We start from the raw sequence: 288,358 nt of genomic DNA on the forward strand, positions 1-288,358 counted from the left end.
AGTTCGTTGTCACAACGTACTCAGCTGGTGGTAATTTATTATCGAGTTGAGTGACAGTATTCAGTGTTTGGACAGTGAAATTTATGCTTGCTCACTCTCAGCCCGCAACAGTTCTAGGGTTCGTGTTCTTCTACTCATTACCGATGGTCAAGTCTCTGCTTGGCGAGTGAGATGTTCGGGTTGGTGTGCGTACGTGATGCGCCCGTACATTACGACGACATTATTTACACCTATTGTATGCTCTAATTTATGCACATTGTCAGTGCAAGGTGACAGTGTTTTATGGTGTACAACGGACCGATGACACTGAACTTTGCTTTCGGGTCGGACCTTTCGGACGACAAACCCAATCGATGGTTCGCTCATCAAAAAGGAGGTAGCCTCATTTGCATCGATATCGGTTCCGGTTAGCTACGCCCTGTGCGTAAGTTTAATGTCCCTCATTAGGGCACGGTACCGTAGCACGGAAGGTGTGAAAAACTTAATTTAGCTGAAACAAAAATGCATGCTCGTTTGCGTGTCAGCGTGTGCTTGTGAGTGTAATCTTTGGTAGGGGTTGTAAAACTACTGGTGTTTGATCTGTTTCTAACACACACTGGGACGGGTAGAATGATCTTCATTACAGCTTATAATAACAAATAGTAATAACATAACAACTATCGCAGTACTCGTCGCATAAGGTCTTACTTTACCTGTGCTGGTTTCCATTGAACATTAATTTTACATTTCAATTAATTTTTTATGGTGTTTAATAATGGTTGCTTGAGACCAGCGGCGGATCAAACGGTAGGCGGAGTAGGCGGTCGCCTAGGGCCTCGCCGTGTTGGGGGCCCCAAAAAATTTGTGCCGATTGTGCGATTTTGGAAAATTTTCCAACAAAGTTAATTTATAGCAAAAAAAAATTAATTTACAAGGTAGAAAATTGATCAAAAGTATCTTCCTTGGTTATATAAAACATTTGTTTCTATGTGATAAATTAAATTCAGAGAAGAATATCGACTTTGTGACTTTAAAGTATAAACGAAATTGCACCAGGACCAGGACACTAATTTTCCCGTTGGTCGAGAAAAATTTCTTTGAAAACTACCAGTTTCCGAATGTATAATACCAGGAGAGCATCCACGGAAGAGGTAGCACCTAGTACAGCAATTTTGGTCGAAAACCGCCGAAAGGTATGCAATGTTTAAACACTAACTTTCCCGTTGGTCGTGAAAAATTTCTTCGAAAACTACCAGTTTCCGAATGTATAATACCAGGAGAGCATCCACGGAAGAGGTAGCTCCTGGTACTGCGCCATAAGGTATGCAATGTTTATACACTAACTTTGCAACCAACTTGCAACGCAATGCGCCGTAAGGTATGCAATGTTTATACACTAATCTTGCAACCAACTTGCAATGCAAGTTTGGTGCATGCAAGAAACTTGCAGCAAGATGGCGCCCAACTTCGTACTTGCATGCAACAAACTTGCATGCAAGCTTGCATGCAAACTTGCATGTAAGTTCTTGCAAGCAAATTCTTGCATGCAAACTTGCATGCAAGTTTGCATGCAAGCTTGGATGCAAGTTTGCATGCAAGGTTGCATGCAAGTTTGCATGCAAGGTTGCATGCAAGCTTGCATGCAAGTTTGTTGCATGCAAGTACGAAGTTGGGCGCCATCTTGCTGCAAGTTTCTTGCATGCACCAAACTTGCATTGCAAGTTGGTTGCAAGGTTAGTGTATAAACATTGCATACCTTACGGCGCATTGCGTTGCAAGTTGGTTGCAAAGTTAGTGTATAAACATTGCATACCTTACGGCGCAGTACCAGGAGCTACCTCTTCCGTGCATGCTCTCCTGGTACTTTAAATTCGGAAACTGGTAGTTTTCGAAGAAATTTTTCACGACCAACGGGAAAGTTAGTGTTTAAACATTGCATACCTTTCGGCGGTTTTCGAGCAAAATTGCTGTACTAGGTGCTACCTCTTCCGTGGATGCTCTCCTGGTATCGGCAATCTGAAAACAGCTGGTTTTGTATGGAATTTCGTACCAGCTAAGTAGTGGCGTTATGGTTCTCCTTAGCGCATACAAACGTTTATATATAGAGTCTAGCTTACTAGGCCCGTTTACAGGGCTACGCAACAGAATTCTGAGATGTACGCAAGGGAGCTTTCTTTCCGAGACTTTGCTGGTGTTGTTACATCATGTTTGAAGTACATCTCCCTAACACCGATAATGCCGTAGCAAAATTATGGGCCCCCCTTGAAAAATTCCGCCCTGGGCCTCCAAGGGGATTGATCCTCCACTGCTTGAGACATTTGTAAATACATTCTGTCCGGCAAGGACTAACTTTTCCTATAGTGATTCTTTCATTGCCGTTTACCATAGTGTTACTTTAACTAATAGAATGCCCATCGACCATACACTCGGACACTAAATGATGAGCTGATTTTATCTTTTTATGTAAATTTTATTACCCTCGCATTATCACACTTGTTCATGCGATTCGCGCATTACAAATAGTAATCATTTCTTAACTATACCGATGAGTAAAGGCATTTTTATGGGTATTAAGAATCGTAAAAAAAAGCATAGCATTTCAATTAGGAGTGAAGTAAGTGATAGCAATTGACAACTGACATTCCGTACGGGCCAAAGTGATAATAAGAATTGCAAGGCAAAAGAATTGAACCGTCAACAATTCGTTAGAAAGTGTACAAGGGTGTGTTAAAAAAAACGAACGAATAGGAGCTTGTGCCATCCTTTAAATTCCTATTCTGTATTGAATTGTGCCTGTCAGCGTTGAAAAATGGTTCAATTTTCTTCGTTTGTCCAGATCACGTTTGATAAGTTGGTTGTGTTTATAATCATCGGCCAGTCTCGAGGGAAAATGCTACCATCCACACTATCCATGTTCCTGCTTCCTGAAAGATCCTGGATCGATGCTATGTTTCACCATAGCTCACGTCCTCGCTCGACGATTCCATCTTACTCGATTCGTTTACTTTTAATCAAACTCACTGAGAAAACTGTCAGACTTTTGAATCCTCCCTTCCGATGGCCCGAGTGGACGTCAAATCATAATTCTTCCGCACTGCCCGAGGTCTTATCACATGTGTCAAACAAAAAAAAAAACACTTACGCACACATCCGCGTCCCGAGTTTTGTAGCTCTGGTTCCTGTTTACTTTACAGTTCTCCTGCAATGGGTATCTAAGGAAGGTTCGCTTTTTTCTTATGATAAGTGAGTCCCCTGGGTCTCCTTCGGACAACGTACACTGTGCTCTCGATGAAGCGGAAGCGGACGTAATGTTTGGCATAATTTTCATTACCATTTTCCATCAAATGTACCGAGGTAGCATTTTCTGGTGTAAGATGTTTCCAAGCACATTCTGTAGCCGAGTAAGTGCTCACGTACTTGGACGCTCCTGACAGCATACTTGCAGACGAAGATGAATCGATTAATCTGCGGCACAGGTCATGCTTGTTAGAGTGAACAAATATCAAAATATGAAGTCCATTGCCGACATCTTTTTGAGAGGAAAATTAGCGTGGAGTTTATTTGTCCAGTCACCATCCTGGTTGTGTTTTCTGCTGTGGCGTTCAATTAGGTACCAGATGGTATTAACATTGCATGCTTTTGGGCGCTTTTTACAGAAATATTTCGCAGTTGTCTTAATGTCGTAGTAGCTAATATACTTATGCCATTATATTTAATGTTTGTTAGCAACATATCACTTTTAAAAATTGGGTAAAAAGATCTTAATAAAAGTCTTTCAAGCAATGTGACGCGATCAACATTATTCAAAAACGGGTATTAAACTTCCGTCCCTGCCTATTGAGTATCCGAATGAAAAGGTCTATTAGTCCTACCCGTAAGAACTGTTCAGTTTGTATGATGTCTAGTAGTATGATACACCACGAGCAAGAAGAGTTAGACAACCTGTACGATAAAGAAGTTTCCCACAATATCCGGAAGTACCCGAGAAGGAACCTATCCGGAAGAAACATGCTTATTCAATTAAATTTAGCCCAAGTCTTAGCCGGTGTGTCTGGAGCAGACCACTCTAACTTAATTATAAGTTTTTCATACGAATTTATGATTCGGTAACATCAGCCACTAGATGTACATGTACAGTCTCCGGTGCAGGCCGGTGTGAGGTGAGCGAAATATTACCAACCAGCAAGCGACACTAAACCATCTCAGATAAATGCCAATGCGGTAGAGTTGGTGGTCTGATGCTACTGTTGGTTAACAGTCGTCTAACATTTTTGTCAAACACGAGAAAAAGTTTTCTTTGCTCGCATTCCACTCCCGCTTATACGAGTGTATACGGCGCACTGGAATGTTGTAGATAAACTTGCGTTGTAGATAACGGTGCTGTGTGTATATATAATTTATTTCATAATTTATCATTACTCCACGAATTCGCTTTTAGTAGATGGACACGGAAGCATGCTATACCTTAGCTATGTTTGTACCAAGAACCGTAACAGCATACCGTACGAGATTAATGAAAATGCTTTCCGTAGGCTTGCGGAATCTCTGCGACCAAGCGTTTACTCCGGTCAGGCATGGATTGTACACGGACAAAGTTATGATTATGATTATGTGGTTTCACGTGCTGGTGTAGAGTAGAGCAGCGAACCGCGCCGACCATCCTTCAAGGATTAACGTACGTACAGCTGCCCGGTACACCGTGTGGTTCGGGGTTCACGTGAAAGATAAATAACAAAGGGCGAAGTTTTCCGAAAGGATGGCGCTTGGGAACTTCACATCTATGCGCAATGCGCGGGACGTAGCAGGGAAAGGAAGAGGACGAGTTGTGAAGTTTTTGGTACCTTCGGACCTAACCATGCATGCACACAAATCAGCATTCACTTAATTTGGGATTCATATCACTCGATTAATTATTTACAAGTTAAATCTGACGTTGCATCGATGATCGGAGGGTGAACTTTGCCACCCGTCCGGATGGAGGCGCCAGGTATGTGGTCGTGGACAAATCCAACCTTCTCCTAAGCAGGTCGATAATGGATGACGGTCGGGTCAGTGAACGATGCGTACATCCGCCGAACCGGAGAAAAGGTTCGATAATTTAAGGAGAAGCCGAAAGTGAATGATTGATGGCAGATGATTCAATTCAGGCAGTCTGAGATCCGAACTTGATATGCATAATCTGGTCTAAAATCTGGCATAATTTGTAAGCTTATCTTCACCCTTGTTAACAGCGATGCAATTCGTTTTATTTTTTCATTTCCCCACAAATATTCTGTAAAACATTTGAATACAGAAAAAAATGTGTATTACGCCTTGGAAAAGGTTGATTACACTTTCGATGCCCAATTAACACGTGTTTTTTTATATTTGTTGGAAGATTAAAAAATTCTGTAGGTAAGCCGAGCCCAATCAAGTTCATTCAGCGCGTGCCATAAATTGTGATTTTGTTGGCAACATTTTGTTTTCGCCCCTTTTTAACCCTTTTTCTCCTAAACAAACTAGCCACCGGCCAGGCACGGAAACTATTTGACGGGAAATTAGGCCTTTTCTCCAGGGAGCTTTGAAGAAGGGACAAAAGGAAAAATTAAGAAAACACCTCCAGTGGGATTTGGGTCGTGGGGTTGGAAAACTTTTGCTCCCATTGGAACGTTGGAATGGTTTTTTTCCTCATTCTTTTGCGCCATTCTCATTCTCATTCTTGTCAGCTTCAATTAGCACCGGAAACGACTTTTTGACGAGTGAGTTCGTCTAATTAAATCGAGATTTCTTTGCCAGCGTTTAGACGGGCTATCGAGAAAGCGATTTATTTCGCAGTTAACCATTGCTTGCAGACTTTTCGTAACTCTTTGGCTGGTGCACGAACGGACAAGTTGCTGGACATCCCGGTAGAACATAAATCGGTGTAGTAGAACACCGACGATTCTTGAACCATTTGGAGTTTTATGTCTTTTTAAAAGTTTTGCCACAGAAGTGTTGAGAGTCGTTTTGTTTCAGGAACATCGCAAGATGAAAGTATGAGGAAAGAAAAGAAGGAAAACTGAATGTTCACCGAAGCAAACAGATTTTAAAGATGGATAAAGTTTTACATCGTTGAAGCGCGCAAATGTCTAAACAATGGACGAACGAAGGTTAAGCGACAGTTAAGAAGGGGTTGTTGGAATAGTCGAGGCAAGGCATCTTGTCGTTTGCTCCGTTGCTGAAGTTCCTTTTGGGAAATGCTTTGGTAGAGTTGTAAATACTTCTGGTTTTTGGGGGTAGATTTTTTATTCTGGTTGTGGCCGTGTGGCTTTGATTTAATGGTGAAACTGAACTTATTCCATTTTCCAACAAGAATTCCACGAAAATTGATCGACCAATTTGAAAATCTTATTTACTAACACAGATTCCGTAACATTGTCACCACTTCCACAAGTACGATATCAATATTCCAATCGGGTTTATTCTTCCGTCTTCACACGAATCTACATAGATATCAACCAGGTTTGATTCTTACCCCGTTAAAATGTCCCACCTGTCATACTGCCGGAAGGGGCTGCTCCTTCCCAATACTGCGACGCGGTGAAGATGATAATTTACTACATGCGGCGTTGCTCTCACTCTGGCAGGAGTCACCACATTCGACGATGGGATCGTTGTGGGAATTTCAAATCTCAACAGGTTCCTTCACTTAGGAGGACATTTTCGCATACACTCAACCCGTTGTCTTTCGACCCGTGTGTCCGTGTGAGCGCGAGCACGCGTTTATGCGAAAACCGTCGTTCCGGTCGCTGGATAAATTTGCCTAGCCGTACCAGACGACATGGAGCTGATGCAAGATGAAGGGTGTTGACGACCGTGGTGAGGTAGGAAAGTGTCTTGACGGGTTTCCTACCCGGAAGGAGTTGCTGATTTTCTTAAACCCAACCGAAACCGGTGTAAGAATGGCGATGGAATGGAGTACGTGTGTGAGTGGGTTGTTTTCGCATCCTTTTGTCAGTTTGGTTCCCTTAAAATCCCACCGGGAGTAATGCTGTTACGGAAATTCGCATATATTTTCGCACAGTGTCAGCGTTTGAGAGGCATGAGTGCTGGCCCTCGTGTCATTGCGTCATCGATACGTGTGGTGGGTTGGTGTTTGGAAATCTTAAGCACAGAATAGAATAAGATGGAATATAAATAGAAAGCTTTTTACTACCAATGATTGTGGCTTTATAGGAGGTCTAGTCTTCGTTCGCCACTCAGTTATTCGGCACGTCCATTCCTATTCCGGACACTGAAGGGTTTCGTTCACGATTATGGTTATTGCCATTTATTGATAGGAAAAGAAGGCAAACGTTTGCGATTTCTTTCAGCGATAGACGACCATTTTGTGGTTTAGTGCGTGATCTAAGCGGCTCATCATCAGCAACTATTGCCACGAGCAAACTATCCAATGGAGACCGATTTGTTACGTGAATGGTTTTCGTGAGATATTGAGTTTCTTAGCGGTAGTATGCAGTATATTTGATAAAGCTGATATATTAATGTAAAAAATAGCCAGATTTCGTAATCGATATAAATGCCTCTTTCAGATAAAGCAAGTTAAGCGCTTTGTGATGTACTTCCAAAAACAAACGATCATTACCGCACATGCTCAATCGATCGACATCCCTTCCATTACCAACTACCTTCCCTGCAACAACACGGTACCACGACAAGTGCCAGTTGTTCTGGAGCATGAATGGGTTGCCTGATTGTCTTCTGCAACAACATCATCAACAGTTGTGATACTGTTCGAATCGAATCCGAACGTTTCACGGACATTTGCTAACCATGTTTCCTCCCTAACCAATCCAATTGTGCCATTTAGAGTCAATTCTTCTTGGCAATAAAATTTTGCGCACTTCCATCTGTTAGGGTTTTTCGGCGAGTCACATCGACACGAAAACCTTTCCCATTCGCGCCCTTACACGCGTGACAAAATGCATCCTGCTTGTAAGTGCATTTCAGAAGTCAAAGAGGCGTTTGGTGCGAATGCATCCAATGAGAAGGGGAGAAAGAGAGAGAACGTAATGATGTTTCTGTTCCTCGAATCCACTCCCTATCTTCCACTGTTCCCGGTCTATATTTCCCACTGTGAATGGGTGCGAAATTTATATCAATAAATATTATTTATTCATTTGTTTGCTATTCCGCTAGGCGAGCAAAAGCAATAATGTAACATCATTGTTCGAAGCGTTTGCCACTACCCTAACCGTCCTGCAATCGATTCCGTGCGACAAAACTGTTTCACATTTGAATATTAATTCAATTATATCACTTCACCCACTCGTTAGCGCTTTTACTCTGTTACGGCTCAAGCGGTTCGGAGGTCGAGCTCTTTACGGTGTGGTGCGATCTCTTGATTGCCGAACTTGTGACTTGTGTCCCCGGACTCCATAAAGGTTGTTTTGTTTGGTGCAGCGTGGCTTCCTCGGTTGCGATGCTTAATACACTGTGTAATTTAACACACTGGCAAGGAACGCAATGGGGGCGAATCTTCTCATCGCATTTAAACGCGAAACTAACTAACGCAAGACTGGAAAATCGAAATCGGTGTGTTATATTTTTTGAGCCGTTGTTGCCTCTGTTGCTTTCTGTGCGATTCCAGGGCACGGTGGTAAGCAAATGCAATTATGTGTCGTTTATGGTGTGGTTTCGTTGAGGGGTTCGTTTTGTGTTGTTAGGTGGGCAGAAAATTTGAACCACAGGGTTGGGACCGGTGTTTAAATTTAGGACAGCATGTCAGTCGAGCTGTGCAGTTGTTGCTTTTAAGGTAGAAGAATTTACAGAATAAAGCCTCATTATTACTTCCTTTTCGTTTTTATCGTTGATTTCTTTTTCTTGATCTTGCTTCATTAACATAAATTTTGAAGGTATTTATAAAAAATATGTATTTTGTAGGTAAATAAAACCAATCAGAACTCTCATTTATTTCGTTATGGTTGCATAATTTTAGGCGCATAGAACCCAAAACAAATGGTATTTTGTTTAATCAATATTTTACTCATTTTTATTACATGTAGACATATGTGCCATTTTCTGGTAGATTAAAAATTCCGAAACGAACTGTCTTTCCACGTCATTATGCTGTCTCTCTTAGAAGAAATATTTACGCAATCTTCATACGTATTCGTATCTGTAAATTAGTTTTTTTAATTACTACTTTTTTAAATGTTTTAACCATACTATCGTACTGTACAGCCAACAATGCATGTAAAAAACACCCATTTCTTTTTGTTTCATTCACTAACGAAGAATTATTACAAACGAGTCTACCAACAAAACCAAGGTTCTAATTTATTTACACCCGATTGTACTGCTCACTAGTCACTCGCCCAACAAATGACCGTCTCCCGCTAGCTTCATTTTAACGTACTGAACTGTGTGTCTGTGGGCACATTTTGCCTTTGGCAGTATTTTTCCAAAGCAACACTTGATTTCGCCGCCGGATGTAAGACCATTGTAATTCAATCCCCGCGACCCACGGCAATCCTGCGGCGGTGGCGAATTTTTCAAAACTCCCTCCACACCATGTGTTATTATTATCTCGTACCTTGCGGATGAAGAAGTACAGTGGAGGTGTGTGTAAGTTTTTTTTTTGCTACTACCAACGTCATTTCTCATGGTGTAAAGGGAGAAAAGAGGCACTTCGTTCGGTGTACTACCCTTGCGGAATAGCACCAACAGCAAAAAAACAGGAAACCGTATCATTTCTGATCCTTCCGGAACGCGCGGAAAAAATATAATGAAGACGTAACCTCAAACCTCGCGTATGCGCACCCTCTTGCAAGTAGTGTTCTTCATCATCATCGGTTACATTTTTTCGCCATTTGTTCGGCAGTGCCAGTGCTGGCCGGATACGTACGAATTGGCCATCCGAATGATAACCGGATGGAAAAAGTCAGTGTCGGATGTTGAGGGTGAGATGTGTTTTTTTTTGTATTGCTCTTAACAGACAGCAAGTAGCATGGTCATATTTTATTGTTTTTTTTGTTCGTCCACATCATATTTCTCAATGCCTTTTTGCCATGTTCCAGTTACAGTTCGGACGTATCCTATTTTTATTACCCATGCTCCTCTATGCGTGTGCGTCGATGTAGGGTGGTTTCATTTTTTCCGAACTGTAATCTAATTTAAAAATTATAAATCTTACATTTATATGCTAACTGTTTCATACTGGCGGAAATAAAACACCGAACCGGAAGCTGTCCATCCAGAGTGCGAGATCGAAGAGTACTCCCTACCCTCCCTTGGTATACCAGTCTCTTGAACAAACATCGCGCACAAACGATCATTCACGGATGTGCAATAAAGTATAATTTTCCTCTGAGAGTTCACAGTTCAGGGCGGCAAAAATTGGGGGAAGGCCCAGTGTGGTTTAACAACTGCCAGTCTTAGGTAAAGACTTTTCGCAGTTAAAAAGACACTACGAAGTGCTTTGGTGATTATTTTAAATTGTGTACAGCAATACGTCGTTGTTGGGCGCATAGATGAAGTGTGGGGTGTTGTGGCGAGAGCAGCGGAGTGACAGTTTTTAATGCATAGCTAATGATTATACGATCCGAAGTTTGTCCCCTCGAGGCGTGATGCAAAGTGGGCAAAATAAAACTGCCATCAAGCCGTCCAGCTTGAGGTTCACTTGTATAGGAAAGGGCTTACGATAAATAGTAGACCGCTAGTAAAAACTCCAAATGCCTTCACTGGCATCTTACATTATTCCGCGTTAGTAAAACTCCTTCACGATTACGGAAAAGTTTCCTCCGGTAAGTACATCCAGCCTATCCGCGAGTGGCGAAAGATCCGTTTTTTTACTGCGACTTCTTTAGCGTCACTGCCGTTTCGTGCCCGCGGAACAAATTTTGCGGCCGGTCTGTAATGATGGCGATGAAAAGAATCTCTCTCCGGTGGGTGATTGTAATTAAAATTTTAATTTAACGACACTTTCGCTGATTAAAAGTTAATTAATGTGGTGAGAGAAGGTGTCGCGTGTCAGTGACTCGCAGCTCGATGGGTCAGAAGGTTCTTAAAGCGAATGATCAGGGCATTGTTTGCTTACATATCCCTTTAAAGGTGTTCCGGCAATCCATCTTCGAAGGTATGTTAATCTGAAATTTTCTTTCTCTCCTACAAGAGACTAGTTCAAAGGTTAAAAATAACATATATTTTACACTAAGTCAGAGTAAGATTCCTAAACAACATGATCAATGTAAAAGTTAGTCGTCATACATGAATGACATCATCAAGTAAGCCAGTCGAAACGCTTTTAACGTTAGGTAATTAGAAGTGACACCAGTACTTTACGGTTTCACTGCACTTACAACATTTACCAAACGTATTCCGATTGAATACAAGCGTAGCAAAAGGGGTTGCATCAAACGGTGCATCAAAGTGCATCTAGCGTTGCATCTCTATGTTAGATTTAAATCTACCGAGAAGCTCCCCTTTGAAATTCTGCGCAGACCAATAACGCACCTGACAGACGGTTTGACAGTTGACGTGCTAATTGACAGGAACAAATGTAGTGATAATTGACCGGAACTGGAACGACTCCCAGGCCAAAAAGGGGAGATTTCGATGTCGATAATTAGCTCGTGCTGGCACTGATTCATACCCTACCCCTTCGCCGTGACTGCTTCTCGTCTTTCACTCGCAATGCCTTGGCTCTGCATCACGTGTGGCGCTTTTGTAATTATCTTTCACACGTCGTACGATAAATGCAATCTTTCCGGAGCACTGTTCGCTTAGGAAATGTCCTTACATGTCGCCGGAAGCTTACAGAGCAGAGCGTTTGGTATGTTCGAAGATTTGCCCTCGTGATACAGGAGAATTGAAAGGGAGGAGTGTGAACATCGTATCGTATAAAATTTATTGTTTTATTGCACCACCAATAAAGCAGTCAACGGTTTACATTGGTCGGAAGGTTCTGTTTGCAGAGGAAGAACCATCACCGGTTTTTGCAAACAACGAGCGATTTTCACGTATGTTTGCACCGGAAGGCAACCATCGTTAAACGGAGCCAACCGATATGTTGCGTACAAAATAAACATAATGTTAAATAGCGCGCGTACTATACGGTGGTCGTTTACCAACTAGGCATGTGCGAGAAGACGGAGACGCCAGCCTACAACATCGTACGCTCTCAACCCCCGGGGGTCCCATAACTACTCACTACAAATCTTATTCATTTCGCTACAGGGCGTCAGGAAGAATTCACCAGGATATATTAGTCCCTTTCTGTGCATGCCAAATCGACCGAGGTCGATTTGGATTAGTCAAGCAAAAGGGAAGATGTCGTGTCCAAGCTTTAGAAGCTCGGTAAGAAGTAATTAACACGTCACACTTCGGTTTCGCTTGATGAATAAATGTTCCCACAGTAGCCACATTCCGTTTCCTATCCGGCAGAGGATAGTGCTTCCGGTGGTAAACCTGACGGAATCTCATTAGTTCCACACTTGCGTTTCAATGGTGCGTGCTGTAAAAGTTGTGGAATAATTTTTATTTTCAATCTTACCCCCACGAAGTACTCGTACTCGTGCGGATCAAAATGACACACACGTCCCTTTTTCAACTCTTCGACCTGTGCTAACAGATTTTAACCTCAAAAACACACTAACGCTCCACTCGCGCCGGTCTTGGACTTAGAAATTCATGAAAACACGGAAAAACTTCATGAATAATCAAGTAAATTTTAAATTGTCTTGCCACCGGTAAAAACGTATCCCGCGGGACTGCCCAACCGCCCGCACACTGGTGGTAGAGGAACAAAAACTGGCAGAGAATAAAAGAAGTAAAAAAATAGTAGGAAAAAACAACTGTTTCTGGTGCTGCGGCACGTCACTTCATGGCACGCGGATTTTCAGAGACGGATACTTCACCGACTGCTGTCAGCTCAGGTTGCCATAGCAACTGCATGGTCTACCACGATATGTAGTTGTTCTGTTGATATGATACTTTCTCATTTGAAAAAAAAAATGCAACCTTCACCTGAAACAAAAAAGAAACACCACTAAATGAAACGAGAAATATGAAAACCCCCGAACCGAGTTTAATAAATGAAAGGAAAAATTGAAAGCTATCCGAGCGTACAAAAGGAAAGTGTAGAAATATCAACGAAGCAAAGAACAATCAGGAGGAGAAGTAAAAAACCAAAGCACCAGCACCAACCAATTGCAAACAAATTGTCGGCTCCTTCGGACAAATATTTGCTTTTCACTGATTGAATTGCTTTTGTTTTTGTCTGTTTTGCTCGTGGCTAATAGAGGCAGCACACTGCTCGGAGAAATGTTGAACGCTTTCTAAATTCTAATCTAAGGCCTGTGGTCACCGGACAAAACCATGTCAAGCGTTCCCGTCCGTCAAAGCCATGACAGGAAGTGTGTTACCGCATTCCAACACGAAACACTTCTCGTGGGAGCCACAACGAGCGGGTGGTCGTGGGAGTCAATTTTAACAAATTACGTTGCAGATTGACGTCGTAGGGTTCGGTTTTCGCAAAATGGCACAAGAAGCGATCCGGTACTCGAACAGAATTAGACTGGGATTTTAGCGGTGGAGTCATCCGAAACGAAGCAAAAAAAAACCCACCATCTAAATTTCCAAACGACCACGATGTTCATCCACCTCCGTATTTCCCGTGTGCCCAAGTGTGCGTCGAGAGCGCGCGAAACTTAATTCAATCACAGCCGCGAATTGAATTATTTCCGAGCGAGCAGACAACGAATGGATTCTGATGGGTACAGGCGCATCGGCAAAGCGTGTCATTTTGCCGATTCGCGATTTTACCTGTCTTCTTTTCCCTTCTTTCGAACCCTACGTTGTGAAAAGCATCCTCCAACTTTGGGACATTTGGTGGAATTCGCGAGTTGGCAATAGGCGACATTTGTGTACGGAGACTGTGTGCACTGCTTTACTAAACCATCTCGTGCCTGCTGCGTTCGAGGTTCTTAATGAGCCGTTTAACGCTTGCAGTTGGGTGCTTCAAAACCACGGGATTCCAACAAATCAGTACCACGGAAATCTGGGAGTTGAGTAATGGAATAAGTGAATTATCGAATCAATCGAGCAATGAACCTTTGGAAATGGTACTTGCTGCCCGACTATCGCTATAATCAAATTGTTGCATTACACAGCAGCGCATAAATCTGATCAGTTGTTCCAGGCGACGGCACGAGAACCGACCTGCTATGTGAAAGAATTTATGTTGCAATGAGCGCAATTGAAGTAGCGCCAAGCGAAGGTTAAGTAAATTTGGGATGCAAATTAAAATAATTTGTGGCTTGGAGAATGTTTGGAATTGATAATAACCTGAGATTAATTCAGTTTTGACACTATATTTGCACGGAAAAAGGCGTTAGTTTGTGCTCCACCGGTTGGTGAGAGATTGGTCCATTGAAACAAGTCCTTTCAAGGTAAATTTTAGATGCAAATTGTATATATTGGGCGTTCATTTAATAGCAGTGATTAACAATGCCCGGCGCTTACAGCTACGCAATTTGCACAATAATGTCATGCTCATATGGCGGTAAAAGAATTTTACTGTACCATTCTGAAATGACTTCAACTAACTGTTCAAAAAACCAACTACTCTCTACAGAATGGTTGCAGCTAAATGTATCATATTTACCCTGCGATTTCAATTCCACACACGTTCCTTATTATTATTTGATGCCAATTTAAAAATCAAAACACACACACTCCGAAAATGGGAGTTTGTTTAGTTTGGAAGCGATATGCAGTGTCCCATGCCGGACAGATGTAGTTTTACGTTGGTTTTCGGAAACAATTTTCCTCTTGACCAAACACACCACCAACGAAATTGCGTTTGGTTGGACCTGTGATCTCCTGAGAAGTCTCGTCACCCTTTCCGCCAAGGTCCAATGTAATGGTATAATTGACTTCCGTCATTCCATCTGCGACGGGTTTTTGGCTAACATGTACCTTTGAGAGCTTCGGTGTTTCACAATCCGTACGCTGTATCCTAACCCCGGAACCGTCCAATGTTCAACTCTGTCGGCAAATAAATACATCCTTCAAACGGAATCTTTAACTTAACTCTTCTCTTCTGCAAAACCCTGCTCGCTGACCCGAAACGTACCGCTGGGAATTTTGCTACTCGGGGAAAAAGGATCCGGAGGCACATGTTTCACTTTCGCAGCTTGTCAGCATCGGTTGCCAATCGGAATGACTTACAGTGGCGACCGTTCGCAGGAATGTCCCTGATCGCCGTTAGTCGACCAGGAAGCTAATTTCTAGCAGCGAAGGCACGTGGGTTCCCAGAACATGGGGTTACCTCCTTTGATTCCCACCTTCCAAACTCGGTAAAGCGTCCTCGTCGTACTGGTACCGATAAAGAGATCGCTCCAAAACGAACCAGCCCCAGTTAGCAAATCCATAATCCTGCAGTCCACATAAACCTACTGGCGAATCACTAAATTGAGATTTATGGACTGTGGCACTCGACTCTACGGTCGGCGACAGTAAGACAATTTTGGGTTTCGACTAGTCGGCCGAAAAATTACTCCGAAATTCCAAACCCCCACCAAAGAATCCATTGCAAAAGGCACAGCAGCAAAAAAGGGTGACCGGGAGAGCGAGAAAAGGTTATAAAATTATTTATTATCCTTATTACTTTTATGTGCCCACGAAAATGAGACGACTGGTGCACGAGCAACGCCACAACACTGGTTTAAAGGGCGTTTTTCCCTTTGAAGATGTACGCAAGGACGCCGCCGTGCGAAAAAGCCGGACCACGGGTAAAAAGGTCATTCCGGAGCGAGCAAGCGGATGGTGGGTTTTATTTTAAAATAAATTTAATGTTAAAGGGTTTAACCAGCCAACATACGGCCAGCAGGTTCCTTCGGCTACACTCCATATGGTCATGCCATGATTGCCCTTTCTAATATAAGGGGCCCCTAACGAGGTGGGAGTGTTGGTGTCCGATTTTGGGTGGAAGTGTCGTGTAGTGTTTCGCCATCGTTTTCGAATTTACACGGGTGCTTTCGGAGTTTTCGGAAGGGATATTTTTCGGCTAGCAGTAGCTAACGCGTATCGTGCCGTACACATGACCCGGGGTGGTTTCCTCGGCTAGTTGGGCGAGGTGAAAGGGTTTATTGATATGGGACGCGCCATCCATTAGGATGATAACGAGTTTTGATGGCCGAATAAAAACTGTCCCATTGGGCCGCGTGTAGGTGAAATGCGGTTTTTTGGAAGAGGATGGATTTTATGTGCTCATATGGTATTCATTCTCTAGGTTAAAGTGCACGTAATGACGTGAAAGTGGTTCTGGTTTAATGCAGCACATGGAAAGAGGGGAGATGGTTATCTAGCTCAAAAGGTTAGAGTGCTGGATTTGTGTATCAATCGAGCAGAATTTCGTAAGAAATGTTTAACCACAAATGTCCCTTTATTGCTCATTTTTAAAATAATATTTGCTTGATTCAATACAAAAAACTTTGAATGCATAGTAAAGATAGACATCTGTTTCTTATTTTAAAACTAAAAGAAGTCACGCAAGTATTGATGGCTTGCGTCTATACTCTATGCGCCTAGCGGTATGCTAATAATGCTTTCAATCGCACTGCTTTTTCATTGCATACTTTGAGGCGCGCAAAGATTCAAATATTACTTATTAAACTTCGCGTGGAATAGAACATTGTCCCACAAGCACAAAGATGAAAAACCCCTAAAAGGACTCTCCTGCATCGCCATTCGTTTATCTCACAACTGCTGGTTTCAGGAAACAAAAAAAGAACACTTCTACTAGCGATACAATCGAAATACCTAAAAACAACGCTATCAGTCCACCGAAATCGCCCACAAAGTCTAGCACACTGTACCGAACGCTACGAACTAGAGGATAGAAATGATCTTCGGCAAATTCTACCACCAACTGTGAATTCAAACTTTCCGTACTGTTCAACTCCATCGACCACGGTTCCACAGCAACCGTATACGAACTAGGTTCCGCTCTGTACCGGAAGTCAACACACGCGGGCAAACAATTACACAACCGCCGAAAGAACTGTGACCTGGGGATATTTTCTTCTCGCAGCTGACCGGAAACGATCTTATCCAGCACATCGTATGGCCGGTAGTTGGTGGTACTGTTGCAGAGATTCATTGCGTGACTTCGGGGCATATGATCGAGTACACATCCTCTTTTAGTCAGGAAGTATTCTGTGTGGCACTCCATCTCACAGTTGCTTTGCGTGTAGATGGAGAATAGTTTGAGTGGATTTTGCACTTGCGATATACAGCCCGTAGTAGGCGAGGTAAAGTATCTTAGATATCGCTGCGATCGCACAAGTTTGGGAGAGACACGAAGCTGAACTACGGCGCTGAGTGGGATCGCCGTTGGGTATATCGGTTTGTACGGGAAATCGATCGGTGAGTGAACGAAAGCTTCTAATGAAGGATTCGTACAGTCGGAGAGTGTTTCATTTTGTTCGTTGGAGATGGTGATCTTTAATCGATAGCGTCCGGACATGTCCTGCGCCGCCCGGGGATACTGTTTCACCAGCACACTAGTGATGATTTGTAATCCGCGAAGGAAGTCCCAGTTTTCGGTCGGTTTCGATGCATTCGAGAGTTCCTTCACGTTGACCAAGCTGAAAGACAAGATTTACTTGAATATACCGCACTGAGAAAAGGAAATCGTTTTCTAATACTTATTTGTCTTGAAAATTTGCTCTCCAGCAACTGCGTTGAACGTGTAGCAAACGCCTCGCTCCGTGCGCACAGCGTCCAACAGCCTGTCACACTCGTTTGTGCACACATCCTGCCAACAAACCATCCCACAAAACTGTTCCAATTGCAACGGCTCGCTGACGCATCTACCCTTCCGGGGACACAGTGTAACCGCAGGGAACGGTACACTCCACATGGGTAGTGCCTTTTCCGCCTCCGCAAGGTACACGTTGGAAGGATCTTGAAGTCGTTCGTAGTTAACCACTACGGCAAAGCCGAAAAGTCCCGTCAAACACACCACCACAACGAGCCAGAACACTTTCAGCGTAACACGCAAATCCGATCCCAACACGTACCGCACAATCGGAAACGAGCTGTTACGTAAATAGTCCTTAAGAATTCCCTCGTCATGCTCCGTTTGTTGGGTGGTTCGACTAGCAGCACCTTTGGAATTGTGGTTCGTTTGTTGCAGTATAATCTTGTCCACCGTTTCCATGAAGAAAGTTACAAAAATGTCCTGTTTGAAAGCGATCCTTGTTCAGAGGAGTACTGTGTAAGCTTCGTGGCACTATGACCAACTGCCGGTGACCGGTGACACGATGATGGATGAATTCCATTTCTGCGCACTACCTGTCAAAATAACTCCATGGGTCCAGCATAGAAGCATGTGTGCGCGTCATCAGAGCGCACCCTGCCGGTGGTGTGTGATCATTATCTAGTGAATACCGTTTCGGTGCGCGGTTAGAGCTATTACAGGAGTGTCCATGCTAATTAGACGCATAAAGTTGCCTTGGGGATAGTCAAATATGCTTACTAGAAATGGGCGCAATGTACTAATGTGATAGAAAATTTGCATAACAAAATATTTTCAATATTCATGGCAATGGGAGTAGAAATGGATTCTTCTTAAATTTCACTAAATGCAGGTATACTGAAACGAACAAAAACTAATGATCGATGTACACAATATTATGCGAGACTTCATTCCACACACCACAACATTCATCAATTGAGTTCACGACCGAAAATCATACCAGCAGAAGCGTCTCGGGCCACTGAATCATTAATAATTCGATCATCGATCCATTAATCAATGCTGACATCGAGCTGATTACCAATTTCTACCCCAATTCGTTTCCTACCATTCGCTACTAACCTCGCGTACGTGTGACTTGGGTAGTGCAAGAAGTGATCAAGAATTTGCCAACCAACCGACAATTTGGGTGCTTAACATTTATGTAAAAAAATTAAAGTATTAAGTAGGTGCTGTAAGTACCAAAACTTATGAACATGTTCTGAAAATATTCCATGAAAAACTAATCATTCCATTCAGGAAAAATATATTTCATCTTTAGTATGTGAGCACGACCTAACCCATGGGCAATGCTACTTGTCATCGTTCCATAGCCCACTGCTCTCAGTAATACGATTTTTCCGGGCAGATGAGAAGATGATGAGGTTGTTGATGAAGTTGATTACTCACACTGCCGGAATCGTGTTCCAAACACCATCACGATGGCACAACGACGGAATCAGCTCTGGGGCTGTTCGCAAGAAAGATTTGCCAGTCCTTCCAGATGAGGTTGGAATCGTTTTCACGATACACATCAACCGCATAAGAGCTGCCAGCTTCATTTTTGACCCCGTGCCATTAGACGAAAATGCAATTTCGGATACAAATGCCTATCCTCCAACGTTTTGGATTCCTTTCGTCCCATTTTTCCGTTTTCTGAGCGCTCGAAATTGGGAATGTTTCCTTTTTTTTCTCGTCTCTCGGTACCTCTCGGTAATGAAACGGTCGGAGCTTTGCGTCATAAGTCGTGCGAGGATTTAATTTCTTTACCCGACGGTTTGAGGTGTGGGATGCGGCATGCTCGACAGCACCGACCGCAGAGTGTCGAACTAAGCGGCAGCCATTTCATTTGCCATGATCCAGCCGTGTCGCCATCACCCTCGGCCTGTGGCAAACGAACTCATTTGGGGGGAGCGACGGTTAATCCGGTGGGAAATTTCTTTGCAATTTGTTTAACGCACCGCCGCACCGAGAATGGTTGGGCTTCTTGGTGGATTTCCCATGCAGGAATGGCGCGTATGGAAGGTTGCTCTTCTTCCGCGGTTGCTTGCTTAGCGTTTCCCATCGTTTCCCTCTTTTCCCTTCTGCGGCCTCCAAAAGCCATAATTAAAATGAGTCTCATATCGTATATGGAACGCTTCATTTGCACGATCTCATCTCATCATTTGCGGAAGGGTTTTTTGCGTGGTATGGAAAGGTTATGGAACACCGTGTAACACCGGCCGCAAGGAGTTGGTGCCCATTCATCACCCTGCCGTACAGCATCAGGGAAGTAGAAGGGTTGGTTTAAGAGCTGTTGTGATTTTCGTACCTTTAAAGGAGGCTTTTGTCACGTTACCCACATCATCCACCCCAGTGCCCTCTGGCCGTGTGTAAAGTAGGAGAGTTTGTCTTCTGCACACCCAGTAGCACCCGTGTTATAATTCTCACTCGCATCATTTATATTAATGATGAAACCATCCATTTAAATTATTAACCACGCACAAACAACCATTTAGTTTGCATATATACAACCATACTTAGCCCCGAGATGGTTTCTGCCGACAGGAAGAATCGATTGGCAGAGAAAAGATTCAGATTTCAAAGGTGGCCATTTGACACTGACTGGACTGGATGTTGTGTTGGAAAGTTGAGGAATTTAGAAGAACTCGGGACCGATTGTAAAGGTCGCCCGACAGCACCGATGGGAGATTATCGAACGTGTCACCAGAATTTGAATATGCCAACTATTGCTGACTGGAAATGGGGGATTATGGTAGTGCTTTAAGGTTTGGATGTGAACAAAAATCGATGAACATGCTCTAGAGTTAAGCCGTATTTGATTAAAGCTTCAATTCATTCTATTTTCCCACAAAGTTACGATGATAAACATACAATTTGGTTGGAATTTCAACTAGGTAAGATCAAACTGATGATATATGCAAATGTATTTTGTATAATTTATCCAAGGAATTGATTTAAAAGTTGGCTTTGATAGCTTTTTGTTTCGAAACAGTTCTTAATTTCTTAAAATGTTCTATACTTTTCTTATCCTTAACTGTACAACAAGTTCTAACACAATTTCTCAATTTACTCAACGAAATATATAAGTTCTTCAAATGTTCAAAGCTAAAGAAACACACACGCATAGCATGAATGGGCGTGTGCAATAAAGCTGGCACATAAAAACGCCGTAGTAGCTACATTCGTTTACTACTTATTTCTATGTATTTTGTACCAGAGAGAACACTGGAAAAAATCAACATCGTTTCACCAAAACCGCTGCACAGTAAAAACCTCACAAATAAAGAAACTTGTCACATTTTTAAGACTGCCCATCGACGATCGATCGTACCCGCCAGGAGTTTCCGTTTAGCGCTTACTTCGCGCAAAGCAGACACAGTTGCTCCAAAATACACATAAAATATGCAACAGGGCGGAGATTGCCCTGAGCTGCAGTACATAAGACTTTTCGTCACATAGCACTGGGTGGATGGGATCCCCCAGCTTTCCACCCGAGCTGAAGGTGGATGGACAGCACAAATGCTCCCCTTAACCGAGCTTAGGTAGTGAGTGCGCGTGCGCAACAATCGGCCAGTAAAAAGCTTTCACCTACTTTCGAGCCCCAACCGTGTATGGGGCGCGGCAATTGGAGCACTTTGGTATTACTGACATTGAGGAAAATTAACTCCACGAAAAGAAGCAAGAAGAATTTGGCTAAACTTAATTAAAATCTTACTCCGAAACTACATTCATGGCACATTAACATTGCGAGGGTTTAAAATAAACGAACGTAGTGTTTGCCGTAGTGAATCTTGATGCAGTATATTTTTCAGCTTCTACGTTAGTGATAACCATAGTTTGCACCTTCCTCCAGGATCACAATGATTGAATCGAGCGTTTCCTCCGCTGTAGGGATGATCTGATCTGGCGGCAGAGAGAATCCATACCGTCCGAGATCACGGAGCTCGTACGCGTACACTAGGGGAGTCTTATGGACACCCTTTACCCAATCGATACTACCTCCGGAGGCGACATCTGTAACATAAAATTGAGTAATTTATAAGAAAACTTTTTTCGAGGGAGATGAGAGTCACTAATCACACTCACAGATCGCTTCAGCAATGTTGCCGATGTTGTAAGTTGTGCCGTAACGCTCCCGCAGTTTGTTGATCGCCTTCGTACCGATTGCAATCTGTGGATGACATTAAACAAGCCATTACATTTCACGCTTAGCCATTACATGGAGAACCTTATCGGTGGTCCCACTGATTAGGGTAGAGCAATGTACCGTTTCATCGTAATTGTCCAGCCGGGCGGTAGTGTGACCATAGGGCACCAGCAGCAGCTGAGAGTAAGAGTGGAATGCGAGGTAGGTACTTAAGTTGTCCAGCGATGAGATGAAATTAGACAATTGGAGGGTTTCCACCTCCGAGAAGGCAACCGGTCCGGCAAACGTATCGGAGCAAGGGACACTGGAGGCACCGCCCTCTGTTGGGAAAGAAAACCCGTGTTTAGTAAACTGCAGGTGACTTTGAGAGGCCGCCACTTACGCATGAAGTTGTATCCAAAATTCCTGTTGGGATCCGCACCACGGCATAATACGCTCGGCTCTGATCGTGTTTTACGCCACTGACGATCGGTCGTATGCGTGTACTCGTAACCATCGGGATTCGTCACCGGGAAGAAGTACCAGTCATAGTTTTCCGCAATGTTGCGCACTTTGGGATCACTGGAGGTGAGCAACTCGTTCAATACCCAGGTCACCGTAGCTCCACTCACCCACTCGCGTGCGTGGATTAATCCCTCCATAAAGACGGCCTTATTACCAGCCTTGTAGGACACTTTCACACCCTTAATAGGTCGGTTCTCGAAGCTGTTTCCAATGTTGAGTGACGTCACGACACCCGGATAGGTCACTGCCAAACTATCCAACCAGGCGTAGATCGCATCCAAACGGTAGTACGCCGTCCACCCGAACGTTTCCTTGCGCACCGATGGACGTGACTCCAGATCAATCTGCTGTTGCAGATTGGCAATTTGCAGCTCTGCCCGCAGTCCGAATCGTGCCCGAATGTCCGAGAAGTGTCCACGCTGGTGCGGTGGCACTACCAGCATCACTTCGGTTCCAACCTTAACCGGATCGCTCCAGAACCGGTATCCATCGGGGTATTGTTCGATGGCTTGCAGCAATTCTAACTGGCGCTCGGTCTGGATACGTACCCGGTACACACGGTAGTTATCATACCTGGCCTTTTCGGCCACGGTGGCACCGAACAGCGCGAACGCAACACACACCAAAAGGAATTTCATAGCTCTGGAAGGTACCGTCCAGCGGACACTAAGCACCGTTTCGAGTGCGAAAGAAGCTTTATAGTATTCGCTATGAGAATTATCTAAGGCATGGAAAATCCATCATAGTAGCCAGCGCTTATCGTTTGACGCAGAAGAAATTGGGTGTTTGGAAGATATCACCAATAATCAGATTAAGCACCCTTATTGGTTTACTTTTATGATTACTAAACAGATAAGGATTAGTATTTTTACTTCCTTCAAACAATGCTTGAATCTGTATCAATTTGATAGGAGTCTACAAAAAAGGAAACATTTTTCACAGAGGTACAGTAACTAGGATAGTACAGTAACTACGAGTTGAATGGCTGTTGTACGCAAATTCTTTAAACCATGGAACACCTTTGAGCTCATTGGTGGTGTCCATGCACACAATTATGCATAATTGTTGCTATAAATTATCAAAATGTACACAATTATCCTTACAGCTATCAGGGCTTTTTTCTCCGCGCATTAGTTTAGATCCGGTTTCAGAATATATTTTTTGTATATGCTCCTGTAATGCAACAAACTGGCAGCGATACTCGAAACTATACGCCCCTGGTAGGACAATCAGTCACCCAAAACCCTTAACGAATCAAACCATCGGTAGTGTTTGCTCCGGTGGTTGGGCATGTGCTGTAAACGAGAACCCTCGCGGAGCCTCTGTCTCAATTAACCCCTCAACGTTTTAGGCTGGCACGGTTTTGTTCGCTTGTTGATGTGTTTTTTTCTATTTTTCTGCTACTCGAATACACGACCGTTTCACTGTGCCGGACCACCCGGAGTGAGTTCTTTCCTCACATATGTTGACTTCTGAAAGCGATCCAAATGCCAGTGTCCTTTTTCGTGCCTTCTACGAGGGGTTCATTAATCATGGAAATCGTAAAAAATGCAAACTCTTATCTCTTGCATAGAAAGAGATGGGTAGTTTGGAAAATGTTGCTGAAGTGTTGATAGAGCAAATGGAAATTCAGCAAAGAAATAAAACTTTATTCATTCAACCAAACAGTTCACAAAGCAGTTCAATGGTAACCCAACGCCTTGCCTTCCTCCAGGATCACGATGATCGAGTCGAGAGTTTCCTCTGCCGTCGGGATGATCTGCTCGGGCGGCAGCAAGAATCCATACTCGCCGGTATCACGCAGCTCATAGGCAAACGTGAGCGGAGTTCCAAGAGTTCCTTTAACCCAGTCCAAACTGCTACCGGAAGCAATATCTAATGTAGAATAAAATGTCCATTAGTACATCAGCTCTATAAAGGCCCACAATTCGGACTACTCACAAATAATCTCGGCTATGTTTCCAACCTGATAGGCGCTACCGTGTCGCTCCTGCAGTTTTACGGCAGCCTTTGTTCCAATTTCCATCTGTTTGATAGCGTACAATGACGATTCAGTTAATACGCTTCATTATTACCGATAAGACACTTACCAGCTCGTAGTAGTTATCTAGCGGTTCTCTTGTGTGTCCGTATGGAACCATCAGCAACTGGCCGGAGGAGTGGAAATCTAGATAGGTAGATAAGTTTGGAATTGTGCGAATGTACTCCGATAGAGTGCGGGTCTCAATCTCCGAAAACGGCGCAGGTCCAGAGAAGGTGTCCGCGCAGGGAATCGTTGAAGTACCACCCTCTGCAATGAAACAGAAACTCGACGTTATTACTCGAAACCGACCTCCAATGAGCGACACCAGCTTACGGTTAAACATGTAATCCCAGTTGCGGTTGGGGTCCACTCCAAAGCACAGCACATTCTGAGCAGAGCGTGTTTTTCTCCACAGGCGGGTGGTTGTATGGGTATAGACATATCCATCCGGATTGGCGACTGGTACTACGTACCAGTCGTAGTTCTCGGCAATGTTACGAACGGCCGCATCTTGTGAGGTGAGCAGCGCATTCAGCATCCATGTAACAGTGGCTGCACTGATCCATTCCCGGGCGTGTATGGTACCCTCGGTAAAGACGGCCGGATTTCCCTGCTTGTACGATACCTTTACGCCACGAATCTCGCGACCTTCGTAAGTCTGCCCTGCGACGATCGGGCTCACTACGTTCGGATATTCCTGAATCAACGTATCTAACCATGCGTAAATGTCCTCCAGCGGATGGTAGGCAGTCCAGCCGAACGTTTCCCGACGACCACGCAGCTGCCTGTCGATGACGGCCTGCAGATTCTCGAAGGCTATTTCACTCTTAAAGGAATACTTATTGTTGAGCTCTTGGAATTCTGCTATCTTGTGTGGAGGGACCACCAACTTAACGGTGGTGTTCAGATGAACAGGATCGCTAAGGAAGGCATAGCCATCCGGGAACTGTTCGATGAGTTGAAGCAGTTCCAACTGTTCTGCTCGCTCGATCGATAGCTTATATACGCGATAGTTATCGTAGCGCGTCCGTTCGGCCTGAACCAAACCGAACGATAGTACTGCCAAAAGGCAGACCAAAAGTCCAACTACACTGACCGATGCCATGAAGACGACTGATCAGCTGGGTCGGCGTGTAACGCATTTTGAGGTAGGTCGTTGGTAGTCGCTTATCACTAGATACATTCAAAAATAACCTCCTCCATTGTGTAGCAAGATTGTGAAAGGCGAACAATTGAGCTAAACTATCGACAAGTCAACTTGAAAACGATAAGATGCACGTTTGTTATGAATGGTGTGTGAGGTTGTTCCGAGGTATAGGTTATCGGAGACAAAATTATGTCATCCAAGGTTGCCTCATTCTGACGCAACTTCATCCCACTAAAACATCATGCTCTTTTAAAACTGTACCCTTTTAAGAAACTGCTAAACCGATAAGAGTGGCACAATTACATACAAACATCGTTACCGCTAAAGTGCTTGACTTCTCAACCTTGTCGTCCATGTCGTCCATGTGGTTTAGCGGATTTTTTGCTTCCCCAGCGAACCACTTTATCTTATCAGTGAATCCATTTGGAAAATGGATCTTTAAATTTTCGTCCTCATCCCGGCTGCATTGCTGGCATCCATGCGCTGTGGCATGCCGTAGAAGATATCCGTGTCTCACAAGATCCTGTTCACTGTTTTTTCCCATGGTAAATGAAATCATGCTTTGCAGTACATGGTTCACATGTGTACGCTGGTACGCTGCTTTCTTTTCTTCCAAAAGAAATGTGTAATTTTTGTGATCACAAGAAGCTGTAATCGGAATACTTTTGTGGAGCGCACCATGCTATGAGTATGATAAGAAGGATGCTGCCCGATACATACGGAGGAGGGAAAAAATCCCATGTTGCTCATTCAGTTAGGCCGCATTTTGAGTGCCCTTTGTACGTCGTTCCTCTGCCTTCCCTCCGTCCAGCACTTACGCAATCTACACATGCTGGCTAAACCTTAACCGCTTTGCGTTAAATTTCCCCCTTCGTTTGTTGGAGGGTTGAAAGAAAAAATTATCTGCACAAGATTATTAATCTGATGAATATCGAATGTGAAAGGCCAAAGGATGTGCTCCATGGCTCCGCTTGTACGACTACAATCAACTGCTGCACGGGAGCAATAAATTCTTGCTCCCTGAACGGTGGCACCCTTTGGAAGTCTCGGAGCTTTCGGATTGCAGGGAAGCAATCTTTTCCGCGAGCTAATAAATAAATAAACCCTGCTCGAAAAGATGTGTTACATCCAATTTACATACGAAAGAAGTCTGTTCCACCAGGTAAGATGGATGTAAAATGCGGCTTAAACGCAACCAAACAAGGAATCCTCGCCTGAGCGATGAGATTTGGGAGTACCGTCCCTGAAGGTTGGAGTGTACCGGTGGCACACATTCGTGGCACAAGTGCGCCCTTGTTTAATGCTAAGCGCTTGTGTTATCAAGTGATTTTCTCGCTGTAAAACAACACCAACCATTTTGCAACGGCACGAGTGCATGCGGCCAAAGGTTGCCATTCGGCATGTTGGTTGCCGGCTTTACGCGCGTAAGAAGGCGTACATTTCACTGATCGCGACCCATTACGAATTAGCATAAGAATGGAATGGTATGCGCTTGTCAGGACGAGTGAAGCTGTGCTTGCTGTGCTGTACACGATTCGGAAAGATATGGGCATTAGGAAGGCCATAAATTTAGGCCCGCGAGCGTTTGTTTATTGAGCAAGCTCAATTTAATGGCCCATTAACCGGTGCCGGTATTGATGGATGGATGGGTGTAGCAGAAAATTAAACCGGAGGTCGTGAACCAACGGGTATGGTAATCAAATCGCGAAAATGTTATAACCTTTGAGCTAAACCGAAAATTGGTAGTAAAGCTAATTTTTTGAATGTCATTTAAATAATTAGAAATGAGGCTTTAATTTTCTTCATTGCTGTCGGATTTTATGATAATTGACTTTTCAAGTACATTAAGCTATTGTTTAACGAATTACATACTTTGTCGAATATTTGTAATATTTAACAAAAAGCCACTCTCATTCCATAGAGATGCTTAATCGAGTGTCTAAATAAATTATTTTTTTCTACGATCATATTTGTTACGATCCATAAATCATGTTCCATAATCTGCCTTCTTCAAGTGAAAACTGTTTGCAAACTAATATTTCAAAACTCACACAAGCCGACGAAAAAGTGTCCAATGATTTTCGTTCAATGTATCATTTCTTGTTTCTGGTGAAGACAAAAAAAACGTTGGTCACATCACATACAAAAAGGGAGAAGTGTCCCGAAAGGAAGGCACTATGTACGAATGGTCTCATTCAGGAAATCATTTTTCCCGATTGCTATGAACATGGTTTTGCCAGACCAATCCTCTCGGGGGAATTTCGAGAACAAGTGGTGCGAGTGTTGTACCTCGCAAGAATTCTCGGCACTAGCAATCGGGTTCCCAAAAATTACAAGAAGTTAAGTAACGGTCAGAGGTGTTGAGGCCGAGACACCAAACTTCGGCACGATGCAATCATTCTCCACGGACCACACACCGGTCTTGGTGCGGTCCTCAGAATGATAAAGGATTTTATTGCAATCACGTAACTATTGTGATGGGAATAAATATATTTTTCTCCTTTTTTTCGATGCCGAGGGTCCTCCTGAATTCAGCCGCATGACTTGGACGGAGTTTCGGGGTTGGTCATGTTAATTTTTCATCTTCCAAAAAGTGGCAACCCCTCCACTAGCTCGAAACAATCGTACGATATACGAATGTGACGCTTTCGGTGCTTCCGAGTGATGGGTGTTTTATTGTTTGTTGATCGGTTTGTGAACCACACGACACTCGGACAGAGTCCCAAGAAGATGGGGAACTCCCTCGGGGTGTGGGAAACATACATGGGCTTAAATCCGTCCAGAGGAAAATCCATCGACCACGTGAATATGCACCTGTGGCGAAGAATCGTGAAGCCGTAAAACTCCTGGATACTAACACACTTTGCGATTTGAATACATTCCTACTGGCGTTGAAGAAAAGTGAGGTTAGCTGTCAAAATGGAAGAAGTGGGGAACTCTTCTTGAACTCACTCCAAAGTCGCAGTGTCGTTAGCAAATTACCAACCGGATTTGTTTTTTTTCTTTCTCATCCCACTCATCGTAATCCCTTTTTTACCAAACAAAATACAAATCAACCGGATCGGTGGGACGGAAGCATGCAAGGCTCATTGACAGACGGATGGTGCCGTGACCAGGAAACACAGTAAAATGTAAATGGAAAAAATATCCCAAAAAATAGGTCCTGATGGGTTTTGCATTCCATTTCCTGCTCTGCTTGCGTTCCTTATCCACTTTGCTGCTTTACACTGTTGTCCCCTCATAAGCATTTGAATATGAATGACAAATAAACGAATTGATCGATAAACGAGGGAGAACATTCGATAGGGCTGTGATGATTTTAAATCATCATCAAATCAACCAAGATGAGACGACACAGCACAGACCACCATTTACCTTCGGCTTTTCATTCGGGCTTCCGTCTCAGACAGACGGAAATGCGTTTTTTGTGTTTTATTGATGGAAGTGATAATTAATACCGAAGAGCCAATGCAATTCCCGTGATTCGATTGATGGATCGATGAATCGAATCCGGCAGGTTGGTTTGCGCAATAAGTCCACATTATCCGATGAAATGTGATCGTTTCCCCCTTTGCTGGATTCGTTTCCAACTTAAGCTAATTGTAAGCGAGAAGTCAACGTCCCGCTGGTTGGAAGGATGTTCCCGAGTGCAAATGATAGCGGTAGTTGTGATGAAAAGCGAGTGAGTATTCCTCCTCCTGATTTTTATTAGCATTTCCATTGTTTGTAACTGGTTGTTGGTATTGTTTTATCAACAGTTGAGTTTCATTTGTGCAATGAATAATAAAAACGAAGCTTATTGTTTTTTCTGGACCTTGGGTATTTATAAATCATCTTTATTCGTTTACTTCTTAAACAATCATAATACATTGCACAAATGACCTCGTTGTAGGCAAACTATAAGTAAATATTCACCCTCAAACGAGCGTTTTACATAAAATAGTGTGAAAATTTAATACAAACGACCCCGTTTTACGTCGCCGTTCGTTTAAGTCCCGGGCAATGAAGTGTCAATTGGTTGTTTGGTTGATTGAGCGCTACTTTCCTCTCGGACTCGGAATTTGTGTTAAAGAATTCATTTTAACGGCCAAAACCATTCGAAACTGTCCAGCAAATGGTGTGTCATTTCCATGTTTGCCAATATGCTGCTTGCATTTTCCCGAGGCCTGGAGGTTCCTTTTCCGCCGAAGAAGTTAGTTACAGAGATATTAAAAATTTATTACATTGAAGCAAACGCAAACGTTCTTCCTCTATTGTATGAGAGAGGGTTTCTTTTTTTTTATGTTTCTCACTTTACCATCGTCTCGCGATTGCTACGGTACATAAAAATATAACGAGATTGTCAACTTGGGAACGACATTCGCCAGGACATTTGCTGCGTCGTGGTCTTCGGTCTTGGTGAGCAACGGTGAGGGAGGAAATGCGCCAACTTTTACGAAGTCAAAATTGTTTAAAGAGCCGTATAATAAATTTGTTATCCCTCGGAGGAGTGTTTTAATTTTTTTCTCTGCTACGAGCTTCCACTAACACCCTCCAGAATGTACAAGGATAGAAACCCCGCAAAGGAGTTTCTGTTTTTTTGTTGTTGGTAAGATCACCCCGGCAGGTAGCATGCAGTGCAGTTATTCATTGCCGAAATGAAAAAAGAAAGTTCTGGAGGGTGCGAAAACAAAAAATGGCACACAAAAAACGTGGGTGAATTGATAAACAATAGCTTTATGAAATTTAATGCCGTGAGGCAGCATCCTTACGAAAACATCTTATTCGTGGTGCGTGTACGTTGGCCGAAAGTTTGCCAAATACACCGCTGCAGGGTGTGATTTGGAAGTTGAGTGCGCGCTTTATATCTGCATAGTAATTCCAGTGCACATGTTTCCTGGTTTGTATTTTGCAAATCCATATGGGTGCCATTAATTTGCTGTGTGCCCTCACGCGAAGCTAGGCTCGTTCGCGGATGATTTGCGTAATCGTTTTATTGGAAGTCATGGATTTGCGTGGTGGTTTTCCTTCTGCGGAGGGATGACGACAAACAAGAATCGCTATTTTTGCAGTTCCGGGTAATGATGCTCGTCAATATTTCAGATTTGCACTCCATAATCATTATACGAAGGGCAACGAGTGCAGCGATAAGGAAAACAATAAATTCGTTAGTAGATAAGAGATTTAAGCATTGGAGGATCAGTCCCTTTGGAGGCCCAGGGCGGAATTGTAGTTAGGTCTCTAATTTTAAAAACGATGAAGGGAGGGGGGCACTGAGGCCTTTGAAATGAGACGCAAACGCAGTCGCAAGCTGCGAAAAGCGCAGTACGAAGCGGCCTAAAAAAATTGTTGATTCATTCGAATTGACCGTTTGAACATAAGCACCGGTAATATGGTAATCGTTATAGGTCGTATTTAAATTAAACATGAACAGTACACCCTGTTATACAATGTTACCGTGTGCGTTGTTTTTTTTACTTACTCTGCCACATTTTTCAAGATAAAGGTTTCCTCTGTGGTGTTTTTCCCATTCAAACATGAAGACATACATCCTTCCGACCATGTGTGATAATTGTTTGCACATTTAAATAAAGTTTGAAGAAATTGCAAATGGAGAGAGATTTTATGAATTCGCTCAATGGACAATAAGGGCGATTCGTCCGATGTACGGTGAATAAAATTAGAGCATTTCTTTAATCTGTTATTTCCCAAGGGTATCATAAAGTGTATTACCTTGCCAATGGTTTTGTCTCTGTTAGAATTTTATTTGGGGTTAGTTTCGTTCTAGTGGAGGTGCATATTCGATTCATCTGGAGGAAGATAAAAATAAGGTAAATAAGTATTGTTTACTATTACACTTCATACCTTTTTTAGCTGCAAAATCAATGATGTACAATTTTTGTTCTCTGTATATTTCAGTTAAACGATCAGTCCATTTCGATATGATCTACATTCTATAATCTACATGCATTTTCTAACAGCCCTCCTATTTATATAAATGTAATTCCTGCTGCTCCTGCAATGTTTAAACACTAACTTTCCCGTTGGTCGAGGAAAATATCTTCGAAAACTACCAGTTTCCGAATGTATAGTACCAGGAGAGCATCCACGGAAGAGGTAGCTCCTGGTACTGCGCCGGAAGGTATGCAATCAACTTGCAATGCAATGCGCCGTAAGGTATGCAATGTTTATACACTAACTTTTCATACAAACCAGCTGTTTTCAAATTTCCGATACCAGGAGAGCATGTTGTTCAAGAGGTAACACCTGGTACCAAGATGTTGCACAACACATGTCGCGCAACACATGTTGCGCAACATATGTTGCACAGCATCTGGCATGCAACACATGTCGCGCAACATATGTTGCGCAACACATGTTGCGCAACATCTGGCATGCAACATCTTACATGCAACAACTTGGGATTGCAACTACCGGGATGCGCGTGATTTGTGCTTGCTCGGCTGGTACCAGGTGTTACCTCTTGAAAAACATGCTCTCCTGGTATCGGAGCGCTGAAAACAGCTGGTTTGTATGGAAAGTTAGTGTTTATACATTGCATACCTTTAGGCGGGTTTCGATCAAAATTGCTGGTGTTTAAACATTGCATACCTTCCGGCGGTTTTTGAGCAAAATTGCTGTACTAGGTGCTACCTTTTCCGTGGATGCTCTCCTGGTACTATACATTCGGAAACTGGTAGTTTTCGAAGATATTTTCCTCGACCAACGGGAAAGTTAGTGTTTAAACATTGCAGGAGCAGCAGGAATTACATTTATATGAATAGGAGGTCTGTTAGAAAATGCATGTAGATTATAAAAGGTAGATCATATCGAAATGGACTGATCGTTTAACTGAAATATACAGAGAACAAAAATTGTACATCATTGATTTTGCAGCTAAAAAAGGTATGAAGTGTAATAATAAACAATACTTATTTACCTTATTTTTATCTTCCTCCAGATGAATCGAGTATGCACCTCCACTAGAACGAAACTAACCCCAAATAAAATTCTAACAGAGACAAAACCATTGGCAAGGTAATACACTTTATGATACCCTTGGGAAATAACAGATTAAAGAAATGCTCTAATTTTATTCACCGTACATCGAACGAATCGCCCTCATTGTCCATTGAGCGAATGCATTTAATCTCTCTCCATTTGCAATTTCTTCAAACTTTATTTAAATGTGCAAACAATTATCACACATGGTCGGAAGGATGTATATCTTCATGTTTAAATGGGAAAAACACCACAGAGGAAACCTTTATCTTGAAAAATGTGGCAGAGTAAGTAAAAAAACAACGCACACGGTAACATTGTATAACAGGATGTACTGTTCATGTTTAATTTAAATACGACCTATAACGATTACCATATTACCGGTGCTTATGTCGAACTGGTCAATTCGAATGAATAAATTTAATATAAACCGGAACCGGACGTTTGCCATTCGCCCTAAAATGGCCAATAAGCATAAGGAAGGATGATGTGTGCAGTTTAAAATTAATCACTTGTCCCAAAAAAAACACACACTACGTAACGCTTCCACCTTCTCTCGTGTTATTCTCGGGTGACAGTAAATTTTCCCTTTCCCCCACGGGGGCATTGACTCACATGGCCACTCACCGAAAGACCCACACGCCGGATGTGTGAAATCGAATTGTTTTATTTTGTGTACACGGTCGGGTTTTCTCCATTCTTTTGCTCGAATTGCAATACAATTCCGTGCTGAAAGGAGGAAAAGAAAGGAATAAAAAACACGCACGGAGAATGGTCTGAAAAACAATTGCAATAGAATGAACCCAAAAGAGTCACCGCGAGTCACCGTGGAAATGTGACCTCGGTAGATAAAACAAACCAGCAAACAATTGGAAAATTAATAAACAGTAATGCACCGCGTCTGTAGTGTACACACGCCGGTCAATTGTTTGTGCGTGTGCTTCGGTTTAATTTTCTTTCTGCTTCTTCTCGTTCCAACATGAAATACATTTCGGGGAGCAAATTATGCGCTTCAGGAGGAGACGAGCGATTCCCAAAATATTGGGTTTTCCCCCCGTGCGTACAGGGAATTTGTGGGCAATGCCGTGCGAGAGACCCGGTTACCCGGAAAAGTGGAAAACAAAAATCCCCACGTCATTAAATTTGTTTTATTTATGATCGTAAAATTATTAATTATTATTTCAATTCATTCCAATTGTCACCGCTCAACCGAATGCATTCGGTTGCAATTTTGGGCGAGTTGTATGTCCACGCTTCAGGGTGTGCATTATGCAGCAGGAGCCGGTGGGGACTGGACGGTGGTGGGGGAAAAATAAATTATTTTCCACGCGAGCTTTTTGAAATTTATTGAACTGAAGCCATTCCGGCCAAATGTAAAGCGGGTGAATTACAATTTATTTTAATTAATGGCAATTGGTACACCGGGCAGCTGGTGTTCGGAGTAATTTGTACGCGCGTTGTTTTGTTGGTCGCCGCGTTTTATGCGTGTCCGGTTGTACGGGATGCGGTTGCCAAAGGGAAGATGAATTACTGACAGGTATATAAATACCGGTACTAATGATGGTAGACGCCGTGCAGGTCGTTGGCGCGGGGTTTGAATTATATTATTGCTTTAAAGCGTGTTAACAATGACAATGGTTCTGTCCATTCTTGTTTAGATCCACAAACGCTCGTTTGTCTGTGTTTGGCAAACAAACGAGTCTGCGTTGCTAAACAATCACCATTCTTTTGCGTGGAACAATGTTAAATAGTTTTGAAAGAAATTTAATACCGGTATTGTTAATGTTATTAAAAATTCTAGATCAAAATATTTTAAGTATTGGTTTTACGTTTGGTCTTAGCACCAGAAATAGCAGAACGGTTCTTATCTTGTTAGAGCTGAACATTTTAATTGTTAGATGAAATTTACTAATATTTTTTACTCACTGCAAGATTGACGTTCTGATGTTACAGTTGGTATCGAATATTTTACCATCGGGTGCGCACAACATCGGCGATATTGATCTTACCACATCTTTCGTTCATTATGTATTCCGGTAGCTTTGTCTATGCCGCATTAAAGTTCTCTTTGCACACCATAAATAACCACTTTAGTTACGGCTCATCCCATCAAAACGATCGGAAAGTTCTTAAGCATCCGATTTAACTGCTTCAGCCGTGCTTTTATCCGTCCAAACAGCACCGAGAATGGTGTGCGTGTGTGTTGACTTTAGAAATTGATCCACCCAACAAAGTTTCCGTTGGCCAAGGATCTACAACCCTTCAGGTTTTGTCCCGAATGCCGGCTTTGCTTAATCCTTTTCTCTGTCAAGCGAAGACTATTGGACCAGTGTAGGAAAAAAGGTACAGAGTCGAATGGGACTTACCACCTGGTGGTGGGCATGTTTCCTGCCGACCATTTCCTTGGAGACCTTATCGACCTTTACGCCCTGCGTTTCAAGGTGTCAACTTGGGCTACGGAAACTGGTCGCTTCTGTGTACGATTCTAATAATTTGAATTTATGTATGTTTAGTTTCATGACGCTTGTTGTGTCGGATTGTATTCGTAGACCGCCCTGTTTTTTGTCTCTTTAGACTCCTCGAAGGCCCAACTTTCGAAAACTCGGTTCGGGTTGGAAAAATCCGCCAAGTCATCCGCCACAGTACAGAGCAAGCCTACTTGAATGCCAATATATGTAATGTCGGTGTGGTTTTTTCTTGTTGTTATTGCAATGTATAGATTTACAGGTTCTTTAATCTACGGCTATTTCAACATTTTCACATTGCTATTCTTCCTTGTCTATCCGGCATTTTCACATATTAGACCGCCTTTCGTGGAACTCGATTCGTCCGCTGCACGTTCACGTACTTTTTTGTTGCTTTCGTACGGAAAAGCTCTCGGGACCTTCGCCATGCCACCTGAATGGAATATTTACCAAACATTCATTTCGCGGCACGATCGGTATTACCGCCGTTGCAGAAAAGGCACGGAATTTTGTTGTTCACATCCTTTTGCCTCCTTTCGGCCACCGTTCGCTTGACACCTTCGTAAATCCTTGTTATCGGGGTTTTTTTTGTTGTCTTCTTGTGCAGTAACTTTTTGTTTAATCGAAAAAAGCAGGCTATAGCCCACTGGATGCTGGGTGGTAATGGTGACGTGCTAAACCCATGACATGTGTGCAGAAAGTATGATTAATGATACATCGCTGCAGATAAGTTATTTCGGGAAGTTTTATTTATTTTCGGTGTCCGTTCACTGCATAGTCGTTGCTGCGATGAGTTCGTATGACGTTGAAAAGTGTTTGTTAAAAATACTACTTTTTAATTAAATAATATTGTATATATACTATAGTGTACAATAGAGTATAGGATTATCAATTCTATGAATTGCTTAAATAGTTTGAGACATATTTTCCTTTCAGATCATTACCAAAGTTAAAACCTTTTATAATGACAATAAAAAAACAACAAATTTAACATTTTAATGTTGTCTAGTGGAACAAAAACTTACAGATTATTAGATTAGGACGAAAAAATCGAGTTTGATCTTCAAATTTCACTCTAACAATTCCTCTGAGACCATCTTGTAGCATCGTTGCGATTCCGGTGAGAATTTAAAGACCCAAAACTCTTACTGTTCTGCATGTGTAAGGCATTATTCGAAAGGGTTCTCCCAACAATTATGACGCTTTAATATCGGCAGCTCATTCATTCGGTACGAATTTGGCTACGCTTCACTGTAGCTGATTGAATCCATGTGTTGCCAGTGGCTTCCGGTCAGAAGTCATTGCTGCACATACGCATTTCCTTTCAATCGCACCCACACACCCACACATTGGCTGCAGGCTTTCGGTCGACAGCGAAAACAACGTTCGTTCGGCTCCTGTAACGTCCTCAGGACTGCAGGATGTCCTGATCCAAGAAGATGCCTCTGGTTTTTGGTCAATTTAGAAATTGATGAATTTATGAGTCCCCAGCGGGGTGGACCGCTTTTTTGCGGTCAGCGCACTATCTAATGGGATTAATCAACCCCTTTCGAGTTTGGGCAACGCGTATGTGTGTAGACTCACCCAAGCATTTTTTTTCTCTCTCTCTCTCGTCTCATTCGCTAGGTGTTCCGATGAAGATCCTTTTTTTGGTCTTTCTTTCGGACACTTTTTTCGGGGCGATGGTGGCCGGGGGTGAGAGTTCCCACAGAGACGAGGGTGTGCCATCCTTTCCACCATGGGCGGCAGTTTTTGGCCATCGGCCATCGGGGTGGTGGTGATAATCATCGGTATGCTATTTGCCCACTGGTTCATATGTGCGTGGGTATGGTGCAAGGTATTTGTTTTGCTTTCCCATCGCCTGGGAGCTCTCGCGGACCAAAACGGCACGGTACAGAATATGCATGGCATGTGTCACCACGGGATATTTACGACCAATCCGGCATGGGTGCGTAACACCTCATTCCACGGAATCGGGATTTGACCCAGTCAGTGTGTGATGCGTCCAAAAGTATGTGTGTGTGTGTCTATGGCAAAAATAAAACAAAGATAAAGCCGAACCCCTTTTCGGTTTTTGGCACCCGGAGGCGCTTTTTTTCTCTTCTCTGGGAAACTTGTAAAAAGGGTTTTCCAACAGCCTTTTTTTTGGTTGCGAAAACCCTTTAAGCTTGTGTGGTGGAGAACAGATGTATTGTGTTTATCACATGTAGGCCATCTAACCGACGAGGTAAAGGTGTAACGAATTTTGAATGACCATCTCGTTTATCTAATAGTTACGGGGGTGGTTTTTTTGGTGATCTCGGATCGGACACAAAGATATCGGTATCATTTGTTGCACATTACAACCCATTTTTCCAAGAGCGTATGAAGGGAAATTTATGTGATAAGAAAGGTCCTATCACTTTTTCCCATACTTTTTACACATAACCTCAATGTTATTTGTGTGTCTTTTCGTGGAAAATTATTTCCCTTCCTCATTAATTTCACATTCCATGTTTCACAAACGATCTTTACACTTGTCTCATACTTTTCGCGGACCACTTGGCATTGGGTGTTAAATTCCAATATTTCTTCACGAGTTTAACCCCTTTTTTCAAACACTCTCACTCGTTTTTCCTTTTTTCTCAACAAGTATACGGAGGGAATGGTAACGATAAAAATAACATCCATTTGCGAGATTCTTGACATTTTTGCACCATAACGAGCTAGCACGAACACAGAGCTGGGAAAAAAGTAACAGAAAAGAAAACAAATCCAACGGTAGCTGGCAAGTTATGTATTTCCGAGCACGTACGCTCATTATGGAGCCACTACGTACACCATCGTGATCGTGAGTTTGGTACGCTGGATGCGTCCGATGACTGGTCCTAGCGCTGCAGTAGTAGCGAGCAATGAGTTTCGTATGGTGGCAAACAGAACAAAAGGGAAGGTACAACTCATGTTTCAAGAAACACGATTCAGACAAGACTCCATGCGTGTTGAAGCGAAACCCGGGGAGCACCTTGCACCGATGCAATCCAATCATTTCTTCATTAGTGAAAATGAATGGAACACAACAAAAAAGGCAAAAGAAACCCGCAGCATCCAGTAGTGAACAAAGCCAAACAGAGACCCAGGACCGGAAGAAAAGGTTTGCAGTTGTTTGTGCCTCTTCTCGTTGTAGTTATACATTAAACAAATGAAACAACGCAACGCTGGAAGGGTGGAGAACGAGAAACCACCACAAAAGAGTTGGAACAATGTACACAAAACAAACAAACAAAACATTCGCGTCAAGACCCGCGAAACACGCCTTCTTTGGGACAAGACGAGCTTGAGGCTAAGAAAAATAGAAGCGCAACAAGTATGTTCTTCCACTTGTCATGATATTTGCTTTTTTCCCCTATTTAATTCCCTTTTGAACTGCGCATGTACTAAAGATATGATAGCGTGTAAAAATCCAAGAGGGAAAGAGATCGCTCAACCATGCACTGCATTTAGCCAATCTCATCCCAGTGCATGCCGTGGAAAACGGACAAAAAAGGATATCTCCGGAGTGAAATATCGCGTCAGTCCCAGCAGACTCCGCCCCAGTCCCAGGGCTGCTTCGTACGGCACGCTCGTGTTTGCTGACAGCAGTTTAGCTGAGTTGCCAGGGGAAATGTAAGCGCTTTTCATGCGAAGTTCTAAAAGCGTGTAAAAGTAGGGGAAATACTGTGTATTGAGTAGGGGCACTCATGAGTTTCCTTTGAACTGACAGCATGATCCTTTGGAAAAAGATCGAAGAATGCCTTGAACTGAGCATTATTAGGTTCCTGCATTCTTACCATCATTGTCGAACGTGTGAATCTTCCTGTTACTTATACTTCTACAAACACAATTTCATTCTTGAGACACAAACAACAAAAGCCGCTTCAAAACGTTTCTTAAATGTTACTGTTAAAAGTATCCTACCAGGTTAATGATAAGTGAATTTTAAAATATTCACCAACATTTTAGCTAAACTGCGTTGTAACATTAAGTTTATTAATTAATTTAACATGATGTCAAAATATACAATATTGAACCTATTTTAATTCATCAAATCATCATTAAACAAAGTATATTAGCTTCGTGCTTTACTTATGCCCTCAAATTTTTCAAAAAACCATCCCTTATTGTACGTGGAAAAAGGCCTTATTTTCATTCCTCAAACCACTCGTGAGTTACTACATTGAACAACGGGGTTTCCCCTTTGTAATGCGCGTTTTCCACGTCGAATTCTCGGAACAACCGAAAGGAAGCTTTCATTTCCCCAAGTATCGCTGCCAGCAGCCAGAGCAGGAGCGCATCACACACGCACGTGCTGCGTGAAGCAGCCCTGGGACTGGGGCGGAGTCTGCTGGGACCGATGAGATTTCACTCCGGAGATATCCTTTTCGTACTGCTGGGACCTGTCGAGGCCGCTTAACGGTCGCTCGGGGATGACCGTGTTAAAGCGAGAAAACAGCATCATATAGCGCGAACCCGAATATTCAGCAAGGGCTGTAGGGGTGAGATTGGCCGGATGCAATAATGTACCACAGTTGCTGGCACGTTCTTGCTCGCTCTCACTCACTGTCTCAATGACCGTCGGCTCAGCCACCAAACAGCATCAGCAGCAGGGCGCGCGCACATGCCGCACAGGAGCGACCTGCCCTGGGCTGGACAAAACGGTTACGATCGTAACTTTGGTCCGTGCGGAAATTTTTCAGTTGGGGTTTTGCAGTCACACGGGACGAACGCTTACAATCTCTGGAGGGATCAAGTGTGCCACGGCGCTACTTACCGTTGCGTGTGCTCGATACTTGGTGCTGCGTTTGTTGCAGCTGGGCGGCTAGTTCTAACCGAATCCTTCACCACGACGGTGGTGCTGTGCTGCGTGCGGTGGTTTTTGTCTGTCCCACATGAGCTGCTGAAGCTACGCATGGTTCGAGTCTTGGGGACTTTCCCGGTCCTATCCATCAGGGACGGTGTCGAAATCTCCAGAGTGCACTCTCGCGGATCTTGGCTACTACATTCCACTGCCTCTCGGAAGGCACGTTGTGTTGATGATTTCGATAACTAATTGAACGGATTCTGCCACAGGGCAAGTTTAGCCGGGTGGGCATTTGAATTGTGTGAGTAATCGTTACTACGCATCTTGCATCCTGCTGTGCTCCTGGTGATTGTGCGAAATATTTGTGAATAAGTGCGGTTTAAAGTGTTCCTTGGGTACGAGTATCTCGAATGTGGTGAAAAGTGTTAGTTGCCAGTGTCGTGCGCGTAGTTTTGGAACAAATCAAACGAATCCAGCAAACCTCTTGGTCGAATCCGGCAGTCGGATTCGAGCCCACCAAACGGAGAAAAATTGTGGTCCACGGTGTACGATAACGGTTTAAAGCTGCGTTCGGACGAGACCGTGCCGGGCTTTAGCTCGGCCTCGCCCTGGCCCACGCTCGAACTAGAATGGGGCCGGAAGCTGTATCCGTCCTCGGTACCGCGCGGTGCCGGTGGGATGATGTTCGGCCTTCCACCAACTGGGGCGGACATGAACCAGCCGCGCGGTCCCATGACTTCGCTGAAGGAGGAACCGCTCGGAGCCCGAGCCTGGATGCAACCGGCCGTCGATCAGGCAAAGTAAATACCATTTTAAGCTCGTTGGTTTCCCATTTTTAAGTGTATGGCAATTATGATACAACTCCACGCAAAGTGAACCACCGCTAAAGAGACAATGCGACCGCGATTGAGTAAATTTTGCGCGGTCCATAAATCATACCCCTTCTTTCGGCCGGACAACCGTCGATGACAATTTTCAGTTCGCGGCTTTTTACTCCACCGGGACAATTAAGATCACGCTGGGTTGATAAAAACGTGGCGCCCGATTTACGGGTTGCACCGATGCTGCGGTGAATTTATGATCGCGATTTTCCGCATAATTTATGTGCTAAATGTGCGCCTCGGTGCTGGAACGACTCGAGGAACGTGAACGTGGAGCATCATCGATGACGCCTCGTTGATGTTATCTGTGGGCAAAACTTTGGTTAGATACGTCTGATTGTGTGCTCTCACTTTAATAATGAAGTGAGAACTTCAAAAACGCAACAGAACAAAAAAAAATCCCACTCCACATTCGCTTCCACTAACCTCGACTCTATCTGTTGAAGTCGAAGGATACGATGTAGGATATGCGCCTGAAAGGTAGGCAACACACAAACACACCGACAGACTGTGGGGGTTTGTTCGATTCCTTACCGATTCCGTACCGTTTCGTTCGTTGTGTTGGTGATGGTTAGGATCCAGCCCCAGGGCAATGGGCCAGATGTTTCGAACGGGGAAAGGATACCCCGAGGGTGGACTCGTTTTAGCGGCACCACGTCCACGGGGGAGTGTTAAGTGACTAATACGACTGTTTGTTTTAACACCATCCCGTGAAACAACGACGCTGCTCGGCTTCAGGAACGAAAGCGATCCCGTTGAAAGAATGGCATGGTGGAGCAAAAATGGTCAAAATTGAAACGACCATCCACCGCGGTGGTTATTCTACCGGATGAATCGTTTGATCTGTTCGCATTCGGTGCTTTGCGGTTCCGTTTTGCAGTGTGGAGTTGTTGCGCGTAGTTTGATGATGTGTTTTTTGTACCAACTCTTGAAGTGATTGTTTGACAGCTTTGTTTCTTCTTGATTGCAATTTTATTTGGTTCGTAGCAGATAACTGCAGCAATCGTTTGGATCTGTTTACGATAAAACTTTTTTGGGTGAACATTTCCGTCGGGAAAAATTCTTTTCGTTTATTTGTTTTTTGAAATCCGATACACGCTGAAAACGATGTACTTCATCCTTGATTATCGGATAAGATGTTGAAGTAGATAAAAAAGAATTCATCGATACATAAGCAGTAATTTGTTATGTCACTGTGCAGTGCTTTTCCTTATCTGTTTTCTTGTCGGGTTTTGTGTTACGTCTTTCTCAGTAACAAGCTTTCAGCCTGTTTTTGATGGCTTAAGAACCAGCTAGGTCACGCTTTTAGGATAGATTTAGGACAGTATTTATTAAGGTATTTTGCAAAAGATACTTCATTTATTTATGGCTTCTTTTAGGTAAAATGTCACTGAATGTGAAACAATATTAGGATTTCCAACAAATTCACACGCATAAATGAGTTTATGTATCCATATAATCAATTGCCTTAATTATCCCTTTTTCCACAATGTACAGCACTCTTACAAACCATCTCATTCGTCACCCACCTGCCAACATGAATACCCTCGATGAGTGAAATAATTAGATCCTAATTAAACCCCCCATAACAAATTGATAACATCGTCTACTAATCCCTGCGTCCCAGCGACCGCTACATAATTAAACATTGCATGTTGCGATGTGTCCTCTATTAGCTGATCCTAAAATATGTTTTCCAATGCTAGCACGCGTGCTACGTGCTAATTTATTTTTATCCTTTTGCCATATCCGTCTTGGCTTTCGTTGCTTCATCATTTACTTTGGTCACATTGTGCCAAAAATAACATATTTATATCAGGCTTATCAGGCTTTTGTTTTGATCCTTAATCTTGGGATGGATAGTTTGTGGGAAAGCGTGATAAGTAGTAAGAAGCTACCTATTTTTGTTATTTAGTTAATTATTCCCACATGAAACAAAGCATAAGTTCAGCAAGAAAAGGTTATAAATACTATTTTGGTAAGAGTAAAAAATAGCTCATGACCTTTACAAGACGGTTGTTGGTGGATAATTTTCATTAAACATCAACATAACATAACGAAGGTATACTGAAAACTTCACAATCTATTAACACCACTAAAAATTGATCTACAATTAAAATATAATTCACAAACCCGCATTGAAACCGTCATTATTGCATAGTCGATTCCAACGTCATCGTAAAAAACGTCCGAACTCTTCCAACTTCAGTACATCATCAGCTTTGAAACAAAACCTGCCAAACGAGCATAATTTGGCACATGAAAGCTTCCCCATCGAAAAACCAAAACCCGAGAGAATTTTGCTTTTCGGGGATGTTCGTTGTCTTTTTTGTTTTCAAAAGTGCTTCGATCTCCATCCCTTCCAACACCCAGCATGCTTATGTTGTGGGAGTTGTCAGAAGTTTGTTCACCGATGAAAGCCACCCGCTGTGATCTCATCTGTGCCGAGTGATGACGCTCGGTGCACGGTACGGAACGGGGGGGAAGGGAAAACGATTAACATCGTTCACCGCACCGGATTTGCACCAGCTCTCGTGATGTGTCCGTGCTGATAGCAACATCAACGAGGATTCCCGAACCGGATATGTACTAGGTTTCGAGTTCCGAGTGGAGTGGACGATCCGTATATAATGATGAGGTTAAATTCAAATTCAATTAATCCTACTTCCAGCCGGCACGTACAGGACGAGTTGTTGTGTCTGATATGGCCGATAGAGCTACGATAGTTTTACGGTGGCCAACGCTGAACACAGCTTCAGGAACGTTGTGCACAGTACGACCCACACACAAATGTAGCTCTCCTGTGGCTGTGGCTGTGTGGGCATCAGGGTTTTATGGTTTCATCAAGTGTCGGTTAATGATGCTTGACGGTAAATAGGTAAACTCCGTTGGTTTACCGCAAACACCGCAAACGAACCTTATTGACATCGATTGTGTCACTTAAGGGTGAACGCAAATGAAAGTCATTGAGTTGAGGAGGAAATTAATTTTCGTCGAATCAAAGCATGCAGCTCATTTCAACGTTCCATTTGGGCCAGTTTGCTGATTTGTTCCTATCATTCTTCTGTTCGTAATATTCAGCTATGATCTCTGTTGTATCAATTTATTATTTGTGCTAATTAATTAACTCTAATAAACTGAAGCTCACATTCTGGCCGAATCAAATGTAATCAATTTAAACCATAATGCAGCCCCGGAAAAACAATAACATAGAAAAAGGAAGATTTGCACATTCCAGAGCGACCTGCCAATCGATTTAAATCGACCACTAATCGAATCCGATTCCGCCCATCATGAGCATAATCGGATTAAACCACCGCGAAAGTGTCAGAAACCGCGTATTTAATTTTGAACATCACCAACCGAAAGACCATTACCAATTGGCAATAATTTGTTTGGCTATACTCGCTCTTATGGCATTCCGCTCCCACTTTACGCTCGGTATCATCAAATCATATCTGACGCCAGTGTGGTCGTGGGATAAAATTATCACTTTATCGGGTTTAATCACCAAACACCAACGATGAAATACAGCGTGAACGGTGCCATCGTCGCCGATGGGATTAATTTTGCCACGGCGCACAGTCGATGATCGTTCGCTGATCTGTCAATCGGTGGTTCAATTAATGTCGCGAGTAATTAAAATTAAACCAAATGTCCGAGGGGTGGTGCGCTTTAAACGAATGGGTTAGTGGTGGAAGCCTTTTTTTTCCTGTGGTTGGTTAAAGCTTCGCATGGTTTCATTTGGAACAGAGTCGGCAAGTTGTCCGTGTGGAATTGAATATTTCATATCCAATTGCTAAAACCGACCGACAGCTCCAAACGGGAAAACATTATGTCACCTAGATGACAGGAGAACATTTACAGTTGTTTAAAAGGTAGCTCAATTTAGAAGGATGTCTTTTTTGTTGAATTTTCTACATACTTCATTCAAGATACGGTAGAACATTTATCAGAACCGGGCAGTATGTCATTCGATCATACTTCTTTGCCCGTACCTCCTGAAAAACCTCAAACCATCCCGAGCACAACCATCGGGTGAATTATTGCACGTTCGTCTTTTTCGGATGGTTCCCCAGCGAGTTCCGTATGAATATCCTCGTGCACTTGTCTTCATGTGCCCCGTCAGTATTTGGGTATTGAAAACATACTTTTTTTGCTACATGCTCTTCCACCGACTAGTGTGACATTGCTGACTGCTGAGTGCGTTGTACAATCTCCGAACAACTGAGCATCGTAATTCAATTATTCACCGACAGTGTCCGAACTAGTTCCATTTTGAACCCCTTTTCGATGGGTCCAATAAAGAGGTTTTTTTTATCAGCATTCTAGCTGGACAGACGTAGATTCGAAAAGACATTCGGGATGCTTTATGGCTTTCACTTTCATTTGTGATTTTTGACCAGGACGTTGTCCAGTTCAATCCCAAACACAAGTACACAAGTGAATTCTAAACGAAGGATGTCAAACGAGAGCCGGAGCTTGGACCATCTTTTCCCACTCATGTATTATTATGACTCCCTACAGTTACCCTCCAAAACTGTTGGAGATAAAGTCGATTGGAAACAAGATGCTCCAAAAGGGGGGTCTCTCGGTAGCGTAAACCTAAAGCCCAGCGTCACACAATTTATCAAACCGATAAATTTGATTAGTAACCAATTTAAATTGGTCACCCTCGTATAGAAGGGGCGTTCGGTTGCGACTACGAGAGCCTTCAAAAGGGATTGAAACGTACTTTGTTTACTGCAATCGGATAACCTTCATGTGGTCTACGCATTCTGTGCCGATCAGCTCTCATGGCAAAGAGTTGGAAGTACTTGGGCTCTGAACATAAGCCTGGCTAAAGGCTAATTTCGGGCTAATTCACCAACGAGGTTGAAAGAACGATTCCGTTACGGGTAAGCTAACCATGTACCGATGGGTAGAGGGTCATATTTTGTTCATTATCCTCTCTCGCTAGTGTCGTACGTAACACTGTACGTGGACCGTAATGTCGTTGGGTTCCGGTGGACTCACCCAATGTCCAGATGTTTTTGAATGCACGTTAGAATGCGGTGTTGCAACCAGAACCAAAGCAGTAAAAACCACCAAGAACAACTAGCTTGTGGTAGGAAAATCCAACAAGACAAACGGACCTTGCATCCTGACGGTGTCATTTTCCGTGTCAAAACATGGCGCCTGCATCCGCCCTGTACCAACTGTGTGAATTCTGAGAAAACAAACAGATTGTTGCCTGCTTTTTTTCAATGACAAAATATGTGATCTTCGAGTAGAACCGATAGCGTAGAATCGTTCGATCCGTATTTTGACAAATATCAGTTGAACAATGTTAAAGGCTGCTGTTTGTACGGTCAATTATAACGCTACGCTCGCCATAAAGATTCACATCGGTTGTAAATAAAGCAAAACTGCACAAGCAATTAGACCTTTATCGTCCATTTAAGCGCTTGAATTATTTGCTTTCCCAACTACCAAACATACAATCTACGCGCGCCAACCAAACCGTACCAACCTCAATCAACACCTGCACGGTCGCTTTTGCTCTGGCTGCATTTGGATGCAGTTTTTCTCCAAAAACCGATCCCCACCGTCCGAACCCTGTAGCTGTACATCACAATTTTCGCTCCCCCAGATAGACGAGACCCCGGAGGGTATCACACTCACCACAGCATAATCCACGTGCAATTCAAATCGAACTGCAAGTACGGAAGTACGGTAATAACTGTCCAAAACCGCACCCACTGTTCGTATGTCTCTGCGCATCCATGGCGCTCTGGTGTAGCACTTGCCAATGCCAATTTATGTTCGAACCTCTATCGCTTCGCCTCCCCCTCGCTATAAGACCACCAGTCCGCCCGCAGGGGTATTATCAATATTTCGATGAAATTTTATTGGCTGTACGGGTGGTGGAATAAATTTGTACTGCTTTGCAATGCTAATGGTGTGCCCGGTGCCCGATGACCGCACTAATGACCAGAGGAAGCTGGAACGGGATGAACACATTGTTGGCGATACATGGTTTTGGTCCGGGTGTTTGGTGGGATGTGGTTTTGTGGCTCGAACCAGAACTATCACTGTCCCGGGAAGTGAGTGAAACTAGTGTAACTTTGCACACGATTTACGCGGTTTTTAATCGTGTTGAATGGGAGATGGAGAGATATAACAAGTAAAAAAATAAAAATATACGGAACGGAGATATAAATAGGTAATGCTGCTCTATTGACTCTTGCTTCAGGACATCCAGAACGCCGAGTGAACGGTTGCGATTCTTGCTGATAAAGACATTTCACAGCCCCCAGAGGCTGTTGACGGTGTGCTGTCGTTAGAATTCCACGGTTATAAGCGCACTGATCGGTGGAACGCTACCGTTTCAGATCGTTTCTTAATTGCCGAACAAGAGTTCAGCCCAACTCGCCGTCTAAGCGGAGAACAGTTATCATAAATTTAATATCGTCAAGCTTCTACCGAATACCCGACGCAAAGGCTAACGGACCGATCCGACACACACGTTTTGCGGGTACGGTTACGAGCCCTGCAGGCGCAGGTTATCATAACGGCGAACCGCTTGCACCGATGTATCGCAGCAGCAGAGACGCATTTCGATTCCGGTGTGAGAAACCGAAATTCTCGCCCCGGTCACTGTGCGAGAACCGGCACGGTACAGTTCAATTAAATTTTACAGCTCTCCAGTCGAAGTCGTTCCGGGTTCGTGGGTATATTTTAGCGACTTGATACGGTGCCGTTCGGCTTTAGCGACCGAAAACTAGCTGCATATGACCAACGCACTACCGATACCGGCTTTCAAATCTTATTCCACGTTCTCTCCCTCCCCGCACAGCTTGGGCATTGGACGAGCGCACTTCGAGAAGCAACCGCCAAGCAATCTGCGAAAGTCAAACTTCTTCCACTTCGTGGTTGCCCTGTACGATCGGGCCGGTCAGCCCATCGAAATCGAGCGGACCGCTTTCATCGGCTTCATCGAGAAGGATCAGGTAAGGGTTTACCGTTCGAAGACGCGCAACAGTCGCATCCAACTCCGTATCCTTCTGCCCGGAAGCCACGGTAGCTCACTAACGTTTTCCGTCCGTACGCTTCGTTTCTAACTGCAGGAACCGGACGGTCAGAAGACGAACAACGGCATCCAGTACCGGTTGCAGCTGCTGTACGCTAATGGTAAGTACCCGGAAGTATCCGGCACAAAACGTATTCGCCGGCTCCCAGAGGATCCTTCCGAAGTAGGTAAAGTTTTAATTAGCACACACGGTTCGTTTAGCGATCGGCCCTCTAGTGGCGAGGGAGTAGTGGAACGTGTGGATGTGCAAACAGGACATGTTGCATAATTTATGCAAATGGTGCCGCACCCGCAATCCATCCACAATTCTTCCCCCAGTTGCTTTGGGGATGGCGCAACAAATTAGCATATGTTTTAGCACACACCTGGAAAAGCTGTTTATAATCATTTACTCGGCAGTTTAATCAAAGACCGAACAGGAATAAAAAGGGATTGTATTGTTTTTTTCCTTCGGTTAATATGCTCAGAATTTGATAAAAGCATAACCGAAAAAATAAACCGGAAACCGGAATTTTTTGGAGACAAAAAAGGACACACAAACAAACGTACCATAATCTGTTCTGCTGCTCTCGCATGCGGATATAACACACGTGGGACGACGGAATGATCCAACGGAGCTGAAGAACTGATACGCTTGGTTTAGCATAATTGCATAATTCATGTGGCTACCCGCACCTTCAGTGCACTCACTGGGTGTATGTTTGCACATTGTTAACGTTGTGAGATAGCATAGGAAATTCAACAAAAAATGTTAACAACGTGTAGAGGAATGTTAACTTGACGAACTACTCGTGTTTATCGGTGCAGTTTTCGAGGCATTCGGTAGGAGATGAATTTTTCACCAGCTCTCTGGCTGAGCTGGTAGATGTCGTTGAAAGTGGAGAATTCGCGATCCCTTTTTCCAGTTTTAAAATAACAATAAGCAATGTTATTTCCATTACTCTTAGGTTGTGTATTAGATCTCGACCCCTATGAGGTATGCAACTAGTTTTACAAACCTTCAGCCAACAACTCGCAATTAGTTCAGCTCTTTACATAAAGCATGGATTATTTTGAGTCTAATGTCTACCGGGATCCGGGATGAAGTTACGCGGCCACAATTAATGGTTGTTTATACGGCGCCCATACCCCGTACAGGATCATTCTGATTTTTCATAACTCTCTATCGCTCCTTGCTGAACAGATAAACTAGCCAACCGTTTGTACTTCCACACCATTCCCTAGGGCTACTGTTTAAGTTCCATCTCGAGCAGGTTACGGGGAGAATAATGACCAATGGCCATTTTAACGATACCTCTGTCTGTTGCCTCTCTGTGGCAAATTAAAGCGTAAGCTTTATGGAGTCTAGTTAGGCGAAAGGGTAGCAGCCGATGGGACGTTTTGTTTTTGTTTATAATAAATCAAACAAACAATTACTCCTCGTACACGTCCACTAAAGTCCACTAAACGAGCAGTATCCATTGTCCGTAGCCCACCAAAGTGTCCTCGGGCATAAAACCCCAAGAAAATGGTTTTCCTTCACGGTGCGATATTATCGTACGGGTATCTTCAGTTTGAAGGAACCAAATTAAATCACTCCCTCCATGGGCAAACAATTTCTGGAGTGTCCAGCAGCAAACGACTTGTTCTTTGCTAAACCAACCACACACTCAGTTAGGGGTACGATGAGTTTAGAAACACGTAAAAAGACTCACATCCCATTCGTAATCCTCCAACTCCACACACACGCTCGATAAACAAATAAGATTTCGGACCACCCGGAAACAATGCCTGACACACCTTCTTGTAGTCGAACGGGTTCTGGTCAAACTTTACCGTCCCGGTGGCAAAGGAGCAACTTTTTTATCTCCTTAATTTATCCAATTAAAATTAAGTGTTTTGATACAAGCACAGCCAAGAACGTCCGAGAGTTCACACGCAGGGCGGATTCCTGTGGGACCCGAGTGGCTAGCAGCATTTGAATAGTTACCCCGGGGTCATCGTGGAGATTTTGTTTGCTTTATGGTGTTTTCAATTATTGAACAGCACGACTCTAAATCTTATTACAGGAAGGATCCAACGCTGGAAGTTGCTCCTCCAGAAGGAGTGTTATTAAATTTTGAACCACTTTACAGTTCCGTGAGTGTGAGATCGGTTCGTTGGGTACGGAGAGGAATCAAAACGAGCTTGGTTTTGATTATTTTCTGGCATTCTTGTTGGAAGTGTTTTACGTGGTTTTTCTTATTATTGTTTCTTATTTTTCTCATTCCTAGGTGCTCGCCAGGAACAGGACATCTTCGTGCGGCTGATCGACTCGGTAACGAAACAGGTAAGTCCATGGAATGCAATGTCCATGTCTAGCAAGTCTGTAAGGTCGTTTTGGAGTGTTGGTAGTGACTTTAGAGCCCATAGAACCTAACGATCTTAGTGCAATGAGAATGGCGATTTAGAAAAGTTTAGAACCAACCCGGCCCCATAAAACTGTCATCAGAGGGGATGAAGCTTGCAGTTGCAGCCCTTGCTCGTCTGGTGTTTAGTATGCTCCGGGAAGAAAACGAGTAACGTGATGAATAATTGAAACAGACAGCTCGCTATCCATACCGATAACCATTGCTGCCCCTGGTAACCGTTGCATTGTTTTGCAACTGCGAAGTGCATCGAGAAGAACACTCCAGTTGCACTTTCTCTACTTCAATACTTAATGCCGCCATGGCTACGGGAACGTGCCCTGTCCAGGGGCAAGTCAATTATTTACACTTTTCTAAACAATTTACTTCCACGCTCCGGAAAAGGTCGGCACGGTGCAAGACTATCAATATCCTGATTTCCGTACCGAGTTCCGTTTTACCAATATAAAACTAACAACTTCATCCTCTCGATGCGTGCTCCCTCCTGAACATTGCATTCTGCCGCTGCGTGCGTGGCCATCTATCATTCACTCCGGCACCCCGCTTTCGTCCGCTAACGATCGTGCCGTGCATCGTCTGGAACATGTTTGACAGTGCCGGAGGGTTAAGAAGGCTGCCAGGGTAACGCGGTCGTCGCCTGCTACTGCTGCCCATATGTCAGCCGGGCCGCGCTCAAAGTAGGCGACAGTTGTTGTGGCAGGCTTTTGGTGTGTTAGCTAGTGAATCAAATCAAAAATTAACGCCTCATTTGATACAATTCCTAGAGCCAAAAACGAATGATTGTTGCTGGGGGAGAGACACACCACGAGTGTAACAAACCCGACTCGGATGGTAGGGTTTAGTGCGGTGCCTTGTGTCAAGTGCTTCCAGGACATGGCTAACAATGGATGTTTTGATTGGAATGCACTTTGCAACGAGTTTCGGGCGTTTGTGGGATGGGATCAACCAGTAGTTCATTAAATATCACCGTACGCTTTCTTAATGAAGTCGACAATCGGCAAATGATAAATGTCCTGAAATGGAGAACCGAGCAGAAAGTTTGACAGTTGTCGTCCGTGAGTCTCGGGAGCGCTACACGATTGTCCATATGGTAGCAATTTGGTCTAGTGGCTGCCGTAGACGCTAATTCTTCGTGGCTACTAGTGACAGATTTTGTGTGGATATTTTTGATCATAAATCATTACTACGGTAAAGGAAAAGTTATCGAAAACATGAGAGGATGCGAATTTTAAAACTAAAGAGAGATCATATCAATTTCATAGCCAAATAGCCAAAAAGCGTTCTTTCATCTTGTCTTGTATCTTGTACCCTAGAAGTAACCCCTCGTTACCGTATCGTCTCATCCACGGCTAATCCAACGTAAACCAAAACATCCATTACAACAGGAAGGCCTTTCTTGCATCCCGTAAAGCTACAAAGCCCAGTACCCAACCAAATCCCTCCCATATGTAGGAAAATTGATACCACCAAGGCCGCACATGCTCGCTGGGTGCATAATCGAACATCTGTAAATCAATTAAACTCTACTTACCGTACCTTAGTGACTGGTGCACTGCCCCTTTCTTCTATGAAAGCCCATTGTAAATCCTGGGCAAGAACAACAAACGATAAAAAATGCTTCTGCTTGAAAGGCAGCCTTCCGTAAGGTGCACGCGTTAGCAATCTGGCCATTTTCTTCGGCTCGAATATTTATGAACCTCATCATCGTCGTCCAAACGTGACCCAGTGTTTTTGGGTGTGCGTTTGAGTTTAGACTCGAATGGTTCGAGGAACAAATCCCGCTGTCCTAAAATCTATTAGCCCCGGCTTACAACCACTGATCCGCCGGCTAATCCAGCTGGATAACCACCCGAACCCGGCGGTGACCGATTTTTAATGGGTTTTGTGGGGTGTCCAGACAGTGGTGTGCGGTGTGCCTACCTTTCGGGCAACGAGAGAAAACTGATACCCTGGGGTTGGGTGGATGGGCTGGAAATTATGACAGCTTTCCAAATTTTTGTCCGAATGGGAGATAGAGGCGAGAAAGGAAATACATTGGCGAGACTGATGGAAACGTAACACCAGACAGAATGGCTGAGGGGGAATAATAAATTGGGATCTAATCTTCGTTCCTGCAGTGCAAACGGGAAGACTCAGCAATGGGACGATCGCCTGAAGGGTGATAGATAAAGTGCTGCAGATAAATGCGATGAATTGGTGTACGGGAGCACGTCTAGCTTGGCTAATTTTGAGGGACTTCCTCAAGGATGCGACCTTGAGGTTGGTCATCAACAGCATCATCATCACCGACCCAGCTGGACGATGCTTTTGTTGTGGGCGACCACTGTAAGCACGCGCAAGAGTACACAATTGTAATTGGAATTAATGATCTAACGATGTAGCTGCTCAATATCTGCTACCAGGCCCTATAATGTCCTACCTAGCAAGCACTCGAACATCCTTGTTTCCTTTTCGATTCAGGTTTGGAGGTTTGAAAATAAAAACTTTCCGTTCCCTTTTGCGCATCAAATGAGCAACCGTCATCAGCCGTAGAACCCCTCTCTCGGAGTTTTGCGCAATTCCACCAATACCCTCGATGGGTGTCGGGCCGATTGCAGGCCAATTCGCAGGCGTAAATGTAGCGCAACAGCAGGACTCTAGCTACAAAATAATATAATTTAATAGGATATTCGATACCACCGCTACTGCTGCCACGATATCGGCTCGAAGCATCATCAACTGGTAAAATGGTAATTTGATTCACCCCTTCTTTAGAGGTTCGGTGCAGGCGCTATGCCTACCAGGCACATGCCGGGGATGCTGTTTGACGCACCAAAACCGGAGGGAGAGAACAATTGCACTCGAATGCGCTAAACGTTGGAAAACAAACGGGAGCGCACATCAGCTGGACTGCTGTACTTACAAGCCTTGAAAAAACAGGCGAAAAACCCGCTCCGTCCGTAACGCAAAGGGGTTTGATGCTTATCGCCGTATTTGAATCACTTCACGAACTTCGCGCACGTCCGTACGACCAATCGTCTTATCGGCGGTACTTTATCGTGTGCGTCTGGTTTTTTATTTCCGAAAACTTTAATCCGACACTTCTGGCTGGCACGTTGCACGTCCGAGGCACGTGGATGCTTTTGTGTGGGTCAAAATTTTAAAACGATTGGGCGTTTCCGTAAACCGTTCTACCCCTAGTTTGGATGGTCTTTTTTTAAATTTGCTGGTAAAAACATTGCCCTGCAATTCAAATGATGCGATAAGTGGATAAAGAAGATGGCGTGTTGCAGTGGAGAAGCTCTCACGATGATTAAGTTGCTTGTTGAGCTGGTTAGACATATCAACGGGACATATCAAGTGGACAAGTGTCGCGCAGAAAACGTGCCCAGTGTTTAGTTAAAGGTGTCAGATAGCTTCGAACCAGTGCGAACTTTGTGAGAGATTTGCTGGGAAGTTGTGTTGAAGAATACGCTCATGTACCAATTATGTAATAGGGGACATCTGTCAAAGGAACAGGGAACTAAACGCCTAGCCCATTCCATTTTATCTCAGTTTCACATCCACATCCGATTTTGATCCGTCATCAATAAAAATCGCGGTCAATCGGTAAATTCCTGCCACAAATCTTTTCCAAGAGATCGAAAAGCAAAAGGTAAAAGATGCCTCCAAAAAAACAAAGGAATATCTTTGCTGAACGATAAACTGTAACAAAGTGGATGACCAGCACCAGAAGAGAAAACAATAAAAACACACCTTGATGATCGAATGTGCCGGAAGGCCAAACGGAAGGACGAGATGTTGGCTGCTCGGGCAGCTACTTTATAATGCATGCCGCGCCCCTGCGTATCCCGTCTGCATCCATTCCGTTATCTGGTGGCCAGCCGTAGTCGTTGCGCGACATTTCAACTGGGCCAAATACCGAAATCCGTCCAGCATGCATTTGATCCACCGCCTTTTCCACCATGTGTGGCGGAGGTCGAGTCGGCAGTCGGTTTTCATCATTCCATAACGGCATTTTTCCAACCCGGTAAACGCTCCACTTTGCTCTTTTGCCGGTGTCAAACTGTTTTTCGGGGGGTTCTTTTTTGTGTTCGGACCAGGTTTCGCTTTTCAACTGGAACGGCTTCAGGTTTTGTTTCGGGCTTTTTTTTCTCTCTGGCTTTTATTTCTGGGGAAGATACTCTTGATGGACCATTCTTCACAGGGTCAACAGATTTGAGACCATACGGAACGTTATCCGTACAAGGATGGGCATCGTTCACCCGTTCGAAGAGTATAAAAACTAAAAATAAATGTTTCGTCGACAGACGATTCAAAAATGACGAACAGTACAGAAGCGAATTATTGAATCTCGCTGTATCGGTGCTGGAGCACCATCGTTCCATGGCGAGTGGAACAAGAAATGGAGAATGAACAACGGATTAAATCACGGCCAGGAGTTGAAGAGTTTTCGTGTTTGGAGTGAGGAATAGGCGGAAGTATTTCACGGTAAATAAAAGTGCACTCGATTATGGTTACATTATTTATCTCGTTGTAAAGCACCCGGGTCCATTGTTTTGTGCCGCGAATGAAGAAGAAAAGTATTTAATTAATAACAAATTGAAAAACGGAAATTGTAACGAAAGCACAATACTAAAGTTGCCAAAAAAGTGAGAAATGTGTATAGAGAATTAACGAAAATGGAAAAATTGAAAACAGAACTTAAATAGAAAAGTAGTAAATAAACACTTCCATGGATTTGGATTTGAAGAACAACGTGAATCGACAATTAGTAACAATCACACCTGAAATTTTCTCACTGACCTGAATGAAACGCTCTAAACCGCTCGACAACAAGTACTAAAACCAACCAACAAACGTTCTAAATTGACACAAATTAACACATTGTGCACACAAATCACCGTCAATTCGCCTGTTAATTTTTGCAAACGACATTCGCCAACCACAACCACACCGTGCAGCACAAGTGGCGCACTAAAAGATTGCTTAAAAAGAATGCAAAACACGCATAGTAGCGCCGTAGAGTGAAATGGAGTCGTTCGAACGTGTGTGGAATGCCTTTTTTTCTATTTTCGGCTGCATCGAGAGGAAAAAATGGCTGATGATGTGTTTGTTTTTGCTTACTCCATTCGTTCTGCATGCATTCGTTGGATTGTTACTGATTGTGAAGCTATTCGCTCCGTGTGCCCCAACCCGACACTATCCGTTTACGGATCACAGTCGCTGTGTTTTTTTTTTTGCTCTCCGCCACCGTGTCCTCGTTTAAACTTCCTGTTAAAATTTCAGTTAAAGCCTCTGTGTGTGCTGTACGGTTTTTGCTGACTTTTTTGCTGCTTCCTCCACACCACGCGACGATGTTGTTGTTTACAATTCAAATCATTCTCTCGGGAGAACCGTTTATCCGTCCTGGCTGCGCGTAGTTGGGCCGTTTTTACATCGCCAGACAGGCGTGGATATCGTGAACCAGAACCGATCCACCAAACCAATCCGTGTTCGGTGCCCAAAGTCTGTTTATTCGGTGTGTGTTTCGGCAAATAAAAGTGTCAAGAAGAAATAACGCTCCCAACACTGATTACAGCGATGGCGTTTTATTATGAGTTGTGTGCTGTTTTACATCCATCCATCCATAAGCCGATCAATGGAACTTGCATTGTGTTTGTGTGTGCTATTAGATAAATTGAATGCATTATGCTGAGTGCCTGGGTGACTGTGCCTTGGCTTAGCGCTTGCTGTGCAAAGTTATATAAAATATGCACTCCCAAAAATGCAACACACAAAAAGCATAGATTAATAGTTCGTGCTTGAGAATAATCCATCAAATGGACAAACTATCGATTTCATTACATGAAACTGAAAAAAGGGGGAAACTGTAACACGCACTAATAGTGGTGAGTTATACTTCCGCAAACAAAACATCGCTGTTTTGGGAGGGCGCATTCGTTACGGTATTTAAATGTGGTTCCCTTACGCTGCCCCGAAATGTTTCCCATACTCGGGGAAGGAAACCCGGAATCGAGAAAACTTAATTGTATTTGTTTTGCCTACGGTATGTGTGTGTTTTGTTGTCGTTGTTTTTCTGTTGAAGAATTGGCTTCTTCTTCGAGGAAGCGTGCCAACACGTGGTTTTTCGATACCGGTTTGCTAATAAGTAAGACATATGGGCCAGAAACCTAAGCCAACAAGCTGCCACGTGGCACACCCCCGGGTTGCCGGCCGTGAGTCGCGTGCCATCGATAATCGGAACATCAGCACCCGGGGCTCGGGAAGTAATCAGACTGATGATGAGGCAATGCCGGCTGCCCTTGTTGCTGCACTGTAAGGTGGCCTTCAAAACTTCGGGAAGTGATTAAACTTTACACAATCACTTCCCGTTTGCTTTCGTGTGCCAGAAGGAGAGACATTGGAAGAGTGATAGAGAGAGAGCGTATAAAAGATTGAACTAGTCACGTGGCTTAGGTTAGGAAGTGCAACTTATGTAAGCGAAGGTAGTTCTTCCTCTATACCATTTCGGTAGCTTATCAAATTAGAAACGATGGGAGAATGATTCAAAGAACTATGATGCGATCAGTTCCCGCCCAACAAACGAAGACTAGAGATAGTTTCTTTGATTGGAAATGAATGTTGCCTTGCAAATCAATGATAAATGATGTTGCACGTTACATATGCACTTGATAATCTTCTAAAGAGATTCAAAATTACCATTTTTTATGTTTGTTCAAGTGCTCGAATTAATGAGATCAATATGTGAAAAAATATAATAAAATATGATAAAAATATCTTCAATTAAAAAAGATGCTTTAAGCTGTTTTTCTTCGAAATTTGGGGTGGAAAATCTTTATAATGATTTGTCGTACAATTTTCCATCATCTCTACCAATAGTTTCATAACCTCTATGCATTAAATCCAACGTCTGTCGCTTTTCCAGTGTATCTACTTTCGAGAATTGAAGAAGAAAGAATAATGTAACCTTGTGCACTATCCCTTCAGATAATGTTAGCAAACGAATAATTCTTCCAACACCGTCCGCTTCCACATAGAGCAACACTTTAACTTGCCGTGGCGTGCCAATGTTGAGTTTATTTCGCATTGTTTATCAGCTGAATTTTTCATGCCCACCCGTACATGCATAGCACCGGCCACAACGCAAATAGCGCGGCATCACAGACGGTTCCTTCCCACCAAACACCAAACCCCTTGGCGTTTCCTCGTGGCGCTTTATAGACCAAACCACTGTTTACCTTAGATATTATTGCACATGAACAGACAGTATGGACGCTACCGAAAAACGTCGTCCTGGCCACGTGTCGTGTTTGTCTTCAAACACCGAGTCACCGAGAATTGGAGTACGGACACCGCACACCGTAATCGCGCTCGGTTCCGTTTTGCCACTGGATTGAGGTTCTTCTTTTTGTTGCTCTTGCTTTCTTTTCGGTGGCTCTGTTTGTCTCGTTCGTTTTTTTTGCTGTGCTGTGATATTTTCCCTCTATCTCTAGTACACCTTTCTGGTGAGCTGTAATAAATGCTCCAGTTGACAGTATTATTAATGGTTGGCAAATACAGCACCATGGGTTGACCGTCGAAGAAGCGGGGAAAAGAGTCGTCCAAAAGCACAAGGACACCGGTAATGTTCAGCGACTCCACCAACACGTACGTTGGAAAGGGGTTTAGCGGGTTGTTCAACAAATGACCGCACGGATGCCACATATAAACACCGACCGCATCAGCAACGCTACATACGGGGAGACCTTACGTGCAACAGGATGACACCATGTCAACTACCAGCATTTCAATTGCTCCACAATAAAGAAGCTGTTTATGTGGCCATTTACTATCCATTCTAATCGGTTGTGCAGTTTGTTACAGCGTGTTTACCCTCTCTATCGCTTTGGTTAACAGCTTCTTCCAACTGTTCTTTCCTTACAGGCGATCGTGTACGAAGGCCAGGACAAGAATCCGGAGATGTGCCGAGTACTGCTGACGCACGAGGTCATGTGCAGGTGAGTGATATAGAGCAATAGTTTTATGGGTTCACTTTTTACCATCAAGTGGCTGCAGGTTGCTGTTGGAAAAATGGAAAAACTCGTGACAGCAGCTGCCACAGCGTAATCCGATTTCCGTCCATCCACCGTGTTTGGTCTTCGTGGTTTCAACGCGTCGTTGGAGCAGTTGTTGACTAAACTGTCAAAAGGTCAAAAGGTTCATTCTTGCTTTCGGCAAACTGTCACTGGAGCAGTAGCTTAGCCTAGAAACACAAAGACAACGATGCAGAGCAGCCTTTTCGCTCAATTTAGCTGTAACTTTAACTTCAAACTTGCCTACAGTGAGTTGCCAATAGCTGAGGCGTTACGAAACGTTACGCGCCTCCAACACCATCCGAAACTGAATACGTGTGCCTATTTTTATGGCATTTCGTGTTTTGCTCGGCTTTTCCAACCAAACCCTCCACTGGACGACATCTTCGGTGATTGGTAGCGACGACGCGCCGCGTCCTCTGTTTGTCCGGCGTCCGCAAAAACCTACAGCTTCCGGGGGATTGGGGATTCCCCAGGGACGGTGAAGCGAAAAATCGAACTTCTTCCTCCTGCCGATGAATGTCCTTCGAACCGAAACATTCATTTTCCTCCAACCAAAAACTCTTGCTATGCTTAGCCGGAAGTATGCGTGTGCGTGTTCACGCCATTTTGTGCTGCCTTTTCCTTCGGTACAGTAAGGAAAAATCTATCCCCCGAATGTATCTATCACACAAACATCCGGAACTCCGGGAAAGGTTAAGATGACCGTGCGTTTGTTTGCGCTCGGGCGGGCGAGTCACCTTTAAGTGTCTCCTCGTACTGTAGGGAAAAAAAAACCAGGACAGATGGTGGAAATCAAAGAGTGGGAGGTTTTCATGTTTAGTCCAACAGAGCAAGAAAGAGAGAGAGAGAGACGCACCAATAAGCGGAACAAAATCACCCGAAGGAACAAATTCTTGCCAATCAATATTTGGTGGAGGCTGAGCGATAAAAACTTGCTGAAGAAAGACACTTTTCCGCACCAGGACGGAAGGCATCGGGGAAGTTTATTTTTATGTCAGATTAAACTTCGGAAACTAGTTCAAACATTTTGCTCCCGAACGGGGAAGAGCAACAACAAAAAAAGGTTAGATAATATTGTTTATTGGTCGGTACAAATCAATGTTCCATTTCGAATTCCTTTTCCCGCAGACCAGGAGAAGGATTTGTGCATAAGCTTACTACTTTATGGAGATCCGAAGTGGGTCTTTGGAGGAAATAACACACAAGCTTTAAGGATCGATTTAAACATGTGTAGCTGAAAAAATACTTAGAATTGGAGGGAACTAAATACTAACTTCTGTCGTTACATTTTCTTCATTTCAGTCGCTGCTGTGACAAGAAAAGCTGTGGCAATCGTAACGAAACACCGTCAGATCCTGTGATTATCGATCGGTAAGTGAACCTACCTTGCGGAACGCACACTCTCCAGCGCAACAACTTAATTGAGGCGACATCGATCGGAAAGGACGTGAACCTTGCCGACCTGCCACGGACGTGGAAGTGCACGATAATTACATTTAAAACTACCCTTTCCCGTCGGTTGCTGCGCTCATTCACAAACCCGGTCATTACCTTTCCTAACCTCAATTCTCAGTAACTCTGCGTGGGTGTTCCTGGTGGAATGATTTCGCACAAACTGACTCCAGCCCTTCGAACGTCTACATCAAATTTGATGTGGCTGCGTTCGACTTCTGCTCACCGTCGGTAGGGTTTGAATAATTAATACAAATTAAAGCCTCCTCCCATACCACCGCTGAGGTCGGTTCCTGTCGTTAATTTAACCTGGTCCTTGCTCAAACCACAAGAAAGACATCGGAGAGATGTTTGTTTTTTTTTTGTTTGGGAAATTTGTAACATACTTGAAATACGCTTTGCTTCCCCACTGGTTCCGAATGTGTGTTGGGCGAATGTTTTTGTTCATCTTCGCATTAATTTTGTCTTCCCGCTCGTCCCCATCCTGCCCGCGTCATATCGTGGCAAGGAAAGCGGGATTGATCATTGAAATTCCGCGCGCATGTTTTGCGCCCGGACCACGTTGCGTCGCGGTAGATCATCCGCCCGGTTGCGCTGCGCGGTTTCGATGCGGTGATTGTTGTCGTCGCTTGGGCTTGGACAGCCCAACCAAACGAACACACACGGCGTGCGCTGCCCGAGGACGCGTTTTTCTTTCTGCATCGTCTTACAGCTCGAGCTGTCGTTTTGCCCGGTGCAGTTTGCTTTATTTATTTCGCTCCAATCACGCGCACGGAAAAATATGGGAAGGACAGGTATTTTTCTGATTGACTGCGACCACACACGAGCGGCATTTCGAAGTGCGGCAGAAATCGTGCTGGAGCAAAACAAAAAAAGGCCCCAAAACACACACACATTCGTGAACGCGTATCGACACGGTTGCGTTGCGGTTCGGGCAGAGAGTTTTCCTCGATCAGTCACCGCAATAAAGCAGCGATATGACAGCCGATCAAGATTGTGACGCTCATTAGCGTCATATATTTCATCTATTTGACACTTGGTTTGCGGCAATGGCTAGTAAGAGCGAACCGGCTGAAGGCTACGAACGATCGTGCGCCCCCTTTTTAGGCGATCAGCCGTAAATCAGAACCGCGATCGTGCAGAGCGAAGAAAAGCTTACCTCAGTTTTAATACAAAGCGATAAGCTGGATTGTTTATTGAATTGAGATGGATTTATGAGCATACTTTGAGACATTAACTCCAGCAAATGGTACCAAATGGGTCGTATGTCTCTGTATGGCGATCGTGAGCTTCATGATAAGCATGTTAATGAGGTTGCCCGTATTCTGTTCATTTACAAAGACATAATATTAAACTGCACTGGTTAAAAACCTGGGATTCCTGGGTAGAAATATTTCCACCTGTCACGTCGGAACGATCCAATCACGCACCGGGCTACATTCCGACGCGGCACTCAATCGCCCCTTTTCCCAAGATGGCCGGTACCAAAAACGGTAGATCACAAAGCTTCACAACGTACCACGAGGCAGCAAAGTTTTGACCGAATTCCATCACGGTGACAATTTCTGCCCACTGACAGTAACCACACAGAGAGGTCACCGGGAGCTCAGTACATGGTGAAATATGCGACACGCTTGGAACTTGATCGTATCGCACCAGAAATCGAAGAACTCGTCGGTATCTTCAGAAACTGCAGTACCTTCGAAAGCGGGAACAACTTCCAGCACAATACGCTTTAACGATCATGTGATGAAAGGCGAATATCTTATCCTCAGCTAACGAGCATACGATCCTCCAAAGCGGAATAACTACCAGCGCGAAAAAGGCAAACTAAAACTCCGATGCAATGCTACTCGCGCGGAGTTGCCACGATGGCTTTCTCTCGCAAACAAAAGCTAATAACAATAACCGTAACGGTGCACAATCAATCAATCTAAAATCGAATGCTAAATGGTTCGGTTCGGCTCAACGATTCGCGGCCCTTTGGACGCGTACGACGCGTCAGAACTCGTACGCGCACGCGTGTGACAAGCTCGTGGCTCGTGTTATTTCCTCCTTGGAGCCCTAGGCGCGACCAGCACGTACCGGTTTAGCCGGTATAGCGTCATAAATGCTATATTTGTACAGAGCAAAACCATGCGAGGATGCTGGATTTATTTCTGCAAATGGAATTATTATTAATTTCTTGTTGCTTTTATTTATTTATTACTTTTATTGATGCTCGATTTTATAGCCTTGCGAACCAAACCAAGACAGGACTAACTGTGGTGGGTATGTGGTTGATTCGGATTAATTTTATTTTAATGGTTTTTCTTTGTGAGAATACCTTTTAGGGATTTAATTTAAAAATTAAGACGGTACTAGAGATTTTCGAATCTACAGAAACTCAATAATTTATAATTTATTGCCTTAAAGCGCAAATCTCTTAAACATTGCTTTAACCACTTGAACCTCACCCGTTTAGTCAACAACTATATCGTCAATAAAGCAAGCGGACCGGGAATAAAAACTTGCAACCTGCAAACCCCGCACGCTTGCACGATCGTTGACAGGGATAAAAACATCGGACGAATCGTGCCTCGAAAGGCGATCGTTGTGCTCGGCGCAGAAACAAAAACAAACCCTGCCCGGATTGCGGTTTATCGCGGTCAAAGCCTTCGGCCACCGGCGGCCCTTAAGCGCTTGAGTTTGCGCACGCGGCTTAAGCAACCGGATGGCTAAGGACGAAGAAAGGCACGATACATAATTCATCTTCATCAGTTTGCTTCCCGTAACGTTGCATTTTTTTCGCCATCGTTCTTTATTTTACTGACAAAAAACTGCTCATTGTTGGTAGGTGTTTTTCTTCTCTCTTTCCCTCTGGTCAGTTGTCATTTTTCATCGTCTCAAACAAACCGAAAGTAAGAGAGAGAGAAAGAGAAAGGAAGGAAGCCGGTGCACGAGCGTCGAAGGCTTCAATATCCATATCACGTGCCATTTTTGACTTTAACAATAAACATTACAAAATTGGCATCACAATCATCGGCCGTCTTTATTTTTATTCAATTAGAAGCCGTCCGCCACGATCCAACAAACGAGCGGATCAGTTCGGTTCGGCTATGGGGAGGGGTGCCTGCCTGGAAGTCGAACGGAAACTGGAGCGAACGCGTCAACGCGTCACGAAGTCAGCGCAAAAAGGGCAACCGCAACGGTTGAAGACGGAACGAAACGGATCGGAAGCCAAAGGAAAAGGCCGGCTTTTCTCTTGATCCTATTTCATCCGCAACGAGGGCAGGGCGGTGCGGATGGTTGCGCTGCGGTGTCTGTCAGCAATGCCGGCACAAGTCTTGCAAAAGTTTCTCCTTCCGAAAAGTCTTTGAGCTACTTCACCGTCCGTCCGTTCGATCACTGTTCGAAATGCTGTCGAAACGTTTCGTTGCGAAATGTCGTAAGGCGATAGGAAAATTGTTGGCCAATGTTTCAGGACACTTGTAACTGATATCCTTTGCGGTTTGCGGGCGATGGAACATGATGTAGCGGTACTTAATAGTATTGTGCTGTGTTCACTTGCTGCCGACTGGAGAATAATTCAATTTGTACCAAAAGAACGATGCCACAAAACGGGACATCTTTTGAAACACTTTCCACTATCTTTACAAAATGTCAAAGTTGTTAAAAGCATTCATAAAAATAACCAATTGAGCAATTAAAAGGAATGTTATAGGAATTTTTAAAAATGATAACACATAAATCCCCAGAATAAGGATATCAAATTCAAAGAAAACCTAAACTCTGCTCAATAAACTCACGATCTTCTACGCACTCCCCCTCAATACGTCAATTGTCCACCAGAATAAACCATTCATTAAATCAAGAAGCAAACAACCAGTAGAACATGTCCACTGCGTCGACCCAACCCAACCAAAGGTAGATGCCGCCGTCCGCCCGGTCACGTGTGGCCTACGCGAAGATTACCGCAATCAAATACACGTGGCGTTTAGATTGTCAAACATCGAACATCGAACATCGAACACTGCTTCTCCAATCAAACAACACCGTCCCATCCCTCGGTGAACCGTGTAGGACACATGTAAACGCACGAAGACGTAAGTACGCCTGCGTCGGTCATTAAAATTCCTGTCCCTTAGCGCGCGCCCGAATCGGCTGCTCGGGTGGCCGCGCTCGACAAACGACGAATTAATTGAATCTTTCAAAAATGTCGACAATGCAAATGTGCTTCACCGGGTCCAGTGGGTTGAGTTGTCTTGTTCTCCCGGGCTGCATCTCGATGGGCTAACAAAACCGTCTTCTACGCTCACGAGACAACGTCATGTGGACATTAGCATAAAAAGGGAACTACCGGAGACTCGTTGGGGGCGAGCGCTCACTCGATTCAATTGGAGGTTGTTACCTTATGCGGACGTAGGCTCCGAAACGAGTCGAAACGAAAGGCAGTGCATGCGCGACTTTCGCGGCCCGATCGCCTTCCAGACCATGATCTACGACAACGCACCCCAATCGAGCGTCCGGACGACATTCAACTCCGGAGGTCCGGTCATTGCAAACACTCACGAAAAACGGCGAACCTTGCGTTCGTTGTGCTGCCGGAACGCAACGATCGGAATATAAATAAAACCGAGTCGCGATGAAACGCGGGTGTAAAAAGCTCGATCGACAGCGAACGCAACGCACATGGCATCTACGCGACATCACTCACTTAATTTGTAGCCAATCGGAAAAAGGTAAGGCCGGCTTTTCGCCGCTGAAGCGTCTTGCCGCGAGGACAGCCGCGATGAAAGAAGACATCCAGAGAAATGAGAGGAGACGTCCAGAAGAGAGGCCCGTGAATGCTGGACATTCGATTGTATTTTAATGGTGTTTCCGTCTCCATCTCCTAACCGTCTTCAAACGTGGTTCCGTGGAAGCCGCTCTCAGCCCTCTAACGAGTGTACCATTTTAGACAAATTCTACCCAGAGTACCATAGAGTGCCGGGGTGTACTCTAGGTGGCGAACAAAGCACCACTTAGGCGAGGCACGAAAAGCTTCCTTTTATGATACGGGAACTCATAAATATTTCATTCCGAGCGTGTCCGGTAAGCCGGTCAGGCTAGGGTTTCGGATCAGAGCGGCCTAGAGATGGTGGACATATCCACCTAGATGCCGCGCCGCACTAGATTGGAAAGTTATCCCTTAAAGTTGGTAGATAAACAGACACTTCTTGCAATAATTTGGAGGAAGTCGAGCGGACTTCATGCTTTCCGGGGATTACGAAAATCGCAAAATCATAACTTGCAGGTTTATTTTCTATTCCTCTTTCTTCTGTTTCACGATGAAGGCTTGAAAAAAGCCTTGTAAAGAATCGATGAGACAACGGACAAAGTGAGCAGAAACAATCAAATAAACTTTAATAAGATTGATTCCATCTAGACGAGGCATATGGACCTCACCTCCGCAAAGAAATGCAAACCCAAAGCGGACAGACAAAAAATCACAAACCATCACAGGAATGTCTTTTACTGTCAGACTGTGTTGTCATAACTGTGATGATTCCACTTGGGCGACGTCTCTACGACAATGTTCGCCCGACTTCTGTTCTGCGCCAAAATGAGACACACGCATACGATCCCCATTCTCTGCACCGTCACCATAAATGGTTTGGAAGTTGTGAAACCCGGTCCTGGCCAGTATCTACACGAGGGCATGATTTATGACCCGGCCCGCCACGACTGGAGACCGTGTTGCTTTTGAAGGCCAACATAGTAACACGCAAACTGTCCAAAATTGTTCCCAAACACAAAAATCCAGTTCGTCAGCTGGTGGAATGAAAATTCATAAACTGGTGGTACGTTCTGTCTTTTTTTGTGTCTGTTCTCAACCGGAACTCCATACCGTACCCTACAGGCACCTCGTTTGAGCGCGAGAAGAAAACGCAATTAAATTAAGCATTATTTAATCAAGCAATTAAAACTGATCGATATCGCAAAATGCGTTAGGGTGCGTATTGCCAATAAGTTGGTCAAATCTAACCACGTCTGAAAACGGGTGCCTCGGGACATTTGTGGGTGTAAGGGATTTCTTGGCAACAACAGTTGGCATACCGTGCCGAAGGGATCTCCTTTTTTGGTTGGCCGGCATTTCATGAAGTAGAAACTTGGAGAACGTAAACAACCTTCTAGTAAACAACACAAAAGGGGTTTGGATTAATTGGAAGACTAATATGGGAGTGTCTGTGGATTTATGATACTAGCGACCAGTTGCATTGAGCACCCTTCCATGGTAGATTGAAGAATGTTTGACATATTCACACCTAGCTCAAGAAGTCGAGCCTTGTTAAATTGATATGTCTGCAGTAACTGATTAAGGGTTAAGATGTGGGGAAGGTAATGGCAAAGATTTCGCTCCAACGGCTTATTTAATAGTTGTAGCTTGGAAGTATGGAGCATTAACAGTTCATAGACATTGCACCTTACATGCCAGCCAATCGAAATCGTTCCGAAAAGATCATGTGAGCAATTTTAATTACGTTGTTTCTCTTCTCCACCATTAGTAGAACAGCAACATACAAACCCATGTGTGAAATGCTCGTATCTTCTAATCATGTGTTCCTGATGTCATTAAGTAACACGACACAGTGTCGTCTGGATGCGTCTGGAAGCTATTAAGACCCGTTGGCTAGTGCTCGTAAAATGTGTTTCCAATCTTCCATCCAGCCCCAAATTTTCACCTCATCTGCGTAATAGCACGCACGTCACGACTTCCATACTTTCCCGTTTCCGTATACGTTACAGGTAAGTGATTCCACCGTTTGCCCATTTCGGTGGCCAATTATCGTGTACAAGCCTGAGCCGAGTGTGTCATAAGTATTGTTACCTTTCCGGACATCCTTCTCGAGGACGATCAATCAGCGAAAGAGCCCACCGCCTAATGCGTGGTGTACGCGTAACTGAACGTCTCTCTAGTGACACGCGAGCACAATTAGCGCTGGCAGTGCAGTGGCACGCATGTTGCTCATATGTTTCAAGAGCCCGTCATATGGGGTTCTTTTTTCTTGTGGTACTCCCTCCGTCCGGGATGGTGATGGTCGATTTATTATCATGCCTGAACGAGCGGTTCATTGGATCTAATCAGGGAAGCTCAGTCAGTAGGCCGAAATTGTGGGGGAATGATAATTAGAGCAAGAATTAGGACAAAAGTTAATATCTTCCAGGAACTCCAGGAAATGGCTTGTGTGAAGCAGGTCCTTCATTTAAATAATCCTCCGTACCATTGTCTTCAAATCGATCCGTTCCACACGTTCGGCGCATTGGATCGATTTTTTACCCTAGGCTTAGATAACGCAAGGACAAATGGGCGTTGCAATTGCACCAGACATGATAACGCAATTCGTGCTGCTGCAATTTCACAATTTGACTTTAGGTGCGTTTGCTAGACTGGGGATACGAGCGCCCTCTAACGGTACAACTTCTGTAACCACAATCGTAAACGAGCAATACGAGGTACGGCCCCATACGAACGACTAGACTAGACTAGACTCGTCTAGTCGTACGAAAACGGACACCGCCTCAAGTCAATTTCGGAAAATATGTAAATTCGATACTATTAAATTTTTGCCATTGCGATAAATTTGCCTACGGCCGGTTGGACAGTACCAGTCGGACTGCTGCTGCTTTCCAAGTAGTTTCCACCCGGAAATGGGAAGGTGCTGGAGATCGTAGCAACCCAAGCAGAGAAGAAAGAGTAGAATAAGCAGGAGCGAGGATTATATGATGGATGACAGCTGTCCTATGACTGCGACTGTTTGGAAGCGTGTCCCTATCCAACGTTTCATCTCTGTCTGCCCTTTTGCCTCCCGTATCGTTCCAAAACGGAGCCTTCGGGTGCAGACAATAAAATTTCATCCACACATACACACACCCAGCGTACGCTTCTGCCCTTGGAGAGCAGAAACTTGATGGAGCAAAATTTAAGCTGTCACAGCTCGATTGGGCAAACATGTACCCCCATGTATCGGACAAGGAATTGGTGGTAACACGTCGTCGGCAATATTTTGTAATAAAGATGCAAATGGACATCGTTTCCGTTTTTCTGGAGGGATGGAGCAAAAAAAAAGCCCACAAACATAGCCATTCGTTCGTCTAAAATCAAGTTCCCGGCGCCCGGATTGTCACAATTGTCGGATCTGATTGTGTGTTAAAAATGGACTTACTGATTGCTGATAGGTATCTTTTTAAGCGAATCATGTACCTGGCGTCCAGGAGTAAAAAAAAGAGCGTTTAAATTTATTGGAGATTGGCGCATTAAAGTGTCGCATTATGTCGGATCGTGTGTAACGCACGTAACGCTACCTTCCCGCCAAAGGACGCCGAGGTTCATCATCACTTTAATATCGTACGTAATACATGCGTTTTCTTTCGTGATCCCTAGCTTTCTTCCTAAGGTAGAGAACTAACCTTATGAATGTGTGTATGGAAGAGGGTTTTTCTTTTTTAATTTTCCTAATGCATAGACGGTCACCACACGCTCATCCCATTGACCGGTTCGTTTCGTGTGAGTTGCCCGTTTTTTTCTTCGTATGTGTCCATCTCCTATGTAAATGGACAACGTGGACCACGACCATATGTCCTTTGGCATTGCGCCACAACATCCCACACCCCCGTTCGGGTCTTCCTCATTCGCACTCTTTGGAGCGCGAGGGTGGCGTGACATGATCGTGTCATGCGAAGGCAAACGGACACCGACCGACCTGTGTGCATGTGTTACATAATCGGTCTGACTTCGGTGTATGAATAATTTAATCGTAACATTTAACTAACTCGCACGCTCGTTGGCTGCTTCGCGTAGACACGATGTCGTTCTGGCGCTTATCGCGTGCACGGAACAGTTTCTACAGAGCATCACTGCATATTACGCGATGTTCAGCGAACGATTGGGCTATAATTTTGATTCGAAACGGACAACAGAAATTGATAATCAAAACCCAACCACTCCGCTCATTGTTTTAAAGTCAACCATTCTGATCAACTGGACACGAATGACTTCCAATTTGGGACACATTTTTAATCACTCTCGCTCTCATTTCTTAACCAATGACGCTGTGAAGAAGTTTACTCGTAAAAGGAAAAAAGGAACCAGACGATACAATGATCACAAAAGTCAACGATTCGTAACGATAAGCGTACCATAAAATTTAACAGCAAACACAAAACAATGGCCCCATCTAAAGGAAGGCGAAATCAGAAGAACAAGATAGATATGCCGAATGCCAAAAAGGATGTTTTGCCTCCCAATGCTTGATGTTTGATGGTGCTATTTAAACATTACCTTTTTTTTGCTCGAATTTCTAGTTTTAGTAGCAAAACCCTCCGAAAACAAACCAAATCAACAGAAAAGCCTAATCCAACATTTTCAAAAGAATGAATGCGCCAAAAATCGATAGGTTATGGATGCGTTCTTCTATTTTTCTTTGCCTTTCACTTTGTCCCCTTTTTTCTCCAATGAATTTCCGTCGTTTTATTGGTAGGGCAAAAGAAAAAAAACGAATGTTTCATTTTTCGTGCGCGTAAAACTGCTCTTTCAAGATTTTCCAAAAGGCTGTTGACCGATAAGACTACCATAGTTCCCTGCCTTTCGAGACTAGACGATGCTATCGGGATGCGTTATGGTGCGTTGCCGGTTTCCCGATTGCAGCACCAAACTCAAACAAACTCCATGAAGATTAAGGGAGTAGACGCACCCTTAAAAAAAGCAGAAAGATCAGTGAAGGAGAGCAAAGGATGCGGAAATTTGACAGTGTAATAAAAAAGGGCCTATCCAACGTCGCCTGGAAACTATTGGGAAAGTGAAGATGGAACCAAATCCCCCCCCCCAAATCCATTTAGCAACACGACAATACAATACAAACATACATCGCCTGTGCTGGGGGTGTTCTTTGGCCAGCAGCGGGAATTCAGTTTCCTGCCCTAGTACTGCAATTTGCACACTGCAAAACATCCAAACCGAGGGGTGCACAACAATTCACCCTCTTGCTCTGCTAACAAGTGAATCTTATCGTTACACCCCTTGTGTCGGTATCCGAGAGATGCGTCTGTATGTGTAGCATGTGTGTGTGAGTGTAAAAAAGGGGTGCCAGATAAAAATGAGACATGCATTCATACGACTGATGATGCGCGGTGATTCAAAATGGCCTACAAAAGTCCCCTACCCGGGATGCTGTACAACACAACGGCGTGGGTGAAAATGGCGATACTGTTTCTCGGTCAAAATGGTGAACTAGTGGACATACATGCGTGAACAGTGTGTTTTTTTGCTTTTTTTATCGATTGCTTATTGATTCAACGTTACTTTATAGCAGAAGTGGATGCTTCTAAAACAATATGAAAACGTGTTAAAATCTATGGAGACGCCTAGTTACTGACATGAATTAAACATAATAAAACCGTTAATTTTCCAAATTTAATGGCCAAATAGTCCAATCTTAATGATAAATTTAAGCTTTCCTCCAATAAGACATAAAAACGGACTAGACTGATTACAATCCGGCACCGTTATTTGTCCAGATTTTTTCATCTGCCCTGTTTAACTCATCGTTTACTTACTTCGCTTTACAAACTCTAAACCAATGTACACAGGCACACTCATAGCTAGCCCAAAACTGCATACGAATGCGACTCCCAAGCCCACTCCCGTGAGGGATTGCAGTGAACAAGATTAATGGCCATGCAACGGGTGCATTTTTCGGCATCCCGTGCCCGTGTACTAACGCATAAGCGGAAAAAAGTCCTTTCGTTTCAATGGAATGCTACCGAACAGTTTCGTTCCGGACAAGCAGGATGTGAAGTGGTAGACGTATTTTTTCCCTATTCTCCTGTTCTCGTACTTTACGGTTTCTTTTTCGAACAGCACTAGCACTCAATTGGCGCATCCTTGGGGACCATTTTGTCAGTAAATCACGACTAATTAATTCCGGTTAGTATTGTCCATCCGGTGCGAGGCTGACGGTTTTGCTGTGTGTATCGTACCACGCGTAGCGAGTTACGGTGAAAAGCTGAAGGAAGATTTGTCGCCTTTTTTTTGGGTTCTGCTTGTGTGGAAATGTTCCTTCCGGCAGATGACAAACGCCCCCAGCAATGCAATGTGCGTCCTGCTGTCTGTGAGGAGACTTCCCTCGAGGGAGTCAGGAAAGCAAGGATGCAACCGTAAACGTCGATCAGTACATTAACAAACGGAAGGAATGCTATTACGACATGAGAAAAAAAAGCGATAAGAAGTAGAAGGAATCACTGAAACAGAGGAAGTAAATCGCTACGATTCCATGGAAATCTATAAGCAGCAGAAGAATAGAACTGGGAATCAAATTAATCCGAACATGTTATCACTAGGGTTTATCTTTTACTCATACAAAGATTAAAGTGTTCGATTTAAGAGTGTTTTTAGTACTTCTCCACGAGTCTTCTGCGTTAAAGAATGGATTTTTTTTCTTATGGATGAACATCTTGTAACGTTTCTTTTGCAACACTCTAATACAAGAGTGACCAACGATTCCACTCAACCGTTCCATCGGTTCATTACAAACCCCCATCGTTGTAAGCAATTTCCTCCATCTTGTTCAACATGGGCACGTTTCGATGTAAACAAACAATGAACACGACAATACAGCAGCCTGTATCTACCGCCCAAAAGCAAGACGCACGGCATCTAATAAAGTTACAAAAACAAGACGACAACCTCGAAATGAAACATGGCAAGAGGGTGAAAAAGAAGCACCCAATAACAAAAAAAAATACACACACACACCCAGAGCCGTGAAGTCGATGTAGCGAAGAAATAAAATAAATCGCCTATAAGGCGATTTACTTTATGATTTCATGATTCGTGGCTCCCTGAGTGAAGAAGCAGCAAAGTAGCAATAATAAGCGAAACAGCCCGTATCATGTCTCGCTGTCCCGTTCGCTTCACGCTTACCATCCATCGTTTGGGGCTTTAAGCGAGATGCAATGGAGACGCCTGGTCGTTCACTCAAACACGTGCTCCCTGGATGGGGCTGTCTCTTTCGCACGCTGCTGTTTTTCGAAGCGTCATCGAATACTTCCGCATCTGGGGTTGTAGGGTGGAAAAGCCGGATAAGCTGCACGTGAAATGATCCTACCCGTCCGGGCAGGTAACGGTGCGTACGTAAGACGATGAAATAAATTTAATTTCATTTAATTTGTCCCGTCTATCCGCCGATGCTGGGAGGGATGGACGGTATGATGCCTTTTATGGACGGGCTAGACGCGGAGTTCGATACATGCGTTGCCATGGAGATGGAACAGATTTTCGGATGAGCTGGCTGACGATCGGTCACGTGTTTATCAACCGAAGAAGATTTGTATTTGGGATAAAACAAATATTGCTTAAGAAACTTTTATACGAACAAAATTATATAAAAGACAAATCAAGCGTTTCGATAAGAGGTGATAAAAATTTGCGAACAAATCCATACCGAAATGAATGTGCCCTTAAAGTTGGCCGACTAAAATCGACCTTTTTTTTATTGCAAATCGCTCCGATGATGGTGATGCTGACGATAATGATCACCCGATGACGATGACGTGCTTTGGGACGGCCATTCTAGCAATCATATTGATTTGTTCCTCTGTTCCGTTCGCTTGTTACGGTTGTTGCTGTTGTTTTATTCTTTTATACACGGGGTTCGATTGTTAAAGCTGCTCGTTTCTGGACGTTTGTTTCATTCCGGAAAAAAGGGACAAGGAAGACCTCTTGAAAATGGCCCGGTTTCCGAACCAAAAAAAAAACGAGTAGGATGTGGCAGCGGAAGATCGAAGCGTTAAAAAAGGTCAAGATTTAAAGCCATAAAATTGTAGGAAACAAAAGATTTCAACCGTTTCTTACGATGGGGACGGGATTTGGTGGCCCCTTTTGTCTGCCCGCGTTGGGTTCCACCCCTCCGGAACACTTGTGCGGTGGTGTTGGTGTGCTGTTGTTGTTTGATTTTATTTGCTGATCCTTGCGTTTCATTCTATCTTCTCCCATCCCATCTGGTTTGTTGATGCGTTGTGCGTATTGCCCAGAAATGTGCGTTTTACTGCCCAACCGTCTGACTGGAATCGCGTTCGTCCATTTTATGGTCGTGTTTTTTTTCTCTATTTGAGCAGCAATGTATCTGATACATGTATGTATTTGTAGCATTTGTGTATGTTTTTCACATTACAGAAAGCGTGGGGGGTGGGGGGGGGGGGTAAATGATGGAAAAAAGGGGAACGATAACGATGAAGGTGGAACAAGAGTACAAAAACTGTAAGAAATGGGAATAAGTGTATAAGAAAGCACACCATCACCATCATCTTCGCCGTGGACAACGGCCAAAGAAAACCCGCTCTCCTCACCCCAGATTGCCCGGAAGGGCTGTGCGACAGTGCGTGACTTTTTCACCCTTTTTTGTTCGTGTGTGTGTATGTGTGTGTGCGGTTGTTTGTTTTTTAGTGTTGGAAAAAGGGCTGCGTGCCCGCGGCACGTTAGTTTCTGCCATTTGCCATCACTTTTGCTGTTTCTTTGGACTACCGATAGATAAATACAATCAGGCATAGAGGAATGAAATGTTTATGTTGCTCCATTGAAGCACTTTACAAGGTACAAGGATGGATGGAATAGCTTTAATTCTATTTCCTGGAATTGAATGTATTTATCCCGTATCCTGTGAAGAGATGTTTTAACTCCTAATGCGGTGTTGTATTTGTGAAATGATTTTTAAGAGCTTATAGTCTTGATTTCATCTACTTTTTCGGGGTTTTTTTGGAACTTACCATATTTAAGACAACTTTTAGTACACAAAGCAACAGCCAAAAGGGGAATAGTACAAACAATTGAACTGAGTTCATTTTTCCACACTCTTGAATGTGTAATCATCATCATACTTTAATCCTCTTCATCTTTGAAGACTCCTGCGTACCTTTGTGAAGACATGTTTGAAGAATTTTCACCAAACACACGTAACACTACAAGAAAAGACAAAGGTAGACGCTAATAAACGCTCAGGAAAAGTAATGCTCCGACAACCGGTTCTCATCATGCCTGATTGAGGTGGAAACGCACAACAACGATAATACGAATGACGGCAGCAAAACATTACACTTCATCTAATAAAAACTAACGACAAGACTACCGTGCTGGTAGCTTGCAAAATTTGGGCCACGCAAAACGTGCGGAAAGAAGGGAACAAAGCAAAAATGTCGCCAAGCAAAAGAAAACTTTACATGGCGTACGGCACGGTACGCATGTACGGAAGATTTTATAAACCATCGTTAGAAGGGTAATGACGCTCGGGAACATGCGACGGAACACAACTCGAACGGAACCAAGGCAGACATGTACAGTCTACTGAGTCACCCTCCCGAGTAGACGGAACTGAATGTGCGTGTCAAGAGTGAGGAAGTGCATCCGTTCGTCAGGACGCACCGTTCCCCCATCACGGACGGCCGGAAATGTACGCATCCCGATGACAAACAACGCTCATCGGTATCAACTCCCATTCCGCCAAGACAGCTGTTCCAAGGTTTCCCGGCAGAAAGAATTGACGTCTTTGCAGCTTCTCGAGCGCGTCCATGTTTCTTGTTGCGTCGATGTTTGCGTAAGTTGCGTGAAGGACGCATCAGCACCGTAGTAGTGGTGGTGGTTCGCGTTGGTGTAAAGAACACGCCAACATACCAACGCCGACTCTAAGGAAACCGATAAAAACAAACCATTTGCTACGGTCCCAAACTCCCAGCAGCATGGCGCAAGGAAATCCCGACCAGTTTACCTCCTGTCCGGTCCTGTCCTGTCCGCTCGTCGATGTTTCTTCGGGTTGAAACACGCGCTCAAATCGGTTCAGCGTCTCGTGTCCCGCGAAGCAAGGAATCCCGTGTATCCTTCCCGTCCAGGAGCTGTGCTGAACGACCTTCTCAAACACACAGCCCCCGGCAGCAGGAAACGATTGTCGCTTATGGCGGTGTGAAGAAAATGCCGGCAATCGGGTTTTACTGAAATCGGCAAACCCAACAAACACGGACGAGCCCGAGCATCCGAGACAAAAAAGACTGAGGGACGCAATGTTGCTTGTATTGGTTGTAACGGCCTACGCATCTTTTACTGCTTCAGCATCAAATACCCCCCCAAGAAAAAAAAAATGAACAAAACAGGAAAGGAAAAGTCAAGAACCATAACAAAGAATTTGCTGCCAGCGTATTTCCTGCCTTTAGTTCGAGCTTTCTTTCGACACCTAAAAGAAGGTTCCGAGGAGGAAATTGAAAGTGTGTATATAGGGACAAAAATCTCAACCAATTTCACCCCTCGATACGAGGCCCTCCCACAACCTTCTTCTCCCCCTCACGTCACGGGTTTTAATGGGGTGTCCAACGATGGCGATGAAGACGACTATTGTTTGGAATGGATATGCCTCTTTGCCGTCCAGTTTGATTGTGTTCTTGGTTGGGATACTGGGTTTTCGGGATAGTATTGGTGCGATCGGAACTGACGAATTCGACGCACAATTCTACCCAACCCAACTTGTTTAATGGTTCGCAAACTTTAAGCACTGGGAGCTGGAGGACATGATGTACGCAATCGCAATGATTACGAATTGAAACCAAGTACCTATTATTGCGATTTTTCGAGATAATTGTATGATACTATGAACTATTTAGATCCTTTCGTCACGAAAAGCATATCAACTTGGCTTTAAATCAATAAACCTCCTAAATTAAGGTTAATTTTCACAGTTCATTTCAATCATTCAAATTCATCCGCTTCCCAAGAAGCGCGTATCATTATCGTTCAAGTTAGGCTTTCTTCCTGTCTAGATAACAAAAGGGGGCACAGCAACAGGAGTTAAGCACAGCAGACTTGGGTGCCATTTTTGGTGTTCTTACCAGCCCAACATCCTGACAACGCCAACACACGGCCAAGTTTCCGCGATAAGCGGATTATGGATGGAACAAAAACGGCCCCCCGTCGAAAGAAAAAATCAAGGACTCACACAAGAAAAAGAATTATGTGAAACAGAAAGGCAAACCAAAAAAAATGAAGATTATATCCTCTTCCCAATCCAGTTGGCGCTGGTTTTAGATGGGCCACAGGGATATCGGTGAGAAGGTTGACGAAACAACAGACCGAAAGTAAATTAGATTCATTGATAAGATTATGTGGCTAGTGAAACACGCCGAAGGAGTGGTTCGAGGGCACGTGCAATCCGGTGGTCGGGCACTATTGGTATAGAGAGGATTGCAGTTTTTTTTATGTGGCCTTCGTGAAGTTATTCCATGATATTAAAAGCGGTTAGGTTAAACAGTTGCGGTTGCTGTGGAGAAATATGTTCCGTAGGAAAAATCACGCTGAGAAGGCGTACAGTTGCTAGGTGTAATTGTTTTAGGTGGCTATCAGTAGATGAATATTGGTGAGGACATTATCCGTTGGTCCTTAGATGATTATTTGAAAATTACTAAAACAAATCGATAATTTATTTGAACGCCTGAAAGGTATGCAATGCATCGAACAGCAAGGATATTCAAAGAGAAGCTCTTTCAAATATACACTCCGGTCCACAGATCTCATCAATTACACGTTTACAATTGAAACCTAAAGCTCCGATTGGGTTCGTTACTTTCACGACATATGTTGTGACTTGGCATTCGAGTGGCGTGTTGAACTCATCCGTCACGCCGCAACATCCTTTGCACGCGCTCAGAGATCACTCAATTAATCAAACGCATACAACCATGCGTGGAATGCACGCGGCGGTTTGACACTTTACAATCTGTTACTGTTCGTAAAAAGGGGATGATAAAATGTCGGATTAAGGTAACTGAACCTTTAAATCTGGCGTAGTTGTTTGTTGTTTTTTTTTTTTGCTTTAAAATTACCCCATACCATTCAGAGTGTATAATTGTAGTGTCCACTTGAGCCGATGGAGTGGATTCGATAATTGAAACCACTTCAAATGCGTGAAACCAGTTTTGTGGTTCCCGAGCTCACTTTACAAACTGGTAAGCTACAGTGGGCCAAACGGAATCGTTTACATCCGCCAAACCACCACAACCAGGAAGCAATAAGCTTGTCGGCATGGCAACGCGCTCTCGCGCTGAGGTATTGTCAGAAGTGTCAAAACTGTTGCCTGCGGATGTGTTGACGTGTTGTCGACGGTGCCGTGAAAAACATGGGAAACATCCGTACAAACATCTGGCTGGAAAGCAAGAACGAACAAGTCTCGATGGTGCATACTTGGAACTGCTTGCTACTGTAAAAGGACACCGCAATTTGTTCGCGAAGAATGGTCCCGTGGGATGGGTAAAGCGGGGTAAAAAGGAACTGTTCGAGATGTTCGCGTCTTTGGAAGGAAGCACAAGTAATAAGTGAACGATTTTTTTTTTCCGGGAAGCTTCCCTGGACAAATCTTCGAATCCTTCGAAGCGGAAAAGGAATCGATACCACAATTTGGAGAGTACATTCGTGCTGGCGCTTCTGTAACTGTACACTGAGTGGTGTAACTTTAAACAAACACTTACTCGAAGCTACACCCGTAAATGAAATGAACAACGAGCACAATCTCTGGTTCACCTTTTGTGACCTCCGATGCCTGACCGGATGATATATGACACCCGGTTTTCAGGGAGTAAGGCAATCACGCTTCTCTTCATGATACACGTCATCCTTCCGCCCATCTGGTCATCTGGTACACAGGATACTCGGGCCAGATAACGACCCAGGCAAAAAAAAATCAAGCAATGCTCTACAAAAAGGCGTTTGAAATAAAACAGAAAATAATCATCTCGCTTACTGAACAAAAGCATTAACGTCATCGTAATAACAACAGTAAAAAAACGAGGAACAGATCATACACGGCTGAACATAAAACAACAAACATACAGCCATCCATCCCTGCCAGCAGTACCCCTAGTCTGTCACCTAGTGGAAAGGTTTTTTAATGCCCTCTTTCTCTCGCTCTTTTTTGTATGCTTCGTGTGCCCTTTTAATGAAGCATGCGGCGCCGCACAACAATAAGGGGGAACAGAACTACCAAACTAACGCACTCCGAAGCGGAACATCAGTTCTCAATTATACGAAATATCATCCTGAAGGAAGTCACGTTAAACTAACTCAACGAACTTCCCATTGCAGTTATTCTAACCTCTCGTCAGCACGTCAGAAGAGTCGTGTTTAATTGTTGCCATTCTGTACTAAATTCATGCTCTTCATCGTTACAATTAAAATGGTGCCAAAAGGATATGATCCACTCTCTCTTGCACACGCCTTCGACTAATAAAACGATTGGATTCCTTCACGTTACGAGGCATTAACCGCTGTAAGCTTGTTTTTGTTTCCAATCTGCTCATACAGCTGGTTGGATTTGTTGAACCCATCTTCAACTGCTTTGATGTCGCAGCAAAAACATGCTGTTTGACATTTAAATTGAAAGGATTAACGCTTTGTTTTGTGCGTGTCCGTCCACATGGGTATTCCCTCAAAACGGGGAAAATGAAAAACAGGGAGTTGGTAACGATTATGGTAGATTTGTGTTGTTAGAAGAATAAACGATTTCTCGTCTAAAGGATACCTTCTTTTTTTAACTAATCCATAAGCTAACAGCTCACGACAGCTCGCCAATATCGATTCTTTAGTTTTTCAGTAGATTTTCAATACAAATTTTTATATCATTGTAAAACTTTTCCGCAATATTTTCAAAAATAAACAAACAGTCGACCATTGTTGAAATTCCTTCAACTTAAGCAGAAAAAATCCACAAGTACTCCTAAGTACACTGAAACAACTTAATTTAAATAATACAAACAGTCAACATTTCTGGAGCCACTTATGAGCTATTAGGCTAAAATGTTTACAATCATGCCCATTATATCTTCAGGAATACAAACACTTCAGCACAACAAGCAAAAACACACTTCAAAATATAAACTTGTGGTTAGGTTGCACCACATGCTAACGTTTTCTTGTCACTCACTTGTCTTACTTCAAACGCGTGCGTCATCCCCCGACCTTGCCATCCATCCAGCTCAGTTACCATATTCGGCATCGGTATATCCGGAAAAACACGAACGATCTCCAACTGATGCCGATTCTTCCCTCCCGACAAAGGAAGATGGCACCCGAGGGCACCTAAAATCGTAACAGATTTTTCAACAGTGTACAAGTGTCAGTAATTGATTAGCCGAACCGAACAGGCTACCGAAAGCAGTAAACATTTCGCCCACCGGTGCCAACCAAGATGCAGCTAAGGTCCTGGTGCGATCTTGTGTCAGCGAAACGATGATGGATGGGTGAATGATTCGGTGCAATATCAAACACGAAAACCTGGGTGTCGGACCTACCGGTCGCGTATTCACCCTAGAAGTCCCGAACACCCACCCCAAAACCGGTAGGACATTTATCATTCGCCATTTGCCTCTATCCCATTGTAAATAACCAACTCAATTACAATTCCTTTGTAAATATTTTATTACTGCTGTACTGTTTTCCTTTATTAATAACTTCTGGTTTGGTTCGAGTTCGAGTGCCAACTCGCACCACCACGGACGGAAGGAAATTGGGAATGGAAAAGGTCTAATGGGTAAAATAAAAACCGATATCGGAAGCTGCTGCACTCGAGCACGGATGCTCGTCGGTGCATTGCGTTTCGGAAAGGGAACGTTCTGTTCCGCGAGGTTCTGAAGGGTGTCAAGGGTCGCTCCTGTGCAGCGAGACTCCCTCTCCGTAAACTGAGCAGGGATGAAATACGGATACCGATCGCCGGTGGCTACCCGCTGAGTGTCTATTTAATATGTGATTTGCCCATTGGCAAACATCTGTCGAACTTTTTGCGCTAGGTTAGGCACGTGGTCCAGTTTTTATGTCTGCAACCGCACCGCGCGAAGATTTGGAAAAGGGGGAATTGCGATATGTTGCTTCCTTCTAGGTCCCAGGCGCCAGGCGTTTCCACATTCTACCGAGGGCACAAACAGTGGCGTGTGAGCATTTTGCACTAAGTATACACTTGTTTCGCTAAATGCTGGATCGACTCCCCGTCGACTTTGTTTGTCGGAAATGATCCTCCTTCCGTAGGGATGCTAATTTTTAACTTGCCCTCCGTATCGCTATTACAGCGGCAACCACCCGCAGCTAATAGGGCAGGTATCAGATTTTGTGCGATCCTGTGGGCACTTCTATCTGTCTGGACGTACTGCTACTTGAGGGCAGATGAGCTGAAGTGGATGAAGCGTGACTAGATCCGATAAAAATTGCTCATCTGTCGTGGATTTGGTTCGGTAGCGTTTGGATTAGGTTACCACAGATATATCGCGCATATCACCGTCCCATTCACTAACAACTGGTACTGGAAATGAGCTTCAACAACATCGGGGTAAATGTAATCACAAAAAAGATATTCATTTGGAGTACTTTTGGGTTTGGTGCATAAATTAATTGCTTTACATTCGCTCCATCGTCCATAACTACCAATAGTCGAGCAAGAGAAAACAGACATTCACTCTTGCCTTTTTGTGTGTTGTGCATAATTAGGTAAACCATAACTTATCGCAAACCTTTTTCTTCTTCATATGCAAATATGCTGGATGCGCATAACCTCTGTCTCTCTAATGTTGACACAATACGAAGGGCGCAACAGAGCGACAGGATTTATCGCACATCCCGGTGTGACAAATTGCAGCGAAACAATTCTAAATCGCTTCCAGCTTGTGCAGTAGCTGAATTGTCTACCCAATAAAGATCCTTTTTTTGTCGAACTGGATCTTCTGTCGCTTACAGCTCAATTCGAGTACAGAGCCCTGTCCTGAACATATCCGTGATGACTTCTCCAACCGATGGTGGGTTTATGTTAATTACGACTCGGCCGGGCACCGTGCGTGCGTAATAAATAAACCGTCCCAAGCAATTATCAACACACATACAAAAACACACACACACCGTTGAACAGTTCCGGATCTTTTTCCGGGTGCGTTTGGTATCGCTGCGATCTTTACAACGGTCGCAACAAACGAGCTGAAAAGGAAGCGTCTATAAATTAGGACCCCGGTAGACGACCGGTAGACACACTTCAAGATCAACACGAGGAAGTGTGTATGTGTGATTTGTGTAGAACACACGAATACCCGACACGAGAGTGTACAAACATGCCGCTTCTGGTGTGGGACAGTTCCAGGGGGAAAGAAAAGACAAGGAGCAACACCAGCAGTTCCCATCGGAACACACATCTTCCACCCCACTTTCTTCTCACCTTCCAGTGGGACGGTTTAAAGTGTGAACAACCAAATAAACCGTATTTATTGCATCATCGCATCATCGTTTCCACCATCCCAGGGCGATGGTTAAAGCCCCGATGGCTGTCGGCATTCCTGCTTGGCACAAACTTCCAACCGCCACTGGTGTACAACAAGTTGTTTAATGGATCAACGGATTTTTGGCTCCCTTTTGAACTAGAGTAATTTAAAGGTTTTAAGCCGCGGCGAACAACTCTCGGGAGAGCGTAAAGAAATTCAAGGGTACAACATTGTACGGAACTTGAAGCGGCAAGACTTGAAGCGTTCCAAAAGTGTGTTCAAAATGTCCTCCCGGGAGTGCGTTTGTACGGAGCTTCTAGCTAGAGGATTTCCCAAGAGGTTCCATTCCACCATTAAAGTTACCACGGCAGCACACGTGCAAAGTGTTGCTGACTAGATCATCTCCACCGAAAACAATCTGTTCGACCTGTCGTAAACGTCTGCCCTTTGATCGGTTAACCCCCACGCGCACCGATGAAACGATCACATTTATTGCTCCTTTATGAGCTCCACTAAATAGAAGAACCACCCCTTTTGGAATTTGTTCGGGTTTTGCTAATGAGTGCCCATCTGGGGGTTTTAAAAATGTGACATCTACCCAGCTGTCGCGGCGTACTCGGGCCGCAAATGCATTACGAAACTATTTCTAACCGGCCCGTGTGTCTTGCTTTTCTCTTATCTTTGCAGATTTTTCCTTAAGTTTTTCCTCAAGTGCAACCAAAACTGTCTAAAGAATGCGGGCAACCCACGGGACATGCGACGATTTCAAGTGAGTATTAATCACCAACCTTACACACACACTGTTGGACGCTGGCTTGGCTGGATTTGCTAGGATGAAAGGGTAATATAGTTAGGGAAAGCAAAGCAGGAATTGTTATAGAAATCATTCTAGTACTACCAATTGTATTTTGCTATACAACACCAATCTGGATGATAATTGAACAGGGACAATAGGAAACAAATGGCGTTAATGACATTCAAAGTGACTGAACTGCTGAGCTTTTTCACCACTCCCTCGAACTCCTCTTGGGAATTTTCCGTCACTTTTCTCCTGTCTGATCACGGTGTCCATGTATTCCATCTTCCACGCCACTGAAAGGTACATAAATCTCCCCAAAGACGGATGATGATGGGGAAATTTGTAAAGACACTGGCGGAGTGCTAAGAATAGAGACCAATGCACAGTGCGCCTAAAGAAATGACCCAAAGCAACGGCAAACAAGCATGTAGCTAAGCGAAAGAAGATAAAATTAAGCTGATGATCAGGAATGAGTTTCGTTGCGTTGCAACGACCAAACGTCACCGCCTACTTTACGAGCAGTGAAGAGAAATGGGAGAAGGAAAAAAATGCGTTTTAGCCTATCCAAAGCAATCGGGTTTCTCCATCTTTTCTTTTCGTTTCTCTTTTACATGTTCGTTGTTGCGTTTACATTTGCATTATTCAAGTTTTCTTCCAACTTCTTTGCTACCCTATTCGAATCGAACTTGTTACAATGCTCTTTTATATTTCAACACTTTCCTTAAAGTCCTAATTAGTTATCACATTAAGGATTACAGTTGTTGATAAAGGTACAGTTCAGTATTAAGTTAGGAACAATAGGAATCGTTCATCGATATTTCCACCTAACCGGAAAGCCAGTCGCCTCACTAATCTTTTAATGCAATTAATTATATTCTTTTTGTTTCTCTCTCCCTCTCTCTTCCCATGTCTTCATGGCCTCACCTTTACATCGCAAATCCCACCAAACTTCCTCTTCCTTCCCCTTTACACCCTTGTTTGTCATGTTCTTCCATTTAAATCTGAAATCCCCCCATGGCACCCTCCAATTACCCATATATTGCAGGTAGTGATAGCGACCCAGGTGGCCGTGGACGGGCCGCTGCTGGCCATCTCGGACAACATGTTCGTCCACAACAACAGCAAGCACGGGCGCCGGGCAAAGCGGCTCGATCCCGAAGGTACAGCCAATTCTCCGTTGGCAATGTCGGGCCACCATCTGGCCCCGGACAGTACGTACGACGGTCGGTTTCAAAATTTATTTCTTCAAAACAAATTCAAACCCATTTTTCCTCCCACGCTCCCATTAAATGATGAATTTTGTTGCATTATTTGCTTTTGTTTTTTGTTCATCTACTTATGCAATTTGCTTATGTTATGTTGGTTTTTATTTTACATTTGTATTAGTTTTCATTCGTGTACGTTATATTTGGTTTATAATTAGTAAGTAAAGTGGTATACAGTTTTGTAAAATTACTCTTATAAGTTCCTTCCAACGTTGTCTCCTTTTTCACACTGATCTAATTGGCCTCACTATTTCTTTCCGACGATAAACTGCATGCATCTATGAAGGCAATTGGTCTCGCTTCAACGGACGTGGCCAACTGCCTTCAATAAACGAAGCATTAGCAAAACTCTCGGAAGGACTCGCTCTTTGCGGACGCGTCGTTCGTACTATGGAAACGAAAAGGAACTGCTCAACAAGAACTAGCTCACCGTTCACAACCACCCCCGGTGCGGTTAAAAGGGCGCATGATTTCCGGCTTAATCGTTATCGTAAATTGTACATCGATGAAGTAACTACTGCCATAAATCATATCACCTTTTTTACGAGCGCGTACAACTCCACCATTTGGAACTCCACCGGAAGTGCATTCAAATGGTGCATCTCAAGCGTAGAAGAGTTATACCGTATGGGTGTGAAATGAAGCGAGGATTGTTTTTCTTTGTGTTGGTGTGCACCAGTTTCCCCATATGGGTAAAGAAGTCAATTTCAGCAGCAGAAAGGAAATGGACTAGGAAGAATCGTACGAGTTGATTGAGTTTCATACTCACCTTCCGATGTAGACCATCTACGGTGGGAGTTTTAATAAATTCATTGCTGCCGTGCATACGTACGAGAAACTTCCTTTTACCGTGCGCGACACGCTGGATCTAATTTCGATTCGAAATTCGGTACGCTAATGAAAGAACACCCGGGTATGGCCGAGGTTTGCCACGGTTTTGACAAATTGCAATTTCCATCCACACTCCGCTGGATATGACATTGTTCGTGTACGACAGGAATTCTATTAAATTTCCATTTCTCATCATGTTGTGGCAAATCTCATCTATCGAGAACCTAACACGTGTGCGGTTCCGATGCGATGCTGTTAGATTTCGTGCTCAACATGTAGTTCAGAGTTGTTGTTTTTTTTACCTCTTTCAATGGAGTGCAGAATGCCTTCCAACGGGCGCCATCGGTGGTTGTAGTTAGTTGAAGTTGACTTTCCCTATCGTTTCCTGCACGGCCCGCATGGAACAACCATCGTGCGATGATAAACCTTCGTAGCACAACAATTAATGTGTCCGGTGTGTTCGGTCCCATTGCAGGCATCTATCCACCGCTTCCAATGGCTACACCTTGCATCAAGGCCATCTCACCAAGCGAAGGCTGGACTACGGGTGGAGCTCAGGTAATTATCGTCGGTGATAATTTCTTCGATGGATTGCAAGTTGTCTTCGGCACTATGCTCGTGTGGAGTGAGGTAAGCGTTGGCGTAGTTGTCGCATGCAGTGGACTTATCACTAAACTAAACACGATTCATTTCACAGCTTATCACATCGCATGCGATTCGTGTCCAAACGCCACCCCGACACATACCCGGAGTCGTCGAGGTAACTCTGTCGTATAAAAGTAAACAGTTCTGCAAAGGATCACCCGGTCGATTCGTTTATGTCTGTAAGTATTGCAAATGTCTGCATGTATACAAACAACCACTATATCTCAAACTACTATATATCATAGCACTCAGTGAACCGACGATCGATTACGGTTTCCAACGGCTTCAGAAGCTAATTCCGCGCCATCCCGGAGATCCGGAGAAGCTGCCGAAGGAGATCATTCTAAAGCGTGCGGCAGATCTGGCGGAAGCACTCTACTCGATGCCACGTTCGCCCAACGGGACGTCCGGATTCAATTCGTACAGTGGGCAGCTTGCCGTCAGTGTACAGGATGGAACTGGCCAGTGGACTGAAGGTAGTAGACACAAGCTAGAATTTTGTTTTTGGTGGAAATGTTGTGAAGAATTCGTTTCCTGCTTCCAGATGAGTATACACGAGCCCAAAGTAGTAGTGTAAGTCCACGAGGTGGATACTGCAGCAGCGCTTCGACACCCCATTCGTCCGGCGGTGGATCGTACGGCAGCAGCAATGGGTACGCAACCGCACCCAACATGACCGGTCTATCATCATCACCTGCGAGCGTCTTCAACTCCTCTACAAGTACGTGGCACACGCTCACGACTGGTTCTGTTGCGCCTTCACTGACCAACTGACTGACGTTTCAATTGCAGGAATCAATGGGCTGATGAGTGGTGGCAGTGGCTTCAGCCCGTACTCGATGACGACCTGCGCCTCACAGGGCTACACGCCGAGTCCGTTGGCCGCAACCACCACATCCAAATGAGCGCTTACACCGGGGGTAGCGATCGCCGGCATTGAGCCTCCGGTGGAATCCTGTTAAATAGTTTTCGGGAGATTATTTTGTACAAAAAGGAAAATGGCGGGAAAATGGTTTTGTTTTTAGTACATCCTCTGCATTACGGTTTTATAATCTCGACTCTAGGGCGCGAACGAAGCGAAAGCGTCTAGCACGATACTAAAACTACTAGCTGTATTAAATGATTTAGCTTTTATGTAAACATTTTTATTTACTGTGCAATAACAGACAAATGCTGCGCGTGCATTGAACACTTGGTACCAAAACAAAACTGGCGGCAAGGTAGCAAAAAAAATACGCGCTAAGGTCCTTCGACACTCTTTGTACAGTCTCTGTAAAGTATGTTTATTCAGCTCACAGTCACATGTTTTTGTACCGTAAGGGCATAAATGGGCCCTCTTTGGAGAGTGGGGGCAAACGTGCATACTATACATATATAAATACTTAAAATAGTTAATTTTTTGCCAAAAAAAGGGAATGACTAAAGAATGAAAAGGGAAAAACACACATTGAGACTTTAACCCCCATTTAACGATTAATCTTATATACACTAAACTAATCGAATCTGATAGCTCGCGAGTCAACGAAGTGGGGCGCATGCGTAATATTTTCTCAAAATTCCAGATAGTGGAATGCAGGAAAAATTTCCTGCTATCAGTAGTAAAATCGAAAAGAGATCACCGATAGCAGATCAGACAGTCCGGTGCTGGTAGAGGGTAGATCGCTTCGGATCGAAACGAATCAAAACCAATCGAGTACATATCGAAAGCGAACGTAGCCGGGTTTAAATTTGGCCAGCGTTTGAATCCGTCGGAAAGCAACAGCCACAGCCCAGGACTCATCACCACAATCATATCTTTATGAAAATAATCATTTAATGCAAAATAAAATTACAGAACACATTATGAAATGCAGCCAAAATTTACCAGCCGTTAAAATCTAAATGTTTGAACACGAAGAAAAGAAACACACACCCAATATAAAGATACTTATAGTATAAAACGCTAGCAAATATGCTGATCGATTTATCCAAGGATTTGTGGAGTGTCCGTGCATCAATCGACGATAAGCATGGTCAAGGGCAACGTAATCAAGGATAGGAATAATCGTAAGGCGAGAAAGAAACCATACGGGAACCGAGCTAAAACGCAGACAGTATACGAGCTCGCTACCGATCGTGGTGGAGTGTCCTGGAACCCGAAAACCAAAAAAAGGCACTAAAATCAAACACATCGTTTCGATTATCATAGAAACCAAAACAATTGAAGCCAAGCCAATGTGTGTAGTAGAACACAATAATGTCACAAGATGTCGAGAGGAGGTGAGCAGTATAAATAAGGGCAAGTTTTTGAACACACAACAAACAAGAAATAGAACGAGAATTGTGAAACGGAGATGGTTGTTGTGTTAGGCAATGAAGGTTAGGACAGGAAGCAACATTTCGCCTGTAGGTAATTTATCAATTATGGAGACGGTTTTCTTTACAGGAAGAAATTATATCATATAAATAAAGCTAGCAAACCTTCAACTAAACCATTCGCTGTACGTGCATGTTATGTTTGGTTTTGATTGTAATGTGAAGACTTGATGACACCATGACAAGTTTAGTTCAACAAGTTGTTTTTAATTAGGCTAATTCATGAACAAAATTTTCCATTGTAAAATATGGAACCACAACCTTGGAGACCGTTCTTGGCTTTCTTGTAACCAAGACGATTTTTTTAACGCGATCATCTGAATCGTCTTTACTAGCCTCGATACGTTGATCAAAATGGCGTCATATTGTAACAGCGAATGATTGCATTTCAGGATTGATTTCAGGTGTCTTCTTCGTCTAGACCTCAATTCACAATTGAGTACTTCGCGCCTACATGGCCAGATCACACATCGGTTTCCAGGAATCTTGGTCTAAGTCTAAGTCTTCTCTATCCACGGCTACAACCAATATCCGACAAGTTTAGCAGTAGTAAAGACCACGGTAAGGCACGAGTCCTCATCACGATCCTCAGTTTTTAGCATTACCTGTAGTCTTCGTGAATCACACTCTTTTTTCTATTAATATTTGCCAACAGTACTGTTCCAGATGAAATTTAGAATTATTGGATAATGTTTGAAGAGCACATTTTGATAAGCTATGTTTACACGATTTATTAAAGATGCCAAATGGCAGGCAATGCAAATTCAAATAATGACTAAAATTATCTCCAAACATTTCGTTATGAAGTTGGTTTTAATACATTTTTAATTGTATCCAAAGATTAATGCCATTTAATCTTTCAATATGTAATTCAAATAAAATACATATCCCTTTCAACTTGAAGTTCAACATGTATCGATGTGTCACGCACGGACATCGAGCACAGTGGGTAATGTTAACATAAAAATCCAATACCCCATCTGACGTCTAATAGCATGACCGAGAAGTAAAACCACAGTGGCTGAAAAAATTAAGCGTGGCTTGCCAAGGGATTAAAAGGTAAATTTTCGTTCGATTTTTCAACCTGAATTGGTGCTATAAGGCAACTCACTCATCGCCCGTAATGTTCCCCGTGCGGCAGTGTACAAATTGGCCGTAAAATCTCTCGCCCGGAGCCCGAAAACCGGTCGCAACCGAGCAGCACAAGCGGCTTTCCTCCGTCATCGTCACCGTCATTTTTTCCTGTCTTTTACGTTCCTTTGCTTGCTGTGTGTTTTGTGTGTGCGTTTTACACGCGTTTCTCTTACCAGCAATCGGAATCGGAATTTGGTGCTGAAAAGCAGAAGGACGACGTGCGAAACATTGCCTTAGCCCCCCGAAACACCCGGAAGTCGGTGAAATCGAAGTGAAATTAAGGCACAGGGTGCGTGTAAATGGATATATGTGTGTGTATGCATGCGTGTGGGTGTGTGTGTGTGTGTACTGAGTTAAAGTCTGGAAACACACACACACACACAGGAGAGGGGTCGGGTTGTCCTGGGTATAGGGGCGGTGTGGGTTTAGTTCCATTTCTTTATATTTTTTTTGATTATTTTTTGTTGCTTACCCTAGCAACATTCCGATACCGAAGTTCAGCCTTCAGTAGCGTTTCGAACTGAAAAGGTGTTAAATCGAGAAAAGGGCTCAATGCAAATGGCGATTTCTGTCGAAAGTGATCGGAAGTTGCCTTTTCCGTGTCACTATTGAACCGATCACCACCACCCGGTGTTACATCGAGGACATTTACGCTGCCTAGTGACGTTTTCACTGTTAACATTGGCTCTTTCTTTGGTACATTGCAGGAAAATGAGTAGCTCTGAGGAGGTATCATGGATTTCCTGGTTTTGCGGACTGCGCGGTAATGAATTCTTCTGTGAGGTAAATATACACAGACCCCGAACGTAACAGCAACCGGGGAGTACACAAAAGGAAGAGCGCATATCTACGTTTTTGGTGAATTTCTGATTTCATTTTAGGTGGACGAAGATTACATACAAGACAAATTCAACTTGACCGGACTGAACGAACAGGTACCGAACTATCGTCATGCTTTGGATATGATTCTGGACCTTGAGCCTGGTAAGTAACGGCCATGGAGACGTTTCCTCCGTGCTTGTAATGTGTTGTTCGCTTTCAGGATGAAAAAAAAAATTAAGATCAAATCAAATAGAGAAAAAGAGAGTGTGGTTACGATCGTACATGAGTTATGGTCTGCCTATCATTGTCATGATCAGTATAGCATAAAGGTTGAGCCGCGGGATTTGTTTTTGTGATTATATTATCTAGATTTTGTTGGGAATTTATTTTATTTTCTGCGTCGTTTTCTACGATGTTATCGTACGCCTTGGTTTGTTGCAGCAGGATTATGCAAGACCGCGGGGATCGATGTACAACACCCCGTTTGTCGTACGGAATTTCTAATCTAATTAAAGCAAATGATGCACAAGTTCATTATCGCCCAATAGGGTCCCATTCAAACGCGCTGTCCAACGGGAGGGAACACTGATGCACTTGGACAATGCACTGCAGTTATGCGTGTCGCATAACGTTTTATTCATTCATTCTAAAAATGAATTCAGATAATACGAGAAGTTTAAAGTTGTGCCGGTATTCGTCATTTACTACAATATACTGAAACATATTTGATTTTGATGAATTATTATATGTAGCATATATTTCTGAGTATGTACTAAATATGTGTTTATGCCGTTATTCGCCGTTCGCTTACAGAGGATGAAATTGACGATAATCCCAACCAGTCGGATCTGATCGAACAGGCAGCAGAGATGCTTTACGGTTTGATTCATGCTAGATACATTCTTACTAACCGTGGCATAGCTCAAATGATAGAAAAATATCAAAGTGGCGACTTTGGTCACTGCCCACGCGTTTATTGTGAGAGTCAACCAATGCTTCCACTAGGTAGGTGTTTGATTTGCTGGTGCGCTGCCATGAAGAGTCACTTAAAGTCGTGTTATTTTACAGGTCTGTCGGATGTACCCGGTGAGGCAATGGTAAAGTCCTACTGTCCCAAATGCATCGACGTTTACACACCAAAGTCCTCTAGACATCATCATACTGATGGCGCATACTTCGGAACTGGATTCCCGCACATGTTGTTCATGGTACACCCAGAGTACCGTCCTAAACGTCCTGCAAATCAATTCATACCACGGTATGTATCGTAAAAAAATCGTAAAAATCGCTCTTCCGCGCCTACTTTCACTAATATTTCCTTTTTTATCCATCGGTTTTTTTATTTTCACTCACAGTCTCTACGGTTTTAAGATTCACTCGTTAGCGTATCAAATCCAGCTGCAGGCAGCAGCGAACTTTAAGGCACCGCTTCGAGGGGTAAATGGCAATCGTGATGTATTACCGAAAGTTTAACCTTATAAACATTAAGAATGGAAGACGAAAGCGTGGTTTGTTTAGGTTGTCTACCAGCAGAAATGTGTTACTTTGTCTTTCGTTGTTTGGAGTGTTTGGAATCCGGAATACGCTATTTCAGTTTCGTCACCACGGGAAATTGGGTTTCAAATTTTCTAGAATGTTGTATAAACGAGATATACTTCTTGTATGTAAAAGTTTTAATGAAACAATCATTGCGAATTTCTTTATAAAGATAAATTGAAGAAACTGTTTTTCTTCAATAGTACTGATACCTTGATTTTGTTTTGTTCTATTATCACTCTTTTATACTGTACTGATCGCACAAACTATCAAGCTGGTCCTTTTTATTAAACGTACAATCATCACAGGCATCGCTCCGACATTTCCCTTGCTGTTGTTTCTAATATTAGTTTTATGAGGATAGTAAAGTATCTGGAAATGTGTAATGCGACTATATGGGTATTAGTTGATCATGTTCCTCTGTCGGTTCTAGGAGCATAACCTAAACAGAACAATACACATAAAAAAACCATTATGTTCGAACAAAATGCATTAATAGTCTCTAATGATCCTTGTTAATGGAAATATTCTATTAAATTTCTAATTCTTCACTGTATCTGGACGGTACACAAACCCCTGATGAGAACCTCATTGCCCATCACTCAGGATTTAAACCACTGAGCAAATTTGAATAAGTGATCATTGAAATACTAAACTTATTTTCCGTTTTCTTCCCTGTTTTATTTTGTTGTTGTATCTAAAACCTTCTCGTTGGTGTATCGTGCATTGCATAATGTGAATAATCATCGTCCTGCCCTCCTGTCCTGTACCGCAATGCTACATCAACCGCAAAAAACGTAATGTATTTCAATACTGTAAGCACATTTATTCGAATGAATTTGATCGATTACTAACCAACTGAATGTTGTTACGCGTTTTGTTTATTCCACCACAGTGAAGAGCTCGGCGAAGGGCATCGATAACTGAACCGCAAGCCGCCGAGACTATATCGAGAAGATAGTTTGAGCCACCCTCCCGATATAGGATCAACTACTCCCCACATCAAGCGGCGTGGCGTGCGAGGGTGCATGTGTGTATTTGTGTGGGTGTATGTGCATGTGGTTAAGGGTAAGCCTGCAGAAGTGGAAGAACCTGTGTGGAGAATTTAGCAGAACGCAAAACACATGTAGAACACGCTAAGCGTCGTTCGCTAGGATTTTTATTTTTAGTTTTAGAACGTTGATTTCTTTATCGTCCCTCGTCCATATACCTTCTGTCCGCTTTAGAGTTCTCAGGAGCTTGGTAAAGGAATATGGATGAAAAGCCGCACACGGAGTAAAGGATCCGTCGTTGGATTGTTATTGTAGAGTAGCGTTCTATAGGTGTAATGTTTTGGCTAGGGTTCTTAATACGATTGCGTGCGCCTGTAAAACCTTACGTGAAAGATCAAATGCAAACACCACCACAATGCACATATGCGCACACTTACATGTAGCACACATACACACACACACAGGACAGGAAAGAAAAAAACAATTAAGGTAATCGATGTAGGAAAATAGGACGGCGGCGGGGACGGGCAAGGATAAGGATGATGAAAGCGATGAATTAACAATATTGTCAAAATCCTAAACTATTCGAACCTCGTACTGGGCAAATCTTTATCAGTTCGCATACATGGAACGTCTTTTTTCTTATTGCCTTTTTGTTCACATAGAGCAGCTCGAGTAATTCGCGAGGGACGAGCGTTAGAACCATCTGTAGCTAAACAGGTGGATGGATAGGAAGATACCATGCTTATAAAGCTTATTAGTCTGGTCTCGATGGTGATGAGGCGCAAATATATTGTATAGTTCGATTTTTCTCTTCGCGAGAGAAATCATTTGCGATTGTTCGAAGAAAGTAATTTATTTTCCATTTGCCTTTTTTAATTCGCCCGATTTTGGTGATTTATGTGCGCTTCTTGAAGCAAAATAAGACCTGTACAATAATAGCCACTTCCTTTTTTTCTGCTAGGAAATCTATCCTATGTCCACGGATCTGTGGTGCACTGGAAAAAGCTACATATTGGAAGAATATCTAGATTGTTTAATAGCTTTTGTTCCACTACTTCTTATTCTGGAATAATTTTGTAATATGTTGCTAGTACTACCGCATCCATAATGCCCGTCACATTCGCAGAGTTCAGAATAACATTTGGCGAAGCAAAGAGAGCGAGGAAGTGAAACAAATAAAATAAAAGAACAATAACTATACTGAAAAGGAAGAACAGAAAACCACAAAAAAAGAAATAGACAAACATGTAGCGTAAAAATTGGAGGCCGATCCACGAGCCATAAGAAAATTTCCACACATTAAGAGATAATGCAAAAATCATTAAAAAGAAAAAACACGACCACCAACATCGTTTATCATCATCCCCACCAACACTCAGCCACAGTGTGTTGATGTCGCTTTCCCGGCAAGAGCGTAGGGGGCCCGTGTGTAGGCTTAGGTAATAATACTTTTTAACATTTTAGTTATCCTTTTCCCCATCAAAACGATAAACGAAAAACAATGGAAACAGACAGACAGACGGATCGAAGATAGAGTATCTTTTTCACATATTTATCTGTTTTTGTTGTACTTTGTGTGAGGCAGGGTGAAAATTAGTTCCATTTGCTCTTTTTCCTCCCTTTCTTGCCCACCCGGCTATCTCAAGAATTCACTGCAAAGCGCCTTTTCTTTCTCCGTGCGTGTTTCTTCCCTCCCATTTCTCTTGCAATTCGAAGATGGTATGGAGGTGTCCTTGCCTTTTCGCTACTGTTTCCATAAACTTAGGGCATTTTGTTTTTATACCGAGGGAGACTGCTTCTGTTTTCTCGTCAACTATGATTTACATTAATATCTAATTAGAAGAAAATGGCATTTGCAATTTATATGCATCATGCAGCAACAGCAGCAACAAGATGAAGGAGGAAGGAAGGAACTTGTAGGAACTATTTCGCGTTCCCTTTTGGGGGAAAACTATATTAATAATAATAATAATAACAAAAGAAACTTGATTGCTAGTAAACGAATGCGGAAACAGATCGATGAGTAGTAGTAAATGGGAAATGTAATAGACACACAACAGCATGTACTGAAGGATAAGAAATACAGAAACAAAAAAAAAAAGATTCAATAATAACAACCGAACAACAGCAACAAATAAAACCTCCAAAATTCTTTCTCGTGTAAAAGGAGACAATTTCAGACAAAAAAAATGCCAGTGAACATTTCTACGGCATACTCTCAATGTTGCTGGACATGAGTGTTAACTGTTGGACAAACAATTACACACACACGCAAACACTAATAAACGGAATATATATATATATATATATAAACTTATTATATATATATAAATCATACATTATAGATGAATCTATTGATTAATAATAATTATTAATTAACAGATCGATCAAAACCAACAGTAAAACAAAATAAAAAAACAGAACAACAAAAGAGAGGTGCGCATTAGGAAGAAACTAAGCAGCAGGACATAAAACACAAAGAAGGAAGACATGTGCGCATGCAATGAACACACACAGAATATGGTACCGCGACGGGAGTTCAAAAAAAGATGGCAAATGGAAAAGGCAAAGTTACGGTGTGTGCTTCGTTAGAGGCAATTGGAATAAAATGAAAAAAAACCGAAATGATATAGTATGAATTCTTCACTATGATTTTGTATCCTGGTTCAGGAGTCAAGACTCTGAAGGAACGGATTTTGTTGGAATTTCTCATTCGTCTTGCTGAAAACCGCAACAAATGATAATCGTATTACGTTGGACAGCATAACAAAATAGTTTATTCCTCTTTAATTATAGTATATAATCACAAGTAGCATCTGCGCTAAGTATGGACACAGAGCGCGACAGAAGACGATAACAGGAAACACGAAATTATAGTAAATTGAGTAACAATCCATACATGCTGTGTCGCGTGTGCTGCTAAAAATTAACCGTGCCATGGTTCTCTAACGCTTGATTATTGGTTAAAAACAAACTAAACGAAGTTCTCTGTACTACGAAATATTTCGACTTTTCGTTCCTACAACGTGTCAGACTTCCGGTTTGCAGCCATGTCATGATGCAACTAAAGAGAGAGATTCGTTTGCGAAACGATTGGTTTAGCTAGAAGAGAGAATACACCTTTCAAAGCACCGCGCGTTTTCCTTCCGCATTCCTACAAATAAGCGTAATTATATAGGATCTACCTTTCTAGATATCCACCTAGCTACCGGACGGTTCTCCACCTTCCGGTTCAATCTCTTTCGGGATCTGCCCTATCTCAACGATTGGATTCGCCTTCGAGCGATGCTTCCGTCGGCTTCGACCACTCTTGAAAAGAATCGATTCGTCGTACTTCAGCTCGTTCAAGGTGTCAAACAGTTCCAACTTTTTCATATGACTGTCGATAAGCCGTGCATCGTTATCGACTCCACCGCCATCCACCGAGTCGGCCCGATCATCACAGGATAGCGAACTGCCGGGAGATTCCCCGTTCCGTACGAACAGTTCGACCGGCGCTTCCTCACAGCACTCATCCGCTTGCACAATCTGAGACTCCGCACTGACGAACAGTTCCAAGTTTTTCAACACAATCGTAGACTGGCTACTATCTGGGAGGGTAGCAATCCGTACCAATGATCGAGCGCTCTCTAGGATTAGTATCTCGTTACGATCGATTGCCACGTCTAGGATGTGACGAAGGCGTGTCAGACTCCCTACAACAGCCATCCGTTCAAGGTCAAGCAGAAACAGGGCTCCGTTAGCCACCGACACCATTCGATGACCCTCGAATGGATACAGTTTGCCGAAGGTGGTAGGTATCCGAATCGGATTGCGACTTGGATTGAGTAATCCTATCTCCGGGCAGGATGCACGCATAAGCTCTTTAAATATGAGCGTTTGTGCTACGTTGCCTTCATCATCGGCCAGCCACAACCGAAAGCCGGATCGCGTCGAGACGATCTGCTGTTTACCATGAACCGATGCAAACACGGCTCCAAATGGGGCCAACATTTTGCGATCCTTCTTGCCGACCTGTGCTACCCGCCACCGTTGTCCACCTTCCTCCTCCTCTGGGCTACAGATTACCGTTCGAAAGGAACTCGAAACTAGCAGCTTGCTTCGGTATAAATCCATCTGTACAATTTCGTACCGTTCATTGATAATTTCACGCGATTGGCATGTCTTTGAGGCATATCCGATCTCGGTCAGCACCACAGCGCCTCCTGTATCCCCGGAGAACAATCGCATACCATTCTTTGACCACACCAGTTCACACACACCCGCCCGATGCAGTCCTCGAACCGTGTACCGTTCGATGGGTTTGGCTTTCAGTAGCAACTCTGCGCACACATCCGGTGGTGGAGTTTTCGGGATCTGAAATATGTTAACCTGCCCGGCACGACAACCTGCAGCCACCATGTATTCGACCGTTGATGCAATCCGCACACAGGTGAGCTCCTGGGATCCACTGTCTGTTGCTAATCTTTCGATCGAACCGCTTTTACGGTTGTACCAAAATACCAGACCAACGTTACTGCCGAGGGCGATGAATTCCTCCACCAGGTCGATGCAAGTGATGGACACATCGTGGAAGAGCAGACCGCGCTGCACTGACGATGGAATCTTGTTAACCAGTTCCACCAGTGGGGACCATTCGCGGAGCGTATTCATTGCACCGCCTCACGAATATCCCCGGTCAGGAGAAACTTCTCCGATTCACTAGTGATGCATTTTCCTTGTGATGATATCTTTATTTTGGAGCTTCGTTCGATCCCTCCCAGGCTGTACAAAAAACAGGGAGGAAGAATTATTAATCGAATTTCCTGTTTGGTGGAAAAATACAAGACTTGCGCGAATCTCGGCGTTTTGTGTTTGTCGTTATCTTCCGGGTTGACATTTGCAAGCTCTGGCCACACAAAGCGATAACAGAGATGGATTTCTCGGTCGTTTAGTACTTCTATGTAATCATTCATATTTTTTATTTTATTTGCACGAGATCTACCAAACAAAAATTGAACAAAAGCCTAGAAAATTATAAAATATAATCTAGCTGGCGATTTGTTATTGACCGGAGGAAACACACTATGCCAAGAAATGACACAAGCCATGACAGCAGTGTGTTTGTTTACGAATAGCATGTGGTTTTTCGGTACTCTTCAAACAAAATCTGTTTACTAGACAAATGTGTGTATATTTGCAAGTGAACGTAATTCTGTAACAAATTAACAACAAAATCGTCCTAACATTTTAGACGGAACAATGGCTGAGACAAAGCATCACCCAGCAGACGACTCCATGGAGACGACCGAAAAAGGAAAACAACATTACAGAAACCGTGCCAAGAAACTGAAACGCTCCAAATTTCTGCCCAACGCGAAACGGTTTGGCAAACGAAATAGCTTCGGTCGGGGTTTCGAACTGGAGCAGGCAGAATATAACTATTTGGTCTCGATACTCGAAGCAATGACCAAACAAAAAGACACCGAAGAGCGGCAGCTGATAGCGAACAACGTGATGGGTCAGCTGAAGGGAAAAGAAATCAGAACCGCTTCGAATCAGGTTGGAAGCAGGGTGTTGGAAAATCTGCTCGTCTATACCGGCGAGGAAACTTTTGCACCGCTAATGGATATGTTTGCAGAAAATTTTCGTGTCTTCTGCTGCGATATATTCGCGTCGCACGTGTTGCAGAAAATGTTGCACATTGCGATGCTGCGAGCAGTTGCTCCGTTGCAGCCGGAGAAAGATGAGCAAGAAAGCCAACAGCAAAGCAAGAAAAAAAAGCCGGGCAGCGCGGATTGGAACGAAAATAGCGTCTGGCCTTGCGTTGAATACAGTATGAAAGAGGAGTATAGTGATGAACATCGGCAAAAGTGTCGTCAGTTTGTCGAACGGATGGCAAAGTTTCTGGTGAACAATATGGAGGAGTTCGTTTGGGACATGAAGGCCAACTTCGTGATAAGGCAGTGTATGTTGAATTTAAGTGGTATCACAGAGAAAAAAGCTGTCGAAGGAAGCGAATCGAAGCCTTTGACCGTACCGGAACAATGGCAAAAACTGCTGCATGAGTTTAGTGTGCACCTGATGTCTTGGCCACAGTTTGGTGACCTGGCGCACACGGATTTAACAGCGGTGATGCTACAAGATCTGCTGAGAGCCGTTGAAGTGACTGGCGATGCAATTCAACTGGAGCAACTCGTTTCAAAACTCTACAAGGAAGTGTTTCGAGTGAAGAAGAAAGACAAGAAAGAGGAACTAAATCAGGACGAACAACCGGACGAACAGGATTTACCCAAAGTTTTCATAAATGAAAGCATTGTACGTTTGCTAGAGGTGTGCATTGTTGTTGCTCCGGCTCAATTTGTAAAAGATAAAATATTTGCCCGACTGTTTCGAGGTCACGTGAAACAACTGGCATTATCGAGAGCGTGCAACTTTGCGGTACAGAAGCTGATCGATCGCACGTCGGACAAAGACATGATGGATTTGATCTTTGGCGAGCTCGAAGAAAGCTTCGAGAAATTGCTCCATGTGGGACACACTGGAGTTCTGCTGACGGTGGCCAAAGCGTGCGTCCGGCTTTCCTGCCAGCAGGGTAAGTTTGTGAAACTTTTTCTCGATGCACTGCACTGCGATGAAGTTGCTCCGGAGAAAATGATTATGGCCTTCCTCTATCTCATTCCCGTCGATGTTACGCCTTTAAACACACCAAAAATCCACCTGCATGGATCCCTGATCCTGCAGGCAATACTTGATTTTAACAAACCGATTAAATTTGTCACTGCCCTACTGGGCATCTCGAATGACCGGTTGGCGGAGATATTGATCGACCCACGCGGTTCCTTCATCGCAAACGCGTTTGTCCAGGGGCGTTCAGTGGGAGAAAAATCGCGGGAAAAGCTAGTCCGTCATCTCGAGGGACAATATTGTCACCTCGCCCTAACCGTGCACGGGTCACGTGTGGTAGAGATCATGTACGAGGCTGGCAACGCGGCACAGCGAGAAAACATAGTGCGTGAGCTGGCCGAACAGTGTGCCCAGTTAAACAACAAACCTTGGGGTGCGATGATCAACAAGCGACTGTTGGTGGATACTTATAAGCGAGACCCGGTGCGGTGGAGAGTTGCGATTAAGAATGATGCCAAGGTGGGAAAAATGTTCAGCAAACTAATGGACGGGAAGAAAAGGAAAATAGAAAGTTAGAAGCATTAAATATGGATGATAATTACATAATTTACTGTAATAACAAAAATTAAAGCAACCTTTACACATTGGGGTTTGTCATGCACTTGAAGTGTATGTACAAGACGAGAATTAGACAAATCTTCTCAGTGAATGTTCTCTTGATATCCGAAATTAACAAGTAGACAATCGGTGGATAGCTTTTTTCAATTGAAGGGAAATATAACAGGGTGAAATCAACAGGTGAACGTTATGTGATACTCCAAATGGAACTGGTACAGTGCATTAAACTCTTTCTAGCAATAGAGGTTAAGGTTAGTTTACCAATTCTTCACTAAATTCCCTTGGTAACCAAAGAAGCGGGTCTAGACGACGTACACTGAATTGTAGCAGTCCATGACAACAGAATATCGAAAGAAGTTAGTGAGCCAGGGTATCCGTGGCGCTGTTTAATTTTCATCAACAACGCCACGTTTGTTGCTATAAAACGAACTGGTTTCGTTCCGGAATTGGTCGTCATACAGTGTGACGAGCTTAAGCAAGAAGGACGTACTCTGCAGACCCGGTCTGCGGAAGCCTCTTTATTGAATCGTGAACACCGTCGAACACCACCCCGACGAATAAAGATGAGTAAACGATTAGCAAAACTTCATAAACCTTGCGATAAGCTGGACAAGTATGACAATGAGCCATACATGCAGAATCCGCTGCTGAAGTTGTTTCTATCCGAGGTGAAAGAGCGACGTCATTACAGCTTTATTCGTCGAAAAGCGGCACAGGTAAGTTGTTTGAGTTCGTATTTCAAATCTCCCTGACAACCGACAAACCTTTACTTTCGCCACTTTGGCGCATGGTTCTTGTATAGGAAAAAATAAAGATTTGCCGAAGCACAACGGTCGACTTCGAGGATGTGATACCACGGCCACAGTCCTACTATGAGGAGAAGCTACGTGAGCATGCTCGCCGTGCGCCAGTTCCAAAAATGTTGACCAGAACGGAGGATAAGATTCTATCGTACGTACCAAAACGTCTGCGAGCGCAGTATCCCACTGTGCTTGCGGCCTACATGACGGATGTACATGCGGAGTTTGACAAGGTGATGAAGGCATACAGCTGCCAGAAAGTCCTCAAACCCGGCCCAAATGACTACGTGCCGGAGCGAGAAAAGTTTGAATTCAAGCGCGTTGGTCGAACGGAAAACTATCGCAACTATTTGCGTAGCAAGGCGTACATACAGAAGAATCTACTGCTGCCGAACCCTTTTGTACGGTGCATTGTACATTATGCGTACACGGATTTGCCAGAGTATTTGAATGATTACGCTCGCTATCGCACGGGAGAGGAGATAACGCTGAACGAGCTTCGGGATCTCATCAAGAAGGATCTGCAGGCGGTTGGAAGTCTGATCGCTGGCCAATGGTACCCGAAAATTGTGGCCATCTTGAAGAAGCATTACGAGCGACGTACGCTTCCAAAGTCTATGTGGGCAAAGGTACTGAACTGTGCCGGCGGGTTAATCAACAGAAAATTGAATGAGGCAAAGTTGCGTACGATTCAACACCTGCGTGCGACGCTTCTCAACGTCCGTCAAATACCACAGATGAAGATTCTAGCAATCTGTGATGATGGAATCGACCTATTTCCCAGTCTTAACGACATATACAGTGTATATCAGAATGCGATTGATGATGTGATGGCAGTCGCAAACCGACTTGATTGTCTCGAAATTCTCGTCGATCCGAATGGCTTTGAGCCTAGAAATCCACCCTATCTTCGCGTGGGAATTGCTGAGCGATGTATCGAAGAAGCACATGAACAGATACAGGAGGCATTGCTGACGGCGTTTCAACCACTGGCTGAATATCTCAGTGGATTTCAGAACGAATTCGCCGGACTTCTCTGTCCATCTACCAAGGACGAGATGGAAGAATTTTTGTCGGAGCCAAGGTCTTTCGATGAGTACATTGAGAAAATAGAAGTATTTCAGCAGTATAAAGAGAAGATCCGCACAATGGTACAGAAGGAATATTTCCCGATGGCGATCGTGAATCAGTCGGACGCAATCGGTAGCTTGCGGAAGATTGTCGAGCGATATATCGATCGTATTGCAAACCACATTGCAATTGAACATCGCCGTGAGATTCAAAGAATTTGCAAGGAATTTGAGGAGATTAAGGAAAAGGCTCTCGAGATTCCAACGTCTACCGAGCAGCTGATGACGAATGGAGAGTACATGACGCGTGTCAAGACGGAAATAATCGAAGAGTTGCGAGACAAAATCCAGATTACAATGCGAGTAAGAAAGAAAAGGGATTTTGAATAAGGAATACCTAATGAGCGGTATGCTGATTCACTCTATGTTTTATGTCCAATTTTAGATCAATGCATATCTGGTGGAGTTGTTGGAACTTCCAGCAGAACAGATGGAGCTGCAGGTGGAGAGTGTCAACTGGTACTTTCGCATACAGTCTGTGTTTGAGATTAACTCGACCAATTTCGAACAGTATAAATTTTCGTTTGAAGAGAAACTGCAGGAGGTTACGAAGCAACTGAATGAGAAAATGGAAGAAATGATACCGCACATCGCCATCATTAATGATATGACCGAAACGGAGAAGTTCCGGGATTACATTGTCGTCCTGCATGGGTACATTGATCAGATATTTGTGTTCGAAGACTACGTCAAGTGGATCAACAAGGAGGAGGTGTTGTTCAAGTTTCCAAAGTCCCAATACGCGATGCTGGAAGCGATCAAATCGTTTGTCGTTCCTTTTTATAAGCTAATCCGGTACGTTACGACACAAAAAAAATAATGAACGCATAATAACTGTAAAAGAGATGCCTTTTATTTTTATATCTTACAGGCTTTGTATGCGATGGTTGCGATATTACAACGTATGGATGGATGGACCTTTTGAATATCTGGAACCACACTTTGTCGAATCCAAAACAGATGAGTTTTTGAAAGAGTTCCAAAAAACACAGAAGTACTACCGAAATCGTATCAAGGCCGACATGTTGGAGAATACACTGTGCAAGTTTAAGGTGAGTTCGGGAACATTTCGTGTGCATTTCGTGGAGTGATTGAACTACTGATATGTATTCCAGGGACAAACGGAAGATCCAGATCCAGAGAAACATCCTTGTCCGCTGAAGCTGTGTGCCAGAATGACGCAATCCATTAAAGACTTCCATCTGGGAGTGTACGTGGTAAAGATAATGTGCAATTCTGCGCTGAAAGATCGTCACTGGGACGAAATGTCCGAGATAGCTGGATTCGATCTAACTCCGGACGCGGGAACGACATTGCGCAAAATCATCGACTACAAGTTGGACAAGGATCTAGACAAGTTCGAAATTATTAGCATCGGAGCGAATAAGGAGTTGGCGTTGCAGCAAAGTTTGCAGGCAATGATAGCCGAATGGGAAGACATTATGTTCAAGCTGAATCCGTTCAAAGATACGGGCATTAATATCTTAACCGGATTGGACGAGATCCAAGCGGTACTGGACGATCACATCATGAAAACGCTCGCCATGCGAGGCTCTGCGTTCGTGAAGCCTTGTGAAAAGGAAGTTAAGGAATGGTATCAAACGCTCACCAGAGTTAATCGTACCATCGAACAGTGGGGTAAAGTGCAGGGCAGCTGGTTGTATCTGTTACCTATCTTCTCCTCGAAAGATATCGTGGCACAGATGCCAAACGAGGGTCGGATGTTTCAGCAGGTGGACAAAACGTACCGCATGTACATGAAGACGGTGGAATCTAACCGCTCCGTGATTGGAGTGGCTGCTGCCAAGGGTGTACAAGAAGCGATGGAGCAATCGAACGATTTGCTGGAAGAAATCACAAATGGTGTGAACGAATATCTGGAAAAGAAGCGACTGTTTTTCCCCCGCTTCTTCTTTCTCTCCAATGACGAGATGTTGGAGATTCTTTCCGAAACGAAGGATCCGCTGCGAGTTCAGCCACATCTGAGCAAGTGCTTCGAAGGTATCAATCGGCTGGAGTTTGACGATAGACTGGACATTCGATCAATGTACAGCATCGAGAAGGAACAGGTGCAGTTTGTTGAGCCCGTTTCGACGCTGGAAGCCAGGGGTAGCGTTGAGAAATGGCTGTCGTGGGTTGAAGCGTCCATGCTGGAAGCCATTCGTTCTGAAATTAACGCATCCTATCGAGCGTATCCGGAGAAAACGCGCTGCAAGTGGGCTCTCGATTGGCCCGGCATGGTGGTACTGTGTGTGTCCCAGATCTATTGGGCTGCCAACATCCACCAGTGCTTTCGAAAGCGCAATAACACACTAATACTGGACCTGTTCGATCGCCTGCAGGTGGAGCTGATGGACGTGGTGGCACTGATGCGCTCGAAAGATCTTTCCAATCTGGAACGCATCACCGTCAAGGCACTGATCGTGATCGATGTGCACGCGAAGGACGTCGTGCAGGAGCTGATCAGAAATCGCGTCAGTTCGGAGAATGATTTTCAATGGTTGGCCCAGCTTCGATACTACTGGGAGGGTGAGGAGGCGGGCGTGACGGTGAAGATCATTAACGCGGCGGTACGGTTCGCCTGCGAGTACCTGGGCAATTCTGACCGGCTTGTTATCACTCCGCTGACCGATCGCTGCTATCGCACGCTCATGGGTGCCTACCAGCTTCATCTCAACGGCGCACCCGAAGGTCCGGCCGGTACCGGCAAAACGGAAACAACGAAAGATTTGGCCAAAGCGCTTGCCGTGCAGTGCAAAGTGTTCAACTGTTCCGATGGGCTCGACTATAAGGCGATGGGTAAGTTTTTTAAGGGTCTCGCTTCGTCCGGCGCTTGGGCCTGCTTTGATGAGTTCAACCGAATCGAGCTGGAGGTACTGTCCGTGGTGGCCCAACAGATCCTTTGCATCGTGCAAGCAGTCCGGGGAGGAATGCAGCGGTTCAACTTTGAAGGCACAGAGCTAACGCTTAATCCAGCGTGTTACGTGTGCATCACGATGAATCCAGGGTATGCTGGACGATCCGAACTGCCGGACAACCTGAAAGTGCTCTTCCGTACCGTTGCCATGATGGTACCGGACTATGCGATGATCGGTGAAATTTCGCTCTACTCATTTGGGTTCATCAATGCACGAACACTGGCAGTCAAAATCGTCACTACGTATCGACTGTGCTCGGAGCAGCTCTCTTCACAAAACCACTACGACTACGGCATGCGGGCGGTTAAAACCGTCTTGCAAGCGTGTGGCAATCTTAAGAAGGCGTTCCCGGACGATGATGAGGAGATCATTTTGCTGCGCTCGTTGCTGGACGTCAATTTGCCCAAGTTCCTCGCAAAGGACATTCCGCTGTTTGAGGGCATCATTTCCGATCTGTTTCCAGGCGTCGAGCTGCCTCATGCAGACTATGCTGCCCTCGAGCGTGCATTCCGTGAGGTGTGCAGTGAGCTGAACCTCCAGCCGAGAGATACCTTCCTCACGAAAGTGATCCAAACCTACGAAATGATGATCGTTCGGCACGGTTTCATGATGGTTGGTAAACCATTTTCCGGCAAATCAATGACCCTACGTGTGCTGGCAGCTTGTCTTACTAAGCTCAAGTCTGCCAGGACCGGCAATCCTTACTTCCAACGAGTCCAGCTCGAAGTAGTCAACCCGAAAGCGATCACGATGGGCCAACTGTATGGTGCGTTTGATCCAATTTCCTACGAGTGGACAGATGGTATCGCGTCCACGATATTTCGTGGTCATTCAATGGACACAAGCCCCGATCGCAAATGGCTTGTGTTTGACGGACCGGTCGATGCTGTGTGGATCGAAAACATGAACACGGTACTGGACGATAACAAAAAGTTATGTCTAACGTCTGGAGAAGTCATTACAATGTCCGGCGATATGTCCATGATTTTTGAGGTGATGGACCTGGAACAGGCATCGCCAGCTACTGTTTCTCGGTGTGGTATGATTTTTATGGAACCTTCCATAATTGGGTGGGAATCGTTCGTGGAATCTTGGATCGAACGGTGCAACAATAGCTGGACACACGACTGGCACGATCTGCTGCTGGAACTATTTCGTTGGCTAATACCTGATTGTCTAGAATTTATTCGCTGCCACGGTCACCAGTACTTGCATCCGGGTGACATCAACCTGCTAATGGCCACCATGAACATCTTCGAGATGATTATCGATGAAGCGTGCCACGAAAGTCCCGACGAGTATGGCAAGTACCTGTTCACGTGGTTCCAGGCCGCCATGATGTACGCCGTTGTCTGGGGCTTAGGTGGAGTGCTGGACATGGAGTCCAAAGTCAAGTTCGATGAGTTCTACCGAGAGGTAAAATACTAGGCGTCAACAGATGCGTTGAGTTTTGTGTCAAATTGTCATTTCTCTTCGCACAGATATGGAAAGGTACCGACGAGCAGCATCCGGTTCCCGAGGCGGTCGGAAAGATCGATGTTTCCATGCCAGGCGAGGGTATGATTATCGATTATGTGTATCATTTCAAGCAGAAAGGATCTTGGCGCTACTATCCGGATATGGTGCGGCAAATGAAGAATGAAGTTGGGTTTACATTGCTCGTACCGACGCTCGATTCCGTTCGCTATATGCACATCCTGGACATACACGTTAAGGTAAGGGATCGCACCAACGTTTCCAATCGTTCTCTGATCATTCATTTATAACTTCTCCAGAACAAGAAACCCTTACTATTGGTTGGCCCGACTGGAACTGGTAAAACATACTACATTCAAAATTACATGATGAGCAAAATGGATCAGGAAAAGTGTCTGCCCACGTTCATTACCTTCACGACCCAAATCACTGCAAACCAAACGCAGGACTTGATCATTTCAAAGTTGGTGAAGAAAAAGCGTGGCATTTATGGGCCACCGAATGGTAAGACTTGTGTCCTGTTTATCGATGACATAAACATGCCGGTGAAGGAAGTATACGGAGCACAACCACCAATCGAATTGATGAGACAGTATTTTGATCAAACACATTGGTACGATCTGAAGGATACGTCAAAGGTGTACTTGAAGAACATTTTGCTTATGGCCGCATGTGGTTTAGTCGGTGGTAGTCGACAGGATGTATATGAGCGTTTCCTTTGCCACTTCAATATCTTTGCGATCAGTAATTTTAACGACGAAACGATGTTCAAGATCTTTTCCGCTATCCTTCTGGATATTTACAAACGGGGAAGCCACACAGCGGATGTCATCAACATGGTAAACATGATCGTCAATGCGACGCTCGATACGTACCAGTTCGCTTGTGCGAAGCTGTTGCCCACTCCGGCGAAATCACACTACATCTTCAATCTGCGAGATGTGCTGCGTGTTATAAGCGGTTGTGCAATGCTGAAGCGAGAATCTGTGGAGAGCAAAAAAATCTTCCCCAAGCTTTGGCTACACGAGTCTATGCGCATATTCTACGACCGGCTTGTGAACGATACCGATCGGATCTTTGTGTTCGATAAGCTGCTGCAGAACATGAAAACATTCTTCAAGGAAAAACCGGAAACATTGCTGCCGGAACTGTTCGATGAGCGCACCGGGCAGGTGCAGATGAGCAGCTTAAACAATCTCATGTTCGGTAGCTACTTTGATGCCGATGCGGAAATGGAAGATCGCAAATATGAAGAAACGCAGCACGTGGAGCAGTTCCGAGATCTTGCCGGCAAGGCACTGATCGAGTACAATAGCTCGCAAAAATCGAAAATGGATATCGTGCTATTCCAGTACGCTCTGCAGCACCTAAACAAGGTGTGTCGCGTAATCTCAATGCCCGGTGGTAGCTCGCTGCTGATCGGTATGGGCGGTTCAGGTCGTCAATCGTTAACGAAACTAGCAGCACAGCTATGCGGCCAGTCTCTCTTCCAACCAGAAATTACAAAATTCTACGGAATGAACGAATGGCGCGAGGATTTGAAGAAGGTGCTTAAAGAAGCGGGAGGCCTTGGACATGATACAGTGTTCCTGCTTACTGAGGCACAACTGCAGGAAGAAGCATTCCTGCAGGATATTGACTGTCTGCTAAATCTGGGAGAGGTTCCGAACATATTTGCCATCGATGAAAAGCAAGAGATTCTCGAGATGGTCCGATTGGCTGCACAGGGTGGTAATCGTAACCTTGATATTTCCCCACTGGAGGTGTTCCAATTCTTCGTCAACCGCTGTAAACAGAAGTTACACATCGTGATCTGCTTCAGCCCCATTGGAGGCGCGCTGAGGTCGCGAATTCGCATGTATCCTTCACTAGTAAACTGTTGCACTATCGATTGGTTTGATGCGTGGCCGGAAGATGCTTTGGAAAAGGTGGCCGACAAGTACATGAAGGAACTGAACGTATTGGCAGAGGTGAAAAAATCGATCGTTGTGCTGTGCAAACATTTCCACGTCATCGCGCGCGACGTGTCGGCAAAATTCACCACGGAGACGGGCCGAATAACTTACATTACCTCTGCGTCGTACCTGGAGTTGATCAAATCGTTCCGCAATCTCACCCAAAAGCATCAGACGGACATTATGAATAACAAGCTTCGCTATCTCGGTGGGTTGGATCGGCTCAGTGCCGCCTCCGATGCCGTCTCGAAGATGCAAATTGAATTGAACGCACTGCAACCAACACTGATCGTGATGGCAGAAAATTCGCGCAAAATGACGGAAGAAATCGAAAAGGAATCGCTCGAAGCAACTGCCGCCACGGAGCAGGTTAAAAAGGATGAAGTTGTAGCAAATGTGCAGGCAGCCGAAGCACAGGTACTCAAAGCGGATTGTGAGAAAGATCTAGCCGGTGCTATACCAATCCTGGAGGAAGCGATACAGGCACTAAATACACTTAAACCGACCGATATTACGCTGGTGAAATCGATGAAAAATCCACCGGAAGTGGTTAAGCTCGTAATGGCGGCGGTGTGCGTGATGAAAGGCATTGCACCGGACAAAGTGGCCGATCCGGCAACGGGCAAAAAGATGCTCGATTACTGGGGACCCAGCAAGCGACTGCTAGGGGATTTGGCTTTTCTGCAAACGCTAAAGGACTTCGACAAGGACAACATCAATCCGGACACTATGCGCAAGATTCGCAAGGACTTTATTCCGCACAAAGACTTCCAGCCACACATCGTGGCTAAAGCTTCCAGTGCGGCTGAAGGTTTGTGCAAGTGGATCATCGCAATGGATCTGTACGATGCAGTCGCCAAGATCGTCGCACCAAAGAAGGAGAAACTGAAGCAAGCCGAAAAAGAGTACGCGGAAACGATGGCAATCCTAAATGAAAAACGTTTACTCGCGGCAAACCTAGAGCGCCGGGTAGCCGAACTGAACGATAATCTGGAGATCGCGAACCGGAAGAAGCAAGAGGTAGAGGACGAGGTGCAGCTGTGCAAGGACAAGCTGCAGCGGGCGGAAACATTGATCGGTGGGCTAGGTGGCGAAAAGACACGCTGGATCGCATCGGCCGAGAATCTGCAACGGTTGTACGACAGTCTAGCGGGTGACATACTGGTCTCAAGTGGAGTCATTGCATATTTGGCTCCCTTAACGGCGACGTACAGGAATCAGTGCATCGTCGAATGGCACGATTTGTGCGTCGCCAACAGCATTCCCTGCTCGCCCGAATACAGTCTGATGGAAGTTCTCGGTTCGAAGATAAAGATCCAAAACTGGAACATTGCCGGTCTGCCGACGGATGCATTCTCCACGGAGAATGCCATCATCATGGATAGCTCCTCGCGCTATAGCTTATTTATTGACCCACAGCTACAGGCAAACAAGTGGATCCGCAACATGGAGCGAAATAATCATCTAGTGGTGGTTAAGTTTTCCCAATCCGACTACATGAAAAAGATTGAAGGATGCATCGAACAGGGCAATCCGGTACTGATTGAGAATGTGTTTGAGGAATTGGAGGCACCGCTGGATCCACTGCTCAATAAGAATACCTTCGTTCAGGGAGGTGTAGTATACATAACACTTGGCGAAAATGTTATTGCCTTGTCTCCGAAATTTCGACTATATCTTACGTCCAGCCTGCGTAATCCACACTATCTGCCGGAGGTATACAACAAGGTGACAGTTATCAATTTCGCTCTCACGATCCAGGGTCTAGAGGATCAGCTGCTAGGTATTGTAGTAGCGAAGGAGCGTCCTGATTTGCAGGAACTGCGCCAAAGCTTAATTCTGCAGGGAGCCAAGAATGTGGCCATGCTGAAGGATGTGGAAGATAAAATCCTAAAGACGCTGTCGGAGTGCAAAGGCGACATACTTGAGGACGAAAGCGCTATCAAGATTTTGGATGATTCAAAACGGATTTCGAGTGACATCGTCAAGAAGCAGGAAGATTCACATGAAATTGAGCAGAAGATTGAAGCCTTCCGGCAGAGTTATCGTCCGGTAGCGGTACATTCGTCAACGCTCTACTACTGCATCACAGAACTTCCTAACGTGGATCCAATGTATCAGTTCTCGTTGGCATGGTTCGTAAATTTGTACATCTATTCCATAGAAAATGCTAACCGGACGAAGGAGCTGTACCGTCGATTGAAGTACCTGATGGACGCAGTAACGTTGAACCTTTACAATAACGTATGCAGGTCACTGTTCGAGAAGGATAAGCTATTGTTTTCCTTCATACTCACGACAAAGATCATGATCTCGTGCAATCAGATCGATCAACTGGAGTTTAAATATCTGCTTAGTGGAGGTGAAAAAGCAGACATTAAGATGCCAAATCCGGATGATAGTTGGATCACCGTAAAACTATGGGAAGACGTTTGTCGTCTCGAGCAATTACCCGATTTTGCTGGCTTCGTCAAGAGTTTTGCGGCTCATCAGTCCCAGTGGCGAGCGTACTATGATGCAGAGGAACCTCAGCTAATCAAACTACCTGCTCCGTGGGACGAAAAAACGAATCGCTTTGAGAAGCTGATCGTGTTGAAAACGATACGGCCCGATAAGTTCGTCCTGGCTATCACTGAGTTTGTTGCATCGGAAATGGGACCACCCTATGTCGCACCCCCACCCTTCGACATTTCCCGATCGTTCGAAGATTCCAACTGTCTAACGCCACTAATTTTTATTCTCTCCCCGGGAGCGGATCCCATGAACGCGCTATTATTGTACGCGGAGAAAATGGGGTTTGACGAGACGTTCCAGTCGATTTCGCTAGGTCAAGGGCAGGGCCCGATAGCACAACGCATTATTGAGCGTGCACAGGACGAAGGAAGCTGGGTGTGTTTGCAGAATTGTCATCTGGCTGCTTCTTGGATGCCCACCCTGGAATACCTGTGGGAGAACATGGATCACTACAACACAACGACGTCTTTCCGGCTATGGCTCACGAGCTATCCGTCCGAGCAGTTTCCCGCAAGCATTCTACAGAATGGCATCAAGATGACGAATGAACCACCAACCGGATTACAGCAAAATCTACTCCGTTCCTATCATTCTGAGCCGATGAATGACGACGCATTCTACACCGGCTGTCCGGGGAAGGACCGTGCATTCTCGAAACTGCTATTCGGCGTGTGTTTCTTCCACGCAGTCGTTCAGGAAAGGCGAAAGTTTGGTCCACTAGGATGGAACATTTCCTACGGGTTTAACGAGTCCGACTTTCAGATTTCCGTTTTGCAGCTGCAACTGTTTATTAACCAGTACGAAGATATCCCTTTCGAGGCGATTACATACCTTACCGGAGAGTGCAATTACGGTGGCCGCGTAACGGATGCATGGGATCGCCGAGCGATCGTAACTATCCTTGAGGACTACGTCAACGACCAGGTGGTGAGCGATCCCAACTATCGGCTCTCGCCCTTGGGTGACTGCTATGGAATTCCGTTGCGAAACGAGCATCGAGAATATTTGGCACACATCGCCAACAACATTCCAAACTTTCCCAGCCCGCTCGTATACGGATTGCATCCCAACGCGGGCATTACGAGAGATTTGACCGCGTCTCGAATCTTGATCGATTCCATGATCCTCACGCAAGGTGGCACATCTGGTGGCAGTGATACAGAGGTGGAAAAGCAAGTTTTGGCCACGGTTGATGAGATCTACAGCTTGTTGCCAGATGACTTCAATATCGAAGCGGTAAAACGACGCTACCCGGTGGACTATAACGAATCGATGAACACTGTGCTCGTGCAGGAGATGGAGCGCTTCAACGCATTACTGCGCGAGATCCGATCAAGTTGCGTCAATCTGAAGAAAGGTATTGCTGGCTTGATAGCACTAACGCCACAGCTTGAGGCTGTCTTTGTGGCTATTCAACATCGGCGAATTCCAGCATCCTGGATGAAGAAATCTTACCCCAGCCTGAAACCGGTCGGCGCGTATGTGGTGGATTTTCGAGAGCGACTTGATTTCCTGCATCGCTGGTACAAAGAGGGCAAGCCCAACGTGTTTTGGTTGTCTGGATTTTATTTCACACAGGCGTTCTTAACCGCTGCTATGCAAAATTACGCACGGCATCATCGAATTCCAATCGACATGTTAACATACGATTTCAATGTACTGAAGGCACCTAGCGTTAACAAGGCTCCTGATGACGGAGTGTACGTAAATGGGTTGTTCCTGGAAGGAGCACGCTGGGATGTGGCTAAGAGTTGCCTGGAGGAACAGCTGCCCAAGATGCTGGTCGACACAATGCCCATTATTCATCTATTTGTAAGTATTCGCAACCGTACCGTTTCATCAGTTCGTCAGTAAAATTGCTTCTTCATTTCACAGCCTACGAAAATAGCCGAATTGCAGGACGGTTCCCGCTACAAATGTCCCGTGTATAAGACGGCTGAACGAAAGGGCACACTCTCGACCACTGGCCACTCAACCAACTACGTACTGCCGGTGCTGCTGGGTACAACGCTTCCCGCTAATCTCTGGGTTAAGCGCAGTGTGGCATTGCTCTGCCAAACTTCTGAATAGTCACTCACTAGTTTGATATAAAATTTGGAAGTGTTTATTAAATTTTTAAATTTTCAATATCTGCTCACAAGTGAGTCAGCATGCGAACTGTTGGTGGCTTGCTTTATCAATTAGCGAAAGCGTTTGTGAAAGTGGATGTATAAACTTAAGACCATTTTTATGCAAAACTTGACCCACTCCGGAGCACTCCATTGCATCGTTTTCCTGCACTATGATTGACGATGATGACGGTTGGCTTAATTTTATTACCAGCAGCAGCATGCCCATTCAAGCCCTAAATGGAACCCCATGGAAACCACCCATCGGTACCGATAAGCCGTTTTTGTTTCTCTATGTGGAATTCATTGGTGAACTTCTGTTTACTGCCACCATGTGCTGGGTACTCATCTTTGCGCCTGTTGCATATTCGTTGTGCCACTGATAAACTCCTCAATATGAAGTACTTGTGGCAACAAAAAGGCGACAAATCGTTCATCTAACTAAGGCAGCTTACAAGCTGTTCATTTTAGCAGTCCATCATCGACGGTAGATCGAGATATCGACGTAGCGCATATTCTGAGGGTACTTCGAAACTGATACGGGAGATCTGTTCGTAAACAGATTCGTCCACCATCGCCCATATAAAAGTACCATCAACGTGGGTGCGTACCTGTTAGTACCCTACTGCCAGGCTTGCGTAGCGGAAGTTTGGTGTATTCTGCTGGATCTATATTCACTGCGTGTGCAAAATGAAGCTTTCAATCGTGTTGGCGTTGGCGTTAGCCATGGTGGGTGCAGGTGAGTCAATGGGACCGGCCAGTTAGTCTGGGTAATTATCATCACGATGGCAGCAAAATAAAATGTGCTAACAAACGACGAAAGAGCAAACGAAAGAGATGATGTTTGAAAATGAGCTGAAGATGAGTGAAAGTGTGCTTGCAGAAGGAGTGTTTTTACAATGTGAAAAGGAATTACGTTTAAAAGAAGGGTTTTTTTTGTTGTTAAGTTTTCCATGGAGTTTAAGAAAAACGTCTCTAAGCGCCCAATCTGTGAGTGAAGTTTGAACAGTCACGTGGACTTTTTACTATCTAAAAAATGTGGAATGAATTCTTCACATTACTATTCTTCATCTTTCAACAGAGTATGTGTTCGAGTGCATCAGCAACTTAAGTGAAGAGGATGTTTTCCCTTTCAGCACTGTGGAAAACCAGATTATCTTGTGTGGCGTGTGGTTACAGCAGTAATTGAACGCAATCGGCTACTGTGACAAGTGATAACGTACTAATAACAACAATCATAAAGAAATTGACCATTCAACAGGATCGTATCAGATAAGGATTAGGTCTAAAATCAGTCGACAGGTCAATGATGTAGAGAGTTTGAGTGTTCAATGTGTAGCGTGTTATCAAAGACCTTTTAAAAATGACATAGTCACACCCAAACAATGGAACCAGCAGGAATGGAGGAATATTGATATGTTTTCTTAACACAATGCCTGTTATTGCATAATTAATTAACTAACATCGGATAAAGAACAATTATATCCGTATGTGTAATATTTTAAAATGCTGTTTGTCGTAGATAAGAGCAATGTACGACAAATGTCCCATGCCTTGACGCTAAAGGTCAACCATAGGTTGTAGATTTGGATCGAATCGTGGATGATCATCTAATGGACTGCTATCAGTCAGTAGTTCGAAGCCAGACACCTGAATAAGGGAGCTTTTTTGACTCGGAAAAATGAATGGTAATAAATGTTCAACTTAATTCCTTTTATCTGCAGTTCCTCGGGAAGGCTTCGGTCCAGGCATGCAGGACTGGGGGTTTGCTGAAGTTCGTCCGGGTGCGCATATGTTCTGGTGGTTGTACTACACGACCGCTGACGTGCCCTCCCATGCCGATCGACCGCTTGTGATTTGGCTGCAGGGTGGTCCTGGTGCGTCCTCCATGTACGGTAATTTCGAAGAGCTCGGCCCACAGACACTCGAGCTGGACGAACGGAACCACACGTGGGTGCGGAACTACAACGTCCTCTTCATCGACAATCCCGTCGGAACAGGCTTCAGCTATGTGGAGGACTTCTCTCTGCTCACCACAACGAATGGCCAAATTGCGGACGATTTGGTAGAACTGATGAAACAATTCTACACCCTGCAGCCTGAGTTCCGCGATACACCACTGCACATTTATGCCGAGAGCTACGGAGGCAAGATGGCACCCGAGTTTGCGTACGTGCTTGATAAAGCGATCAAGAACGGTGAGATTGATTGCAATCTGCAGTCGGTTGGCATTGTGGCACCGTGGGTGTCACCCATCGATTCGGTACTGTCGTGGGCCGAGTTCCTACTCAATATGGGCTTTGTCGACACGAAAGGCTATAATGCAATCCAGGCTGCGGCTATCGAAACGGAGCACGTTCTCAACCAGGGTCAATGGGAACAGGCGACTAACTTGTGGGGAATGACGGAAAACGTAATAATTCGTGAGACACACGGAATTGATTTCTACAACGTGCTGTTCAAACAGGATGCAGCTAGTACTAGATCACAACTGGAGCAGTTTTCCCGCGACATGAGAAGTGAGTATTTAAAGAAACCTTATGGCTGTGTCGATTTGAGACATCCACCAACTTCTCCTCTTCTCTCCAACAGGTGCAATTGCATCACGTGCCACCCGCTTAGCGACGGAAGATCGTGATCAGATGTTGGAAGATCTGATGCGTTTTGAGGTAGCACCCGCCCTGAGTCTTCCGGCAGAATCGGTCTACGGTGCCCAGAGTGGTCGGGTGTTTAACACACTTGCCGGTGACTTCATGAAACCCGCCATCGATGTTGTAGAACTGCTGCTCAACAACACCAGCCTCGATGTGGTGATCATCACCGGGCAGCTTGATCTCATCGTAGCCACGCCGGGTAATGTGCGATGGATCGAGAAGATCCAGTGGAGTGGCCGTAACAACTACCTGCAATCACCACGGAATGCCGTCGGTCAGCACGGTGTGTTGGAGGGCTATGAGAAAAGTTTCGGAAAGTTGGCTGTCTACTGGGCATTGAGAGCCGGCCATATGGTTCCCGCTGATAACCCCATCCTGATGGACTACATTCTTCAGAAACATGTACCGGTGTAAATTCCATAGCACTATTTGGGACTGAACATCACCAGACGTAAACGAAACTCGACGAAACAATAAAGGTTAATATTTGTACTACAAATCATTGGGTGTTGGATTTAGCCGCTTTGAAACCGGTAAAGGTGCACAATAACCTTTACGTCGGAAGTGTAGATAATTAATTGATTGAAAGCAGATGCCTGTAGTTTGCCTGTGAGATAGCGCATAAAGATCATCTGTTCTCTGACATCATCTGCGTCGTATCGTCGATCAACTGAGATGCAGAAATTCACGTGTCGATTCGTTGTTATAAAAATACGGGCTCAGATGCCAGTTCGGTTCAGTTTGTCTAGCGTTCTTCGGTTGCATAGCGTATTCTTGTATCGCGAGTACCATGAGTAGAGTCGATTATTGCAATGTTTGGACGATAGTGCTCACCGTGTGCTGTTCAACTGTTGGTTCGTAAGCTTTAGGAATGTTCAAAGTCAATAATTACGTTCAACATTTGTAAAGAAAATGTTTTGTTTAAAGATGATTTATGTTTCAGTCGCTACCAATGGATTTGGTCCAGGCAAACAATTCTGGGGCTACAGTGAGGTGCGCCCAAGGGCTTTCATTTTCTGGTGGTTGTATCAAACGGTTGCACAACCGGATGCTTCAGATCACAACACAGAAAAGCCCCTTATTATTTGGCTCCAGGGAGGACCAGGTGCTTCGTCTAGTGGGTTTGGTAATTTCGAAGAAATAGGGCCACTCGATAGAATGCTAAAGCCACGTGAAAATTCCTGGGTAAATGAACAATTTGTGGACTTTTTCAATAACAGTTCATCAACCTAACTGCTCTGCTTATCCTAGGTTAACGACTACAACGTTCTGTTCGTCGACAGTCCTGTGGGCAGTGGGTTTAGCTACACCGAAGATCATTCTCTATTGGCCAGCAACAGCACCACGGTTGTGAGCGATCTACTAGTATTTTTAAAGCATTTCTACCACACCATCAGCGTTACCACGACGGTCGAATGGGAGAGTAACGTTCCGCTGTACATCGCGTCCGAAAGCTACGGAGGCCGCATTGCGGTTGAGTTCGCGTACGCACTAGCGAAAGAGATCCAGGACGGCGTGATGCATTGTAAGCTGGTTGGTCTTTTACTCGCGAGCGCTTGGCTATCACCACTGGATAGTATAGCAGCCTGGCCAAACTATTTGTCCGGTTTGGGATATTTAGATGAAGCCGGACGTAAACGAATCGCACGTCGAGTGGCGGCCGTGAGTGGGAAAATGGAACAACAACGGCCCGGTATGGCCTTGGATGGATGGCATGGATTGCAGCAGGCTATCATTCAGGAGACGGGTGGAATTAATTGCTACAATGTGTTGAAGCCTACGGTAAAGGAGGTACCAGAAGTCGACAGTGACGAAGGTTAGTAAAACGAGCAATTGTTGAAAAACAAGCAAAGGTTCAATTGTTGGTCACGCAAACCCATTGGTACCAATTATGATTTAAATAATTCTTCATTCATTTGAAATCCACCCAAACGACAGAAGTTGTTTAACCCAATTAAATCCTCGTTTCCACCCCAAAAGGTAATTCATTAGCGCCCCAAAATTCCCTCATCACCCATGTACATACCTGATGAAACATTAAATATTTCTGCTACGATTTTCGCTGGTTGTTCTGATTTGTTGTTCACTCTTCCTATCACTCTTCTTTAGCGCTGGAATATGGAGAAACGCTATGGTGGTACAGCGGCACCGGTCCACCGCAAGTTGTTGAATTGCATAGCTCCCTGGAACGATTGATGCGTGGACCAGTCTCGCATATGCTTGGTATCACAAACAAACCCCCCTGGGGAAGTCAAAGGACAGCGGTATTCGAAGCGCTCAGCGATGATTTTCTCCAATCCAGCGTCAGGACGGTCGAGGGTTTGCTTAACGAAACCACCATAGAGCTGGTGCTGTTCAGCGGTCAGTTGGATCTTATTACCTGTCTGCCGGGGACATTTACATGGATGAATCGATTGTTTCAAAAACGAATCGACCATACTCCACGCCAGGAGGCATTTACGGTCGGTGGAATGAATGGAATTATTGATGGCTACCGTACTGCATATACCGAACGGTTTACACACTATACGGTTCTCCGTGCCGGTCACATGGTGCCGGTTGATAATCCTTCGGCAATGGTACACATATTGCGAGAGCACATCGGTCGATTGTAGCGGCTAGTCGTCGTTCTTCGGATGTAACGAACCGGAACAGGCAAATAGACCAGTTTACCTAAAACTTATCTCCAAAGTGGCGCCAAGCGTACGAACGTATACGTATATATTTAAGAAACTCCTAAGAACGAAAAAGTAAATCCAAAGGGTATAGCATAACTTTATCCTTCCTACTTTAGCACAATCTTCCGCAGCTGGGCTCCGATTTGATCCAGCGTTGGTTTATCGATCTGCCGTAGCCCTAGGGTAATGACTATCTCTTCGCTCTGCTGCATAAAGTTCATCAGGTAACGGATGGCCGCTTCCGCCTCATCCGAGCTGGCCCCGAACGTGTGCTTGATGGTGTAGATTCGATTCGAACCGTCTATTGCGGTACTGTCGTCGCCGCTTAGATCGTTGTGCGCGTGGCTTCTTACCGTGTACACGTTGGCCACCTTCTGGTGTTGGGTGATGATGAGGAACAGCTTGTTCGCAAACCGGTGATACACAATATCAGTAGGTTGTCCCTCAATGACAATCGTTTCGATGTGATCGAAAGCTGCCGGTTCGTTAGTACTGGTGGCCGTCATCCTGCTGAAGGGTACTTAGGCACTGTGTTGCTGGTTCCAAATGTATTTCCCTAATGCGCGGTCTGTCCTTCTGTGGGCGTGTGGCTAATGATGTTTGCTAAAAACAAACCCACCCCAACCGGTGCAAATCGATTGTTTCAATGCCCAGGCAGGATGATGCACGCACACCTGAACTCTCTATCGTGCCCGGGAATGTCTATCTGGGGTTGGTTTAGTGGGAAATTTGAAACCTGGTTCAGCGTTGTATATTCTTAACCCACCGTTCCGGGGTGTTATCGCCGCATCGGTAAACACTTCATTCCGTCGTCCAGGATACCAGATAAAAGGGCAAAAGGTGAAAACGCGAACACCGTCCCAATTTTTTACTGACGGCCCCCACACGCGTCGTGTTGCAGTTGCGGGCAACTTTTCCGAAGGATATAAAAATATTCCCTTTCCCGGTTGGTTTCACGTTTCCGGTTGCCGCTAACCATCAATCGGCGTGATGTGACCGTTTTATCTTCCTACACGGATTCTACAGTAAATTACCAGTTACACACAAGAGTTTTCACATTGCGGTTAGATTCTAACGCGATACTTAACTAAATTCAAGCATAATTTCTCACTTACCGTAGATTCGTTTGTTGAACTGCTTTTGCAAATTAGTGATAAAGCGAACGTTTTACTTTTTTACAATTTAAGCCAAACAAACACTCCGTCCCAAACAGCTGACGCGCAAGGCTGGATCATGCCGCTCAATAGCGCAATTTTCTTGTTTGGTCATCGCTGATCGATTTGTTGATACCATATTAGCAAAACGAACGAATTATTCTTGTTACGTATCTGAATCACATTTTCATTATTGTTGAGTAATTATAATCTATCCCACAATACAATTGGGACAGTAAATTTATTACACATTTCCGAATTACGCGCTTGTGTCACTGTCCGCTATACACCTTGCCATGTAACGTGACATATCTTTCTTATAAACCTTGTACAAGAATGGCATTTGCTCTTTGCTGTCATATTTGCCGTGACAAACAAAATTCCTACTCATTCCTTGATTGCTGCTTTCAATCACTTGGTGCGTTCTTTTTAAAGTAAATTGTGGCTTCTTTTACAATTTATCTAATTGTTTTCTATTTGTAGTATTCGACACGTTTAGCTAGAGCTGTAAAGATATGTATCCTATGGGAGGTAACGCCATGGCCGGTCCGTTCTGGAGCAATGGTCCCGCTCCGGGTGCTTTCTATAACTTTCCGGGCAGTTCGGTCAATAATAACGCAATGCAGGCTCCACGTTCGGACACTCCCGGTGAATTCGGCACACAGCGATCGTAGTAAGTATCCAGCGACGACCGATCAAAAAATTTCTGGTTTGTTTTAACCACAAACACGCATTTTTTCTAGTTACCCAGTAACGACCGGCACATCCGTGGTCGGTTTAATGTTCAAAGATGGTGTGATCATTGCGGCCGATAAGCTTATTTCGTACGGATCGCTCGCTCGCTTCCACGATGTAGACCGTGTGTATCGTATAAACGATAAGACCGTGCTCGGGGTCGGTGGAGACTTTGCCGACTTTCAGTACATCAAACGACACATCGATCAGAAGGTGTAAGTGTTGAATGCAACGTTTCTAGTGGAACGACTTAATAATTGTATTTATACCTTGCTCTCCACAGTATCGACGATCAGTGCCTAGATGATAAGAACGAAATGAAGCCGCGTTCGTTCTACAACTGGCTCACCCGGGTGATGTACAACCGTCGGTCCGATTTCCAACCACTCTACCTCGATCTCGTTATTGGCGGTATGCAAGATGGAGAACCATTCTTGGGACACGTGAACCTGCGTGGCCGTTCATACACCAGCAATGTCGTAGCTACAGGGTACGGTACGCATTTGGCACTGCCGCTTTTGCGCGAGTACTCAGAAAATCCGGCAGCCTACCAACAGCTCGGTCAACCCCAGGCGAACGAACTGATGAAGCGCGTGATGGAGGTGCTATGGTATCGTGATTGCCGCAGTGATCCGAAATATTCGCAGGCTATCTGTACTGCCAGTGGCGTGCAGCTGAATGCCGATTGTTTCGTCGCACAGAACTGGGATTTGGCCCACACAATCAAGGGTTACTGAGCTGGATGTTATGTACGGCTCGAAGTAATTTACAAGCAAATCTTCTAATAAATACTATTGGTGAAGCTCTGGTATATTATAACAAAAAGTGTAATGTTAAAAATTATGAATATTAGACAGACCACAATGCTAAAACGCTTGGCGGATCAAGCCACTTCTTTTAATTTTTTTTTGCTTTGTTGATCTCATGTACGTTTTCTCGCTTTTGTTTTGTGTGTTTATTTCTAGGACCAGCACGCTGGAGTGTTTTTATGTTGCCTAAATCGCGCAACTTCACGATCGCACATTAGAAACAAATTACTGTGTGACTATTCGCTATTTTCTTGCTGTTTTTCTTCCCCTGTTTGTTAAAGAGAACAAAACAATTCACATGTCTCCTACCCATGTTTGATGGGGCTAATTTTGTTTCATCTGCGTTTAAATGTATATCCTTCTTCTAATCATACCTCCGGGGTATCATGCTACCAGGAGGGATTACTGGGATTTCCGATACCAGGGGAGCATGTTTTAAGAGGTGACACCTGCAGGGTGGAATAAATTTGCCCATCCCTTTTCTCTACACACTATCAAACCCGTGAGAGCGATCGCTAGTATAAGGAAAATCGATGAAACGGAAAGCGTCCTTCATCTCGCTCAAACTTTCCGTCGGCTGGTACGAAATCCCATACAAACCAGCTGCTTTCAGATTTCCGATACCAGGAGAGCATGTTTTCCAGGAGGTGACACCTGTAGGCGTGGCATAAATTTGCTCATTCCTTTTCTCTGCACACTATCAAACCTGTGAGAGCGATCGCTAGTATAAGGAAAATCGATGAAACGGAAAGCGTCCTTCATCTCGCTCAAACTTTCCGTCGGCTGGTACGAAATCCCATACAAACCAGCTGCTTTCAGATTTCCGATACCAGGAGAGCATGTTTTCCAGGAGGTGACACCTGTAGGCGTGGCATAAATTTGCTCATTCCTTTTCTCTGCACACTATCAAACCTGTGAGAGCGATCGCTAGTATAAGGAAAATCGATGAAACGGAAAGCGTCCTTCATCTCGCTCAAACTTTCCGTCGGCTGGTACGAAATCCCATACAAACCAGCTGCTTTCAGATTTCCGATACCAGGAGAGCATGTTTTCCAGGAGGTGACACCTGTAGGCGTGGCATAAATTTGCTCATTCCTTTTCTCTGCACACTATCAAACCTGTGAGAGCGATCGCTAGTATAAGGAAAATCGATGAAACGGAAAGCGTCCTTCATCTCGCTCAAACTTTCCGTCGGCTGATACGAAATTCCATACAAACCAGCTGTTTTCAGATTTCCGATAGCAGGAGAGCATGTTTTTCAGGAGATAACATTTGTAGGCACGGCATAAATTTGCTCATTCCTTTTCTCTGCACACTATCAAACCCGTGAGAGCGATCGCTAGTGTAAACTAGGCGTGGAATAAATTTGCCCATCCCACAAATTTATTCCACGCTGCAGGTGTCACCTCTTGAAAAACATGCTCTCCTGGTATCGGAAATCTGAAAACAGCTGGTTTGTATTTTGCATGTCCAAATTCTATTTGATTCAGTCATTATGTTTTTTATGTTATGATAAAATTAACAACCCATTTTAAATTTTAAATCCATTGAATTTGACTCGAAAATAAGCTCAATAAGAAAGAATCAGAAGAGAAACGTCATGCTCCGTACAAAATGTATGGAATACCCGGGTATGCTGGTTGCCAACTTACGTGGTAAAGTTTAAAATTAATCAAAATAAAATACTTACTGCTTGTTGACAATGTATTACACCAAAAATTCGGAAATAAAAAGTTGGGAGGTTACTGAAAATCAATCAATCATATCAATACAAGCAATGAATCGAAAGTAATTGCAGTTTTAAATTGAAAAAATACTCGGCTATCGGGTTGCCTACTTGAAGGTTAATCTCGTTGAAAAATGAAACGCACAGTGGTCGGCCATTCACGCCTTTCCCTGAGTCGTACTGCGCTGTCATCTTCGCAAACTGACAGTTCATATTTGAGATGAAAACAAGCCGGTCCGCTCTTTTGTTTTTGTTCCTCTTTATTTTGTGTAATTTTCAATAAACCCCACTGCTACAAAGTTTCGGAAATGGACTTACTAAAGCCTCGAACTGTCCCACTTTCAGAGGAAACTATTCTTTGGTTTGAGTTTCTTTTGAAACCATCACTTTTAACCAAGCATCTTGGCAAAGCCAATCCTGGTATGTTGTTTACATTCAGTGTCCCTTGCATACTATGTGTTCGATCCGTTTCTTCTTTCAATTTCCCTGGTACAGATCCATCACCCACGGATCTCATCACACAATTCCTAGCCAAAGCACCGGAAGGTCAAAGTCAAACCACTGATGTAACACCGTCCGATTCAGAAGGGTCTCACAAATCGGAAGGGCTGAAATACACCAAGAAACAACTTGCCTTAAAAGTGCTTGCCCTAAAGGTAGCCGCCTACATGCGCTGGGATTTGGACAAATTGGAACACACACTGTCGGTGTCACTGCAGATCCAACTGTTGGCCGATTTGTGTAGCATAACGGCAGGCAAAATGGTAACACTTCCGTCGTCGCTTCTCCAAGATCCGACTCTTATCGGTTCGGATGGTTCAAAGCATTCGTTCAACTTCGCCCTTACGCTCTACCATCGGTGGGTATTGCGAGCACAGGTACTCCGTGCGGCAGTCATTAAGAATATGAAATCGAACCCCAATCATGGGTATGTACAACACATCTTCGCAATGATTTGAATGGAATGAATGGACCAATGTTTTTTTTCTAGTCCCGCTGTAACTGATTTGACAACATTTGTGCTTCGCGACGAATCTTCCATTGCGGCTCTAGAACCTATTACGCAGCTTAGCATTGATTTCTTGAATCAGGTGCTCATGGAACCGCAAGCGTTCCGGGTACTGACCTACGAATCTTTCGTTCCGCTAGATTCGAATTCGGACAACACACAGCAACGGTTCGAATCGGCCATCGCCATCAAACCGTGTGAACTGAGGGCACAAATTCACTACGACCTGTGTCAGTATTATCTTTATGTTCAAAAGTACGAACTAGCTAGGCACAACGTGCTGCTATGCAAAGAAAACTATGCCCAATGGCAAAGGGAAGAAATTGGCCGGACTGGTCTTCCGCCTGCTTATTGCACTGTTAACGCGGAAGTCCTTCAAGGGTATTTGCTTGCGTGCGGAGTTACTGGAGAGCCGGATGGTTTGCTTCAGCGACTGCACGAATCCATCCTCAACCACTACTCCGACATCGTTATGATATTGAAGGAGGACAACTTGCGTAAGGAGATCCCAATGACACAGCGCAAACTGCTCGAACTAAACATCGAAGGATACAACGCCATCGGCAGCACCGATGGCAATCCGATCGAACAGAAGGAACTAGAGCTGGCTGTTGTTGCACTGAACATCATTCGTTACGTGATGGACGGAGAGAACATTCTCAGTTGCAACGTAGCGATGCAGAAGTACAAAAACCAGCAGTCAAAACTGATTGAGTCACTGTTCCAGTACGCGGATGAACAATATGAACAGTTTTCCATGGAGGAACGTGGCCTGTTGAAGCAGTATTTCTACAAAATCATAACGCTGTACAGTGGAGAGATGGGATCGACTTTTGAGGCTTTCGTGCAAACGTACTCGAAGGTGGTGTCCTTGCAGGAGCTGAAAGATTTTCGGGCCCAGCGTACACAGCCAGAAATGCAGCTGGGTGGTATTGCTTTGCAGAACGATTGGGTGATACAGGAGACGAAGAGTAAGTAGCAGACTTGGCGATTTTGCATTCCGGTATAGGTATCAGTAACAAATGTAATTTTAATTCTAGATCAGAGATTAGAAGTTGGCCAGCTTGAACGTCAGCTCATCTCGTGCAGTTCGGCGAATGCTGTCCGCAAGCTGCTGGTGAAAATTGCCGGCACCAACCCATCGAAACCCTTGTTTACTATCAATCCAAGCTGGACGATTCCATACCCATTGGAACAAATATTGATTCCACTGCAGCGTGGATTTCTTCAAGACTTTGCGTACATTCTCATCGGTAAGGCTAAAGAACTGACGGCTCGTAAAGATTACGCCACCGCCATCACACTGTTAACCGTGTTAAAGAATGAAACTCAACGACCAGAACTAGCTGGAAACCCACTCGTAGCGAAGCTGGGAAAAATGGTCGCATGGGAGGGACTGCTCGTACAGATTCAACAAGTGCTGGATGAGTGGCCCAGAAAACCAGTCGATCAGGCTCAGCTGATACGTAATTGCAAGCAGTGTCTGAACGCTGCCATCGGAACCACTAGTAATGATCTGATGCCCCATGCTAAGGTGCTGGAACACTGTGCCGCATTGTTGTTAAATTTGAATGAATGGAACGCATTGCTTATCACGGCGGATAAACGATTTCCCGGAGTCGAACTATGTTCGGCCATCACGCAAGCGTTTCTAGACATCGAAAAGTTTAAAGGGACGAAGAAAACGAACCGCGAAGCATGGGAGATGATACTGCCAATGTTTCTCAATCCACCAGGTTCGCGTCAGCGGCAGCTACCACCCGACAGTCCACTAGTGCTACTGATCGGAAAGCTACGTGAACCGCTCGTCATTTCGATTCTGCTATCGCTGTTCACGAAGTTACACAACATACTTCGTGATGAAGTGAATGCCGAGATGAACGCGGAGTACATGTTCCTGTGGCCATCTAATGTTAACAAGTAAGCTGGAAGATCGCCATTCAAAAACAACGTCTTTTTCATGTGCTTCTTTTTCCTTTTTTCGCAGCACGTCCATCTACAACATCAAGCTTGTCACGGAAGCGCTCAATCTGCTGCTTAACCAAGCCCTCCGCTACTACCCAAACAACATTCCCTGGCTGAAGCTGAAAGGTGATGTAGAGTTTGTTGCAAACAACTTCGAGGCGGCTATGCGCTATTACGTGACGGCCTTGATCTCAGGCACAGAATACTGTACCGTTCATCTCCAGCGGCCACTTTTTGACGATTTTCTAATCCGGCGCATGGTGAAATGTAGCACCAATTTGGGATGCTTCGTGCAGGCGGCAGTTTTGTGCCAGTTCTTCGATGAAACTGATTACGGGTTGGCGTTTAAAAGTATCAGCGAAAAATCAGCTAGCTCTTCGGATGCGATGGATTCGTACTATAGCTGCATCTGGGATTCGACACTGCTGGAGTATATCGTCAATTGGCATTACAAAAAAGGCGAACACAAGAGACGATTGCAGGCGGTAGGTCGTCCTTTGCAAGGGGTTATTTTTTATTTTATATTCGTAATCAAAAATAACTAACTCGTGCATTAAATATTCCAATTTTTAGGTTTCATTCATCGGTCAGCTAGAATTGAACGCCAACAATAACGAGGAAATTAAGCGAGAAGCAGCTGCCGTTCGGAAAAATCGGTTTCTTCGGTCACTTGCTAAACAGTACATGTGTTGATCACAGCACAACTTCTGTCGAACTATTCAAAGAGAATATTTTTGCTTTTTTATAATCGATAAAATGAATGTTGTCAATAGGTCGATATAAAGCATTTCAATTCACATTATTTCAACTAGTTTGTGAACCAAATCATATTATTTGAAGTGTGGTTTATCAAATTTGATGTCCTTCCCAAGCCGGGGGGGAGGGCTTGTAAGGCCTCTCCCCCAACCCCCTGTCTCGTCGGAGGGCCTACGCTTCGCAGTTGTTTTAAATCCCGTGCGAAGCCAGGACAGAAGAGAGAGCCAGCCGCCCCTGACATGGTGAACAGACGCTAGCACCTCTTCCTCCCCACAATTTAGCCATATCACCTATCTTCCCAAGGGGTCGGGTTTCCCCCAAGCTCAGATATTTGGAGAAACATGTTACCGCTCTGTACGCCGGGGACGTATTGGGTGGGAGTAAGGAATGGAGAGCCTATGTTATCTTGCTAGAATCACATACAGATCTATGGAACACCATGCAGCAGTACGGATGCCCTGGGAAGCTGGTACGGCTACTGAGGGCCACTATGGATGGGTTGCCGTGCAAGGTGAGGCTGTCGGAATCGTTCGAATCTCACCGGGGTCTGAGGCAAGGAGACGGACTCTCCTGTTTGCTGTTGAATCCATGCGAAGTGCGGGCTACGACATCAGGGGCACGATTTTCACCCGATCTCTCCAATTCCTAGGCTTCGCGGATGATATCGACATCATCGGACGGACATCTGCGGCGGTGTGCGAGGCGTACACCCGACTGAAACGCGAGGCCGCTGGGACTAGTTTGAGGATCATTACGACGCAGACAAAGTACCTGCTTGCCGGGGGCTCTGATCGTGATAGAACCCGACTCGGAAGAGTATCAGTATCAGTATAGTATCAGTTGACGGCGACGATCTCGAGGTGGTAGAGGAGTTCTGCTACCTTGGCAAGATCGTAACTTCGGACAACAACGTAAACAGCGGATTCCGAAGGCGCATTGTTCAGGGAAATCGTGCATACTACGGGCTCTACAAACTCCTGCGATTCAGAAGGCTCCAGCAACACATGAATTGCACGATATATCGGACACTGATACGTCCGGTAGTCCTCTATGGCCATGAGTCAGGAACAATACGGGCGGAGGACGCCAATTCTCTCGAAATTTTCGAGCGGCGGGTCCTGCGGACTATCTTTGGCGATATTTTGGAGCAGGGAGTGTGGAGAAGGAGAATGAACCACGAGCTAGCTGTGCTGTTTGGCGGAGCAGACATCCTAACGGTGGCTAAGGCCGGAAGGATAAGATGGCTGGGGCACGCGATGAGGATGCTGGACTCATGCCCTACCAGGAAAGTGCTCGCGAGTGACCACTTCGGCACGAGGCGCAGAGGAGCGCAGCGAGTTCGTTGGATGGATTAAGTGGAGCAAGACTGGTCGGAGATCGGGTGCAGCCGGGGGTAGAAGAATGCAGCCTTGGACCGAGTTTTCTGAAAACGGATTGGTGACCTGGCCATGTCAGCACGACGTACTCAACTGTGAGCGGGCCAAGAAGAAGACAGTTTATCAAATTTGTAATCCACCAACGAGAAGTTAAAACCTAAATGATCTGCAAAGGATCAGTATAATGATTTGTGATATCAGGAGAGTGCCTCCGCACAAGGATATATTATTAATTCCTCCAGCCCAGTCGTATGCCAATTATGAATTAAGCCAAACTTTCATATCTTGTATTTGTTCAGCCAGTACAGTGCGTTACTTTAATGTGCGAACACCTGTTCATTTTCAAATTAATATTCGGTCTTAGGATATAAAAATGAGACATAAGGAAAAAGGAAATCTTTTTGAATAGCTCATGTATTTCGAAGATAATCAGTCAATTACTTCGGTTTCCTTCCTCTAGTAGCACCACCGGTTTTGGCTTTCTTCGCTGCTGAACCGACGAGTGGTTTTTTCTCATCCACTTTCCGTTTGGGAGTACCGACCGACGGTAACACTTTGAAGAACGAATCTAACCTGCCTTGGGTGGCGGTGTTTTTAGTTTTCAATATCTTCTTCGCTCCAGTTCGTATGCGATCCTCGTTAAATTGACGATCACCGCACAAATATTTAACCAAACCTTCCTCGTCCGGTTCGGACCACTTCAGTTCAACGGTTTCCGCATCCTGAACCTCTGGTTGCTTAAACAGCCGACGGGCTTGCTTATAGTTCCAATCTTCCGGCACGATGTACTTTTGAGTGTCGAGATGCTCGAGAATCGTTTCAATCGACCGGTGTTTATTGATCAGTTCAATGGCCTTTTTCGGCCCGATACCTCGTATAGTGTCGCAGTAGTCGCAACCGAGCAGAATGCACAGATCGATAAATTCGTCCTGAGACAGCTCGAAACCTTTCAGCACCTTTTCGTAGTTAAACTCCTGGACGGGCATCTTGCGCGCTTCACTGAACGTCAGATGCCGCAGCAGAATGGATGAGCCGAACGTAAGCGCATCCATATCTTCGGTGGCCGTTGCATACACTTTCCCAGCGCGAACCAATGCGGCGCACTGCGCTTCCGCTTCACAGGGTGCTTCCACGTACGGAACGCCCATCAGACGCAACAGTTCTTTTGCTTCATTAGAGTGCTGTTTCGTAACCTTCACGAGTCGTCGGTTAAATTTTTCTATGTCTTCAACCGCACCAGCTTCGGTCGCTTTATCTAAAGCTTTCTGCGCTTCTTCGCGTCGTTCAGCACGCTTGTTAAGTTCACCAGACTTTAGATCCGGAGGCTTTCCGTCGAACACATACACCGGCTTGATGCCGTTCTCTAGCAACCGAATGGTACGGTAGAACGTGCCCATAAGATGTGAGGTCGTTTCACCGTCCACAGACGTTAGTTGGGCACCTTCCGCACGAACAGCAATCAGAAATTGGTACAGACACATAGACGCATCGATAGCTACTTTTCGTCCTGGAAAACAACATAAACAGGGGCTTAGAAGCAGGAACCAGGAACTACAAAAACGTCGTTGGAGAACATACCAAAAAATTGCTTGATTTCTCCCTCCTTCACCGCAAACGGGGCAATATCGGCGATCAGTTGTGAAAGACCTTTAATTCCCATGACTCCTGCAGCAATTATCCTCAGTCACAACAGAAAACAAAAACGACCAGCAACACAAGTACTTTCGTGTGATTTCGCGCGCTGAAAATAGGCAACACAAACAACCGTTGCAGCGGTCAGTTTGACATCTGGTTTTTTCGAACATTACATTTATTCAAAAGTACAGTTGTTTATGAGGGAAATGTATTTCACTCAAAAAATGAGTAAAATAAGAGTAACAAATATTAATTGGCAAGTTTAAGTAGCATCTTTCTGGGCGATTGTGTTATTTATGTGTGTTCTATGTCGTGGGAAAGCTACGAACATTATCAACAAGAGGCGAGGAACTAATTTTTGTCCTTTTGACCGAAAGTTTTCGGTGAATAACAAAATGCGGGAAATTGTGTGCTATCAAAATGGAATTTATTCTGCGAAAACCCTTCCATAATTTGTTAATTTATGATTTTTTAAAATTTCGAACGCATGTGTATTCCGGTTTTTCGAATGTGAAAACCTGCTTGTTTACAATTCCGCGACTGTCTAATTACCAAGCTAACATGGCCGATCGAGTAAAAAAGCCACCATGATCCAACCCGTCTTTTATTTACCTTGAGTTTGCTAAAACATGTCGGCAAACGCCGCCGATGAAGAGAAGAAATTATCGAAAATGGTACGTGTTATCTCGATGGTTAAGATCCAAATCTTGTCATAAACGCTAGTGTACGGTACAATTTATTGTTTAAAGCCGATATCCGGTGCGTTTGTCGCGGTGGTGGAAAATTAAAGTGCATCCTAGTTTCGGTGGTTTTCCGGATCGTTCGTGTACAACTTTTCCGCCGCTCCCAACGCATCAAACTCTCTCTCGCGCTCGTTGCTTCTCGCTTTCTCCTAATGGCGTTGTGTTTGTTTTCTCGTAATGTCGTTGGTTGCTTTGCCGCGTTTGTGCTGATGAAGGACGATGAAGGAAGGGTCGTTGTGTGTGTGTGTGTGGAAAGGGTATAACGAAGAAGAAAGGGCAACTATTTATTAGCGTGCGTTGTGCATCAACACGATATGCAGAAGCTGTAAAATAGCGGAACCATCGTTTTCCCCATCTGGAGAAAAAGGTTGCAAAGGGCGACAAAGGGATCAAGATGGGGTACTGTGCCCTTGTCACCTGTTTTTTGTATGCTGCCACCTTAATGCAGCCGTGTCTTCCAAAAACCTGGATTGTGTGACGGGTTTTTAGAAAATGTATGTCAAATGACACCGCGATAGCATTTTTTCCAGGTGTATTCATGGCACATACTGTGCTGCTGCTGTGTACGATTAAGTAACCGACTAGATTGGTAAATTATTGCCGCTGGATTTGTTGTGTTCCCATGGAGAAATATGTTCCTCGTGTTGTTTATTTCAGCGAAAGCTTCCCCTCCAATTTTAAAAAGAAATACATATTTTTGCTGTGATTTTCGTCGGATTTATAAAGTATCTTGTTACTCATTTATTTTGTACTTTATATCCGCAAACTATGTGTTGCTACCACTACTCTACTACTATGCTGGACTTTAGGCAGAAGAACGTGAGGACGACAAGGGCAACGTAAAGACGATGAAAGCACCTGAGGACAGTAGTGCCAGCAAAGCCGATAGCACTGGAACCAGTGCTGATAAGAAGCCAGAATCAACCGGAGCGGGCGAAACAAAAAATCAGTCCAAGAAAACCGACGAGAAAAGTGGTAATTTGCGTAGACTATGAAGAAATTAAGATTATTAATTACCGTTTGTTCGTCCAATAGGTGACGATGAATCCAAAGCAGATGGTAATTCCCACGGCGACGGTGTTGATGGTAAAGCGGATGGTACGACCGGTCGGGATAACGGGAGTGCAGACAAACCAAAGGCACCGGTCGAACCGGAAGCCAAAGGAAAAAATCGGAATGGCGCCAAAAAACCGGCTGACGAAGAAGAAGACGCGGACGATGGGGAGGATGAGTATCAACCGACTGGCAAACGTCTCGGTTCGATTGCACTGATCGATGCTAACATTACGAAGGCAAAAGTAGAAGATCTGCAAACGCTTCACACAGTACTGTATGACGAAACGGCCAAGACGATGGTGCTGCGGCGCAACCTACGCAAGTTTGGTGGGTTCGATTTTAAGCCAAGTTCGGCCACGTACCGGAGTCGCGTGTTGGCCACAGGGAAGCTGGACGTGAAAAAGCTTGTCCAGGTTGCGGAAATACTTGCGCTAGAGAAGAAGGGCAGTAAGGAAGAGCTTGTCGAACGGATTTGTACCTTCCTGCAGAAGCCGGACGGTGACGAAGAGCTCCCCGATGAGATGGGCGAAGAAGAGGAGGAGGAGGAGGAAGATGAGGAAGAGAAGGAGGACGAAGAGATGAGTGAGGAGGAGGAGGCACCAAAGAAGAAAACGCCGTCAAAGCGTGGTGCGGCGCCAACCCGTGGCAGAGATTCGGCCAAATCTACCAGCGGACGTCCTAAACGCTCTACTGCTGGCCGTGGTTACCAAGGTATTTATGAAACTGGTAACATGTAATGTTTGTAGTAGAATGTAGAACGTTTTGGTGTTACAATTAGGTCATGCCTGTCAGTTCAGCTTACTTGCTATAATTTCTCCCAGTACTCACCCCGCAGGCAACCCTCCCGCATAGAGTCTTTCTTCGTTTTATGCTATTTTAAAAGCATTTCTGTTAGCATGATGGGATTTATCTCTGTTTGAATGCTTATTTCTGCTCTGTTTAGCTCGAGTTATATGTTTATTTTTATTTTCTCGTTCTTTGGATTGATAATTACTCTAGACAATTCCTTATACGTAGATTACTCTACCTCGGAGGAGGAAGAGGAGGAGACCGTTAAGGTGGGCCGTGGACGACGTGCCCGCCGAGGATCGGACAGCGGATCCGATGTAAGTAGTAATATAGCCAACCAGTAATGTAGCACGCAAGACTGATAATATTTACGTTCTTCTATCTGCTAGTATAATCCATCAGCCGGGTCAGACTCCGATGCGGGGAAGCGAAGATCTGCGCGGGCACCAGCGCGTGGAAGTCGTACCTCGGCCCGAAATGTGCGAAAGCGTTACAGCGATGATGAGTCTGAAGAAAGTGCCAGCGATGACGATTTCAGCGAAGTATGGTGGCAACGACGGCGCATTAATCGTACCTTGCCTGACATCGTTTTTGTCTTTTTATCTTCTTTTAAACAAGGATGATCGGCGAAAAAAGAAGACTACACCAGCTCGTGGACGTGGTCGACCGAGTGCCGCAGCCGGTTCCCGGCAATCGCTCCGTGGTCGTGGACGTAAACGAAAAGCAGAAACGGAGAGTGAAGAAGAAGAATCGGAAGAGGAGCTGGACAGTGAGGATAGCGACCAACCGAAACGGAAATCGGTTGCCAAAAGTAGTGGCCGTGGGTCTGTAGCCAATAATAAGGCTAAAAATTCAAGCCCGGCTAAGGGTAGGTGGGAGTTTTAGTTGACATGTTCGCAACTTTATTAACTCGCTGATGTGTGTTACAGGAAGGGGCCAACCGAAACGGGCAGCAGCCGTGAATAGCGCCAAGAAGTCGCGAAGAGGACGTGGCCGTAGCTCGTCCGGCGAAGACGATGAAGAGGAAGATGAAGAGGACGAAGAGGAGGAAGAAGAACCTGAGTTGGATGACAACGAATCGGAGGATGAGAAACCGTTGGTCAAAAAGGCTAAGCAGGATAAAGAAAGCGATGCGGCAGCACCACCGAGCGTAAGGAATATTTGCTTACGTTTTGTGGAGATCGTTTGGAACGTTAATACACCTTTGCAATATATCCGCAGGAGGACGATATCAAAGAATACCTGAAAGAGATCCTGGAGGAAGCGAACCTTGAAGAAATCACAATGAAAACCGTGTGCAAGAAGGTGTACGCCAAGTATCCGGAGCACGATTTATCGCATAAAAAGGATTTCATCAAGGCAACAGTCAAATCTGTAAGTATAGATAAATGTGCTGTTCCACTGCAGAGAAATTTTACTTTTGTGGTATTCTTATCATTTGCAGCTTATATCGACGTAAAGTCTGCAGTGCAGCAGCAATGAAGGCAGAAGTGTCGTATGTTTTTCTTCTTTAAATGGTTATCATAAAAGCGATCGATATGATGCAGATTGCATAAAGGAATGAGCATGATGGTATGTACAGGATAGGAGACGAGCCCGGACATATGTGGGATGCACATTCATAGGAACATACAGTTCGCGCAGCATATTGTCGTATAGATATATATACATAAAAGCAACACAGAGAAACAAATACAACTATTATCTAGAGAAAAATGGTGGGACACAAATATAAAAAAACTCTATTAGGGACACGCGCATGGACATGCAAATTACGACGAGGGGCAGGAGTATCTGAGTAATAGAACGTAGCGAAGCACGAGACGTTGAATGAGACGGAATTAGTCGAATCAAGAGGAACTTCCCGGCCGCGTGGACGAGTCCCTTCTATATTTTGCACACAGAGAAGAACATTCACCAGCTGAGCAAAGATTCATAACAATGCAGTTTATATGACACACGCATTACTACGGTGTACTAAGGCAAGAATGAAGAGATGATAGTGAGAGTATCAGAGACATCAATTAGGTAGCCTTTTCTATAGTCGGCAGTAGTTCTGCACTTTAAACAAAGTTTGCACACAGCAATGGATAAGACAGGAAGAGAAAACAGATAATATACGTTTTAGGAAAAAAGGATGTCCTGTAAAAGAAAGAATCAAACGTTTCGGCAAACACAAGAGTTTATTAAGGCTTTAATAATGGTTAGGCAAAGGAACAAAGCATTTGGAAAACGAACCAAACCGACAAGTGCGGTATAGCACTCATGAAACAGACGGAATCCGGTAAAAACACACATACAGACATAGAAGGGACGTAGGTTTTTAGATAATGACAAAATTCTTACAAATTCTTTCTATGGACGGGCATGTTTTAGTTGTACGGATGCGCATTTGATTTGACCCTCCTACTGTGCTCCGTTTCTCTTCTCTCCTCAGCACGACTAGCAGAAGCGAGTTGGTGGGTAGGTTGTATTGTGGAAAGTTTAAATGATTAGTGTAATAAATGTAACAACCGTTGAGTAAACACACATGGAGGCACATTAATTGATAACCAGTCACAATGGCTTGCTGGAGCTGAGCGTGAATGTATTATTTCGCCATAAATACTACTATGCTCAGTTCTCATCTTTATATGCCACGTGTAATTCTTATTTGTTTATGCAAAGTTGTTGTGCGTTTGTTTTTGGGTTACGTGCTCTTCGTTTTGAAGTAGCGGTGAGAATTAGAATGGGATAAAACATTGGTAATGTTTTATTTTCTTTTGTCCAGTACAAGTGAATAAGAATTCATAATGCGAAAGGAGAGCGGTCAGGGCAGAAGAAATATTTTGTATTCGAATGGAACCAGAGCTCAAAACGCGAGAACAAGGCGGAAGAAGCGTTAGTGCGAAGCAAAATTAGGTCGATCATAATTTTGGGAGCTATTCATAATAAACTTTCTAGATGTTCTCGGTACGTAACGGATGCAGTTATTAATGATATATATATATATACAGGCAGTTCCAGAGATACGCTATTATAGCGGACCGCTATAACCCGGGAAAATCCGCGTAACTCGAATTTCCGCGTAAGTCGAATTCTGGTGCAATTTGGTTTATACTTCAAAGTCAGCGAGTCGACTTCCTTCTCTGCACTTAATTTATGCGGCGAATCAGGCGATTTTTAGAAAGATTACATTAAAATAAGTTAGAAAGAAATGTTTTATGTAACAAAACAGATATTTTCGACCAATTTTCACCTTTTTGCTTCGATTTTGTGCTATACTAGCTAATCGGCCCGGTTACAGTGCTTTTGAGGCGGCGTTGAGGCGGCTTGATGGACGCCGGTCTTCACAGAAACGGACCGGGACTAAAATGGACCCCGTACTTTGAACTGAAAATTCAGCTGCGGGTAAACAAAGACGCAGAAAGCCAGAAATGGCAGGCCCATACCTCTTAAGGTTGTTGTGTCGATAGAAGAAAAAGGAGTGAGTGCTGCGTACGGGGCCATTACCGTACGCAGCGATTAGCAGTTAATTTTGTTTACTGATGGATCTTGGGAGCACTATTATGTATCTACCATGAAGTTTTGACTGTGTAAAAACTCCTGTGGTAGGTTCCGAAAACTCCTGAAAATCTCCTACCCAAATCTTAATCCGTCGTCATGCTGAGCGGCAGCATGTGGCACCGCATAGCCAAGATTGTGTATATAGTCTGTCCCCAACCCCTTGGACGGACGGTGGGAAGCCCTAATTTCTGGGTCGAAAACCTCGACCGTGAGCGGTTGTAGCGCCATGTAAAAAAGTAAAATGATTGTAAGTAGTAATTTAAAATATATTTCATCTGTTGTCACATTTTTCGGTCCGGTTCAAATTAGATAAGGTGAATGTAAACAAGCTGTGCATTTCGAAAGCACAAGGCACCTTGGTTCCAGGGCTCGGGAATTTATAACATTTGATGGATTGTTTTCTATCGAGCAATCGATCGAACAAAAAACAACTTCAAGCTCATTTGAAAAAACTCAACAAGTATACCGATAATGAAAATTGCTGATATCGTTTGCGACACCTTCAGCTCTGCAAAGGAGTTCACCAAAGGTTTTGCTCACTGGCATAAGGACTGACATTAAATACAACAAAAAAACAATTATTTTAGTTGATTGATTTCAAAATCTTAATTATTTCAAGTGCTTTGGAAGTATTTCAGGTTTTCATAAAATTATTATCCGTTTCCTATCGCTGCAAGTGGCATTCTATTGTGGATACAAAACTAAACGTCATTATTCAACCTATCTGATACGGCTGTCAGCAGACGCAGGCATTCTGGTATTGTGCAACCCGGTGTTCATTCGATCTCCGTGGCTACACCCAGGGATTTGACGTTTGATCTCGTGCAAAAGAAGACGTGTGCCTGTGTGATGTGCGGAAAAAGCTTTCTATCCGTGCCTAGTAGCATCATAGTTCCTTTTTCTTTAGTTTTATAATTTCGTCCCATTTAAAACACGCACAAGAAAGTACACGCAACCTTACATAAAGTGCATTTCACGCTGTGTGCCGGCCCGTTCTGGCGATTTTCCGTTTCCGCGTCGCAGCCGCCCTTGTTTCCCCCCGCGCTTGAAAGATTCGCGTGTTCGACGATAAGATGATAAAACTCGTGCCGTTTGCTTGTTGTAAAGCGTAGCCTAGTTTGTGGAAAAGAAAAGCAACGCAAAGCGAGAAAAGCGAATAAAAAGGAATTGTACACTTTCCACCCACCGGAAAAGATTCTAACCAGCAACTGCAACAAGAGCCAAAGAGCGCGAGAGAGAAAGAGAGGGTGGAGATAGAACGAGCAAGCGAATCTAAAGAAGAGAATTAATCGGAAACAAGAAAACGGCTTGAAAAGTCCCACGAATACGCCTGTGGTCACATACCAACTCTCCGACACACAAACACACGATAGCTTCCCATGGTGGGCAGTGTGTAAAAACGACGCCAACACACGTATAGAGCGAGAAGGATTGCTTCCAACCAAGAGGGTAGCTGGATTGTCGTATAGGAGAGTAGCGTGTGGTTTGGTATAACGTCCCCTGGTTGGAAGTGGCCAGGCTAAGTGGAATAGGCAAGACGCGCGTAGAATATTAAAGGACCACTCGAAGACAAGAAAAGGAACTAGTGCAGCCCCTCGGCTCCGAGGGTCGTAACCAACGCTCCACACATTTCGTTCGGCGGCAATTGCGACAGGCATTAGGCAGCGACGCCCAGCAGCATCAGGCAGCGAAAGAAGACGGGCCGTGAAGCGCGAGTTTTTAAAAGTCGTCCCCGGGTTGTGTATTCGGTGTTGACTTCCGGGTGGAGCAGTGTGGAGCGAACATTTTTACTTTATCGGTTCATTTCTTTTAATAATGAGTGATTATTCCAACCAGAACTCGCAAAATTTTAGTCAATCGTCAGCATTTGCAGCCGCTTTACAGAGAGCCAAACAAGTGAGTAAAACCTGGGATCTTGGATGAATGAAAAAGGAAAAGACCTGTACGGTGTATGGGTTTTAAGGGCGTGTGTGGTGTGGTACACGATTCGAATAGAAAGCGAATGAAAATGTAGTCAATAATCATAGAACATTTTGATTTGGAAGTAGCTCCGAAATTTTTTCGTACACGCTTTTCTATGCAATATTTAGTACACACGTGCTACAATCTCAGAGAGAAGAATGGAAAAAATCTCTTAGCTTGTTTGATTATTTCCCATTCATAGTTGGCGTCGGCGAAAAACAGTAGGCATTCCCTTTTCACAGTTTCCCCGGTTTCACACGCACTTATGAAAATGGCGGATGTTTAATCATCCTACACACACATACACACACACACAAATATATATATATATATATATATATATACAGTTTCAGTGCACCCTTTCGCGAAGTGCATGTACTGTATGTCATTCGCACACGGGTGTGCGTGAACAGTAGTGTGCCGTACGCCTTCGTTGTGTGTGCGTGCGCTCTGTTTATGGATACGCTCTTGGCTAAAGTGTGCAGTGGAGAATGAAGGGAAACCGAACGGAAGAAGTGAAGAGGCATCCCCGGGAAATAAGGAAGGGAAAATCGATAAAGTACCGTTTCCAACAAGGTGGTGTAGTTTGTTGCGTTGTATTCCTTCTTACGCACTGCTTTGCTGCGATCGCTTTTCTCTCTCTGCTGGTTGTGTATTTGTGCGTATCGCTGCGCGGTATAGTGTTTTTCATTATCCGAAAAAATGCTAAAAAATCTCGCAACTCCCCACACATCATAGAATCGATGTTTTCCTTTTTCCGTCGTTTTCCTTGAACGCAGCCTGTATCAGTTTTGTGTCGAACGTGTCTGTTCCTTTTTTCGTGAATAGGATCGTAAATAAGATGTACATATAGAGACCGTGTGAAGCAGAAGATGGTTTCGAATGGAAAGGATTGTACCGCACTGAATCCTTGAAACTTGTAGAAAATAGAGGAATCCCTGTTTGATACAATCGCAAAAAGGAAGAAGAAGTTCCTTTAAATTCGCGAAATGGCTGTGCGGCTTAAAGGACAACAGGCAAAAACCAAAGCATACATTTGAACAATGTTAAGCTTGGTTTCGTGACCGGGAAACATTTTTCTTTAGTTGGCTTTGGATATCATCGAACCTAGAAGTTAGATATCCTTTCCCATTCACACCCGGCGAAACGTTTAAAATCAAGTAAAGAAAAGCAGGAGAAGGGGTTGTACAGTGTATGTTTATGTGTGTGTGCGTCAGGTAAATTTTATTGCTTTTTGTATTGTTAAAACGTAAGTGATCTTTTCCGGTGGAAATTGATGTCTGTTCTTGAGATTATTGTTCAATCGCTTAAACAACTTCATCAAACATCAAGAGAGAATCCTTTGCTGTAAGGATTGATACACGTCTGATTTTACCTAATCGTATTCGTGGTTGCTGTGGGTTATTTATGTGTTGGTATCAGAAAATTCCGTCTAGAAATTTACGCGTCTCGCTGTGTCACTTAGTAACGAGCATATCCCTGTACGCACTGTAAGTGTGTGTGCGTTCAGGAGCAAAGCGCACCGGGATCGTGATTTCAATGCTTCATAAAATTAGCATATCATTTATAGGAGGGGTTTTCACATAGCAGGAAAGAGAGAGAGATTGAGATAGAATTATGAGCAGCACAGTTAATGTCGCGCCATTCGAAAGGTGATAATTACTGTTTTGCCCGTACCCTTCAGATACCGCTGACCACGAGACCACCCGCCACTAGGTTCGATAAAAAAACCTACAAATGGGATGCTCATATGAGATAGCTTTCACTTTGCGCCTTTACTATAGTGAATTTGTGTTCGAAATTTACAAGTATTTTGCCTGAATTCTCTATTACAGATTGCCGCTAAGATACACCCGGGAGGTCACCAGCAGCAGCAGCAGCCGCTACCAGTGAAGAGACCACACGACGATCACGATTCGGGGCCAGAATTGAAAAAGTTCGGTGGACAGTCTGATTACAATAATGCTAGCTCGCCTACTGGCATGAGTCAGGCTGCAATGCAAGCCGCCGCCCAAGCTGCAGCAGTAGCCGCCCGTCTGTCGCAGAACAACAGCAGCAATAACCAGAACAACTTCAACGCTCCCAACGCTCCCGGAGGCGGTGGATCGCAGGACCCGAACCAGCGCGTGCGCGAACTAATCAGCAAGATGGTAAACCACGGCCCAATGGACAACGGCAATCATCCCGGTCAGGGTGGTGGAGGTGGCGGCGGCGGCGGTGGTGGAGGCCGTGGAGGGGGTGGTGGTGGTGGCGGCTTCGGTACATACCAGGAGATGATGATTCCTGGTTCGAAAGTGGGTCTGATCATTGGCAAGGGTGGTGAAACAATTAAGCAGCTGCAGGAAAAGACGGGCGCCAAGATGGTGATCATACAGGATGGACCGGGCCAGGAGATGGAGAAGCCGCTGCGTATTTCCGGCGACCCGCAGAAGGTGGAGCAGGCGAAACAGCTGGTATATGAGCTGATCCAGGAAAAGGATGCGTATTCGCAGCGACCGAACATGAATGGCGCCGAACAGGCAGAAGTGTTCGTACCGAAGGCGGCCGTCGGTGTGGTGATCGGCAAGGGTGGTGAGATGATCAAGAAGATTCAGGGCGAATCGGGCTGTAAGCTCCAGTTCATGCAGAGCCGTGGAGATGGTCCGGGTGACCGGCGCTGCATTGTGCAAGGGTCGAAGGCGCAGGTCGAGGAAGGAAAACGAATGATTGAGGATCTAATCGACAGTGTGCTGCGCCGTGAACAGCAGGGTGGCGGTGGTGGCCGCGGAGGAGGTGGAGGTGGGGATGGAGGTGGTCACGGGCGCGGTGGCATGGGAGGTAATCCGAATCAGGAAAATAACTACAATAACTACAATGGACCGCAGGTGACGCGGTTGGAGTACACCTTCACTGTACCGGTATCGAAATGTGGTGTAAGTAGAGAGGCGGACAGTTTCGTTTAAAAGGAATTCGCAGGCGCACTGCTAACCGCGAGTTTATGTTGCAGATAATTATCGGACGTGGTGGTGATACGATCAAACAGATTAATCAGCAGTCCGGTGCACATACGGAGATGGACCGAAAGGCGTCACAGAATCAGACGACGGAAAAAACGTTCACCTGTAAGGGCGAACAGCATCAGGTGGACGAGGCGAAGCGTTTAATTCAGGATAAAATCAACATGGAGATTAATATGGTGTACGTCGGTTCCACGTCCGTACCGGTCAATCAGTACCAGAACAATGGCGCTGGGGGAGGTGGTGGTGGCGGTGGTCCCAACGCATACCAGCAGGGTGGTTGGGGTGGCGGTTATCAGTCACAGGGTGGCTGGGAACATCCGCAATCGGCCCAAGTAAATGCGGCATCGGCCGCGGCAGCAGCTGCTGCGGCGGCAGCGCAACAACAGCAACAACCGCAGGCAGACTACTCGCAACAATGGATCGAGTATTATAAGTAAGTAACCGATGAATATGTGTGATTTGGTGAAAGGCTACATTGCACGCTAATGAATGCATTTTTTTTATTCAAAGGCAAATGGGAATGCATAGAGAGGCGGAAGTCATTGAGCAACAGATTAAAGCACGCCAGGCAGCCCAAGGAACAATGGCAGGTAATTTCATTCTTCAAACTTCCAAGTAGACTCAAAAATCCTTAACATAAGTAACATGTTACAAACTAATCACACCCTGAATTCAGTAATAACTCTCTACATGGCGTGTTAACCTGTTTTTCTCTACACACTTTTTCTCTCTCCAATGGCTGGCATTCATGTTATTTGGTCGTTATGTTATATGCATTTTTTAAATTATTAATAATTCGTTTTTTTAAATTTCATATTATCTTGTTGTTCAAATTTTTACGTTTTATCATTGCATTTTCCTCTGATACTCGCCAACACAAAATTCCCGTGTTTCCTTTTGCCCCTCCCCTGTATTTCTTTGTTTTATGTTATGTTGTTACGTAAACAAATGTCAAACACACAAAGCTAATCAAAATGTGCAAGGTCAAACAGTGATGGGCGCGGCAGGAGCCGGAGCACCACAACAACAGGCGCAACCGCAACAGCAACAAGTCGGCGGCCAGGCAGATTACAGTGCAGAATGGGCTGAATACTATCGACGGATCGGCAAAATCGACGAGGCGGAAGCAATCGAGAAACAGATCGCTGCAAACAAGGTACGGTGTCGCTGAATTCTTTCTGAAAACCATTCGCTCACATTCCCAGTGTCTTCGCTCCTTTTATTGTCCTCTTCATGGTTGAATATCTCTATTCCATGATAACCGCGGGACCAATATCGATGAAAAATGTTTAGCATTCACGTATCACACATAAACATTGGCAAATCTCTTGATTAGTCTGGTTTCCTAAGTATTTAGCAATGTGCAATGCCACGACCATACTTACCTCAGTATAGATCAAGGATATGCATCAAATCATTTTTTTTCGTGGGGATCGTTGACTCACGCTTGATTAAGAGATTGAATAGAGTAGAATAGATTAAATTGATGTTTCTGACCTTTTAGCGCCCACGGCCCGCGACTTGATATGTACAGATTTGCTTTCTAGTAACTATGGTTTATGCACAGACGATAGGTTTACACATGCTGATGGTTTATTTCCTATAAAAGTGGCACAGAAAATTTGAGCACCAATTCCAGTCGCAAATCCGTTTACAGTTTCTGCTGACTTCACTACAGACCCGATATGAAACTACCAATCGGATTATTATATAAAAGTCATAAGATTAACATAGACAAAATTTTGGAGTCCTGTGAGTTAGTTGATGTCGATCGAAGTGTCTCAAATAACAAAATGATCATTTGTTATGCTTTTGTTGTTGTTTGTAAGAACACGGCAGGAACATATCGTCTGTACAAGAGCCATCGGTTTTTATTTGGATTCGAATGTCTTGAACGTACGTTATAACCAACTTTGTTTATTTGAATTGTTTTGGTTTTGTTACTTTTTTTATGTTTTCCCTTTTCTGGCCACCTTTGTCATAACTCATTTGCCAAATTTGATAACGGCAACATTTGTATACCCATCCTTTTATATCATATTGCTTCTGCTTTTATCCCGCATTCCTTTCCGCATCTACTCGTTCATACTCTATCCATCCCAATCCTTTCCGCGTGGTTTATGTAACCGGCACACACGTCTCGTCCCTTGCTGTGGCGATCGTCAATTTCTGTAAACTAATCAGGCCTTGCAAGCACAGGCCGTTGCGGCAGCGGCAGCAGTAGCAGCGGCAACCGGTGGTAATCAGCCCGGTGGACCGGGTGGTGCTGGTAACGGGCCATATGGAGGAGGCGGCGGCCCACAGCAGCAAGGACCTGGCGGCTATGGCGGTCAACAGTACCAGCAGTACTACGGCGGTGGTGGAGGCGGAGGTGGCGGCGGTGGTGGTGGCGGTGGTCAACCGGGATACGCAGGCTATCCGTATGGTGGAGGCTATCCGGGACCGGGCGGTGGAGGGCCCCAAAACCAATCGAATGCATCCAATCAGGACAAGAATTAAAATGAAGATACCACGCACGGTCTCTTCCAAACCCTTTCGGCAAAACGACAGCCTTCCAGACTGTGCACCAGCGTGTATCTCTACTCCCACATCATGAACGGAGAGCTGAAGGGAGTGTGAAAGTAATGATGCATCGTGTTCGAAAAAATGGTAAGTTTTTACCTAGCCGTTTACACTACTACTCTACACATGAACGAGAGCATAACCGAAACCAAAAAATTGCCAGCCTAACAGTGTGATATTGTGGTGGCACGGCATTGTTTCCGATCCAATATTTATCTGTTGTACTGTGTACCTCTTCCTCTTTCCTATTTCTTCTCTAATCCTCCTACTCGCTTTGAGTGAACTTTTTCTTGCATTGTTTTCTATTTATGTTCTCATTTTGTTTTCCTCAGGTCATTGCTTACATTGTATTTTGCATTATTTTGTATCGTGATTATTTTAAATTTTACCGATTCTGTCGGCCTGGGCTTTATTGTGATTTGTTTCAAACTCTCCTTTTGCGCATCTCAACAAGAACAGCTGAAGTTAATGGTGCCAATGCTTTAATTTTCATTTACAACAAGATTTTTAAATTATTTCGCATTGTATCTTTTTGCAGCTTTGTTATGAATTTTTAATTTATTGTGAAATTATATTTCATTACAAACTGCTCTTCACTGTCCGGTAGTTTTTGATACTTGTTTTGTGTGCTGTTGTTTATTCTACTCGAGCTAAAGTTCATATTCAATGCCACCATCACAAAGAGGTAACATATAGGCAAGCTTAATAAAAGAAACGAAATCGTTTTCATTGTACCCAATTCACCATTAACTTGCCGTGTAACACATTTCGGTGTCAAAATTGTGTTGTCATGATATGTGTATGTTTAACTATATTCTGTGATTCATTGCAGAAGCGAAGACTTCCCTCGTTCCCGACTGGGGTTTCCAGGTTCGATCCTTTTTTATTGCAACTCCCACGCAGTTGATTATTAACGCGTAATGTTTCGCGAATGTAGCATGAACGGTAAATGATCTGTTTATATAATTTGCAAGTAACATTATGCTAAATGAAATAATCCACTATACCAACAACAATATACACCTTACTCGGTGTAACAAAAATTCATTACCCTTTTATTATATACAATTTTATGCGTATATACATATATTTGATTCTATAAGTGCATATAAAACTATATGTTGTCATTTTATGGATATATTATTCGATTGACACCCGTTAGGAAAATTATGTATGAAACTAACCTTTTTACCGTCCAATAAATTGTGTATTATTTATTTATTCATATTATTATCTTTATTATTATTACCTTCAAATGTCATTTAAGGGGAATTCTATTCAATTTATTGTGACTGTTTGCAAATTCAAATTTATTGCAAAATTGTTATGCTATTTATTACGAATATATGCATTAAATGTACTCCCATTCCATTATCTTCTCTTAAAATGAGCATTGAATTATTGATTTTTGAATGTTTGGGGATTTATGGTGCAGTTCATTGCGATATTATGATATACATTTATAAGCAGTACTTATAAAAATATTGTAATCATATATACAATTCTACAACCATTAAACATGTAGAGAAGATTACCATTTTCTATATTTATAGTAAATTTTACTAAATTCAATTTAGGTTCTATATTACATACAGATGCGAAGATGCAAGAACTATTCCATATTAGGTGGTGGAAACTTAGCAGAATAGTGAAATCATTTACATATACATACTGCTCTGTTGTTTCTTTTTTCATATATAAATATCTGTTGATCGCACAATATGTTCACAGATGATTGTGCCAATGATTCGATACATCTCAATCTCCTATGCATTTGTGTTGTAAGAATGTTTATAATAGCACATTTCTATTGATATCAAATTTTACTTCCATGATTGACTATTATTATATTTACATGCAATTTATATATGTATACACTTAATTGTAGATGATTTTTTACTATAATGGTTAATTGCTCTTTTATATGCACTATTTACCCGAACCAATGCCTATGTATTGTGTACAGTGATAATAATTTGTTCAATTGTCAAATTTCGTAAACCCTTATTATTGCAAAATCAACATTCAACTCGCTCTTTACATAAAAATATGTATTAATGGATAACGTATATAAGATGATTTACCATTACATTATCTATATTTGACACAAATTTATTGGTTTAATCATATTACCTTTTCTCTGCATATTTAAATGTGTCCGCTTATGTGCCATTTTTGAACATGTTTTCATATATTTTCACTTCGCTTTCAGTTTTTGAGAAGCCTTTTGTGTTAGGGGCTATTGCCGTGTTATTATTACGGAAATAATGGGGTTTTGTTTGTAATGTGTTTCGTAAGGTATATTATTAATTTTTTTTGTTGTTCTTTATTATGTTTACATTCAAACGTGTGGAGGAATGAACAAAACAAACCTTTGGACACTGTTTGAGACCGTTGGTTTGGGGTTTGGTTTAAATTATGCGCCCCGCGCAAAGCCCACTCTCTCTCTTTCTCTCTTCTCTCCCCTGTCTGCATATGTCCTTCCGCCACATACACACATATAATGACGATATTTAGCCACCGTTATATGAAAATTTCCATTTTTCTTTCTCTCTTTTCGAAACATTTATTGCAGCTCTTATAACCTAACACTACTTCTCTACCAATAACTGCAACTGCATAATACAACAGTGCGAGGCGAATGGAAAAGGCCGATAGACGACAAATATATTATAATCCAGCATAGCAGCAAGTGAAATAAATTGAAGTTCGAAGTAATTATGATTAATCCACAATCCAATCTAAATAAAACTAGTTTTTAGGGAATACCTATGAAATGGTAACGTTTAATAGTAGCGTTAGTAGCAATATTATATCAAACCCGATTAACGGATAGTGAGAGGCTTGCAAAGAAAAGGTAGTAGCAGTTATTCAAAAGCAAAAAATGATCGTTGCTCGGAACCGCGCAGAGACATCAACACAGCCAACCGATACTCTACTGACATACGGTACAGAGCTGTCGACTCACTCTACTCCGACGAATTGTCTGATCAGCGGTTCCGGTTTTCTATGGAAAGTACTGCGAGGAAAGGAGGAGATGTACAGTTCCTGCTTGCCAATCTCTGTGTGCAGTTGTTTCGTAGCATTTTTCCTGAATCACATGTAAAGAACTATTTAATTATAGCTAGCGCGCCTTGTGTCGAAAACAGTTTGAAATATATTACTTCTATCGCATAGAGATAGAATCATTCTTCCAAAGGCAGGATAGCGTCCGATCAGTTTCTTAGACGGGTGGTACGATGGATGCGCGACAACCGTCACGGTGAGACACGGGATGAGAACGAGTTTCAACGGCGTGGCTAGAGTTTCCGGAACGGTTGTATGTATATTTGATGTAGCACTTTCAAGGGGACGGCAATCAACAACTCGCCGCACAATTCCCCTTTCTAAGCTGTTGTGTAGAAAAAGATTTCAAGTGTTTCAACGATGTGCAGCACATCAGCTTCCCTAAAGCGGTGCAGAAACTTCTCGGCAGACCGTTAGCCGCAATGTCATCGTCACTTAGCATTGGTTATAAAGCATCGGTATCACATTACGTGCAGTAAAGGTATCACAGACAACACTACTTGTGCTCAAATGACGGAGAAAAACGGACGCTTTGAATGAGTAAACATCAACATTATTGTAAGTTCTTCAAATACTAATTATAATGTTAACACACAACCAGAAATGAGTAATGAAACGAAAAGGAATCCAATGCAAGTTGCTCTCTCCACTATTAGTTGATACATAAAGTGTACCTATATTTGTGTATTTATAGCACTACAAATATTCGAAATAATGTTTCTTTTTATTATCCTTTTGTTCATAATGATATATTCCCTATTACCCTTGTTTGGTGGCAATTTTAATGCATAGCTAGATTCGTCAAAGGGAGGATAATCTTCTCCGACCTGGCCATAGCGAATCATCACAACCGGACTGAGCATCAGGTTTTTCGTTTTAAATTAATTTTCTACTGGTATTTTTAATTAAATAATTCAATTCATGCTTGTATATTGCTAAACAAATAATTTATTTAGGAGTTTTCAAAATAATTTATTTAACATACAATCATAGTTTTTTTTTAATTTCTATTTTGTGATGTTCTGTAAACTAATTTTCTATGAATTACAGTTTTGTTCTTTTGTATGGTGTTGGTTATTTGATATGATCTATTTATTTATCCATCTTTCCCTGTTCTTTCAACAAACTTTTAATGAACGCGAAACTGTTGTCGAATCTAGTGTAACATTTGCGTTGCGTTGGGTGTGAAGAAACTAACCGCCGGAATATGTGTGTCCGAGAGTGTTGTTCGTGTTCGTTATGAGCGTCCTCCTAATGTCCTGCGAAGCACGAGCTGCTTTTTTTTGGTAAGTTTTTCTTCCATTTCGTTCGGTTGCTTGCGTCGTGTTCGGTGCCTGCTTCACCGTAAACAAGTGTTGAATCGTTGAAAGTGAAATAACAGAAGAATGATGTTGCGAAATTTAAGCAAACGCGAAGTGAATAAAATCATTCACCAAATTCTGAAGTTCAAGTATTCGGTAAATAAAACGACATGCTGAAAATGGAAAACGAATAAAGATTTTAAAAGAAGGTCCCTCTGGCGTTCGCTTTGAATTGGAGTTCGTTTGATGACCAACATTTGTAATTTTTATGTAACGTATACGTATTTATGAGGAGAAGGAATGATATTGTAAGTAAAAATAAACTCGCGCAAGAAGGGATCGTTGAAACTGTTGAATAAAATTTTATTATTAAATCTGGCAACACTGTTTACTGACCAGATCCGTGACAGAGGTTTAGACCAGTTCTGTCACTGGATTAGAAAAAGATAAAAAGGAAACCCCCACTTGAAAGCATCATAACACAGGCGGTGATTCCATTTCCAAGATGATCGACTTTGTGGGAATCGTTTTTGCGATTTTAATCGTCATAGGTGGCATCGTCGGCTATATGCGAGCAGGTAAGAACAAATACAAAATAGTCGGAGTTTGGCAAAAGATTTTAAATGTTTTCCGCATTCGCCGTATAGGCTCAGTTGTTTCGCTGTATGCTGGATTGATTTTCGGCGTAGCAATCGGGGCCGGTGCATGGTGTAATTCGCTACAGGAACCATTCCCATACGTACAGCTGGTCGTACTCTCGTTGCTGATCATCGTAATGATGGTCCGGTTCTACAAAACCAGGGCATTTATGCCGCCGGGAATGATACTACTGCTATCACTGTGCGTCATGGTGTGGACGGTCTTCATCTATGGTGACTATTTCAGTTTTATCTCCGGTTCAAACGACAAACCAATTCCGGTAAACGGCACAATTAACGTACCCAACGATGGTCGTACACTAGAGTGACATTCTAGAGCGGGAGACTGTGGACTAGCTTATTGGGCTTGACCTGTAAGCACAAGGTTTCAAAATGGGAGAGCGCATTTTGTAGGGTATTTACGTCTATGAATGAGTGTGTGTTTAAGAACATTTTCGCTACATAATTATTACGATATTACTTGCCAAGAAGAGAACTATTGTCGCTTGAATCGTTGTAAATGTTGTGCCAAAAATAACAATGATACGCATCCAATTTTTAGCAAGAAGGTGACTAGAAGCTGAACTCAAACCACAATCTCGAATCTCAGGAAATCGTAACTTTTGAAATCGATATTTTTTAGTGTCGTATGTAGATACTATTCTGGAGCACACAGAACGTATGGAATCGAACGGAAGAGGAGTAGAGATACATCGATGTAAAACTGCATCAATTATGTTGCAATTTGAAGCACGTTATTGAACGGTTACAGGAACATATTACGACACAAAAGTTAAGTTGAACAAAGATCACAGAGGCATTCTATACAAAATTTTGAGATCAATAAAATTGATTACTAAACTTGTTTCCTGAATTTATTTCTGCGCTGAACAAGCGCCCGCAAGGATAGGACATAACATCGATCGACGCCCGAAAAGAGTGTTAACCCAAAAGTCAACTTGTCCGGGACTAGATGAGATTGAGAAGCGACCCCCATTCATAGCAAAAAATTGAGCAGCCAAATTGAACCGATTTCAGATTTCCAATACCAGGAGAGCATGTTTTTCAAGCAAGTACTAACCAAGCAAGCCCAATTCACGCGCTTCCCGGTAGATGGCGCGCAACTTCGTATGCAATGTTGCAGCACGCAGCATGCAAGTTGTGGAGTTGCTTAGTTAACCCTCAAAGGACAAAGAAATTTTACTAAAGAATAATAAAATAAAATTAAAATTTCCGAAACTTTATGAACTCTTCTTTTCGGAAATATCTTTGTTTTAGCAAAGGAAAATTAATAAAACAATTGAAACGAAGAGATACTTTAAGTAAAAAAATAATAGTAACGAAACAGCTGGTTACAGCTGGTAATTGTTTTTCTGATTTTTTTTTCATCTAGGTAACCATTTCTATAACTCTGTTCCTGCTAATGATACCACCATCAAAACAACAGTGAAACACCATTGGGCAAATCTGGTTCTTTATTTATTTAATTAGGCTTTATTTTGCATAGTCCTTTCTCATACATTTACATCTTACATATTAGTTACTCGCACAACATTAAATTAAATTTTAACATGACTATGATACAACTGTAACAGATTAAGCTTGGAACTAGTTTCATGTTACGAATTAATGATAGTTGTAATGTAATTTCAAGTATCATTAGCTTGCATGTACGATTACTCTGCAATTTTCTATTCTCAGTGATACCTAATAAAAAGTACGAGATAAAAGGATAACTAATGCACTAGAAATCCTCATTCGGTGAGTTTATCGCGTAAAATGTGTCATAGCGCTTTTGAAACCGAAACATCAAAATACACACCATTAACTTAATCCTTTGCTAATCATATCGAATTCTACCTTACATGAGAGCGATTAAATGACGATTTTTTACTTTGGCATTTCTAATCCCGTCCTGGCGCACTCAACTCGTCTAATTGAAGCATTAGCTTAACTCAACGGTTTTTAAGCTGTGTGTTAAACAATGTACAAACTATTGCTAGGGTTACGATTATTTTCATGGAAATGTATAGGGCCTTCCAACAAATGTGTCTGGAAAACGAATCATTCTAAGAGAGGAGACAATATACAAGCCATAACAATAAAAATAGGTCCTGATTAAGTGCCATTAAAATAAGTTGATAGTCAAAGATAGATTTTCGTTGACTCGGATCAACCAACCTTTCAATGCCAGACGATGGTCAGCAGTTATAGCATTGAAATACGACTGTCGTCGCCAAATCGCTCGCTTGGTGTGATGTTCTTTCCAAACGGAAACGTTTCGAGCGATGTCTTGTTGCTTTTGAGCCAGAAGGAGAACAAGGTAAGGATCAATAAAACTAACGATAAAATAATAGGCCTGTTACACAATAGGACGCGGTAGCGGCTAGTAAATAAATTAGAGAAAATTATGGTATTAGAGCTAACTGAGCTACATTCTTCTTGCAGAATGTGTGAAAGCGAGGGAATTGAAATGGGGTGTGATTTATGCTCGCCCATGTAAACAGGCAAGAATCAAAGGTCCTATAGGCGCGTGGAAAGGTAATACAATAAATAAAACAAAAGTATCCGTCAGGTCGGTCAACTCATTCGCAAGTAACCTCCTGCTTCGCCACTAGAAGTCGCGAAGGGTACAATTTTCCGCCAACTCAACTTCCTTCATGATGGATGTAGTGTTGTGATTCCCTAGTATGGCTAATGGAAGGCACCCGCACCAAACCGTCGATACAGTATTACTAGCACCAGCAGAAGAAGTTTCGTGCTGGACATCTGTTTGACTGCCGTGGAGGTGTGTTCGGCAAACTCCATGAACAGATGATATGGGCATTGGCTCGGTGCTTTTACGTACGTGTCGAAGACGGGATACTTGAATATTTCTGACGCCTGTGGACGAAGAAAGGAATATTATTAGCACTGTGCATTCTGTGTAACCCAAGGATTTTCATTGATGCTTACCACGGAAATGGAATCACTTGAAACGCGACAGAACGTCATGTGTTTCCCGGTGAGAATGCTCTGTTCAACCCGCCTGGTAAACAGTGGCTCCGACCATGGAAGTTGATTCAAGTGTGACAGAAAGGTGCGATCATGAAATTCAACCGGATCCGATATGATCAGCTTGTTCAGTATCGACTCCTTGTACAGGATGTCCTCCTCGTCGATGATGCTGTATTCTTTCGCATTTTGAAGTGCTTTGATTGCAAGTTGGTTCTGCTCATCATCCACATCACCGCCCGGAGCAAAGTTTGGAAACACGGTCGTAGGGAGCAGATCGAGAATGTTGCCGTTGTACAGGAACAGGTTCTCCACGTCGGTCATGTTCATTGCGTAGAACTGAAACACACCGAACGTTTCGAAGAACTCCTTCACCGGTGTCATGCTGTAACAACCGGCCAGTTCGATTTTTGGGTAGTAGGTTATGAATGAAAGGCACATCTCCTGCTTTGTGGAGTACCCCCCGAGTGTGGGACGTCGTCGACCAACAGTCTGAAAAAGAAAGAAAAATCTTTATTGTTCCCGTTGTTGTATAAGGAAGCTATAACAGATTCTCCATTTCATGAAATTCATTCAAAACAGTAAGATAAAGCTTTGAATAAAACATTCCAACTCATGGATTGCGTTTTTCCGACTATAATTCTGCACATTGCATACCTCGTAGGCGCAATCGGTGATGAGATAATCTCCCGGTAGAACGTTCGTTTCATTTTCCAGTTGACGGATCTGCTGGAAGTTATGGTTGTAATTATCGTCCTCCACGATGCGTGGTAACTCCTTCCCATCGCGAACGTGCCGCAGCTTCATCTTTCTGCCCGCTACATGCGAGTGCAGGGCCGCCGAGACAATGTTGATGCCTTCGGCCGGGAATACGGCACCGGTACACGACGGTCCACAGATTCCGACGTTGCGATACAGCTTCTGTCCAGGTGGGATCATCTGCGTGTCGGACACGGACACCCCGGATATCATCATGCCGGCGTCATGCTTTCGGACGTGCCGTGTGTAGTGTATGCGAAAGCCGGAATGGTCCAACACACGCTTCGCACGCGGATTGTCGTAATGTACCTCGAGCATATAATACTTCGGGGCGCCCTTATCACCACCGATCGGGATCCCGATGTGTTCGGGAAGGAATTGGCCCGATGCACCGACTCCCCAGGTCGCTACCGGTGTGATGCACGAGTCCCAGTCGCGTGGTGTCAGAAGATTGCTGTTGCAGACCGCACCACTGCTCTTTACCCATACGTCCCAAGAGTTTGGATCCGAGCCAGGGTAGGAATTGGTGGAACACTCAAACAGTGTCATGTGGTGCACAAGCGGTTGTTTTGTTGAGCTGCAAGTAAACGGAAAAAGGTCATCGCATTAGCGGAAGTAGTAACGTTGAACATGGAGAGAGTTTCGGAAACATACACAAATTACAACCTAGTAATGCAATTGTTGTATTTCAAATTAGTTTTTTCTGAGTTTCACTCCATACACAATTACGATGCTCATGGTGTTATGTCAGACATCAATCAAAATGTTAAAATATGACCTTCATTTACACAGCCGTGCAAAACCAGTGATCCTATTTCAATCACAGCTCCTATTCAACAGCCTTTGGTACAGGATTGCTAATTAAGCACACCGACATGATGGGTTGATTAATTTAAATTCCCTCCCATAGCTTCTCGTAATGTACAGTTGATGTTAGTTAGAGTTAGCAATTCAATTTTGAATGAGGTACATGCTACATTATTGTGCCAATATTTCCGAGGTCACCGAGAGACCGAGGAAAACGGAAATGTTACATAGAGCAGACGTGACATACGAATCGTTCTTTTGTTTAGGCGAAAAATGTGGTGTTCGATGGTTGATAATAAACTATCCTATACATCATCGGGTCTATATGTTAATCTTCAAACAGCGTATCATTATTGAATATCAAATCTATTCAATATTCAAACGCTAACCCTCGGTTGATCAATCATTAATTTGTTAATTTGTTTTATTGCTAATGATCTCTCCCTATACAAATGTTTCAAAACCGCCGCAGAGCGATATAAGTGCTTTGATTTATTGTTCAAACAGGTTCCAACATTTCCACGGGCGAAAAGTTCGACAAGATTGCTAAAGTCCGAAGCCCGACACGGACGACTTCGAAAGCGGTCATCCACATCTCGAAATGCATGCGCAAAATTTGGACGCAACCGAACGGGGCCGGGCCGTCCGGAATACAGCAAAACCTGCTCCAGATAACATCTTTACCGGCGACGGCGTCTCTGCAGGTGACAGCGGAAGCATTAACTGGTCAAGCCGAGCCGAATTTTATACCCAACGAAGGTAAACAAAGGATGAAATAAAGAAAGACCGGTCAAACAAAACGATTCATCTCCACAAACCACGACGACCTTCTTCGGTTATTAAGGGTCTACTAAATTTTAATTCGCAGCCGCATATTAATACAGGTGTGTAGTATCTGTTTCTTGCTTTTCCAACACCGGCCCGGGGGTTTGTTTGATTTACAGCTTAATTCAGTGGAAACGGCTATGTTAATACGCAAAAGTGTACGGTGCGATCGTCGAAGAATTGTGATATTTTCAAAAGAATTCTACGAAATGTACCCTAGCTTTGAGATTTTGGTTGGTGTAGTATTTGCAGACGCCCCAAGACAACAATTCATTAAAGCTTCCTATTAATATCTCAATTCCCAATTCTACAGCTCGGTGCCGTGTAGTGCACCAGTACAGTACATCTTACAGTACATTTCACGAGAGATGCATCACATCACAGCGGCTATTCGTTAGTGTGGAAATCTTTCCCTACCTTTCTTTCGTGAGCAGCGCCTCGTAACCGATTATGTGATGCTTCTCGCGCAGTGTCGGTGCCTTCAGAATTTTGCACCAGTACAGTGTGTCCATGCTGGTGTCGATGGAAACATTCTTCACCGTAACGTCCCATTGGCGTAGGTCATCCCGCTGCAGTGCGTCCGCCGGTCGGCGGAACATTGGCCCTAGAAAGTGGATCGAACGAGCGCCTCGATTAGCGCTGTGTCCCTTCAGACTGCCAGCAACCGGGTCCCGGTCACCGTACGACCAAAGGATTTTCATCGTATCCGACTGGAAGAGAACGGGAATAAAACGTACACAAAACGATTAATTTATGTGCAAAACGACTTACGAGAACGACGATACGATTGGTACGATTGCAACAATGTGGTTAAGTTTGATATGTTGTCAAAATCATGGCAGAATGCGTTTAACATTCTTGGAAATCTATACGTGCAGTCCTTGAAGGTGTTACCATGGTGATTTGTAGTTTATGATATGGAGTGGAAATCCTATGCCAGGTATGTCGTTAAAGTGAAACGGATCCTTGAAAGCAGGACGATATTCCATTAAGAACTTTCCTTTCATAGCTGACTGACTTGTCCTTTGAACACTTTTTACTCACACGAGAAGTTTCTATCCTTGTAAAACGAAAATCTGAAGTGTTGGACAAACTTTGGAGTGCGATAAGCATTGTAATTCTATTCACTGAGAGCATCTTAGCTTATAGCATGGCGCAGAGATGTTTTTCTGTTACAATTGGACACTAGCGTAATACGTGTACGCGTGAAAGTTGTTGAAGAAAACAAATCTCGCCCGTTTCTTTTCATTACGGTTAGCAAATTCCTTGTGAATTCCGTACCGGCAAAAGCTATCTCAATTACCAGCGTTATAAGAAGTTGATGTTAGAATGTATTCGGAGGCCAGGGATTATTTGTAATTAATCGCACAGAGATTATTTGTCTAATGAAGTAATGCGAATTTCGTTTGTTTCTGGGAGACGAGCATGAGCTCAAATTTTTGAGACCATTAGAGTAATTTCAAACTAACCACTCAAACTAATTATGCATTGATCGTTTTTTTGTGAAATTCTTCGGTTTTCGGTAATACAATCGATTGGATTTACCGATGAACATCGTGCTGTGTCGACCTGTTGCCTGTGCCGGCTAAGTGTTTACGACCTTTGGAAAGCAACTTCGCCAATCAGATCAGATTGCTTCTCGCCCAGTAATGAAGTTTTTTTTTTCATAAGAACCAAGTATGAGAGCACAGCTATTTTTGCGATCATGAGCGTAAATAAGCAACAAAACAATTTACAAGTGTGAAAAAATGACAAGTTTATAATTGAAGTGAATAGAATGAAAAACTTTTAATTTTTCTCATTCTCCTTCGAACCTTTTTAGTGTTTCTTTGTACTCCATGCTACATGTTGGTTGTTTTCCCACCATTTTTTCTGTGTCTAATGGGGAAAGTTTTATTTTTATGTTGTTAAGTCAATGGTAGGCGGTTAAAAAAACTTTACTGCGACAAAGAGTGAGGTTAAGGATGCTAAAAATAACATCTCTTGCTATACAAACGTAAATGCCGTAGGGGTTAGGTTTGTGTGCTAGGCGAATGGATATTAAAGTACTTAAACAACACGTGGGATTTATGTTTGCTAAATGATACCGAACACATAACTATTTCAATGTTGAGCTTTAATTTTATTATAAAACAAACAAAAAATAGTTAACAAAGAAGGTTGCATGGTTTTCTGGAAAGTTATCTAACTTTTTAGATCATTATTTTCATTTGAAATGGCATTGCTGAAGGATACTTTCGCTGGGAATACAAATGACCTCTAAATGCGCTTACTAAAAACGGACTAAAGCAGCTATAACGTTTCTATACAAGTCTCCATTAGACATAAAACTCACTAAGCTTTGGGAGAATACAATTATATCCCAAGGGTGTGCATGAAAAGCCATACCAAGCGTAAGAAACGAAGAACAGCTAAATTCTGGATCTGGACACTTTGGCATTTTTAAAGAGTTTCACTGCGGATGTGTGGGATATTGCATCATTGCACATAGGACATAGTTTTTTTTTTGCTAAGTCAAGCAAATACAAATGGTTGAACCACTTCAAACGTGTCCTTTATTTTGTGTCTGTCCCAACACCATGGGACGGCTTTGGGAATTTAATGTGATAGCACTACTGTGCACTAAGCAGCAAGGGGGTATCAAAACGACCATTGGCGTTTAAGAGGGAGAAGAAAAATGGACTAGTAATACGTATGTAGACAATAAACGGTTGTTTGCACTCGTGTTTGCACAGCGTTCGCAATATTGGTGTACGAGTAGCAGTAAAGGACATCTGCAACGCTGAAGTTGACTATGATATTAATTTTTCAACTACAATAGAGTATGCGTTTTTCCTACCAAAGATGCCAGTAAAACTATTCAATATTAAAAAGTTTATTGTCGCTATCGGTTACTTACTCCAATGATCACGTCATGAGGATCACACGTCTCCAGTGCCCGCCGGAAGGTGACGCTAGTGTGCGTTAGATTCTGGAAGCCGCTCTCGATGTGATAGTTCTGCGTGTCGTCCTGTACCGGCATATGATGATTGTCCTTCGAAACGTGGCAATCCTGCAATAGAACATGGAATGACAAAAAAAAACAATATAAATAAAACTTCCTAGGGAAATCCAATCAAGGTTGCGCCGAATCCATTTCCATGGCGTAGATTAGGTTAGAGCTGCATCGTTGCAATGTTCAATCAAAATCGTGTCATAGTAGGCATTGCATGAAATGCTATGGACTGATAGTAATATTGATGGTTTAGTCTATTTTGGTGTTTTTAAACAATTTTCGAATCACCGCTGAGCGAATGTAGACTACACGGCCTGGGTGTACCTTTGCAATACAATTGTACAGGAATTATGCGGGAAGAACCTTCCCAAGGGAAGATACAGGACTTACCCTGCATGCTAGCGTATATAAGCTTCATCGGGTATGATTATGTGAAAGGGGAGAGCTTCACCAGAAACAAACAAAACCACTAGAAAGTACTCAATCTGCATTAAAGCACCTGCTCGTCTGTTCGTTGCTCTCGACACAAAATGAATGACGAATGGGCGTTGAGGCAACTCACGTCACACCATAAAACACCGGAAATATGAGGGATTTCCGGATCGGGGTCAAATGAAGGTAGGTCCTGTAACGACCGTTTCGTACTATCAGGGTTAGCTTCGGTTTCGGTACCGTAATTAATTAGCAAACCAAATGGAGGTACCACCCCGTCAACCGGAACCTCTGCCAGGTTTCCGGTAGCTATAATTAGTTTAATATTTAGCGTTCGTATCCTTCCTGCCGTGGGGAAAACAAATGGCGTGAAGATGCGTGGAGATGGTTTGGTTTAAATTCAGTTCCTCGGTAGAGTAATCTTTAAGCAGTGCAAAAGGTTACTACACCTGCGTTAAAATAGCTTAACCTTGATAAGTTTTTTGCAAGAAATGAACAACATTTTCCAACATTTGCTTGAGGCTGCTCAAGTTCATTGCTAGCTCATTGAAGGATTGTTGAAGGGAAAGAGAACTCGCGTCTGTTACGTTCTCTTTCACCCGAAAGAAACTTCCCTATACAATGGCACGATCGTGACTGAGAGCAGAATTTCTATTGTCACCTTCAGGCTAAAAAAGAAAATCACGTCGTCTTTTTTCGATCGATACTAACAACTGCATAAAGTTTTTCCAATAATTGTAGCATCGCGCCATCACTCGCGCCAATGCTCTGATATGGAATGCCAAGGAATGAATTTGAGTGGGCACGAAAAAGCTTTAAAGTTTTCCTGTACTGGTTTGATGGTCGTTAGGTTTTTCCTCTCCATTTGGTGGCGGAAAATCGGCAACGTGTTGTGATAGACAGAGGAGGAAAACTACGAAACTGTACCACTCAAACTGTATTTGCTTTCTGATTCTGGTTTCATCGTTTGTCCTTTTTTGCTTAAGGGAATTTAGTGATTTGGCCAATTCAACAAGTTTTCCACGGCATTTGATTGACATTTAGATTTTTCGTGGTTCATTTGGCCTTCAAGCAAATTTAATATTGAAAAGAAAATAGTTATTGTAAAATGAAATAAAACCCATGAAACCAGAACTTTAACTTTAATTTATTATATTTTAGTAAATTTTATTATTTTTAGAACATTTTTTTGATAAGAAGTTAGTTTAGAACTTAACACTTCATGTTTTCCCCTATTCATAAAACTATGGACATCACAACTTTCTACACCACCTTATTGACGTCATTTTATGAGACACAACATTAGAAAAGGAAAAAAACCCTAAGATGTGGGATGTGGCAAACTTTGGTAATATTGTGCAGAAACACACAACAAACCACATAAAACAACACGTTGCAACACACGTCAGAAAGCAACTTCGAATGTTTGGTAGAACGGTTTTGGTGGATCCATTTCAACAAGTGCGTGTGTGTGTGTCTATTTGGGTGTGTGAAAAACGAATGCCAAGCCTATTCAAGTTCCTATCGGGGTTTTCGCCTCGGAATTTTCCTTCCTGCGAGGCTCTTTTATCACCCGCAGCACGGTGAAAACTTTCGCCAGGAGTGGGAAATAAATTTGTCTAGCATAAAATATCAAACCCAGCGAGTAGGTGTAGAGGCAGTGGCGTCGCTTGCCGTGAATTTCACTAAACGATAGCGCTTTTTCTGGTTTCGAAGCTTATTTGATGGGTTTCCTTTCTGAATTTGTTTACCAAAACACTGAATTAATCTTTATAACGAAACGGAGATAGCATACAAGGAAGACGCTATCCGTTCGGTCGGTCGGTAGACGGTTTTCCTATTTTTAGTACCACTTTTCGTAGGAAGTAGATTTTCAAGCAGCATGGAGCTTAACGCTTTAAAGTTCTGTTTCTATAGACAACATCAATACGGTTGCATTTTGTGTCATCTAACTTGTTCAGAGATAGAAGACACCATCGCGAATCGTCAAATATTCATTGAAGTGCCGACAAGCCTTTTTCGTCGATTGTCTTTTCTCGGTAGGGTTTTCGGTAGGGGACAGTAGACTTTTGATCCACAATGGAAACGAGAATGTCACGTTTAAGATTTCATAGTTGACCCATTTCTTTAGGGGGAAATTTTCTAGCATTTATTTTGAAATGGCAAATTCAATATCATGCTAGAAATGTGCCGCACATGCATTATTAACAATGCGCTAATCATAAATAATAAGTTAGTACTGATAATATTTCGCTTGCAAATGATATCCTAACCGTAATGTATCGTTTGAGTAACCTTTAGTAAAACGCTCAAAACTTACTTGTACACCCAATGAATGAAGAAACAAGAAGGCAGAAGAAAACAATTGTAAATCAAATATTTGCTGAACAAACTACTGAGTATAATAATTTGATAAAGAAAACGCAAACATAACCCAGCTATTTTTATTTATTTTGAGTTCACATTTTCGTTGCGGTTCCAGAAAATTGAGTGCAAAATACACAACTTCCCGTGGGGCATATTAACACACTGAACCAAATACGTAATGGTGAAATTCAATTATAATTTCGACTACGTTCCGCACTAGCCTAGCCATCAGTGCTTGATATGATTCATTTTTTCCGCTGCTGTAAGTTTTACACGTAATGTTTGCGGGTTTGGAATGGATTAAGGGCAATAATTGCAAAACACCATCCGCTTTCGACTGCAATAATCTGCAATCGAGCAAATTGGATCGGATCCGATGTTGCTCGTGTGTGATTCGTAGGAAAATGTTGCCGAAAACGCACCCGCATCATGCTGGACTGCTGCGTGTAGTGAGTTTGGAGAATGTAAATTGTTTCTTGTGATAATTGATTTGTAAGCTTTTTTACTGAAGCGGAAGAAATACCTTTCACGAGGAAATATTTTTGTTGTATATAGACAGCTGCACATCCTGGGGAAAAAATGCAGTAATTTAAAACGAACTCCTAATGTTCCATTTAGCACACATTTCTCGTCCATTTCCTTGTCTTGTGCGGTGAAATATTAGATTCAGCTTTCAGTAAAACCCTTTTTTCCTGCTGCGAATCGTCGCGCCCGTCTTATATCACTCCACCACAAAAAAGGGATAACATTACCCGAAACACTGCCAGAACTCGCGCGATGGTAGCTACGGGTCGCAAGTTTGAAAAACAAATTAAGCCGGATTTGGGGAAGGAACAAATCTGGCACAATCGACCAAGAATCATCCATTTTGTGGATACGGTTTCCTACGCTGTTTCGCTTCCAATCAATCGCCGTTCGTTCTTTACAACTCAATCGAACTTTTTCGTTAGCGAATTGTGTTTTTTTTATTGCGAGCAAAAATAAGACGTGAGCTCATGGATGAAACTGAAGGTCGAGCATAAATAACCCGCCATGCGCCGCTGGTGGATAACGCGGTGGGTGGGTGTGATTTCAGTGCTAAAAGGAAAACTATCCGGATGAGAGAAAAAGTTGCTCAAATGGAGTTATTTTCCGACTTGAACAGCGATAAAAAAACGGCTTTTCAATTTCTAGTTCCTCTTTTCCCCGGAAGATGTTCACTGGGCAACTGTTCGGACAACGATTTTGGGACACCTCAAGCTGTTAGAGGGAAAACGTTCATCCTTGTTCTCCACTTTCGATAGTGCAAAGTTTTTATGAGCTCAAAAACCACAACCCTGCGTACGTTCGCTAGTGAGAAAATAGTTGTGAATCACGAAAGACCTGGGAAAAAGTTTACAACCGTTAACTTTAAGTTCGGGTTCAAACTTGTTAATGGCTGAAGGGTTCATAAATCAGTGAAATTTATTGAATCATAATCACACTACATAATTGATTGTCGGTTTTATATCAAAGCGGCTTGTTGGTATGGATTACACAATAAAGAAACTCTCAGTATCAGGAAAATGAGATGGTTAAGGGAGGTTTAATCTATCTTTCATCTCTCAACAATCAATTTTTCTTCCTGAATTGGAATTGAATGTTTTTTCTGGTTCTTGAGTTCCATATCGATAGAAGATAGGGTGAAAACTATAGAAAACTAGACAAATCTAATGAGCACAAGCTTCATGCAGATAAATATGAATTAAATAAAAAAATATCAAAAACATGTGTTGGAAGCAAAAACGTTTTTCGTTTAGAAAGAAACAACAGTTTCCCTCCAAAGTCTCTTTGCTATACTCATTCATCCTTAGATTACTTGTGTAGAAATTCGAAAACATTAAGAAGAAATAAGCGAACAAAACCGGTTACGAAAAGCAGCTCTGAACGTTGATCCTGTCAACACGTAGAATGATCGTGAACCGTAGTTACCTTTTCGTTCGATTAGTTTGCCCATTCTCAAGTTAATCTCAATGGAAAGGGTTTAGTGTTTAATTGGATCCTCGCCTTTTGGCAAATTTTGGTGAGCAATTTGATGTTTCCTCCTGCATGCAACATGGGCCCGTTTCCGTGAGAATGAAGCAGCAGCAAAAGAGGTGGAAAATGATCGAGGATAAACAATGGTCGGTCCCAGCACGCACCCTGCACGAACCACACGTTGTGGTACAAACAAGTTTTGCACCTGCATCGAACCATTCATGCACACGGCAGGGAGTATTCATTCAGCGTTTTCATCGTCAACTCGGTGGGAAGGGACTAGAATGTTTCGTGAGGATAAGGTGCTCGAGGCTGTAGTTCTCCTATAGGTCGTAGAATAATTTTGAACAAATATTGAAGTATGGTAGATTTTAATTGATAATTAATAGAAATGTACAACAAGCTCTTCATAACCTTAGTTTTTGATAGATATTATAGTGAGAAAAACATACCTTACTAACTGCACATCCCGGACATCCTAAGGCCCGGGTGCTATGTCAAAAAATATTTTCAAATTCATTACCCGTGATGCGCACATGGAAAACTGCCCCAGTAATTGATGACAGCGGACGCAGAACACAACAGCCGAAAGAGAATGTCATACCGAATACAGAAGCAGTCCAAAAATTGCATGGCTTAAATGCTTCCTAAAGCATTGCCCTAAGGCACCCAGCAAACAGACGTCCGTGTGGCCGAGAGCAATTTTGTACCCAAAAGATGATTGGGGCTGATTGCATGATTGTCGTTCGCTGTTTCAGGATTCCTGTGGTAGCGTGTAGCGCCCCAACGTAACTTCGAGGCGAGAAGGTGAATCGAAAAAGATAGCAATCAGACCGAAAATGTGCAACTTGCGTGCACCTAAATGCATCTGCGTTTTCTCCCTTTCTCTGCTGTAGTACAGAATACTCTTCAGGTGCAGGAATAGAACGTGTTCGGGCACACGAACAAAGATGTAATAAGTTTTTCGAAATCTTGAACGAAATCACCAATTTTCTTGCATTCTTCATTTAAACGAAAGAAGCGTTTGGCGGGATTCTTCCCTAAACGAAATGAAATAGCACTCTTGAAAGATCCAAACAATTTTCTGCAGGAGAAAACACATTTGTTAAAGTGGATCTACACCGCAGAAATTTGTGAGTGTTCCTGGACACGGTTCGAATAGTTCAAAATAAATTCACCCTTGAACTGTTTAAATAGTTACGATTTTATTTGCTAGACAACGTAACCCGCCAGAAAGTATGCAATCATTCGATCATCTTTCCTTTCTTAAGACAATATTTAGTTATCACTTCATCTTTTCACCAGAGTTTTCATACTGTCCAATAAGTAGCCATTGCGCACATTTCCTTCGAGGCCAGTTAAATACGCCCGGTGTATAACAACATTTCAAAACTCGATTGATCAACGAGATGTAACGAATTGTGATGAAGCATAAAACTCAACTTCAAAACTTTGCTTTTCAGGTATGGCGGAATGGTAAGATGAAAACATAATTTACAGTTCACATCAGTGAACAAGAATGGGTCAGCACCAGCCCATTACCACGAGAGTACAAAAAAGAAGTCTAAAGTATGATAAAATCAAAACCATAACCAATCTACTATCCGCTTCCTGTCCAATGATTAATGTTTTCTTATTTTTCACCGTGATTTTATTGTTTTTACGCTACTTTTCCCCACTTAATGTCTCGCAACAAAAACACAATTTCCGTACAGTTGCCTCAGTTTTGTTTCGTTGCTTTCACTGTGAACCCATAAATTATATCGCAGTCTCAATCGTTTCCGGTTTCCCGGTTTGGAAAAACGGAGCATCCCTAGGGAAGCATCAGGCGTTGGAAATGTAGCCGGACCATTCCAGGACACTTGGCCAGATTGTGAAGAGGATAGCAGTAAAAAGCCATATTTACATTATCATTATCATACTTTTGCAGTCGAAAGAGATTTTGCTTGCGTTTTAGTTTTGGTTTCTTTCCTTACCGGAGCTTCATACTTTCTTGTAGGGCAATGGCTAGACCAGAGATATCTTATCATAGCTCGATGTAGATTGGGGAAGCTTTTCCTCGAGAGCTGCTGGATATTGGGTATTTGAAAAACGAGTCGAAATCATAGGATGATGAATGGTGGCTGCTGATGAAGAGTTTTATTTCATTTTACAGTGATATTTTTTTCGCGAAGGAGAACCTCCCTTGTGACCCAGAACTGATCAACTGGGAACAGGACTGACTGGCTGTGATTTTTACTCGCAGAGATTTGTACAAGGAAAAACAGGCAGAAGTCCTTTTGAATGTCGCTGTCGTGTTTATACAGACATTCAATCGTGCTTAATTAGATTTCGATCGAAGGTTGATTGGTTGATGTTGGTTGACGATTAGCCGGGCATAAAAAAACCCCTTTAATCAGCAGTTTTAATCATTATCGATTAATTTTTCATGCATAATTTTGCAAACATTTACATGAAACCCCATTTTTTTTGCGGGAGGATAGATCCTTGGTGGAACATGCGGCAAACGAATCCATGTTTTTCCGATCAGTATTGATTTTTCGATATTGTAGCTATCCCTTCCATTTTCTAAATGAATTTAACACCATTTCGGTTGGGAAGATAGCAGCTGTCTGTTCTGAGCGCTGACGATGCTCGATTCGCTGGCCGTTCGATCCTGTCGAAACCGTCGAAAGCGAATAGCAACCGTAGGGATTACCGTAGGATTTCACAAAAAAGCGAAGCGAGATGTGCCTTGCCAAACAGAAACAACTAGACGGGAAAGAAATGACCGAATCGTTTGGCAACATACTGAAAACGAACCAAAATTGATTCAAAATTGAATTCCCTCATCATGGGAGAATCATGGCACGCACATGTAGCATCAAATGAAGCTGTAAAACTATTACTTCCTAAGTTGATAGGCCATTGGATTTAGTGGATGGGGCAGATATGGTGTTAATAGAAATTATACTACATCGAGCGGCTTTGGTTGGGGATAACGATATCGGTATTTGTTAAATAAAAAAATGTGATAAAAAATGTATTATTATTGAAAGCTATGTCGCTTTGCTAGACTTTACAATTTACTAATTGGGCTTCAAAGTTTAAAGGTTTCATTTTAAAGATAACTAAATTTATACGTCTCAAACCTACTTATTGATGGCTCGACAATTAGCAAAAATTTCTCATAAAACCACAAATGATTAATTTTATTCACAATCAACCGCTTCTTGATGGGTGTTGCTGTCTATCATTTTACGTACTTTAAAACGCTTTTTTATAGGACCATTAACTGGAGACGTACATCGATTAACTGATTCCATCGATTACAGCTCAGCATCGAATCAATTCGGGGTGAAAATAGAGACACAGATCGTGCTAAGACCGTTAAAAATAATGTTTTTTTTTTCATTCCAATTGGTCAGACGGTTCAATTAAAACGATGATTTCCGTTCACTTCATGTAGAACCAATGCTGGCAATGATGCATGGACGGTAGTAGTAGGTACTTTATAGTCCATTACAATTCAAAATGATCTATTTCACGAATCGTATCGCAATGATCGCTCAGCTAAAAAGTAATCATTACTGTAGCTATCCATGCCAACTCCCTTGAAAGCGCAAATGGCTCACCAAAAAGCAATAAAAAGCTCCTAAACAGAAGCACAGGACACCCCTGGCTGCCGTTAATTGCACCCGAATGGATCTGCACGGTATTTTGAGTGATGGGAAGCTACACTTGGCTCGTTTAAAAAATATTATTTTAAAATCCATTTCCTCTCGCCAGCAGCTCAGCTTTGACTTCATTTTCGTTAACGTTATGCTCCACTCCACATTTTGTGACTCATATGTGTTTCGTTTATATTTTTCGCCCGTTTCTTCCAGCCATTGGGCATAATCGCGCAAAGGTTTACGATTATTTTTTTAACAACATTTTTCCGTACACTGCTTCCACGGGGAAGCTGCTGATGAATTGTTGCAAGGGTACAGCGAATTTGTAAGATGGCATGCTGAAACATTGGTGGCGAAAAAATACCAGCAACAAGCTTCCAGCCAGTAAACGCCCCATCATTTCGTTCGTATCTCATTTATTCGGGACCCATTTTTTGTTTCTTGCCACCAAGCCTGGATCGCTTTGAAGCAGGAAGCTTCCCCAGTGAGCGATAAAGCTGGGTAAAAATAACTACCAAACTGAAGTTGATGCTGGTGCGGTGGACTGCTACTGGCCCGCGTTGCTTTACTGGAACTGGCAGGTTATTATTTTTCGCATTTCCCGGTTTGAGCAGCACTTACAGCTTTTGCCACTCCTGGTGACGGGAGATGGAAACGAACGAGGACTTAAAAATGAACCATGCTGCATTGATGCAGAACAGCAGCAGCAGAAAGCGTACAGCAATTTGGTGATTGTTTCAGCTAAAGATCAATCAAACGCACCAATTACAAATAAATGCCATGTACAGTGGGATGTGACCTCGAAGTATGAGGATGGCAAACATGTATGATAATATTACAGTGTGTGATAAAATTATTGCGCCGAGAAAAAATGTATCAACATAGATTTAAAACCATATGAACAATGTATATTGTTGCGTTACATCTAAATATCTCTAATTTCTGGGATGTTTTATTGCTCTCCAGGAAAAATGATACCTATTCGAAGTTGAGATATATAAAGCTTTCGCCACTTAGTTGCTATTGTTTTAACCTTACAACGACCTACATTGAAGGAATTTTAATTTAAACCGTGATTATACTGCACAACTTGCACAACGATGTACGGAATAACAACAAGGAATTCTATTGAAAGAATATCGAATTCTACCTTGGACTTCAAAGGCTTGGAAACGTTTATTTATTTTTAGTAAGATAATTGAATTACAATAAGCAATCGATTCAAGGAAAGGAGTTATCCTAACTAACGACCAAATAGGGACCAAAGGAAATGAAGCAATAACATTGCATATCCAATTGCAGAAAGCGTTTAAATAAAAAAAACTTCGTTGTTTTAAAATCTTGTCAGAAACTGATGTAAATTGAACGTCGGCAAAAGTAATTTTAATTATATTTCCCGAAGTTGTAATCCATCATTCCCGACATCCGGCTGCATGCAATGCGCTACACCAAACATAGTCCATTGATCATCGTCTTCGTCAGAAGCAAAAATTTGCTTCTTTAATCTTTCTCGTGTAGATTCTCATCGTAGTTGTACGATCGTAACGCTGTGCGTTAATTCAGTCTGCATGCGTCCACCTCCTGACGGGTAGCACTATCAGGCCATGAAAGAAAACAATGCTCCAGCTACCTCTGACCACTGGTACAACGTAAGTGCAGCCTAAAACTGTCAATTTTCCAACCCAGTATCATCGATCAAACTTTCTGATAACGGTTCATTCGGTGCAAAACCCAACGGAAGCCTTATTTCTGGTGTCCTTTTTCCGTCTCGTATCGGAATGGGATACGAAAAATTATTAAACCTTCATCCCCCTTTTCAGACCCCGGGGTGAAAGTTAGTGGTTTCCTTCGGCTTGGACTCCTACGGACATCTCGTTTGAATAACAGGTTCCGTTCTGTTTATGTTATCATTTTCATTTCACCCATGCACCATTGAAAGCATGTAAAACATTCGGAAAATGTTGCTTTTTACTTCGGTACTTACGACTAAAGGGAGGACACAAAAAATCCCTAAAGGTAGTCCCATCATCTCATCGCAGTTAAATTTGTATTAACCGTTATTTCGACCATCCCCCGGGGAAGGAAAGACTTGATGTTCGAGAGCCGGTCATTCGGGTGGTTTAATATATTAATTAAAGCATACCGATGTGCACACCGGGGGGTTTTCTCTTCCTTGTCGCGCGGACGTGGGTTGTCCTTCGGTTGGGGCATTTTGATTGGCGACCGGTTGGTGCTACCAGGTTTGACCTAAAAGCCATAAATGGACACACGAATCAGGTGAGGCGAATAAAAGAGCTCCAAATTCTGGTGCACCCTTTGCTGGTGTTCTAGAGTGCTGTGCTTGTGCTCAAGTGTAACGATCGGTGCCTGACATCGTTGTACGGTGAAGGTTGTAATTATGGTATGATAAGACTTCTTTCGTCAGTTTTTAAGCGAAATGGAGCAGGAAAACGTTACCAAATCCTTTTTCATATGAACGCAGGGATAGCTACATGGAAATCAGATCTGATAAAAACTATGGGTTTGGCTCTACGTTGAAACATTTTTATGCACAGACAGGCGTTTTGTAGAGATGCAAAGATGTAGAGTATTCTGAAAAGAGTTGGAATGTGATTCAAATCTTGGCAATATTTGTCGTCTCGATAAGAGAGACAAAAAGTATTTCGAAATATGCAATAGAAATGTTGTTGATAATGGTTCGTAACTGTGAGATTAGTTTACAAGATTTTTATTCAAATACTATTACATTTTAACGTCGTCCGGTTTAAAAATTATTATTATTATTATTGTTATCTAAGTTGAAAATACGGCATTGCCGTCATAATGGAATTTAAATAAAAAAATATTGTTATCTAACAAGATCTTAAACATAAAATTTATACAACTAGAGCACATTAACAGTGAAATTATAATATAATAAACCAGCTGAAACACAAATACCACGCTGCAAGATTTCTGAAGAAGAGTTGTAAAAGCGGCGTTTGAACTTCTGATATCATTTTGATTCCAAATAATACCGAAGCAATCTTATTAGCACAAATCACACCGCGAGCAAATTGTTAACAAACAGAACGTACATGGTATAATGATATGACGCTAAACCCTCGTTCCAAACTGAAGGTTTGCCGCAAGTTAGCTTTTTCATCTTCGAACTTGCGATGGTAACCCAATCTCATGCCCATAAATCAGTGATTTCTGAAATGCAGGACATGTAAGAAGGATCGCTTATTAAACGTTGTTCTGTGGTCACACGTGCGTTGGAAAATTAATACGAAGAAAATCCGCGACTTATCAGAGAACAAAGTTACAAACAAACTTCCTCCTGATAGCTTCCGATGCCACAAAAACCGGGCTAACGAACCTTTGTCTTTGGGACAATATGGGGGAGCTGAAGATTTTTACCACTTCGAGACTTTAGAACGATTTTGAACGAAACAACGAATCGCTATTTAGCCATTCGACAGTTTCGAGGATGTTTGCTTTGAAATCTAGTTTCCGAAGGAAACCACATGGGAACGTAGCGAAATTTATAGGCAAACGACAGCCTTTGAAGATGGGTTCAAAGTAAAGCCAGAAAAAAGGAACAATCGATGCAATCGGTAAAAGGGTGGGTTTACCGTAATCAAATTGCTCTGCCGTTGACACAGACACGAAAGCAGCCATTTAAAGCGATCGATTGACGTGTGAGTGGGTGTTATTTTCTAGCTCAACTCTTTGGCGGAGACTCACGTGTGTAATCGAATGATCTTTCCGCGATTAGATTTACAACACAGTGCGGTTTAAATTGGGAACTTGTTAGTACCGCGTGTAGTTGTTTAGCAGCGCCTGGAAAGCTTTATTTTGTTGTGATTGATTACTCTGACAGCTGTCAAGTACTTAAATATGCAGCATTTCGCAGAATATTTCAATTGTTTTATGCAGTGCAATTTACATATACTAAATGAAAAAATGGTCTATTGTTACTGTGCAGTTAATATTCGAAGCAACATCCTTATTGAGTAACCCTTATTGAGTGGTTTGAAATAAAGGGATATCTGGGGCGGCCCTGTACCATGATGGTAGCGGTGCCGGGCTTCACACGAACAGACCGGCCCAAAATCCCATCCCGACCACTGCTCCGTAGGCAGAAGTGACTTTGAAGCTATGGGTAAATGTAAGCTGGAAGCCAGAAATGGCAGGCCTAGACCTCTTGAGGGTGTTCTGCCGATAAAGAAGAAGAAAGGAAATTCTGTACTGCGCAATATTTAATCGGCTCGATTTTCAAAATTTCTTGGAATTCGTAAATTATTTCATATAAGATTCGTAGCGTTCCCAAAATGAACCAGATACGCAAGACATGACGCAACAGAGATATGATGGACAGAATTTCCCAGAACGGATACAAATCAAATGCTACCAACTGTTTGAAGTAAAGTACTCTCTTGCATCTGGCGAAGACAAAGATGTACTAGAAAATAATAGAAAAAAAACATCACACAACGTAGGTGACATCCGCATGTCAGCGTGACGGGGTAAACATTTATCGCTACGTGACGTTCGCATCAAGGTAGCTGTTGACGCAAAACACTCCGATTGGAATTGTTTCGCACGAATGAAATCGTCCCATGTTTCTGTACGAAATGACAGCCTATAGACGAATTCAATCACATTTTGCAAGGAGAGGAGGATTTCTTTTTTTAGTTATGTCCTTGACTCCTGCCAACGCTCAGATATCGGAGCCTATATGGACATTTTATAGGGAAATATAGTGAGGCTATGTGTGCCATGGCTGGGGCTGGGGTGCCAATTCAATAAAAAACCTATCCATTTGCATTCTCGGTAAACCGGACGCATTTATCACCATTGAGCGAGAAACCAAAGTTTACGAAACAATATGGCAAGTATTTTAAATAAGAAAAATATCCTGCCTCACTTACCATCGCCACCATTTGGTAGGGTCGTTTACCACAAACAAATGATTCCCGTCAATTCACTCTTCAGCTCTATTAAATCTTGCAATGTTTTTCATGAATTTCAACTGCATGCGGTTTATCTCTGAACAATAGGAAGCCTTTTTCGAGGTTATGTGTATAAGCTAACCATGTAACACAATGTAACTGCCTCCCATGTTTACCCAAATGTGGACCAAAAATTCGCCAGACCATGAACTTCCCTAAAGCTTCCGCCCCAGTACCGTGGCAATGCAACTCCCGGCGTTTACCGCACCGTAATGGCACGCAACCGCAAAACCTTCAAACGAAATGTGAAAGAACGTTCTGTGTTCCTCCGTCTGCTGATCACCATTCCCACGGGGAGATGTTTAAAAATCTCTTGAGTAACGTCCCATCGCCCATGTGTCTGCTGGTGTTGCTTCCGCAACTGCCACATGACGGGTTTGGTGCGCCTCCGGTTCGGGGTAGGTCATTGCATGAAAGTGCCTGCCTTCAAGCGTGCTTCCGGTTAGTGCTGAGTGATGCTTTTGTTTGCAAAATCACTCTACCCATTCCTTCCCTCGCTCTCTCTGGGGAAAACTGCAAAAAAGTACCAGATGATGGTGGTTGTGATAGTTGAGTGGCTGAGGGTGCAGTGCCATCATTATGGAACCGTCACGTACGGTGGCTTATTACAATGGGCCCCACTGCGGTAAGTATTCGCGCCCGAGGTAAGATTTATGCAAAATGCAAAATCGCAATCCCAAAACCTCAAAACTGTGACGACACTGGGAAACCCTTTTCCCGTCAATTGAATATGGAAGTGTGAACGGCATAGTGGAGGACATCTTTTACGGAATTCTATTGGAACGCGCCGAGAAGCATTTTTTTATTGTGCATCTGACGTCCTTTTCATCAAAGTGGCGTAATAAAACCATTCGCTTTCGGATGAATTCAGATGGATGGAATTACTTGGGGCTATTCCTCTTGTTTAACGACACATATTTGCTGCTTCGTTTATAGTCGACGAATGTATTAAAGCGCTCAACCCCTCTTTACGTGCCGCAAAAGCTTTAAACGCACGGGAAAAGCTGAAAGAGCACTGACGTTTACGCTGATGTCCGCTGCGATTAAACCGCAATCACAATAAAAACAATGGCCAACACCACTTCTGCGTGGTACGAATTCAGCCACAACCGCAACAGGATGAAGGAAGGCGTACTCGTTAGCGGGATCGGTATTTGATAACACAAACAGTCCAGTAAACAGCTCGTTTACGTTTGCGTTGACATTGTTTCGATTTTCGATAAAATTGGGTTTCGCTTCTGTTAATCGCCGCAAGGACCGCAGTTCGATGATGGTGGATCATTAGCGGGAAAAGCATCAAGCCATCTTGGCGCAAAAAGTGCGTTGTTCGATTATTATTCAGGATTTAAACATTTTAAATTGAAATTGTAATAAATTTTACTTGTTTAAAACATAATTCCTCCTCTATATACTATGAAAATATACCTTAAGCCAACTACAATTGTATCCTTATTGAAGATATTGATTTGATAGCAATACGTTACATTAATCACTCAATTAGTGTACCGTGCTTTGCAAAACTTTAAACATTAGAAGCATCAGTTGCCGGTATCCACCAGTTTTCGTGTGATTTATTTCTAAATCTTCACACCGTTCCGCGCCCTTGAAAAGGGGCACAATTTATTATCCTGTCACTGTTGCTACATCCGTGACCCGATCGAGACAGGTAAGCACAGCATCACAGGGTTAGTAGGGTTGTCCAAAAATCACGACATTTGCAGCTTTTTGTCTGTGCTTTGAGTGTCGTTGAAGATGTGCAGTGATGGTGCCAATACTGAACTACTTTTCTCATCATCACCAACGGGAACGTAGCCGTGTGTTTAACGGTCGGTAAATTTCGCTCTAGGTGTTCGCCCTGCAACCGGATGTGTATCATCATGTTTCACACACTCGGTTTCGTGCTGGTTGTACATGTGTTTGTGGGTAAGGGTAACAAGATTGAGAGCCTCAGGAATCACATCGAACATTGAGCCCGGCAAATTGTTTCCGGAGTAGACGCCATTTACGTGACAGGAAGGATATCGACTGTTTGGCAAAGAATTAATGCGTTGTTAAGCTAGCCTTTGGTAAGATTTTATGGAACGTGAAAAGAAAGGGAGAAAGAGTTTATGGAGGAAATTGGAGACCTGATTCATCTGATTTACCATTCCGATAAACTGTGTAAGCTGTAATATCTGAATCTGGTGAAGTTACTAAGCACTTTTCGTCTATTGTTTAAATATCCATTAAAGTTCATTTATTCTGCACTACAGCAACATACAGCAACACTTGCCGAAAATATGTTGAAGTCGGAACAGAATATGTTAATTGGGGGGGTATCAACACCACGAGTAATGAACGACTCTGCACGTGGTTGCACCTGCGACTCACTGATTTTCTCACCTCAGTTTGATCTTTGAGCCACTGTCAAGCACTTTCCGATTGAGTGCTGTTAATCCTTCGTTTGATTTCGTTTGCTCGTCGTTTGCTCGCATAGAATCTACTAGGATAAGGCTTCCGTTGACTTTCAAACACGCACCACTTCGCATACAAACGAGAAGTAATGCCACGTTGTGCATTCAAATCACGTCGGTTTCTAGCATTTTGCCTGCTCATTAGCAAACGTTTGCATGGTTGGTTTGTTTTTAACATTTAACGCTGGATCTTTTATCCATTCTATCGCGGACCAGTGTAACCAGCATTGTCAAAGAACCGATGAACTACTCACACGGACCGACTAGAACTTACTTTGTAAATGTCTCCCGGTGCACTAATGAGACATAGTTACACCTTACAAGTGTCAAAGCGTGTTTCCACACGTTTGACGTTTTGAGGATGCGCTTCTTTTTGATGTCGGAGGCTTCTCTGTTACACCATTTCAAAGTTGGACTGTGCATTTCTGACTGCCGATAGGAGACGGCAGATACGGTTCATGCCTCTGAAGTTGTGTGAGAGCAATCCCACCTTTTAACGGCCAGTGACAGGTGAGCGGATCTTCTGGGCAATTACCAGGTGCCATGATATGCCACCCCCGGCATAGAAGCTCACGCAGTGCCGGCCGCCCGGGACTCGTTAATTTTAATTTCTTTCAGCACCTTTTCCCTAACTGCCGGTGCCAACTGTTCTCGTTGATTAAATGCCTTCGCCGGAGGTGGTTGAGGGTTTAGTGTGATGTTGCGTGCGCTGCATATCAATGATGTGAGAATGGAGGCACCGGCCAGCATTGCCGGTGGGCAACGCATGTTCGAAGCACACCAAACGGTACCGAAACGAGAGGCGACCGAAGTCAATCTTCGTGTACAGGTAGCCGGCTCGCCGGGCATCAGGAGAAATTATTCGAACAAATATCTCGTCGCCTACATCAATCACTTGCGGTGCAATGGAGATGGACGACGGAAAGCATTACGTAGAATTGCTTACCGACTGGAGCATACGCACACCATTCGGAAGGAATCAGGGTTATTGTGTAACAACAGTATCGCAGTGTTTCGAAATATGCAAGAGAAAAACAAAAACCAACCACGCCTTGAAGACGGTGGTTTTCATGGTCGCGCAGCACCAGGCCGGCGCTTGATGCTCGACTTGCATTGCTGCAAACGTGCGGTGTCTTCGCTCCGTGCAAGAAGCAGCATCTGGACACGTACACAAGCGCCAGTAGAATTGGTGGAATGTGACCTCTTCCGCTGTAAGTAAAGTTCCACAGTCGGTGGCGCCATCGGCCGAGGCGTGCATCGATCCGTGCAGAAGAAATGAAGAATGGAAAAAAGCAAACAACTATTCGAAACCACTTTTTGTTTACCAACCGAAGAACTTATTCAGTGCAGTTACTTACAGGTTTCATTCTACGGATGGTGGAATTTTAAACAAACTCCCGTGGAACAAGTAGAACAACCGATTGGCTGCGTGGCAATACCGTCACTGGGAGAAGGATGGTCTAGCAGGAAGTGAGCGAAATTTATTCGTGACATTTTATCGTATGTCGGGAACGGGGACACTGTTTGTCCAACGTAAGAAACCATTGTGATGCGACGAGCAACGAGATTTGACTTGTTATTGGGTGGAAAACATGTTTGCTGGGAGTTGGTTCGAGGTTTCCTGACTGGTATGCCTGACTAACTATTTTTTTGTTTTTGATTCCAGTGTCAACAATTGCACTTGTAACACTCAACGCGTTCTTATCACTGCATATAGGTAAGGGTGTACAACTGCACACAAACTGTAATGAATGCAAGAGTGCGCGCAAGAGAAGTGGGAACGATGGGGGATGTTATGAGTAACGTAGTTGTCACATTCGGTCCATGCTAATGATCACCACCCTCGGTGGGAAGTAATTTAGAATGTCCGGCTTATTGCTCCATTAGACCACACGCTCGTCGGTGCTGTTGGTCTACCTCGGTCGTCAGTTGTGAAAAACGTTGAATTGGGAAAACTTCGCAGCATGCATGAGACAGGTCCATTGTAAAACTTCTATTGCATTTTAACATTCAACGTGCAATCAAGCTCCAAATGCGTCTCCAAATAATGACCTTTAATTATGAAAAGTTGGCTTAAACACGCTCGTACGCTGTGCGACAGGTGAACTAATGGCAAGTTGCAACCAACGCTCTTTCCGTATGCACTCAGGAGAATATTCGTTTGATATGTAAATGAGATCCTTCCTAAACAACTCAATTTTCATGAAGTATTTTCCGAAAACTCAACTAATGGTTTCCCGAACAGAACATTACGTTTTCCCACTGCATGTGAGTGCCGACGACCAACAACCGATGGAAGTAGACTCGTTTGAACTTGTATTCCTTAACACACCATGAAAGCTGTAACCAAAGGAACAAGTGCAATATGCGTTTCTAGACGTGCAGCTGAACGCGTTAATCATACACTGCTGCGTTGGCTTCAGTGGAAATTCCTCGTAAGGCTGCTTTCCTTACGATGCTCCATAATAATAGTGTTAACACGTCACATTATCACGATTCGAGAAACACGACCAAAGCAGTGGAAACGGAACTGGTGTTATTAGGGGGACAAAACTTTGCGACAACTGGTCAGTTACATCATGGTACGCACATGGAATATGCTGGAGGAAGATAAAGTTCCCGCTTTTGACGTCAGTGTCCACAGGGACGCATGATAAGAGCACTACGGCACACAACAATGATGGAGTGCTTTAATATTTTCCATCCGGGTTTTGTTTCCATTGATTAGACTTTCCGTGCTGGCCACTAGCTTCCAGTGGTATTTCTGAAAGATCCTCCGATTCTGAATTGGAACGCATCCTGACCTGGGTCCTGAATAAAAACCCGGGCAAAAGAACCTCCTTGCCAGAGGTGCGGGATCGTTGCGCAGTAACAATTAATGCGAACGATAGATAAACGTCTTCGCTTTCTTATCGTGATCGTTCTTCCAATGGAGATTGAAACATGCCTAGGAATTTTGCTATGGTTGTTGAGAATAAGTTGTTAACCTGCATCTTGTTATATGGAAGAGATTTCATATCGAATGTTCCTGACGTAATAAGGGAAAGTTTATTTTAGCTGGAAGAGCTTTTGCCGAAAGTTTTTCACCATTGAACCCTTTCTTGAAGCGGTTGTTTAACGAAATCACTTAAGGGATTAGAGCAAGCATAGTTTAAGGAGAACATGGTGAATTTCTTCCTGCAGGGATAATCATAACCGTCCGACCTGAACCCAGATTGATAATAGCCCTGGGATGATAAGAGCTTAAAGCTGGCTTTCATACAACACCAACGGAAAAGGATCAAACCTTTTTCGAAAGTGATAATCATTTCTTTAAGCTAATTTTGAGACAAATTGAAGAAGATGATTTTATAAAATTATCTTTTATACAACACATCATTTGTTCTGTAAAACGCATCATATACATTTTTGCAAACGGCCAGGCCGTTCTAAAGAAAGAAAAAAAATATCATCTCAACTGGATGAAACCTTCTGATCAATCATGACATTTAGATCCTCCTACGCGCTTCAGCGCAATGTGTTTTGACCAGTTCTGTTCCTTTCTCTATATACCATTTCTAATGAAGTAGCATTCTTTACTGAACCGAAAACACTAAAATATTCTCCCTGCCTTCACCCCAAGAATGAAAGTATCCAAATAGCTCATGCTCGGGGTTTCCTCGGGGGACCAATTTGTGCGTTGATTAGATTTTTCCCTTATTTTACCATCCTTGGTGACGACACGATGCGAGGTTTCCTCAAACTCGATCCAATAATCGACTATTTACGAGCATGGCATGGATTTTGAATTTTAAATTAAAAGTCCGCCCACCAGCGTTAGAATATCTTGGGCACGTATTAGAAAAGAATTTTTACGGGTACACGGTTTTGAAGCTCCTCCACTGTACCAGCGGCTTGTGCAGCCAGGTATCATCTTTACTGGAACTTACCTAAAAAGAAAGAAAAAAAAAACAGAGTGTTAGAACAGGTCAATATATCACTAGCAATCGAGCAAACGATTGAACGAAAACGAAAACAGAATTACAATTAAACTAGGCCTGGAATTTAGTATTCATGCGGGCACTATGTTGCAAATTGGAGTTCTATGTTTTGCTTGTGTATTGTGTAAGTGTATTGCAAATGTTTGGTTACAAAAAAACAGCAATTTCTTGTTGTTTTAAAGATGAATAGGATACAATATTGTTCCCAAACACCAGATCGATCTATAGAGCTATTGGTAACTGACTGACCAAAGAGACTGACAGACCTAGAATTCCAGAGCTAAGTTTGAAGAGGAAATGGCATAGGTCGATTGTGCTATCCATTAACTCAGCCTGAGTCGTCAGTACATATGCTCATGGACCAGACATATCTATATCCTTTCGTGTTTACAATTGTGACAACAGGAAATTATTGAACATCGAACATACCGGCAGCGTATGTGGTACACATATTCTCTCGTATCCAGTGTCATTAAAAACAAAATAAGAGTAGCGACTGTACATGGAAACATCTATGACCACGTTAAAGCACAACGACTGGAGGAGGTTAATCAGTAAACAATGCGGGCAAAAGTTGCCTCGTGTATTGTTGGTCTTTAATTTGCAGAATTTTCTATGCTCAGATATCCACCGCTGTTCAATAAATTCCACTTATCGACAAATGCCATCGCATGCGCGAAATGTTGCATGTAATTTGATACTGATTTCAATCAAGCATGAGATTCGTTATTTGAAGCAAAACTTTCCTCTCAAAAATTAACCCAGACCGCAGAAGAGTGTGCTGAAAAACAATGATACAACGGAAACGATATGGAGGCATCTTCTTAGGGATATAGGAATGCATTTGCTGGACAGCCTTGAAGACGTTCGCTCTCGCACCGTAGCATTTGTGTAAGCATAAAAGAGAATGAAAACGAATAAAGCAATAAACATATCTAACTGATGATCTTATACCGCACGATCGGTCGCAAAGAATCGTTCACCAGAGGGAAGATCTTAAAGCGATAATCAAACTTCTCGCGTTTTTTTTTCGTTATGCAGCCTTCCCAAACGGGTTTTTGGGGTCCCGCAAAAAGACACTCACAAAATACGGAATGAATTCGCAAACGAAGTGAAGAACTCCTATTTCTTTTATTACATTTTTACTTTTGATTTCCGCCCGTAGGCAATTGCCTTACGGCAGGGCTGTTAATACATCTCGCAGGAGTTGTATTCCGCCGTTCTGGACGCTCCGTAAGATTCTCACCACATTCAAGCGGATATTAAACGCCAATCCCCGGTGGCAAGTTCGCTGGCTGAAGTTTGCCAAAGGAAATACGTTAAATGTGTAGCAAAGCGCAGAAAGTACAAGGTAACAGACTCTACGTATATATCTCCCTGGCTCCCTGGTTGGTTCGCACTTGTTCTGGCTGACATTCTTGTCCTGCGGAAATAGTTCACCACGAGGTATCTTACAGCAACAAAAAATCATCAAAAACTGGTAGTTTTTGCCGTTTTGGAGCAAGATACGTGCGTGTGGTTGTATGAACCGAAAAATAAAAAGACTATTTCCTCAAGCAGACGCGTAAACAGAACACACAGGAGAGAAGCATCTTTTAAGACCGGACGAGGACCAGCTGTAAAATGGAAGCAACACTTCGGTGGGCAGAACGTAAAATGATCGAAACCTTGGGGTCGCCTATTCCCTTTACTTTGATGGAATGGTACGAGTTTGAAAACGTTCTACCGAAATTCCTGACTTCTCTTTGTTCTTCCAGAGTTGCTTCTGTACGCGAGTGAATTCTGTACGCGTCAGGACGCGTTAAATTATGCATTCGAGTGGGAGACTCCAATGTTTACAAAAAATATTCAAAACTGGTAAAATGTGACGGTTAGCCGACGAAGTGTACATAAAACAATCAAGTTTGTATTTGGTACGTTATAAAATTAATAAAAACAGTATTTTTTCTCCTTTAATCGCTGAAATGAATTCTGTTCTATTTTTCTTTGTTCCTCCTCTTATCAGAATCACGTGAATAGTTAGCAACCGGCACAAGTTCGAACCGTATTAATTGGATTAATTCCAAAACCAGATTATTTACGACTAAAGTTCTCTCTCTCTCTCTGAGCAGAACCCTCCTCCGGTGTGTCGTACGATGCAAAAGTGATGAAGGCACGATTTTAGCCAACCAGCAGCACTCTAGAAGCAGCGACTCCCGTCACAGTGAGCCAGGGATGAAATTTTAGCTCCAAAGTAGCAATTAATGGCAAAAGGCAATTATGGGAGGAACACAATAGGATACCGTCGTCGCTACAGCAGACGTCTTCCTGTACAGGTTGAAAGAAAATTAGTTACCGCGCCAAAAGTCTCCGGAGGAATGGAAAAGCATTTTAAATTTCATCTCAAACATCACTCATTTTGCCAACACGAGGCGTGTTATCAAAGGGTGTATTTGAAAGTGGCAATCATGAAAGAGCAATAAAGAGACTTAATTTTAGTCTTCTAGTAAGAGTTTTCTAGCTCACAACTTTCCTGAAACTGTCACATATTTTCCAACAGACATCTTATTGTAGTATGAAAATTTCATAGGAGGTTACTAACAACAAAGAAGCTGTCGCGGCCCTTTGAGCTGTTCCAAGTAACATATCGTTTGTTGTGGAGCGCACAGAACTTTTCTTCTTTATATTTTGAAATTCATCAAACATAAAGAACGCTGCTAAAAGCACTTATAATCGTAAAAGCATTATGTGCAACAAGACTAACGATTGTTGCGTAGGATACTAAAAGAATCCTGTACCCTGTAGCAGGACACTCTTAAAAGCTGAATGATTCGATTATCACACGATCAGGAAACGAGCTTTTGATCTAAAGCCATTGAACGATGAAATCAATTGTTGGCATAACGATACACTTTTCAATTGCGTTTAGATTGAATGGTCTCAAATGTTGAAAATGATGTATTTGTTAGTAGAAGGCATTAAACCCTAGGAATGAGTCTACCGTACCCAATGGCAATAATGGGTATTTCCGATGCGAAAAATCGAAAATTCTTCCTGCTCAATGACGATTGCTAATAGATTCATGCGTTTATCGTTTTGTGGAACAAAATAGTCGTGAGGGTATATCCTATTCCATTATCCCTTTTTGAGGACTTGATCCAGCGTTCGTTTGTCCTTGAAAGTACTTCTATTAAAATAAACAGCCGTAGGACTAAATTGCTTGCAAAAGCAATTCACACACAAACTTTTGCTGGTGAATGTCTGCTCAAAAATGTTTGGGACAAGAAATATTCAAATCAAAAGTTGAATAGACAACAAGCAAATAAAACACACTCTCGGTACAGTCGATTGCCATTGACTAGCGGAAAGTGCCGAATGAACGTTCAGACAGCTAAGCGTCCACTAAAATATTTAGATAAACGTTCTTCTATTCCGTCTACTAAAAAGCGTTTCTTGGGTAGGCTTCATTTGGAGATTTGCCGTTCTACAATGAGACGTGTTGTTACGAGGAAAGGAAAAATATGCCGCCAGTACTCGTTGGTAGTAAAAAACTGTTACAGTTCGGAAAATTCAACACCTTGAAGTACTCAGCACTAGTGAAACGAGATTAGTGAAACGAGCAATGCAAAGTGAAGATCCAGTTTTTGGAGACAAAAAAATTGGACGGCATGTACAGTATTGACCGGCATTATAAAGCCCTGAAGCGAAAAGAGGCTTTTACTGGACCATGTTATGGGAGGAGAAGTCCTTTTCGAACACTTGTTGGACTTGTGCAGCTCCGCAAAATCCTGATGTTGTGTGACATGTAAGCAGCACAGACACTCTCGGAAACGCTTGAACACTATAATTGAAGCCGATTTTGCGCACCTAGGCGAGCGAAACAAACCAGAAAATTCCGTTCATTGGCAACGGATGAAAAACGTTAAAGAGCCCTCAATGACAATGACAACAACGACTTTAACAGTAGACTTCCATGGACTTCCGATGCAGGCAAACACAGGAAAATGGTCGATCGTTCGTTTGGGGTAATTGGTATCAGCAGGATTGATTATATTAATAGAAGGTGAACATTATCTGTGTTGGACGTTGAGTATAAAAGATGTTGCCGAAGGGAACTACAATAGCTGTGGTTCACCTCATCACTTAAGTCCCTTGGTATATCGATTTTCCTTGCGTGATAAACGATGACAAAAGCATAATTTCTCCGATTATTGTTTTCTCAGCCAAGAAAGTAAAAGCTTTTCCCCGTACTGTTTATCTTCGGTGTCCGACAACAGCAACGCCGGTTATATTTCATGCCATGCCGCAGTGTGCCTCCGGGAAAGATGCTCGCAATATTGTGTTAGTTTTGGAGGACATAAATCAACAATCGCTAGCCCATGCAGACTAGGTCACATAAAGGTCACGGAAGAAGGAGGGGTAGAAGATGGACAAACATATTGCAAAAGTTTTATGTCAATTTATTTCGCCAGCAGAGTTGAAAACTGTTCGGGAATGTGAAAGTAGGGTTAATTACGTATAGTGACAGTGATGCAATAGAGGAGTAAGGTATTCCATTGCTGTTGGATGACAAGAAAACTACGAAAGACATAACATCTGATGGCGCTACTAGGGAAAATTCACCAAAAATGGTGGGTTTTGCACGCAAAAAATAGACGTAATATTGGCTGGCAGATCTACCCACCCGAATGAACGATGCTAGTCAAATCCTTCACGGTGCGCTCGTTCAGGATAATTAAGCGTTTCTGCAAGTAGTGAACCCTTTGAGCACTGCAGTGCTAACGATGCAACTTGGCTTCTGGTAAAAGCACCTGAGCAAGAACATGCACGTGCGCGAGTTTTTTGTCGCAGAAAATGGATGCTGAACGTTCTGCAGACAGAAATGCCGCGCTCCGTATAGTGTGTTTGTTGGCTTATCTGTTCGCCATGGTGTGCCTTGGTACCGGTCATCTTTTGTCCATCGAGTCACCACCGAGTGTAGCATCATGCGCGATACAATCCATCTGCAATCCACGCTCCCAACTAAATTCTCCAAGGTGTCCACAGTTCGAATTTGCCGGTAGATATGCTCTGTTCAGTAAATCGTGTGTAACACTTCCGTCAGTACGGCAGATATGAGGTCAGATGTGAGGTAGGTCGTTTTCAGAATTCATACGGTAAGCTGACATTTAGTAGTGCGTTCGAAAAATCAATAGCTCAACAAGATAGTATGTTTGCAGTTGGATTTTGGCTTTATTTGTTTGGTTTGTTTCAATTTTTGATTCCTCGAAAACCAAGCGTTGTTGACAATGCCCGGAGAGGAAACATCTTTTGTCCAAGGATTCTACTGGTATTGGTTATTTTGACCTCATTCGATTCATGACAGGGATTACGACGCGATTTCCGCTTCTGACCAGAGTTAAAAAAACGGGGTAGAAAAGACTGGTGTGTGTATTTATTAGTTAAAAAACTTTATGACATATTTCACAAACCGTTGATACAAACTGTTAATTCTCTGGTGACTAGAATTTAAAGCTTACAGAACTGACAAAAATCTCCCAAACCATTCAAATGAGATGAAAAATGTTACACAGTGATGACAAATGACAAAAAATACGTTGACATCGAGCAGAAACTTTAGTTGACATGATTGTCCAGAAGGCAACTGGGATGATTTATTGAACGAAAAGCTGGTGACCAACAAGCTGTCCTAAAGGAAATTTTCAGACAAGAGGCGACGTTTCGTTGAAAGTCACTTTTTGTCGACTGTTTCCTTGTGAGTTGCTGATGATGGTAAAAGTCATCACCAACTAATCTAATGTTCTAATGTTTTTCGTCGCACAATTCGTCGTTCACTTGACATCACATCGATAAGCATTGCGAAAACTAACATTAAGAACGAATTGTTTTCGCATTTCGAAGGGAATCAAGTTAAACTTTAAATTTACCAAATACCGGCCAGGAAATCGATATTGTAACCAACATTGTATACAATAAACACATAAATTTCGTTAATGGTAACTAAACTCAGAATTTCGCCGGTACCTATACAACTGTCTTGATTAATTTAGACCGTCAGTGGTCGTAGAAAGTCGCTCTACAAATGCTCGTAGAAAGTGGCAATTTTGATTTATATTTGCGCTTATTCTTACCTTCAAGCGTGTTGCTCCGCACCCCAACAAAAGCAATACAGTACGCCCATCTGACAAAACCCCTTTTCGTTGTGGAACACTGTAGCACCTTCGGTAACAGATGGAAAAATTCGTGCCTGTCGGCGCACATGGCGCATGCAAATCGAGAGTAAACTACTTCATTCTGAAAATCGATCCCAGGTGAAATTGTGCAAGTATGGCGCCCAGGAGTAAGGTAAAAAATTCAATCTAGCAGTAAGTGTATGCAAATGCGTCGAGAATGAGACGCCAAAGGTACCGACGGGTTGTGGTGATTGAGATTTTTTGGGCATATTTTCGTTATTCGATGAAGGGAAAGCGAAATATGATGAGTACGCCGTCGTGAAGGGAAAGTCCTTCGCTGCATGTTTATGCATAAAATATTCGTCCTTGGAGAGAAAATAATTTTACAAACCAATGAATAGTTTATTGTTGATACATTTCTTGCTTTGCTAACTATACATGAAACATTAATATTGCAATTACCACGGCTGCACGATCTTCCATAAAAAGAACCCATTTATGGAGCGGACTGATTTAAGAACTGATTTTTGTCGCCCTGAATTTCGTATCCAAGCGTTATGAAACCACACACTATATTTGTCACCATTTTTACCATCTTGTGTACGGAGTTTTTACAATCCGCCATGCAAACTCCTCCACATTCATCATCCTTTGTTCGGGATTAGCCACCGAAGGATTGTGTGAGCTTTCGGCGTGCACAAGCACTTCCTGCATAATCGGATTTGTCGAGCATTTTCCGACGATGGGACAGTCATTATGGGACTGGTTGCGGGTGGCGGAAAATAAACACATCGGCACCGGAATTCGTTACCGCATCAATCATTGAGCTGATGGCGTACGATTACTATTTTTGGAGCACGACAAACATGCTTTACATTTCGAGGGATGATTTTTTGAAGAAGTTACAAAAAGACCCGATCGAGGCGTAAGTACGAATGAGAAAAGCAATTTCATATCACAATTATCGTTATAGCATGCGATTGAAACTTTGTTTTCTTAGCAACCAAATTTAAACGATGTTCATTATCATTGTAACTTTCTGTCGGGGAAAAGTAATGATGCTAATTCCATAAATATATTTCTTTGGGCAGAAGGTATCACATTTTTACAGCATTGAAGTTCAGTTTCTTAAGTAAATATCGGAGCCTTGTTTTCCCATCTACTGCTTTCCATTATTCATTTTCATGCAGCTGTTTGTTTTCCACCCCAAAAAAAGTCAAAGCTTGATGCGCATATAGCAAAGCGCTCCCACATACATCCCACATCAGCTCAGCGATGGGATTTACATTCTCGAGTGATTGAGCTTCATTAAAAGGAAGACATAATCAGGCTCCCATAGCTTTCTCCCATCGCATCGGTCCACCATGCTCAACCACCGTGCACGATGTTTATGATCCCTTTGAAGCGTGACTTTATCCTCGGCAACTGAATTTTTGGGCTGAGGTGGTGAACGCCTGCGAAGCCAAACGATATGGCGTACGATATTTTTCACGCTCGTGCAGGCTCTTTCGATACATTAAGAAAATGATGATGTCGGAGGCTGGTGTTTGTCCTGGATGGATCGGGATCATTGCGCTTCGCTTTTGTAAAGTTTCGGTGGTGCTGAAGCGAGCAAAATACTGCGCATTTCGCACAACGGCTGTTTCAACTATGTGAAGCATGATTGAGTTGCTTTGGCGTACGTGAGTGTCACCTAATCACGCCCAGCTAGAATATGGTAGAGATGTGGAGAAGATTTGTTTGCTTCTGCTTCCTCAAAATAGATTAAAGACTGAACGAGAGACACAGCTAATCGAATAATGTGAAAAGCCAAAAGATACACAAGTGCGATAAGAATAGATGGTTAAATAAAAAGTGTACAGAATTGATATAAATTTATCTAATTAAAAGCGACGCAGATTTTGTAATGCGAAATGAAATGCTGTGCAATAAATTACCAAATGAAGCAATCTCGTCGTTGCATATTAAACGTATCCAGCACGAAGGAGGAAGACAATAATTATCATAAACACTACTCTCGCAAACAAACTGATCTAACGTCGGGACGAATAAATCATTTCTTTTATCCGCTATTCGTTGGACGCCGAATTGCAGAGGAATGCTTCAAGCACAACCCGAAAAAAACACTTCCCATGAAGAGAAAATGCAACATTAATGTCTAGTTTTCCCAGTGAAGCGCCACAAAAGTCAAAAGAATAGAGTTGGTTAGGTCCCAATTCTTGACCCTTACGCTTCCCAAAACGATTCGAAGACAAACTTATCGAGCGGAACTAACTCTCAAAACCATAAACTCTGTTGCTCGTGGCTGTTCTTCTTCCTCTTCGAATAGCATCCGGTCAGCATGGGACACTCGGGTTGATGCATGGTTAGGCAGGCCATACTATCTCACCAAATGCTTGCAGAATGATAGACGCAAAGAAGGGGTTAGATTAACAGAACAGCAAACAAAACGACACGAAAAGTAAATCAGAACACCCATGTCAAGCCGAAACTCGGGAATAAAAAAAGCTCTCCGTGCCCCGTTTGGAAATGACTGGTTTTAATTTTAAGCTTTTGCGATAAACTGTCCTAACGGATAGAGATTCGATTCGATTTCCGAGTGGATGGTAAAAGGGCAATAATGAGTGGGCTATAAATTTTTGAGTTCGGTTGCTGCCATTGTTTTTTTCTGGATGGATCTGTTGATTGGTTTTATATTTATACACCGCAAAACAGACTCGGGTGAGATACGAGATAATTCAGCATCAGATAATAGGGATTGTTTATCTTGGTAAACCATTACCATAACTCGTGCTTTAAACGATAAGATGTGTTCGGTGTGAGATAATAGTATCATTTGCTAAAAGAAATTGCTTACATTTAGGCGTTTTTGTGGCATTTCATGGTAAAGAGTATCATTGCGAATGCAAAAGGCACAGCACACAGCTTTAATCAAATTGAAACGATTATAACCACATGCCAGGTATTTGACACGTAATTAACATCAACCCGATTTTAACCGACGTTGGTTAATGCCTCATTTCAGTTTACACATTCCGCTTTCCATTCGTACGGAAGCGCCACACAGATGCGCATTACAAATGAAAATGAAAAACACCTGTACACCGGAAATGCCTACCTGGCTGTGCCGAATTTATGCTCATCGTTGTCTTAAAAGTTTGTTAATGTGAATGGGTTCTGTGATCGTGTGAGGATGGAACCCCGTGTTCTACTTACTAATAGGATTATTCAATAAATTCATTTAATGTTGTTGCACGTTTTCTACCACTGCGCAAGAAACGAATTAGAATATTAAATTTTCACAAAAAATAACCATTTTATCGTGAGAAAAAGCGCCAACGCGTCTTGTGGTAATTCATTCCAGCAGCCCGGTGCTTTCGCTGTCAAGCTTAGGCATTTGGACATACTGTTGGGTTGGGTCGAGTGCATGGGAATGGGACGTACTGTGGTGTAGCATATTTCCATTCTCCTTACGTATGCACCACACGAACCGCTCAATGGCATAATTTCAAGCCGAGCGTCTTGAAGAAACTTCCAGTGACGACACGATGTACAAGCGCAAAAAAAAGTCCAGACCGAAGGCTTCTGTTTTGGGCTGCTGCTATGTCTTTTACCGGGTGAGTAGAAGAATTCTTTATCCCACTTTTTCACTTCGCATTTTTTGCTACCCACAAGAGTTCACTCACCAATTTCCATGAGCCATGGGTTGAAGAGGCCCCTTTGCTTTCGACGGAAGGAGACGCACGTGAGTACAGATCCGGGAATCAATTATTAATGTCGTTGACTGCAACCAAGCACTGAAGGTGTAGGCAACCAAAATCATTCGTGCTTGTTTTGCTTGTTTTTGCTGCAAATGATCATCAACACACTTCTGAGGGTAAGGGCAATGTTAGTGTCTGTATTATCCTGGCAATTTGGAAGCCGGGCTTGGGTCTATTTATGTAGATTGTGCTGAAATGGTAAGGTAAAGGCCAACAGCTCCCTATTATTTTCTGACTTTGTGCCTGATCAACGTGTGTTAGTGTGCAATTAACTTGGTAAACGATGTTGTGGACGACCTGTGGCTAGGTCATGTCCGTAAGACAAGAGCGAGCGCAGTCCTCTGGCAAAGAAAAAAATCCAGATAGATTGTGTGTACCTAAGAACCCTTGTGCGTTCCATAAGTGATGTATGCAGAAATAAATAATATTTTGTTTAACGAAAGCGCTAAAATGGTATTTATATTCAGTGAATAAAATTTCCTTTTACCAATGGGTATAGTTTTGCCATCGATGCTTCACAGTTTTGAGGTCCAACGCGACGAATGTTGTGGCTACCAACCAAACGTATATCCAATTCAATTATCCAATTGATTGCCACTTAGACCTATTAGCTAGCGCATTAATATTCCTCTCACCATCGAATCACGCACTCGATCTGCGGTTGTTGAGGTTGCTGAATGTGTAATGTATCAGTGTTGCTTTTCTTTCGTTCACCTAAATCAGGTAGCTCACTCCCGGAGCTTTCTGTTACGCAGCATAAAAATTCCACCCAAACCATGCTTCAAAGAATCTCCTCCACGTCTCCAAGTGCTTGAAAAAACAATACCCCCATTATTTCTCTGCAATGCCACACGCAAGAGGGCTGAAAGATTTGGGGATTTTTCACTGGCCTGAAGCTTCTTTCCGGGGTGGACGTGCTTAGTATTCAAGGAGCGCTACCGATTAAAAAGGTGCTGCTTTTGCCGCCTCGAAGCGCTAAGTAGCCTGCAGCTCAGTAGCGGATGCGTCAGTTGTGGAGTGTTGCGTTCTGCGGTTACAAGACGATTTTGCTGAAAATTTCCAAGAATCTCCCTTGCCGTAACAAAACTGCTAAATCTGGAAGGTAATGGGAAGAATTCGTGAACAGGTAATTTTATTTTTCATACCGGGACTTTCACTTAGGGAATGTAACTCGGCTTCAGCTAACATCACGTTACTATGTCGCGTAGAAAAGTTACCAAAAAAGAAGGCCATTCCATCGGATTTAGTTATGTTTTACTTTTTAACGTCGTTGGCAATAGAGCACAGAAGAGTAATGTCAAACAAGATTAGTGTAATCCAGAACAATGTCGTTAAGAAAGATGTTGATGGAACTTTCAAATTTTAAAACGTTTTTTCGAAATGTAAAAAAATATTTAACATTAACTAAAAACATGCGAAAATTACAACACTGTTTTTGATGTTTGTTACAAAACAGTTTAACCTTAAGATTCAGATTGCGCTATTAGAGTTTTTTCACATCGTTTCGGCTTTACCGCAACTAGTAAGTGAAACATGTTCATGGTATCCAATCCAATCAGCCACCCAAACGCAGCAAGCAATCAAAGGCCGGATCAGCAGGAGTCGGTGTTCCGATCAATCGGTTGACAATGGTGATAATGGCCTGTTTTTTTTTATTTCAGTAGAAACATGGAAGTCAGCTGCATGGACAACCCAAATGATGAAGGCAAACAAACGATTTGCACATAAAAAGTGAGATGAACAAAACCCGGCAACGTAGCTCGTGCTGTGAAATATCGATTAACTTTGTCGTATGGAGACGTTGATAGGTTTTTTTTGTTGTTGTGTTTTTGGCTGATATCATCAAACCAGTTTTCCAGGAAATGTGTTCCGCAGGCCATTTCATGTGAATTTTAATTCATTGTTTTCTTTAGTAACCAATGGAGAATTCACTAGTAATATTTCAAGTGCCCTATTTGGTTTTTATTTTTTGAGACAATTGACCAGCAATGTGCGATAAAATGCATCAATATGGGCATCTATATCAATTATATATATATATATATCAATTATTATTATTCAATATGGTAATTTTCCCCGATCAGTAGCATATGCTGTGTATTCTAAAAACCACAATGAACAACACATGTTACGTGCATTTGCGCTCATTCTTCAAGCTGTTACCCTGTAACGTCTTTCCCAAAGTCCAAAGTGTTGGGGAGTTTTTTTTTCTTATTTAGGTCAGGATCAAATGGTCATCCCTTATTTCTAAGATGTTGGGGAGTTGAGATGCGCACCAATTTTCCTGTTCCAAAACGAGCCTTCTTTACCATCTTGTGTAACCGGAAAGGCTTCCTTAGGCAAATATTACTTCGACCATCATTCACCCAAAAGAAAGGCCTATAAACCACACTAAAAAGGACACGTTTGCAATTCTTTCGGAACAGAAGATATTCATCAACCAAGAAGCAACTTCGCAGATGGAGTTACGCGTAAAGTTTCTTCCTTCAGTTTTTTTCCTTCACCCTTCAGCGTTTCAAACGTGGTGCAACACTATCCGTAAACTGTTACGCAGCTTATGCTCTGCACACTCATCAAGAGGGCTTGATCGAGCTTCGACCGTTTTGCAGCTGCCACGCGTAAGCAACCGCAAAACGAGGCCCGGCCCTTGAGCAAAGAAGGTCAAAATAAACAAAAAACTACACAGGGAAATAGTGAAAGAAATATGCGTGACGAGCGGAAAGATGTGTAAAGTAGTGTCTGTAAGGTAGGCAAATGTCTTTGAACAACGGAACAGCACATAAGGCGCTTCCGAACAGCTGCATAATTCCTGTTTCGCTCTTTGTTAAGGATTATTAATGAAGGGACAGGAGATCGTATGTGTGTAAGTTTGAGTGAAGAGGAAAAGTTTTAGAATATTACGATCGTACACAATACTCAAATTCGAGCAAGAACCATGAGTATTTACAAGACGATGGATTCGTTATGAAGTTAGTGTATAGTTAATGAAAAAATAAAAAAGAGTTCTGGTAATGCTTGGTTGTTTGGATAAAAAACTGCAAAAATTGTAAGACATAAAAAACGTACATAACAGCCAGTATTTCTCAGAAGAGAGTCTAAGGTGAGTAACTAGACCAGACAGGACTAGATGAATGCAAAAACTGGATAAAAATAGAATAAATCAGTAGAACACTCAACCTGACTTTGTGAATTTGTAAATTTTATTAACCGTATTTAATTATGAACCGGAGAAATACCTCGGACGCACGCCACGATCAACGTTGGCATAGAATATAACGACTTTTGGGGATCGTTAAAATCGTGCCCTGTTGCCGGCATTTTATTCAGTCCGCTTTACGCGCGGTTCCACTTGAGTACCGCATCCGGAACCGGAATCACCACGAAGGCCCGTGCCGCGTTCCGCACTCGCGAGCACTGTGACGAAATTGATTGCATTTGGTGCTGAGATGCGGAGAAAGATGTAACGAACTAATTAAACCAGATATTACCGATGCTCATAGCGTGGTACAGTAGAGAATTAAACAAAATAAACAATACAACAAAAAACACAAACACGCTGAGTAAGCATTCATGAGTTCTAAAGTATAAGAGCCAACAATGTGGCTGGTAAGCATACATTTCTGTCAGCTATCATTCTGCTTTATTTCTGTTTTCATAGGAAGCTTATTACTTCCATAAGCGTCTTAATGAGTAAGTTCGTTGATTCACACAATGATAACAATCTACTTATGCAATTCAATTATGTGAGGATTATTGCTCAGAAAGAATCAGGATCGTCTCTCGCATTCTCCCTGAAAGCGTAATAAAATATGAATAGAAATTTGAATTTCTTTTAAGACAAAAGTGGAATGTAAAGCGTTTACAGATTAAACTTGAAATAGATAAATGTACAACATTATGCCACTAATTGTTTTATAAACATTAAGAACTCGATGTAACAAATATTGAAAAGTCTTTAAAGCACGTGAGACAATCGTAAAATCCATTCAACAGCCAAAAGAAATTGTTCTTAAAAAGGTAAAATAAACATACAATATTGTACGCCCAATACCATACTCAACCTCAAATGAAGAACGATCGGGCTCAAGTTGAACGATCTGGCTACAGGAACTCCTGAACCAGGAATTATTGCTTTTTCTGTGTTCCCTACAAGTGATTGTTTGATTTCCTACCAGCTTAGGTTATGCGAGAAGGTCGAGAAAACATCAGTGACCCACTGAGGCAAGATGACACAATACAAACCCACCGAGAACCGATCCCTGTCCATAGCGGGCCGTGGGGAAAGAAATAGAGGAAATTTAATTTACAAATCCCGGAAAGAACCGTCACATTTATTGAAGGCTTAGATCCTTCTTCCGAGATGCGAGAGGGAAAAGAAAAACATGCGAGAAAAACAAGAAAGGTTTCCATTTTATCACTACCCTTTTTCCAATGTACCCATTTTTCCATGCCGAATCGATGGTGTGTCACGATAGTGGTCATTTGATGGCTACAGGACTTCATCTTCTGTTCCACATCCGTATCATGCCTTCGTATCCCGTATGGCATGCTTGCACTCGGAACGGTTGATACGTTTTTCCTGGCTGGATGACGTCCTGTTGAAGCGGATTCGTATATCGCTTCGAACAAGATTGAATTAGGTTTGGTTAAATAGTATAGTCGGCATCGTTTAACAAAACAGTAGTCTGGTTTAGAAGCCGTCAAATGGAGGACCATGGTCTCCTAGCATGCAAGAATCTAAGCTTTAGCTCTGTAGCTATGTCACAGATTTATTCAAGTCACAGATTTATAGTCATTAGTCATGGTTATTTCAAGACCATTCTGGGATCTTGAGAATCAAAACAGAAGATTGATTGTCCAACAATTTATTTTTTGCAAATAAATTACTTTACTTGTTACATATATCAAATCACATATACATAGACATCGCAGATATACTTTTATCAAATGATAAATTTCTTAGAGTTTAAGGAAGGATCTCTGAGTATTTAAAACGTTTTATCAGTATTTCACGAATACCTCTACTAAATAAGTTAAGTCAATCAGCAATATGTAAACTTCCGCTCAATCACAATTCAAACTTCTTTGGATTATTGGATTGGATTATTTTAAACTGAATGATGTTGAATAACTTAATTCTGTTATTAAATATTGAACTAATAGAGGTAAGAAAACTACTAAGAATAACGAAAGCCATCAATCATAGTTCATTCCATTCTAGATGCAAATATGGAAGTAGTTCCTGTAGAATCCTTAGAATTTGATCACAGGAAGTAAAACACCAGACACTCTTTGCTAGATTACTGGGTATCGAATTGCTTCAAAACAGGAGTTTAGGTTAGTCTCGAACATAATCTGAAAAAAGAACCTATTGTTCTCACACCTCTTAGAACCTTAATTAGGAAAATGACCTTGAAAAAGAAATCCTTCGCATTACGATTACTTACCAGTACGTTTGGTTTCCCGGTACGATCGTCGACCCACACCAGAACCAGATCCGAACCGGCCATGTGCTCCGACCGATGGGAAAACCCGAGTCCCATAAAACCGCGCGTGTTGGCCGTGGCGGTAAACACAATGTCCTTCTGGTCGATGTGCCAGTCGAGCGTGTATAGCCCGTTCGGGTCCATCGCTTCCGACCGGCTCCAACCATGATGGACGGGTTCGATTTTGGACGACACGGTGAGCCCCTTGGAATATTTCGGGAGCAGCATCAACAGAAGTACGGTCACTAGCTTCACGTACACTGGGAGCTGCCATCTTGGGCGCTGCTTATAATTAGTTAATGGACCGCAGCCATCAGCCAATTCGCGTGGTTTCGGTACACAAAGTGCCATTATGATTTGGCTAAACTGGTTTCGTTTCTTCTTTCTTTTAGGGAGCACGATGGCAGCCTTATATTTTCCTATTCCAAATGCTTCTCACTCTTTACAGAATGGGTTAAACTTCCATACACCAACTCACTAGGAAACATAACCCTTTGAGGGGGTATTGGATGGAAAAGGGCTGATTTTGAATGGTAATAAGCTGATTGCCAAAACAGCAACCAACGCACACCGTAGGTAACAGTGTAGATTTTACACTCTCTTCTATTATTTCCGATCGATCACAATGCACGTCTTCGTTTCACTTTTTGTTCACAACAACGGAACAACGATTCGAGGTGGTAAGAGATAATAATCAAGCACTTATTTTCTCTAATTATACCATCAACAATAATTTACACTCTCACCATTTCGATTCAATTCTCAAACCTACACACACACACACACAAGAACACATCAACATACACCAGAATAAAGCTTCCTAGAGGAAAAAGATAGGTAAAGAATTTGTTTTAATTCTTTATCCGCAAGAACGCATCAATAATCACTGTTTTAGAGAGGATGTAGATGAGGAGAAGCGAATAATAATCACACCAACACACCGCGGCATCGAATTATTCACTTATCGATCGCGGCCTTAATTTGGCTTATCTTTCGTTTGCTGCTAGGCGATCGGGATCTGTTTGTAGCAGAAAGGTTTAGACGAAGGGAACGCCAAAACAAAGATAGAAATCGAATTAGCAATTCAGGCCCCCGTTTGCCATGGTTCCCAGAGCAAGGGAAGGTATGCAAATTATTAATTTGTGCTTTTTGATGCTTTTTATTTTAATCGAGATTGTTTATTTTGGGCAGCGGAAAGTTTTTGAACCCGATCTTGAAGTTCACATTCATGCGTTGACATTTGATGCATTGCAGTCATTTGGGAGATGATTTAATTTTCGGATAGTTTCGGACAGTTTTAATCACCCAGTTATGGCCAGTCGTGGTTTTTTTTTTTCGCTGTACCACACACATTTGCCTCCTTTATAGAGGACATTGCCAAAATGCTAATAGGATCTTCCGCTCCTTGAGGGCATCTTGTGGTGTTCTGTTCTTCTGTTCTATCGCGAGTCCATTCTCGGACGCCAAAAAACCGTGGGAACTGAAACTTGTTGCGAATTTTATTTCCCCACACACGCGATCACCACCTTCTGCATGATCGCTTTTAGCTTTCGGTTGTTTGATTATTCTCGCTGTATCCCGCTTCTTATCCCGGCACGACACAAAACTCACGGCGACAAAGCGCTGCAAATCTTCTCCTTTTATCGCTGGTTTTATTTTCACATTCGTCGCTGGATGATGCTTTTACAACTATTCCAGATGGGAAGATGTGCAAGCAACGGAGGAGGATAAACAGAACTACAAAATGACAACACACAAAAAACTGCGTTTCACATGCACTCCCGACCGGAGCAGATGAACGATCGTGCAAAATCACAACACAGAACAAAAAAAAAACAAAAGACAAAAAAAGCAAGACAAAAAAACGATGGCAAAACGACACAGTGAACTTTTCTTCCGTGAGTAATAGCTAATCGTAAAGCGTTTAAAAAGAACCAGCTTGGTTCCCCTTTGTGGACGAACGAACGATATAAAACGGTGGAGTAATAAAATTCACCAACCAAATACGCGAACTCCTAAAAACTTCTCACTCGTACGAAAAACGACGCGACAGGCGCGCTAACACGCAGCAACAGCAACTACGGAAAGACTCCTTCAGGTTTGCCGGCTTCGGTAGGTTTGCTTTAAGCTGCGTGCGCCAGGCTTGCTTTGACCCAAGGGGTAGAAAACACATCTGCGATCAGCGCACATCATACGCACACAAGCATAGCCGGCACAACATAAGTTCTTGTAGTTCTTTTTTCCCTTTTTCTCTCGCTGGCTCCCTATCCCCTTTCGCTTTGTGTGTTACCTTTTATTCGTTGTTTCGTTCCCGTTCCGTTCCGGTGTGTTCTTGTTGGGGGGTAGTTGGGTTTTTTTACTTATGCTGTCTCCTTTTTCATATATATGTGGGTTCGCGGACAACAGCGTTTAGTGGTAACAGCCATGTGCGTAATGGAAGCTGCTCACAATAATAAGCAACATATTCATCTGTAGCGGTCCTATTTAATGATTTATGTTTGATTTCCTCGTTTATCATTATATGTTTCAAAATATATATACATCAAATATTTTCCATAAATATCTGCAGCTAACATTTCGCTCACGAGTGTTAATTTCTGCTGTCCCGCTCGAGGTCTCAACGTGCACACGGCAGCATTTAACGAGAAGCTGACAAAAAACTGCGGGAGAACATCATATCTACCCTCTACCGTATGCTGCCATTAGTGACGACCTCCCTGCACCAACACACATACACGCACCCTCTTTCGACCAGAAAGGAAAACGGAAAAAAGCACTTGAAGAAGAAGGATTCCATTTCCTTGCAGGCGGCACAGGACATGTGGTTGAGGTCCCTTTTTGCACACGTTCCAGGGATGAGGAAGATGGGCTAGTGAGGAAGATGCATCGCATCCAGATGCGTTGCATTCAGCCGCGAGGAGAATTCCGTCCGTAGCAATTCAGGAGATAGGAAAAGAAAGCATCTTTTTGGGATATCTGGAGTGAATGTACTTTGAACGAAGAAGCCAGCTTAAGGGTCTTGTAATTGGGTATGAATTGTGTGTTATCCACACACCGATGTGACTGACATTAAGCGGGAGGGTGTTCCGTTTATTTTTCTGTGTCAACCGCTCGATGATGTATACCAAGCTGTGCTCAATGCCCGGAAGCAAATTTAGAAACAAATCGTATTTTTATATTACGTATTTGTCTTCTCTTGCGCAAGGATACTGATCACCAGACTACCATTTGTCTAAGCATTGCAAACGATGATGAGAAATTCTAGGAAGAGAGTTTGTCCCGGAAAGTACAGCCCTTGCGTTCCTTAGTTGTTGGGAATTTGTGGAAGCAAAATTATTCAATCCTAACGTTTCATGAAAACTGCATGAGAGCCATTTGTCATGCCGCGGAAGTTATTCGATGCTGCAACGATCACAAAGTAAAATAGATGTATCGGCACCAGTGTTTGCGGGGTCCGGATCGCCCTGAATTTCGCTGCACAAATTCTCTGCCATTAGTTTTGAATAATTCACAATTAATCTTATCCATTGCATTGGGCTTTGGTAATGGAAATTTTTGAGTGATATCGATAACTTAATATAGCTAAAACTGGTTACATTCCATCAAGAGGAGCTTCTCAAAAAGTGCAACAACAACGTAAGCAAGAAAAAAAAATGGTCCGCATCTTTTGCTTCCCTTCTGCCGCGAGAGTATTCTGACGTGTGCCTGAGCACATGTGCAGCTTTTACCTTCCACATCGACCTGAAATTCGTTAACCCGCGTGAATATGGTGGTAGAACGCAGAGCAGGGAAGGACTACCGCAGCCAGGGCGGTAACGAAGCATGAAAGGACGAAGAAGAAGGGAGGAAAGGTGAATCCGATAACGGCAAGGGGCGACAATGTAAAGCCAGGTGCGTTTTTGGTGTTTTGCGAACGAGTACGCACACACAGCCACACAGTATACGTATGGAAGCGCATCAACGAACTGCTAGGGTGCGTGAAAATTATGCTTCTGGATCAATGCGCGTTAATAAGAGTAAATGAGAAGGAACTTTAGTGCGGTTTACTCGAGAAAGAGAGAAGGGTTGATAGAATTCGCTAAAGGGTTGAAGTTATAGGTGTTGGACCAGCTTAAACTGTTGCTGTTGCAACTGTGCTTTTGTGATTAATTTCGCTCTTTATTTATTATAGAATTTTATCAATACTCTTCCCTGTATGTAGTTAACTCAACAAAACATGGAATATAACCATTACCAAGATATAACTAAAATTTTTAGTTCAGTATCTAGCTAGCTTTACATCAGAGCTTGATAAACTGGTCATTTCTCGCGCGTTTTCTGGCTCGATCGACACGGAAAAAGCATCCTCCTGCGTTGGATGCTCTCCTGGTATCAGGAGCTTGAAAAACTGGTCATTTTTGGCGTGTTTACTGGCTCGATTGACACGGAAAAAGCATCCTCCTGCGTTGGATGCTCTGCTGGTATCAGGAGCTTGAAAAACTGGTCATTTTTGGCGCGTTTTCTGGCTCGATCGACACGGAAAAAGCATCCTCCTACGTTGGATGCTCTCCTGGTATCAGGAGCTTGCAGCGGCGGATCAAACGGTAGGCGGAGTAGGCGGTCGCCTAGGGCCTCGCCGTGTTAGGGGCCCCAAACAATTTGTGCCGATTGTGCGATTTTTGGAAATTTAGCAGCAGAGTTAGTTTATAGCACAAAATCTAATTAAAAAGGGAGAAAATTGTTCAAAAATATCGGTAGATTTTATATATCCTTGGTTTGATAATTTTTTTTTTACTAGCTAATCGGCCCGGTTACGGGGCTATGCAACAGAATTCCGTTATGTACGCAAACTCAAAGATGTTTAAAAAGAGGTTTTCTTCCCAATTGGTGGAAGTTGTTAATTATATTTTATTTAGTTTAATAACTCAAATATCTCACCTCGAGCCACTTTGTCGTTCATAAAAAAAAACTATTTGGCAAAGCATATTCCAAGTCACATAGCGCTTTTGTTGTCGTTTTAGGTTTTAACAGACCTTGAGCCTTAGTGCCTACGTTCGTCTCCTAGTCTGTTATAGCCATTCGTATGATCTGGGCATCTATCGTCGTGTTTTATATATTTGATCATTGTAGTTGATAAGACCCGAACCTGGGTCAGTTATCACGAATGAAATGTACGTAAAAATATATGGCCCGTCCTGTTTGCGTTCAGCTCCCACCTAGACTGTGATGCCCATATGCATCATATCATTTTAACACGAGTACTCCAAATTACACTTAAGCAGTTCTTAACAATCTTGCGTCAGATTATACTCCTTGTTGCTTACTATGCATTCCTGCTTCTCGAGGACACCGCACATAATTTCTTCGAAAGTCGATGTCTTTCACAATTAGAAGACTGCAACTGATTGTATATGCCTTAAGTCTAGTAGGCATTCACATTCATGTACCACTGATTACCCAAGTTTTTTTTTACTTTTGCCTTTCCAGTAACAGGCGCCACATTTCATATGGTGCCATTTAATCGAGTGTGCCTGGTAGTGTATTTGGTAGCGGCGCAATTCGACAGGACCGGTACAAAATTACATACGGGCCAATCCAGGAACATCTATCCAGGTTACGGGTAAATCAAGTTAAAAAAGCCCAGAATTAGCAGGCCTGGATTTCCTGGATTTTCCGCTCAGTATGTGTAATGGATTATTAAAGCACAGGCGATCTGCTAAAAAAAATATTATCCTACAAAACTCTTCATTTCTCGTAAAAACTCCAAACATGGACGGCAACAATTCTGTAATCGCAAACCCGAAATATAGTTCAATGATCATGATGATGATGGAAGGCAGTTCTATTGGCTGATGTGGTTTGAACTGACGATTGTTGCCTATGATTTTACCGAGATTTTCATTCAAAAGAACTTTTCTATTTGCATTTGATGGCGTTTTAGCCATTGGGATTTGAGTCCACAAAATTCTGCGTCTTCAGACTCCTGGTTGCCTGGTTTGATAAATTTTTCTCTATTTAAACAGTAAACAACATAGCACAACAACAACAAATGCTCCTGAAACTCTCTCGCATTTCTGTTAGTAAAAAACATCGAATCAAACAGTGAAACAGCTTCTTTAACAACTTTATAAGTTGCTGTAAAACATGGTATTATTTTCTATGCTGCTATTTTCGTGTATTCAATGATCATTTCTGGTCTTCCGTGATTTGGAAGCGTTGGGGCTGCCCGGTGGCTTGTTGGTAGCGACGCCAGTCTTCACAGGAACGGACCGGGACCAAAATCCCCATCCAAGACCAATCCCCCATACTTTGAACAGAATATTGAACAGACGCAGAAAGCCAGAAATGGCAGGCCCAGACCTCTTAAGATTGTTGTTCCGATAGAAGAAGAAGTAGTGATTGCTGCGTGCGAGGTTCCGGCTCGAATAGGGTTTTGTACCAGTTTTGTTGTTTAAGAAACCATTCACCCTGTATCACCTACCAAAATTTAAATCTTTTTGAAAATTAAACAATTAAAAACATTCTTAAATAGCGCGTCTGTGGACGTCAATATGTGTAAAAAACTTCCATTTGGTAAATCCATAGTATACATGGAAAAATATATTGTTGGCGAGAGAATCATAGAAGGCGTTGAAAGAAGAGATGTAAAATCAAAAATGATCCATGGATATGGGAAATAATGTTACCATGGAAACGTTATGCGTCGCCTCCAACTAAAATTTGTATAGCGATTTGATTAGCTATATCGGCCCGGTTACACGGCTACGCAAGAGAAGTATGCAGTGTATTCAAACTCCTTCTTCTTTATCGGCACGACATCTTCAGGATGTTTAAGCCTACCATTTCTATATTTTTACTTTATTTACCCGTAGCGTAGTCAGTGCTGCGTACGGAGGTTTGGTGGTCCAAATGAAATTTTTCCGTGGTCCTGTCTTGTGCAGACCGACTGCGCTACCAATACACCATCTGGCCGCCTCGTGAATCCTTATATGCCCTTTTACTTCAACCTAGTCATGTATTCTATTTCTTGAACGGGATTTTTTCATCTGTTCGTAAATGATCCTACCGTTAGATGCTAGAATAGAAACAATGCTTGTTTTCACTTCCGCAATATTCGCAAGCTATTGCCATTGCATACTCGTGGTGTGGTATTGTTTTCTCTCCCCCATTAAACCGTGAAAATGTCCAGCCTACGTGTTTCGAAACAGTATTGTGGTGGAGTGTTGTGTTTAGTATTTCGATTGTCACAATTTCTGCAAGTTTGCAAGCCGGTAATGATGTTATAAATGACACAATCTGTCAGTATACTACGACATAGCTAGCATTGTCATAGAATATGAATAAAATCATATTGCAATCATTAGAACTCTCTTTTCCGTTTGATATTTGATACTTCATGGTTCTTGGAATACCATATCTGTCTTTCTTGATTATTACTTAATCGAAGCTGGATTGTAGGTTCAGCTTATGTCCACCCACTTTCCAAACTTTTCATCATATCCCCGTGTAGAATACTGTTCAAACTACATTGTTGTAATCTCGGTAACATTTGCATCGTTGTTAGACTGGAATTGTTCTAAAATTTCCAATTGTAAATCCATACGGTTTAAGATCATCACCGCGAAATCGTTGATCTAAATTAAAAAAAGAACATGAAAAAAGATACTTGAAGAAATCAAGTATGCATTGATACGAAAACGATGTGTTAAGTGAAGAACCTATCATAGTAGTCTTGCTAATACATTGTCGTGCGTGCTGAAAGCGGTCTCGTTTTTTTGCATTGAAAACTCAGTTTGTTTGAGAAAAATGAGTGAGTGCTTTGTGGTGTTGTATCCCTATAATTGGCTACTGACTATCAAATTGTGCTGAGGAGCACATAGTGTGTTTCATACTGATGTAAATGTGCAAATGTAAATGTGACGAAATGATCACAAGTGTCTTCACAATGACCGAAGAGATCGGCCCAGAAATTCTTGGATTTCTCGACGCACGGACAACCGACCTAAAATTGGAGCATCAAACTTAATACGCGAAAATCAAGCGAACGATCGAAATTCACATTAATAAGTGCAGGGCCACAAGAGTTGACAAATTTGTCCTATGACCAAATAAACTGGGTAACTGTGAAATCCACTATACCGTTGCCGCGCACACAATTGTTTTCAGATTTCCGATACCAGGATAGCATGTTTTTCCAGAGGTGACATCTGCAGCTTGGGACAAATTTGCCCATCACAATTGCTATTGTATACTATCAAACACGTGAGAACGATTGCGAATAATTAATCTCAATAAAATGGAAAGCATCCTTCATCTCGCTCAAACTTTCGGCTGGTACGAAATTCCATACAAAACCAGCTGTTTTCAGATTTCCGATACCAGGAAAGCATCCACGGAAGAGGTAGCACCTTGTACAGCAATTTTGGTCAAAAACCGCCGAAAGGTATGCAATATTTAAACATTAACTTTCCCGTTGGTCGAGTCAAATTTTGCAGCAATTTTGCTCAAAAACCGCCTAAAGATATGCAATATTTAAACACTAGCTTTCCCGTTGGTCATGAAAAATTTCTTCGAAAACTACCAGTTTTTGAATGTATAATACCAGGAGAGCATCCACGGAAGAGGTAGCTCCTGGTACTGCGCCGGAAGGTATGCAATCAACTTGCAATGCAATGCGCCGTAAGGTATGCAATGTGTATACACTAACTTTGCAACCAATTTTCCGCCGTAAGATATGCAATGTTTATACACTAACTTTTCATACAAACCAGCTGTTTTCAGATTTCCGATACCAGGAGAGCATGTTGCTCAAGAGGTAACATCTTCCATCCCCCTCCCCCCCTTCCCCCACCAAGATGACGCGCAAGATGGCGGCCAAGATGGCGGCCAAGATGGCGGCCAAGATAGCGGCCAAGATGGCGGCCAAGATGGCGGACAAGATGGTGGACAATATGGCGCACAAGATGGCGGACAAGATGGCGGACAAGATGGCGGCCAAGATGGCGGACAAGATGGCGGACAAGATGGCGGACAAGATGGCGGACAAGATGGCGGCCAAGATGGCGGACAAGATGGCGGCCAAGATGGCGGACAAGATGGCGGCAAAGATGGCGGACAAGATGGCGGTCAAAATGGCGGCCAAGATGGCGGACAAGATGGCGGACAAGATGGCGGACAAGATGGCGGACACAAGATGGCGGACAAGATGGCGGACAAGATGGCGGCCAAGATGGCGGACAAGATGGCGGACAAGATAGCGGACAAGATGGCGGACACAATATGGCGGACAAGATGGCGGCCAAGATGGCGGACAAGATGGCGGACAAGATGTCGGACAAGATGGCGGACAAGATGGCGGACAATATGGCGGACAAGATGGCGGACAAAATGGCGGACAAGATGGCGGACAAGATGGCGGCCAAGATGGCGGACACAAGATGGCGGCCAAGATGGCGGACAAGATGGCGGACAAGATGGCGGTCAAAATGGCGGCCAAGATGGCGGCCAAGATGGCGGACAAGATGGCGGACAAGATGGCGGACAAGATGGCGGCCAAGATGGCGGACAAGATGGCGGACAAGATGGCGGCCAAGATGGCGGACAAGATGGCGGACAAGATGGCGGCCAATATGGCGGACAAGATGGCGGACAAGATGGCGGACACAATATGGCGGACAAGATGGCGGACAAGATGGCGGACAAAATGGCGGACAAGATGGCGGACAAGATGGCGGACAAGATGGCGGACAAGATGGCGGACAAGATGGCAGACACAATATGGCGGACAATATGGCGGACAAGATGGCGGACAAAATGGCGGACAAGATGGCGGACAAGATGGCGGACAAGATGGCGGACAAGATGGCGGACAAGATGGCGGACAAGATGGCGGACAAGATGGCGGTCAAAATGGCGGCCAAGATGGCGGACAAGATGGCGGACAAGATGGCGCCCAAGATGGCGGACAAGATGGCGGCCAAGATGGCGGACAAGATGGCGGACAAGATGGCGGCCAATATGGCGGACAAGATAGCAGCCAAGATGGCGGCCAAGATGGCGGACAAGATGGTTGACAAGATGGTGGACAAGATGGCGGACAAGATGGCGGACAAGATGGCGGCCAAGATGGCGGACAAGATGGCGGTCAAGATGGCGGACAAGATGGCGGACAAGATGGCGGACACAATATGGCGGACAAGATGGCGGCCAAGATGGCGGCCAAGATGGCGGACAAGATGGTTGACAAGATGGTGGACAAGATGGCGGACAAGATGGCGGACAAGATGGCGGCCAAGATGGCGGACAAGATGGCGGTCAAGATGGCGGACAAGATGGCGGACAAGATGGCGGAGAAGATGGCGGACAAGATGGCGGTCAAAATGGCGGCCAAGATGGCGGACAAGATGGCGGACAAGATGGCGCCCAAGATGGCGGACAAGATGGCGGCCAAGATGGCGGACAAGATGGCGGACAAGATGGCGGCCAAGATGGCGGACAAGATGGCGGACAAGATGGCGGCCAATATGGCGGACAAGATAGCAGCCAAGATGGCGGCCAAGATGGCGGACAAGATGGTTGACAAGATGGTGGACAAGATGGCGGACAAGATGGCGGACAAGATGGCGGCCAAGATGGCGGACAAGATGGCGGTCAAGATGGCGGACAAGATGGCGGACAAGATGGCGGACACAATATGGCGGACAAGATGGCGGCCAAGATGGCGGACAAGATGGCGGACAAGATGGTGGACAAGATGGCGGACAAGATGGCGGCCAAGATGGCGGCCAAGATGGCGGACAAGATGGCGGTCAAGATGGCGGACAAGATGGCGGCCAAGATGGCGGATAAGATGGCGGACAAGATGGCGGACAAGATGGCGGACAAGATGGCGGACAAGATGGCGGCCAAGATGGCGGACAAGATGGCGCCCAAGATGGCGGACAAGATGGCGGTCAAGATGGCGGACAAGATGGCGGACAAGATGGCGGACAAGATGGCGGACAAGATGGCGGACACAATATGGCGGACAAGATGGCGGCCAAGATGGCGGACAAGATGGCGGACAAGATGGTGGACAAGATGGTGAACAAGATGGCGGAAGAGATGGCGGACAAGATGGCGGACAAGATGACGGACACAATATGGCGAACAAGATGGCGGACAAGATGGCGGACAAGATGGCGGACAAGACGGCGGACAAGATGGCGGCCAAGATGGCGGCCAAGATGGCGGACAAGATGGCGGACACAAGATGGCGGACAAGATGGCGGACAAGATGGCGGCCAAGATGGCGGACAAGATGGCGGACAAGATGGCGGACACAATATGGCGGCCAAGATGGCGGCCCAGATGGTGGACAAGATGGCGGCCAAGATGGCGGACACAATATGGCGGCCAAGATGGCGGCCAAGATGGCGGCCAAGATGGCGGACAAGATGGCGGACAAGATGGTTGACAAGATGGTGGACAAGATGGCGGACAAGATGGCGGACAAGATGGCGGCCAAGATGGCGGACAAGATGGCGGTCAAGATGGCGGACAAGATGGCGGACAAGATGGCGGACACAATATGGCGGACAAGATGGCGGCCAAGATGGCGGACAAGATGGCGGACAAGATGGTGGACAAGATGGCGGACAAGATGGCGGCCAAGATGGCGGCCAAGATGGCGGACAAGATGGCGGTCAAGATGGCGGACAAGATGGCGGCCAAGATGGCGGATAAGATGGCGGACAAGATGGCGGACAAGATGGCGGACAAGATGGCGGCCAAGATGGCGGACAAGATGGCGCCCAAGATGGCGGACAAGATGGCGGTCAAGATGGCGGACAAGATGGCGGACAAGATGGCGGCCAAGATGGCGGACAAGATGGCGGACAAGATGGCGGCCAATATGGCGGACAAGATAGCAGCCAAGATGGCGGCCAAGATGGCGGACAAGATGGTTGACAAGATGGCGGACAAGATGGCGGACAAGATGGCGGCCAAGATGGTGGACAAGATGGCGGTCAAGATGGCGGACAAGATGGCGGACAAGATGGCGGACACAATATGGCGGACAAGATGGCGGCCAAGATGGCGGACAAGATGGCGGACAAGATGGTGGACAAGATGGCGGACAAGATGGCGGCCAAGATGGCGGCCAAGATGGCGGACAAGATGGCGGTCAAGATGGCGGACAAGATGGCGGCCAAGATGGCGGATAAGATGGCGGACAAGATGGCGGACAAGATGGCGGACAAGATGGCGGACAAGATGGCGGTCAAAATGGCGGCCAAGATGGCGGCCAAGATGGCGGCCAAGATGGCGTACACAATATGGCGGCCAAGATGGCGGACAAGATGGCGGACACAATATGGCGGACAAGATGGCGGCCAAGATGGCGGACAAGATGGCGGACAAGATGGCGGACACAAGATGGCGGCCAAGATGGCGGACAAGATGGCGGACAAGATGGCGGACACAAGATGGCGGACAAGATGGCGGACAAGATGGCGGACAAGATGGCGGACAAGATGGCGGTCAAAATGGCGGCCAAGATGGCGGACAAGATGGCGGACAAGATGGCGCCCAAGATGGCGGACAAGATGGCGGCCAAGATGGCGGACAAGATGGCGGACAAGATGGCGGCCAAGATGGCGGACAAGATGGCGGACACAAGATGGCGGACAAGATGGCGGACAAGATGGCGGCCAAGATGGCAGACAAGATGGCGGACAAGATGGCGGACACAATATGGCGGCCAAGATGGCGGCCCAGATGGTGGACAAGATGGCGGCCAAGATGGCGGACACAATATGGCTGCCAAGATGGCGGCCAAGATGGCGGACAAGATGGCGGACAAGATGGCGGACAAGATGGCGGACAAGATGGCGGACACAAGATGGCGGCCAAGATGGCGGACAAGATGGCGGACAAGATGGCGGTCAAAATGGCGGCCAAGATGGCGGACAAGATGGCGGACAAGATGGCGGTCAAGATGGCGGACAAGATGGCGGACAAGATGGCGGACACAATATGGCGGACAAGATGGCGGCCAAGATGGCGGACAAGATGGCGGACAAGATGGTGGACAAGATGGCGGCCAAGATGGCGGCCAAGATGGCGGACAAGATGGCGGACAAGATGGCGGACAAGATGGCGGTCAAAATGGCGGCCAAGATGGCGGACAAGATGGCGGACAAGATGGCGGCCAAGATGGCGGCCAAGATGGCGGACAAGATGGCGGACACAATATGGCGGACAAGATGGCGGCCAAGATGGCGGACAAGATGGCGGACAAGATGGTGGACAAGATGGTGAACAAGATGGCGGAAGAGATGGCGGACAAGATGGCGGACAAGATGACGGACACAATATGGCGAACAAGATGGCGGACAAGATGGCGGACAAGATGGCGGACAAGACGGCGGACAAGATGGCGGCCAAGATGGCGGCCAAGATGGCGACCAAGATGGCGGACAAGATGGCGGACACAAGATGGCGGACAAGATGGCGGACAAGATGGCGGACAAGATGGCGGCCAAGATGGCGGACAAGATGGCGGACAAGATGGCGGACACAATATGGCGGACAAGATGGCGGCCAAGATAGCGGACAAGATGGCGGACAAGATGGCGGACAAGATGGCGGACACAATATGGCGGCCAAGATGGCGGCCCAGATGGTGGACAAGATGGCGGCCAAGATGGCGTACACAATATGGCGGCCAAGATGGCGGACAAGATGGCGGACACAATATGGCGGACAAGATGGCGGCCAAGATGGCGGACAAGATGGCGGACAAGATGGCGGACACAATATGGCGGCCAAGATGGCGGACAAGATGGCGGACAAGATGGCGGACAAGATGGCGGACACAAGATGGCGGCCAAGATGGCGGACAAGATGGCGGACAAGATGGCGGACAAGATGGCGGACAAGATGGCGGACAAGATGGCGGACAAGATGGCGGACAAGATGGCGGACACAAGATGGCGGCCAAGATGGCGGACAAGATGGCGGACAAGATGGCGGACACAAGATGGCGGCCAAGATGGCGGACAAGATGGCGGACAAGATGGCGGACAAGATGGCGGTCAAAATGGCGGCCAAGATGGCGGACAAGATGGCGGACAAGATGGCGGACAAGATGGCGGACAAGATGGCGGACAAGATGGCGGACACAATATGGCGGACAAGATGGCGGCCAAGATGGCGGACAAGATGGCGGACAAGATGGTGGACAAGATGGTGAACAAGATGGCGGAAGAGATGGCGGACAAGATGGCGGACAAGATGACGGACACAATATGGCGAACAAGATGGCGGACAAGATGGCGGACAAGATGGCGGACAAGACGGCGGACAAGATGGCGGCCAAGATGGCGGCCAAGATGGCGGACAAGATGGCGGACACAAGATGGCGGACAAGATGGCGGACAAGATGGCGGCCAAGATGGCGGACAAGATGGCGGACAAGATGGCGGACACAATATGGCGGCCAAGATGGCGGCCCAGATGGTGGACAAGATGGCGGCCAAGATGGCGGACACAATATGGCGGCCAAGATGGCGGCCAAGATGGCGGCCAAGATGGCGGACAAGATGGCGGACAAGATGGCGGACAAGATGGCGGACAAGATGGCGGACACAAGATGGCGGACACAAGATGGCGGCCAAGATGGCGGACAAGATGGCGGACAAGATGGCGGACAAGATGGCGGACAAGATGGCGGTCAAAATGGCGGCCAAGATGGCGGACAAGATGGCGGACAAGATGGCGGCCAAGATGGCGGACAAGATGGCGGACAAGATGGCGGACACAATATGGCGGACAAGATGGCGGCCAAGATGGCGGACAAGATGGCGGACAAGATGGTGGACAAGATGGCGGACACAAGATGGCGGCCAAGATGGCGGACAAGATGGCGGACAAGATGGCGGACAAGATGGCGGCCAAGATGGCGGACAAGATGGCGGACAAGATGGCGGACACAATATGGCGGACAAGACGGCGGCCAAGATGGCGGACAAGATGGCGGACAAGATGGCGGACAAGATGGCGGACAAGATGGCGGACAAGATGGCGGACACAAGATGGCGGCCAAGATGGCGGACAAGATGGCGGCCAAGATGGCGGCCAAGATGGCGGCCAAGATGGCGGACAAGATGGCGGACACAATATGGCGGACAAGATGGCGGCCAAGATGGCGGACAAGATGGCGGACAAGATGGTGGACAAGATGGCGGACACAAGATGGCGGCCAAGATGGCGGACAAGATGGCGGACAAGATGGCGGACAAGATGGCGGTCAAAATGGCGGCCAAGATGGCGGACAAGATGGCGGACAAGATGGCGGCCAAGATGGCGGACAAGATGGCGGACAAGATGGCGGACACAATATGGCGGACAAGACGGCGGCCAAGATGGCGGACAAGATGGCGGACAAGATGGTGGACAAGATGGTGAACAAGATGGTGGAAGAGATGGCGGACAAGATGGCGGACAAGATGACGGACACAATATGGCGAACAAGTTGGCGGACAAGACGGCGGACAAGATGGCGGCCAAGATGGCGGCCAAGATGGCGGACAAGATGGCGGACACAAGATGGCGGACAAGATGGCGGACAAGATGGCGGCCAAGATGGCGTTCAAGATGGTGGACAAGATGGCGGACAAGATGGCGGACACAAAATGGCGGACAAGATGGCGGCCAAGATGGCGGACAAGATGGCGGACAAGATGGCGGACAAGATGGCGGACAAGATGGCGGACAAGATGGCGGTCAAAATGGCGGTCAAGATGGCGGCCAAGATGGCGGCCCAGATGGTGGACAAGATGGCGGACAAGATGGCGGTCAAAATGGCGGTCAAGATGGCGGCCAAGATGGCGGCCCAGATGGTGGACAAGATGGCGGCCAAGATGGCGGACAAGATGGCGGACAAGATGGCGGACACAATATGGCGGCCAAGATGGCGGACAAGATGGCGGACAAGATGGCGGACAAGATGGCGGACAAGATGGCGGCCAAGATGGCGGACAAGATGGCGGACAAGATGGCGGACAAGATGGCGGACAAGATGGCGGTCAAAATGGCGGCCAAGATGGCGGACAAGATGGCGGACAAGATGGCGGCCAAGATGGCGGACAAGATGGCGGACAAGATGGCGGACACAATATGGCGGACAAGATGGCGGCCAAGATGGCGGACAAGATGGCGGACAAGATGGTGGACAAGATGGCGGACACAAGATGGCGGCCAAGATGGCGGACAAGATGGCGGACAAGATGGCGGTCAAAATGGCGGACAAGATGGCGGTCAAAATGGCGGCCAAGATGGCGGACAAGATGGCGGACAAGATGGCGGCCAAGATGGCGGCCAAGATGGCGGACAAGATGGCGGACACAATATGGCGGACAAGATGGCGGCCAAGATGGCGGACAAGATGGCGGACAAGATGGTGGACAAGATGGTGAACAAGATGGCGGAAGAGATGGCGGACAAGATGGCGGACAAGATGGCGGACAAGATGGCGGACACAATATGGCGGACAAGACGGCGGCCAAGATGGCGGACAAGATGGCGGACAAGATGGTGGACAAGATGGTGAACAAGATGGTGGAAGAGATGGCGGACAAGATGGCGGACAAGATGACGGACACAATATGGCGAACAAGATGGCGGACAAGATGGCGGACAAGATGGCGGACACAAGATGGCGGCCAAGATGGCGGACAAGATGGCGGACAAGATGGCGGACACAATATGGCGGACAAGATGGCGGCCAAGATGGCGGACAAGATGGCGGACAAGATGGTGGACAAGATGGCGGACACAAGATGGCGGCCAAGATGGCGGACAAGATGGCGGACAAGATGGCGGACAAGATGGCGGACAAGATGGCGGTCAAAATGGCGGTCAAGATGGCGGCCAAGATGGCGGCCTAGATGGTGGACAAGATGGCGGACAAGATGGCGGTCAAAATGGCGGTCAAGATGGCGGCCAAGATGGCGGCCCAGATGGTGGACAAGATGGCGGCCAAGATGGCGGACAAGATGGCGGACAAGATGGCGGACACAATATGGCGGCCAAGATGGCGGACAAGATGGCGGACAAGATGGCGGACAAGATGGCGGACACAAGATGGCGGCCAAGATGGCGGACAAGATGGCGGACAAGATGGCGGACAAGATGGCGGACAAGATGGCGGTCAAAATGGCGGCCAAGATGGCGGACAAGATGGCGGACAAGATGGCGGCCAAGATGGCGGCCAAGATGGCGGACAAGATGGCGGACAAGATGGCGGACACAATATGGCGGACAAGATGGCGGCCAAGATGGCGGACAAGATGGCGGACAAGATGGCGGACAAGATGGCGGACACAAGATGGCGGCCAAGATGGCGGACAAGATGGCGGACAAGATGGCGGACAAGATGGCGGTCAAAATGGCGGCCAAGATGGCGGACAAGATGGCGGACAAGATGGCGGCCAAGATGGCGGACAAGATGGCGGACAAGATGGCGGACACAATATGGCGGACAAGACGGCGGCCAAGATGGCGGACAAGATGGCGGACAAGATGGTGGACAAGATGGTGAACAAGATGGTGGAAGAGATGGCGGACAAGATGGCGGACAAGATGACGGACACAATATGGCGAACAAGATGGCGGACAAGATGGCGGACAAGATGGCGGACAAGACGGCGGACAAGATGGCGGCCAAGATGGCGGCCAAGATGGCGGACAAGATGGCGGACACAAGATGGCGGACAAGATGGCGGACAAGATGGCGGCCAAGATGGCGTTCAAGATGGTGGACAAGATGGCGGACAAGATGGCGGACACAATATGGCGGACAAGATGGCGGCCAAGATGGCGGACAAGATGGCGGACAAGATGGCGGACAAGATGGCGGACAAGATGGCGGACAAGATGGCGGTCAAAATGGCGGTCAAGATGGCGGCCAAGATGGCGGCCCAGATGGTGGACAAGATGGCGGACAAGATGGCGGTCAAAATGGCGGTCAAGATGGCGGCCAAGATGGCGGCCCAGATGGTGGACAAGATGGCGGCCAAGATGGCGGACAAGATGGCGGACAAGATGGCGGACACAATATGGCGGCCAAGATGGCGGACAAGATGGCGGACAAGATGGCGGACAAGATGGCGGACACAAGATGGCGGCCAAGATGGCGGACAAGATGGCGGACAAGATGGCGGACAAGATGGCGGACAAGATGGCGGTCAAAATGGCGGCCAAGATGGCGGACAAGATGGCGGACAAGATGGCGGCCAAGATGGCGGACAAGATGGCGGACAAGATGGCGGACACAATATGGCGGACAAGATGGCGGCCAAGATGGCGGACAAGATGGCGGACAAGATGGTGGACAAGATGGCGGACACAAGATGGCGGCCAAGATGGCGGACAAGATGGCGGACAAGATGGCGGACAAGATGGCGGACAAGATGGCGGTCAAAATGGCGGCCAAGATGGCGGACAAGATGGCGGACAAGATGGCGGCCAAGATGGCGGCCAAGATGGCGGACAAGATGGCGGACACAATATGGCGGACAAGATGGCGGCCAAGATGGCGGACAAGATGGCGGACAAGATGGTGGACAAGATGGTGAACAAGATGGCGGAAGAGATGGCGGACAAGATGGCGGACAAGATGACGGACACAATATGGCGAACAAGATGGCGGACAAGATGGCGGACAAGATGGCGGACAAGATGGCGGACACAAGATGGCGGCCAAGATGGCGGCCAAGATGGCGGACAAGATGGCGGACAAGATGGCGGTCAAAATGGCGGCCAAGATGGCGGACAAGATGGCGGACAAGATGGCGGACAAGATGGCGGACAAGACGGCGGACAAGATGGCGGCCAAGATGGCGGCCAAGATGGCGGACAAGATGGCGGACACAAGATGGCGGACAAGATGGCGGACAAGATGGCGGTCAAAATGGCGTTCAAGATGGTGGACAAGATGGCGGACAAGATGGCGGACACAATATGGCGGACAAGATGGCGGCCAAGATGGCGGACAAGATGGCGGACAAGATGGCGGACAAGATGGCGGACAAGATGGCGGTCAAAATGGCGGTCAAGATGGCGGCCAAGATGGCGGCCCAGATGGTGGACAAGATGGCGGACAAGATGGCGGACAAGATGGCGGACAAGATGGCGGACAAGATGGCGGATACAAGATGGCGGACAAGATGGCGGACAAGATGGCGGACAAGATGGCGGACACAAGATGGCGGCCAAGATGGCGGACAAGATGGCGGACAAGATGGCGGACAAGATGGCGGACAAGATGGCGGTCAAAATGGCGGCCAAGATGGCGGACAAGATGGCGGACAAGATGGCGGCCAAGATGGCGGACAAGATGGCGGACAAGATGGCGGACACAATATGGCGGACAAGATGGCGGCCAAGATGGCGGACAAGATGGCGGACAAGATGGTGGCCAAGATGGCGGACACAAGATGGCGGCCAAGATGGCGGACAAGATGGCGGACAAGATGGCGGACAAGATGGCGGACAAGATGGCGGACAAGATGGCGGACAAGATGGCGGACAAGATGGCGGCCAAGATGGCGGCCAAGATGGCGGACAAGATGGCGGACACAATATGGCGGACAAGATGGCGGCCAAGATGGCGGACAAGATGGCGGACAAGATGGTGGACAAGATGGTGAACAAGATGGCGGAAGAGATGGCGGACAAGATGGCGGACAAGATGACGGACACAATATGGCGAACAAGATGGCGGACAAGATGGCGGACAAGATGGCGGACAAGATGGCGGACACAAGATGGCGGCCAAGATGGCGGCCAAGATGGCGGACAAGATGGCGGACAAGATGGCGGTCAAAATGGCGGCCAAGATGGCGGACAAGATGGCGGACAAGATGGCGGCCAAGATGGCGGACAAGATGGCGGACAAGATGGCGGTCAAAATGGCGTCCAAGATGGCGGACAAGATGGCGGACAAGATGGCGGCCAAGATGGCGGCCAAGATGGCGGACACCAGATGGCGGCCAAGATGGCGGACAAGATGGCGGACAAGATGGCGGACAAGATGGCGGACAAGATGGCGGTCAAAATGGCGGCCAAGATGGCGGACAAGATGGCGGACAAGATGGCGGCCAAGATGGCGGACAAGATGGCGGACAAGATGGCGGACACAATATGGCGGACAAGATGGCGGCCAAGATGGCGGACAAGATGGCGGACAAGATGGTGGACAAGATGGCGGACAAGATGGCGGCCAAGATGGCGGACAAGATGGCGGACACAAGATGGCGGACAAGATGGCGGACAAGATGGCGGACAAGATGGCGGACAAGATGGCGGACAAGATGGCGGCCAAGATGGCGGCCAAGATGGCGGACAAGATGGCGGTCAAGATGGCGGACAAGATGGCGGACAAGATGGCGGCCAAGATGGCGGACAAGATGGCGGACAAGATGGCGGACAAGATGGCGGACAAGATGGCGGACAAGATGGCGGTCAAAATGGCGGCCAAGATGGCGACCAAGATGGCGGCCAAGATGGCGTACACAATATGGCGGCCAAGATGGCGGACAAGATGGCGGACACAATATGGCGGACAAGATGGCGGCCAAGATGGCGGACAAGATGGCGGACAAGATGGCGGACACAATATGGCGGCCAAGATGGCGGACAAGATGGCGGACAAGATGGCGGACAAGATGGCGGACACAAGATGGCGGCCAAGATGGCGGACAAGATGGCGGACAAGATGGCGGACAAGATGGCGGACAAGATGGCGGACAAGATGGCGGACACAAGATGGCGGCCAAGATGGCGGACAAGATGGCGGACAAGATGGCGGACAAGATGGCGGACAAGATGGCGGTCAAAATGGCGGCCAAGATGGCGGACAAGATGGCGGACAAGATGGCGGACAAGATGGCGGACACAATATGGCGGACAAGATGGCAGCCAAGATGGCGGACAAGATGGCGGACAAGATGGTGGACAAGATGGCGGACACAAGATGGCGGCCAAGATGGCGGACAAGATGGCGGACAAGATGGCGGACAAGATGGCGGACAAGATGGCGGTCAAAATGGCGGCCAAGATGGCGGACAAGATGGCGGACAAGATGGCGGCCAAGATGGCGGACAAGATGGCGGACAAGATGGCGGACACAATATGGCGGACAAGATGGCGGACACAATATGGCGGACAAGATGGCGGCCAAGATGGCGGACAAGATGGCGGACAAGATGGTGGACAAGATGGTGAACAAGATGGCGGAAGAGATGGCGGACAAGATGGCGGACAAGATGACGGACACAATATGGCGAACAAGATGGCGGACAAGATGGCGGACAAGATGGCGGACAAGACGGCGGACAAGATGGCGGCCAAGATGGCGGCCAAGATGGCGGACAAGATGGCGGACACAAGATGGCGGACAAGATGGCGGACAAGATGGCGGCCAAGATGGCGGACACAATATGGCGAACAAGATGGCGGACAAGATGGCGGACAAGATGGCGGACAAGACGGCGGACAAGATGGCGGCCAAGATGGCGGACAAGATGGCGGACAAGATGGCGGACACAAGATGGCGGACAAGATGGCGGACAAGATGGCGGACAAGATGGCGGACACAATATGGCGGACAAGATGGCGGCCAAGATAGCGGACAAGATGGCGGACAAGATGGCGGACAAGATGGCGGACACAATATGGCGGCCAAGATGGCGGCCCAGATGGTGGACAAGATGGCGGCCAAGATGGCGGACACAATATGGCGGCCAAGATGGCGGCCAAGATGGCGGACAAGATGGCGGACAAGATGGCGGACAAGATGGCGGACAAGATGGCGGACACAAGATGGCGGCCAAGATGGCGGACAAGATGGCGGACAAGATGGCGGACAAGATGGCGGACAAGATGGCGGTCAAAATGACGGCCAAGATGGCGGACAAGATGGCGGACAAGATGGCGGCCAAGATGGCGGACAAGATGGCGGACACAATATGGCGGACAAGATGGCGGCCAAGATGGCGGACAAGATGGCGGACAAGATGGTGGACAAGATGGCGGACACAAGATGGCGGACACAAGATGGCGGACAAGATGGCGGACAAGATGGCGGACAAGATGGCGGACAAGATGGCGGTCAAAATGGCGGCCAAGATGGCGGACAAGATGGCGGACAAGATGGCGGCCAAGATGGCGGACAAGATGGCGGACAAGATGAAGGACACAATATGGCGGACAAGATGGCGGCCAAGATGGCGGACAAGATGGCGGACAAGGTGGTGGACAAGATGGTGAACAAGATGGCGGAAGAGATGGCGGACAAGATGGCGGACAAGATGGCGGACACAAGATGGCGGACAAGATGGCGGACAAGATGGCGTTCAAGATGGCGGACAAGATGGCGGACAAGATGGCGGACACAATATGGCGGACAAGATGGCGGCCAAGATAGCGGACAAGATGGCGGACAAGATGGCGGACAAGATGGCGGACACAATATGGCGGCCAAGATGGCGGCCCAGATGGTGGACAAGATGGCGGCCAAGATGGCGGATAAGATGGCGGACAAGATGGCGGACAAGATGGCGGACAAGATGGCGGACAAGATGGCGGTCAAAATGGCGGTCAAGATGGCGACCAAGATGGCGGCCAAGATGGCGGACAAGATGGCGGACAAGATGGCGGCCAAGATGGCGTTCAAGATGGCGGACAAGATGGCGGAAAAGATGGCGGACACAATATGGCGGACAAGATGGCGGACAAGATGGCGGACACAATATGGCGGACAAGATGGCGGACAAGATGGCGGACAAGATGGCGGACAAGATGGCGGACAAGATGGCGGACAAGATGGCGGTCAAAATGGCGGTCAAGATGGCGGACAAGATGGCGGCCAAGATGGCGGCCAAGATGGCGGACACAAGATGGCGGCCAAGATGGCGGACAAGATGGCGGACAAGATGGCGGACAAGATGGCGGACAAGATGGCGGTCAAAATGGCGGCCAAGATGGCGGCCAAGATGGCGGCCAAGATGGCGTACACAATATGGCGGCCAAGATGGCGGACACAATATGGCGGACAAGATGGCGGCCAAGATGGCGGACAAGATGGCGGACAAGATGGCGGACAAGATGGCGGCCAATATGGCGGACAAGATAGCAGCCAAGATGGCGGCCAAGATGGCGGACAAGATGGTTGACAAGATGGTGGACAAGATGGCGGCCAAGATGGCGGACAAGATGGCGGACAAGATGGCGGACAAGATGGCGGACAAGATGGCGGACAAGATGGCGGACAAGATGGCGGCCAAGATGGCGGCCAAGATGGCGGACAAGATGGCGGTCAAGATGGCGGACAAGATGGCGGCCAAGATGGCGGATAAGATGGCGGACAAGATGGCGGACAAGATGGCGGACAAGATGGCGGACAAGATGGCGGACAAGATGGCGGACAAGATGGCGGTCAAAATGGCGGTCAAGATGGCGGACAAGATGGCGGACAAGATGGCGGACACAATATGGCGGACAAGATGGCGGCCAAGATAGCGGACAAGATGGCGGACAAGATGGCGGACAAGATGGCGGACACAATATGGCGGCCAAGATGGCGGCCCAGATGGTGGACAAGATGGCGGCCAAGATGGCGGATAAGATGGCGGACAAGATGGCGGACAAGATGGCGGACAAGATGGCGGACAAGATGGCGGTCAAAATGGCGGTCAAGATGGCGACCAAGATGGCGGCCAAGATGGCGGACAAGATGGCGGACAAGATGGCGGCCAAGATGGCGTTCAAGATGGCGGACAAGATGGCGGAAAAGATGGCGGACACAATATGGCGGACAAGATGGCGGACAAGATGGCGGACACAATATGGCGGACAAGATGGCGGACAAGATGGCGGACAAGATGGCGGACAAGATGGCGGACAAGATGGCGGACAAGATGGCGGACAAGATGGCGGTCAAAATGGCGGTCAAGATGGCGGACAAGATGGCGGCCAAGATGGCGGCCAAGATGGCGGACACAAGATGGCGGCCAAGATGGCGGACAAGATGGCGGACAAGATGGCGGACAAGATGGCGGACAAGATGGCGGTCAAAATGGCGGCCAAGATGGCGGCCAAGATGGCGGCCAAGATGGCGTACACAATATGGCGGCCAAGATGGCGGACACAATATGGCGGACAAGATGGCGGCCAAGATGGCGGACAAGATGGCGGACAAGATGGCGGACAAGATGGCGGCCAATATGGCGGACAAGATAGCAGCCAAGATGGCGGCCAAGATGGCGGACAAGATGGTTGACAAGATGGTGGACAAGATGGCGGCCAAGATGGCGGACAAGATGGCGGACAAGATGGCGGACAAGATGGCGGACAAGATGGCGGACAAGATGGCGGACAAGATGGCGGCCAAGATGGCGGCCAAGATGGCGGACAAGATGGCGGTCAAGATGGCGGACAAGATGGCGGCCAAGATGGCGGATAAGATGGCGGACAAGATGGCGGACAAGATGGCGGACAAGATGGCGGACAAGATGGCGGACAAGATGGCGGACAAGATGGCGGTCAAAATGGCGGTCAAGATGGCGACCAAGATGGCGGCCAAGATGGCGGACAAGATGGCGGCCAAGATGGCGTTCAAAATGGCGGACAAGATGGCGGAAAAGATGGCGGACACAATATGGCGGACAAGATGGCGGACAAGATGGCGGACACAATATGGCGGACAAGATGGCGGACAAGATGGCGGACAAGATGGCGGTCAAAATGGCGGTCAAGATGGCGGACAAGATGGCGGCCAAGATGGCGGACAAGATGGCGGACAAGATGGCGGCCAAGATGGCGTTCAAGATGGCGGACAAGATGGCGGAAAAGATGGCGGACACAATATGGCGGACAAGATGGCGGACAAGATGGCGGACACAATATGGCGGACAAGATGGCGGACAAGATGGCGGACAAGATGGCGGACAAGATGGCGGACACAATATGGCGGCCAAGATGGCGGACAAGATGGCGGACAAGATGGCGGACAAGATGGCGGACACAAGATGGCGGCCAAGATGGCGGACAAGATGGCGGACAAGATGGCGGACAAGATGGCGGACAAGATGGCGGACAAGATGGCGGACACAAGATGGCGGCCAAGATGGCGGACAAGATGGCGGACAAGATGGCGGACAAGATGGCGGACAAGATGGCGGACAAGATGGCGGTCAAAATGGCGGCCAAGATGGCGGACAAGATGGCGGACAAGATGGCGGCCAAGATGGCGGACAAGATGGCGGACAAAATGGCGGACACAATATGGCGGACAAGATGGCGGACAAGATGGCGGACAAGATGGTGGACAAGATGGCGGACACAAGATGGCGGCCAAGATGGCGGACAAGATGGCGGACAAGATGGCGGTCAAAATGGCGGCCAAGATGGCGGACATGATGGCGGACAAGATGGCGGACAAGATGGCGGACAAGATGGCGGACAAGATGGCGGACACAATATGGCGGACAAGATGGCGGCCAAGATGGCGGACAAGATGGCGGACAAGATGGTGGACAAGATGGTGAACAAGATGGCGGAAGAGATGGCGGACAAGATGGCGGACAAGATGACGGACACAATATGGCGAACAAGATGGCGGACAAGATGGCGGACAAGATGGCGGACAAGACGGCGGACAAGATGGCGGCCAAGATGGTGGCCAAGATGGCGGACAAGATGGCGGACACAAGATGGCGGACAAGATGGCGGACAAGATGGCGGCCAAGATGGCGGACACAAGATGGCGGCCAAGATGGCGGACAAGATGGCGGACAAGATGGCGGACAAGATGGCGGTCAAAATGGCGGCCAAGATGGCGGACAAGATGGCGGCCAAGATGGCGGACAAGATGGCGGACAAGATGGCGGACAAGATGGCGGACAAGATGGCGGTCAAAATGGCGGCCAAGATGGCGGACAAGATGGCGGACAAGATGGCGGCCAAGATGGCGGACAAGATGGCGGACAAGATGGCGGACACAATATGGCGGACAAGATGGCGGCCAAGATGGCGGACAAGATGGCGGACAAGATGGTGGACAAGATGGTGGACAAGATGGCGGAAGAGATGGCGGACAAGATGGCGGACAAGATGACGGACACAATATGGCGAACAAGATGGCGGACAAGATGGCGGACAAGATGGCGGACAAGATGGCGGACACAAGATGGCGGCCAAGATGGCGGACAAGATGGCGGACAAGATGGCGGACAAGATGGCGGACAAGATGGCGGACAAGATGGCGGACACAAGATGGCGGCCAAGATGGCGGACAAGATGGCGGACAAGATGGCGGACAAGATGGCGGACAAGATGGCGGTCAAAATGGCGTCCAAGATGGCGGACAAGATGGCGGACAAGATGGCGGCCAAGATGGCGGCCAAGATGGCGGACAAGATGGCGGACAAGATGGCGGACACAATATGGCGGACAAGATGGCGGCCAAGATGGCGGACAAGATGGCGGACAAGATGGTGGACAAGATGGCGGACACAAGATGGCGGCCAAGATGGCGGACAAGATGGCGGACAAGATGGCGGACAAGATGGCGGACAAGATGGCGGTCAAAATGGCGGCCAAGATGGCGGACAAGATGGCGGACAAGATGGCGGCCAAGATGGCGGACAAGATGGCGGACAAGATGGCGGACACAATATGGCGGACAAGATGGCGGCCAAGATGGCGGACAAGATGGCGGACAAGATGGTGGACAAGATGGTGAACAAGATGGCGGAAGAGATGGCGGACAAGATGGCGGACAAGATGGCGGACAAGATGACGGACACAATATGGCGAACAAGATGGCGGACAAGATGGCGGACAAGATGGCGGACAAGACGGCGGACAAGATGGCGGCCAAGATGGCGGCCAAGATGGCGGACAAGATGGCGGACACAAGATGGCGGACAAGATGGTGGACAAGATGGCGGCCAAGATGGCGTTCAAGATGGCGGACAAGATGGCGGACAAGATGGCGGACACAATATGGCGGACAAGATGGCGGCCAAGATAGCGGACAAGATGGCGGACAAGATGGCGGACAAGATGGCGGACACAATATGGCGGCCAAGATGGCGGCCCAGATGGTGGACAAGATGGCGGCCAAGATGGCGGACACAATATGGCGGCCAAGATGGCGGCCAAGATGGCGGATAAGATGGCGGACAAGATGGCGGAAAAGATGGCGGACACAAGATGGTGGACAAGATGGCGGACACAATATGGTGGACAAGATGGCGGCCAAGATGGCGGACAAGATGGCGGCCAAGATGGCGGACAAGATGGCGGACAAGATGGCGGACACAATATGGCGGACAAGATGGCGGCCAAGATGGCGGACAAGATGGCGGACAAGATGGTGGACAAGATGGCGGCCAAGATGGCGGACAAGATGGCGGACAAGATGGCGGACAAGATGGCGGACAAGATGGCGGTCAAAATGGCGGCCAAGATGGCGGACAAGATGGCGGACAAGATGGCGGACAAGATGGCGGACAAGATGGCGGACAAGATGGCGGTCAAAATGGCGGCCAAGATGGCGGCCAAGATGGCGGCCAAGATGGCGGCCAAGATGGCGTACACAATATGGCGGCCAAGATGGCGGACAAGATGGCGGACACAATATGGCGGACAAGATGGCGGCCAAGATGGCGGACAAGATGGCGGACAAGATGGCGGACAAGATGGCGGCCAATATGGCGGACAAGATAGCAGCCAAGATGGCGGCCAAGATGGCGGACAAGATGGTTGACAAGATGGTGGACAAGATGGCGGCCAAGATGGCGGACAAGATGGCGGACAAGATGGCGGACAAGATGGCGGACAAGATGGCGGACAAGATGGCGGCCAAGATGGCGGCCAAGATGGCGGACAAGATGGCGGTCAAGATGGCGGACAAGATGGCGGCCAAGATGGCGGATAAGATGGCGGACAAGATGGCGGACAAGATGGCGGACAAGATGGCGGACAAGATGGCGGTCAAAATGGCGGCCAAAATGGCGACCAAGATGGCGGCCAAGATGGCGTACACAATATGGCGGCCAAGATGGCGGACAAGATGGCGGACACAATATGGCGGACAAGATGGCGGACAAGATGGCGGACAAGATGGCGGACACAATATGGCGGCCAAGATGGCGGACAAGATGGCGGACAAGATGGCGGACACAAGATGGCGGCCAAGATGGCGGCCAAGATGGCGGACAAGATGGCGGACAAGATGGCGGACAAGATGGCGGACAAGATGGCGGACACAAGATGGCGGCCAAGATGGCGGCCAAGATGGCGGACAAGATGGCGGACAAGATGGCGGACAAGATGGCGGTCAAAATGGCGGCCAAGATGGCGGACAAGATGGCGGACAAGATGGCGGCCAAGATGGCGGACAAGATGGCGGACAAGATGGCGGACACAATATGGCGGACAAGATGGCGGCCAAGATGGCGGACAAGATGGCGGACAAGATGGTGGACAAGATGGCGGACACAAGATGGCGGCCAAGATGGCGGACAAGATGGCGGACAAGATGGCGGACAAGATGGCGGTCAAAATGGCGGCCAAGATGGTGGACAAGATGGCGGACAAGATGGCGGCCAAGATGGCGGACAAGATGGCGGACAAGATGGCGGACACAATATGGCGGACAAGATGGCGGCCAAGATGGCGGACAAGATGGCGGACAAGATGGTGGACAAGATGGTGAACAAGATGGCGGAAGAGATGGCGGACAAGATGGCGGACAAGATGACGGACACAATATGGCGAACAAGATGGCGGACAAGATGGCGGACAAGATGGCGGACAAGACGGCGGACAAGATGGCGGCCAAGATGGTGGCCAAGATGGCGGACAAGATGGCGGACACAAGATGGCGGACAAGATGGCGGACAAGATGGCGGCCAAGATGGTGGACACAAGATGGCGGCCAAGATGGCGGACAAGATGGTGGACAAGATGGCGGACAAGATGGCGGTCAAAATGGCGGCCAAGATGGCGGACAAGATGGCGGCCAAGATGGCGGACAAGATGGCGGACAAGATGGCGGACAAGATGGCGGTCAAAATGGCGGCCAAGATGGCGGACAAGATGGCGGACAAGATGGCGGCCAAGATGGCGGACAAGATGGCGGACAAGATGGCGGACACAATATGGCGGACAAGATGGCGGCCAAGATGGCGGACAAGATGGCGGACAAGATGGTGGACAAGATGGTGGACAAGATGGCGGAAGAGATGGCGGACAAGATGGCGGACAAGATGACGGACACAATATGGCGAACAAGATGGCGGACACAATATGGCGGCCAAGATGGCGGACAAGATGGCGGACAAGATGGCGGACAAGATGGCGGACACAAGATGGCGGCCAAGATGGCGGACAAGATGGCGGACAAGATGGCGGACAAGATGGCGGACAAGATGGCGGACACAAGATGGCGGCCAAGATGGCGGACAAGATGGCGGACAAGATGGCGGACAAGATGGCGGACAAGATGGCGGACAAGATGGCGGCCAAGATGGCGGACAAGATGGCGGACAAGATGGCGGACACAATATGGCGGACAAGATGGCGGCCAAGATGGCGGACAAGATGGCGGACAAGATGGCGGACAAGATGGCGGACAAGATGGCGGTCAAAATGGCGGTCAAGATGGCGACCAAGATGGCGGACAAGATCGCGGTCAAAATGGCGGCCAAGATGGCGGACAAGATGGCGGACAAGATGGCGGCCAAGATGGCGGACAAGATGGCGGACAAGATGGCGGACACAATATGGCGGACAAGATGGCGGCCAAGATGGCGGACAAGATGGCGGACAAGATGGTGGACAAGATGGTGAACAAGATGGCGGAAGAGATGGCGGACAAGATGGCGGACAAGATGGCGGACAAGATGGCGGACAAGATGGCGGTCAAAATGGCGGTCAAGATGGCGACCAAGATGGCGGACAAGATCGCGGTCAAAATGGCGGCCAAGATGGCGGACAAGATGGCGGACAAGATGGCGGCCAAGATGGCGGACAAGATGGCGGACAAGATGGCGGACACAATATGGCGGACAAGATGGCGGCCAAGATGGCGGACAAGATGGCGGACAAGATGGTGGACAAGATGGTGAACAAGATGGCGGAAGAGATGGCGGACAAGATGGCGGACAAGATGACGGACACAATATGGCGAACAAGATGGCGGACAAGATGGCGGACAAGATGGCGGACAAGACGGCGGACAAGATGGCGGCCAAGATGGCGGCCAAGATGGCGGACAAGATGGCGGACACAAGATGGCGGACAAGATGGCGGACAAGATGGCGGCCAAGATGGCGTTCAAGATGGCGGACAAGATGGCGGACAAGATGGCGGACACAATATGGCGGACAAGATGGCGGCCAAGATGGCGGACAAGATGGCGGACAAGATGGCGGACAAGATGGAGGACACAATATGGCGGCCAAGATGGCGGCCCAGATGGTGGACAAGATGGCGGCCAAGATGGCGGACACAATATGGCGGCCAAGATGGCGGCCAAGATGGCGGACAAGATGGCGGACAAGATGGCGGACAAGATGGCGGACAAGATGGCGGACACAAGATGGCGGCCAAGATGGCGGACAAGATGGCGGACAAGATGGCGGACAAGATGGCGGACAAGATGGCGGTCAAAATGGCGGCCAAGATGGCGGACAAGATGGCGGCCAAGATGGCGGCCAAGATGGCGGACAAGATGGCGGACAAGATGGCGGACACAATATGGCGGACAAGATGGCGGCCAAGATGGCGGACAAGATGGCGGACAAGATGGTGGACAAGATGGCGGACACAAGATGGCGGCCAAGATGGCGGACAAGATGGCGGACAAGATGGCGGACAAGATGGCGGACACAAGATGGCGGCCAAGATGGCGGACAAGATGGCGGACAAGATGGCGGACAAGATGGCGGCCAAGATGGCGGACAAGATGGCGGACAAGATGGCGGACACAATATGGCGGACAAGATGGCGGCCAAGATGGCGGACAAGATAGCGGACAAGATGGTGGACAAGATGGTGAACAAGATGGCGGAAGAGATGGCGGACAAGATGGCGGACAAGATGACGGACACAATATGGCGAACAAGATGGCGGACAAGATGGCGGACAAGATGGCGCACAAGACGGCGGACAAGATGGCGGCCAAGATGGCGGCCAAGATGGCGGACAAGATGGCGGACACAAGATGGCGGACAAGATGGCGGACAAGATGGCGGCCAAGATGGCGTTCAAGATGGCGGACAAGATGGCGGACAAGATGACGGACACAATATGGCGGACAAGATGGCGGCCAAGATAGCGGACAAGATGGCGGACAAGATGGCGGACAAGATGGCGGACACAATATGGCGGCCAAGATGGCGGCCCAGATGGTGGACAAGATGGCGGCCAAGATGGCGGACACAATATGGCGGCCAAGATGGCGGACAAGATGACGGACACAAGATGGCGGACAAGATGGCGGACAAGATGGCGGCCAAGATGGCGTTCAAGATGGCGGACAAGATGGCGGACAAGATGACGGACACAATATGGCGGACAAGATGGCGGACACAATATGGCGGACAAGATGGCGGACAAGATGGCGGACAAGATGGCGGCCAAGATGGCGGACACAAGATGGCGGCCAAGATGGCGGACAAGATGGCGGACAAGATGGCGGACAAGATGGCGGACAAGATGGTGGACAAGATGGTGGACAAGATGGCGGAAGAGATGGCGGACAAGATGGCGGACAAGATGACGGACACAATATGGCGAACAAGATGGCGGACACAATATGGCGGCCAAGATGGCGGACAAGATGGCGGACAAGATGGCGGACACAAGATGGCGGCCAAGATGGCGGACAAGATGGCGGACAAGATGGCGGACAAGATGGCGGACAAGATGGCGGACAAGATGGCGGACACAAGATGGCGGCCAAGATGGCGGACAAGATGGCGGACAAGATGGCGGACAAGATGGCGGACAAGATGGCGGTCAAAATGGCGTCCAAGATGGCGGACAAGATGGCGGACAAGAAGGCGGCCAAGATGGCGGCCAAGATGGCGGACAAGATGGCGGACAAGATGGCGGACAAGATGGCGGACACAAGATGGCGGCCAAGATGGCGGACAAGATGGCGGACAAGATGGCGGACAAGATGGCGGACAAGATGGCGGACACAAGATGGCGGCCAAGATGGCGGACAAGATGGCGGACAAGATGGCGGACAAGATGGCGGACAAGATGGCGGACAAGATGGCGGTCAAAATGGCGGCCAAGATGGCGGACAAGATGGCGGACAAGATGGCGGCCAAGATGGCGGCCAAGATGGCGGACAAGATGGCGGACAAGATGGCGGACAAGATGGCGGACAAGATGGCGGTCAAAATGGCGGTCAAGATGGCGACCAAGATGGCGGACAAGATCGCGGTCAAAATGGCGGCCAAGATGGCGGACAAGATGGCGGACAAGATGGCGGCCAAGATGGCGGACAAGATGGCGGACAAGATGGCGGACACAATATGGCGGACAAGATGGCGGCCAAGATGGCGGACAAGATGGCGGACAAGATGGTGGACAAGATGGTGAACAAGATGGCGGAAGAGATGGCGGACAAGATGGCGGACAAGATGGCGGACAAGATGGCGGACAAGATGGCGGTCAAAATGGCGGTCAAGATGGCGACCAAGATGGCGGACAAGATCGCGGTCAAAATGGCGGCCAAGATGGCGGACAAGATGGCGGACAAGATGGCGGCCAAGATGGCGGACAAGATGGCGGACAAGATGGCGGACACAATATGGCGGACAAGATGGCGGCCAAGATGGCGGACAAGATGGCGGACAAGATGGTGGACAAGATGGTGAACAAGATGGCGGAAGAGATGGCGGACAAGATGGCGGACAAGATGACGGACACAATATGGCGAACAAGATGGCGGACAAGATGGCGGACAAGATGGCGGACAAGACGGCGGACAAGATGGCGGCCAAGATGGCGGCCAAGATGGCGGACAAGATGGCGGACACAAGATGGCGGACAAGATGGCGGACAAGATGGCGGCCAAGATGGCGTTCAAGATGGCGGACAAGATGGCGGACAAGATGGCGGACACAATATGGCGGACAAGATGGCGGCCAAGATGGCGGACAAGATGGCGGACAAGATGGCGGACAAGATGGAGGACACAATATGGCGGCCAAGATGGCGGCCCAGATGGTGGACAAGATGGCGGCCAAGATGGCGGACACAATATGGCGGCCAAGATGGCGGCCAAGATGGCGGACAAGATGGCGGACAAGATGGCGGACAAGATGGCGGACAAGATGGCGGACACAAGATGGCGGCCAAGATGGCGGACAAGATGGCGGACAAGATGGCGGACAAGATGGCGGACAAGATGGCGGTCAAAATGGCGGCCAAGATGGCGGACAAGATGGCGGCCAAGATGGCGGCCAAGATGGCGGACAAGATGGCGGACAAGATGGCGGACACAATATGGCGGACAAGATGGCGGCCAAGATGGCGGACAAGATGGCGGACAAGATGGTGGACAAGATGGCGGACACAAGATGGCGGCCAAGATGGCGGACAAGATGGCGGACAAGATGGCGGACAAGATGGCGGACACAAGATGGCGGCCAAGATGGCGGACAAGATGGCGGACAAGATGGCGGACAAGATGGCGGCCAAGATGGCGGACAAGATGGCGGACAAGATGGCGGACACAATATGGCGGACAAGATGGCGGCCAAGATGGCGGACAAGATAGCGGACAAGATGGTGGACAAGATGGTGAACAAGATGGCGGAAGAGATGGCGGACAAGATGGCGGACAAGATGACGGACACAATATGGCGAACAAGATGGCGGACAAGATGGCGGACAAGATGGCGCACAAGACGGCGGACAAGATGGCGGCCAAGATGGCGGCCAAGATGGCGGACAAGATGGCGGACACAAGATGGCGGACAAGATGGCGGACAAGATGGCGGCCAAGATGGCGTTCAAGATGGCGGACAAGATGGCGGACAAGATGACGGACACAATATGGCGGACAAGATGGCGGCCAAGATAGCGGACAAGATGGCGGACAAGATGGCGGACAAGATGGCGGACACAATATGGCGGCCAAGATGGCGGCCCAGATGGTGGACAAGATGGCGGCCAAGATGGCGGACACAATATGGCGGCCAAGATGGCGGACAAGATGACGGACACAAGATGGCGGACAAGATGGCGGACAAGATGGCGGCCAAGATGGCGTTCAAGATGGCGGACAAGATGGCGGACAAGATGACGGACACAATATGGCGGACAAGATGGCGGACACAATATGGCGGACAAGATGGCGGACAAGATGGCGGACAAGATGGCGGCCAAGATGGCGGACACAAGATGGCGGCCAAGATGGCGGACAAGATGGCGGACAAGATGGCGGACAAGATGGCGGACAAGATGGTGGACAAGATGGTGGACAAGATGGCGGAAGAGATGGCGGACAAGATGGCGGACAAGATGACGGACACAATATGGCGAACAAGATGGCGGACACAATATGGCGGCCAAGATGGCGGACAAGATGGCGGACAAGATGGCGGACACAAGATGGCGGCCAAGATGGCGGACAAGATGGCGGACAAGATGGCGGACAAGATGGCGGACAAGATGGCGGACACAAGATGGCGGCCAAGATGGCGGACAAGATGGCGGACAAGATGGCGGACAAGATGGCGGACAAGATGGCGGTCAAAATGGCGTCCAAGATGGCGGACAAGATGGCGGACAAGAAGGCGGCCAAGATGGCGGCCAAGATGGCGGACAAGATGGCGGACAAGATGGCGGACACAATATGGCGGACAAGATGGCGGCCAAGATGGCGGACAAGATGGCGGACAAGATGGTGGACAAGATGGTGAACAAGATGGCGGAAGAGATGGCGGACAAGATGGCGGACAAGATGGCGGACAAGATGGCGGCCAAGATGGCGGCCAAGATGGCGGCCAAGATGGCGGCCAAGATGGCGGAAGAGATGGCGGCCAAGATGGCGGCCAAGATGGCGGACAAGATGGCGGCCAAGATGGCGGCCAAGATGGCGGACAAGATGGCGGACAAGATGGTGGACAAGATGGCGGACACAAGATGGCGGCCAAGATGGCGGACAAGATGGCGGACAAGATGGCGGACAAGATGGCGGACAAGATGGCGGACAAGATGGCGGTCAAAATGGCGGCCAAAGTGGCGGACAAGATGGCGGACAAGATGGCGGCCAAGATGGCGGACAAGATGGCGGACAAGATGGCGGACACAATATGGCGGACAAGATGGCGGCCAAGATGGCGGACAAGATGGCGGACAAGATGGTGGACAAGATGGTGAACAAGATGGCGGAAGAGATGGCGGACAAGATGGCGGACAAGATGGCGGACAAGATGACGGACACAATATGGCGAACAAGATGGCGGACAAGATGGCGGACAAGATGGCGGACAAGACGGCGGACAAGATGGCGGCCAAGATGGCGGCCAAGATGGCGGACAAGATGGCGGACACAAGATGGCGGCCAAGATGGCGTTCAAGATGGCGGACAAGATGGCGGACAAGATGGCGGACACAATATGGCGGACAAGATTACAGCCAAGATAGCGGACAAGATGGCGGACAAGATGGCGGACACAATATGGCGGCCAAGATGGCGGCCCAGATGGTGGACAAGATGGCGGCCAAGATGGCGAACACAATATGGCGGCCAAGATGGCGGCCAAGATGGCGCATAAGATGGCGGACAAAATGGCGGAAAAGATGGCGGACACAAGATGGCGGACAAGATGGCGGACAAGATGGCGGACACAATATGGCGGACAAGATGGCGGCCAAGATGGCGGACAAGATGGCGGCCAAGATGGCGGACAAGATGGCGGACAAGATGGCGGACACAATATGGCGGACAAGATGGCGGCCAAGATGGCGGACAAGATGGCGGACAAGATGGTGGACAAGATGGCGGCCAAGATGGCGGACAAGATGGCGGACAAGATGGCGGACAAGATGGCGGACAAGATGGCGGACAAGATGGCGGACAAGATGGCGGTCAAAATGGCGGCCAAGATGGCGGACAAGATGGCGGACAAGATGGCGGACAAGATGGCGGACAAGATGGCGGACAAGATGGCGGTCAAAATGGCGGCCAAGATGGCGGCCAAGATGGCGGCCAAGATGGCGTACACAATATGGCGGCCAAGATGGCGGACAAGATGGCGGACACAATATGGCGGACAAGATGGCGGTCAAGATGGCGGACAAGATGGCGGACAAGATGGCGGACAAGATGGCGGCCAATATGGCGGACAAGATAGCAGCCAAGATGGCGGCCAAGATGGCGGACAAGATGGTTGACAAGATGGTGGACAAGATGGCGGCCAAGATGGCGGACAAGATGGCGGACAAGATGGCGGACAAGATGGCGGACAAGATGGCGGACAAGATGGCGGCCAAGATGGCGGCCAAGATGGCGGACAAGATGGCGGTCAGGATGGCGGACAAGATGGCGGCCAAGATGGCGGATAAGATGGCGGACAAGATGGCGGACAAGATGGCGGACAAGATGGCGGACAAGATGGCGGTCAAAATGGCGGCCAAAATGGCGACCACGATGGCGGCCAAGATGGCGTACACAATATGGCGGCCAAGATGGCGGACAAGATGGCGGACACAATATGGCGGACAAGATGGCGGACAAGATGGCGGACAAGATGGCGGACACAATATGGCGGCCAAGATGGCGGACAAGATGGCGGACAAGATGGCGGACAAGATGGCGGACACAAGATGGCGGCCAAGATGGCGGACAAGATGGCGGACAAGATGGCGGACAAGATGGCGGACAAGATGGCGGACAAGATGGCGGACACAAGATGGCGGCCAAGATGGCGGACAAGATGGCGGACAAGATGGCGGACAAGATGGCGGACAAGATGGCGGTCAAAATGGCGGCCAAGATGGCGGACAAGATGGCGGACAAGATGGCGGCCAAGATGGCGGACAAGATGGCGGACAAGATGGCGGACACAATATGGCGGACAAGATGGCGGCCAAGATGGCGGACAAGATGGCGGACAAGATGGTGGACAAGATGGCGGACACAAGATGGCGGCCAAGATGGCGGACAAGATGGCGGACAAGATGGCGGTCAAAATGGCGGCCAAGATGTTGGACAAGATGGCGGACAAGATGGCGGCCAAGATGGCGGACAAGATGGCGGACAAGATGGCGGACACAATATGGCGGACAAGATGGCGGCCAAGATGGCGGACAAGATGGCGGACAAGATGGTGGACAAGATGGTGAACAAGATGGCGGAAGAGATGGCGGACAAGATGGCGGACAAGATGACGGACACAATATGGCGAACAAGATGGCGGACAAGATGGCGGACAAGATGGCGGACAAGACGGCGGACAAGATGGCGGCCAAGATGGTGGCCAAGATGGCGGACAAGATGGCGGACACAAGATGGCGGACAAGATGGCGGACAAGATGGCGGCCAAGATGGTGGACACAAGATGGCGGCCAAGATGGCGGACAAGATGGTGGACAAGATGGCGGACAAGATGGCGGTCAAAATGGCGGCCAAGATGGCGGACAAGATGGCGGCCAAGATGGCGGACAAGATGGCGGACAAGATGGCGGACAAGATGGCGGACAAGATGGCGGACAAGATGGCGGTCAAAATGGCGGCCAAGATGGCGGACAAGATGGCGGACAAGATGGCGGCCAAGATGGCGGACAAGATGGCGGACAAGATGGCGGACACAATATGGCGGACAAGATGGCGGCCAAGATGGCGGACAATATGGCGGACAAGATGGTGGACAAGATGGTGGACAAGATGGCGGAAGAGATGGCGGACAAGATGGCGGACAAGATGACGGACACAATATGGCGAACAAGATGGCGGACACAATATGGCGGCCAAGATGGCGGACAAGATGGCGGACAAGATGGCGGACAAGATGGCGGACAAGATGGCGGTCAAAATGGCGGCCAAGATGGCGGACAAGATGGCGGACAAGATGGCGGCCAAGATGGCGGACAAGATGGCGGACAAGATGGCGGACACAATATGGCGGACAAGATGGCGGACAAGATGGCGGACAAGATGGTGGACAAGATGGCGGACACAAGATGGCGGCCAAGATGGCGGACAAGATGGCGGACAAGATGGCGGACAAGATGGCGGTCAAAATGGCGGCCAAGATGGCGGACATGATGGCGGACAAGATGGCGGCCAAGATGGCGGACAAGATGGCGGACAAGATGGCGAACAAGATGGTGGACAAGATGGCGGACACAAGATGGCGGCCAAGATGGCGGACAAGATGGCGGACAAGATGGCGGACAAGATGGCGGACAAGATCGCGGTCAAAATATGGCGAACAAGATGGCGGACAAGATGGCGGACAAGATGGCGGACAAGACGGCGGACAAGATGGCGGCCAAGATGGCGGCCAAGATGGCGGACAAGATGGCGGACACAAGATGGCGGACAAGATGGCGGACAAGATGGCGGCCAAGATGGCGTTCAAGATGGCGGACAAGATGGCGGACACAATATGGCGGACAAGATGGCGGCCAAGATGGCGGACAAGATGGCGGACAAGATGGCGGACAAGATGGCGGACACAATATGGCGGCCAAGATGGCGGCCCAGATGGTGGACAAGATGGCGGCCAAGATGGCGGACACAATATGGCGGCCAAGATGGCGGCCAAGATGGCGGACAAGATGGCGGACAAGATGGCGGACAAGATGGCGGACAAGATGGCGGACACAAGATGGCGGCCAAGATGGCGGACAAGATGGCGGACAAGATGGCGGACAAGATGGCGGACAAGATGGCGGTCAAAATGGCGGCCAAGATGGCGGACAAGATGGCGGCCAAGATGGCGGCCAAGATGGCGGACAAGATGGCGGACAAGATGGCGGACACAATATGGCGGACAAGATGGCGGCCAAGATGGCGGACAAGATGGCGGACAAGATGGTGGACAAGATGGCGGACACAAGATGGCGGCCAAGATGGCGGACAAGATGGCGGACAAGATGGCGGACAAGATGGCGGTCAAAATGGCGGCCAAGATGGCGGACAAGATGGCGGACAAGATGGCGGACAAGATGGCGGCCAAGATGGCGGACAAGATGGCGGACAAGATGGCGGACACAATATGGCGGACAAGATGGCGGCCAAGATGGCGGACAAGATAGCGGACAAGATGGTGGACAAGATGGTGAACAAAATGGCGGAAGAGATGGCGGACAAGATGGCGGACAAGATGACGGACACAATATGGCGAACAAGATGGCGGACAAGATGGCGGACAAGATGGCGGACAAGACGGCGGACAAGATGGCGGCCAAGATGGCGGCCAAGATGGCGGACAAGATGGCGGACACAATATGGCGGACAAGATGGCGGACAAGATGGCGGCCAAGATGGCGTTCAAGATGGCGGACAAGATGGCGGACAAGATGGCGGACACAATATGGCGGACAAGATGGCGGCCAAGATAGCGGACAAGATGGCGGACAAGATGGCGGAAAAGATGGCGGACACAAGATGGCGGACAAGATGGCGGACAAGATGGCGGACACAATATGGCGGACAAGATGGCGGACAAGATGGCGGACACAAGATGGCGGCCAAGATGGCGGACAAGATGGCGGACAAAATGGCGGACAAGATGGCGGACTAGATGGCGGACAAGATGGCGGTCAAAATGGTGGCCAAGATGGCGGACAAGATGGCAGACAAGATGGCGGACAATATGGCGCACAAGATGGCGGACAAGATGGCGGACAAGATGGCGGACAAGATGGCGGACAAGATGGCGGACAAGATGGCGGACAAGATGGCGGACAAGATGGCGGACAAGATAGCGGTCAAGATGGCGGACAAGATGGCGGACAAGATGGCGGACAAGATGGCGGCCAAGATGGCGGATAAGATGGCGGACAAGATGGCGGAAAAGATGGCGGACACAAGATGGCGGACAAGATGGCGGACAAGATGGCGGACACAATATGGCGGACAAGATGGCGGACAAGATGGCGGACACAAGATGGCGGCCAAGATGGCGTTCAAGATGGCGGACAAGATGGCGGACAAGATGGCGGACACAATATGGCGGACAAGATGGCGGCCAAGATAGCGGACAAGATGGCGGACAAGATGGCGGAAAAGATGGCGGACACAAGATGGCGGACAAGATGGCGGACAAGATGGCGGACACAATATGGCGGACAAGATGGCGGACAAGATGGCGGACACAAGATGGCGGCCAAGATGGCGTTCAAGATGGCGGACAAGATGGCGGACAAGATGGCGGACACAATATGGCGGACAAGATGGCGGCCAAGATAGCGGACAAGATGGCGGACAAGATGGCGGAAAAGATGGCGGACACAAGATGGCGGACAAGATGGCGGACAAGATGGCGGACACAATATGGCGGACAAGATGGCGGACAAGATGGCGGACACAAGATGGCGGCCAAGATGGCGGACAAGATGGCGGACAAAATGGCGGACAAGATGGCGGACAAGATGGCGGACACAATATGGCGGACAAGATGGCGGCCAAGATAGCGGACAAGATAGCGGACAAGATGGCGGACAAGACGGCGGACAAGATGGCGGCCAAGATGGCGGCCAAGATGGCGGACAAGATGGCGGACACAATATGGCGGACAAGATGGCGGACAAGATGGCGGCCAAGATGGCGTTCAAGATGGCGGACAAGATGGCGGACAAGATGGCGGACACAATATGGCGGACAAGATGGCGGCCAAGATAGCGGACAAGATGGCGGACAAGATGGCGGAAAAGATGGCGGACACAAGATGGCGGACAAGATGGCGGACAAGATGGCGGACACAATATGGCGGACAAGATGGCGGACAAGATGGCGGACACAAGATGGCGGCCAAGATGGCGGACAAGATGGCGGACAAAATGGCGGACAATATGGCGAACAAGATGGCGGACAAGATGGCGGACAAGATGGCGGACAAGACGGCGGACAAGATGGCGGCCAAGATGGCGGCCAAGATGGCGGACAAGATGGCGGACACAATATGGCGGACAAGATGGCGGACAAGATGGCGGCCAAGATGGCGTTCAAGATGGCGGACAAGATGGCGGACAAGATGGCGGACACAATATGGCGGACAAGATGGCGGCCAAGATAGCGGACAAGATGGCGGACAAGATGGCGGCCAAGATGGCGGATAAGATGGCGGACAAGATGGCGGAAAAGATGGCGGACACAAGATGGCGGACAAGATGGCGGACAAGATGGCGGACACAATATGGCGGACAAGATGGCGGACAAGATGGCGGACACAAGATGGCGGCCAAGATGGCGGACAAGATGGCGGACAAAATGGCGGACAAGATGGCGGACTAGATGGCGGACAAGATGGCGGTCAAAATGGTGGCCAAGATGGCGGACAAGATGGCAGACAAGATGGCGGACAATATGGCGCACAAGATGGCGGACAAGATGGCGGACAAGATGGCGGACAAGATGGCGGACAAGATGGCGGACAAGATAGCGGTCAAGATGGCGGACAAGATGGCGGACACAATATGGCGGCCAAGATGGCGGCCAGGATGGCGGACAAGATGGCGGACAAGATGGCGGACAAGATGGCGGACAAGATGGCGGACAAGATGGCGGACAAGATGGCGGACACAATATGGCGGCCAAGATGGCGGCCCAGATAGCGGACAAGATGGCGGCCAAGATGGCGGACAAGATGGCGGACAAGATGGCGGACACAATATGGCGGCCAAGATGGCGGCCCAGATGGTGGACAAGATGGCGGCCAAGATGGCGGACACAAGATGGCGGCCAAAATGGCGACCAAGATGGCGCACAAGATGGCGGACACAATATGGCGGACAAGATGGCGGCCAAGATGGCGGCCAAGATGGCGGACAAGATGGCGGACAAGATAATGGACAAGATGGCGCACAAGATGGTGGACAAGATGGCGGACACGAGATGGCGGCCAAGATGGCGGCCAAGATGGCGGACAAGATGGCGGACAAGATGGCGGACAAGATGGCGGCCAAGATGGCGGACAAGATGGCGGCCAAGATGGCGACCAAGATGGCGGACAAGATGGCGGACAAGATGGCGGACAAGATGGCGGACAAGATGGCGGTCAAAATGGCGGCCAAGATGGCGGACAAGATGGCGGACAAGATGGCGCCCAAGATGGCGGACAAGATGGCGGCCAAGATGGCGGACAAGATGGCGGACAAGATGGCGGCCAAGATGGCGGACAAGATGGCGGACAAGATGGCGGCCAATATGGCGGACAAGATAGCAGCCAAGATGGCGGCCAAGATGGCGGACAAGATGGCGGACAAGATGGCGGTCAAAATGGCGGCCAAGATGGCGGACAAGATGGCGGTCAAAATGGCGGCCAAAATGGCGACCACGATGGCGGCCAAGATGGCGTACACAATATGGCGGCCAAGATGGCGGACAAGATGGCGGACACAATATGGCGGACAAGATGGCGGACAAGATGGCGGACAAGATGGCGGACACAATATGGCGGCCAAGATGGCGGACAAGATGGCGGACAAGATGGCGGACAAGATGGCGGACACAAGATGGCGGCCAAGATGGCGGACAAGATGGCGGACAAGATGGCGGACAAGATGGCGGACAAGATGGCGGACAAGATGGCGGACACAAGATGGCGGCCAAGATGGCGGACAAGATGGCGGCCAAGATGGCGGACAAGATGGCGGACAAGATGGCGGACACAATATGGCGGACAAGATGGCGGCCAAGATGGCGGACAAGATGGCGGACAAGATGGTGGACAAGATGGCGGACACAAGATGGCGGCCAAGATGGCGGACAAGATGGCGGACAAGATGGCGGTCAAAATGGCGGCCAAGATGGCGGCCAAGATGGCGGACAAGATGGCGGACAAGATGGCGGACACAATATGGCGGACAAGATGGCGGCCAAGATGGCGGACAAGATGGCGGACAAGATGGTGGACAAGATGGTGAACAAGATGGCGGAAGAGATGGCGGACAAGATGGCGGACAAGATGACGGACACAATATGGCGAACAAGATGGCGGACAAGATGGCGGACAAGATGGCGGACAAGACGGCGGACAAGATGGCGGCCAAGATGGTGGCCAAGATGGCGGACAAGATGGCGGACACAAGATGGCGGACAAGATGGCGGACAAGATGGCGGCCAAGATGGTGGACACAAGATGGCGGCCAAGATGGCGGACAAGATGGTGGACAAGATGGCGGACAAGATGGCGGTCAAAATGGCGGCCAAGATGGCGGACAAGATGGCGGCCAAGATGGCGGACAAGATGGCGGACAAGATGGCGGACAAGATGGCGGACAAGATGGCGGACAAGATGGCGGTCAAAATGGCGGCCAAGATGGCGGACAAGATGGCGGACAAGATGGCGGCCAAGATGGCGGACAAGATGGCGGACAAGATGGCGGACACAATATGGCGGACAAGATGGCGGCCAAGATGGCGGACAATATGGCGGACAAGATGGTGGACAAGATGGTGGACAAGATGGCGGAAGAGATGGCGGACAAGATGGCGGACAAGATGACGGACACAATATGGCGAACAAGATGGCGGACACAATATGGCGGCCAAGATGGCGGACAAGATGGCGGACAAGATGGCGGACAAGATGGCGGACAAGATGGCGGTCAAAATGGCGGCCAAGATGGCGGACAAGATGGCGGACAAGATGGCGGCCAAGATGGCGGACAAGATGGCGGACAAGATGGCGGACACAATATGGCGGACAAGATGGCGGACAAGATGGCGGACAAGATGGTGGACAAGATGGCGGACACAAGATGGCGGCCAAGATGGCGGACAAGATGGCGGACAAGATGGCGGACAAGATGGCGGTCAAAATGGCGGCCAAGATGGCGGACATGATGGCGGACAAGATGGCGGCCAAGATGGCGGACAAGATGGCGGACAAGATGGCGAACAAGATGGTGGACAAGATGGCGGACACAAGATGGCGGCCAAGATGGCGGACAAGATGGTGGACAAGATGGCGGACAAGATGGCGGACAAGATCGCGGTCAAAATGGCGGCCAAGATGGCGGACAAGATGGCGGACAAGATGGCGGCCAAGATGGCGGACAAGATGGCGGACAAGATGGCGGACACAATATGGCGGACAAGATGGCGGCCAAGATGGCGGACAAGATGGCGGACAAGATGGTGGACAAGATGGTGAACAAGATGGCGGAAGAGATGGCGGACACGATGGCGGACAAGATGACGGACACAATATGGCGAACAAGATGGCGGACAAGATGGCGGACAAGATGGCGGACAAGACGGCGGACAAGATGGCGGCCAAGATGGCGGCCAAGATGGCGGCCTAGATGGCGGACACAAGATGGCGGACAAGATGGCGGACAAGATGGCGGCCAAGATGGCGTTCAAGATGGCGGACAAGATGGCGGACACAATATGGCGGACAAGATGGCGGCCAAGATGGCGGACAAGATGGCGGACAAGATGGCGGACAAGATGGCGGACACAATATGGCGGCCAAGATGGCGGCCCAGATGGTGGACAAGATGGCGGCCAAGATGGCGGACACAATATGGCGGCCAAGATGGCGGCCAAGATGGCGGACAAGATGGCGGACAAGATGGCGGACAAGATGGCGGACAAGATGGCGGACACAAGATGGCGGCCAAGATGGCGGACAAGATGGCGGACAAGATGGCGGACAAGATGGCGGACAAGATGGCGGTCAAAATGGCGGCCAAGATGGCGGACAAGATGGCGGCCAAGATGGCGGCCAAGATGGCGGACAAGATGGCGGACAAGATGGCGGACACAATATGGCGGACAAGATGGCGGCCAAGATGGCGGACAAGATGGCGGACAAGATGGTGGACAAGATGGCGGACACAAGATGGCGGCCAAGATGGCGGACAAGATGGCGGACAAGATGGCGGACAAGATGGCGGTCAAAATGGCGGCCAAGATGGCGGACAAGATGGCGGACAAGATGGCGGACAAGATGGCGGCCAAGATGGCGGACAAGATGGCGGACAAGATGGCGGACACAATATGGCGGACAAGATGGCGGCCAAGATGGCGGACAAGATAGCGGACAAGATGGTGGACAAGATGGTGAACAAAATGGCGGAAGAGATGGCGGACAAGATGGCGGACACAAGATGGTGGACAAGATGGCGGACAAGATGGCGGCCAAGATGGCGTTCAAGATGGCGGACAAGTTGGCGGACAAGATGGCGGACACAATATGGCGGACAAGATGGCGGACAAGATAGCGGACAAGATGGCGGACAAGATGGCGGACAAGATGGCGGACACAATATGGCGGCCAAGATGGCGGCCCAGATGGTGGACAAGATGGCGGCCAAGATGGCGGACACAATATGGCGGCCAAGATGGCGGCCAAGATGGCGGATAAGATGGCGGACAAGATGGCGGAAAAGATGGCGGACAAGATGGCGGTCAAAATGGCGGACAAGATGGCGGACAAGATGGCGGACAAGATGGCGGTCAAAATGGCGGCCAAGATGGCGGACAAGATGGCGGACAAGATGGCGGACAAGATGGCGGACAAGATGGCGGACAAGATGGCGGTCAAAATGGCGGCCAAGATGGCGGCCAAGATGGCGGACAAGATGGCGGACAAGATGGCGGACAAGATGGCGGACAAGATGGCGGTCAAAATGGCGGACAAGATGGCGGACAAGATGGCGGACAAGATGGCGGTCAAAATGGCGGCCAAGATGGCGGACAAGATGGCGGACAAGATGGCGGACAAGATGGCGGACAAGATGGCGGACAAGATGGCGGTCAAAATGGCGGCCAAGATGGCGGCCAAGATGGCGGCCAAGATGGCGGCCAAGATGGCGGCCAAGATGGCGTACACAATATGGCGGCCAAGATGGCGGACAAGATGGCGGACACAATATGGCGGACAAGATGGCGGCCAAGATGGCGGACAAGATGGCGGACAAGATGGCGGACAAGATGGCGGCCAATATGGCGGACAAGATAGCAGCCAAGATGGCGGCCAAGATGGCGGACAAGATGGTTGACAAGATGGTGGACAAGATGGCGGCCAAGATGGCGGACAAGATGGCGGACAAGATGGCGGACAAGATGGCGGACAAGATGGCGGACAAGATGGCGGCCAAGATGGCGGCCAAGATGGCGGACAAGATGGCGGTCAAGATGGCGGACAAGATGGCGGCCAAGATGGCGGATAAGATGGCGGACAAGATGGCGGACAAGATGGCGGACAAGATGGCGGACAAGATGGCGGTCAAAATGGCGGCCAAAATGGCGACCAAGATGGCGGCCAAGATGGCGTACACAATATGGCGGCCAAGATGGCGGACAAGATGGCGGACACAATATGGCGGACAAGATGGCGGACAAGATGGCGGACAAGATGGCGGACACAATATGGCGGCCAAGATGGCGGACAAGATGGCGGACAAGATGGCGGACACAAGATGGCGGCCAAGATGGCGGCCAAGATGGCGGACAAGATGGCGGACAAGATGGCGGACAAGATGGCGGACAAGATGGCGGACACAAGATGGCGGCCAAGATGGCGGCCAAGATGGCGGACAAGATGGCGGACAAGATGGCGGACAAGATGGCGGTCAAAATGGCGGCCAAGATGGCGGACAAGATGGCGGACAAGATGGCGGCCAAGATGGCGGACAAGATGGCGGACAAGATGGCGGACACAATATGGCGGACAAGATGGCGGCCAAGATGGCGGACAAGATGGCGGACAAGATGGTGGACAAGATGGCGGACACAAGATGGCGGCCAAGATGGCGGACAAGATGGCGGACAAGATGGCGGACAAGATGGCGGTCAAAATGGCGGCCAAGATGGTGGACAAGATGGCGGACAAGATGGCGGCCAAGATGGCGGACAAGATGGCGGACAAGATGGCGGACACAATATGGCGGACAAGATGGCGGCCAAGATGGCGGACAAGATGGCGGACAAGATGGTGGACAAGATGGTGAACAAGATGGCGGAAGAGATGGCGGACAAGATGGCGGACAAGATGACGGACACAATATGGCGAACAAGATGGCGGACAAGATGGCGGACAAGATGGCGGACAAGACGGCGGACAAGATGGCGGCCAAGATGGTGGCCAAGATGGCGGACAAGATGGCGGACACAAGATGGCGGACAAGATGGCGGACAAGATGGCGGCCAAGATGGTGGACACAAGATGGCGGCCAAGATGGCGGACAAGATGGTGGACAAGATGGCGGACAAGATGGCGGTCAAAATGGCGGCCAAGATGGCGGACAAGATGGCGGCCAAGATGGCGGACAAGATGGCGGACAAGATGGCGGACAAGATGGCGGTCAAAATGGCGGCCAAGATGGCGGACAAGATGGCGGACAAGATGGCGGCCAAGATGGCGGACAAGATGGCGGACAAGATGGCGGACACAATATGGCGGACAAGATGGCGGCCAAGATGGCGGACAAGATGGCGGACAAGATGGTGGACAAGATGGTGGACAAGATGGCGGAAGAGATGGCGGACAAGATGGCGGACAAGATGACGGACACAATATGGCGAACAAGATGGCGGACACAATATGGCGGCCAAGATGGCGGACAAGATGGCGGACAAGATGGCGGACAAGATGGCGGACACAAGATGGCGGCCAAGATGGCGGACAAGATGGCGGACAAGATGGCGGACAAGATGGCGGACAAGATGGCGGACACAAGATGGCGGCCAAGATGGCGGACAAGATGGCGGACAAGATGGCGGACAAGATGGCGGACAAGATGGCGGACAAGATGGCGGTCAAAATGGCGGCCAAGATGGCGGACAAGATGGCGGACAAGATGGCGGCCAAGATGGCGGCCAAGATGGCGGACAAGATGGCGGACAAGATGGCGGACAAGATGGCGGACAAGATGGCGGTCAAAATGGCGGTCAAGATGGCGACCAAGATGGCGGACAAGATCGCGGTCAAAATGGCGGCCAAGATGGCGGACAAGATGGCGGACAAGATGGCGGCCAAGATGGCGGACAAGATGGCGGACAAGATGGCGGACACAATATGGCGGACAAGATGGCGGCCAAGATGGCGGACAAGATGGCGGACAAGATGGTGGACAAGATGGTGAACAAGATGGCGGAAGAGATGGCGGACAAGATGGCGGACAAGATGGCGGACAAGATGGCGGACAAGATGGCGGTCAAAATGGCGGTCAAGATGGCGACCAAGATGGCGGACAAGATCGCGGTCAAAATGGCGGCCAAGATGGCGGACAAGATGGCGGACAAGATGGCGGCCAAGATGGCGGACAAGATGGTGGACAAGATGGCGGACACAATATGGCGGACAAGATGGCGGCCAAGATGGCGGACAAGATGGCGGACAAGATGGTGGACAAGATGGTGAACAAGATGGCGGAAGAGATGGCGGACAAGATGGCGGACAAGATGACGGACACAATATGGCGAACAAGATGGCGGACAAGATGGCGGACAAGATGGCGGACAAGACGGCGGACAAGATGGCGGCCAAGATGGCGGCCAAGATGGCGGACAAGATGGCGGACACAAGATGGCGGACAAGATGGCGGACAAGATGGCGGCCAAGATGGCGTTCAAGATGGCGGACAAGATGGCGGACAAGATGGCGGACACAATATGGCGGACAAGATGGCGGCCAAGATGGCGGACAAGATGGCGGACAAGATGGCGGACAAGATGGAGGACACAATATGGCGGCCAAGATGGCGGCCCAGATGGTGGACAAGATGGCGGCCAAGATGGCGGACACAATATGGCGGCCAAGATGGCGGCCAAGATGGCGGACAAGATGGCGGACAAGATGGCGGACAAGATGGCGGACAAGATGGCGGACACAAGATGGCGGCCAAGATGGCGGACAAGATGGCGGACAAGATGGCGGACAAGATGGCGGACAAGATGGCGGTCAAAATGGCGGCCAAGATGGCGGACAAGATGGCGGCCAAGATGGCGGCCAAGATGGCGGACAAGATGGCGGACAAGATGGCGGACACAATATGGCGGACAAGATGGCGGCCAAGATGGCGGACAAGATGGCGGACAAGATGGTGGACAAGATGGCGGACACAAGATGGCGGCCAAGATGGCGGACAAGATGGCGGACAAGATGGCGGACAAGATGGCGGACACAAGATGGCGGCCAAGATGGCGGACAAGATGGCGGACAAGATGGCGGACAAGATGGCGGCCAAGATGGCGGACAAGATGGCGGACAAGATGGCGGACACAATATGGCGGACAAGATGGCGGCCAAGATGGCGGACAAGATAGCGGACAAGATGGTGGACAAGATGGTGAACAAGATGGCGGAAGAGATGGCGGACAAGATGGCGGACAAGATGACGGACACAATATGGCGAACAAGATGGCGGACAAGATGGCGGACAAGATGGCGCACAAGACGGCGGACAAGATGGCGGCCAAGATGGCGGCCAAGATGGCGGACAAGATGGCGGACACAAGATGGCGGACAAGATGGCGGACAAGATGGCGGCCAAGATGGCGTTCAAGATGGCGGACAAGATGGCGGACAAGATGACGGACACAATATGGCGGACAAGATGGCGGCCAAGATAGCGGACAAGATGGCGGACAAGATGGCGGACAAGATGGCGGACACAATATGGCGGCCAAGATGGCGGCCCAGATGGTGGACAAGATGGCGGCCAAGATGGCGGACACAATATGGCGGCCAAGATGGCGGACAAGATGACGGACACAAGATGGCGGACAAGATGGCGGACAAGATGGCGGCCAAGATGGCGTTCAAGATGGCGGACAAGATGGCGGACAAGATGACGGACACAATATGGCGGACAAGATGGCGGACACAATATGGCGGACAAGATGGCGGACAAGATGGCGGACAAGATGGCGGCCAAGATGGCGGACACAAGATGGCGGCCAAGATGGCGGACAAGATGGCGGACAAGATGGCGGACAAGATGGCGGACAAGATGGTGGACAAGATGGTGGACAAGATGGCGGAAGAGATGGCGGACAAGATGGCGGACAAGATGACGGACACAATATGGCGAACAAGATGGCGGACACAATATGGCGGCCAAGATGGCGGACAAGATGGCGGACAAGATGGCGGACACAAGATGGCGGCCAAGATGGCGGACAAGATGGCGGACAAGATGGCGGACAAGATGGCGGACAAGATGGCGGACAAGATGGCGGACACAAGATGGCGGCCAAGATGGCGGACAAGATGGCGGACAAGATGGCGGACAAGATGGCGGACAAGATGGCGGTCAAAATGGCGTCCAAGATGGCGGACAAGATGGCGGACAAGAAGGCGGCCAAGATGGCGGCCAAGATGGCGGACAAGATGGCGGACAAGATGGCGGACAAGATGGCGGACACAAGATGGCGGCCAAGATGGCGGACAAGATGGCGGACAAGATGGCGGACAAGATGGCGGACAAGATGGCGGACACAAGATGGCGGCCAAGATGGCGGACAAGATGGCGGACAAGATGGCGGACAAGATGGCGGACAAGATGGCGGACAAGATGGCGGTCAAAATGGCGGCCAAGATGGCGGACAAGATGGCGGACAAGATGGCGGCCAAGATGGCGGCCAAGATGGCGGACAAGATGGCGGACAAGATGGCGGACAAGATGGCGGACAAGATGGCGGTCAAAATGGCGGTCAAGATGGCGACCAAGATGGCGGACAAGATCGCGGTCAAAATGGCGGCCAAGATGGCGGACAAGATGGCGGACAAGATGGCGGCCAAGATGGCGGACAAGATGGCGGACAAGATGGCGGACACAATATGGCGGACAAGATGGCGGCCAAGATGGCGGACAAGATGGCGGACAAGATGGTGGACAAGATGGTGAACAAGATGGCGGAAGAGATGGCGGACAAGATGGCGGACAAGATGGCGGACAAGATGGCGGACAAGATGGCGGTCAAAATGGCGGTCAAGATGGCGACCAAGATGGCGGACAAGATCGCGGTCAAAATGGCGGCCAAGATGGCGGACAAGATGGCGGACAAGATGGCGGCCAAGATGGCGGACAAGATGGCGGACAAGATGGCGGACACAATATGGCGGACAAGATGGCGGCCAAGATGGCGGACAAGATGGCGGACAAGATGGTGGACAAGATGGTGAACAAGATGGCGGAAGAGATGGCGGACAAGATGGCGGACAAGATGACGGACACAATATGGCGAACAAGATGGCGGACAAGATGGCGGACAAGATGGCGGACAAGACGGCGGACAAGATGGCGGCCAAGATGGCGGCCAAGATGGCGGACAAGATGGCGGACACAAGATGGCGGACAAGATGGCGGACAAGATGGCGGCCAAGATGGCGTTCAAGATGGCGGACAAGATGGCGGACAAGATGGCGGACACAATATGGCGGACAAGATGGCGGCCAAGATGGCGGACAAGATGGCGGACAAGATGGCGGACAAGATGGAGGACACAATATGGCGGCCAAGATGGCGGCCCAGATGGTGGACAAGATGGCGGCCAAGATGGCGGACACAATATGGCGGCCAAGATGGCGGCCAAGATGGCGGACAAGATGGCGGACAAGATGGCGGACAAGATGGCGGACAAGATGGCGGACACAAGATGGCGGCCAAGATGGCGGACAAGATGGCGGACAAGATGGCGGACAAGATGGCGGACAAGATGGCGGTCAAAATGGCGGCCAAGATGGCGGACAAGATGGCGGCCAAGATGGCGGCCAAGATGGCGGACAAGATGGCGGACAAGATGGCGGACACAATATGGCGGACAAGATGGCGGCCAAGATGGCGGACAAGATGGCGGACAAGATGGTGGACAAGATGGCGGACACAAGATGGCGGCCAAGATGGCGGACAAGATGGCGGACAAGATGGCGGACAAGATGGCGGACACAAGATGGCGGCCAAGATGGCGGACAAGATGGCGGACAAGATGGCGGACAAGATGGCGGCCAAGATGGCGGACAAGATGGCGGACAAGATGGCGGACACAATATGGCGGACAAGATGGCGGCCAAGATGGCGGACAAGATAGCGGACAAGATGGTGGACAAGATGGTGAACAAGATGGCGGAAGAGATGGCGGACAAGATGGCGGACAAGATGACGGACACAATATGGCGAACAAGATGGCGGACAAGATGGCGGACAAGATGGCGCACAAGACGGCGGACAAGATGGCGGCCAAGATGGCGGCCAAGATGGCGGACAAGATGGCGGACACAAGATGGCGGACAAGATGGCGGACAAGATGGCGGCCAAGATGGCGTTCAAGATGGCGGACAAGATGGCGGACAAGATGACGGACACAATATGGCGGACAAGATGGCGGCCAAGATAGCGGACAAGATGGCGGACAAGATGGCGGACAAGATGGCGGACACAATATGGCGGCCAAGATGGCGGCCCAGATGGTGGACAAGATGGCGGCCAAGATGGCGGACACAATATGGCGGCCAAGATGGCGGACAAGATGACGGACACAAGATGGCGGACAAGATGGCGGACAAGATGGCGGCCAAGATGGCGTTCAAGATGGCGGACAAGATGGCGGACAAGATGACGGACACAATATGGCGGACAAGATGGCGGACACAATATGGCGGACAAGATGGCGGACAAGATGGCGGACAAGATGGCGGCCAAGATGGCGGACACAAGATGGCGGCCAAGATGGCGGACAAGATGGCGGACAAGATGGCGGACAAGATGGCGGACAAGATGGTGGACAAGATGGTGGACAAGATGGCGGAAGAGATGGCGGACAAGATGGCGGACAAGATGACGGACACAATATGGCGAACAAGATGGCGGACACAATATGGCGGCCAAGATGGCGGACAAGATGGCGGACAAGATGGCGGACACAAGATGGCGGCCAAGATGGCGGACAAGATGGCGGACAAGATGGCGGACAAGATGGCGGACAAGATGGCGGACAAGATGGCGGACACAAGATGGCGGCCAAGATGGCGGACAAGATGGCGGACAAGATGGCGGACAAGATGGCGGACAAGATGGCGGTCAAAATGGCGTCCAAGATGGCGGACAAGATGGCGGACAAGAAGGCGGCCAAGATGGCGGCCAAGATGGCGGACAAGATGGCGGACAAGATGGCGGACACAATATGGCGGACAAGATGGCGGCCAAGATGGCGGACAAGATGGCGGACAAGATGGTGGACAAGATGGTGAACAAGATGGCGGAAGAGATGGCGGACAAGATGGCGGACAAGATGGCGGACAAGATGGCGGCCAAGATGGCGGCCAAGATGGCGGCCAAGATGGCGGCCAAGATGGCGGCCAAGATGGCGGAAGAGATGGCGGCCAAGATGGCGGCCAAGATGGCGGACAAGATGGCGGCCAAGATGGCGGCCAAGATGGCGGACAAGATGGCGGACAAGATGGTGGACAAGATGGCGGACACAAGATGGCGGCCAAGATGGCGGACAAGATGGCGGACAAGATGGCGGACAAGATGGCGGACAAGATGGCGGACAAGATGGCGGTCAAAATGGCGGCCAAAGTGGCGGACAAGATGGCGGACAAGATGGCGGCCAAGATGGCGGACAAGATGGCGGACAAGATGGCGGACACAATATGGCGGACAAGATGGCGGCCAAGATGGCGGACAAGATGGCGGACAAGATGGTGGACAAGATGGTGAACAAGATGGCGGAAGAGATGGCGGACAAGATGGCGGACAAGATGGCGGACAAGATGACGGACACAATATGGCGAACAAGATGGCGGACAAGATGGCGGACAAGATGGCGGACAAGACGGCGGACAAGATGGCGGCCAAGATGGCGGCCAAGATGGCGGACAAGATGGCGGACACAAGATGGCGGCCAAGATGGCGTTCAAGATGGCGGACAAGATGGCGGACAAGATGGCGGACACAATATGGCGGACAAGATTACAGCCAAGATAGCGGACAAGATGGCGGACAAGATGGCGGACAAGATGGCGGACACAATATGGCGGCCAAGATGGCGGCCCAGATGGTGGACAAGATGGCGGCCAAGATGGCGAACACAATATGGCGGCCAAGATGGCGGCCAAGATGGCGCATAAGATGGCGGACAAAATGGCGGAAAAGATGGCGGACACAAGATGGCGGACAAGATGGCGGACAAGATGGCGGACACAATATGGCGGACAAGATGGCGGCCAAGATGGCGGACAAGATGGCGGCCAAGATGGCGGACAAGATGGCGGACAAGATGGCGGACACAATATGGCGGACAAGATGGCGGCCAAGATGGCGGACAAGATGGCGGACAAGATGGTGGACAAGATGGCGGCCAAGATGGCGGACAAGATGGCGGACAAGATGGCGGACAAGATGGCGGACAAGATGGCGGTCAAAATGGCGGCCAAGATGGCGGACAAGATGGCGGACAAGATGGCGGACAAGATGGCGGACAAGATGGCGGACAAGATGGCGGTCAAAATGGCGGCCAAGATGGCGGCCAAGATGGCGGCCAAGATGGCGTACACAATATGGCGGCCAAGATGGCGGACAAGATGGCGGACACAATATGGCGGACAAGATGGCGGTCAAGATGGCGGACAAGATGGCGGACAAGATGGCGGACAAGATGGCGGCCAATATGGCGGACAAGATAGCAGCCAAGATGGCGGCCAAGATGGCGGACAAGATGGTTGACAAGATGGTGGACAAGATGGCGGCCAAGATGGCGGACAAGATGGCGGACAAGATGGCGGACAAGATGGCGGACAAGATGGCGGACAAGATGGCGGCCAAGATGGCGGCCAAGATGGCGGACAAGATGGCGGTCAGGATGGCGGACAAGATGGCGGCCAAGATGGCGGATAAGATGGCGGACAAGATGGCGGACAAGATGGCGGACAAGATGGCGGACAAGATGGCGGTCAAAATGGCGGCCAAAATGGCGACCACGATGGCGGCCAAGATGGCGTACACAATATGGCGGCCAAGATGGCGGACAAGATGGCGGACACAATATGGCGGACAAGATGGCGGACAAGATGGCGGACAAGATGGCGGACACAATATGGCGGCCAAGATGGCGGACAAGATGGCGGACAAGATGGCGGACAAGATGGCGGACACAAGATGGCGGCCAAGATGGCGGACAAGATGGCGGACAAGATGGCGGACAAGATGGCGGACAAGATGGCGGACACAAGATGGCGGCCAAGATGGCGGACAAGATGGCGGACAAGATGGCGGACAAGATGGCGGACAAGATGGCGGTCAAAATGGCGGCCAAGATGGCGGACAAGATGGCGGACAAGATGGCGGCCAAGATGGCGGACAAGATGGCGGACAAGATGGCGGACACAATATGGCGGACAAGATGGCGGCCAAGATGGCGGACAAGATGGCGGACAAGATGGTGGACAAGATGGCGGACACAAGATGGCGGCCAAGATGGCGGACAAGATGGCGGACAAGATGGCGGTCAAAATGGCGGCCAAGATGTTGGACAAGATGGCGGACAAGATGGCGGCCAAGATGGCGGACAAGATGGCGGACAAGATGGCGGACACAATATGGCGGACAAGATGGCGGCCAAGATGGCGGACAAGATGGCGGACAAGATGGTGGACAAGATGGTGAACAAGATGGCGGAAGAGATGGCGGACAAGATGGCGGACAAGATGACGGACACAATATGGCGAACAAGATGGCGGACAAGATGGCGGACAAGATGGCGGACAAGACGGCGGACAAGATGGCGGCCAAGATGGTGGCCAAGATGGCGGACAAGATGGCGGACACAAGATGGCGGACAAGATGGCGGACAAGATGGCGGCCAAGATGGTGGACACAAGATGGCGGCCAAGATGGCGGACAAGATGGTGGACAAGATGGCGGACAAGATGGCGGTCAAAATGGCGGCCAAGATGGCGGACAAGATGGCGGCCAAGATGGCGGACAAGATGGCGGACAAGATGGCGGACAAGATGGCGGACAAGATGGCGGACAAGATGGCGGTCAAAATGGCGGCCAAGATGGCGGACAAGATGGCGGACAAGATGGCGGCCAAGATGGCGGACAAGATGGCGGACAAGATGGCGGACACAATATGGCGGACAAGATGGCGGCCAAGATGGCGGACAATATGGCGGACAAGATGGTGGACAAGATGGTGGACAAGATGGCGGAAGAGATGGCGGACAAGATGGCGGACAAGATGACGGACACAATATGGCGAACAAGATGGCGGACACAATATGGCGGCCAAGATGGCGGACAAGATGGCGGACAAGATGGCGGACAAGATGGCGGACAAGATGGCGGTCAAAATGGCGGCCAAGATGGCGGACAAGATGGCGGACAAGATGGCGGCCAAGATGGCGGACAAGATGGCGGACAAGATGGCGGACACAATATGGCGGACAAGATGGCGGACAAGATGGCGGACAAGATGGTGGACAAGATGGCGGACACAAGATGGCGGCCAAGATGGCGGACAAGATGGCGGACAAGATGGCGGACAAGATGGCGGTCAAAATGGCGGCCAAGATGGCGGACATGATGGCGGACAAGATGGCGGCCAAGATGGCGGACAAGATGGCGGACAAGATGGCGAACAAGATGGTGGACAAGATGGCGGACACAAGATGGCGGCCAAGATGGCGGACAAGATGGCGGACAAGATGGCGGACAAGATGGCGGACAAGATCGCGGTCAAAATGGCGGCCAAGATGGCGGACAAGATGGCGGACAAGATGGCGGCCAAGATGGCGGACAAGATGGCGGACAAGATGGCGGACACAATATGGCGGACAAGATGGCGGCCAAGATGGCGGACAAGATGGCGGACAAGATGGTGGACAAGATGGTGAACAAGATGGCGGAAGAGATGGCGGACACGATGGCGGACAAGATGACGGACACAATATGGCGAACAAGATGGCGGACAAGATGGCGGACAAGATGGCGGACAAGACGGCGGACAAGATGGCGGCCAAGATGGCGGCCAAGATGGCGGACAAGATGGCGGACACAAGATGGCGGACAAGATGGCGGACAAGATGGCGGCCAAGATGGCGTTCAAGATGGCGGACAAGATGGCGGACACAATATGGCGGACAAGATGGCGGCCAAGATGGCGGACAAGATGGCGGACAAGATGGCGGACAAGATGGCGGACACAATATGGCGGCCAAGATGGCGGCCCAGATGGTGGACAAGATGGCGGCCAAGATGGCGGACACAATATGGCGGCCAAGATGGCGGCCAAGATGGCGGACAAGATGGCGGACAAGATGGCGGACAAGATGGCGGACAAGATGGCGGACACAAGATGGCGGCCAAGATGGCGGACAAGATGGCGGACAAGATGGCGGACAAGATGGCGGACAAGATGGCGGTCAAAATGGCGGCCAAGATGGCGGACAAGATGGCGGCCAAGATGGCGGCCAAGATGGCGGACAAGATGGCGGACAAGATGGCGGACACAATATGGCGGACAAGATGGCGGCCAAGATGGCGGACAAGATGGCGGACAAGATGGTGGACAAGATGGCGGACACAAGATGGCGGCCAAGATGGCGGACAAGATGGCGGACAAGATGGCGGACAAGATGGCGGTCAAAATGGTGGCCAAGATGGCGGACAAGATGGCGGACAAGATGGCGGACAAGATGGCGGCCAAGATGGCGGACAAGATGGCGGACAAGATGGCGGACACAATATGGCGGACAAGATGGCGGCCAAGATGGCGGACAAGATAGCGGACAAGATGGTGGACAAGATGGTGAACAAAATGGCGGAAGAGATGGCGGACAAGATGGCGGACAAGATGACGGACACAATATGGCGAACAAGATGGCGGACAAGATGGCGGACAAGATGGCGGACAAGACGGCGGACAAGATGGCGGCCAAGATGGCGGCCAAGATGGCGGACAAGATGGCGGACACAATATGGCGGACAAGATGGCGGACAAGATGGCGGCCAAGATGGCGTTCAAGATGGCGGACAAGATGGCGGACAAGATGGCGGACACAATATGGCGGACAAGATGGCGGCCAAGATAGCGGACAAGATGGCGGACAAGATGGCGGACAAGATGGCGGACACAATATGGCGGCCAAGATGGCGGCCCAGATGGTGGACAAGATGGCGGACAAGATGGCGGACACAATATGGCGGCCAAGATGGCGGCCAAGATGGCGGATAAGATGGCGGACAAGATGGCGGAAAAGATGGCGGACACAAGATGGCGGACAAGATGGCGGGCAAGATGGCGGACACAATATGGCGGACAAGATGGCGGACAAGATGGCGGACACAAGATGGCGGCCAAGATGGCGGACAAGATGGCGGACAAAATGGCGGACAAGATGGCGGACTAGATGGCGGACAAGATGGCGGTCAAAATGGTGGCCAAGATGGCGGACAAGATGGCAGACAAGATGGCGGACAATATGGCGCACAAGATGGCGGACAAGATGGCGGACAAGATGGCGGACAAGATGGCGGACAAGATGGCGGACAAGATAGCGGTCAAGATGGCGGACAAGATGGCGGACACAATATGGCGGCCAAGATGGCGGCCAGGATGGCGGACAAGATGGCGGACAAGATGGCGGACAAGATGGCGGACAAGATGGCGGACAAGATGGCGGACAAGATGGCGGACACAATATGGCGGCCAAGATGGCGGCCCAGATAGCGGACAAGATGGCGGCCAAGATGGCGGACAAGATGGCGGACAAGATGGCGGACACAATATGGCGGCCAAGATGGCGGCCCAGATGGTGGACAAGATGGCGGCCAAGATGGCGGACACAAGATGGCGGCCAAAATGGCGACCAAGATGGCGCACAAGATGGCGGACACAATATGGCGGACAAGATGGCGGCCAAGATGGCGGCCAAGATGGCGGACAAGATGGCGGACAAGATAATGGACAAGATGGCGCACAAGATGGTGGACAAGATGGCGGACACGAGATGGCGGCCAAGATGGCGGCCAAGATGGCGGACAAGATGGCGGACAAGATGGCGGACAAGATGGCGGCCAAGATGGCGGACAAGATGGCGGCCAAGATGGCGACCAAGATGGCGGACAAGATGGCGGACAAGATGGCGGACAAGATGGCGGACAAGATGGCGGTCAAAATGGCGGCCAAGATGGCGGACAAGATGGCGGACAAGATGGCGCCCAAGATGGCGGACAAGATGGCGGCCAAGATGGCGGACAAGATGGCGGACAAGATGGCGGCCAAGATGGCGGACAAGATGGCGGACAAGATGGCGGCCAATATGGCGGACAAGATAGCAGCCAAGATGGCGGCCAAGATGGCGGACAAGATGGCGGACAAGATGGCGGTCAAAATGGCGGCCAAGATGGCGGACAAGATGGCGGTCAAAATGGCGGCCAAAATGGCGACCACGATGGCGGCCAAGATGGCGTACACAATATGGCGGCCAAGATGGCGGACAAGATGGCGGACACAATATGGCGGACAAGATGGCGGACAAGATGGCGGACAAGATGGCGGACACAATATGGCGGCCAAGATGGCGGACAAGATGGCGGACAAGATGGCGGACAAGATGGCGGACACAAGATGGCGGCCAAGATGGCGGACAAGATGGCGGACAAGATGGCGGACAAGATGGCGGACAAGATGGCGGACAAGATGGCGGACACAAGATGGCGGCCAAGATGGCGGACAAGATGGCGGCCAAGATGGCGGACAAGATGGCGGACAAGATGGCGGACACAATATGGCGGACAAGATGGCGGCCAAGATGGCGGACAAGATGGCGGACAAGATGGTGGACAAGATGGCGGACACAAGATGGCGGCCAAGATGGCGGACAAGATGGCGGACAAGATGGCGGTCAAAATGGCGGCCAAGATGGCGGCCAAGATGGCGGACAAGATGGCGGACAAGATGGCGGACACAATATGGCGGACAAGATGGCGGCCAAGATGGCGGACAAGATGGCGGACAAGATGGTGGACAAGATGGTGAACAAGATGGCGGAAGAGATGGCGGACAAGATGGCGGACAAGATGACGGACACAATATGGCGAACAAGATGGCGGACAAGATGGCGGACAAGATGGCGGACAAGACGGCGGACAAGATGGCGGCCAAGATGGTGGCCAAGATGGCGGACAAGATGGCGGACACAAGATGGCGGACAAGATGGCGGACAAGATGGCGGCCAAGATGGTGGACACAAGATGGCGGCCAAGATGGCGGACAAGATGGTGGACAAGATGGCGGACAAGATGGCGGTCAAAATGGCGGCCAAGATGGCGGACAAGATGGCGGCCAAGATGGCGGACAAGATGGCGGACAAGATGGCGGACAAGATGGCGGACAAGATGGCGGACAAGATGGCGGTCAAAATGGCGGCCAAGATGGCGGACAAGATGGCGGACAAGATGGCGGCCAAGATGGCGGACAAGATGGCGGACAAGATGGCGGACACAATATGGCGGACAAGATGGCGGCCAAGATGGCGGACAATATGGCGGACAAGATGGTGGACAAGATGGTGGACAAGATGGCGGAAGAGATGGCGGACAAGATGGCGGACAAGATGACGGACACAATATGGCGAACAAGATGGCGGACACAATATGGCGGCCAAGATGGCGGACAAGATGGCGGACAAGATGGCGGACAAGATGGCGGTCAAAATGGCGGCCAAGATGGCGGACAAGATGGCGGACAAGATGGCGGCCAAGATGGCGGACAAGATGGCGGACAAGATGGCGGACACAATATGGCGGACAAGATGGCGGACAAGATGGCGGACAAGATGGTGGACAAGATGGCGGACACAAGATGGCGGCCAAGATGGCGGACAAGATGGCGGACAAGATGGCGGACAAGATGGCGGTCAAAATGGCGGCCAAGATGGCGGACATGATGGCGGACAAGATGGCGGCCAAGATGGCGGACAAGATGGCGGACAAGATGGCGAACAAGATGGTGGACAAGATGGCGGACACAAGATGGCGGCCAAGATGGCGGACAAGATGGTGGACAAGATGGCGGACAAGATGGCGGACAAGATCGCGGTCAAAATGGCGGCCAAGATGGCGGACAAGATGGCGGACAAGATGGCGGCCAAGATGGCGGACAAGATGGCGGACAAGATGGCGGACACAATATGGCGGACAAGATGGCGGCCAAGATGGCGGACAAGATGGCGGACAAGATGGTGGACAAGATGGTGAACAAGATGGCGGAAGAGATGGCGGACACGATGGCGGACAAGATGACGGACACAATATGGCGAACAAGATGGCGGACAAGATGGCGGACAAGATGGCGGACAAGACGGCGGACAAGATGGCGGCCAAGATGGCGGCCAAGATGGCGGCCTAGATGGCGGACACAAGATGGCGGACAAGATGGCGGACAAGATGGCGGCCAAGATGGCGTTCAAGATGGCGGACAAGATGGCGGACACAATATGGCGGACAAGATGGCGGCCAAGATGGCGGACAAGATGGCGGACAAGATGGCGGACAAGATGGCGGACACAATATGGCGGCCAAGATGGCGGCCCAGATGGTGGACAAGATGGTTGACAAGATGGTGGACAAGATGGCGGCCAAGATGGCGGACAAGATGGCGGCCAAGATGGCGGACAAGATGGCGGACAAGATGGTGGACAAGATGGCGGACACAAGATGGCGGCCAAGATGGCGGACAAGATGGCGGACAAGATGGCGGCCAAGATGGCGGATAAGATGGCGGCCAAGATGGCGGACAAGATGGCGGACAAGATGGCGGCCAAGATGGCGGACAAGATGGCGGACAAGATGGCGGACACAATATGGCGGACAAGATGGCGGCCAAGATGGCGGACAAGATGGCGGACAAGATGGTGGACAAGATGGTGAACAAGATGGCGGAAGAGATGGCGGACAAGATGGCGGACAAGATGACGGACACAATATGGCGAACAAGATGGCGGACAAGATGGCGGACAAGACGGCGGACAAGATGGCGGCCAAGATGGCGGCCAAGATGGCGGACAAGATGGCGGACAAGATGGCGGACACAAGATGGCGGCCAAGATGGCGGACAAGATGGCGGACAAAATGGCGGACAAGATGGCAGACTAGATGGCGGACAAGATGGCGGTCAAAATGGTGGCCAAGATGGCGGACAAGATGGCAGACAAGATGGCGGACAATATGGCGGACAAGATGGCGGACAAGATGGCGGACAAGATGGCGGTCAAAATGGCGGCCAAGATGGCGGACAAGATGGCGGACAAGATGGCGCACAAGATGGTGGACAAGATGGCGGACACGAGATGGCGGCCAAGATGGCGGACACAAGATGGCGAGCAAGATGGCGGCCAAGATGGCGGACAAGATGGCGGACACAAGATGGCGGACAAGATGGCGGACAAGATGGTGGACAATATGGCGGACAAGATGGCAGCCAAGATGGCGGCCAAGATGGCGCACAAGATTGCGGACAAGATGGCGGACAAGATGGCGGACAAGATGGCGGACAAGATGGTGGACAAGTTGGCAGCCAAGATGGCGGCCAATATGGTGGACAAGATGGCGGCCAATATGGTGAACAAGATGGTGGACAAAATGGCGGACAAGATGGCGGACAAGATGGTGGACAAGATGGCGGACACAAGATGGCGGACAAGATGGCGGACAAGATGGCGGAAAAGATGGCGGCCAAGATGGCGGCCAAGATGACGGCCAAGATGGCGGCCAAGATGGCGGACAAGATTGCTAACAAGATGGTGGACAAGATGGCAGAAAAGATGGCGGCCAAGATGGCGGACAAGATGGTGGCCAAGATGGCAGCCAAGATGGCACCCAAGATGGCGGACACAATATGGCGGACAAGATGGCGGCCAAGATGGCGGACAAGATGGTGGACAAGATGGCGGACAAGATGGTGGACAAGATGGCAGCCAAGATGGCAGCCAAGATGGCGGACAAGATGGTGGACAAGATGGCGGACAAGATGGTGGACAAGATGGCAGCCAAGATGGTGGACAAGATTGCGGACAAGATGGCGGACAAGATGGCGGACAAGATGGCGGACAAGATGGTGGACAAGTTGGCAGCCAAGATGGCGGCCAATATGGTGGACAAGATGGCGGCCAATATGGTGAACAAGATGGTGGACAAAATGGCGGACAAGATGGCAGCCAAGATGGCGGCCAAGATGGCGCACAAGATTGCGGACAAGATGGCGGACAAGATGGCGGACAAGATGGCGGACAAGATGATGGACAAGTTGGCAGCCAAGATGGCGGCCAATATGGTGGACAAGATGGCGGCCAATATGGTGGACAAGATGGCGGCCAATATGGTGAACAAGATGGCGGCCAAGATGGCGGACAAGATGGCGGACAAGATGGTGGACAAGATGGCGGACACAAGATGGCGGACACAAGATGGCGGACAAGATGGCGGACAAGATGGCGGACAAGATGGCGGACAAGATGGCGGTCAAAATGGCGGCCAAGATGGCGGACAAGATGGCGGACAAGATGGCGGCCAAGATGGCGGACAAGATGGCGGACAAGATGAAGGACACAATATGGCGGACAAGATGGCGGCCAAGATGGCGGACAAGATGGCGGACAAGGTGGTGGACAAGATGGTGAACAAGATGGCGGAAGAGATGGCGGACAAGATGGCGGACAAGATGGCGGACACAAGATGGCGGACAAGATGGCGGACAAGATGGCGTTCAAGATGGCGGACAAGATGGCGGACAAGATGGCGGACACAATATGGCGGACAAGATGGCGGCCAAGATAGCGGACAAGATGGCGGACAAGATGGCGGACAAGATGGCGGACACAATATGGCGGCCAAGATGGCGGCCCAGATGGTGGACAAGATGGCGGCCAAGATGGCGGATAAGATGGCGGACAAGATGGCGGACAAGATGGCGGACAAGATGGCGGACAAGATGGCGGTCAAAATGGCGGTCAAGATGGCGACCAAGATGGCGGCCAAGATGGCGGACAAGATGGCGGACAAGATGGCGGCCAAGATGGCGTTCAAGATGGCGGACAAGATGGCGGAAAAGATGGCGGACACAATATGGCGGACAAGATGGCGGACAAGATGGCGGACACAATATGGCGGACAAGATGGCGGACAAGATGGCGGACAAGATGGCGGACAAGATGGCGGACAAGATGGCGGACAAGATGGCGGACAAGATGGCGGTCAAAATGGCGGTCAAGATGGCGGACAAGATGGCGGCCAAGATGGCGGCCAAGATGGCGGACACAAGATGGCGGCCAAGATGGCGGACAAGATGGCGGACAAGATGGCGGACAAGATGGCGGACAAGATGGCGGTCAAAATGGCGGCCAAGATGGCGGCCAAGATGGCGGCCAAGATGGCGTACACAATATGGCGGCCAAGATGGCGGACACAATATGGCGGACAAGATGGCGGCCAAGATGGCGGACAAGATGGCGGACAAGATGGCGGACAAGATGGCGGCCAATATGGCGGACAAGATAGCAGCCAAGATGGCGGCCAAGATGGCGGACAAGATGGTTGACAAGATGGTGGACAAGATGGCGGCCAAGATGGCGGACAAGATGGCGGACAAGATGGCGGACAAGATGGCGGACAAGATGGCGGACAAGATGGCGGACAAGATGGCGGCCAAGATGGCGGCCAAGATGGCGGACAAGATGGCGGTCAAGATGGCGGACAAGATGGCGGCCAAGATGGCGGATAAGATGGCGGACAAGATGGCGGACAAGATGGCGGACAAGATGGCGGACAAGATGGCGGACAAGATGGCGGACAAGATGGCGGTCAAAATGGCGGTCAAGATGGCGGACAAGATGGCGGACAAGATGGCGGACACAATATGGCGGACAAGATGGCGGCCAAGATAGCGGACAAGATGGCGGACAAGATGGCGGACAAGATGGCGGACACAATATGGCGGCCAAGATGGCGGCCCAGATGGTGGACAAGATGGCGGCCAAGATGGCGGATAAGATGGCGGACAAGATGGCGGACAAGATGGCGGACAAGATGGCGGACAAGATGGCGGTCAAAATGGCGGTCAAGATGGCGACCAAGATGGCGGCCAAGATGGCGGACAAGATGGCGGACAAGATGGCGGCCAAGATGGCGTTCAAGATGGCGGACAAGATGGCGGAAAAGATGGCGGACACAATATGGCGGACAAGATGGCGGACAAGATGGCGGACACAATATGGCGGACAAGATGGCGGACAAGATGGCGGACAAGATGGCGGACAAGATGGCGGACAAGATGGCGGACAAGATGGCGGACAAGATGGCGGTCAAAATGGCGGTAAAGATGGCGGACAAGATGGCGGCCAAGATGGCGGCCAAGATGGCGGACACAAGATGGCGGCCAAGATGGCGGACAAGATGGCGGACAAGATGGCGGACAAGATGGCGGACAAGATGGCGGTCAAAATGGCGGCCAAGATGGCGGCCAAGATGGCGGCCAAGATGGCGTACACAATATGGCGGCCAAGATGGCGGACACAATATGGCGGACAAGATGGCGGCCAAGATGGCGGACAAGATGGCGGACAAGATGGCGGACAAGATGGCGGCCAATATGGCGGACAAGATAGCAGCCAAGATGGCGGCCAAGATGGCGGACAAGATGGTTGACAAGATGGTGGACAAGATGGCGGCCAAGATGGCGGACAAGATGGCGGACAAGATGGCGGACAAGATGGCGGACAAGATGGCGGACAAGATGGCGGACAAGATGGCGGCCAAGATGGCGGCCAAGATGGCGGACAAGATGGCGGTCAAGATGGCGGACAAGATGGCGGCCAAGATGGCGGATAAGATGGCGGACAAGATGGCGGACAAGATGGCGGACAAGATGGCGGACAAGATGGCGGACAAGATGGCGGACAAGATGGCGGTCAAAATGGCGGTCAAGATGGCGACCAAGATGGCGGCCAAGATGGCGGACAAGATGGCGGCCAAGATGGCGTTCAAAATGGCGGACAAGATGGCGGAAAAGATGGCGGACACAATATGGCGGACAAGATGGCGGACAAGATGGCGGACACAATATGGCGGACAAGATGGCGGACAAGATGGCGGACAAGATGGCGGTCAAAATGGCGGTCAAGATGGCGGACAAGATGGCGGCCAAGATGGCGGACAAGATGGCGGACAAGATGGCGGCCAAGATGGCGTTCAAGATGGCGGACAAGATGGCGGAAAAGATGGCGGACACAATATGGCGGACAAGATGGCGGACAAGATGGCGGACACAATATGGCGGACAAGATGGCGGACAAGATGGCGGACAAGATGGCGGACAAGATGGCGGACACAATATGGCGGCCAAGATGGCGGACAAGATGGCGGACAAGATGGCGGACAAGATGGCGGACACAAGATGGCGGCCAAGATGGCGGACAAGATGGCGGACAAGATGGCGGACAAGATGGCGGACAAGATGGCGGACACAAGATGGCGGCCAAGATGGCGGACAAGATGGCGGACAAGATGGCGGACAAGATGGCGGACAAGATGGCGGACAAGATGGCGGTCAAAATGGCGGCCAAGATGGCGGACAAGATGGCGGACAAGATGGCGGCCAAGATGGCGGACAAGATGGCGGACAAAATGGCGGACACAATATGGCGGACAAGATGGCGGACAAGATGGCGGACAAGATGGTGGACAAGATGGCGGACACAAGATGGCGGCCAAGATGGCGGACAAGATGGCGGACAAGATGGCGGTCAAAATGGCGGCCAAGATGGCGGACATGATGGCGGACAAGATGGCGGACAAGATGGCGGACAAGATGGCGGACAAGATGGCGGACACAATATGGCGGACAAGATGGCGGCCAAGATGGCGGACAAGATGGCGGACAAGATGGTGGACAAGATGGTGAACAAGATGGCGGAAGAGATGGCGGACAAGATGGCGGACAAGATGACGGACACAATATGGCGAACAAGATGGCGGACAAGATGGCGGACAAGATGGCGGACAAGACGGCGGACAAGATGGCGGCCAAGATGGTGGCCAAGATGGCGGACAAGATGGCGGACACAAGATGGCGGACAAGATGGCGGACAAGATGGCGGCCAAGATGGCGGACACAAGATGGCGGCCAAGATGGCGGACAAGATGGCGGACAAGATGGCGGACAAGATGGCGGTCAAAATGGCGGCCAAGATGGCGGACAAGATGGCGGCCAAGATGGCGGACAAGATGGCGGACAAGATGGCGGACAAGATGGCGGACAAGATGGCGGTCAAAATGGCGGCCAAGATGGCGGACAAGATGGCGGACAAGATGGCGGCCAAGATGGCGGACAAGATGGCGGACAAGATGGCGGACACAATATGGCGGACAAGATGGCGGCCAAGATGGCGGACAAGATGGCGGACAAGATGGTGGACAAGATGGTGGACAAGATGGCGGAAGAGATGGCGGACAAGATGGCGGACAAGATGACGGACACAATATGGCGAACAAGATGGCGGACAAGATGGCGGACAAGATGGCGGACAAGATGGCGGACACAAGATGGCGGCCAAGATGGCGGACAAGATGGCGGACAAGATGGCGGACAAGATGGCGGACAAGATGGCGGACAAGATGGCGGACACAAGATGGCGGCCAAGATGGCGGACAAGATGGCGGACAAGATGGCGGACAAGATGGCGGACAAGATGGCGGTCAAAATGGCGTCCAAGATGGCGGACAAGATGGCGGACAAGATGGCGGCCAAGATGGCGGCCAAGATGGCGGACAAGATGGCGGACAAGATGGCGGACACAATATGGCGGACAAGATGGCGGCCAAGATGGCGGACAAGATGGCGGACAAGATGGTGGACAAGATGGCGGACACAAGATGGCGGCCAAGATGGCGGACAAGATGGCGGACAAGATGGCGGACAAGATGGCGGACAAGATGGCGGTCAAAATGGCGGCCAAGATGGCGGACAAGATGGCGGACAAGATGGCGGCCAAGATGGCGGACAAGATGGCGGACAAGATGGCGGACACAATATGGCGGACAAGATGGCGGCCAAGATGGCGGACAAGATGGCGGACAAGATGGCGGACAAGATGGTGGACAAGATGGTGAACAAGATGGCGGAAGAGATGGCGGACAAGATGGCGGACAAGATGGCGGACAAGATGACGGACACAATATGGCGAACAAGATGGCGGACAAGATGGCGGACAAGATGGCGGACAAGACGGCGGACAAGATGGCGGCCAAGATGGCGGCCAAGATGGCGGACAAGATGGCGGACACAAGATGGCGGACAAGATGGTGGACAAGATGGCGGCCAAGATGGCGTTCAAGATGGCGGACAAGATGGCGGACAAGATGGCGGACACAATATGGCGGACAAGATGGCGGCCAAGATAGCGGACAAGATGGCGGACAAGATGGCGGACAAGATGGCGGACACAATATGGCGGCCAAGATGGCGGCCCAGATGGTGGACAAGATGGCGGCCAAGATGGCGGACACAATATGGCGGCCAAGATGGCGGCCAAGATGGCGGATAAGATGGCGGACAAGATGGCGGAAAAGATGGCGGACACAAGATGGTGGACAAGATGGCGGACACAATATGGTGGACAAGATGGCGGCCAAGATGGCGGACAAGATGGCGGCCAAGATGGCGGACAAGATGGCGGACAAGATGGCGGACACAATATGGCGGACAAGATGGCGGCCAAGATGGCGGACAAGATGGCGGACAAGATGGTGGACAAGATGGCGGCCAAGATGGCGGACAAGATGGCGGACAAGATGGCGGACAAGATGGCGGACAAGATGGCGGTCAAAATGGCGGCCAAGATGGCGGACAAGATGGCGGACAAGATGGCGGACAAGATGGCGGACAAGATGGCGGACAAGATGGCGGACAAGATGGCGGTCAAAATGGCGGCCAAGATGGCGGCCAAGATGGCGGCCAAGATGGCGGCCAAGATGGCGGCCAAGATGGCGTACACAATATGGCGGCCAAGATGGCGGACAAGATGGCGGACACAATATGGCGGACAAGATGGCGGCCAAGATGGCGGACAAGATGGCGGACAAGATGGCGGACAAGATGGCGGCCAATATGGCGGACAAGATAGCAGCCAAGATGGCGGCCAAGATGGCGGACAAGATGGTTGACAAGATGGTGGACAAGATGGCGGCCAAGATGGCGGACAAGATGGCGGACAAGATGGCGGACAAGATGGCGGACAAGATGGCGGACAAGATGGCGGCCAAGATGGCGGCCAAGATGGCGGACAAGATGGCGGTCAAGATGGCGGACAAGATGGCGGCCAAGATGGCGGATAAGATGGCGGACAAGATGGCGGACAAGATGGCGGACAAGATGGCGGACAAGATGGCGGTCAAAATGGCGGCCAAAATGGCGACCAAGATGGCGGCCAAGATGGCGTACACAATATGGCGGCCAAGATGGCGGACAAGATGGCGGACACAATATGGCGGACAAGATGGCGGACAAGATGGCGGACAAGATGGCGGACACAATATGGCGGCCAAGATGGCGGACAAGATGGCGGACAAGATGGCGGACACAAGATGGCGGCCAAGATGGCGGCCAAGATGGCGGACAAGATGGCGGACAAGATGGCGGACAAGATGGCGGACACAAGATGGCGGCCAAGATGGCGGCCAAGATGGCGGACAAGATGGCGGACAAGATGGCGGACAAGATGGCGGTCAAAATGGCGGCCAAGATGGCGGACAAGATGGCGGACAAGATGGCGGCCAAGATGGCGGACAAGATGGCGGACAAGATGGCGGACACAATATGGCGGACAAGATGGCGGCCAAGATGGCGGACAAGATGGCGGACAAGATGGTGGACAAGATGGCGGACACAAGATGGCGGCCAAGATGGCGGACAAGATGGCGGACAAGATGGCGGACAAGATGGCGGTCAAAATGGCGGCCAAGATGGTGGACAAGATGGCGGACAAGATGGCGGCCAAGATGACGGACAAGATGGCGGACAAGATGGCGGACACAATATGGCGGACAAGATGGCGGCCAAGATGGCGGACAAGATGGCGGACAAGATGGTGGACAAGATGGTGAACAAGATGGCGGAAGAGATGGCGGACAAGATGGCGGACAAGATGACGGACACAATATGGCGAACAAGATGGCGGACAAGATGGCGGACAAGATGGCGGACAAGACGGCGGACAAGATGGCGGCCAAGATGGTGGCCAAGATGGCGGACAAGATGGCGGACACAAGATGGCGGACAAGATGGCGGACAAGATGGCGGCCAAGATGGTGGACACAAGATGGCGGCCAAGATGGCGGACAAGATGGTGGACAAGATGGCGGACAAGATGGCGGTCAAAATGGCGGCCAAGATGGCGGACAAGATGGCGGCCAAGATGGCGGACAAGATGGCGGACAAGATGGCGGACAAGATGGCGGTCAAAATGGCGGCCAAGATGGCGGACAAGATGGCGGACAAGATGGCGGCCAAGATGGCGGACAAGATGGCGGACAAGATGGCGGACACAATATGGCGGACAAGATGGCGGCCAAGATGGCGGACAAGATGGCGGACAAGATGGTGGACAAGATGGTGGACAAGATGGCGGAAGAGATGGCGGACAAGATGGCGGACAAGATGACGGACACAATATGGCGAACAAGATGGCGGACACAATATGGCGGCCAAGATGGCGGACAAGATGGCGGACAAGATGGCGGACAAGATGGCGGACACAAGATGGCGGCCAAGATGGCGGACAAGATGGCGGACAAGATGGCGGACAAGATGGCGGACAAGATGGCGGACACAAGATGGCGGCCAAGATGGCGGACAAGATGGCGGACAAGATGGCGGACAAGATGGCGGACAAGATGGCGGACAAGATGGCGGTCAAAATGGCGGCCAAGATGGCGGACAAGATGGCGGACAAGATGGCGGCCAAGATGGCGGCCAAGATGGCGGACAAGATGGCGGACAAGATGGCGGACAAGATGGCGGACACAATATGGCGGACAAGATGGCGGCCAAGATGGCGGACAAGATGGCGGACAAGATGGCGGACAAGATGGCGGACAAGATGGCGGTCAAAATGGCGGTCAAGATGGCGACCAAGATGGCGGACAAGATCGCGGTCAAAATGGCGGCCAAGATGGCGGACAAGATGGCGGACAAGATGGCGGCCAAGATGGCGGACAAGATGGCGGACAAGATGGCGGACACAATATGGCGGACAAGATGGCGGCCAAGATGGCGGACAAGATGGCGGACAAGATGGTGGACAAGATGGTGAACAAGATGGCGGAAGAGATGGCGGACAAGATGGCGGACAAGATGACGGACACAATATGGCGAACAAGATGGCGGACAAGATGGCGGACAAGATGGCGGACAAGACGGCGGACAAGATGGCGGCCAAGATGGCGGCCAAGATGGCGGACAAGATGGCGGACACAAGATGGCGGACAAGATGGCGGACAAGATGGCGGCCAAGATGGCGTTCAAGATGGCGGACAAGATGGCGGACAAGATGGCGGACACAATATGGCGGACAAGATGGCGGCCAAGATGGCGGACAAGATGGCGGACAAGATGGCGGACAAGATGGAGGACACAATATGGCGGCCAAGATGGCGGCCCAGATGGTGGACAAGATGGCGGCCAAGATGGCGGACACAATATGGCGGCCAAGATGGCGGCCAAGATGGCGGACAAGATGGCGGACAAGATGGCGGACAAGATGGCGGACAAGATGGCGGACACAAGATGGCGGCCAAGATGGCGGACAAGATGGCGGACAAGATGGCGGACAAGATGGCGGACAAGATGGCGGTCAAAATGGCGGCCAAGATGGCGGACAAGATGGCGGCCAAGATGGCGTTCAAGATGGCGGACAAGATGGCGGACAAGATGGCGGACACAATATGGCGGACAAGATGGCGGCCAAGATGGCGGACAAGATGGCGGACAAGATGGTGGACAAGATGGCGGACACAAGATGGCGGCCAAGATGGCGGACAAGATGGCGGACAAGATGGCGGACAAGATGGCGGACACAAGATGGCGGCCAAGATGGCGGACAAGATGGCGGACAAGATGGCGGACAAGATGGCGGCCAAGATGGCGGACAAGATGGCGGACAAGATGGCGGACACAATATGGCGGACAAGATGGCGGCCAAGATGGCGGACAAGATAGCGGACAAGATGGTGGACAAGATGGTGAACAAGATGGCGGAAGAGATGGCGGACAAGATGGCGGACAAGATGACGGACACAATATGGCGAACAAGATGGCGGACAAGATGGCGGACAAGATGGCGCACAAGACGGCGGACAAGATGGCGGCCAAGATGGCGGCCAAGATGGCGGACAAGATGGCGGACACAAGATGGCGGACAAGATGGCGGACAAGATGGCGGCCAAGATGGCGTTCAAGATGGCGGACAAGATGGCGGACAAGATGACGGACACAATATGGCGGACAAGATGGCGGCCAAGATAGCGGACAAGATGGCGGACAAGATGGCGGACAAGATGGCGGACACAATATGGCGGCCAAGATGGCGGCCCAGATGGTGGACAAGATGGCGGCCAAGATGGCGGACACAATATGGCGGCCAAGATGGCGGACAAGATGACGGACACAAGATGGCGGACAAGATGGCGGACAAGATGGCGGCCAAGATGGCGTTCAAGATGGCGGACAAGATGGCGGACAAGATGACGGACACAATATGGCGGACAAGATGGCGGACACAATATGGCGGACAAGATGGCGGACAAGATGGCGGACAAGATGGCGGCCAAGATGGCGGACACAAGATGGCGGCCAAGATGGCGGACAAGATGGCGGACAAGATGGCGGACAAGATGGCGGACAAGATGGTGGACAAGATGGTGGACAAGATGGCGGAAGAGATGGCGGACAAGATGGCGGACAAGATGACGGACACAATATGGCGAACAAGATGGCGGACACAATATGGCGGCCAAGATGGCGGACAAGATGGCGGACAAGATGGCGGACACAAGATGGCGGCCAAGATGGCGGACAAGATGGCGGACAAGATGGCGGACAAGATGGCGGACAAGATGGCGGACAAGATGGCGGACACAAGATGGCGGCCAAGATGGCGGACAAGATGGCGGACAAGATGGCGGACAAGATGGCGGACAAGATGGCGGTCAAAATGGCGTCCAAGATGGCGGACAAGATGGCGGACAAGAAGGCGGCCAAGATGGCGGCCAAGATGGCGGACAAGATGGCGGACAAGATGGCGGACACAATATGGCGGACAAGATGGCGGCCAAGATGGCGGACAAGATGGCGGACAAGATGGTGGACAAGATGGTGAACAAGATGGCGGAAGAGATGGCGGACAAGATGGCGGACAAGATGGCGGACAAGATGGCGGCCAAGATGGCGGCCAAGATGGCGGCCAAGATGGCGGCCAAGATGGCGGAAGAGATGGCGGCCAAGATGGCGGCCAAGATGGCGGACAAGATGGCGGCCAAGATGGCGGCCAAGATGGCGGACAAGATGGCGGACAAGATGGTGGACAAGATGGCGGACACAAGATGGCGGCCAAGATGGCGGACAAGATGGCGGACAAGATGGCGGACAAGATGGCGGACAAGATGGCGGACAAGATGGCGGTCAAAATGGCGGCCAAGATGGCGGACAAGATGGCGGACAAGATGGCGGCCAAGATGGCGGACAAGATGGCGGACAAGATGGCGGACACAATATGGCGGACAAGATGGCGGCCAAGATGGCGGACAAGATGGTGGACACAATATGGCGGCCAAGATGGTGAACAAGATGGCGGAAGAGATGGCGGACAAGATGGCGGACAAGATGGCGGACAAGATGACGGACACAATATGGCGAACAAGATGGCGAACAAGATGGCGGACAAGATGGCGGACAAGATGGCGGACAAGACGGCGGACAAGATGGCGGCCAAGATGGCGGCCAAGATGGCGGACAAGATGGCGGACACAAGATGGCGGCCAAGATGGCGTTCAAGATGGCGGACAAGATGGCGGACAAGATGGCGGACACAATATGGCGGACAAGATTACAGCCAAGATAGCGGACAAGATGGCGGACAAGATGGCGGACAAGATGGCGGACACAATATGGCGGCCAAGATGGCGGCCCAGATGGTGGACAAGATGGCGGCCAAGATGGCGAACACAATATGGCGGCCAAGATGGCGGCCAAGATGGCGCATAAGATGGCGGACAAAATGGCGGAAAAGATGGCGGACACAAGATGGCGGACAAGATGGCGGACAAGATGGCGGACACAATATGGCGGACAAGATGGCGGCCAAGATGGCGGACAAGATGGCGGCCAAGATGGCGGACAAGATGGCGGACAAGATGGCGGACACAATATGGCGGACAAGATGGCGGCCAAGATGGCGGACAAGATGGCGGACAAGATGGTGGACAAGATGGCGGCCAAGATGGCGGACAAGATGGCGGACAAGATGGCGGACAAGATGGCGGACAAGATGGCGGTCAAAATGGCGGCCAAGATGGCGGACAAGATGGCGGACAAGATGGCGGACAAGATGGCGGACAAGATGGCGGACAAGATGGCGGTCAAAATGGCGGCCAAGATGGCGGCCAAGATGGCGGCCAAGATGGCGTACACAATATGGCGGCCAAGATGGCGGACAAGATGGCGGACACAATATGGCGGACAAGATGGCGGTCAAGATGGCGGACAAGATGGCGGACAAGATGGCGGACAAGATGGCGGCCAATATGGCGGACAAGATAGCAGCCAAGATGGCGGCCAAGATGGCGGACAAGATGGTTGACAAGATGGTGGACAAGATGGCGGCCAAGATGGCGGACAAGATGGCGGACAAGATGGCGGACAAGATGGCGGACAAGATGGCGGACAAGATGGCGGCCAAGATGGCGGCCAAGATGGCGGACAAGATGGCGGTCAGGATGGCGGACAAGATGGCGGCCAAGATGGCGGATAAGATGGCGGACAAGATGGCGGACAAGATGGCGGACAAGATGGCGGACAAGATGGCGGTCAAAATGGCGGCCAAAATGGCGACCACGATGGCGGCCAAGATGGCGTACACAATATGGCGGACACAAGATGGCGGACAAGATGGCGGACACAATATGGCGGACAAGATGGCGGACAAGATGGCGGACAAGATGGCGGACACAATATGGCGGCCAAGATGGCGGACAAGATGGCGGACAAGATGGCGGACAAGATGGCGGACACAAGATGGCGGCCAAGATGGCGGACAAGATGGCGGACAAGATGGCGGACAAGATGGCGGACAAGATGGCGGACAAGATGGTGGACACAAGATGGCGGCCAAGATGGCGGACAAGATGGCGGACAAGATGGCGGACAAGATGGCGGACAAGATGGCGGTCAAAATGGCGGCCAAGATGGCGGACAAGATGGCGGACAAGATGGCGGCCAAGATGGCGGACAAGATGGCGGACAAGATGGCGGACACAATATGGCGGACAAGATGGCGGCCAAGATGGCGGACAAGATGGCGGACAAGATGGTGGACAAGATGGCGGACACAAGATGGCGGCCAAGATGGCGGACAAGATGGCGGACAAGATGGCGGTCAAAATGGCGGCCAAGATGTTGGACAAGATGGCGGACAAGATGGCGGCCAAGATGGCGGACAAGATGGCGGACAAGATGGCGGACACAATATGGCGGACAAGATGGCGGCCAAGATGGCGGACAAGATGGCGGACAAGATGGTGGACAAGATGGTGAACAAGATGGCGGAAGAGATGGCGGACAAGATGGCGGACAAGATGACGGACACAATATGGCGAACAAGATGGCGGACAAGATGGCGGACAAGATGGCGGACAAGACGGCGGACAAGATGGCGGCCAAGATGGTGGCCAAGATGGCGGACAAGATGGCGGACACAAGATGGCGGACAAGATGGCGGACAAGATGGCGGCCAAGATGGTGGACACAAGATGGCGGCCAAGATGGCGGACAAGATGGTGGACAAGATGGCGGACAAGATGGCGGTCAAAATGGCGGCCAAGATGGCGGACAAGATGGCGGCCAAGATGGCGGACAAGATGGCGGACAAGATGGCGGACAAGATGGCGGACAAGATGGCGGACAAGATGGCGGTCAAAATGGCGGCCAAGATGGCGGCCAAGATGGCGGACAAGATGGCGGCCAAGATGGCGGACAAGATGGCGGACAAGATGGCGGACACAATATGGCGGACAAGATGGCGGCCAAGATGGCGGACAATATGGCGGACAAGATGGTGGACAAGATGGTGGACAAGATGGCGGAAGAGATGGCGGACAAGATGGCGGACAAGATGACGGACACAATATGGCGAACAAGATGGCGGACACAATATGGCGGCCAAGATGGCGGACAAGATGGCGGACAAGATGGCGGACAAGATGGCGGACAAGATGGCGGTCAAAATGGCGGCCAAGATGGCGGACAAGATGGCGGACAAGATGGCGGCCAAGATGGCGGACAAGATGGCGGACAAGATGGCGGACACAATATGGCGGACAAGATGGCGGACAAGATGGCGGACAAGATGGTGGACAAGATGGCGGACACAAGATGGCGGCCAAGATGGCGGACAAGATGGCGGACAAGATGGCGGACAAGATGGCGGTCAAAATGGCGGCCAAGATGGCGGACATGATGGCGGACAAGATGGCGGCCAAGATGGCGGACAAGATGGCGGACAAGATGGCGAACAAGATGGTGGACAAGATGGCGGACACAAGATGGCGGCCAAGATGGCGGACAAGATGGCGGACAAGATGGCGGACAAGATGGCGGACAAGATCGCGGTCAAAATGGCGGCCAAGATGGCGGACAAGATGGCGGACAAGATGGCGGCCAAGATGGCGGACAAGATGGCGGACAAGATGGCGGACACAATATGGCGGACAAGATGGCGGCCAAGATGGCGGACAAGATGGCGGACAAGATGGTGGACAAGATGGTGAACAAGATGGCGGAAGAGATGGCGGACACGATGGCGGACAAGATGACGGACACAATATGGCGAACAAGATGGCGGACAAGATGGCGGACAAGACGGCGGACAAGATGGCGGCCAAGATGGCGGCCAAGATGGCGGACAAGATGGCGGACACAAGATGGCGGACAAGATGGCGGACAAGATGGCGGCCAAGATGGCGTTCAAGATGGCGGACAAGATGGCGGACACAATATGGCGGACAAGATGGCGGCCAAGATGGCGGACAAGATGGCGGACAAGATGGCGGACAAGATGGCGGACACAATATGGCGGCCAAGATGGCGGCCCAGATGGTGGACAAGATGGCGGCCAAGATGGCGGACACAATATGGCGGCCAAGATGGCGGCCAAGATGGCGGACAAGATGGCGGACAAGATGGCGGACAAGATGGCGGACAAGATGGCGGACACAAGATGGCGGCCAAGATGGCGGACAAGATGGCGGACAAGATGGCGGACAAGATGGCGGACAAGATGGCGGTCAAAATGGCGGCCAAGATGGCGGACAAGATGGCGGCCAAGATGGCGGCCAAGATGGCGGACAAGATGGCGGACAAGATGGCGGACACAATATGGCGGACAAGATGGCGGCCAAGATGGCGGACAAGATGGCGGACAAGATGGTGGACAAGATGGCGGACACAAGATGGCGGCCAAGATGGCGGACAAGATGGCGGACAAGATGGCGGACAAGATGGCGGTCAAAATGGCGGCCAAGATGGCGGACAAGATGGCGGACAAGATGGCGGACAAGATGGCGGCCAAGATGGCGGACAAGATGGCGGACAAGATGGCGGACACAATATGGCGGACAAGATGGCGGCCAAGATGGCGGACAAGATAGCGGACAAGATGGTGGACAAGATGGTGAACAAAATGGCGGAAGAGATGGCGGACAAGATGGCGGACAAGATGACGGACACAATATGGCGAACAAGATGGCGGACAAGATGGCGGACAAGATGGCGGACAAGACGGCGGACAAGATGGCGGCCAAGATGGCGGCCAAGATGGCGGACAAGATGGCGGACACAATATGGCGGACAAGATGGCGGACAAGATGGCGGCCAAGATGGCGTTCAAGATGGCGGACAAGATGGCGGACAAGATGGCGGACACAATATGGCGGACAAGATGGCGGCCAAGATAGCGGACAAGATGGCGGACAAGATGGCGGACAAGATGGCGGACACAATATGGCGGCCAAGATGGCGGCCCAGATGGTGGACAAGATGGCGGACAAGATGGCGGACACAATATGGCGGCCAAGATGGCGGCCAAGATGGCGGATAAGATGGCGGACAAGATGGCGGAAAAGATGGCGGACACAAGATGGCGGACAAGATGGCGGACAAGATGGCGGACACAATATGGCGGACAAGATGGCGGACAAGATGGCGGACACAAGATGGCGGCCAAGATGGCGGACAAGATGGCGGACAAAATGGCGGACAAGATGGCGGACTAGATGGCGGACAAGATGGCGGTCAAAATGGTGGCCAAGATGGCGGACAAGATGGCAGACAAGATGGCGGACAATATGGCGCACAAGATGGCGGACAAGATGGCGGACAAGATGGCGGACAAGATGGCGGACAAGATGGCGGACAAGATAGCGGTCAAGATGGCGGACAAGATGGCGGACAAGATGGCGGACAAGATGGCGGACAAGATGGCGGTCAAAATGGCGGCCAAGATGGCGGACAAGATGGCGGACAAGATGGCGGACACAATATGGCGGCCAAGATGGCGGCCCAGATGGTGGACAAGATGGCGGCCAAGATGGCGGACACAATATGGCGGCCAAGATGGCGGCCAAGATGGCGGACAAGATGGCGGACAAGATGGCGGACAAGATGGCGGACAAGATGGCGGACACAAGATGGCGGCCAAGATGGCGGACAAGATGGCGGACAAGATGGCGGACAAGATGGCGGACAAGATGGCGGTCAAAATGGCGGCCAAGATGGCGGACAAGATGGCGGCCAAGATGGCGGCCAAGATGGCGGACAAGATGGCGGACAAGATGGCGGTCAAAATGGCGGCCAAGATGGCGGACAAGATGGCGGACAAGATGGCGGCCAAGATGGCGGACAAGATGGCGGTCAAAATGGCGGCCAAGATGGCGGACAAGATGGCGGACAAGATGGCGGCCAAGATGGCGGACAAGATGGCGGACAAGATGGCGGACACAATATGGCGGACAAGATGGCGGCCAAGATGGCGGACAATATGGCGGACAAGATGGTGGACAAGATGGTGGACAAGATGGCGGAAGAGATGGCGGACAAGATGGCGGACAAGATGACGGACACAATATGGCGAACAAGATGGCGGACACAATATGGCGGACAAGATGGCGGCCAAGATGGCGGACAAGATGGCGGACAAGATGGTGGACAAGATGGTGAACAAGATGGCGGAAGAGATGGCGGACAAGATGGCGGACAAGATGACGGACACAATATGGCGAACAAGATGGCGGACAAGATGGCGGACAAGATGGCGGACAAGACGGCGGACAAGATGGCGGCCAAGATGGTGGCCAAGATGGCGGACAAGATGGCGGACACAAGATGGCGGACAAGATGGCGGACAAGATGGCGGCCAAGATGGTGGACACAAGATGGCGGCCAAGATGGCGGACAAGATGGTGGACAAGATGGCGGACAAGATGGCGGTCAAAATGGCGGCCAAGATGGCGGACAAGATGGCGGCCAAGATGGCGGACAAGATGGCGGACAAGATGGCGGACAAGATGGCGGACAAGATGGCGGACAAGATGGCGGTCAAAATGGCGGCCAAGATGGCGGACAAGATGGCGGACAAGATGGCGGCCAAGATGGCGGACAATATGGCGGACAAGATGGTGGACAAGATGGTGGACAAGATGGCGGAAGAGATGGCGGACAAGATGGCGGACAAGATGACGGACACAATATGGCGAACAAGATGGCGGACACAATATGGCGGCCAAGATGGCGGACAAGATGGCGGACAAGATGGCGGACAAGATGGCGGACAAGATGGCGGTCAAAATGGCGGCCAAGATGGCGGACAAGATGGCGGACAAGATGGCGGCCAAGATGGCGGACAAGATGGCGGACAAGATGGCGGACACAATATGGCGGACAAGATGGCGGACAAGATGGCGGACAAGATGGTGGACAAGATGGCGGACACAAGATGGCGGCCAAGATGGCGGACAAGATGGCGGACAAGATGGCGGCCAAGATGGCGGACAAGATGGCGGACAAGATGGTGGACAAGATGGTGAACAAGATGGCGGAAGAGATGGCGGACAAGATGGCGGACAAGATGACGGACACAATATGGCGAACAAGATGGCGGACAAGATGGCGGACAAGATGGCGGACAAGACGGCGGACAAGATGGCGGCCAAGATGGTGGCCAAGATGGCGGACAAGATGGCGGACACAAGATGGCGGACAAGATGGCGGACAAGATGGCGGCCAAGATGGTGGACACAAGATGGCGGCCAAGATGGCGGACAAGATGGTGGACAAGATGGCGGACAAGATGGCGGTCAAAATGGCGGCCAAGATGGCGGACAAGATGGCGGCCAAGATGGCGGACAAGATGGCGGACAAGATGGCGGACAAGATGGCGGACAAGATGGCGGACAAGATGGCGGTCAAAATGGCGGCCAAGATGGCGGACAAGATGGCGGACAAGATGGCGGCCAAGATGGCGGCCTAGATGGCGGACACAAGATGGCGGACAAGATGGCGGACAAGATGGCGGCCAAGATGGCGTTCAAGATGGCGGACAAGATGGCGGACACAATATGGCGGACAAGATGGCGGCCAAGATGGCGGACAAGATGGCGGACAAGATGGCGGACAAGATGGCGGACACAATATGGCGGCCAAGATGGCGGCCCAGATGGTGGACAAGATGGCGGCCAAGATGGCGGACACAATATGGCGGCCAAGATGGCGGCCAAGATGGCGGACAAGATGGCGGACAAGATGGCGGACAAGATGGCGGACAAGATGGCGGACACAAGATGGCGGCCAAGATGGCGGACAAGATGGCGGACAAGATGGCGGACAAGATGGCGGACAAGATGGCGGTCAAAATGGCGGCCAAGATGGCGGACAAGATGGCGGCCAAGATGGCGGCCAAGATGGCGGACAAGATGGCGGACAAGATGGCGGCCAAGATGGCGAACAAGATGGTGGACAAGATGGCGGACACAAGATGGCGGCCAAGATGGCGGACAAGATGGCGGTCAAAATGGCGGCCAAGATGGCGGACATGATGGCGGACAAGATGGCGGCCAAGATGGCGGACAAGATGGCGGACAAGATGGCGAACAAGATGGTGGACAAGATGGCGGACACAAGATGGCGGCCAAGATGGCGGACAAGATGGCGGACAAGATGGCGGACAAGATGGCGGACAAGATCGCGGTCAAAATGGCGGCCAAGATGGCGGACAAGATGGCGGACAAGATGGCGGCCAAGATGGCGGACAAGATGGCGGACAAGATGGCGGACACAATATGGCGGACAAGATGGCGGCCAAGATGGCGGACAAGATGGCGGACAAGATGGTGGACAAGATGGTGAACAAGATGGCGGAAGAGATGGCGGACACGATGGCGGACAAGATGACGGACACAATATGGCGAACAAGATGGCGGACAAGATGGCGGACAAGATGGCGGACAAGACGGCGGACAAGATGGCGGCCAAGATGGCGGCCAAGATGGCGGCCTAGATGGCGGACACAAGATGGCGGACAAGATGGCGGACAAGATGGCGGCCAAGATGGCGTTCAAGATGGCGGACAAGATGGCGGACACAATATGGCGGACAAGATGGCGGCCAAGATGGCGGACAAGATGGCGGACAAGATGGCGGACAAGATGGCGGACACAATATGGCGGCCAAGATGGCGGCCCAGATGGTGGACAAGATGGCGGCCAAGATGGCGGACACAATATGGCGGCCAAGATGGCGGCCAAGATGGCGGACAAGATGGCGGACAAGATGGCGGACAAGATGGCGGACAAGATGGCGGACACAAGATGGCGGCCAAGATGGCGGACAAGATGGCGGACAAGATGGCGGACAAGATGGCGGACAAGATGGCGGTCAAAATGGCGGCCAAGATGGCGGACAAGATGGCGGCCAAGATGGCGGCCAAGATGGCGGACAAGATGGCGGACAAGATGGCGGTCAAAATGGCGGCCAAGATGGCGGACAAGATGGCGGACAAGATGGCGGCCAAGATGGCGGACAAGATGGCGGTCAAAATGGCGGCCAAGATGGCGGACAAGATGGCGGACAAGATGGCGGCCAAGATGGCGGACAAGATGGCGGACAAGATGGCGGACACAATATGGCGGCCAAGATGGCGGACAAGATGGCGGTCAAAATGGCGGCCAAGATGGCGGACAAGATGGCGGCCAAGATGGCGGCCAAGATGGCGGACAAGATGGCGGACAAGATGGCGGTCAAAATGGCGGCCAAGATGGCGGACAAGATGGCGGACAAGATGGCGGCCAAGATGGCGGACAAGATGGCGGACAAGATGGCGGACACAATATGGCGGACAAGATGGCGGACAAGATGGCGGACAAGATGGTGGACAAGATGGCGGACACAAGATGGCGGACAAGATGGCGGACAAGATGGCGGACAAGATGGTGGACAAGATGGCGGACACAAGATGGCGGCCAAGATGGCGGACAAGATGGCGGACAAGATGGCGGCCAAGATGGCGGACAAGATGGCGGACAAGATGGCGGTCAAAATGGCGGCCAAGATGGCGGACAAGATGGCGGCCAAGATGGCGGCCAAGATGGCGGACAAGATGGCGGACAAGATGGCGGACACAATATGGCGGACAAGATGGCGGCCAAGATGGCGGACAAGATGGCGGACAAGATGGTGGACAAGATGGCGGACACAAGATGGCGGCCAAGATGGCGGACAAGATGGCGGACAAGATGGCGGACAAGATGGCGGTCAAAATGGCGGCCAAGATGGCGGACAAGATGGCGGACAAGATGGCGGACAAGATGGCGGCCAAGATGGCGGACAAGATGGCGCACAAGATGGCGGACAAGATGGCGGACACAATATGGCGGACAAGATGGCGGACAAGATGGCGGACAAGATAGCGGACAAGATGGCGGACACAATATGGCGGCCAAGATGGCGGCCAGGATGGCGGACAAGATGGCGGACAAGATGGCGGACAAGATGGCGGACAAGATGGCGGACAAGATGGCGGACAAGATGGCGGACACAATATGGCGGCCAAGATGGCGGCCCAGATAGCGGACAAGATGGCGGCCAAGATGGCGGACAAGATGGCGGACAAGATGGCGGACACAATATGGCGGCCAAGATGGCGGCCCAGATGGTGGACAAGATGGCGGCCAAGATGGCGGACACAAGATGGCGGCCAAAATGGCGACCAAGATGGCGCACAAGATGGCGGACACAATATGGCGGACAAGATGGCGGCCAAGATGGCGGCCAAGATGGCGGACAAGATGGCGGACAAGATAATGGACAAGATGGCGCACAAGATGGTGGACAAGATGGCGGACACGAGATGGCGGCCAAGATGGCGGCCAAGATGGCGGACAAGATGGCGGACAAGATGGCGGACAAGATGGCGGCCAAGATGGCGGACAAGATGGCGGCCAAGATGGCGACCAAGATGGCGGACAATATGGCGGACAAGATGGCGGCCCAGATGGTGGACAAGATGGCGGCCAAGATGGCGGACACAATATGGCGGCCAAGATGGCGGCCAAGATGGCGGATAAGATGGCGGACAAGATGGCGGAAAAGATGGCGGACACAAGATGGCGGACAAGATGGCGGACAAGATGGCGGACACAATATGGCGGACAAGATGGCGGCCAAGATGGCGGCCAAGATGGCGGACAAGATGGCGGACACAATATGGCGGACAAGATGGCGGACAAGATGGCGGCCAAGATGGCGTTCAAGATGGCGGACAAGATGGCGGACAAGATGGCGGACACAATATGGCGGACAAGATGGCGGCCAAGATAGCGGACAAGATGGCGGACAAGATGGCGGACAAGATGGCGGACACAATATGGCGGCCAAGATGGCGGCCCAGATGGTGGACAAGATGGCGGACAAGATGGCGGACACAATATGGCGGCCAAGATGGCGGCCAAGATGGCGGATAAGATGGCGGACAAGATGGCGGAAAAGATGGCGGACACAAGATGGCGGACAAGATGGCGGACAAGATGGCGGACACAATATGGCGGACAAGATGGCGGACAAGATGGCGGACACAAGATGGCGGCCAAGATGGCGGACAAGATGGCGGACAAAATGGCGGACAAGATGGCGGACTAGATGGCGGACAAGATGGCGGTCAAAATGGTGGCCAAGATGGCGGACAAGATGGCAGACAAGATGGCGGACAATATGGCGCACAAGATGGCGGACAAGATGGCGGACAAGATGGTGGACAAGATGGCGGAAGAGATGGCGGACAAGATGGCGGACAAGATGACGGACACAATATGGCGAACAAGATGGCGGACACAATATGGCGGCCAAGATGGCGGACAAGATGGCGGACAAGATGGCGGACAAGATGGCGGACAAGATGGCGGTCAAAATGGCGGCCAAGATGGCGGACAAGATGGCGGACAAGATGGCGGCCAAGATGGCGGACAAGATGGCGGACAAGATGGCGGACACAATATGGCGGACAAGATGGCGGACAAGATGGCGGACAAGATGGTGGACAAGATGGCGGACACAAGATGGCGGACAAGATGGCGGACAAGATGGCGGACAAGATGGTGGACAAGATGGCGGACACAAGATGGCGGCCAAGATGGCGGACAAGATGGCGGACAAGATGGCGGCCAAGATGGCGGACAAGATGGCGGACAAGATGGCGGTCAAAATGGCGGCCAAGATGGCGGACAAGATGGCGGCCAAGATGGCGGCCAAGATGGCGGACAAGATGGCGGACAAGATGGCGGACAAGATGGCGGACAAGATGGTGGACAAGATGGTGAACAAGATGGCGGAAGAGATGGCGGACACGATGGCGGACAAGATGACGGACACAATATGGCGAACAAGATGGCGGACAAGATGGCGGACAAGATGGCGGACAAGACGGCGGACAAGATGGCGGCCAAGATGGCGGCCAAGATGGCGGCCTAGATGGCGGACACAAGATGGCGGACAAGATGGCGGACAAGATGGCGGCCAAGATGGCGTTCAAGATGGCGGACAAGATGGCGGACACAATATGGCGGACAAGATGGCGGCCAAGATGGCGGACAAGATGGCGGACAAGATGGCGGACAAGATGGCGGACACAATATGGCGGCCAAGATGGCGGCCCAGATGGTGGACAAGATGGCGGCCAAGATGGCGGACACAATATGGCGGCCAAGATGGCGGCCAAGATGGCGGACAAGATGGCGGACAAGATGGCGGACAAGATGGCGGACAAGATGGCGGACACAAGATGGCGGCCAAGATGGCGGACAAGATGGCGGACAAGATGGCGGACAAGATGGCGGACAAGATGGCGGTCAAAATGGCGGCCAAGATGGCGGACAAGATGGCGGCCAAGATGGCGGCCAAGATGGCGGACAAGATGGCGGACAAGATGGCGGCCAAGATGGCGAACAAGATGGTGGACAAGATGGCGGACACAAGATGGCGGCCAAGATGGCGGACAAGATGGCGGTCAAAATGGCGGCCAAGATGGCGGACATGATGGCGGACAAGATGGCGGCCAAGATGGCGGACAAGATGGCGGACAAGATGGCGAACAAGATGGTGGACAAGATGGCGGACACAAGATGGCGGCCAAGATGGCGGACAAGATGGCGGACAAGATGGCGGACAAGATGGCGGACAAGATCGCGGTCAAAATGGCGGCCAAGATGGCGGACAAGATGGCGGACAAGATGGCGGCCAAGATGGCGGACAAGATGGCGGACAAGATGGCGGACACAATATGGCGGACAAGATGGCGGCCAAGATGGCGGACAAGATGGCGGACAAGATGGTGGACAAGATGGTGAACAAGATGGCGGAAGAGATGGCGGACACGATGGCGGACAAGATGACGGACACAATATGGCGAACAAGATGGCGGACAAGATGGCGGACAAGATGGCGGACAAGACGGCGGACAAGATGGCGGCCAAGATGGCGGCCAAGATGGCGGCCTAGATGGCGGACACAAGATGGCGGACAAGATGGCGGACAAGATGGCGGCCAAGATGGCGTTCAAGATGGCGGACAAGATGGCGGACACAATATGGCGGACAAGATGGCGGCCAAGATGGCGGACAAGATGGCGGACAAGATGGCGGACAAGATGGCGGACACAATATGGCGGCCAAGATGGCGGCCCAGATGGTGGACAAGATGGCGGCCAAGATGGCGGACACAATATGGCGGCCAAGATGGCGGCCAAGATGGCGGACAAGATGGCGGACAAGATGGCGGACAAGATGGCGGACAAGATGGCGGACACAAGATGGCGGCCAAGATGGCGGACAAGATGGCGGACAAGATGGCGGACAAGATGGCGGACAAGATGGCGGTCAAAATGGCGGCCAAGATGGCGGACAAGATGGCGGCCAAGATGGCGGCCAAGATGGCGGACAAGATGGCGGACAAGATGGCGGTCAAAATGGCGGCCAAGATGGCGGACAAGATGGCGGACAAGATGGCGGCCAAGATGGCGGACAAGATGGCGGTCAAAATGGCGGCCAAGATGGCGGACAAGATGGCGGACAAGATGGCGGCCAAGATGGCGGACAAGATGGCGGACAAGATGGCGGACACAATATGGCGGACAAGATGGCGGACAAGATGGCGGTCAAAATGGCGGCCAAGATGGCGGACAAGATGGCGGCCAAGATGGCGGCCAAGATGGCGGACAAGATGGCGGACAAGATGGCGGTCAAAATGGCGGCCAAGATGGCGGACAAGATGGCGGACAAGATGGCGGCCAAGATGGCGGACAAGATGGCGGACAAGATGGCGGACACAATATGGCGGACAAGATGGCGGACAAGATGGCGGACAAGATGGTGGACAAGATGGCGGACACAAGATGGCGGACAAGATGGCGGACAAGATGGCGGACAAGATGGTGGACAAGATGGCGGACACAAGATGGCGGCCAAGATGGCGGACAAGATGGCGGACAAGATGGCGGCCAAGATGGCGGACAAGATGGCGGACAAGATGGCGGTCAAAATGGCGGCCAAGATGGCGGACAAGATGGCGGCCAAGATGGCGGCCAAGATGGCGGACAAGATGGCGGACAAGATGGCGGACACAATATGGCGGACAAGATGGCGGCCAAGATGGCGGACAAGATGGCGGACAAGATGGTGGACAAGATGGCGGACACAAGATGGCGGCCAAGATGGCGGACAAGATGGCGGACAAGATGGCGGACAAGATGGCGGTCAAAATGGCGGCCAAGATGGCGGACAAGATGGCGGACAAGATGGCGGACAAGATGGCGGCCAAGATGGCGGACAAGATGGCGGACAAGATGGCGGACAAGATGGCGGACACAATATGGCGGACAAGATGGCGGACAAGATGGCGGACAAGATAGCGGACAAGATGGCGGACACAATATGGCGGCCAAGATGGCGGCCAAGATGGCGGACAAGATGGCGGACAAGATGGCGGACAAGATGGCGGACAAGATGGCGGACAAGATGGCGGACACAAGATGGCGGCCAAGATGGCGGACAAGATGGCGGACACAATATGGCGGACAAGATGGCGGACAAGATGGCGGACAAGATAGCGGACAAGATGGCGGACACAATATGGCGGCCAAGATGGCGGACATGATGGCGGACAAGATGGCGGCCAAGATGGCGGACAAGATGGCGGACAAGATGGCGGACACAATATGGCGGACAAGATGGCGGCCAAGATGGCGGACAAGATGGCGGACAAGATGGTGGACAAGATGGTGAACAAGATGGCGGAAGAGATGGCGGACAAGATGGCGGACAAGATGACGGACACAATATGGCGAACAAGATGGCGGACAAGATGGCGGACAAGATGGCGGACAAGACGGCGGACAAGATGGCGGCCAAGATGGTGGCCAAGATGGCGGACAAGATGGCGGACACAAGATGGCGGACAAGATGGCGGACAAGATGGCGGCCAAGATGGTGGACACAAGATGGCGGCCAAGATGGCGGACAAGATGGTGGACAAGATGGCGGACAAGATGGCGGTCAAAATGGCGGCCAAGATGGCGGACAAGATGGCGGCCAAGATGGCGGACAAGATGGCGGACAAGATGGCGGACAAGATGGCGGACAAGATGGCGGACAAGATGGCGGTCAAAATGGCGGCCAAGATGGCGGACAAGATGGCGGACAAGATGGCGGCCAAGATGGCGGACAATATGGCGGACAAGATGGTGGACAAGATGGTGGACAAGATGGCGGAAGAGATGGCGGACAAGATGGCGGACAAGATGACGGACACAATATGGCGAACAAGATGGCGGACACAATATGGCGGCCAAGATGGCGGACAAGATGGCGGACAAGATGGCGGACAAGATGGCGGACAAGATGGCGGTCAAAATGGCGGCCAAGATGGCGGACAAGATGGCGGACAAGATGGCGGCCAAGATGGCGGACAAGATGGCGGACAAGATGGCGGACACAATATGGCGGACAAGATGGCGGACAAGATGGCGGACAAGATGGTGGACAAGATGGCGGACACAAGATGGCGGCCAAGATGGCGGACAAGATGGCGGACAAGATGGCGGCCAAGATGGCGGACAAGATGGCGGACAAGATGGTGGACAAGATGGTGAACAAGATGGCGGAAGAGATGGCGGACAAGATGGCGGACAAGATGACGGACACAATATGGCGAACAAGATGGCGGACAAGATGGCGGACAAGATGGCGGACAAGACGGCGGACAAGATGGCGGCCAAGATGGTGGCCAAGATGGCGGACAAGATGGCGGACACAAGATGGCGGACAAGATGGCGGACAAGATGGCGGCCAAGATGGTGGACACAAGATGGCGGCCAAGATGGCGGACAAGATGGTGGACAAGATGGCGGACAAGATGGCGGTCAAAATGGCGGCCAAGATGGCGGACAAGATGGCGGCCAAGATGGCGGACAAGATGGCGGACAAGATGGCGGACAAGATGGCGGACAAGATGGCGGACAAGATGGCGGTCAAAATGGCGGCCAAGATGGCGGACAAGATGGCGGACAAGATGGCGGCCAAGATGGCGGACAATATGGCGGACAAGATGGTGGACAAGATGGTGGACAAGATGGCGGAAGAGATGGCGGACAAGATGGCGGACAAGATGACGGACACAATATGGCGAACAAGATGGCGGACACAATATGGCGGCCAAGATGGCGGACAAGATGGCGGACAAGATGGCGGACAAGATGGCGGACAAGATGGCGGTCAAAATGGCGGCCAAGATGGCGGACAAGATGGCGGACAAGATGGCGGCCAAGATGGCGGACAAGATGGCGGACAAGATGGCGGACACAATATGGCGGACAAGATGGCGGACAAGATGGCGGACAAGATGGTGGACAAGATGGCGGACACAAGATGGCGGCCAAGATGGCGGACAAGATGGCGGACAAGATGGCGGACAAGATGGCGGTCAAAATGGCGGCCAAGATGGCGGACATGATGGCGGACAAGATGGCGGCCAAGATGGCGGACAAGATGGCGGACAAGATGGCGAACAAGATGGTGGACAAGATGGCGGACACAAGATGGCGGCCAAGATGGCGGACAAGATGGCGGACAAGATGGCGGACAAGATGGCGGACAAGATCGCGGTCAAAATGGCGGCCAAGATGGCGGACAAGATGGCGGACAAGATGGCGGCCAAGATGGCGGACAAGATGGCGGACAAGATGGCGGACACAATATGGCGGACAAGATGGCGGTCAAAATGGCGGCCAAGATGGCGGACAAGATGGCGGACAAGATGGCGCCCAAGATGGCGGACAAGATGGCGGCCAAGATGGCGGACAAGATGGCGGACAAGATGGCGGCCAAGATGGCGGACAAGATGGCGGACAAGATGGCGGCCAATATGGCGGACAAGATAGCAGCCAAGATGGCGGCCAAGATGGCGGACAAGATGGCGGACAAGATGGCGGTCAAAATGGCGGCCAAGATGGCGGACAAGATGGCGGTCAAAATGGCGGCCAAAATGGCGACCACGATGGCGGCCAAGATGGCGTACACAATATGGCGGCAAAGATGGCGGACAAGATGGCGGACACAATATGGCGGACAAGATGGCGGACAAGATGGCGGACAAGATGGCGGACACAATATGGCGGCCAAGATGGCGGACAAGATGGCGGACAAGATGGCGGACAAGATGGCGGACACAAGATGGCGGCCAAGATGGCGGACAAGATGGCGGACAAGATGGCGGACAAGATGGCGGACAAGATGGCGGACAAGATGGCGGACACAAGATGGCGGCCAAGATGGCGGACAAGATGGCGGACAAGATGGCGGACAAGATGGCGGACAAGATGGCGGTCAAAATGGCGGCCAAGATGGCGGACAAGATGGCGGACAAGATGGCGGCCAAGATGGCGGACAAGATGGCGGACAAGATGGCGGACACAATATGGCGGACAAGATGGCGGCCAAGATGGCGGACAAGATGGCGGACAAGATGGTGGACAAGATGGCGGACACAAGATGGCGGCCAAGATGGCGGACAAGATGGCGGACAAGATGGCGGTCAAAATGGCGGCCAAGATGTTGGACAAGATGGCGGACAAGATGGCGGCCAAGATGGCGGACAAGATGGCGGACAAGATGGCGGACACAATATGGCGGACAAGATGGCGGCCAAGATGGCGGACAAGATGGCGGACAAGATGGTGGACAAGATGGTGAACAAGATGGCGGAAGAGATGGCGGACAAGATGGCGGACAAGATGACGGACACAATATGGCGAACAAGATGGCGGACAAGATGGCGGACAAGATGGCGGACAAGACGGCGGACAAGATGGCGGCCAAGATGGTGGCCAAGATGGCGGACAAGATGGCGGACACAAGATGGCGGACAAGATGGCGGACAAGATGGCGGCCAAGATGGTGGACACAAGATGGCGGCCAAGATGGCGGACAAGATGGTGGACAAGATGGCGGACAAGATGGCGGTCAAAATGGCGGCCAAGATGGCGGACAAGATGGCGGCCAAGATGGCGGACAAGATGGCGGACAAGATGGCGGACAAGATGGCGGACAAGATGGCGGACAAGATGGCGGTCAAAATGGCGGCCAAGATGGCGGACAAGATGGCGGACAAGATGGCGGCCAAGATGGCGGACAATATGGCGGACAAGATGGTGGACAAGATGGTGGACAAGATGGCGGAAGAGATGGCGGACAAGATGGCGGACAAGATGACGGACACAATATGGCGAACAAGATGGCGGACACAATATGGCGGCCAAGATGGCGGACAAGATGGCGGACAAGATGGCGGACAAGATGGCGGACAAGATGGCGGTCAAAATGGCGGCCAAGATGGCGGACAAGATGGCGGACAAGATGGCGGCCAAGATGGCGGACAAGATGGCGGACAAGATGGCGGACACAATATGGCGGACAAGATGGCGGACAAGATGGCGGACAAGATGGTGGACAAGATGGCGGACACAAGATGGCGGCCAAGATGGCGGACAAGATGGCGGACAAGATGGCGGCCAAGATGGCGGACAAGATGGCGGACAAGATGGTGGACAAGATGGTGAACAAGATGGCGGAAGAGATGGCGGACAAGATGGCGGACAAGATGACGGACACAATATGGCGAACAAGATGGCGGACAAGATGGCGGACAAGATGGCGGACAAGACGGCGGACAAGATGGCGGCCAAGATGGTGGCCAAGATGGCGGACAAGATGGCGGACACAAGATGGCGGACAAGATGGCGGACAAGATGGCGGCCAAGATGGTGGACACAAGATGGCGGCCAAGATGGCGGACAAGATGGTGGACAAGATGGCGGACAAGATGGCGGTCAAAATGGCGGCCAAGATGGCGGACAAGATGGCGGCCAAGATGGCGGACAAGATGGCGGACAAGATGGCGGACAAGATGGCGGACAAGATGGCGGACAAGATGGCGGTCAAAATGGCGGCCAAGATGGCGGACAAGATGGCGGACAAGATGGCGGCCAAGATGGCGGACAATATGGCGGACAAGATGGTGGACAAGATGGTGGACAAGATGGCGGAAGAGATGGCGGACAAGATGGCGGACAAGATGACGGACACAATATGGCGAACAAGATGGCGGACACAATATGGCGGCCAAGATGGCGGACAAGATGGCGGACAAGATGGCGGACAAGATGGCGGACAAGATGGCGGTCAAAATGGCGGCCAAGATGGCGGACAAGATGGCGGACAAGATGGCGGCCAAGATGGCGGACAAGATGGCGGACAAGATGGCGGACACAATATGGCGGACAAGATGGCGGACAAGATGGCGGACAAGATGGTGGACAAGATGGCGGACACAAGATGGCGGCCAAGATGGCGGACAAGATGGCGGACAAGATGGCGGACAAGATGGCGGTCAAAATGGCGGCCAAGATGGCGGACATGATGGCGGACAAGATGGCGGCCAAGATGGCGGACAAGATGGCGGACAAGATGGCGAACAAGATGGTGGACAAGATGGCGGACACAAGATGGCGGCCAAGATGGCGGACAAGATGGCGGACAAGATGGCGGACAAGATGGCGGTCAAAATGGCGGCCAAGATGGCGGACATGATGGCGGACAAGATGGCGGCCAAGATGGCGGACAAGATGGCGGACAAGATGGCGGACACAATATGGCGGACAAGATGGCGGCCAAGATGGCGGACAAGATGGCGGACAAGATGGTGGACAAGATGGTGAACAAGATGGCGGAAGAGATGGCGGACAAGATGGCGGACAAGATGACGGACACAATATGGCGAACAAGATGGCGGACAAGATGGCGGACAAGATGGCGGACAAGACGGCGGACAAGATGGCGGCCAAGATGGTGGCCAAGATGGCGGACAAGATGGCGGACACAAGATGGCGGACAAGATGGCGGACAAGATGGCGGCCAAGATGGTGGACACAAGATGGCGGCCAAGATGGCGGACAAGATGGTGGACAAGATGGCGGACAAGATGGCGGTCAAAATGGCGGCCAAGATGGCGGACAAGATGGCGGCCAAGATGGCGGACAAGATGGCGGACAAGATGGCGGACAAGATGGCGGACAAGATGGCGGACAAGATGGCGGTCAAAATGGCGGCCAAGATGGCGGACAAGATGGCGGACAAGATGGCGGCCAAGATGGCGGACAATATGGCGGACAAGATGGTGGACAAGATGGTGGACAAGATGGCGGAAGAGATGGCGGACAAGATGGCGGACAAGATGACGGACACAATATGGCGAACAAGATGGCGGACACAATATGGCGGCCAAGATGGCGGACAAGATGGCGGACAAGATGGCGGACAAGATGGCGGACAAGATGGCGGTCAAAATGGCGGCCAAGATGGCGGACAAGATGGCGGACAAGATGGCGGCCAAGATGGCGGACAAGATGGCGGACAAGATGGCGGACACAATATGGCGGACAAGATGGCGGACAAGATGGCGGACAAGATGGTGGACAAGATGGCGGACACAAGATGGCGGCCAAGATGGCGGACAAGATGGCGGACAAGATGGCGGCCAAGATGGCGGACAAGATGGCGGACAAGATGGTGGACAAGATGGTGAACAAGATGGCGGAAGAGATGGCGGACAAGATGGCGGACAAGATGACGGACACAATATGGCGAACAAGATGGCGGACAAGATGGCGGACAAGATGGCGGACAAGACGGCGGACAAGATGGCGGCCAAGATGGTGGCCAAGATGGCGGACAAGATGGCGGACACAAGATGGCGGACAAGATGGCGGACAAGATGGCGGCCAAGATGGTGGACACAAGATGGCGGCCAAGATGGCGGACAAGATGGTGGACAAGATGGCGGACAAGATGGCGGTCAAAATGGCGGCCAAGATGGCGGACAAGATGGCGGCCAAGATGGCGGACAAGATGGCGGACAAGATGGCGGACAAGATGGCGGACAAGATGGCGGACAAGATGGCGGTCAAAATGGCGGCCAAGATGGCGGACAAGATGGCGGACAAGATGGCGGCCAAGATGGCGGACAATATGGCGGACAAGATGGTGGACAAGATGGTGGACAAGATGGCGGAAGAGATGGCGGACAAGATGGCGGACAAGATGACGGACACAATATGGCGAACAAGATGGCGGACACAATATGGCGGCCAAGATGGCGGACAAGATGGCGGACAAGATGGCGGACAAGATGGCGGACAAGATGGCGGTCAAAATGGCGGCCAAGATGGCGGACAAGATGGCGGACAAGATGGCGGCCAAGATGGCGGACAAGATGGCGGACAAGATGGCGGACACAATATGGCGGACAAGATGGCGGACAAGATGGCGGACAAGATGGTGGACAAGATGGCGGACACAAGATGGCGGCCAAGATGGCGGACAAGATGGCGGACAAGATGGCGGACAAGATGGCGGTCAAAATGGCGGCCAAGATGGCGGACATGATGGCGGACAAGATGGCGGCCAAGATGGCGGACAAGATGGCGGACAAGATGGCGAACAAGATGGTGGACAAGATGGCGGACACAAGATGGCGGCCAAGATGGCGGACAAGATGGCGGACAAGATGGCGGACAAGATGGCGGACAAGATCGCGGTCAAAATGGCGGCCAAGATGGCGGACAAGATGGCGGACAAGATGGCGGCCAAGATGGCGGACAAGATGGCGGACAAGATGGCGGACACAATATGGCGGACAAGATGGCGGCCAAGATGGCGGACAAGATGGCGGACAAGATGGTGGACAAGATGGTGAACAAGATGGCGGAAGAGATGGCGGACACGATGGCGGACAAGATGACGGACACAATATGGCGAACAAGATGGCGGACAAGATGGCGGACAAGATGGCGGACAAGACGGCGGACAAGATGGCGGCCAAGATGGCGGCCAAGATGGCGGCCTAGATGGCGGACACAAGATGGCGGACAAGATGGCGGACAAGATGGCGGCCAAGATGGCGTTCAAGATGGCGGACAAGATGGCGGACACAATATGGCGGACAAGATGGCGGCCAAGATGGCGGACAAGATGGCGGACAAGATGGCGGACAAGATGGCGGACACAATATGGCGGCCAAGATGGCGGCCCAGATGGTGGACAAGATGGCGGCCAAGATGGCGGACACAATATGGCGGCCAAGATGGCGGCCAAGATGGCGGACAAGATGGCGGACAAGATGGCGGACAAGATGGCGGACAAGATGGCGGACACAAGATGGCGGCCAAGATGGCGGACAAGATGGCGGACAAGATGGCGGACAAGATGGCGGACAAGATGGCGGTCAAAATGGCGGCCAAGATGGCGGACAAGATGGCGGCCAAGATGGCGGCCAAGATGGCGGACAAGATGGCGGACAAGATGGCGGACACAATATGGCGGACAAGATGGCGGCCAAGATGGCGGACAAGATGGCGGACAAGATGGTGGACAAGATGGCGGACACAAGATGGCGGCCAAGATGGCGGACAAGATGGCGGACAAGATGGCGGACAAGATGGCGGTCAAAATGGCGGCCAAGATGGCGGACAAGATGGCGGACAAGATGGCGGACAAGATGGCGGCCAAGATGGCGGACAAGATGGCGGACAAGATGGCGGACAAGATGGCGGACACAATATGGCGGACAAGATGGCGGACAAGATGGCGGACAAGATAGCGGACAAGATGGCGGACACAATATGGCGGCCAAGATGGCGGCCAGGATGGCGGACAAGATGGCGGACAAGATGGCGGACAAGATGGCGGACAAGATGGCGGACAAGATGGCGGACAAGATGGCGGACACAATATGGCGGCCAAGATGGCGGCCCAGATAGCGGACAAGATGGCGGCCAAGATGGCGGACAAGATGGCGGACAAGATGGCGGACACAATATGGCGGCCAAGATGGCGGCCCAGATGGTGGACAAGATGGCGGCCAAGATGGCGGACACAAGATGGCGGCCAAAATGGCGACCAAGATGGCGCACAAGATGGCGGACACAATATGGCGGACAAGATGGCGGCCAAGATGGCGGCCAAGATGGCGGACAAGATGGCGGACAAGATAATGGACAAGATGGCGCACAAGATGGTGGACAAGATGGCGGACACGAGATGGCGGCCAAGATGGCGGCCAAGATGGCGGACAAGATGGCGGACAAGATGGCGGACAAGATGGCGGCCAAGATGGCGGACAAGATGGCGGCCAAGATGGCGACCAAGATGGCGGACAATATGGCGGACAAGATGGCGGCCCAGATGGTGGACAAGATGGCGGCCAAGATGGCGGACACAATATGGCGGCCAAGATGGCGGCCAAGATGGCGGATAAGATGGCGGACAAGATGGCGGAAAAGATGGCGGACACAAGATGGCGGACAAGATGGCGGACAAGATGGCGGACACAATATGGCGGACAAGATGGCGGCCAAGATGGCGGCCAAGATGGCGGACAAGATGGCGGACACAATATGGCGGACAAGATGGCGGACAAGATGGCGGCCAAGATGGCGTTCAAGATGGCGGACAAGATGGCGGACAAGATGGCGGACACAATATGGCGGACAAGATGGCGGCCAAGATAGCGGACAAGATGGCGGACAAGATGGCGGACAAGATGGCGGACACAATATGGCGGCCAAGATGGCGGCCCAGATGGTGGACAAGATGGCGGACAAGATGGCGGACACAATATGGCGGCCAAGATGGCGGCCAAGATGGCGGATAAGATGGCGGACAAGATGGCGGAAAAGATGGCGGACACAAGATGGCGGACAAGATGGCGGACAAGATGGCGGACACAATATGGCGGACAAGATGGCGGACAAGATGGCGGACACAAGATGGCGGCCAAGATGGCGGACAAGATGGCGGACAAAATGGCGGACAAGATGGCGGACTAGATGGCGGACAAGATGGCGGTCAAAATGGTGGCCAAGATGGCGGACAAGATGGCAGACAAGATGGCGGACAATATGGCGCACAAGATGGCGGACAAGATGGCGGACAAGATGGCGGACAAGATGGCGGACAAGATGGCGGACAAGATAGCGGTCAAGATGGCGGACAAGATGGCGGACACAATATGGCGGCCAAGATGGCGGCCAGGATGGCGGACAAGATGGCGGACAAGATGGCGGACAAGATGGCGGACAAGATGGCGGACAAGATGGCGGACAAGATGGCGGACACAATATGGCGGCCAAGATGGCGGCCCAGATAGCGGACAAGATGGCGGCCAAGATGGCGGACAAGATGGCGGACAAGATGGCGGACACAATATGGCGGCCAAGATGGCGGCCCAGATGGTGGACAAGATGGCGGCCAAGATGGCGGACACAAGATGGCGGCCAAAATGGCGACCAAGATGGCGCACAAGATGGCGGACACAATATGGCGGACAAGATGGCGGCCAAGATGGCGGCCAAGATGGCGGACAAGATGGCGGACAAGATAATGGACAAGATGGCGCACAAGATGGTGGACAAGATGGCG

General features: G+C 47.8%; 17 protein-coding genes across 24 annotated transcripts; 11 read left to right on the plus strand and 6 right to left on the minus strand.

The window, feature by feature from the left end:
• Positions 1-16,693: 16,693 nt before the first annotated feature.
• On the minus strand, positions 16,694-18,163 carry LOC128298617 (pickpocket protein 28-like). The gene is made up of 2 exons (XM_053034384.1): positions 17,649-18,163; positions 16,694-17,588 (listed from the first exon to the last, which is right to left on the minus strand). The coding sequence occupies exons 1-2, from the start codon at positions 18,161-18,163 to the stop codon at positions 16,694-16,696; spliced, it is 1,410 nt and encodes a 469-aa protein (XP_052890344.1).
• Positions 18,164-21,563: 3,400 nt separating this feature from the next.
• Positions 21,564-25,567, minus strand: LOC128300770 (uncharacterized). Its single transcript, XM_053036963.1, has 8 exons — positions 24,751-25,567; positions 24,485-24,684; positions 24,336-24,420; positions 24,087-24,269; positions 22,273-23,115; positions 22,011-22,210; positions 21,830-21,914; positions 21,564-21,757 (listed from the first exon to the last, which is right to left on the minus strand). Exons 1-8 carry the CDS (start codon positions 25,520-25,522, stop codon positions 21,564-21,566), a joined length of 2,562 nt encoding a protein of 853 aa, XP_052892923.1. The 5' UTR covers positions 25,523-25,567.
• A 14,922-nt stretch (positions 25,568-40,489) lies between these two features.
• LOC128310564 (transcription factor collier) lies at positions 40,490-86,403 on the plus strand. Its single transcript, XM_053047236.1, has 13 exons — positions 40,490-40,626; positions 47,546-47,699; positions 47,817-47,880; positions 50,032-50,087; positions 58,072-58,145; positions 59,526-59,594; positions 81,642-81,723; positions 82,799-82,976; positions 84,325-84,479; positions 84,547-84,673; positions 84,740-84,970; positions 85,039-85,215; positions 85,287-86,403. The coding sequence occupies exons 1-13, from the start codon at positions 40,505-40,507 to the stop codon at positions 85,397-85,399; spliced, it is 1,602 nt and encodes a 533-aa protein (XP_052903196.1). The 5' UTR covers positions 40,490-40,504; the 3' UTR covers positions 85,400-86,403.
• Positions 86,404-87,829: 1,426 nt separating this feature from the next.
• Positions 87,830-93,494, plus strand: LOC128299671 (casein kinase II subunit beta). 4 transcript variants are annotated; one of them, XR_008287305.1, is made up of 7 exons: positions 87,830-87,908; positions 88,691-88,766; positions 88,865-88,967; positions 89,619-89,810; positions 89,874-90,063; positions 90,161-91,156; positions 91,237-93,494. XR_008287305.1 is itself a non-coding variant. In XM_053035693.1 (7 exons), exons 2-7 carry the CDS (start codon positions 88,695-88,697, stop codon positions 91,266-91,268), a joined length of 666 nt encoding a protein of 221 aa, XP_052891653.1. In that variant the 5' UTR covers positions 87,830-87,908; positions 88,691-88,694; the 3' UTR covers positions 91,269-93,494. The 4 variants fall into 4 exon arrangements, 1 of the variants encoding a protein (XP_052891653.1); XM_053035693.1 differs by having other exon boundaries at positions 90,161-90,242; positions 91,242-93,494; XR_008287306.1 differs by lacking the exon at positions 87,830-87,908 and adding an exon at positions 88,079-88,272.
• Positions 93,495-94,094: 600 nt separating this feature from the next.
• LOC128310822 (WD repeat-containing protein CG11141) lies at positions 94,095-96,194 on the minus strand. The gene has a single exon (XM_053047546.1). It carries the CDS (start codon positions 95,987-95,989, stop codon positions 94,538-94,540), a length of 1,452 nt encoding a protein of 483 aa, XP_052903506.1. The 5' UTR covers positions 95,990-96,194; the 3' UTR covers positions 94,095-94,537.
• Positions 96,195-96,430: 236 nt separating this feature from the next.
• Positions 96,431-98,621, plus strand: LOC128296912 (nucleolar protein 9). Its single transcript, XM_053032442.1, has 2 exons — positions 96,431-96,502; positions 96,570-98,621. The coding sequence occupies exon 2, from the start codon at positions 96,578-96,580 to the stop codon at positions 98,516-98,518; it is 1,941 nt and encodes a 646-aa protein (XP_052888402.1). The 5' UTR covers positions 96,431-96,502; positions 96,570-96,577; the 3' UTR covers positions 98,519-98,621.
• A 502-nt stretch (positions 98,622-99,123) lies between these two features.
• LOC128300780 (dynein axonemal heavy chain 12) lies at positions 99,124-111,423 on the plus strand. The gene is made up of 8 exons (XM_053036975.1): positions 99,124-99,276; positions 99,363-100,793; positions 100,876-101,285; positions 101,362-101,542; positions 101,606-104,824; positions 104,890-105,123; positions 105,184-111,165; positions 111,229-111,423. The coding sequence occupies exons 1-8, from the start codon at positions 99,124-99,126 to the stop codon at positions 111,421-111,423; spliced, it is 11,805 nt and encodes a 3,934-aa protein (XP_052892935.1).
• A 728-nt stretch (positions 111,424-112,151) lies between these two features.
• LOC128310377 (retinoid-inducible serine carboxypeptidase-like) lies at positions 112,152-114,599 on the plus strand. The gene is made up of 3 exons (XM_053047002.1): positions 112,152-112,200; positions 113,186-113,980; positions 114,054-114,599. The coding sequence occupies exons 1-3, from the start codon at positions 112,152-112,154 to the stop codon at positions 114,527-114,529; spliced, it is 1,320 nt and encodes a 439-aa protein (XP_052902962.1). The 3' UTR covers positions 114,530-114,599.
• Positions 114,600-114,905: 306 nt separating this feature from the next.
• Positions 114,906-116,730, plus strand: LOC128300791 (retinoid-inducible serine carboxypeptidase-like). The gene is made up of 4 exons (XM_053036985.1): positions 114,906-114,969; positions 115,059-115,300; positions 115,367-115,931; positions 116,225-116,730. The coding sequence occupies exons 1-4, from the start codon at positions 114,906-114,908 to the stop codon at positions 116,728-116,730; spliced, it is 1,377 nt and encodes a 458-aa protein (XP_052892945.1).
• A 71-nt stretch (positions 116,731-116,801) lies between these two features.
• LOC128297913 (uncharacterized) lies at positions 116,802-117,999 on the minus strand. The gene is made up of 3 exons (XM_053033628.1): positions 117,909-117,999; positions 117,560-117,813; positions 116,802-117,495 (listed from the first exon to the last, which is right to left on the minus strand). Exon 3 carries the CDS (start codon positions 117,297-117,299, stop codon positions 116,901-116,903), a length of 399 nt encoding a protein of 132 aa, XP_052889588.1. The 5' UTR covers positions 117,300-117,495; positions 117,560-117,813; positions 117,909-117,999; the 3' UTR covers positions 116,802-116,900.
• A 323-nt stretch (positions 118,000-118,322) lies between these two features.
• Positions 118,323-119,498, plus strand: LOC128297456 (proteasome subunit beta type-4). The gene is made up of 4 exons (XM_053033094.1): positions 118,323-118,365; positions 118,431-118,620; positions 118,691-118,897; positions 118,966-119,498. Exons 2-4 carry the CDS (start codon positions 118,463-118,465, stop codon positions 119,417-119,419), a joined length of 819 nt encoding a protein of 272 aa, XP_052889054.1. The 5' UTR covers positions 118,323-118,365; positions 118,431-118,462; the 3' UTR covers positions 119,420-119,498.
• A 1,967-nt stretch (positions 119,499-121,465) lies between these two features.
• On the plus strand, positions 121,466-124,961 carry LOC128310528 (integrator complex subunit 8). The gene is made up of 6 exons (XM_053047188.1): positions 121,466-121,637; positions 121,713-122,145; positions 122,209-123,197; positions 123,267-124,146; positions 124,214-124,676; positions 124,765-124,961. Exons 1-6 carry the CDS (start codon positions 121,526-121,528, stop codon positions 124,882-124,884), a joined length of 2,997 nt encoding a protein of 998 aa, XP_052903148.1. The 5' UTR covers positions 121,466-121,525; the 3' UTR covers positions 124,885-124,961.
• A 1,766-nt stretch (positions 124,962-126,727) lies between these two features.
• LOC128297724 (flap endonuclease 1) lies at positions 126,728-128,046 on the minus strand. Its single transcript, XM_053033415.1, has 2 exons — positions 127,902-128,046; positions 126,728-127,830 (listed from the first exon to the last, which is right to left on the minus strand). The coding sequence occupies exons 1-2, from the start codon at positions 127,981-127,983 to the stop codon at positions 126,761-126,763; spliced, it is 1,152 nt and encodes a 383-aa protein (XP_052889375.1). The 5' UTR covers positions 127,984-128,046; the 3' UTR covers positions 126,728-126,760.
• A 539-nt stretch (positions 128,047-128,585) lies between these two features.
• On the plus strand, positions 128,586-133,506 carry LOC128302126 (protein DEK). 3 transcript variants are annotated; one of them, XM_053038868.1, is made up of 9 exons: positions 128,586-128,632; positions 129,511-129,676; positions 129,737-130,468; positions 130,757-130,863; positions 130,936-131,088; positions 131,165-131,414; positions 131,476-131,696; positions 131,768-131,920; positions 131,991-133,506. In XM_053038868.1, the coding sequence occupies exons 1-9, from the start codon at positions 128,588-128,590 to the stop codon at positions 132,003-132,005; spliced, it is 1,842 nt and encodes a 613-aa protein (XP_052894828.1). In that variant the 5' UTR covers positions 128,586-128,587; the 3' UTR covers positions 132,006-133,506. The 3 variants fall into 3 exon arrangements, with proteins under 3 accessions (XP_052894828.1, XP_052894844.1, XP_052894836.1); XM_053038884.1 differs by having other exon boundaries at positions 130,775-130,863; XM_053038876.1 differs by having other exon boundaries at positions 129,511-129,673.
• Positions 133,507-134,917: 1,411 nt separating this feature from the next.
• On the plus strand, positions 134,918-145,657 carry LOC128309583 (far upstream element-binding protein 1). Of its 3 annotated transcripts, XM_053046011.1 has the most exons (8): positions 134,918-135,988; positions 137,890-138,966; positions 139,041-139,486; positions 139,564-139,643; positions 140,019-140,209; positions 141,238-141,702; positions 142,448-142,560; positions 144,191-145,657. In XM_053046011.1, the coding sequence occupies exons 1-6, from the start codon at positions 135,908-135,910 to the stop codon at positions 141,550-141,552; spliced, it is 2,190 nt and encodes a 729-aa protein (XP_052901971.1). In that variant the 5' UTR covers positions 134,918-135,907; the 3' UTR covers positions 141,553-141,702; positions 142,448-142,560; positions 144,191-145,657. The 3 variants fall into 3 exon arrangements, with proteins under 3 accessions (XP_052901971.1, XP_052901970.1, XP_052901972.1); XM_053046010.1 differs by lacking the exon at positions 142,448-142,560 and having other exon boundaries at positions 144,191-145,652; XM_053046012.1 differs by lacking the exons at positions 142,448-142,560; positions 144,191-145,657 and adding an exon at positions 141,948-142,374.
• A 776-nt stretch (positions 145,658-146,433) lies between these two features.
• On the plus strand, positions 146,434-147,475 carry LOC128298097 (transmembrane protein 14 homolog). The gene is made up of 2 exons (XM_053033832.1): positions 146,434-146,560; positions 146,630-147,475. The coding sequence occupies exons 1-2, from the start codon at positions 146,488-146,490 to the stop codon at positions 146,947-146,949; spliced, it is 393 nt and encodes a 130-aa protein (XP_052889792.1). The 5' UTR covers positions 146,434-146,487; the 3' UTR covers positions 146,950-147,475.
• A 1,839-nt stretch (positions 147,476-149,314) lies between these two features.
• Positions 149,315-190,627, minus strand: LOC128298310 (MOXD1 homolog 1). The gene is made up of 6 exons (XM_053034060.1): positions 190,238-190,627; positions 154,905-155,057; positions 152,423-152,715; positions 150,272-150,950; positions 149,576-150,106; positions 149,315-149,503 (listed from the first exon to the last, which is right to left on the minus strand). The coding sequence occupies exons 1-6, from the start codon at positions 190,625-190,627 to the stop codon at positions 149,315-149,317; spliced, it is 2,235 nt and encodes a 744-aa protein (XP_052890020.1).
• Between the last annotated feature and the right edge of the window lie 97,731 nt (positions 190,628-288,358).

This window comes from Anopheles moucheti, chromosome 2 (assembly GCF_943734755.1).
Source record: "Anopheles moucheti chromosome 2, idAnoMoucSN_F20_07, whole genome shotgun sequence".
Lineage (NCBI taxonomy): Eukaryota > Metazoa > Arthropoda > Insecta > Diptera > Culicidae > Anopheles > Anopheles moucheti.

Excerpts from the sequence above, each read along its gene's own strand:
- LOC128310822 (XM_053047546.1), bottom strand. The coding sequence starts at position 95,989 with ATGAATACGCTCCGCGAATGGTCCCCACTGGTGGAACTGGTTAACAAG.
- LOC128297913 (XM_053033628.1), bottom strand. The coding sequence starts at position 117,299 with ATGACGGCCACCAGTACTAACGAACCGGCAGCTTTCGATCACATCGAA.
- LOC128298617 (XM_053034384.1), bottom strand. The coding sequence starts at position 18,163 with ATGGAAACGGTGGACAAGATTATACTGCAACAAACGAACCACAATTCC. Across the intron at positions 17,589-17,648 it reads CAAATTTTCAAGACAAATAA|CTTGGTCAACGTGAAGGAAC; the intron begins GTATTAGAAAAC and ends CTTGTCTTTCAG.
- LOC128300770 (XM_053036963.1), bottom strand. The coding sequence starts at position 25,522 with ATGGCATCGGTCAGTGTAGTTGGACTTTTGGTCTGCCTTTTGGCAGTA. Across the intron at positions 24,685-24,750 it reads CTGGGATTACATGTTTAACC|AGGGTGGTACTTCAACGATT; the intron begins GTAAGCTGGTGT and ends GTTTCATTGCAG. Across the intron at positions 21,915-22,010 it reads TGGACAATTACGATGAAACG|ATTGCAATCGGTACGAAGGC; the intron begins GTACATTGCTCT and ends TGTCATCCACAG.
- LOC128309583 (XM_053046011.1), top strand. The coding sequence starts at position 135,908 with ATGAGTGATTATTCCAACCAGAACTCGCAAAATTTTAGTCAATCGTCA. Across the intron at positions 135,989-137,889 it reads CTTTACAGAGAGCCAAACAA|ATTGCCGCTAAGATACACCC; the intron begins GTGAGTAAAACC and ends TCTCTATTACAG. Across the intron at positions 138,967-139,040 it reads TACCGGTATCGAAATGTGGT|ATAATTATCGGACGTGGTGG; the intron begins GTAAGTAGAGAG and ends TTTATGTTGCAG.
- LOC128299671 (XM_053035693.1), top strand. The coding sequence starts at position 88,695 with ATGAGTAGCTCTGAGGAGGTATCATGGATTTCCTGGTTTTGCGGACTG. Across the intron at positions 88,968-89,618 it reads GATTCTGGACCTTGAGCCTG|AGGATGAAATTGACGATAAT; the intron begins GTAAGTAACGGC and ends GTTCGCTTACAG. Across the intron at positions 90,064-90,160 it reads GCAAATCAATTCATACCACG|TCTCTACGGTTTTAAGATTC; the intron begins GTATGTATCGTA and ends TTTCACTCACAG.
- LOC128310564 (XM_053047236.1), top strand. The coding sequence starts at position 40,505 with ATGATGTTCGGCCTTCCACCAACTGGGGCGGACATGAACCAGCCGCGC. Across the intron at positions 84,674-84,739 it reads CGGTCGATTCGTTTATGTCT|CACTCAGTGAACCGACGATC; the intron begins GTAAGTATTGCA and ends TATATATCATAG. Across the intron at positions 84,971-85,038 it reads AACTGGCCAGTGGACTGAAG|ATGAGTATACACGAGCCCAA; the intron begins GTAGTAGACACA and ends TCCTGCTTCCAG.
- LOC128296912 (XM_053032442.1), top strand. The coding sequence starts at position 96,578 with ATGGCTGAGACAAAGCATCACCCAGCAGACGACTCCATGGAGACGACC.
- LOC128300780 (XM_053036975.1), top strand. The coding sequence starts at position 99,124 with ATGAGTAAACGATTAGCAAAACTTCATAAACCTTGCGATAAGCTGGAC. Across the intron at positions 99,277-99,362 it reads TTCGTCGAAAAGCGGCACAG|GAAAAAATAAAGATTTGCCG; the intron begins GTAAGTTGTTTG and ends GTTCTTGTATAG. Across the intron at positions 104,825-104,889 it reads TCGATGAGTTCTACCGAGAG|ATATGGAAAGGTACCGACGA; the intron begins GTAAAATACTAG and ends CTCTTCGCACAG.
- LOC128298310 (XM_053034060.1), bottom strand. The coding sequence starts at position 190,627 with ATGGCACTTTGTGTACCGAAACCACGCGAATTGGCTGATGGCTGCGGT. Across the intron at positions 152,716-154,904 it reads CTCATGACGTGATCATTGGA|TCGGATACGATGAAAATCCT; the intron begins GTAAGTAACCGA and ends GTTCTCTTCCAG. Across the intron at positions 150,107-150,271 it reads TCACCGATTGCGCCTACGAG|ACTGTTGGTCGACGACGTCC; the intron begins GTATGCAATGTG and ends TTTCTTTTTCAG.
- LOC128310377 (XM_053047002.1), top strand. The coding sequence starts at position 112,152 with ATGAAGCTTTCAATCGTGTTGGCGTTGGCGTTAGCCATGGTGGGTGCA. Across the intron at positions 112,201-113,185 it reads GTTAGCCATGGTGGGTGCAG|TTCCTCGGGAAGGCTTCGGT; the intron begins GTGAGTCAATGG and ends TTTTATCTGCAG. Across the intron at positions 113,981-114,053 it reads GTTTTCCCGCGACATGAGAA|GTGCAATTGCATCACGTGCC; the intron begins GTGAGTATTTAA and ends TCTCTCCAACAG.
- LOC128297456 (XM_053033094.1), top strand. The coding sequence starts at position 118,463 with ATGTATCCTATGGGAGGTAACGCCATGGCCGGTCCGTTCTGGAGCAAT. Across the intron at positions 118,621-118,690 it reads TTCGGCACACAGCGATCGTA|TTACCCAGTAACGACCGGCA; the intron begins GTAAGTATCCAG and ends CATTTTTTCTAG. Across the intron at positions 118,898-118,965 it reads CGACACATCGATCAGAAGGT|TATCGACGATCAGTGCCTAG; the intron begins GTAAGTGTTGAA and ends TGCTCTCCACAG.
- LOC128300791 (XM_053036985.1), top strand. The coding sequence starts at position 114,906 with ATGAGTAGAGTCGATTATTGCAATGTTTGGACGATAGTGCTCACCGTG. Across the intron at positions 114,970-115,058 it reads CGTGTGCTGTTCAACTGTTG|TCGCTACCAATGGATTTGGT; the intron begins GTTCGTAAGCTT and ends TTTATGTTTCAG. Across the intron at positions 115,932-116,224 it reads AGAAGTCGACAGTGACGAAG|CGCTGGAATATGGAGAAACG; the intron begins GTTAGTAAAACG and ends ACTCTTCTTTAG.
- LOC128302126 (XM_053038868.1), top strand. The coding sequence starts at position 128,588 with ATGTCGGCAAACGCCGCCGATGAAGAGAAGAAATTATCGAAAATG. Across the intron at positions 128,633-129,510 it reads AGAAGAAATTATCGAAAATG|GCAGAAGAACGTGAGGACGA; the intron begins GTACGTGTTATC and ends GCTGGACTTTAG. Across the intron at positions 130,469-130,756 it reads TGCTGGCCGTGGTTACCAAG|ACAATTCCTTATACGTAGAT; the intron begins GTATTTATGAAA and ends TAATTACTCTAG.
- LOC128310528 (XM_053047188.1), top strand. The coding sequence starts at position 121,526 with ATGGACTTACTAAAGCCTCGAACTGTCCCACTTTCAGAGGAAACTATT. Across the intron at positions 122,146-122,208 it reads AAATCGAACCCCAATCATGG|TCCCGCTGTAACTGATTTGA; the intron begins GTATGTACAACA and ends TTTTTTTTCTAG. Across the intron at positions 124,677-124,764 it reads ACAAGAGACGATTGCAGGCG|GTTTCATTCATCGGTCAGCT; the intron begins GTAGGTCGTCCT and ends TCCAATTTTTAG.
- LOC128298097 (XM_053033832.1), top strand. The coding sequence starts at position 146,488 with ATGATCGACTTTGTGGGAATCGTTTTTGCGATTTTAATCGTCATAGGT. Across the intron at positions 146,561-146,629 it reads CGTCGGCTATATGCGAGCAG|GCTCAGTTGTTTCGCTGTAT; the intron begins GTAAGAACAAAT and ends TTCGCCGTATAG.
- LOC128297724 (XM_053033415.1), bottom strand. The coding sequence starts at position 127,983 with ATGGGAATTAAAGGTCTTTCACAACTGATCGCCGATATTGCCCCGTTT. Across the intron at positions 127,831-127,901 it reads AGAAATCAAGCAATTTTTTG|GACGAAAAGTAGCTATCGAT; the intron begins GTATGTTCTCCA and ends GTTGTTTTCCAG.